At 23.2% G+C, this 252,290-nt stretch overlaps 49 protein-coding genes and 7 pseudogenes across 49 annotated transcripts, besides 7 other annotated features; 25 read left to right on the top strand and 31 right to left on the bottom strand.

Annotated features, from left to right (window-relative positions):
* Positions 1-1,562: 1,562 nt before the first annotated feature.
* PmUG01_06021200 (myosin B, putative) lies at positions 1,563-6,228 on the top strand (the record flags this gene model as incomplete). Its single annotated transcript, XM_029003783.1, has 8 exons — positions 1,563-2,210; positions 2,604-2,747; positions 3,006-3,138; positions 3,350-3,445; positions 3,686-4,272; positions 4,477-4,656; positions 5,043-5,441; positions 6,013-6,228. The coding sequence occupies 8 exons, from the start codon at positions 1,563-1,565 to the stop codon at positions 6,226-6,228; spliced, it is 2,403 nt and encodes an 800-aa protein (XP_028859868.1).
* Positions 6,229-9,533: 3,305 nt separating this feature from the next.
* PmUG01_06021300 (protein kinase, putative) lies at positions 9,534-12,188 on the top strand (the record flags this gene model as incomplete). The annotated part of the gene is made up of 1 exon (XM_029003784.1): positions 9,534-12,188. One exon carries the CDS (start codon positions 9,534-9,536, stop codon positions 12,186-12,188), a length of 2,655 nt encoding a protein of 884 aa, XP_028859869.1.
* A 2,171-nt stretch (positions 12,189-14,359) lies between these two features.
* On the bottom strand, positions 14,360-15,316 carry ADF1 (actin-depolymerizing factor 1, putative; the record flags this gene model as incomplete). The annotated part of the gene is made up of 2 exons (XM_029003785.1): positions 14,360-14,520; positions 15,109-15,316. The coding sequence occupies 2 exons, from the start codon at positions 15,314-15,316 to the stop codon at positions 14,360-14,362; spliced, it is 369 nt and encodes a 122-aa protein (XP_028859870.1).
* Positions 15,317-22,064: 6,748 nt separating this feature from the next.
* On the top strand, positions 22,065-22,997 carry SRSF12 (serine/arginine-rich splicing factor 12, putative; the record flags this gene model as incomplete). Its single annotated transcript, XM_029003786.1, has 1 exon — positions 22,065-22,997. One exon carries the CDS (start codon positions 22,065-22,067, stop codon positions 22,995-22,997), a length of 933 nt encoding a protein of 310 aa, XP_028859871.1.
* Positions 22,998-26,114: 3,117 nt separating this feature from the next.
* PmUG01_06021600 (merozoite surface protein 3, putative) lies at positions 26,115-27,857 on the bottom strand (the record flags this gene model as incomplete). The annotated part of the gene is made up of 1 exon (XM_029003787.1): positions 26,115-27,857. The coding sequence occupies one exon, from the start codon at positions 27,855-27,857 to the stop codon at positions 26,115-26,117; it is 1,743 nt and encodes a 580-aa protein (XP_028859872.1).
* Positions 27,858-29,721: 1,864 nt separating this feature from the next.
* Positions 29,722-31,665, bottom strand: PmUG01_06021700 (merozoite surface protein 3, putative; the record flags this gene model as incomplete). The annotated part of the gene is made up of 1 exon (XM_029003789.1): positions 29,722-31,665. The coding sequence occupies one exon, from the start codon at positions 31,663-31,665 to the stop codon at positions 29,722-29,724; it is 1,944 nt and encodes a 647-aa protein (XP_028859873.1).
* A 2,155-nt stretch (positions 31,666-33,820) lies between these two features.
* Positions 33,821-35,097, bottom strand: PmUG01_06021800 (annotated as a pseudogene).
* Positions 33,821-35,097: a sequence feature (merozoite surface protein 3, putative, pseudogene).
* Positions 35,098-36,580: 1,483 nt separating this feature from the next.
* Positions 36,581-39,247, bottom strand: PmUG01_06021900 (merozoite surface protein 3, putative; the record flags this gene model as incomplete). The annotated part of the gene is made up of 1 exon (XM_029003790.1): positions 36,581-39,247. One exon carries the CDS (start codon positions 39,245-39,247, stop codon positions 36,581-36,583), a length of 2,667 nt encoding a protein of 888 aa, XP_028859874.1.
* A 1,567-nt stretch (positions 39,248-40,814) lies between these two features.
* PmUG01_06022000 (merozoite surface protein 3, putative) lies at positions 40,815-42,392 on the bottom strand (the record flags this gene model as incomplete). The annotated part of the gene is made up of 1 exon (XM_029003791.1): positions 40,815-42,392. The coding sequence occupies one exon, from the start codon at positions 42,390-42,392 to the stop codon at positions 40,815-40,817; it is 1,578 nt and encodes a 525-aa protein (XP_028859875.1).
* A 1,444-nt stretch (positions 42,393-43,836) lies between these two features.
* On the bottom strand, positions 43,837-46,680 carry PmUG01_06022100 (merozoite surface protein 3, putative; the record flags this gene model as incomplete). The annotated part of the gene is made up of 1 exon (XM_029003792.1): positions 43,837-46,680. One exon carries the CDS (start codon positions 46,678-46,680, stop codon positions 43,837-43,839), a length of 2,844 nt encoding a protein of 947 aa, XP_028859876.1.
* Positions 46,681-48,403: 1,723 nt separating this feature from the next.
* On the bottom strand, positions 48,404-51,193 carry PmUG01_06022200 (merozoite surface protein 3, putative; the record flags this gene model as incomplete). Its single annotated transcript, XM_029003793.1, has 1 exon — positions 48,404-51,193. The coding sequence occupies one exon, from the start codon at positions 51,191-51,193 to the stop codon at positions 48,404-48,406; it is 2,790 nt and encodes a 929-aa protein (XP_028859877.1).
* Positions 51,194-53,009: 1,816 nt separating this feature from the next.
* PmUG01_06022300 (merozoite surface protein 3, putative) lies at positions 53,010-56,009 on the bottom strand (the record flags this gene model as incomplete). Its single annotated transcript, XM_029003794.1, has 1 exon — positions 53,010-56,009. One exon carries the CDS (start codon positions 56,007-56,009, stop codon positions 53,010-53,012), a length of 3,000 nt encoding a protein of 999 aa, XP_028859878.1.
* Positions 56,010-58,140: 2,131 nt separating this feature from the next.
* On the bottom strand, positions 58,141-59,085 carry PmUG01_06022400 (uncharacterized protein; the record flags this gene model as incomplete). Its single annotated transcript, XM_029003795.1, has 3 exons — positions 58,141-58,385; positions 58,505-58,625; positions 58,789-59,085. The coding sequence occupies 3 exons, from the start codon at positions 59,083-59,085 to the stop codon at positions 58,141-58,143; spliced, it is 663 nt and encodes a 220-aa protein (XP_028859879.1).
* A 2,147-nt stretch (positions 59,086-61,232) lies between these two features.
* On the bottom strand, positions 61,233-63,059 carry PmUG01_06022500 (merozoite surface protein 3, putative; the record flags this gene model as incomplete). The annotated part of the gene is made up of 1 exon (XM_029003796.1): positions 61,233-63,059. One exon carries the CDS (start codon positions 63,057-63,059, stop codon positions 61,233-61,235), a length of 1,827 nt encoding a protein of 608 aa, XP_028859880.1.
* A 1,802-nt stretch (positions 63,060-64,861) lies between these two features.
* Positions 64,862-66,550, bottom strand: PmUG01_06022600 (merozoite surface protein 3, putative; the record flags this gene model as incomplete). Its single annotated transcript, XM_029003797.1, has 1 exon — positions 64,862-66,550. One exon carries the CDS (start codon positions 66,548-66,550, stop codon positions 64,862-64,864), a length of 1,689 nt encoding a protein of 562 aa, XP_028859881.1.
* A 1,806-nt stretch (positions 66,551-68,356) lies between these two features.
* PmUG01_06022700 (uncharacterized protein) lies at positions 68,357-70,635 on the bottom strand (the record flags this gene model as incomplete). The annotated part of the gene is made up of 3 exons (XM_029003798.1): positions 68,357-68,510; positions 68,595-68,903; positions 68,954-70,635. The coding sequence occupies 3 exons, from the start codon at positions 70,633-70,635 to the stop codon at positions 68,357-68,359; spliced, it is 2,145 nt and encodes a 714-aa protein (XP_028859882.1).
* Positions 70,636-72,387: 1,752 nt separating this feature from the next.
* Positions 72,388-74,304, bottom strand: PmUG01_06022800 (merozoite surface protein 3, putative; the record flags this gene model as incomplete). Its single annotated transcript, XM_029003801.1, has 1 exon — positions 72,388-74,304. One exon carries the CDS (start codon positions 74,302-74,304, stop codon positions 72,388-72,390), a length of 1,917 nt encoding a protein of 638 aa, XP_028859883.1.
* A 1,632-nt stretch (positions 74,305-75,936) lies between these two features.
* On the bottom strand, positions 75,937-77,958 carry PmUG01_06022900 (merozoite surface protein 3, putative; the record flags this gene model as incomplete). The annotated part of the gene is made up of 1 exon (XM_029003802.1): positions 75,937-77,958. The coding sequence occupies one exon, from the start codon at positions 77,956-77,958 to the stop codon at positions 75,937-75,939; it is 2,022 nt and encodes a 673-aa protein (XP_028859884.1).
* A 1,159-nt stretch (positions 77,959-79,117) lies between these two features.
* PmUG01_06023000 (merozoite surface protein 3, putative) lies at positions 79,118-80,434 on the bottom strand (the record flags this gene model as incomplete). The annotated part of the gene is made up of 1 exon (XM_029003803.1): positions 79,118-80,434. The coding sequence occupies one exon, from the start codon at positions 80,432-80,434 to the stop codon at positions 79,118-79,120; it is 1,317 nt and encodes a 438-aa protein (XP_028859885.1).
* A 2,869-nt stretch (positions 80,435-83,303) lies between these two features.
* PmUG01_06023100 (conserved Plasmodium protein, unknown function) lies at positions 83,304-85,979 on the bottom strand (the record flags this gene model as incomplete). Its single annotated transcript, XM_029003804.1, has 1 exon — positions 83,304-85,979. The coding sequence occupies one exon, from the start codon at positions 85,977-85,979 to the stop codon at positions 83,304-83,306; it is 2,676 nt and encodes an 891-aa protein (XP_028859886.1).
* A 2,221-nt stretch (positions 85,980-88,200) lies between these two features.
* IspE (4-diphosphocytidyl-2-C-methyl-D-erythritol kinase, putative) lies at positions 88,201-89,733 on the top strand (the record flags this gene model as incomplete). The annotated part of the gene is made up of 1 exon (XM_029003805.1): positions 88,201-89,733. One exon carries the CDS (start codon positions 88,201-88,203, stop codon positions 89,731-89,733), a length of 1,533 nt encoding a protein of 510 aa, XP_028859887.1.
* A 544-nt stretch (positions 89,734-90,277) lies between these two features.
* Positions 90,278-91,878, bottom strand: PmUG01_06023300 (50S ribosomal protein L28, apicoplast, putative; the record flags this gene model as incomplete). The annotated part of the gene is made up of 5 exons (XM_029003806.1): positions 90,278-90,662; positions 90,841-90,962; positions 91,140-91,252; positions 91,414-91,462; positions 91,771-91,878. The coding sequence occupies 5 exons, from the start codon at positions 91,876-91,878 to the stop codon at positions 90,278-90,280; spliced, it is 777 nt and encodes a 258-aa protein (XP_028859888.1).
* Positions 91,879-93,094: 1,216 nt separating this feature from the next.
* On the top strand, positions 93,095-93,704 carry PmUG01_06023400 (mitochondrial inner membrane TIM10 associated protein, putative; the record flags this gene model as incomplete). The annotated part of the gene is made up of 3 exons (XM_029003807.1): positions 93,095-93,148; positions 93,254-93,354; positions 93,629-93,704. The coding sequence occupies 3 exons, from the start codon at positions 93,095-93,097 to the stop codon at positions 93,702-93,704; spliced, it is 231 nt and encodes a 76-aa protein (XP_028859889.1).
* Positions 93,705-94,404: 700 nt separating this feature from the next.
* On the bottom strand, positions 94,405-94,866 carry PmUG01_06023500 (DnaJ protein, putative; the record flags this gene model as incomplete). The annotated part of the gene is made up of 1 exon (XM_029003808.1): positions 94,405-94,866. The coding sequence occupies one exon, from the start codon at positions 94,864-94,866 to the stop codon at positions 94,405-94,407; it is 462 nt and encodes a 153-aa protein (XP_028859890.1).
* Positions 94,867-96,021: 1,155 nt separating this feature from the next.
* PmUG01_06023600 (conserved Plasmodium protein, unknown function) lies at positions 96,022-97,373 on the top strand (the record flags this gene model as incomplete). The annotated part of the gene is made up of 2 exons (XM_029003809.1): positions 96,022-96,565; positions 96,823-97,373. 2 exons carry the CDS (start codon positions 96,022-96,024, stop codon positions 97,371-97,373), a joined length of 1,095 nt encoding a protein of 364 aa, XP_028859891.1.
* A 927-nt stretch (positions 97,374-98,300) lies between these two features.
* On the top strand, positions 98,301-102,336 carry PmUG01_06023700 (conserved Plasmodium protein, unknown function; the record flags this gene model as incomplete). Its single annotated transcript, XM_029003810.1, has 8 exons — positions 98,301-98,745; positions 99,069-99,140; positions 99,509-99,763; positions 99,916-101,360; positions 101,461-101,538; positions 101,777-101,878; positions 102,019-102,135; positions 102,304-102,336. 8 exons carry the CDS (start codon positions 98,301-98,303, stop codon positions 102,334-102,336), a joined length of 2,547 nt encoding a protein of 848 aa, XP_028859892.1.
* A 271-nt stretch (positions 102,337-102,607) lies between these two features.
* PmUG01_06023800 lies at positions 102,608-102,946 on the bottom strand (annotated as a pseudogene).
* Positions 102,608-102,946: a sequence feature (conserved Plasmodium protein, unknown function, pseudogene).
* Positions 102,947-105,310: 2,364 nt separating this feature from the next.
* Positions 105,311-106,741, top strand: MSP8 (merozoite surface protein 8, putative; the record flags this gene model as incomplete). Its single annotated transcript, XM_029003812.1, has 1 exon — positions 105,311-106,741. One exon carries the CDS (start codon positions 105,311-105,313, stop codon positions 106,739-106,741), a length of 1,431 nt encoding a protein of 476 aa, XP_028859893.1.
* A 2,543-nt stretch (positions 106,742-109,284) lies between these two features.
* PmUG01_06024000 (conserved Plasmodium protein, unknown function) lies at positions 109,285-110,299 on the top strand (the record flags this gene model as incomplete). The annotated part of the gene is given in 2 exon segments (XM_029003813.1): positions 109,285-109,815; positions 109,829-110,299. The coding sequence occupies 2 exon segments, from the start codon at positions 109,285-109,287 to the stop codon at positions 110,297-110,299; spliced, it is 1,002 nt and encodes a 333-aa protein (XP_028859894.1).
* Positions 110,300-111,467: 1,168 nt separating this feature from the next.
* MPV17 lies at positions 111,468-113,299 on the bottom strand (the record flags this gene model as incomplete). Its single annotated transcript, XM_029003814.1, has 2 exons — positions 111,468-112,744; positions 113,221-113,299. The coding sequence occupies 2 exons, from the start codon at positions 113,297-113,299 to the stop codon at positions 111,468-111,470; spliced, it is 1,356 nt and encodes a 451-aa protein (XP_028859895.1).
* Positions 113,300-115,266: 1,967 nt separating this feature from the next.
* PmUG01_06024200 (HCNGP-like protein) lies at positions 115,267-116,454 on the top strand (the record flags this gene model as incomplete). Its single annotated transcript, XM_029003815.1, has 1 exon — positions 115,267-116,454. The coding sequence occupies one exon, from the start codon at positions 115,267-115,269 to the stop codon at positions 116,452-116,454; it is 1,188 nt and encodes a 395-aa protein (XP_028859896.1).
* An 870-nt stretch (positions 116,455-117,324) lies between these two features.
* Positions 117,325-121,325, bottom strand: VPS11 (vacuolar protein sorting-associated protein 11, putative; the record flags this gene model as incomplete). The annotated part of the gene is made up of 3 exons (XM_029003816.1): positions 117,325-120,436; positions 120,782-120,971; positions 121,271-121,325. 3 exons carry the CDS (start codon positions 121,323-121,325, stop codon positions 117,325-117,327), a joined length of 3,357 nt encoding a protein of 1,118 aa, XP_028859897.1.
* A 775-nt stretch (positions 121,326-122,100) lies between these two features.
* PmUG01_06024400 (conserved protein, unknown function) lies at positions 122,101-123,457 on the top strand (the record flags this gene model as incomplete). The annotated part of the gene is made up of 2 exons (XM_029003817.1): positions 122,101-122,495; positions 122,707-123,457. The coding sequence occupies 2 exons, from the start codon at positions 122,101-122,103 to the stop codon at positions 123,455-123,457; spliced, it is 1,146 nt and encodes a 381-aa protein (XP_028859898.1).
* Positions 123,458-123,876: 419 nt separating this feature from the next.
* CAF1 (chromosome assembly factor 1, putative) lies at positions 123,877-126,775 on the bottom strand (the record flags this gene model as incomplete). Its single annotated transcript, XM_029003818.1, is given in 2 exon segments — positions 123,877-126,267; positions 126,281-126,775. 2 exon segments carry the CDS (start codon positions 126,773-126,775, stop codon positions 123,877-123,879), a joined length of 2,886 nt encoding a protein of 961 aa, XP_028859899.1.
* A 2,697-nt stretch (positions 126,776-129,472) lies between these two features.
* PmUG01_06024600 (anaphase promoting complex subunit, putative) lies at positions 129,473-131,521 on the top strand (the record flags this gene model as incomplete). Its single annotated transcript, XM_029003819.1, has 1 exon — positions 129,473-131,521. One exon carries the CDS (start codon positions 129,473-129,475, stop codon positions 131,519-131,521), a length of 2,049 nt encoding a protein of 682 aa, XP_028859900.1.
* Positions 131,522-134,396: 2,875 nt separating this feature from the next.
* Positions 134,397-135,599, top strand: RAP2 (rhoptry-associated protein 2, putative; the record flags this gene model as incomplete). The annotated part of the gene is made up of 1 exon (XM_029003820.1): positions 134,397-135,599. The coding sequence occupies one exon, from the start codon at positions 134,397-134,399 to the stop codon at positions 135,597-135,599; it is 1,203 nt and encodes a 400-aa protein (XP_028859901.1).
* Positions 135,600-137,883: 2,284 nt separating this feature from the next.
* On the bottom strand, positions 137,884-138,842 carry PmUG01_06024800 (annotated as a pseudogene).
* Positions 137,884-138,842: a sequence feature (hypothetical protein).
* Positions 138,843-142,368: 3,526 nt separating this feature from the next.
* Positions 142,369-143,142, bottom strand: SBP1 (skeleton-binding protein 1, putative; the record flags this gene model as incomplete). The annotated part of the gene is made up of 1 exon (XM_029003821.1): positions 142,369-143,142. The coding sequence occupies one exon, from the start codon at positions 143,140-143,142 to the stop codon at positions 142,369-142,371; it is 774 nt and encodes a 257-aa protein (XP_028859902.1).
* A 6,796-nt stretch (positions 143,143-149,938) lies between these two features.
* On the top strand, positions 149,939-150,313 carry PmUG01_06025000 (uncharacterized protein; the record flags this gene model as incomplete). Its single annotated transcript, XM_029003823.1, has 1 exon — positions 149,939-150,313. The coding sequence occupies one exon, from the start codon at positions 149,939-149,941 to the stop codon at positions 150,311-150,313; it is 375 nt and encodes a 124-aa protein (XP_028859903.1).
* A 4,189-nt stretch (positions 150,314-154,502) lies between these two features.
* Positions 154,503-155,632, bottom strand: PmUG01_06025100 (tryptophan-rich antigen; the record flags this gene model as incomplete). The annotated part of the gene is made up of 2 exons (XM_029003824.1): positions 154,503-155,285; positions 155,456-155,632. 2 exons carry the CDS (start codon positions 155,630-155,632, stop codon positions 154,503-154,505), a joined length of 960 nt encoding a protein of 319 aa, XP_028859904.1.
* Positions 155,633-163,311: 7,679 nt separating this feature from the next.
* Positions 163,312-164,482, top strand: PmUG01_06025200 (Plasmodium exported protein, unknown function; the record flags this gene model as incomplete). Its single annotated transcript, XM_029003825.1, has 2 exons — positions 163,312-163,380; positions 163,514-164,482. The coding sequence occupies 2 exons, from the start codon at positions 163,312-163,314 to the stop codon at positions 164,480-164,482; spliced, it is 1,038 nt and encodes a 345-aa protein (XP_028859905.1).
* A 2,821-nt stretch (positions 164,483-167,303) lies between these two features.
* PmUG01_06025300 (tryptophan-rich antigen) lies at positions 167,304-170,019 on the bottom strand (the record flags this gene model as incomplete). Its single annotated transcript, XM_029003826.1, has 2 exons — positions 167,304-169,751; positions 169,864-170,019. The coding sequence occupies 2 exons, from the start codon at positions 170,017-170,019 to the stop codon at positions 167,304-167,306; spliced, it is 2,604 nt and encodes an 867-aa protein (XP_028859906.1).
* Positions 170,020-174,819: 4,800 nt separating this feature from the next.
* On the bottom strand, positions 174,820-176,566 carry PmUG01_06025400 (Plasmodium exported protein, unknown function; the record flags this gene model as incomplete). The annotated part of the gene is made up of 2 exons (XM_029003827.1): positions 174,820-176,220; positions 176,369-176,566. 2 exons carry the CDS (start codon positions 176,564-176,566, stop codon positions 174,820-174,822), a joined length of 1,599 nt encoding a protein of 532 aa, XP_028859907.1.
* Positions 176,567-180,551: 3,985 nt separating this feature from the next.
* On the bottom strand, positions 180,552-181,599 carry PmUG01_06025500 (Plasmodium exported protein, unknown function; the record flags this gene model as incomplete). The annotated part of the gene is made up of 2 exons (XM_029003828.1): positions 180,552-181,403; positions 181,534-181,599. 2 exons carry the CDS (start codon positions 181,597-181,599, stop codon positions 180,552-180,554), a joined length of 918 nt encoding a protein of 305 aa, XP_028859908.1.
* A 3,851-nt stretch (positions 181,600-185,450) lies between these two features.
* Positions 185,451-186,823, bottom strand: PmUG01_06025600 (Plasmodium exported protein, unknown function; the record flags this gene model as incomplete). The annotated part of the gene is made up of 2 exons (XM_029003829.1): positions 185,451-186,602; positions 186,737-186,823. The coding sequence occupies 2 exons, from the start codon at positions 186,821-186,823 to the stop codon at positions 185,451-185,453; spliced, it is 1,239 nt and encodes a 412-aa protein (XP_028859909.1).
* A 4,871-nt stretch (positions 186,824-191,694) lies between these two features.
* PmUG01_06025700 (Plasmodium exported protein, unknown function) lies at positions 191,695-192,673 on the bottom strand (the record flags this gene model as incomplete). Its single annotated transcript, XM_029003830.1, has 2 exons — positions 191,695-192,447; positions 192,590-192,673. The coding sequence occupies 2 exons, from the start codon at positions 192,671-192,673 to the stop codon at positions 191,695-191,697; spliced, it is 837 nt and encodes a 278-aa protein (XP_028859910.1).
* Positions 192,674-198,973: 6,300 nt separating this feature from the next.
* On the top strand, positions 198,974-200,084 carry PmUG01_06025800 (annotated as a pseudogene).
* Positions 198,974-200,084: a sequence feature (lysophospholipase, putative, pseudogene).
* A 10,631-nt stretch (positions 200,085-210,715) lies between these two features.
* Positions 210,716-211,383, top strand: PmUG01_06025900 (annotated as a pseudogene).
* Positions 210,716-211,383: a sequence feature (Plasmodium exported protein, unknown function, pseudogene).
* A 2,936-nt stretch (positions 211,384-214,319) lies between these two features.
* On the top strand, positions 214,320-215,304 carry PmUG01_06026000 (annotated as a pseudogene).
* Positions 214,320-215,304: a sequence feature (fam-l protein, pseudogene).
* Positions 215,305-218,083: 2,779 nt separating this feature from the next.
* Positions 218,084-218,942, top strand: PmUG01_06026100 (Plasmodium exported protein, unknown function; the record flags this gene model as incomplete). Its single annotated transcript, XM_029003831.1, has 2 exons — positions 218,084-218,170; positions 218,325-218,942. 2 exons carry the CDS (start codon positions 218,084-218,086, stop codon positions 218,940-218,942), a joined length of 705 nt encoding a protein of 234 aa, XP_028859911.1.
* A 4,502-nt stretch (positions 218,943-223,444) lies between these two features.
* On the top strand, positions 223,445-224,371 carry PmUG01_06026200 (annotated as a pseudogene).
* Positions 223,445-224,371: a sequence feature (Plasmodium exported protein, unknown function, pseudogene).
* Positions 224,372-229,029: 4,658 nt separating this feature from the next.
* PmUG01_06026300 (fam-m protein) lies at positions 229,030-229,949 on the top strand (the record flags this gene model as incomplete). Its single annotated transcript, XM_029003832.1, has 2 exons — positions 229,030-229,137; positions 229,260-229,949. 2 exons carry the CDS (start codon positions 229,030-229,032, stop codon positions 229,947-229,949), a joined length of 798 nt encoding a protein of 265 aa, XP_028859912.1.
* A 3,994-nt stretch (positions 229,950-233,943) lies between these two features.
* On the top strand, positions 233,944-234,901 carry PmUG01_06026400 (Plasmodium exported protein, unknown function; the record flags this gene model as incomplete). The annotated part of the gene is made up of 2 exons (XM_029003834.1): positions 233,944-234,030; positions 234,158-234,901. 2 exons carry the CDS (start codon positions 233,944-233,946, stop codon positions 234,899-234,901), a joined length of 831 nt encoding a protein of 276 aa, XP_028859913.1.
* Positions 234,902-236,880: 1,979 nt separating this feature from the next.
* On the top strand, positions 236,881-237,836 carry PmUG01_06026500 (fam-l protein; the record flags this gene model as incomplete). Its single annotated transcript, XM_029003835.1, has 2 exons — positions 236,881-236,970; positions 237,084-237,836. 2 exons carry the CDS (start codon positions 236,881-236,883, stop codon positions 237,834-237,836), a joined length of 843 nt encoding a protein of 280 aa, XP_028859914.1.
* A 5,089-nt stretch (positions 237,837-242,925) lies between these two features.
* Positions 242,926-244,809, top strand: PmUG01_06026600 (PIR protein; the record flags this gene model as incomplete). The annotated part of the gene is made up of 3 exons (XM_029003836.1): positions 242,926-242,943; positions 243,090-244,517; positions 244,648-244,809. 3 exons carry the CDS (start codon positions 242,926-242,928, stop codon positions 244,807-244,809), a joined length of 1,608 nt encoding a protein of 535 aa, XP_028859915.1.
* Positions 244,810-248,355: 3,546 nt separating this feature from the next.
* Positions 248,356-249,205, top strand: PmUG01_06026700 (Plasmodium exported protein, unknown function; the record flags this gene model as incomplete). The annotated part of the gene is made up of 2 exons (XM_029003837.1): positions 248,356-248,394; positions 248,564-249,205. The coding sequence occupies 2 exons, from the start codon at positions 248,356-248,358 to the stop codon at positions 249,203-249,205; spliced, it is 681 nt and encodes a 226-aa protein (XP_028859916.1).
* Between the last annotated feature and the right edge of the window lie 3,085 nt (positions 249,206-252,290).

The raw sequence follows: 252,290 nt of genomic DNA on the forward strand, positions 1-252,290 counted from the left end.
TTCCATTTACACAATCGCATTTACACAATTCCATTTACACAATTCCATTTACACAATTCCATTTACACAATTCCATTTACACAATCGCATTTATACATTTATGTACGCCGATTTACATAATATGTATGTGCACATACGTATTAATGAATATTTAATTTTTTTAATTTTTTTTTTAAACAATGAAAAAAAAGGTGAAAACTAACCAGTGCGTGTACGCAAAACATTTGACAGTTATATATTTATTTTTATTATACAATAAAATATTTTCGAATGATTAACTTGAAGTAGCAAAAATTAAATTTTCCAAAAAAAAAAAAAAAAGAAAAAGAAATGAAACAAGATAAGATAAGATAAGATAAGAAGATAAGGGAAGGGAAAAAAGCTTGAACAGCTATACTTGGACTTACATTTTTTATCTGGGTCTATAACATTGGTCAATTGCTTCCCCCTCTTAGCAAAACATAAGTGTACATAAGTTAGATTATTAATTTATGTGTGTGTTTATATATATATATATATAATTTATATTTATGTGTATTTATTATTACTCAAGTTGCAATTTCTTTTTGTTCTGAACGCGTTCATACAAAAAAGGGAAAAAAAAAAAAAAAAAACTATAAGCTTCTAATTTGGCTGTAAGAGAACTGAATTTCCTCTTTTATACCTGTGTGCACATATATTATTTATTTTTTTATTTTATTTTTTTTTTTTTGCTAATTGAAAATGCATGTGTAAAACAGCGATTTTTTTAAGAAAATTTTTTTATGAATATCTGGTTGTTCTATATTTTAAAATAACAAAAAGATTATACATAAAAAAAGTATGACCTTTCAGGATTTCCAGCTATAAAGTGAGATGAGAAACTTCCAAAAGTACACATAACACAACATTCAGGAATAAAAAGAGTAAAAAAGGAAAAAGGGAAACATCAATTTAGCGATAGAGTAATATACTGCTACAATAATTAATTGCAAAACTGAATAACTGCAAAACTGAATAACTGCAAAACTGACTAACTGCAAAACTGACTAACTGCAAAACTGACTAACTGCAAAACTGAATAACTGCAAAACTGAATAACTGCAAAACTGAATAACTGCAAAACTGAATAACTGCTAAACTGAATAACTGCTAAACTGAATAACTGCTAAAATAGGAACAGCCAGTTCACTAACGCCAGTAGATTAAAACTAAAATTAAAAAATTTTCTTCCTAACAATTCAGAGAAAAAATAAAATAGGAACACTGTTATATATTTAATACGTGAACAATATAAAAATTAGGCAAAAGTTAAGAAAAAAAAAAAAAAATATAAGTACATATACTTGCAGATGCGCATGTGTATATATATTTATACATATGCTACGCATGGGTTATCTAGTTGTATGTTTTTTTAAATGCAGAAATGGAGAAGAACTGAACGAAGCATATAAAACATGTTATATTAAAATATTATATTAAAATGATATATTAAAATATTATATTAAAATGATATATTAAAATATTAAATTAAAATGATATATTAAAATATTAAATTAAAATGATACATAAAAATCGTAGTCATGAATAAAGCTAGTGAACTGAACAATTACTTCCGGATTAACAGTGAATTTGTAAAAAAAGATGAAAGTGATGTTGAAAAGTTTTATGTGTGGACACACAAAAGCCCAAATATTAATCTTTATCCCGATATCATTTTTTTTAAATGTCTAGTTACCAGTATTGAAGGAGAAAATTACAAGCTGAAAGAAATTTTACCCGAAACTAACAGCGAATATATAGTTAAAAAAGAGCACTTATTTAATTGTAATAAAATGGTAAATATAAATAGTCATAGATTAAACGATATGGTTCATCAGAATTCTGCAGAAGTTTTAAATACGTTAGCTTTAAGATATGAAAAGAATTATATATATACAATAGCTGAACCAATGTTAATATCTATAAATCCGTATCAACTTATAGATGTCAATATGAATGATTATAAAACGATGAACACTCATGAGTTACCACCACATGTCTATACTTATGCAAAAGATGCAATGCTAGATTTTATAAACACGAAAAATAGTCAATCCATTATTATTAGTGGAGAAAGTGGTTCAGGAAAAACCGAAGCTTCAAAACTTGTTATCAAATTTTATTTGTCGGGAGTTAAGGAAAATAATGATATATCGAAAACACTGTGGGACTCGAATTTTATACTGGAGGTACGGCATATACTACAGGGGGTAGGGGAGGGGAACAGAAAAAAAAAGAAAAATGAAAAATAAAAAATAAAATAAAAATGAAAATGAAAATGAAAAACGTAAAATAACAAAAAAGGAAAAATAAAAAATAAAATAAAAATAAAATGAAAAATGAAAAAGGAGGAAATGCTAATTCGTTTCCCATGTTTTACTCCCAATTAATATAAATCAAAATGGTTACATCATCATTGCTTATACCCATACATACCCTTGTACACTTATGTGTATATGTACCTTTTTACACCGTTGCGTGCCTATTATGGCAAACACGTGCATTCTTGACGTCGAATACTTTGTCCTAGCTATATATAATATTGCTTGATGCTCCTCTTTTTCTTATTGTAATTTATTCAGGCTTTTGGAAATGCAAAAACAATAAAAAATAATAACTCAAGTAGGTATGGAAAGTATATCAAAATACAGTTAGACGAAAATCAAAACATAGTTTCTTCTTGCATTGAAATATTTCTACTGGAAAAAATAAGAGTTGTATCACAGGTATAAAATGGTTTAAAGTGTGTCTTATATTTCCAAGATCAAACAGAATCGGGGTGTAGTACTATTCAGACGGGCGATGCCTTTTCTTCGTCTCTCGTTTGTCTGCATTTTAGTCCTCTTCCCATTTACATAAATATTGTTATAGATATAGATACTAACATGCATATTGATATGCATGTACGTATACATACACATATGCGTGCACATAATCGTCTTTTTCTTCCCTTTTTTTTTATTTCCTGAAAATACGAACAACAGGAAAATGAGGAAAGGAGCTACCACATTTTTTATGAAATTCTTAGGGGAATGAGTGAAGAGATGAAAAATAAGTACAATATAAAATCAGAAGATGAATATAAGTACATATCCAATAAGTCTATAACAATTCAAGGTTATTAATCGCAAAAAAAAAAAAAAAAAAAAAAATATATATATATATATATATATATGTTATTCTGTTTGGGTTCTACTACTATCTAAAAAGGACTTCACTGTTCTTCGCTTGTAGGATTCGCGATCCATTATAACTACTGCATAACTATCATATTAACAACTGCGTAAATATCTCAATACTGCCGTATCATTTTTCTTCCTTTTTTCAGAAATTGACGATGTTAAAGATTTTGAAAAGTTAATGAACTCCTTCGATAAAATGAATATGTCTGATATACGAGACGATCTTTTTCTTGTTTTATCAGGTAAATACAGATTATTAGTGTTCATATGTTATAATGCAATTTGAATAAAGGTTGTTATATATTGGAAGTTAGTTTTACGCCAATACGTGTAACGCCGCTTAACTTGTTGCTTAACTTGTTGCTTAACTTGTTGCTTAACTTGTTGCTTAACTTGTTGCTTAACTTGTTGCTTAACTTGCCGCGTAACTTGCGCTCATCTTGCCTCTATCCAGTGTTCTCTTTGTCTATCTCCCTTTTTAGGTTTATTGCTGCTAGGAAATATAGCCTTTGACGAAATAGAGAAAGGAGGGAAAAGTAACTGCAGCGAATTAAATGATGCAAACTTAAAAATTGTTAATGAGACAAGTAATTTGTTAGGTATAGAATACGAAAATTTAAGAAATGGTTTACTATTTAGTGAAAAAAATATAGCAAATCAGAGAATTGAAATCCCGTTGTCTGTAGAAGAATCTTTGTCCATTTGTCGATCCATTTCAAAAGATATATATAATAAAATTTTTGAGTTTATTACAAAAAAAATAAATGTATTTTTAAGTAATAATAAAGAATTAGAAAGTTTTATAGGTATTTTAGATATATTTGGATTTGAAATTTTCCTTAAAAACTCCTTAGAACAATTGTTAATCAATATAGCAAATGAAGAGATACATAATATATATTTGTTCGTAGTTTATGAAAAGGAATCAAAATTGTATAAAGAAGAAGGTATTGCATCTGACTCTGTGAAATATACCACTAACGAGAGCATTATAGACTTACTACGGGGAAAAACGTCCATAATTTCTATTTTGGAGGATGCCTGTCTAGCCCCTGGAAAGAAGGATGAGGTAGCAAAAAAGAGTACTCTTAAAGAATTCACACGACTCATGCTAGAAAACCACATTAGCACGTGGGCTCTCTTATAGCTTGCGTAATGTACAAACGTATATTCGCTTATATACCATCATGCACATACGTATCTTCACGAACACATAATATGTGTCTGTCCCCTTGCTCATACGTGTACACGCCTTTCTTCTTTATTCTATCAGTCCATCGTAGGTATGTATACGAATAAATTCTCTAAGCACACACATTATTCTATTTACAAACGGGATGCAAATAACAGCTTTATGATTAAGCACACAGTCAGTGATGTTACTTACAGTATTTCTAATTTTATATCAAAAAATAAAGACATCCTATCTCCCAATATTTTGGGTTTATTAAAGGTTAGAATTTTAAACAAGAACAAAAAATTGGATTGGGGTGGTTATAGGAAAATTAGATCCTCAACCTACTCGGCATATATGTCCAACGAACGCAAGATACATGCATGCACACATATACATACATATACATATACATACATATACATACATACATATACATACATACATATACATACATACATACATACATACATACATACATATACATACATATACATACATACATATACATACATATACATACATACATATACATACATATACATACATACATATACATATAGATACATATACATACGTACATATACATACATACATATACATATACATACATACATATACGTACATACATACATACATACGCATATATATGCACCCATGTTCAGGTGTCGAAAAACGGTTTACTTAAAAGCATATATGGAGATATAGAAATATCAGAATCCTTAGGTCGAAAAAATCTGATCTCATATAAATATTTGGAGAATCTAAAAAAGATATGTTCATATTTGAAGAGTACAAATATATATTTCATAAAATGTATCAAGCCAAATGAAACTAAAGAGAAGAATAATTTTAATCAAAAGAAAGTTTTCCCTCAGTTGTTTTCATTATCTATTGTTGAAACATTAAACATAAAATTTTTTTTTCAATATAAATATACATTTGCTTCGTTCTTGAGCTACTTCCAGTACTTAGATCTTGCCATTTCGAATGATAGTAATTTAGATGATAAGACAAAAGTAACTATGATTCTCGAAAAAAATTTTAACAGGGATTCGTACAAGGTGAGATGTAGATACATGATGTGGAGGCAAATCGCGCACATTGCAAAGGACTGGGGAAAAAAAAAAAATTTAAAAAAATAAAAAAAAAATTTACGAATTAATTTTTTTTTTTTTAATTTCAAAATTGTAAACGTTTTTGTGTTTTCCTATGATGAGTTACATGAATTTATAGTCTGATGGTTCATTGCCAGATAGTAACGTCATTACATTACGATTAAGCGATTGTCCATTATGTGTATTTATTTTTATTTTATTATTTTTTTTTTTTTGTAGCATTTCTACGAAAATTCTGTGCGAAATTTGTGTTGCATTATTTGCTATGCTTTATGTGAGGGGCTAGTCTTTAATATGCACATGAGTATGCATATGAACATATTTGTACATTTATGTCTATGTATAATGTACACAAGTATAAGCACATACATACATAAGCACACTTGCAATGCGCGCGATTTGCAAAAAGATGTAGTTATATTATTTCAAATGGATAATTTTAACGAGGGCTTTTCCTATATAAGCTACTGATAAAGGTTGTATATATCAGATATCTTTTTCCCTTTTTTTTTTTTAGGTGGGCAAAACGATGGCATTTTTGAAAAAGGATGTTGTTCGTGGGATGAGAGAAATAATTAACGAAAATTTAAAAGGCTATAAAAATGTATGCACCATAACAAGTGCATTGATAACAAGAATTAAAAAGAAAAAGAACGTCGAACTGAATATAAAAAATTTAGAGTTAACTCAGGCGTACTTGAGGAAGTACAAATACGTGAAAGAAATTAAATAAGTTTCTTTGATTTTTGGTTGTTCCTGCACTTTTTCTTATACACCCATGTATGTGTGTATATGTAGGTGTGTATATGTATGTGTGTATATGTATGTGTGTATATGTAGGTGTGTATATGTAGGTGTGTATATGTATGTGTGTATATGTATGTGCGTATATGTATGTGTGTACATATATGGATGTTCGAGGTCGAGTACATTTTAGCCGACTGGCCGAACAAAAGTGCGACTTTTTTCGTATTCTCCTTCAAATTACGCCAATAAACAATACGCTCTTTTTTATATTAATGCCTGCTATATATATCATGTGTTATGTTTATTCTTTTTTCCATTTTTATATTTTTAGTAAACGCTTATTACATTATTACTTCTTTATTTTGTTTTTTCTTGTTTTTAAAAAAAAAAATTAATTAATGTAACTGCCCATATCAGGGGTTAAGTTGTATCCTTTTAAAAAATAAATCTCGTTTAATCATTCCCTTTTGCTCTTTTATTTTTTTTTTTTTTCTTTCATCAAGTTTTTTGAAATAGCAAATAGAGTATGTTTGCAATTATTGCATACGTATGTACGTATGTAGTATGTACGTATGTAGTATGCACGTATGTAGTATGTACGTATGTAGTATGCACGTATGTAGTATGTACGTATGTAGTATGCACGTATGTAGTAGTACGTATGTAGTATGCACGTATGTAGTATGTACGTATGTAGTATGTACGTATGTAGTATGCACGTATGTAGTATGCACGTATGTAGTATGTACGTATGTATGAATATATACATGCATGTGGTCATCCCTGAATTGTTGTGTGTCTTTTTTTTTCCACTCCATTTGTGCGTTTAATAAATATAAAATATGATTAACTACTCTTTATGGCTACCCATTTTTTGTAATAATTTTTCATCATTCTTTTTATACTTTACACTTTTTGATGAACATGTGCATAATTGCAAATATTTTAAAAGGAAATGAAAGAACCAAACGTCTTTGCGTTTTTATGCCTTTTGAGGAAGGTACTGTAGTGAGAGAATAATTCCTTTTTTGGTGGATGAACTGATCATTCATAATTCCAAATTAAGAAATGCTCTTTTGAAAATATTTATATCACATATGTAATACGTCAATTTTTCTGTTCTGTTTTTATTAAGTATGGGCATGAGGAAGAAAAACTATCCATTACATATGCGAGTATATACTATATATGTGCATATTTGTTTATATGTATAAATGTATATTTGTTTATATGTATATTTATATATATATATATATATATTTGTATATACGTGTGCAAATGTATGAAGAACTTTTCTTAACAGGCAAGGAGGCCTCTATTTTTCACGTAAACTTTTGCACATAAATTATGCCTAAAAAATAAGGGGTATTTAGCACTATAACCACTTCAAAGTGCAACGATTTATCTTAGTTGAAATTTACTATATAGGGAATGGACAGACTTAAATCAATATAGTATAAGACGAAACACTCATGTTATTTAAACAGTGCGTTTATGGATTCATTATTTACTTTTTTTTCCTTAAAACATGAATATAAGGAAAAGGTATAAATTGAGAGAGTGGAACTTGAAAAAGCCGAAATTGATAAGGTAGAAATTGATAAAGTGGAACTTGATAAGGTCGAAATTAACGGCGTCCAAATTAATAGTGTCCAAATTAAATATAATATTGCTCTTATTATCATTTATGTAATAAAATTATGAGAAGTTTTTTCTTTTTTTTTGCCTTCCTCCACCATATAAGTTATTGTCTTATTTCCAGTTTCGAAATTTTTTAAACAATTTTTATACAATTGTTGATAAGAACCCACGGAGATGCGATGATGTGCATACGGTACACGTATAAACAAATATATACATACGTACATGCATACATACGTACATGCTACATACATACATACATACGTACATGCATACATACATACATACATACATACATACATACGTACATACATACATACATACGTACATCGATACATACGTACATCGATACATACGTACATACATACATACGTACATATATGAATATTATTTATGACCATTTTACAGTTGAAATTTTTTTTTTTCCTCATCTAAATAGTTTTAACTTTATTTCCTTTTTAGCATAAAGAAAATGAAAAATTATTTTTTTTTTTTTTTGTTCATATGTTGTACAATTACTACACTAGTTAGCTTTTTTAAATATGAATAAACTGTGAATGATTCATTAAAAAAAAAAAAAAAAAAGAAAGAAAAAAAGAAAAAAAGAAATAAAATGAGTTAAAATAAAATGAGTTGAAATAAAATGAGTTGAAATAAAATGAATTAAAATAAAATGAATTAAAATAAAATGAATTAAAATAAAATGAAATAAAATAAAATGAAATAAAATAAAACGAAATAAAATAAAAATCAAGTGTTGCATAATACAAATAATGTTTGAAAAGATTATAAATAGGAAGAGCGCTATGACTTGCATATGTATATTAGCAGTATAGAAGTAGAGCTGTTAATTATTGGGGAGTACTTGTTTTATTAATTTTGTTGAACATAGTTAACATTACAGTTTTGTTTATCATATTTTTTGCTGGCTGTCAGGGTAACTCTTCCCCCTTTAGCAGAAGGGGAAATATTACACACTTAGAAAGCATCGCGTACATGTATTAGTAGTACGTGAGCGCATTGGTATAACGCATACGTACGCAGGCATAACACGCACGTACGCAGGCATAACACGCACGTACATAGGCATAACACGCACGTACATAGGCATAACACACGCGTACATAGGTATAACATATACGCACATTACTAATACAAGCGTGAACTTCCAACATTTTGAGGAAAAATAGAAGAAAAGAGTCTTCTAAAACGAAACTTTGCTTCTTCAAAATTGTGACAAGAGTAGTACAAAAAATTAAGTGCTTTAAGTAATGTTAATTAGTTTTATGAGTAAGTTTTTTCTTTTTCTTTTTTTTTTTTTTTAAATGCATATGGATATGATACAAATGTTAAGAATGTGTCAAGTTATTGAAATGATGAAATGTTTGAGAAGTTGAAAAGTTTGAAACATAGTGAGTACGCCAAACGTGTCGAGAACTTCAAACGTGTTGAGAACTTCAAACGTGTAGAGAACTTCAAACGTGTAGAGAACTTCAAACGTGTAGAGAACTTTAAACTTGTTGAGAGCTGCAAACGTGCCAAAGGACGAAGCACACTGATCTCTGCTGCTTATTGAACCCCGCTGCGCACACTGCAAACGCTGGAAGAAGGGAACACATTACTGCTATATATATTTTGTTGAAAAGAACCATGCTGCAGTACTTTGTTAATAAACTGTTCGGTGATCTGCCATCAAATTTTAGCTTCGTAATAGGGAAAAAATTATCTTATGAAAGGAAAACAGGGTATTTCGAAATATATGATGGTGTTAGTAAAAATAATGAAGACGTATGTATTTTTATATATGAAAAGAAAAGTAAAGAAGAAAATAGTAGTATTCGAAGATATACAAGTAACCATTTTAAATATTGTAAAAAATTAATTCATCCAAATATTTTAAAAGTGTTGTATACACATGAAAGTGATAAGAGAATATATATAGTAACCGAGAAATGTATTCCTTTAATTTGTCAAAGAATAAAAAGTGATCCGATATGGGGATTATATGAAATTATTAGTGCAGTACATTTTATTAATATGTGTAATTATATTCATTGTTTAATAGGACCTTATTCCGTTTTTGTTAACTCAAGAGGTAGATGGAAATTATCATTATTTGATTGTGTACATGAGAGCAATGAAAATATACACAATATACTGAATGATGTAAGGTATCATTTATTTTATAATTCTGAATGTTCTTCAAATAGCATGAATCATATTCATTCAAGTGAATTAGATAGTTATGGGTTAGGTTTTTTGATGACTTGGTCATATAAAAATTATATTTCGTTAACAACTGTTTGCAGTAATTATCCCATTTCCGTCGAGGATGGGAAATACTATAATAGGAGTACGATGAATGATTCGGATTCGTTTGTACCTGGCATTTCTACATGGGATAATGGTTTTTACAGCAACACTGTTTCTGCCACTTTAAGTGTAGATAACAATAATAGACTCAGTAATGGTGATAAGAATACTAGTAATGGCGATGAGTGCATACCGAGGAGCCTTTACGGAATATACAACATGCTCAAGAAGGGAATATGTGCGGGGTACAGTATGAGAAGCAACAATCGCGTTGATCTTAGCGTTATACTAAATGATGATTGTTTGAAGAAAAATACTATCGTGAGTACCATGCTATTCTTAACCGAGTTACACATGAAATCTAAAAATGAAAAAACAAAATTTTTAGATGATCTTCTTACCAATTTGGATAATATTCCAACAGATGTAAAGGTTCAAATGATTTTGCCTGAACTTGTTCAGAATATTGAAATATCCGAAAATTGTGTGAAATGTTTGAAAATTATATTAATTATTTCAAAAGATATGACTAGAGAGAATTTTGAAAAATTAGTTTATCCAAACTTTTGTAAATATTTTTCACTGACTGATAGAAATGTAAGGTATGTATTATTAGAATGTTTTCATATGGTCGAGAATCATTTGAATAGTAATAATATGAATGAAATTTGTACTGCTTATTTATATGGATTTTTAGATAACAACATTTCGATAAAAAACGAAACTATAAAGAACTTCATATATGTCTTTCCTAAATTGAAAAAGGGATTTAAATCATCATCTTTGAATGCTTTATTAGAAAATCTAAAGCAAAATGATTGTTGTATAAAAACAAACACAATTATATGTATTGCTAAAATAGCAAAATATATATTAGCAGATAAGCAAAATATACTTGAAAATGTGTATCTAGTAGGTTTACACGATCCTTTTATTCAAACACGAGTAGCTACTATTCAATCCATTAAATTTACTTATGATCAGTTTAGTACTAAAAAATTTGTTTCTAATATATTACCTATGTTAATTAAATTACTCATTGATGATGCAATGGAAATAAGGATTTGCGCATTTGAGGCATTAGACTATATTATAGTTCAACTCAAAAATCATTTGTTATTAGAGGGGAGTGGTGGTATCAATAATAAAGGTACTACTAGCCATGATTATATAACTATTCACAATGATACAATAAGCCACAGTGATATAGCAACAGGTTCAATGAAAACATATAAATTCATGGACAAAATTAAAGACATAATTCAAAATAAAGATAAATTAAATGCGGATCCAGATGGACTTGCGGTTCAGGGAGAATGTTTTAATATGATCGGTTTAGCAGAAAATGATATGGAGAATAACAAGTATAGAGCATTCCTAAATAGTACCGTTGATGAGTTATCACTAGGTAAAAAAGTCGATAAGTCATTACTAAATAGCAGTATTGATAAAGCATTCCTCAGCAATAGCATGAACAACCCACACTTGAACAACTGTGGGAAGATGTATAACAACGTGTACAATAGTAGTAGGAGTAATGATAAAATGGGGAACAGTAAAAAGGAAAACACAAACCATGATGATAGTAGTGTTCACTTATCAGTGGATAATTACAGAGGAAATCAATCCACTTTTATTTTTTCGAATAAAGAAATGGCATTATATAATAAACAAGAAAATAATTTTACTTTTGAGGAAAAAAATATTAGGAATAATTACAGTGATAGAGATATGAACATTTGGGATGGAAAAAATGAATTTGACAATGAGCATAAGGAACACTATAATGATAATAATTACAATGTAGAAATTATGAACACGTCAGATCACAAGGGGAATGGAGGAGTCAACACTTTTAAAGGTAATTTTGAAAAGAGATCAACAGATAAAAAAAAAAAAAAAAAAATTGATTTAGATATCGATGATTTTTTTGATGAATTTGACCTAAAAAAAGAAAGCAGCAGTTCAAGGGTAAAACTAAGCTTGCTGTAGCAAATGGGAGAAGGCCATATTTTTGCGCGCTAATTTTGTCAAATCTTTTGTGTAATTGCGCATTTATAAGGCATTAATGTGGCTATATTTACATTGAAATCCACCTGACCATTTAGGTGTTCCTTTCCTTTTTTTGAAGTTTTTTGTTAATATTAAATTTTCTTTATTGAAAGAATTTTTTATGTTATTTTAATTTTAATTTTTATGTTCTTATTAGTTTTATTTGTATGAATTTCATTATATTATAAAGTACTACATTATATTATGTTACATTATGATATATACTATATTGCATCATTTTGCTCCTTTTTTTTTGCTTTTTTTTTTTTTTTTTTTTTTGTTTGTTCTAACCAACTTATGCATACAGAATGGAGTAAAATAACTTAACATGAATCACTGTATGATTTTTAAAAAAAAAGAAAGAAATTGGATACTCGTTCAGTTTTGCAAAACGTTTCATCTTTCGTTATGACCGATAAGTAATTAATTTTTACAAATTCCGTTTGGCTGTCTTTTCTACTATAAGCGCGAACACCCAGAAGAGGCCTATATATACATATATACACAATGCATTTATATATACATATATATATATAAATATATATATATATATATATTTTTTTTTTTTTTTTTTCCTCCCATTTTACATTTTGAAAAATGCAGGTGCGTACATATGTATATGTGTACACCTAAATGCGCATAATTCGCCTTTTCACATTAACACGAATTACGTACATTTATTTTGTTAAGTGCACTCAAATTATTTGTTTAGATGGGCACATATATATATAAATGTGTGTACTTCAAATTTTTGGTGAATGGGAGTAGTTGCAAAAAAGTTGAAGAATCCCCATAATACTAGGAATCCTTTTAATGAATTCAATCATTTTTATATGGGTACCAAAAATTTTACCTTAACTGTTCAGGTTATTCATGTGGTTTTTTTTTTTCTTTATCCGTCTATATTTTTTATCACAATCATTGAATAAATATTGATTAAAAAACAAAAAAAAAAGGCACTTGAAAAGTTTTATACTTCTTAAGTGTTATACTTTAATTTTTGCAAAAATAGTGGAAGATGAAGGGGATAATATATTTGTTTATTATACTAAACTATATTAACATATTTTTCAATTTTTATTATTTCCCAATTTTTCATTTATGAATATACGATATTTATTATCACTTTTTACACTTTTTATAACTATGAAAATTTAAAAAAGCAAAAATGGAAACGCATGTTTACATTAACCTTTATAATTCCATTTAAATTGCAAAAGGAATAAAAAAAAAAAATTATTCTTAATAGACATATACACATGTTATGTATATATATAAGAATATATGTATGTATGTATGTATAAATGTACATATATACGCATGTACGTATGTATATCCATATATATATATGTATGCGCATATATATATATACGCATGAACAAATAAAAAATATTGGGTGAACACGTTTCAGTCCTTTGAAACCTCTTTTCTGCGAATATAAGTAAGACTAATACTATATATAAAACGCAATAAGAAACATATAATATGAGAAGTATATTTTCTCTTATTATCTTAGAGAACGTTAAAAAATAGGACGGTATAAATGAAATGTAATATATTTCTCCAATCGGTGTTTACAAAAAAGGGTAAGATGCGTATACATACATAAACCTGCGTACCATTACGCGAAGATACGTATTGTTGTGTAAATGTAATTTAAGTTGTGCATATGTGTGTACATTTTTGTAAATAATTATATGTTCCTATAAAAGTATATACCTTCACATACGTTCTCGTCTCACATACTTTCTCTCCTTTTTATTTTCTCCATTTTGTTTACCCATTTTATTTCCGTCATTTTGTTTACAAATTTTATTTTCTTCATTTTGATAACTCATTTTATTTTCGTCATTCTACTTACCCATTTTATTTGAATTTTTTTCTTTTTTTAATGAAGTAAATATTTGAACATAATGATATTTTTATTCCCTTGCAAACATATTTGTATTAGTTCTGTTACGTCCGAAATCTCTGTCCAGTACAGTAAACATGTATGTGTTTATCCCTTTATCTACACACATGTTCCTTGAAGATGTATATATTCTTATATATACACACATATATATATGTATATATACACACACATGCATGTCTATGTATGGATGTTTAACCTATTTAAAATCAGCAACATCCTGAGCGCTTTCAATAACTGAGGTTAAAACGTTAACTCCTTCAATTTTCTTTAATAATGCTTGTTTACTAGAAGCATAGGTCATCCTGTCTCTCGAATTTGATGATTCTCTTGCATACATAAAGAAGTGAATTTTGTGCACTAAAAGGAAAAAAAAAAAAATGTAATGCAAAATGAAATTGCTATATATGAGTGCGATGAAATGGTAATGCCAAGTTTTTAAGTTGTAACTTGCATATGCATAATACATACAGAAAAATTTCAAGATTATTTTATTATTTTTTTTAAACGCAATTTTGTTTGAGAAAAGGTACACACAAAATAATAAACACAACGCATTTAAATATATATATATATATATATATTTTTTTTTTTTTTTTTAAAAAGGGCATATAAAATTATAAAATTGCACATGGTGCATGATAGGATGGTACGAAAAAATGTAGGAAAAAATACAGGACAGAATGTAGGAAAAAATGAAGAATATTTAAAAATGGAAATTATGGGACTTCTCGCAAAAAAAAAAAAAAAAAAAAAAATATATATATATGGCATAAACTAAATAAGTACAAAATGAAAAGAACAGGTGGCAAAAGAGGTGGTTTCACATAGGTTTACACAATTACACATATATATGTGCGCGTATGTATATATATGGAATAGTCATAATGCATTTATATATCGCTTCTTCCTGTACGCTTATTTACATATATATTTAAAGGTGCTTACCCGCGTCAAAAACAACATATGCACATTGAATTTGTTCATTTTTATCAATCGATTCCACTAATTCGGTTAAAGTAGTTGTTGCTCCTTTGGAATGAATAATAATCTCACAATTTTCTATAACGAATATAATCCATCGGCAAGTTTTTCGAATTTTCATATTATTGAATTCTGTTATACAAGTATCGTTAACGCGAATACCACTTATCATTTTCGATTAAAAAAAAATATATATTTTATGTTATATTTTTTTAAATGCTTATAATGCTTATAATGTGTATAATATGTATAATATGTATAATATGTATAATATGTATAATATGTATAATATGTATAATATGTATAATATATATATATATATATTATACATATATATATGTGTGTGTTACGAAAGATGGAAATTTTTTCAAAATTTTACAAAATTTATGACTTTTAAAAAATTGAGAAATAAGGAATAAAAAGAAAATAAAAGAGTAGAAATGGAAAAGAAAAAGAATAGGAAAAGAAAAAATAAAAAAAATGAAATAAAAAAAAAATAAAAAAATAATATAATATTATAATAAAATATAGTATAGTATAGTATAACAAAATAAATTAACCAGCCTTGCGTAATATGTAATGCGCATGTATATATGTATAGTTTCTTCTTTCTTCTTGCCTTTTTTCTTTATTTTTCTTTTTTTAATTTTTGTTTTTTAAAATTTAAATGAACGAACAAAAATGGTGAAATTTATACTCAAAAAAAAAAAAAATAAATAAATAAATAAAATAAAAAATAAAATAAAATGAAGAAATAAAATGAAGAAATAAATTGAAGAAATAAAATAAAGAAATAAAATGAAGAAATAAAATGAAGAAATAAAATGAAGAAATAAAATGAAGAAATAAAATGAAGAAATAATGTAAAGAAATAGAATAAATAAAATAATATAAACAGAGCGAACAAAACGAACAAAACGAACAAAACAAACAAAACGAACAAAACGAACAAAACGAACAAAACGAACAAAACAAAATAAATCCAAAGAAAAAAAAAAAAAAAAAATACTTGAATGCGCTTGTGTATTGTAAATGTAATGTATTGTTTTTACGTGTGTACTTACTATGCATGGACGCATATAAATATTATATATGTAGGTATAATTATGTATATAATTAAGTATATAATTATATATATATATATCCCGAGTAAAATATTTTTATATGCATATATATTTATTTATGTATGAATATATATATATATATGTATGTATACGTTATGTATGTATGTATACGTTATGTATGTATATGTAACATATATGTATCGTGTACACGTATATTATGATATATTATATGTTTTCCTGTTTGCATTTTACATATACGCGTACATATCCGTATCAGTGTGTACAAATTCTATGTAATAAAATGGCACTCTTGGCGTGTATCATGAAATATATTTTTTTGCAATTTCAGTAAATCCAATTTTTATTTCCTCCTTTTCATAAGAAAAAGGTGAAAACAAATACAATTTTAATTTTAATAAATAAAACTAAATATGCAAGAAATGAATTTTTAAATAATATTAAATATACCAAAAAAAAGAAAAAAAAAAAAAAAAAAAAATACTTCTGTGAAGTTACTTTTATGTTTTCGTGGTGCATGTGTGGATGAAATGACTAAGGAATTTTCGAAGCTTTAAAAATGAATAGCCCATTTTGAAAAATAAAATTAAAGTGATGTAAAATTTAGTAAAGTGAAATGTAATGAAGTAACAGTGAAGTAAAATATATCGTGAAGAATATTAAAATTAATAAAATAAAGAGCAATATTAAAATATACAAACAAAAAACTGAATATGTGTATGCATATGATCACTTTTGCGTATACCTATAAATGTATTTTTGAAAGAAATAATAATGCTAATTGACACGTATGGAGGGTCCAAATATTAAAAAATATTAAAAAAAATGAATAGAGACTGGACATCAAGTTCATTTTTTCTTTTATTTTTTTTTTAACACATAAAAAAATATAATTTAAACTTTTTATTTCTAAATAAATTGTATGAATAGAATAAAAAAAAAAAAAAAAAAAAAAAAAAGGAAAAACAGCTACTAATAATAATTCTTTTCTGTCAAGTTCAAATCTGTAGTTGAGAATAATGGTTATCTTTTATGTGTATTTGTATTATATGTATAGAACATATGCATTAAGTGTACCTATACATACATACATACATACGTACATATCTACGTTTTAGAAATATTTTTTTACCTTTTAAAAGGCAAGTTCTTAACACATGCAAACGCATTATGAATACATACGCGTCAGTATTAAGATTAAATGGCAAAACAAACGGATAAATTTTTGGAGATGGCATTTAAAATAATAAATATAATGTCTTTAACCATTTTTGTGAACACCAACAACATTCAGATTACTCATTCCAAGAAGATAATAGCAAAAATAAAAAAAGTTTATCCTATAAAAATATAAAAAACTTCGTTGTAGTTTCAACATGCATTTAGTAAAAACTGTATAACTCTTCACTGTTCTAATGTTATTATGCCACGAATTTGTTTACGAATTCGTTCGCCTTTTGTTAAATATGCTCCTATTCCCTTTTGTACTATACGTTTAGCAGGAACATAACTAAATTAAACCAAGGGGAAAAAATAAAATAAAACATAATAAGATAAGGAAAAACGGACATATTTATTAAATATCCCAATTTTTTTTAGAAATATTTTACTTGTTTTGTTCATAATACATTGCAGTTGTTTTAGAAATAAGAAAAAAAAAGATCAAACGGTACTGTTAAAAGAGCTTATATATATATATATGTTATATATATGAACGGAGGGGCAACGGAATAAGATGGCTCGAAAATAAAAAAAAAAAAAAAAACTGAAAGAGATAATGCAAGGCTTCGGCTTAGCATAAAAGTGAATAAGATATACTTCGAGAAGTTTTCGTTTAAAAGTTTTTAAGAAATAAAATAATCATTATTTTTGTTGCATTATATTATATGAAAACAATTTATTAGTGTTATCTGCACAGAATACATCACTGTATAAGTAATGTGAAAAAGGCACTTTTCCTACATATTTAAGTAATTAGTTTAGAAAGAAGAAGTACTTTCATATGGTTTATACGCATATATTTTTCTCCTTGGAATATTTACTCACAGGACTAAGTACCTAATTGTTACGCTTTATTTTTTTATACTTTCTTTAATTTTTGAAATGGAAAATAATCAAAATTATAACAAGAAATTTAATTTAGTTTTATTCAAGTACTGTAAGAGAAAGAAGTTTTCCATTTCAAGAATTCATAATATTAGTGGAGTAGTTCAACATAGAGTTTTCGTTATTTTTTATTTTACCTTAGCGATTTGCAGACAGCATTTGTGTGTTATATAATATTATGTATTAGTTCATGTTACCTTTAATGTGGAAAAATATATTCTAATTTTTAAAATATGCTTAAACTAGAAGTATACATGTAGACAGAATTTCATTTTGCGGGTTTTTTTTTTTTTTTTTTTTTTTTTTTTTCTAGCTATATTAATAGCCACAGTTAAAGAGCTTCTCTAGTCTCTTCGTCTTTGTTGCACATAAATTGTAAAAAAATGCCTGAACAAGACATGTAAAAATGGAAATAGATTAAAATGAATTTTTATTTATTTTTGTTTTTTTTTTATAACTATATAACCACAGCTATTTAATTAGTACTTCTCTAGTTTCTCTAATTTTGTTGCACACAAACTGTAAAAAAAATGCCTGAACAAGACATGTAAAAATGGAAATAGAAAAAAATGAGTTTTTTTTTTTTTTTTTTGCAACTTTTTTGATGGCGAATTATTTTTACCCTTAAAAATGGTACAGTTTGTACCTATATATATACACATTTTATGTCTTATTTTCGAATTAGTGTTACACATTTTTGTTGTTAAAAAAAAGACATTTAGCACGAGTCATAATATTTTAGGAATATATTTTTTATTCTATTAAGAATTTTCAGATTCATGGTACATGCTGGTGTTGGATCAGTAATTGAAAAATGGATATAATTACATTCTCATGAAAAATTTAGAAATGCGCATTCGTATAGATTTGTACATACTTAAATACACCCACACATATATACGTACATACAATTGTTGTCCTAGTATTAAAACTTTGCAGTAATGATTAATGATTTGACTTGAAAAACGTAAAATGTGTATATGGTAAAAAATAAAATAAAAAAGGAGAAACACATTACAGTGTTTAATAGACACACCAAATGGTATATTGTATCATCTTAAAGATTGAATTTTTTCCATAAAGTTTTCACATAAATTTTTATTTTTGCATTGCGCATACAGAAAACTTGATGTTGTATATTATATATATGTATATATATTTAAAGGAGAATTTAGTGCATATAAAAAATGGGGAGAAAAAAAAATGTATACCTTTTTCTTCAAAATTTCAGCAATATATATATTTTTTTTAAACAATACTTTGCATTGAAACTTGAACTTTAATTTAAAATTTCGAAGCGAACAAAAGCGTAAAACCGCTTCTATCATAATTTACGGAATTAAATTATATAAATATATATGAGAGATTCTTCAATAAAAGAAGGTATTCCTAGATTTGATGCTTCTTTATTTTAAAAAACTTTCTAACATTTCGTATTAAATGGGACTAAAATAAGGTGAAATGCCTCCTATGTTAACATGTACAAAAAATGTTATTTCCTGAACAAATACAACACACCATTTAACATTTTATAATATACAAAATTCCACTGGTACCAATAAGTACAACACTTCGCTCATCGTTTTGATACTATAATAAAATACTGTTATTTATGCTAAAAAAGTGTAAAGAATTTCACACAAATAACCTTCTTCACCTCATAAATACTACGAATGGTCATATATAAAGAAAACATACACTTATATATATATATATATATATATATATATATATATATGTATATATAATTATGTATATATAATTATGTATATATTTACATATATACTACGGCTGAAAGAAATATATAGCTGAAGTGTCATTAATACGAAAACATAAAATATAAAATTTGAAACTAAACAAAAGTTGAAGAAAAAAAGAAGTAACCATTAGCATGGTATTTTTTTATTATAAACAAAATGAATAAAAGTAGGATAAAGTTTAACATGAATAATAAAATTTGGAAAAGGCGTAACAATATACATAATAGCTTTTCTAATTATTTTAATACATAAAAATATATATAGGTCATATTTAATAAAAGGCAATATTTAATACATATTTTAAATACTTAAATATCATATTATAATATTATATAAAATTATATAATTCCCTTTAATTATATAATATGTGTTCTTTTACTTATGTATACATATCATAATATTACAAAGCAGTTGTATGATTTTTTTTTTTTTTAAAAGTGCTATGTTATATTGTATTATTTTATATGTAATATTATTTTATTATACATATTTACATAATTGCAAGTTTTATAAAATAAGGTTCTGTAGTTAAAAATCTTAAGCTCGAACTTTATTATTTTTTTTTTCTTTATTTTAATTTTTTTTAATTTTAAAAGTTTACACTTGCTTATGTAAAGATTGAATTATTTCGAAAAATCTCTAACGAATTAATAGAATATTAAAAATAAATTATATACGTTTTTTCAAAATTTTTAAAAGCTATCAGAAAAAAAAAAAAAAAATTTTGATAGCTGTACCTTATAATTTTTTTTAATTAAAAAAGCGCAATAGTAAATTTTAACTTTAGTGATATATAATATATATATATATATTTATATATAAATATATAACTTATAATTATACATATAAATAATATAACGTATGATTATATATATATACATATATATAGTAGTTATTTATATTTATATATATATAGTAGTTATTTATATTTATATATATATAGTAGTTATTTATATTTATATATATATATACTTATATAGCACTTATATTTTTATATAATACTTATTTATATATTATATACTTATATAGTACTTATTTATATTTATATTTATATATATACTTATATAGCACTTATATTTTTATATAATACTTATTTATATATTATATACTTATATAGAACTTATTTATATATATATATATATATATATACTTATATAGAACTTATTTACATTTTTATATATATAGATGTCCCAATATATATATTATACATATGTAAACATAATACATAGTTATTTTATACATACTTTATAAGTACTTATATATGCCATATTTATTTATACATATGTATATATATATTTTTATATATTTATACTTATGTAACATATATACATTTATATTATACATATATATATATTTGCTTACAAATATATGTATGTATATAGTATAAACAGTGTATTACGGATGCCCAAAGGGACTAGTAGTTATTGACTATTTTACATTGTTAATTATTTAAGAAAATAATAAATTGTAATTACCATTTATTGTAATAGGGTATCATTAATACCAAGGTTTTAAATGCACATATTTATTAATTTATACATTTAAATACGTTTAAAGAATAATAATTTAACAATATGCATATATATATGTATATATATATATATATATATACATATATATACATACATGGCTACCTTAATTCACATTCAATTTATGCACACGCGAACATACATACAAACATACATAAATACCTTATATAAATGTAAATATTTAAAAAAGAAGATACACATAAATTTGTGAACAATTTGAAATTTATATGAACAAATCAGGAGTGCAGAGAAAAAAAAAAAAAATTAAAAAAGTCAAAAAAGCAAAAAAAAGCAAAAACAGTAGAAAAGGAACAAAAGGAAAATAAAACAAAAGTAGTAGAAAAAACAAATAAAGCAAAACTAGTAAAAAGGGCAAAAAAATAAAAGAAGCAAAAAAGTAAAAAAACATAATGGGTCCATATTCTAATCAGAGAAGTCAACCTATGTCCTTGTTGATAAGAAAATTGAAGTTTGATACATCACCATCTATGGTTCGAGAAAAATTTAAAAAATTTGGAGCAATAAAAGATGTATATTTACCAATAGATTATTATACAAAAGAACCAAGAGGTTTTGGTTTTGTTGAATTTTATGATCCAAAAGATGCTGAACAAGCATTGAAAGAAATGAACGGTTCAGAAATTGATGGAAATAGAATTGAAGTATTTGTTGCACAGAAAGGAAGATCAGATCCAAGGCTTATGAGGTATAAAGAAAGAGGAGGAGGAGGAGGTGGCACATATGCTTTTAGAAAAAATCAGAACAATAAAATAAGAAGAAGGTATATTTCAAAATCGAATTCACGATATGGTTCTTATTCAAGAGATAAAATGAGAAGAAGAGATAGATCAAGAGAAAAATATAGATATAGAAATAGTTATGATAGAAGAATGGGTAATTATAGAGATAAAAGAAGTTATTATAACATGAAAAATTATAATGATAAATATCGTAATAGAGAATATGATAGAAGTTATAGTCGAAGTAGAATGTCAAGAGACTATAGAAATGATTCTTCTAGGCACAGGGAAAAAAGAAGATATGATAAATATTACAGAAGTAGTAGTAGGAGAGTGAGTAGACAGAGTAAATATGAATCTAGGAAAAAGCATGATAAAAAAGAAGACAGTAATTATAAGTCAAAATATGATAGTAATGATGAATACAGTGATGAAACTAGAAATTCTAGTAAGCATTCAAAGCATCAGAATATTTCAAAGTCTATATCTTTTAATACAGAAAAAGATGAGGCGAAAAAAAAACATGAACATACAAATGAAAAAGATAATTCGAAAGAATGGAAAGAAAGCGAGGATAGAAATGAGCCGAGCAATAGGAGAGATTCTGTTAACAGCAATGAGGATGAATCAAATTAGAAGAAAAAAAAGGGTTAAGGCGATACGAAGTGGGAAGGAGCGACGACACACAAAGGGATATATATATATTATGTATTCATATGTGCAGATACGTGTATACATACATATTTAGGTATACACCTCTTAGGCCTATTCTTGCATTCGTGGTTGAGATCGCAGCACAGTTTAAAAAAAGTACCTTCAGATGTTAAACACAATGTTTCAATAATTAATTGCTTTTAATAGAATCTTTGAAGAATTTACTTTTTGTGAAATATAACAAATTCTTAAAAGTATATCTATTTTTCCCTTCAAGTCTCTTCAAAGAAATTAATTAGCGTTAATATTACAAGAAAAATGTAAGCCTTCATTTTTATGTGTATTATTACTGATTATTTCCCCTCTTTTTTTTATATTATATATTATATATGCATATGTATATGTGTATATGTATGTATATGCATAAGTATATATGTGTGTGCATGTGTATGTATGTATATGTATGTATATGTATGTATATGTATGTATGTATGTATATGTATGTATGTATGTATATGTATGTATGTATGTATATGTATGTATATGTATGTGTGTATAATTTTTTTTACGGGTCTATATACATATATATATATATATATATAATTAAAATAAAAATTCCAATGAGCACTATTTTTCTTTTTATGTTTACATTTTTTTTTACATATATATATATGCAAAAATATATGTATGTGCTTCTTCAAACGATGTACTTAGTAGATTACTGTTGGTTTTATAATTAGAAATGTTGCAGTAAGAGTAAAAATGTATACTTAAAATACCAAAAGAATGAAAAGAAAAAATAAAAATGTAATAGAATAAATATTAAGTTACGCATGATATGTAAAGTACAATTTTATTTACGTGCTTTTTGCGCACTGATTAATGAGATATGCGCCTGAAAATTTTATACAACCTTTCAATGGATTAATGAAGAAAATGCTAGATATTATAAAAGAAATATTTATCAAAAAAGACGAAAAATTGTGTTACAAGACTTTTTTTTTTTTTTTTTTTTATTATTATTACCATTACTATTACTGTCATTTGATAAAACAAGCGTTCGGGTTTCTCATTTTTTTTTTTTGGTGAAAATCGTTACATATCAAAGGAAGAAGGACAAGGGCATATTTATATATATATGTATGTATATATGTATATATATGTATATAAGCATATATATGTATATATATGTATATAAGCATATATATGTATATATATGTATATCTAAATGCTGTATCCTTACCATGAGAGTGTATCAAATTTATTGAAGTGTGAAAAATAAGATAAAAGTAAGTTGAAGGTGAAGTAAATATATATATACTTATATACATATTTCTGTATAACGTATATGTATATATAATAATACTCAAGATTGAAATCAGGATAATTATTGTTTTTGTATATTTGAAATATGCTTTTAGAAGATTTTTCAGTTCATTGTTAATTTTCAAGTTATTCCTGTTGCTTCTTGTAAGCTTCACATATGTTATAATTGCAGTTAAAGGGTATTTGCAAGTGATGGATAAGTGAGATACACATCTTCAGTAATAATTGGTTGACCAACCGTTATTTATTTAGTTAGTTATTCACATATTTGTTTATTTGTTTATTTGTTTATTATTAACATTCATGTACCACTTTAATTCAAGACAATTATAATTAATATTTGTCTACAAAGGGAAAAGAATTCTTTTAAAAAATTCAGACTTCCCATTTTTGTCAACGTATTTGTTTATATTATAATTTGTTAACCATTAAATGTTAAAAAAAAGAAAAATATTTTAAAAATATTGTTTTTCTTTTTGAATCAATTAAATATATGTTATTTTAAAATTTTAACCTGAATTGTGCATAAATCGTTGATAGGATGTTTCAGCGTATACGCGCGGCAAATATGTGCATATATATACATATATATACGTATATATACATATATATACATATATATACATATATATACATATTTATACATTCAATAGTTTTCGTTGAACCTTTTATATAATACGCAAATTGTTTTTATTTGTTGATCTTCATTACAAATGATGTGTATATGATTTTTATTAGAGATTTTTTCTCTTGAAAAATTATCTCTCCTCTTTTCCCTTTTCCCATGTTAATGTTACAATTTGTTAAATAAATTTCATTACTAATAGTTTTACTAGTCTTTAATAATGTAAAACTTTGTTTTATTCTTCAATGGATTGAGTTTTTTTTTTTTTTTTTTTTACGCAAAAAAATGTACACATATGTTTATATATATATATATATATATATATATATATATATATATATATATGCATATCAATCAGTTGAAACATGAACAGTTCAGGAAAAACTAGAAGTTTTTTATTATGATTTTATAAGATTATAATAAGCTATTCCAAGTAGCGAGTAACATTAAAAATATATATATATCTTTGTAGAGTTAATTGTAGACTAACTTATTCATATGAAAACTTTCATGGAACCTTTTTAGTTTTACAATTTGTTAACTTTTTTTATTGCAAGAATTTTTTTTGAAGTACTTTTTCTTCACTATATATGATTTGTCAAAAAAAAAAAAATTCTGACTCATTAATAATTATTTTTATAAAATTTTGTTCTAGCAAAAATTAAAAATGACAAAATGTTTTTATTTTGACAGAACTGTTAAAAATTATATGCATTTGTCTTAATTTAAGTAGGGATAAAGCTGCAATATAAAAAGTATATTTAGTCCCATTTCATAATGAGAATGCAACTTCATAGCTTTCTATAGATAGGAAAAATATTCGTTCTATTGGCGTTTATAAAAATATGAGTAAAATTTAACAAACTAATGAACTATTATTTAAGTTGTATTTAATTATTAAAAAAATATTTTTAATTTTCCTAACATGTTACATATATATGTTTTATATACTAAATAGTTTTATGTCTTTTTTTTTTTTTTTTTTTCTCTTTTTTGTCAACTGTTGCATATGTTTTTATATCATACAATCCAAAAAAAAAATATATATTTTTTTAAATTATTACATTTTACAAAATGGAACTTAAATATTTAAGTATTCATGAAAAAACACATGAATATTTTTTTTTTTTTTTTTTTACTAAATTTTATTATTGCAAAAGATAGTGACCCATATCTTCTGCTAAATCTTTTAGTGAATCGACAATCTCCGGATCACCACCAACTAAAGTAACCATTTTTTTTATTAACTGTTCAGCTTCTTTTTTAGCATCAGCCAGATATGTATAATTATCTACAAGTGAGTTATGAGTATTAGTAACCTGTGATGGAACGTTATAGTTCTCGTTTTCCTGTTCTTTATTTTTTGCACCTTCTACATCATGTTTTTTCGGAATATCACTTTCGCGTAATTGATCCACATTTGCATCGTCCTCATCTATATTTTCCTCTTCTCCTGCATCTGCATCTTCTTGTTGTTTCATTTCTTCCATCACTCCTTCTATCACTTCCTGTATCATATCCTCCATTGTATCATCTGAAATATCCTCCTCTTCTTCACCTTGTTGTTCTTCTCTTTCCTCTACTACGGATTCATCTACATCTGTAATGTTCTGAGTTGCTTGATCAGGTAATTTTACTGGCTCAAGTACATTTAGATTTTGTCTTTTTACTAATTCTTCTAGTTCCTTTTTATCCTTTAGTATTTGCGATTCTTCTGAGGATTCTTCACCATTCCGATTTTCTTTTACTGCTTCGTCTGCTGGTGGATATCCGTCTTGTTGCATAGGTTTTGGTGGTCCTTCTTGAGGCAATTCTGTTGATTCTATAGCCGATTGAGGTCTTAATTCACCTTCTTGTTTCAGTATATCTATTCCTTCTATTGGTGGTGATGATGAATCTTGACCATTATCTTCTCTTTCCGTTATTTGATCTGGAGCTGTAGGAGTTCTCGGCGCTCTTTCATCTGAATGTGAATTTATTCCTTGGGGATTTCTATCTGTTGATAATGTATGATCTATTACTTCATTCAATGGTTCATCTGCTGTTGACTTTGATTGTACTGTTACATCTGGTAGTGATGGATGTTCTGATGATGATACCCCTGATAGTGGTGGTTTTTGTAATGATGATTCTTCTGATTTTGGATCTCTTAGTTGCTGTCCTCTTGACAACACTTCTGGTAATTGATTTAGTGATAGTGATTCTTGTAGTGGTTTCATATCTTTTTCTGTCTCATCTGATACAGGATTTATACTAGTTCCATCACCCGCTTCTGTGTGTGATACCCCTTCTTGTGGTTCACCATGTCCTGCTGTTGAATCCTCTCGTAATTCTCCTTGGGCTTTTCCTTCTTTTTCAACTTTATCTTTTTGCGGATTCTCAGGGTCATCTTTACCCCCATCTCCAGATTTTTCTAGAGATTGTTTTACAACTGAAAGAGTAGATACTGATCCATCTTCACTAGTAGGTCCCTTTTCACCATTGTCTTCAGGTCCACTGTTATCATGAGATTTATCTCCAGCTTTAGAAGCAGGATCTTCTGTATCTTCAGTTTTACGAATAGGAGTAGATTCACTTTTTAATTTTTCATCTTCTAAAGTAGATTGAGTTACTGCATCTTCTAGTTTTCCAGGACTATGTTCTTCGTTTGAAGCAGATTGTAACGTATTATGATCACCTGCTGATACTTCTAGTCCTGAATGTAAATTGGTACTATCTTGTTCATCTTGTAAAGAAACATTTTTTTTTGAAAAACCATTCCTTAAATTACGTTTTATAAAATTTATATTTTGTCGCTCTTGGACTCCATATGGCAAATTTTCACTATTTTCACATATGCACAAATTTAAAAAAAATAATAAAAAAGATGTTATGGGAAAAACTTTACACATTTTTTATTTGTATTTTAAAAAATTTGCAAAAAAAAATTGAAGTTCAAAGTGGAAAGAAATGCAAAAATGGATAATTAAAATGATACCCACTTTTGCATTAATTTTTATTATCACAAAAAAATATTTACACACAAATTTACATTAATAAAATAAAAACAACCACCAGCCATTTTTTGTCTACTGCTAATTTGACAACTGTTCTTTTGTGAAAAGTCTAAATTTTCGAAAATTGGAAAATAAAAAAATTCGACGAAAAAAAAAAAATAATAAAATAAAAAAAATAATAATAAAAAAAATAAATAAAATAAATAATAAAATAAAAATATATAAACACTCTGAACATACTAAAAAAATGCATTCACCCGTTAAATTTATCCTCCTTTAGTTGATTAACTGGTTAACTCATTAATTGTTTATTTGTTTAATTGTTTAATTGTTTAATTGTTTAATTGTTTAATTGTTTAATTGTTTAATTGTTTAATTGTTTAATTGTTTAATTGTTTAATTGTTTAATCGTTTAATTGTTTAATTGTTTAATTGTTTAATTGTTTAATTGATTTTTTTTTTTTTTTTTTTAAATGTTACAATTTTTTATTGAAGTACTGAGGATAATTTACCTATTCCACAATTTGTTCAAACGGAACTTCAATTTAGAAAAGCGTCAAAGTAAAACATATGTGTGCAGATAAACTACATTTGTTTTCCTATGATGTATGGAATAAATTTGTGATAACATTTATATGTTATTCAGTTTTATTGTAAATATCAATTCAACTTTTATTTTAAAGACACAAATGATTAACAAGGTGAAATAGGTATTATCCCCCACCATATGTTTTATCTCCTCCCATTTTTGTGAAATTTATTTTGTAGATTTACACTAAAAAATAATATTTATTTGTAATGTGTATTATTTTGAATCTACCGTTAAAGAAATCAAAAATGAGAAATAATGAAACATAAGGAAATACAACTAAAAATGAGAAAAAAATACTCAAAATAGGGAAATTTAATGAAACACCAAAAAATCATGAAAAATAATGAACAATAAAAAGTTATCGTACGATTTGATAATTTAGAAAAAGCAAAATACTATATAATAACATACACCTGTAGGTATATTATTCTATTGCTACTTTGAAAAAAGAAAAAAAAAGAAAAGAATGTAGAATATAGTTGAATAATAACCCACTGCTCGAGTACTAAAATACGTACAAAATGTTGTATAAAAATTGTTAAAATAATTGTCCCTCTTATTATCACTTTTCGGAATATAAAATGGAAGAATCACTTTAAATTATATCATTACGATATTACAATATTACATTATTTCCCATTAAAGAAGTAATAAATAAGTTAATGTACTTCTGTTATGTTTCTGTCTCTAAATGTCTATTAATATACCTGCAGATATATATTCCCTTATGTGCAGATTTAATTTAGTACTATTTTATTAATTAAAATCATACTTTGAAAAATAAGTTATGTTCTAATGACTCTTTTTTTGTGGTTCAACAAAGCGAAACATGCTCATTTGGCTAGTTCTTAGAGGCGTATCCTTTAACTATTCTTGTATTATATTTATATAAAATTATTTTATTTTATTTTTTTTTTTTTGAATATATGAGATATATAATCAATTTATATTGATACGATTATCATTCTGTGTAAAACAAAAGAGGCAGTCTTTTTTTCTTTTTCATGTTAATTATTTTAGTGAATATTTCTCAATGTATTTTAGTATTACACTAACACTGTTCTCCTTGAGTTTTATCATTTAGCAGAATATTATATAAATAGTAGTAACCTAAGTAAACACACTCAAAAAGTAATATATAATTTTTTTTTTTTTTTTTTTTTTTTTTTATACATATTGGAAATATTGGTGCATGTAATTTTCTAACCCTTTAAGCGTATTCAAAACTGTAGTATCTGAGCTAACTGAATCAATTACTTTTTTTACTACCTCTTCGGCTACTTTTTTAACATCATTATCATTTTTATATTCTTCTGTAAGTGACTTATGAATATTATTATCATTAGGAGCTTCGTTTTTTGTTTCCCCTTCCTTTACTTTATTTATATGACCTGATTCATCCGCTTTGTCTGGATTATTCGTTTCGTTTTCTTCTTCGTTCTTTTCTATTTCGTCTTCCTCTTCTTCTTCATCATCTCCTTCTTTTAGTCTTTCTCCTTCTTGCATTCCGTCATCCTGTATCAATTTTTGTATTTCTTCCTCACTAATATCTTCCTCCTCATCCTCCTCTTGCTTTTGTTCCTCTTCTATTTCATCTGTTATCGCTTCATCTACATCTACAGTATTATGAGTTTCCCCATTGGGCAAACTTACTGGTTCGAGTATATTTTGTTCTTCTTTTTTTCCCTTTTGTATTTGTACCATTGGTTGTTCGGGTTTATGGACAGGTGGAACTGGTGGGTCTCCATCTCTTTTCGCCTCTTCTAATGTTTTTCGACCTATATCTTCATCACCTTCTTTTCCATCTACTGGTCCTGCTTCGAGTGTATCCTCTGTTTGTGCTACTGGTTCTTCTTCTGTTTGTTCTGCTTGTTTTTCCTCTGTTTCTACTGCTTTTTCGTCCTTTGTTTCTGCTGTTGGTCTTTCCACTGATCCACTCACTGGTTCCTTTTGCGTATCTGCGTTTTCTAATCCTGCTGGTTTTGAATGTGAGTCTACTTCTGGTGGTCTTGGTTGTTCTGCCGATGTAGGCGATGATGCTTCTTCCTCAGGTTTTGTTGTCAGTACTACTGATGAGTCTGATTCTCCTTCTAATCGAGGTGGGCTTCCTAGTAATACAGATGTTTCTTCTGATTCCCTTCCAGATACGATCTCTTTTGTTGCATGTCCTGGTGGTGATGATGTTCCTTGATCGTTGTTATTAACTAATGGCGGAGATGGTGTTTCTCCCTCTCTTTGTGCATCTTGTTTTTCTGCATCTGTTCCCGGTAAACTGGTTTGTTTTGAATCTAGATCTTCTGAACGTTGAACTGTTTTTCCTTCTAGTGATTCAGTTGTATGCCCTGCTTCTTGTGTTGTTAATGATGCATCACGTGCAACTGATTCTTGCACTTGTTTCCCATCTAGTGTTTGTCCTGGTTCTGAAAGTCTGGATTCAATTTGTACATCTCCAGGTTCATGATTTTGTTCTTTTTGTTCTTTTTGTTCCACATCTCTTGCAATGTCTTTTGTGCCATCTTTAACTACTCCATCCCTTCTGTCATTATCTGATTCTGCTTGTTCTTTGGATTTACCCCTTTCCGCTTGATCCGTTTCTTCTTGACCCCTTTTCTCTGGATTATCTTCTCCTCCACCTTCTTTCGCTTTAAGTTCATCCACCCGAGTTTCTTCAGTGTCTGAATCATTTCCCCAAATGTGTTGTTCAAACTTTAGATTATTTTTTGATAGTTGTGGTTCTGACTGTGGATTGGCACCTTTTTGTCCTAGTACATTCAGATGTTTATGCATAGCAGATGCACGAGTTGATGTGGTTGAACCATCATCTGCAAAATTTTTGATGCCTTTTCTATTTGAATCAGCAGCAATATCTACAGTTTCTACCGTTTCAGTATTACTTTCAGCATAATTATTTTTAATATCGTCTTTTATCCTTAGATGATTCCTTTTATGTTGTGAGGAATCATTTTTAGATGAAAAGTCATAACGTAAATTATGTTTTACATCATGTATATTTTCATACTCTTTGATTTCATTCGATAATTTTTTATCGCTTTCACATATGCACAAATTTAGAAAAAATAAAAAAAGAGCGATCCGAAACATCTTACACATTTTATATTTACGTTTTGAAAAAGTGCAAAAATTAAAGAATGTCAAATCGAGATGAAAATTAAAGTGATAGTTGTTATGAAGTGTTAACAGTGGTTTTTCAGCTGTTTTGTTTTTATTTTTTTAAAAAAGAGAGAAAAAAAAAGATAAATTTACCTTTTTTTTATGATGGTATTACTAATTGTACTTCAGAATTTTTTTTAAAAATATAATTGGAATATATATATATATATATATATATATACATATTCATTTTTTTTTATTTTAAATTTAAAAAAAAATAAAAAAAATTGTGAATACGAAGGATGTCTAAATGTTGCAAAATTGAACATGTAGAAAAAACCTTTAAAAAAAAAGTGTACTTATATAACATGTCAAAAAGGAAATTCAGTTCATCGGAGATATTTATTATCTTTTGTTATATATATTTTACTTTTACATTGTAAGTAACATTTTAAAAGTAGATGTAATAAATATTGTCCGGATTTTCCTTGTATATGTATGGGTATATATTTATGTATATACATACATATATATATGTGTATATGGCCATTTTTCAAATTGGATAAAGATAAACGCAAATACTGCACGTTCATTCGAGCAGTTCTTTTCTCCTACTAGGAGAGAAAATTATTATTATTATTCCTATTACAGCAATAATTATAATTATTCCTACTTTGCTTTACGTTTTTTAACGTCATTACAACTTTTAACAAATGAAAATATTTTAAGTTGTATGGTAGGTAATATACTCCCTTACGTATATTATCTCTATACTTTTTGACAAAATTAATTTCGAATATTTAAGTAAAAAAATTAATACTAATTTGTCAGTCTAAAGAGTATAATCAAATTACTAGCAAAAAAAAAAAAAAAAAAAAATACTAAATGGGTTAAAATATAATAAAAATTCTTTATTTTAGAAAAAAGAAAGTGTAATATAGTAGTATTTATGTTCATTTTATTTTGTTTTGTTTATTTTTTTAATTTTATTTATTTGCTTTATATAAAAGATAGAAAGTTTCAGCCTTCGGTAATGTTATATGCATTTTAACTATATACATGTTTGTTGTTGTTGCAGAATTGTTAATATGATAACTTCCTACATAATTAATATCTCCTTACAATGAAATAAAGAAGCATTTTTAATATTATGAACAAGTTCAGTATCAACGGGACATGCACATTTATTTACATATTCTGCTTTTTACTTCTCCCCCTCCATCTTTGTTATCCATTTTTGTTATCCATCTTTGTTATCTATCTTTGTTATTCAGCTTTGTTAGTTTTATATATAGGTTGCTTCATATACTTGTAGTTTTTAATTTTATACTGGTATATCTACTGAATTTTGTTTGTAAAAAAATTATTATTTAAATAACTCGTGGGGGTAGGAAAGAACCAAGGGTGTTCTTTCAGTTAAAGAATAGAGTGGTATACCTGCGTTGTTATCGCATTACATAAACGTATGTATACGTACGTTTTGTTTTTGTTTGTTTGTTTGTTTGTTTGTTTGTTTATTTGTTTATTTGTTTATTTGTTTTCATGTTTTTTCGTCTTTTTTTTTTTATTCTCATTTGTGTGATATCTTGTCAATTTTCACATGCGCTACTGTAATTTTACATAAAATGGGAGAGTAACCCTTTTTCTTTTTTCTTATTTTTTCTTCTTTTTTCTTCTTTTTTCTTATTTTTTCTCATTTATTGATAGTTTTTCTTATTTTTATTTATTTTTACTTATTATGTTATCCGCAGGGATGTGTTTACTTTCCACTGAAACATAAAACATTAACAGTACAATTATAAATTATTCATACGTAAAAAATTGTTATATATGGAATTAACGGCAATAAATGAATGCATCAAAATGTTAGTATATCAACATTTTTAAGTTTAGAAAAAATTGGCATATCTTCTTCTAAGTCTTCAAGAGTATTAACAATTGGCGTATCACCATCAATTGAAGTATCTAATGTTTTTATTAACTCGTCAGCAAAATTTTCATCTTTATTGTTATCTTCACATTCCCAGGAGAAATAGTTATGAACAGTAGCATCGTTAAATGGAGGAGTACTTAGCTTTTTTTCTTTTAGCAGTCCTTTAATTTTATATTCAACGTCGTCCTCTTTTCCATGCAAATTTTTTTCGTCTTCGTCTTCCTATTCTTCTTCTCCCTCTTGCATTATTTCTTTTACTGGTTTTTGCATTTCTTCATCTTTAATCACTTCCTCTTTTTCTTCTCCCTTTTCTTGTCCATTGTCTTCTGATGATGGATTTTTAGTTGGTAGATCTTCTCTTTGTGAATATGGTTCTACATGTATCTTTACATCTGATATCGATGCTGGTTTTCCTTTTGATTCCGATATTTTTTGTTTTGTTGTTCCTGATGGTAGTGTTGTAGGTGATCCCTGTTCAGGTAATTTTTCATTAACTGATCTTGCTGTCGCTCCTGCTTCATTATCATCCTTTTCTTCTTCCTCTTTTTCTTTCTCTTTTTCTTTGTATTCTTCTTTCACTTCTTTCTCCTCTTCTTTCTGTTCTTCCTTTTTTTTTTTCTCTATCTATTGCCTGCGAATGTACAGTTAGTAACGCTGTTTGTTTAACCTCAGGATTCGATGTGTCTATTTCTGGTTTTGCTTTCGCTCCTGCTTTTGATTTTGATCATGCTAGTTCATTTGGTGGTGGCTGTAGTTGATCTTTGTTGGGTACTGACGATGTTTCTAACGATTCTTCTGTTTGTTCTGATTTCGTATTCAGTGGATTAGCATGATTCTGATATTTTTCTCCTTTATATACTATTGTTTCAGTATCCCCGTTACTTGGTTTTCCTGGTACGGCTGTTTCTTTTGTTTTTTTCCTTTTCTAATTGTAATACTTCTGATGATGTAGTATCAGTTTCTGCAATTTGTAGTTGATTCAGTGGGTTTTCCTGTACTGTAATAATTCCAGCAATGTTTGAATCTCCTGCATCTGACTGTAATGCATTATCCTTAACTTTCTGTTCTGAACCTCGATGTTCTCCTTCATTATCTACCTCAAATTTATGTGTATCTGTATTTCCAGCATTATCAGTACTACGATATACAACTTGTAATTTTTGACCTCCACATAGATGAGCTTTTTGATCTAATGGATCATCTCTTATTTTCTCTTCCTTTTCATTAGGAGTAAGTCCACTTTGTGAAGCATGTTTTATTGATTCTACTTCATTTTTTTTTTTGATGGTAATTCTACCTGTAAACTCGCTATTTTTGCTTCATCTTGAAATGAAACATTAATTACATGAAACTTATCTCGTAAAATTTGTTTTAGGTCATCTATATTTTTTATGTTATATGCTTCTCTGGGCAGTTTGCCATTGCTCTAGTATACACACACATGTATAAGAGATAAATAAAAAGCAATGCGAAATATTGTACGCATTTTCTGTTTTCATTTTTACAGAATTACAATAAAAAAAAAAAATAAAAAAATAAAGCATGCGAAGAGATATCTCCCTAAAATAGTACCAAATTTGGTATTAAATTTTTTGGAAAAAAAAGAAAAGAATAAGTTAGAAATTGAATATATTTTATATATTTAACCGTTTTGAATATGGTATAAAAATATATACATGCCTTCATACGTACATGCTTACTCATATGCATACATACATGCATACATACATACATACATGCTGATCATTTAATTTTTATTAAGTGGTGTAATGGCTTATGTACATATTCACTAAACAGAAAAAATCTAAGAAAAAATATATATGTTTTTAAAGCAGTCTGCCCTTAGGTCATTAACATTTACTACACTCACGTTATGTTACTTTATTTTATTATTATTTATTATTTTTAATTTAATTTTATTATTTTTTTTTTTGAAAATTAATTTTTACTTCACAAAGGGAGAATTCTACGGTAAATTGCTCATCTTATTTTTCTATTTTGAGAAGAATGTGAGTAGATTGTGTGTACAAGAAAAAATAATTTTTTTTTTTTTGGGAGAATATAATTATATCATTATTATTTTCATTTTTTTTTTTCTTTTTTTTTTTTTTTTTTTCTTTTTAAAGTTATGATAATATTTATTTAAAAAATAAAAATAATGGAAGGCAATAAGGGAGTTACTTCTACCTCATACGTTATCTCATTCTGTGAGAAATTCTTTTTCAGATTTAGACAAATTGCAGACATAATTTTTTAACCAAAATATTTTAAATACATTATTAGAGGAGTAAAATACAGATAATAATAGTAGTAGTAGTGGTAGTATTAGTAGTAACAATAAATAGTTAAAGATATAAATAAAATTTGTTAATTTGTAAACATTGCAATGTAATACATTAACGCATACTTGTTTTTATTACTTTATTAAAAAAAAAAAAAAAAAAGAAAAGAAAAGAAAAGAAAAGAAAAGTAAAACATACGTCCCAGTTTCTCGTTAAATAACTGATCAAGTATTTCATATATGTGGAATAGTGTAAAATTTGATAAAAACAAACTGTTTTTACATTATTCCTTTTTAGATACCTATAACTACGAATAGATATAAATCTTATTAATACATTATTACGTATCAGTGTAACATATATGTTTGGACATTTTTCATTTGTAGATACTTCTGCATATTCTATAAGTACATTCGGCAGACATAATTTCGTAACGTCAGCATTAGGAAATGATTAGAAAAATGTTCATGTTGTAGTGATTAACGACAGTTTAATACGAAGAGATACGCTATTTTAGTTGATTCATATCTTGTTCTTCAGTTATTCTTCTATTTTAACTATATGCTTTGTTTTGATACATTTGGTTTTCCTATATTTTTTCTGTTATCTCTTTTATCTATTTTTCATTGCAGATTAGGAGCAAAATAATGATGCCCTGAATTTCTACGTTTTGCTAAAGCTAATATAGACAGTGTTAACATCAATAAATGAATTCATCAAAATGTTCTTTTTCGAATATTTCTATGTGTAGAAAATATTGAAGCATATCTTTTTCTAAGTCTCTAAGAGCATTAACAGTTGACGGATCACCACCAATTGAATTATCTAATGTTTTTATTAGCTCGTCATCAAAATTTTCATTTTCATTGTCATCTTCATATTCCGGGGAGAAATATTTGTGAACAGTACTATCGTTAAATGAGAGAGTGCTTTCTTCTTTTTCTATTAGCTGTTCTTCAATTTTACCTTCAACTTTGTCCTGTTTTCCATTCGAATTTTGTTCCCCTGCTTTTCTTCTGTGTATGTCTGCTTGCTTTTCTATGTCTTCTTCTCCCTTTCCTTGTTCCCTCTCTCGTAGTATTTCTTTTACTAATTTTTGCACATCTTCCTCTGTGATTTCAACCTCTTCTTCTCTCTTTTGTTTCTTTTCTTTTTCTTCTACAACCTTTTCATATTCATTTACAGTGTCATATGTTTTTTCAGGGGGTAAATTTGCCGGTTTAAGAATATTGGCACTATCCCATTTTTCTGATTCTGATTCTGCTGCTGATTCTGCTGCTGATGATGAAGGTGATGATGAAGGTGATGAACTTTCATCTTGTAGTTTTTCCTCCCTACCTCCATTTTCTTTATATTCTTCTTCCTTTTCTTGTCCAGTATCTTCTGATGGTAGATTTTTAGTTGGTAGTTCTTCTGTTTGTGACTCTGGTTCTGAAGGTATTTTTACATCTGATATAGATGCTTGGTCGACTTTTGATTCCGGTATTTTTTGTTTTGGTGTTCCTGATGGTAGAGTTACTGATGATTCCGGTTTAGATAATTTTCCATTTACTGGTTCTGATACTGTTTCTGATACTGTTTCTGTTTTATCATCATCCTTATTTGTCTCTTCTTCTTTCTCTTTTGCTTTCACATTTTTTTTCTCTTCTTTTTTCTCTTCTTCTTTCTCTTTTGCTTTCACTTCTTTTTTCTCTTCTTTTTTCTCATCTTTTTTCTCTTCTTTTTTCTCTTTTTCTTTCTCGTTTTCTTTGTCTTTTTTTTTCTGTTTTTCCTTATGTTTTTCCTTCTGTTTTTTTTTGGGTTTCTTCACTTGTTCTTTCTTTCCTTCTTTCTCGTTTTCTTTGTCTTTTTTTTTCTGTTTTTCCTTATGTTTTTCTTTCTGTTTTTCCTTCTGTTTTTTTTTCTGTTTCTTCACTTCTTCTTTCACTTGTTCTTTCTTTCTTTCTTTCTCTTTCTCTCCTTCTTCTCCTTTCTCGATTTTTTCCTCTCTCTGTTCCTTCGCTTTTTCTTTCTCTTCTTCTTCCTCTTTTTCTTTCTCCTTTATTTTCTCTGATTGTTCCTCTTTTTCCTTTTCTTTTTCTTTCTTTTTTTTGGTCTCTTCTTTATTTTTTCCTTTCTCTTTTTCTTCCTCTTTTTTTTCCTCTTTTTCTTTCTCCTTTTTTTTCTCTGATTGTTCCTCTTTTTCCTTTTCTTTTTCCTTCTCTTTTTCCTTTTCTTTTTCTTTCTCTTTTTTGGTCTCTTCTTCTTCTTTTTCTTCTTCTTCTTCTTTTTCTTCTTCTTCTTCTTCTTCTTCATCTTCTTCATCTTCTTCATCTTCATCTTCTTCATCTTCATCTTCTTCTTCATCTTCCTCTTCCTCTTCTTCGTCTTCGTCTTCTTCATTTCCTTCACATTGTACACTACCTTCTGATCGTGGTAAATGGCTTGATATATCTTCCTTTTGTGAACCTGGTCCTACAGATGTCTTCAAATTTGATATAGATGATGGTTTCCCTTCTGATATCGATATTGTTTGATTTGTTGATTTGGGTGCAAGCTGTTGTTTAGATTCTGATTCCAGACATGATTCTGCTTCTTGCAGTTCGGAATCCGATTTTGTATGTACTGTTGGTTGTGCTGCATCTACCTCTTTTGGTTTCGATAATGAACTTTCACTTGGAGATGATTTTATTTGAAGATTGTTGAGTCCTGATGGTTCGTCTATTAATTTTGATGATTGGTCCTCTGGTTTCGCATTCGACGGATCAATAGAACTCGCATCTTTTCCTACTTGATTTACTGTTGTTTCTGAATCCCCCTTTTTTAGTTTTTTTGATCCGGCTGCTTTTGCTCCTTCCTTTTCTGATTGTAATCCTTCAGATGAAGTAGCGTTACGCTCCGTTTCTTGCGGTATATTCTTGGTGTCCTGTGCTCCTGTAATTTTTTCAGAACCCTGTGTATCTTCTGCATCTGGCTGTGATGGTTCCTTTTTTAAAGTGTGTTCTGAATGTTGTTCTCCTTGAGTATCTCCATTAGGTGTATGTGCATCCTTATGTCCAGCTGCATCAGTATTAAGAGTTCCATCTTGTAAATTTTGAATTTCACTTGTTTTACTTTCTTGATTTGTTTGAACATCATCTATTGTCGCTCCATTTTGATCAGCATTTAGTCCAGTTGGTACAGTAGGTTTTAATGATTGATCTCCGCGTAATTTTCTTCCCTCTGTATTTTGAAATGAAACATTATTTACATGAAACTTATCTGGTAAAATTTGTTCATTGTTATCTACATTATTTGTGATAGCTTTTCTGGGAATTTTTCCATTGCTTTCATATACACACACATGTATAAGAAATAAATAAAAAGCAATGCGTAATATTGTACGCATTTTTAGTTTTTATTTTTACAGAATTACAAAAAAAAAAAAAAAAAAAAAATAAAGCATGCGAAGAGATAGCTACCTAAAATAGTACCAAATTTGGTATTAAATTTTTTGGAAAAAAAAAAAAAAAAAAAATTAGAAATCGAACTAATATATTTCGTGCATATAACTATTTTGAAAAAGGTATAAAAAAATATACACCTGTGAATACGTACATGTGTACTCACATGCATACATGTTTGAATACATGAGAGTATAAATATATATATATATATATATATATACATACTCACATGATGATCATTTAATTTTTATTGAGTGGTGTAATGGCACATTTGCATGTTTACTAAACAGAAAAAATCTAAGAAAAAATATATGTTTTTCACGCAGTTTGCCCATTGGTCATTAAAATTTACTACACTCACGTTACGTTACTTTATTTTATTATTATTTATTATTTTTAATTTAATTTTATTATATTTTTTTTTGAATATTAATTTTTATTAAACAAAGGGAGTGAGCATTTTGCTGTAAGATGTTCATATTATTTTTCTATTTGGAGAAGAATCAGCGTTAATTATGTGTGCGCGAAAAAATAATATTTTTTTTCTTTGGGAAAATATAATTTTATCATTATTATTTTCATTATTGTTCTCATTTTCATTTTCATTTTCATTTTTTTTTTTTTTTTTTTTCTAACGTTATGATTATATTTATTTAAAAAATAAAAATAATGGATGCAGAGAAGGAAGTAATCTATAGGCAACACGTTATCGGCAGAAGTCTGTGAGAAATTAATTTCGCAGATTTAGGAAAATTGTTGAAATGATTTTGTCAACGGTATTATTTTAAATACATTATTAGAGGAGTAAAATACAGATAATAATAGTAGTAGTAATAATAATAAGTAGTTAAATATATAATTGAAATTTGTTAATTTGTAAATATTAAAATGTAATACAATGATGCATACTTGTTTTTATTATTTTATTTAAAAAAAAGAAAAGAAAAGAAAGGTAAAACATAGATCCTAGCTGCCCATTAAATAACCTATCTAGCATTTCGTATATGCGGAATAGCGTAATATTAGTAAAAACAAATTATTTTCGAGTTACTTTTTCTTTTCGCCTCACATATCTATGAAGATGTATATTTGAAGTCCTCTCCATACATTATTACGTATCAGAGTAGCAAATAGGTTTACACATTTTTCTTCTGTAGTTACTATCCATTCTATGTCTGCATTCGGTAAATATAATTTTGTAACGTTAGTATTAAGAAATGTTTATAATAATGCTTATATTGTAATGCTTTATGAAAATTTAATAAAAAGACATATGCTATTTTAGTTAATTAATAGCCTTTTCTTCAGTTGTTTCCATATTTTATTTGTATGTTTCGTATTACTACGTTTTGTTTTCCTATATTTTTACTGTTATCTCATCTAGCGATCTTTCATTGTATCTTGGAAGAAAAATAATGGTTCTCCAAACGTTTTCATTTTGCTAAAGCTTATTATAAGAAGCATTCAATATCAATAAATGAGTACACACAAACGTTCTTTTTTAAATATTTATATGTTTAGAAAAAATTGGCGCATGTCTTTTTCTAGATCTTTGAGGGTATTAACTGTTGAAGTATCACCTCCGACTGATGTAACCAATGTATTTATTAACTCATCGGCAAATTTTTTAGATTCATTGTCATCTTCATATTCCATGGAGAAATATTTGTAAAGAGTAGTATCGTTAGGTGGAGGAGTACTTTCTTCTTTTTCTTTTAGTAGTTCATTATTTACACCTTCAGTTTTGTCCTGTTTTCCGTGCGAATTATATTCTCCTGCTTGTTCCTCGTCTTCTTCTTCCTCTTCCCCCTCCTCCTTCCCTTCTTCTTCCCCCTCTTGTAGTATTTCTTTTACTATATTTTGCACTTCTTCCGCTTTAATTATATCCTCTTCGTCTTCTTCCTTTTGTTTTTCTTCATTTTCCTCTATGACCTTTTCATCTTCATCTACAGTGTTATGGGTTTTCCCCTGGGGTAAATTTACTGGTTCAAGTATATTCTGATTATCTACTTTTTCTGATAATGACGATGGACTTTCTTCTTGGTGTTCTTCCACTCCTTTTCTCTCTTCCTCATCTTCTTCCTTACCTTGTTCATTGTCTACTGATTGAGGTTCTTGCGTTGATAGATCTTCGTTTTGTGGTCCTGAAGGTGCCTTTACATCTAACGTCGATGGTAAGTCTCCTTCTGATACGGACAATTTTTGATCTGTTGATTTCTCTGCAGGAAGTTGTTCAGATTCTGATGCTCGATGCGGTTCTGGTCCTTTTTCTTTCTCCCCCCTATCTTCTTCTGGCGATTTAGAATTTAATGTTGTGCCTACCTCTGGTTTTATTAATGGTTCTTCTCCAGATGGTGATGCAGGTTGATCTTTGTTGAGTCCTGTTGCAGTTTCTAACGATCTTTCTGCTTTATCTGCTGGTAATGCATTCGGTTGGACAGAAGGTTTTAGAGCTTTTCCTGCTGAAATTTCTGCTGTTTCTGTATGCCCGTTACTTGTTTTTCCTGTTGCAGTTTCTTTTGTTATTTCCTTTTCTGAATGTTCTCCTCTAGATATTGTAGTGTTACTTTCTTTCTCTTGTGATAGTTCCTGTGTGTCCTGTGCTCCTACAATATTTCCGATACTGCGCGAATTTTCTGCATCGGGTTGCTGTTCCTTATCTTTTAAGTTCTGTGTTGAACCATGATGTTCTTCTTGAGTATCTACATTAGGTTCATTTATAATCCCATTTACAGCTGCATTAGTGCTAAGAGTTCTACCTTGTAAATTTTGACCTTCACTTGGTAGAGCTTCTAGACCTGCTTGACCATTCTCTGTTCGCGCTTCCTTTTGATCGGGATTAAGTTCACTTTGTGGAGTTTGTACCGATCTTGCTTCTTCTTGTGATGGTGGATCTACCTGTAAAGTTCTCTTTTCTTCTTCATCTTGTAAAGAAATGTTTTTTACATAAAAATTATGAGGTAAACTACGTTTCATGTTACCTATATTTTTTGTGTTATCAACTTCTCTGGGCATTTTTCCATTGCTCTCATATATGCACAAATTTATAAAAAATAAAAAAAAAGTAATGCGAAATATTTTAGACATTTTCTATTTTTATTTTTAAAAAATTACAAAAAAAAAATTGAAGTACATCCATAAATAATTCTTTAAAATAGTATCAAATATGGTTTTAAATTTTTTGAAAAAAAAAAAAAAAAAATTAGAAACTGAACTAATATTTTTCGTGCATGCAACTATTTCGAAAAAGGTATAAAAATATATACATAGGGGAATACTTATATGTACATACGCTGATCAATTTTTATAAAGTAGTTTTAGTAGCATATTTGTATGTTCACTAAACAGAAAAAATCTACGAAAGAACAAATATTTATTTTTAACGCAGTCAGGGTAATGGTTAATAAAATTTACTGCTCTCTCGTTACGTAACATCTCGTTATTTTATTCCATTTTATTTTATTATTTTTTGTTTTATTTTTTTTTACTTTATTATTTTTTATTTAACAAAATGAGTACGAATATTGCGATAAATTGCTCATATTATTTTTCTGTTAGGAAAAAAATCTGGGTAAATTATGTGTGCGCCAAAAAATTATTTTTTTTTTCTTGGGGAGAATATTATCATATTATTATCAATACTGTGCTCTTTTTTGTTATCCTTCTCCTTTTCATTTTTTTTTTTTTTTTTTTTTTTTTTTGAACATTATGATAATATTTCTTTTAAAAATTAAAAGAATAGAAATCAAAAAGTTACCGCCTCCCCATATGTTATCATGATAAGTCTATGCAAAATTCATTTAGCAGATTTATGCACATTGTAGAAATAATTTTTTTTTAACCGTGATATTTTAAATAAATTATTAGAGCAGTAAAATACAGATAATAGTAATAGTAATAGTAATAAATAGTTAAAGATGTAAATAAAATTCGTTAATTTGTAAAAATTAATATGTAACACAATAACACATATTTGTTTTTATTATTTAATTTAAAAAACAAAACAAAATAAATGAAAAACTTAGGTCCCAATTGCTCATTAAATAACCGATATAATATTTCATATATGTGGAATAATGTAAAATTCAAAAGAACAAACAATTTGTGCCTTATTATTTTTTTTTCGCCATATATAAGTACGAATAGGTATATGTTAAATCCTAATAATACATTACTACGTATAAGCACAACAAAAAGTTTTACACATGTTTCATTTGTAGTTACTACTGATTCTATATCTACATTCTGTAGATATTATTTCGTAACGTTAGCATTGGGAACTAATTAGAAAACTGTTTATATTGGAATGCTTCATGCAAGTTTAATAAGAAGACACATATTATGTTAGTTAATTCATAGCCTGTTCTTCAACAATTGCAGTATATTTTTTGTATGTTTGGTTTTGCTATGTTTTATTTTCCTGTACTTTTTCTGCTATCACTTCTAGCGATTTTTCATTGCAGATTGAAAACGAAATAATGATGCTGTGAACATTTACATTTTGCTAAAGCTAATACAGACAATGTTAACATCAATAAATGAATTCATCAAAATGTTCGTTTTTGAATGTATCTATGTGTAGAAAAAATTGATACATAGCTTTTTCTAAGTCTTCGAGAATATTAACAATTGACGTATCACCATCAATTGAAGTATCTAATGTTTTTATTAGCTCGTCAGCAAATTTTTCATTTTCACTGTCATCTTCATATTCTGGGGAGAAATATTTGTAAAAAGTAGTATCGTTAAAAGGAGGAATAATTTCGTCTTTTTCTATTAGCATTTCTTCAATTTTACCTTCAACTTTGTCTTCTTTTCCATGTGAATTTTGTTCGTCTTGTTCCTCCTCTTCTTCTTCTCCCGTTTGTAGTAAATCTTCTACTAATTTTTGCACGTATTCCTCTTCAATTACATTCTTTCCTTGTTCCCTTTGTTTCCGTTCATTTTTCTCTACAACACTTTCATCTTCATTTGGGGTGTTATAGATTTTTCCCCTGGGTAAATTTATTGATTCATGTGTATTCCAATTATCTCCTTTTTGATATTGTATTTTTTTTGCATGTTGGTCATCTACTTCATCTTCTTTATCTGCGTCTTCTAGTTTCCTTACACCTTCGTCATCCTCTTCTGTTTCTTCAGTTCTCTCAAGTGATTCATCTGCAAGTGGGATCTCTTCTTCAGATGTATCTGATGATCTTCCATATGTTGGTGAGGTAGGATGTTCTGTTTGATCTGTTATTGGCAAATACACTTTTTGCTCAGACCGATTATTTGGATCATATCCTTCTGATGGTATATCAGATCCAGTGTTCTCATTTGTAGATACATGATCTGATAATGGACCTCCTGCTGATGGTTGTTTTTCGTCTGGTTGTGGTTCACTTGGTTCTGTTACATTTTGTTGTCCTTGGTGATCTGTTTGTATTTTCGGACCTGATGAATCCACCGTATTTATATCTTTTTTTCCTGGTGTTGATAATATAGATCTTTCTTGTTGTTGAGTTTTATGAAGTGCTAATTGTTCTTTTTCTAAATCTGTTTGAAATGCTAGTTTCTCTCCTTCTGATGGTCCTAGTTCTAATGACATAATTTTTTCATTATCTTTTTGTGGTTCTCCATCTGTACCTTTTTCATCTTTTGTGGGTAATGATATTCCTGCTTTTGAATCTACTTCTTGTGAATCTGCTTTTTCTGCACTTTCTTCTGATGAACTTTGTTCTGATGTACTTGTTTCTGTTAAACCTGCTTCTAATTGATCTACTTCTTGTGTACTTGTTTCGGATGGTCCTGCATCTGATGTACTTTTTTCTGTTAAACCTGCTTCTAATTGATCTACTTCTTGTGTACTTGTTTCGGATGGTCCTGCATCTGATGTACTTGTTTCTGTTAAACCTGCTTCTAATTGACCTACTTCTTGTGTACTTGTTTCGGATGGTCCTGCATCTGATGTACTTGCATCTGATGAGCTTGTTTCTGATGAACTTGCTTTTGGTGTACTTTCCTCAGTTGCACTTGTTTCTGATGTACTTGCATTTGATGAACTTTCCTCAGTTGCACTTGTTTCCGATGAACTTGCATTTGATGGACTTGTTTGTGATGTACTTGTTTCTGGTGAACTTGCTTCTAATTGACCTACTTCTTGTGTACTTGCTTCGGATGGTTCTGCTTTTGATGAACTTGCTTCTGGTAAACCTGCTTCTGATGTACTTGTTTCTGATGAACTTGCATCTGATAAACTTGCATCTGATAAACTTGCATTTGATGAACTTGTTTCTGATGAACTTGCATTTGATGGACTTGTTTCTGATGAACTTTCCTCAGTTGCACTTGTTTCCGATGAACTTTCCTCAGTTGCACTTGTTTCTGATGAACTTGTATTTGATGAACTTGTTTCTGATGAACTTGCATTTGATGAACTTGTTTGTGATGTACTTGTTTCTGGTGAACTTGCTTCTAATTGACCTATTTCTTGTGTACTTGCTTCGGATGGTTCTGCTTTTGATGAACTTGCTTCTGGTAAACCTGCTTCTGATGTACTTGTTTCTGATGAACTTGCATCTGATAAACTTGCATTTGATGAACTTGTTTCTGATGAACTTGCATCTGATGAACTTGCATTTGATGGACTTGTTTCTGATGAACTTGCATCTGATGAACTTTCCTCAGTTGCACTTGTTTCCGATGAACTTGCATTTGATGAACTTGTTTCTGGTGAATCTGCTTCTAGTTTATTTGCTTCTGGTGAATTTGTTTCTTGTGCTTTTGCTTCTAGCGAACCTGTTTCTTGTGTACTTGCTTCTTGTGAACCTGAATCCGCTTCAACTGAATGACCAAGCTGTGAATCTGAAACTTGAGTACCCTCATCTAATGACTTTCCTCCTGGTTGTGGTGAGCCTTCTTGTTCCTTCCCTACTAAAGTACTACTTGTTTGTTGAGGTCCAAATGGAGTTATATTTCCCGATTCAACTGTATAATAACTCGAAACTGCATTTACGGATTCACCAGTAACATTAGGGTCACTTCGTCCTTTTTCCTCTTCATCCCCTTTAGGACCTGGATTTGCTAAACTTTCTTCTTTATTATCTTTTCCTTGATTAGAATTATTCCCTTTTTCTAAAACAGTGTCTGGAGGAGTTGGTCCTTCAGATAATTTTTGTGTTGATTCCGAATCAGTACCACTTATTTCATCTTTTAAAAAAACATTTTTTGCTGAAAAATTATTTCTTAAATTGTGTTTTACCTCGTCTATATTATCTACTTTTTCTATATTCTCCATCTTTACCTTTTTATTTTCTTTTCTAAGTTTCCCATTGATTTCAAATATGTACAAATTTATGAAAAATAAGTAAAAGAAGACGTGCAACGCTTTACACATTGTCTATTTTAATTTTAAAAACGTTAAAAAAAATTAAATTGTAAATTGCACGAAAAAGTCGGAAACTATTGAAGAGATAATTGTTTATAATGTGCCAATAGTGCTTTTAACGACTTTACTTTTTTTTCAGCAAAAATGGAAAAATTACAATACGTTAGTAATTATAATTAAAATTATAATTATTTATAATTTTATTTTTATTGACTAGCTAAAAAAATTACATTTTTAAGACTTTTCAAAAAAACTATGATTCATCGCTAGTATTTCATAAAAATGCTAACAGAGGCATATTTTACAAAACTATATGAGCAGAAAAAATATCTTAAAAAAGTAAACAAATTTCTAGAAAAAATCTATCAAAAATAAAAAAAAAATAAAATAAAATAAATATAAAATAAAAATAAAATAAAACATAATAATATAAAATTATAATAATAAAATACACATTTTATTGACATACTAAAAAAGGCCTTTCAGCGACAATATTATATTTTTTTTTTTTTTTTTTTTTTTTTTACATACTATTTTTTATTTAATAAAATGAGGGTGTATTTTCCTAATACCTTGTACAAATTATTTTTCGATTTAGAATATCATAAATAAATATATTTTAAGTGATCAAAAAAGTAGTTTATATTTCCAGAGTGTGAATAAAATTATTATGAAACTCCTTTTCCTTTACTTTTTTTTAGCATCCATGCAATATTTATTTAACAAAAGTATATACGAAGTTGCATGGTTGATGCTGTACTAGTAGTGCATATTTTATCTGCAGAAATGTTCAAGAAATTAATTTTGTATATTTAAGTAAAGCATTAATTCTCTCTTTTTCATCTGTGGTAGTTTAACTTGAATTATTAGATATATAAAAAATAAAAATAAAAATAAACAGGAAGAAGTGTAACAATTATTAAAATTTGTAAATTGGGGGAATAAAATGTAGAAGTATATATTCTTAAACATCGTTGCATGTACATAGGAAAAAAAACAAAAAAAATAAAATTTACGCTTCGTCTGTACAATAGTAAAAGTGGTGCAGAATTGTGTAAACGTAAAATGATATAAAATTAAAGGATATGATCAAATGTTGATTAAATTTCCTTTCATATAAAAAGTTGAAATAAAAATAGTATTAACTGTACTGACAGCACTGATTGTATTCATTGCATTTATTTGTATTAATGGGTTATTATTTACTAAAAAGGGATAAACCGTTTTATGCATGTTAATTTTCCTTTCTTTTTCAGGTTTATGTGTACAATCCCCAAGTGCAACCATTTCTTAGTAGTACTTCTAATTTTGTGATGTTGGGGTTGGTACATATTTCGAAAAATAACTCCAATAATACTTAACAGTTTGATAAAACGAAATCTAAGCTTTTGTTTAACACATAAAATATTATTTAATCATATTCCTAATTTTATTATTTTTGAAGTTTTGCTTCTTTTTATTTTTGCCCCTTTTAGATTTATATTTATTTTTAATTGGTACGCCTTTTATGATTCTATGTAAAACCAAGGGGAGATGATTAACCCATATTTTATATATATATATATATATATATATATATATATATATATATATATATAACATCTAGCAATGTTTATTTTTCAGAGTAGAATGACGTTAAACTGATGGTATCATATCTTTCCACATTTGTAGAGATTATAGTGTAAATATTACTACTCTAAATAAACTCATCATATGACCATTTTGTAAGTTCTTATTTAAAGTTAAAAAATTGATTCAAATCTTCTACATAATCTTTGAGTGTATCAGCAATCAAAGTAGTATCGCCTTCTGAAGTAACCACTGTTTGCACTAACTCGTTTGTAAATGTTCTATCATCATTGGTATTTACATAATCTTCTGCAAGGGATCTATGTGCTTCAACGTCGTTAGATGGTGCAGTATTTGCTTCTTTATTTTTACCATCAGATTCATTTCCTTGTGGGTTTTCTTCTTTTACTTCCTCATCAGATTCATCAACTTCGTTTACTTCTTCTGCTGCTTCCTCGTTTTCTCCCCCTTCTTGTAGTAATTGTTGTACTAATTCTAATACATCTTCCTCTTCAATTTCTATTTCTTTCTCTTCCTCATCTTCTTCCTTCTGCTGTACTTCGTTTTCCTCTACCACTGATTCATCTTCATCTACAGTGTTGTGTGTATTTCCCTCGCGAAAATTTACTAGTTCAAGTATATTTTCATTATCTTCTTTTTCCTCTTGTACTGGTGCTTCTTCCAGTTGACTACCTCCTTCTCTCACTTCTTCCCTTTCTTCTTCTGATGGTAGGGATAATCCTTTCTCTTCTACATCTGTATCATGTTGTTCTGCACCATCTTCACTTTCTTCCTGTTCAGATTCTAAATTCTCTAATGGTGGTCTCTCTACTGATGATATTAATCCTGATGATGGATCTTCTACCCCATGTGAATTATCATCTAGTAGTGAACGATCTACATCTTGCAAAGTTGATCTTTCATCTTGTGATGATTCTTCTTCTATGGATGAATCCGGTCCTTCAATTATTTGTTGTGGTGGTAGTAATTCTTCAGTTGATTCTGGTCGTATATGAACACTAGCTGTTTCTTCCCTTGCTTCTGGTTCTAATGTATCAGTTAGTTCACCATCTTCTAATGGTTCTTCTGGTGATGGTGTTTCTATATGTTGTTCATTATCTGATAAGATGAGCGAACTGTCCTGTGCTTCTTTTTCTAGTGTTCCTTTTCGTGAATCTTCTTCTTGATCTTTGACTTCATTTGGATCTTCTACTCTTGCTCCTTGAACTGGCTCTACTACTTCCTGCTGTTTTTGTTTTTCAGGATCTTCTGCTACCAAACCAGCTTTTGATTCCAGTTCTGGTTCTGCTTCTAGCCCTGGTTCTGCTTCTAGTCCTGGTTCTGCTTCTAGTCCTGGTTCTGCTTCTAGTCCTGGTTCTGCTTCTAGTCCTGGTTCTGCTTCCTGCTCTGATTCTTTTTCTTTTAATTCTCTTTCTAATAAATCGACGGACTCTCCTGAATTTTGTGATAGATTCTCTCCAATTTCACTTATTTGTTCATTATTTCCATTATCTACCTGAGAATCATCTCTTTGATTTTTATGTTCTGAATCATTTTTGTGTGTCTCTTTTTCACCATCTTCATCTTTACTTTTATCTTCTTCCGTTTCAACTCCTACAACGTCCGATGGTGAACTTACTACTGGTGGAGTTAAGTCTAATGATGACTGTTCTACCAGTTTTGAACTACCTACTGGTAGTGCTGATTCTCCTTGGTGTGATATCGATCCATCTTCTTGTCGTAATGCTCCTACTTTTTGTTCTGTTAACTCTTCTACTCCTTGTTCTGGTGATTGTTCTGCTGTTGGTTTAGGTAAACTTGTTTGTGATGCTTGTTCTTTTGACTCTGATGATAATGATTCTATTTCTGATTCTCCATCTTTTTCTTGTTGTAATGGTAGTGCTTCTTGAGATTCTTTTGGTTGTAAAACTGCAGTACCTTCTTCAATTCTTGTTTCTGGTTCTGATGCATGTGCTACTTCGTTTTCTACTGGTGCTGATGATGGGGGTTGCGTAACTGCACCTTCTCCCTCTTCTAGTGCATGATGTACATTGTTTTCGGGGTCTTTATCGAGTACTTCTACTGATGAATTTGCATCTTGTCCTTCTTGTCCTTTTGATTCTTCTCCCCCTACCTGTTCTTGTTTATGTGTAGCTGGTTCTTCTGGTGCTGGGTGTTTTAGTTCGCCGTTTGGCAATTCTGTAACTGACGGTACAACTAAATCTTCTGTTGTACTTATTGGTGTATTTCTTTTGTTTTCTTCTATTTGTTCTTCACTTCTACCATCTGCATGATCACCCCCCGTCTGATGTTCATGTTGTCCATAAACTCGACCAGTTTCACCTTTGTCACTAGGTCCTTCGTCATCAGTTTGGTTATCTGTGAAGATTAGATCGTCTGCATCAGATTCTCCTTCTTCGCTACTTGCATTTTCTGCATCACTCCCCAAAACAAATTGTTCTGAACTTTTCGAATTTATTGAGAATTGGGGTTCTTTCTGCAAATAAATTTCTTCATTTTCTTGCTCATTCAGGAAGTCGGGTATGACAGATGCAGCAATGGATGAACTTGAACCATTTTTAAAAAATTTTCTAATGTCTTTCCTTTTTGTAGTATCGCTTGAATCTACGCCTCCAAAATGTTCAGTGTTGCCTACAGTTGCATCACCATCATCATTACTATCATCATTACTATCATCATTACTATCATTATTACTATCATTATTACTATTATTATTATTATTATTATTATTACTGTTATGATTGTCTACATCTTCTAACTTTTTTTCATCCTGTAAAGACGGATTTTTTATTGAAAAACTACTTCTTAAATTACGTTTTATTTCATCTATATTTTCTGCTTTTTCAACTTCATTTTTTAATTTATCTCTGCTTTCACATATGCAAAAATTTAAAAAAACTAAATAAAAAGGGAGTCTCAACACTTTACACATAATATTATATTTTTTCTTTCAAATTTTTCAAAAAATTAAACTAATTTAAAAATAGAAAAAAATGCAGAAGAGCAGAAATGGTTAATTTAAATGTTACACACTTTTGTAATAATTTTAATTATCACAAAAAATTATTTACAACACACAAATTTACATTAATAAAATAAAAATAGCCATATGTCATTTTCGTCTATTACTAATTCAACAACTGTACAATTGTAAAAAGTCTAAATTTTAAAAAAGTAGAAAATAAAAAAAAAATATATATGTGCACTGAACATGTCAGAAAAGTTATTCACCGATGCAATTAAACTGTCATTTGATTAGCAGCTTATTTATTAATTTTTTTTTATTATTTATTTTTTTTTTTTACTATTTTTTCTTTTGTTTGTTTTTTTTTTTTTTTTTTACTATTTTTTCTTTTCTTTCTTTGCTTTTTTTTTTTCTCTAAATGGCACATTTTACTTTTCATTTACGTAATAAAAATTATTTAAAATTTCAATAACTTGTTCAATCATATTGTCTTGGAAAATTGTGAACACAAATTACGTGTGCAAACAAAACGGTTGATTTTTTCTAAGGAAAAAAATTTATTAAGATCCTGATTTTTCTTTCTTTCTTTCTCTCTTTCTTTCTTTCTTTCTTTCTTTTTTTTTTTTTTTCCATTTTAATCTTTTTTTACTACATCATTATAATTATTATAAAGACACAACAATTATTTAATACACAAAAAAAAATAAAAAGGCAAAACGAACGTTCGCATGTTGTGTATATTTTTCCCCCACAAAATCTGCAGAATTTGTGTAGTAGATTAATACACAAAATTAATGTAATTATATATAGGTTGGCATTTTAATTTTGTTAGAGCAAAGAAATAATAAATACGTATACATTAGTTAGTAGTTACTAGTTAGTAGTCATTTGTAAATGATCAACAATTAAGGATTAATAATAGGTAACCAAGAATAGTCTCAAAACTAGCTAATTGGTAAAAAATAAAATATAATATGCTAAAATGCATATATGCGTGATGCTGTTATGTAAAAAAAAAAAAAAAGAAAAAAAAAAGGTAAAAACAAATGTAAATACAAATGTAAATACAAATATATATATAAATATAAATGTATATTATGGCTATCTATCAATCAGTTGCTCGTATTACGTGCATATAAAAAATAGAATAAAAATCGTTAAAATGAATTGCAATATTTTTATTTTCCTTTTGTTATTTAAGAAAGAATGGAAGAAATTTTCCTTTTTTTATTAATATACTACTGAATATTTATATATATATATGTATTATGTATGTGCCAAAAAAATTACGCCTTTTTGTCTTCCTCCCATCAGTTGAAGTTTATTAGAATATATATTCTATATACAACTTGTAATAATTTTGTTTTTAATTTTGTGATGTTATATACATTAATACGAATTTAGAATGATATGCTTATATAGTAATAACTTAAGCTAAGTTAATATAGCGAAACATATTCTTTTAGTTAACATATAAGATACTCCTTTAGATCATTCTCTCGTTTTAACTATTTATATGTGTTGCCAATTTTTTTTTTTATTTTGCACTTACGTGATATCTCGTATTAGTTTTATTATAACGATTTTCTATTTATAGCGAAAGAGGTAATTTTTTTTTTTTTTTTTTTTTTTTTTTCATTACATTATAAATAGTAATGTTTATGCTTGAATGTAACATAAAATTATATAAGCAGTACTAAGCATTATTCTATCTTATAATATTTGTCATAGATAGAAGCTAATGCCTATATATAACTACATAAAAATATTATTATGTGAATATTTATATCTGCAGAAAAAATTGACGCATATCTTTTTCTAAGTCTTTGAGAACATTAACAGTTGAAGTATCACCACCAATTGAAGTTACCAATGATTTTATTAAATCGTCGGAGAACTTTTTAGCCTCATTGATATGTTCATATTCCATGGAAAGTTCCTTATAAGCAGTAATGTCATTAGGTGGAACATTACTTGCTTCTTTTCCGTTTTCCTTTTCCGATTCTTTATTTTTATCTTCAGCTTCGTTTATTTGAGAATTTTCTTCGCTTAAATCTTCACTAGTTTCTTCTGCTTCTTCTGCTTCTTCTGTTTCCCCCTCTTGTAGTATTTCTTGTACAATATTTTTTACATCTTCCTCTTTAATCTCTACTTTTTCCTCTTCCTTTTGTTGATCTTCTTTTTCCTCTTCCTTTTGTTGATCTTCTTTTTCCTCTACAACCTTTTCATTCTCATCTACAGTGTTATGCGTAGTTCCCTCGGGTAAATTTACTGGATCAAGTATATTCTGTTTATCTTCTTTATCTTCTTCTACTTCTTTTACTTGTTGTTTATCTTCATCTTCTTCTTTTCCTTTTTCTTCACTATCAGTACCGCTTTCTTGAACTTCCCCCTGATCAGCTCTTTGTTGTTCTGCTTCTACTCTTCTTCCTGCTGCACTTTCTTCATCTGTAACATCACCAGTACTACTATCTTCATCTTCATGCTGTTTTTCCCTTTTAACTGATTCATCTCCTTTATGTATCACTGTTTCTACGTGGACCGTACTATCTGACTGTGGTAAATTTTTTGCTTGTTCTTGTGATAACGATGATGCTACATCTGCTGAGGGATCTTCTAACTTTTCAGGTGGACTACCTGGTAATGATCTTTCTTCATTTTCCAGTTGTTCATCTGATTCTGATTCTGGCAATCCTTCTCTATGGGTTGGTTGTGTCTCTCCATGTGGTTGAGAATGTTGTTGTGGTTGAAGCTGTGAATCGTTTTCTTCTTGTAATTGTTCCACTTTTTCTGGTGCTGATGGTGGCAATTCTGAAGGTGGTACTTCTTCCACTTTAGGTGCTTTATTGTCCTGATCCTGTTGACCATCTTGTAATGTGGTTTCTGAATCGTCTGGATTATCTTCTGATACAGAAGGAGGCGTATCTCTAGTTGGTGAATTATCTGGTGTTAAATCCGACGATTCCGTACCCAATTCTCCTGTAACGGGTTCTTTTGGATTAGGACCATCTGCAGATATACCTTCCCCTGCAGAGACATCTCTTTCTGTAAGCATAGATCCTTCTGTATCATCATTCCTGGATTCAACTTCACTATTCTCCACGGGTTTACTTCTACCATCAACTTCAGTGCTTCCTTCTTCATCACTTTCAGGTTTATCTCTTTTAGAAATTTCTTCTTCACTAAGACCAGTAGACACTGTACCTCCCGCTTGATCTTGATGTACTGGAGTGACTTGCGGTGATGATTTGTCTTTTTCTTCTTCTTTTTCTTCCTCTTCTTCTTTATCTTCCTCTTCTTCTTTTCCTTTTTCTTCACTATCAGTACCGCTTTCTTGAACTTCCCCCTGATCAGCTCTTTGTTGTTCTGCTTCTACTCTTCTTCCTGCTGCACTTTCTTCATCTGTAACATCACCAGTACTACTATCTTCATCTTCATGCTGTTTTTCCCTTTTAACTGATTCATCTCCTTTATGTATCACTGTTTCTACGTGGACCGTACTATCTGACTGTGGTAAATTTTTTGCTTGTTCTTGTGATAACGATGATGCTACATCTGCTGAGGGATCTTCTAACTTTTCAGGTGGACTACCTGGTAATGATCTTTCTTCATTTTCCAGTTGTTCATCTGATTCTGATTCTGGCAATCCTTCTCTATGGGTTGGTTGTGTCTCTCCATGTGGTTGAGAATGTTGTTGTGGTTGAAGCTGTGAATCGTTTTCTTCTTGTAATTGTTCCACTTTTTCTGGTGCTGATGGTGGCAATTCTGAAGGTGGTACTTCTTCCACTTTAGGTGCTTTATTGTCCTGATCCTGTTGACCATCTTGTAATGTGGTTTCTGAATCGTCTGGATTATCTTCTGATACAGAAGGAGGCGTATCTCTAGTTGGTGAATTATCTGGTGTTAAATCCGACGATTCCGTACCCAATTCTCCTGTAACGGGTTCTTTTGGATTAGGACCATCTGCAGATATACCTTCCCCTGCAGAGACATCTCTTTCTGTAAGCATAGATCCTTCTGTATCATCATTCCTGGATTCAACTTCACTATTCTCCACGGGTTTACTTCTACCATCAACTTCAGTGCTTCCTTCTTCATCACTTTCAGGTTTATCTCTTTTAGAAATTTCTTCTTCACTAAGACCAGTAGACACTGTACCTCCCGCTTGATCTTGATGTACTGGAGTGACTTGCGGTGATGATTTGTCTTTTTCTTCTTCTTTTTCTTCCTCTTCTTCTTTATCTTCCTCTTCTTCTTTTTCTTCCTCTTTTTCTTTGCTTGATCCAGGATTATGTACAATTCCTGAAGCCCTTTCTTCAGAATTTGATTCATCTCTTGATAACTGTGTTTCTAATTGTCCATCTGGTAATGCACTTGATTTTTCTTCTAATGGTTCATCTGATTGTGCCTCTAATTGTTCTTCTGATTGTGCCTCTAATTGTTCTTCTGATTGTGCCTCTAATTGTTCTTCTGATTGTGCCTCTAATTGTTCATCTGATTGTGCCTCTAATTGTTCATCTGATTGTGCCTCTAATTTTGCTTCTAACTGTGCCTCTAGTTGTGCCTCTAGTTGTGCCTGCAATTGTGCTTCTACTTGGGAATCTGCATTATCCTGTTCATCTTTTAAAGAAATATTTTTTCCTGAAAATCCATTTCGTAAATTATGTTTTACTTCAACTGTATTTTCTTCTTTATGAACTTCATTTCTGGATGTTCCACTGCCTTCATTTATACATAGATTTATAAAAAATAAGAAAAAGGAGATATGTAACACTTTATTCATTGTCTATTATAATTTTAAAAAATATGAAAAAAATTATATCACATTAAAAAGTTGGAAAATAATGAACGGATAGTACATATTTAAGAAGAGGGGTAACATTGGTTTTAACTGTTTTATTTTATTTTTTCTTTAGCAAAAATAGAAAAATGACAATTATTAATTTTGTTATCTGCAATGAAATATTTTTTTATAAAATTAATTTTTAATAAACATAAATATTACATTATTTATGTTTCACAGAGGTGGTAGAAAAATTTTAATTGTAAAATGCTTAATTTTCTGAAAATGATCAGAAAAAATCTACGAAAAAAAAAAAAAATAAATATATATATATATATAGCCATATATAATATGTGTATATATATATGCTTAACACACGAACTTCGGTTTTTCGATGACGTTGACTCAGCTAATGAATTTTCTTTTAAATATTATTTTTTATTTAAACAATAAAAATTACCTAATATTTGCATAAACTTCAAATAACTTTTCGATTTGGAATAGCAGAAACGTATATATTATGGGTGCATTAGAACAGTTCATTTTAAAAAAGAGGGGAAATTAACTTGATCTTCATTTTCCTTTAACATTTTTAATACTACTTTAATTTTCATTTAAAGAACAAAAACAATCGAAGTTGTATAGTAGACGTCTATATTTTTAAATATTATCTTCAGAATATTTCATCAATTGTATTATGCACATTTATCCATAAAATTAAAATAAAATCTGAAGTTAAAAATGAAGTTAAACTTGCAATTAAAATTAGAATAATTTTTCCATCTGTGGTGTTTCACTTTATTATATGAATAAATAAAAAAAGAAAAAAAAGAAAAAAAAAAATGAACAATAATAAATAATTAAAGAGGACAGTGAAATTCGTTAATTTGTAAATAATATAAAATGTGAAGTAGTGTAATGTAATAGCATTTCCTAGTGAACACCATATTATGACGAGTAATGGAGAAAAGGAAAAATTATATTATAGATGCATTATAACTAATTGACATGATGTTTCACAAATGTAACATGTAACTAAATCCGTTAAAGCAGTTAATTATTGTGTTATTTTCATGTTGTTCCAAAAAGTGCAGTAATTCTTTTTAATTATATATAAATTAATATACTCTAATGTTCCAAATAAGATTATAAACTTTAGTATCACTGCAGCTTCCACTGATTTATAATTTTATACTTGTGTGCGGGGATTATTTTTTATCAATATTATGAGTTTAGTAGCATCAGATTAATCAACACACGTTTAAAAAAAATAAATAATGACATTCTAATAACGTATAATATTTTAACAAAATGGAATTCATTCCTTTAGCTGCACCGTGTACAGAGCTTTATGCCATTATATCATTCTAGCATTCCAGCATTATCCCATTTTTTTTTTTTATATTTCACTTTTTTTTAATTCATCACCTCTTCTATTTATTCTTCTATTTATTCTTCTATTTATTCTTCTATTTATTCTTCTATTTATTCTTCTATTTATTCTTCTATTTATTCTTCTATTTATTCTTCTATTTATTCTTCTATTTATTCTTCTATTTATTCTTTTATTTATTCTTCTATTTATTCTTCTATTTATTCTTCTATTTATTCTTTTATTTATTCTTCTATTTATAATCATTTTTTATTTAGTGGCCCTTTTATGACTCTGCGTAAAATTGAGATGAACTGATTAATTTTTAATTTTTTTTTTTTTCCCATTTATATATGACATTTAATAATGTTTATAATTCATTATGTTTCAGGGTGGTATGGAGTTAAATTAATGGTTTCACAATTTTCCAAATGTTTTAACCACTTTTTGTTAGGTACCCCTACTTCATATACATATAAACGCGACAAAACATCACTTTATATTTTTATCTTTATTTTGAGAAAACATGTCCATATTATGTGCAAAATTTTTGGGCGTGTTAAAAAGGGGTACATTGCTACAACCCACATTTACCATTGTTTTTACTAATTGGTTTGACACTCTTTTAACATCATTAATGTTTCTGTAATATCTGGAAAGGGAATTATTTGCATTCATATCGTTTGGTATAAAGTTATTCACTTCTTCATCTTGTCCATTTTTTCCATCTGTTTCATGAGCTATTTTGTGAACATCCGATTATTTCATTTCGTCCTCTTCTAAATCTATATCTGTATGCTCCACCACTTCTTTAAATTCTTTTTTATGCTTATTTCTGCATTTACGTATTTCCTCCTTCAATTCTTCCTCCCTATCGGGGGTATAATTTCCATATTCTGGCGCCATATTTAAAAGTTCTAGTATATCTAGTTTTCCTATCTTTATAATTTGTTTAGGGATTGTCGTTTTTCCCTCCAAATGCATTTTTCTAACCAGTTTCCTTTCTGTTGATTGTAATAATGGTTCTTCTTTTTTTTTTTATTTTTTATTTTTATTCCTTTTTCCTATAGTAATAGTGGTGATAGTATATTTGTTTTATCTCTTTTTTGTTGTAATGATAAACCTTGTTCATTTTCGTTTACCAATTCTAATGCTTCATTCGCTTTTTTTTCTGTTTCTTGTAATGTTCCTGATTGAGGTCCTTTTTTATCTTGTAATTCGCTTAGTGATTTTTTTAAAGACATATATCGTAATAATGATATTGGTTTTGTTTGTTCTGTTATTAACTCTTCCAGTTGTGCATTATTTGATTTATACTATTTTTTTTCTAATATATATTCTTTTTCTTTTTTGTTAATACCTCTTAATGATGGTAATATTGACATGTCTTCTTTTTATGAGTCTTCAGATAAGTGCGACAGGTATTTGCTTTGGTTCATGTTCTACTAATGTATTATTTTGTGCTTGAGTTTGCTCTTTCTGTGAGTTTTCTACTTTTTCTGATGGCTCCCTCTTCGGTGTGGTACTTTCGCTTCTCACTGCTTCTTCTTCTGAGTGGGCTTTTAATTTTTCTTTTTCCTCTTCTTGTTCTTCATTACATTCAACTACCTTCGAACCTTGTGCCAAAACAAGACATTCCAAATCTGATATAATTGTTGATGATAATTGTTCTGGTTGTGGATTACTTCCACTCTGTTCTTGCATTTTCAACAATTTAGGTTTGGCTAATGTGGAAGTTTTTGAACTTGAATTATCTCTATATTCTATAATATCTTACTTCTGTATAATATTGCTAATATCTGCACTTCCTACCTTTTTAGAACTAATTACAGTTAAATTATTATTAAGTTCTTGTGCATCTATATAATTTTGTTCATCTTGTAATGAAGCCTCTTCTATTGAAAAATCATTTAGTAAATTATGTTTTATGCCATCTATGTTTTGCTCCTTTAGGACCTAATTTTGTAATTCTTCTTTTACACATAAAAAAAAATCAAAAAGGAATAAATAAAAGGCAAGGTGAATTATTTTACACATTATAAATGTATATATGAATATACATATATATATATGTTTATGTATATGTATATGTATATGTGTAAATATTTATTTTAATTTATGTTTTCCCTTTAAAATTACAAAATTTAAAGATCATCAAAAAGGGGCAGAAAAAATATAAAAATTGTTCGTTAATTGAGAACTATCTTCAATGTGCAAACTTTTATTAAAATAAAAAAATTACACCAAAAAAAAAAAAAAAAAAAAAAAAAAAAGGGGGGGCATTCATACGAGTAATTACGATGATATCTTTCACCTAAAATTTGTTTTACTATATATATGCAGACATATAGATATACATGTATATACATTTATATATTCATAATGAACGTTTATGTTTCATTAAACGTGTAACAGTGGCACATTTCCAGAGTGAAAAGGTAAAAAAAGCCTATAAAAATAAGAAAATAAATATATTTCTCATCTGATAAAATGTATACTATTTCATAAACTCATTTTCGTTTTTGTTTGAAATTGTGTTCTCTATTTAGATGGTAGAAACCATTCGAACTCTGTAACAACTTATACAAATCACCTTCAGATTTATTGAAGTGCCAATGTGAGTTACGTGTACAGGTAGAAAAATTCTATTTTTCTAACAAATGTGCCGTTAGAATCTTTATATTCCTTTAATTTTTTTTTTTTTTTTTAACACTATCGTAATTTTTACTTAATAAATATAAATAATTTGAAGTTACATAGAACATGTTCTTCTATGCATTGCGCATATTATTTTAATTTTAATTTTAATTTTTTTTTTTTTCAAAATCTGCTTGGCAGGTTTAGGTAAAGGGTAAAAATATTTTCACTAACTGTAATGCTTTATTTAAATTATTACAAAACAAATAATTAAAATTTGTTAAAAATTATATTAAATCAAGTTTATAAAAAATGTAGTATCACTTTATATTATATATCTTCATATAATATAACTTCATATAATATAACTTCATATAATATAACTTCATATAATATAACTTCATATAATATAACTTCATATAATATAACTTCATATAATATAACTTCATATAAATCATATAATATAACTTCATATAATATAACTTCATATAATATAACTTCATATAATATAACATCATATAATACAACATAATAATGCACGTAATTCATGTATGTTTATTTTGTTCCTCATGACAAAATAAGGAAATTTTAATCCTTATTGAGAAATTAATAATTGCTTTACTATTTTATATATACGAAATGGTATAAATAAAAAAAGTTATAATAAATGACTGTTGAGTTACGTCCCTTTTTCTAAAAAGGAAGAAAAGCCTATTTTTAGCTCCTCCAAAATATATTATTGTTATACATAACAAATAAGTGAATTGCTTTATATAATAGGGTTTTAGTCTGTTCTTCGCCTAGATTATTTGATTACGTGCTACAAAATATTTCCTACATATCTACAGGTATAATTTCGTAGTTTAAAATTCACTAGCACAAAATTATAAAATTATATATATTCTAATCTAATGTGATATTCGAATGGAATAAAAATTATTCTTTTATGCTTTTTACATACATTATATTCTATATTTTATAACACCTATATGCTAGTTATACTTTACCTTTTTATAATCTCTTTCTAATGAGGAATCCATTTAAATATGAATCTTCCCACTTGCTCTTGTATCATGAGATGACATATAACAATTCGTTAATATGAATCTAACTATGCATGATGAGAGGTATTTTTTTTTTTTTTTTTTTTTTTTTAATTTTTAATTTTTTACGTTGTCTTTTATAATGATAGTTTATAGGAGTAACTGTTTAAATTATTCTATATTGCAATGATTATTATATAAATACCATTCGTAAATAAATGTGTTATATAGTTCTTCTCCAAATATTTGTATATTTAGGTAATAGTTAATCATATCATTAACTAAATTGTTGAGAGTATCTAAAACTGAAATGTCATCATCAAATGAATTTATCAAAGAATTCATTGTCATTTCAGTTGTTTTTATAAATTTATTCATAATATCATATTCTTCAGAAAGTGATATCCAAGGTTCAGTATCAATTAACAAAATATTGTTATCTTTTTCTCCCCCTACTACATCCTCTACTTTATCTACTTCTTGCTCTCCTTTTTCTTCCTCCTCTTCCTCGTTCTTCTGTTCGTCAGTGTCCATTTCTACTTCCTCTTGGTATAGTTCAGCTTCTCCTTTTTCGCCTTCTTCCTCTTCTACTTGTTCTTTTTTTTCCTCTACTACTTCCTTATTATAGATTATATTATTACTTTCCTCCGGAGATAAACTTACTGTCTGTGGTAAATTTTGATCTTCTACCTTATGCGATGTGGCAGGTTCTTTGTTTTCTTTTGGTAGTAGTTGCTGTTGTTGTTGCTGCTGCTGCTGATGTTGTGGTATTGTTGTTGTTGTTGGTGGTGATGGTGGTTGCTGTTGTTGTTGTTGTTGTTGTTTCTGCTGCTGCTGCTGTTGCTGTAGTGTTGATGCTGGTGCTGGTGCTGGTTGTTGTTGTTGTTGTTGCTGCTGCTGCTGTGGTTGTTGTTGTTGCTGCTGCTGTTGTTGCTGTTGCTGTTGCTGTTGTTGCTGCTGCTGTTGCTGCTGCTGTTGCTGTTGCTGCTGCTGTTGCTGTTGCAGTAACTTATGCTGTTGTTGTCGCAGCAGCTTATGCTGTAGTTGATTCTGTAGTGGTAATGATTGATCTACCCGTTTTCCTAATGTACCTCCTTCACCTAGTTTTTGTTGAATTCCACTTAATAACGATGTTTGTTCTGAGTCTGAATTATCTTCTGGTTTTTCATTTTTAGGTGTAACATCTAAATCCTGAGGTATATCCCTCTTTTCCGAAACTGTTCCTGCTTCTTCTGTGTCTGTTTGTAATTGCTGTTTTTTTCCTTTGAGTAGTCCACTATCTTCTAGCACTTCTGCTAATAGTGATTCAGCTCTTTCTGGTGGTCCTCCCAATGGTTCCACAATTAATTGTCCTTTTAGTTCTTGCGAATCTTTTGATGTATCTAGTTTTTGTAAATCCCCTTCAGATGGACTTACTTCTCGTGATGATCCTTCAGGTTGTAATGAAGCGTCCTCTTCTGATCGCCCTTCTGATTGTTCTTTTGGAGTCGTTTCTTCTTCTCTCTGTCCTGTTTTCTTTTCCCTTGATACTCCAAGTACTGTTCCTCTTTCCCCGCTATCTGCTGAATCAGGAGAAACATCATTTTCAGAAAGATGTTGCACATTACTTGTTTCATGTGCTGATATATGTTGTTCTAATTGTGGATATATCGTATTTTTTGTCTTAACGTTTAGATTCGATCCGACTGATTCATCAGATGTTGAGCTTAAGTTTACATTCATAGAATGTGTATCTGTTTGTTCGTTTGAAGTGTTGTTGACATCACTTCCATTTTCTAATATTTCATTATTATCTTCATCTGGATTATTTTCATCATTATTATAATGTACTACTTTTGGATTATTTTGTACATCTTGTGATATGATACCACTTACTGGAAGACCTTTTCTTAAATTTGTTTTTCCCTGATGTATAATTTCTTTACTTGCAACATTATTTTCATATATATATAAATTAAAAAAAAATAAATATAAGAAAATATTAAAAACTTTCTTCATTTTTGAATCTTAAATTAGTTAAAAAAAAAATTTTATTAAACACAAAAAGGAAAAGAGAAGTCAAAGAAAATAATTTTAAAAATATTCATGTTTTGACACTTCTTTTTTTTTTTTTTTCCAAAAAAATTATAAAACTCGTAGACGTTTTTTTAAATCATTGAGTTAGTTACCAACCAGAAAATAAATCTATATATTAAGAATAAAATATAGACTAATGCGATCTGCACATTTTAAAAGGTAATACTATTGTACGTGTAAAAGTAAGGAATTTTGGAAAATAAAAGTGTACAGAAAAAAAAAAAAAAAAAAAAAAAAAAAAATATACATATATATGTATATCCACCGCCCTTTAAATAAAAAGTATAAGTGTAAAAATGAATAAGTTTAATTCTTCTGAATACTTTTCCCTTTTTGGATAATAAAAGGTGTGTGACACTTTGAAAAAGTCGTTGAAATCATTTGTAGGTGTAACAGAGGAATAGGGGAGAATTACATGTGTGCATGTAAAAATTTTTTTTTCTTAAAAAATAAAACTACCATGGTTCTTTTTCTTTGCTTTTCTTTCTTTGCTTTTCTTTCTTTGCTTTTCTTTGTTATTTGTTCTTTATTTTACTTTATTTTATTTTAAAAATTTTTTATTTTTTTAATATGAAGTAATTGTAATTCTTACGAAAATATTTATCTTTATTTAACGCAAGAAAATAATGAAAAGTGCGAAATATCTGTCTCAGCTACATATATTATCTGAGGATGCGTTTGTGAAATTTAATTCGTAGATTCAAGTAAAAAAATTGATATTAATTTATAAACTACAATAATTTAGTCACATTATTAAATCATTAAAATAAAAATAAATAAAAATAAGTAGTTAAAATTATTATTAAAATCCGCTAATTTTTAAAAAGTAAACTACACCAAAGTGTAGTAACATATATGCGTGTGTATATTATTTTACTGATATTAAGAAAGAAAGAAAATTTACAATCTAGCTGTATAATAAATAAAGGTACAATTCTTAAGATATATAAAATATTACAAAATTATTTAAGGCAATTAAACGTAGCGTATAATTTTCTCTTTATAAAAGAAGGAAGACATATTTTCGTCCTTACTAATACGTTGTTATTGTGCATTAATATAACAGTTATGTGTATATATATATGTATGTATGTATATATATATATGTATATATATATGTATGTATGTATATATGTATGTATGTATGTATGTATATATGTATGTATATGTTGGTTTTACTTAAACTTGTGCAGGATTATTAGCGTACTATTAACGATGATCATTTCGTACATCTACAGTTTTAATTTTTTTTTTTTCAGTTAGTACATACTAAGAAAAACAGTTATATTTATATATCGCATGATAGAATAATAATATAAAAATTATTTTTTTTACATATAATATACAAATCTGCACATACATTTGTTATTATCCAATTTTAGTTTTATCTATAATTTTCATTCTATTTATATTTTTCATTTTGTTTATTTTTTTTTAGTGATAAATATATTTATAATTTCATATATTCTATTCTTTCTATATTCACAACATATTATGTTAGTTTCTGTTGACGTTGCTATGATTATATGAAGACGAAAGAGGTAATCCTTTTTTTTTTTTTTTTTTTTTATATTTACTTTTCCTTTCATACTAATAATATTTATGTGTAACTTAAAAGTATAATATAGTAAATATATTACATTAATCTAATGCCCTACAAAGATCAGCATAAGTGATATAACTGTTGATAAGTAACAGAATATAAAATGCTGATTTGGAAATATTTATGATTTTAAATAAAAGTGAGCCATATCTTTTACTAGGTCGTTAAGTATGTTCGTAACTTTGTTGTTACCATCAAATGAATTTATTAATGATTTAATTGAAATTTCGGTTATGGTTTTAAATTTATTCATATCGTCATATTCTCCAGAAAGAATTTTCCTAACCTCAGTGCCAATTGATGAATCATTGTTTTTTTTTCCTCCCCCTACTACCTCCTCTATTTCATCTTCTTCATAATCCTCTTCCTTTTCTTCTTCATTGTTTGTTTCTGCTTCCTCTTGGTAAACGTTCATTTCTTCTTTTTGTCTTCCTTCCTCCTCTTCCTCTTCGTCCTCTTCTATATGTTCTTCTTTTTCCTCTACAACTTCTTCGTTCTTGTCCAATATATTAGCACTTTCTCCTGGAAGTATACTTACTGTATGTAGTACATTGTTTTCTTCCTTATTTTGGGCTTCTTCTGACCTTTCTTCTTGCTGTGATAGTTGTTGCATTTGTTGTCGTTGTTCTTCTTCTTGTGGTGGTGATGGTAAATGATCTTGTGCTTCCTCATCGCTATTTGATAATCCTTCTGATACTCTTGATTTCTCTACTGTTGCACTATTTTCATCCTCTGCTGCATCATCCTTTATTTTACCATCCCCCCTTTGCTGTTCTAATGGTTCTCCTGATGGGTCTTCATTTGTTGACAATGTACCTAAATCTTGTGTCTCTGGTCTTTCTTCTCCTTTTCTTTCTTGGTGCGATTGATCACGTTGTTCCTTTAATTCTTGAGCTGAGTCTGTTTGTACACTTATATCTGTAGTTAGACCTAAACCTTGTTCTTTTTGATATACGTTTGAATTTGGATCTGATTTCGATTGAATGTCCTCTTTTTTTTCAGGTCCTGAGGATGCGCTTTTTTCCTGCGGAACTCGAGCTAATGTTGAGGGTTCTGATGGTGGTGGATCTACATCTACCTCTTTTGAGGGAACTGTTCTTTCCGATGGATCTGATCCTGGTAAAACTACTTGTGGTGGGACTATTCCCTGTGGTGAATCTACCCCTGTTGATAAATCCTTCCCTGGTTGTTCAATACCTGTGGTTGAGTGTTCCCCTTCCGTTTCTACAGAAGATTGTGGTAGTTCTGGTGCTTTTGTTCTTGACTGCTCTTCTGATAATACCTTTTTATCTTTTTCTTCTTCTTCTAATGTTTTTCTACTTTCCGGCTGATTAATTGGTTCTTGAGCTGTCCCAGGACCCTTACCTTCTTCAGCATCATTTCCTAAAACAGTATGCATACTATTATGTGGATCTGATGATGTTGGTTGTTGTAATTGTGGATCCATAGGAATTAATAGTTGAGCATTCGTATGGGTATGTTTAAACGATTTAGCAAAGTTTGAACTTGTATTACTATCTCCAAATTCTTCATATTTTTGCTTGTTTAAGATGTTAGCGGCATTATGTACATTTTCTAGTACATCAGTATTACCTTCATATGCATTATTTTCGTTACTATTTTTTGCCTCTAAATTATTTTGTGCATCTTGTGGAGAAATGTTTTTTATAGGCATGTTATTCCTTAAATTATATTTCTTCTGATTTATATATCCATTATTTGGAGAATTGTCTATCAGTTTCGCATCATTCGCAAATATATACAGATTTAAAAAAAGTGCATAAAAAGTAACATTCAAAATTTTCTTCATTTTTAAAAAGGAAAATTATAATTAATAATATTGAGAATAGTAATAAAAAAAAAAAAAATAGCGTAAGTTTTGCAATATATGCTTTAATGTTAATTTTTTTTATTTTACAGAAAAAAAAAAATCACAGAATTTATGTCTACTCTAATCGTTGTGTTAATCACAAAGTAGGAAGTAAAGTTTTATTAAAAATATATATATATATATATATATATACATATATATGTGTAAAATAAAATATGAACTACTTTTTCTAAAAATTTGTGAAAAGTAACTGCATTACAACTTTGAAAAAGCGAAACGCTGGAAAATAAACACGCAGAAAAAATCTATAAACAAAAATAAAATATGTATATTATTTTCTTAACACCCTAGAAGCATATATGCTTCCACGAAATTAATTTTTTTAACTAATTTTTTAAATTCATGTTTTTAAATATTCGTTTGCTCTTTTATTTCTTTTTCTTTATACATATATATATATATATATATATATATAATAAAAGTTACGTGAAATTCTTCGTAAGCTATAAAAATCGTAAAACCGTTTGTGGATTTGGCGAAGCTCGGATGAAAATTATGTGTGCAAAAAAAAAGAAAAAAAAAATTTATTTCTTAAGAAAGAAGATTACCAAGTCATTTACTACTTATATGATTTTTTTTTCAAAAAAATATCTTTACAACGGTTTGAAATAAAGATTTTATTTTTTATTAATGTACGTATAAAAATTTGAAGATGGTACGTGAAGAGGATATGTCTCTAAGTTTGTACATTACCTTAGAAAATTCCCTTGATATTATATGTTCATAGATTAATAAAAAAAAAAAAAAAAAAATAATATTAATTCAAAAATGATAAATAATTGGTAAAAGTTATTTGTATTGTGAAAATGTGTGTATATGTGTATATGCATATATATACGTAATATATGTGTAAGTATGTATGTATGTATGTATATAACATGGCGTATTTTCGTATTATATTACTACGCCGGGAAAAAATTAAAAAATAACATAAATATCATTATGTGCAAGAAAAATAAATATATATTCAGGAAAAATACACACATATGACTTCTTATAATATAGAAATAAAATAACAAATAATAGAGTAATTTTTATTTAAAAAAAAATAAAGAAATGCTTTTAATTTTATTAATAGATGATTAATTATGCATGCAACAAATAATACTCTTATATATTTTTTTCCTTGCCACTGATATAATTTTACTCAAGCTGTAATATTCCCATATGATTTATTTCTTAACAACTATTTCAATTATGTAGGGATAAATTTACTATAATATCATTATAGAAATAATTCTTGTTAAACTATCCATAACATTTAAAAATGAGCATGCTTAAATACGATTTGGTATATTAGAATCATGCTCCTTTATACGCTATTCACATATTATAATTTATTTATATGTTTTATTTTTATAACTATAAACTTAAGTAATCTTGGGGGATATCTCTTTTTTTCTATGTTTAATAAGTGAACTATAGTGGTTACCCACTGGTACCATTATATCTATTCATAAGAGAAATAATATATTAAGACATTTTATTTATTTATTTTTTATTTATTCATTTATTTATTTCATAACTTTTTTCCCTTTTTTTTTGTTTATTTTTACGTTTTTCCCTTTTTTTTTTTTTTTTTTTTACGTTTTTTTTTTTTTTTTTTTTTTTTTTTATGTTACCTCCCTGGAGATTAATGCCATATAAAATAGTGACATATTTAGTATAACAGATTTTATATAAATGATGACATTAACATTTATATATGCAACAAACTTTCGTTTTCTAAATATTCATATCTTTAACAAAATAGTTAGTCATATCTTTCGATAAACCATGAAGTGTATCTGAAACGGTCTTTTCAGTATCAATTGAATCAATCGTGGAGTGGATTGATTTTTCAGCTGAGTTTTTAAAATTAATGACATCTCCGTAATCTCTTACAAGAGACTTTGTAGCTTCAGTATCATCTGATAAATCACTGTTCTTTTTTTGTGCTTCAGTCGCTTCTTCTCTCTCTTACTTTTTCCTATCTTCTTCATTGTATGTTTCTGCTCCCTCCTGGTGGACTTCCATTTTTTCCTTCTCTTCTTTTTTTTCTACCTCTTCTTCTCTTTTTACTGCCTCCTCTTCTTTTTTTACTTCCTCTTCTTCTTTTTCCACTTGCTGTTTTTTTTCTTCTTTTTCTTCTCTTTTTTCTGTCTCCTCTTCTCTTTTTTCTTCCTCTTCTCTTTTTACTGCCTCTTCTCTTTTTTCTTCCTCTTCTTCTCTTTTTACTGCCTCTTCTCCTCTTTTTTCTTCCTCTTCTCCTCTTTTTTCTTCCTCTTCTTCTCTTTTTACTGCCTCTTCTCCTCTTTTTTCTTCCTCTTCTTCTCTTTTTACTGCCTCTTCTCCTCTTTCTCCTCTTCTCCTCTTTTTTCTTCCTCTTCTCCTCTTTTTTCTTCCTCTTCTTCTCTTTTTCTCTCTTCTCTCTTTTTCCTCTTCTTCTCTTTTACTGCCTCTTCTCCTCTTTTTTCTTCCTCTTCTCCTCTTTTTTCTTCCTCTTCTCCTCTTTTTCTTCCTCTTCTTCTCTTTTTACTGCCTCTTCTCTTTTTTCTCCTCTTCTCTTTTTCTTCCTCTTCTTCTCTTTTTACTTCCTCTTCTTCTCTTTTTTCTTCCTCTTCTCCTCTTTTTTCTTCCTCTTTTCTTTTATTTACATCTTTCTCTTTGTGATATATATCATCGTTATCCCTTGGAGGAATATTTGGCTGTTCAAATACATTTTCTGTTTGCGTTTTGGCGGGTTCTTTAACTTCTTTTTTTTGTTCCTCTTTCATTTCTCGCTCTTTTTCTCTTTTTTTTTTTTCTTCTTCTTCTTCCTCTTGTTGTTTTTGATGCTTCAATTTCTGTAATTCCTTCTGTTCATCTTCTTGATGTTTATGTTCGACGTCTTCTTCTAGTAACTTTGGATTTTCTTGTGGTGGTTGTTTCTCTAGTTTATCTTTAGCATTTACTGTTTCTTCTGGCGTTACTGATGATGCTAGGGCATTCTGTAAATCATCTGACTGTTGTGATGTTGGTAATTTATTTTTTCCGTCTTCTGATCCTTCGTTTGAATCTATATTTTTTAATTTTTTTCCTCCTGGAAATGTTTCTTGTGGTGGTTTTCCACCTGACCCGGCTTCCTCTTTCATTTGTACTACTGATTCTAAGTTTCCTTCAGTTCTGTCTTTTTTCCCGTCTTTTTCTCCTTTTTTTCCATCTTCTACATTTTTATCCGTATTATCTTTATCATTTTCTTTATCTTCATTTTTTTCTTCATCCAACTGTGATTTATTTGATTCTTCCAACTCTGGCAGTGGTAGTTGTGTTTGCTTGTTATCATCTGACTCTAGGTTTCGTGGTGCCATGTCTTTAGGCAAATTTGCTGATTTTTCTTGTTCATCCAAATTATCTTTAGGTCCTCTAGGACTTTCAAATTCAGTTTGGCGTGATTTCTCTTCCTCCTGTTTTGTTAATGCATCTTTTGTCTCTGCTTTTAAATCTACTTCTTCCCGTTTTTCTTCTAAATTTTCATCTTCTTTAGCTTTGACTTCTTCCTTTTTTTCATCATTTCTAGATTCAGAATCATTAGCTATATTTTTTTTTTCTGATTCGAGCGAATTTTCTGGTAGTTGTGACTTTGATTGTGAATTCTTATCCTCTTGTTGCATCTCAATATTCTTTTTAAGTTCTTCTCGTACATCAGATCTTAAAAATGATCTATATTTTATATTTCCATCATCTTCTACAGAAGGATTATTGGAGTTATTTACATTTTCTAACAAATCAGTACGATTATCACGTAAATTTATTTCATAATAAGAACCTTCTCCCATTTTTTGAAAACCCCCCAAATCTGTCTTTAAATAATCCTCAGGAGTACGTGGAAATTTACTTTTTGTTAACGAACCCTTTCTTAAATTATAATCTCTTTTTTTCATATGGTCATCACTTTGAACACCATCTATTATTGTAGCATTGTTTATGTTCATATACATATTTAAAAAAAATATGTAAAAGGTTAAATTCAGAAGATTCCCCATTTTTTACTTTTATTTAAAAAAAAAAAAAAAAAAAAAAAAAAAAAAGAATTTATTATATTTTAAAAGGTATCAAAATAAATAAAAAAATTCACAAATATAATTTTAAAAATTGTGTAATCTCTAATTTTAGCTTTTTAGGTTTTTTTTTTCTCAATGTGTTTAAATTTTTTTTCCTTTTTTTTATTCTACACTTTTTTTTTTTTTATTACTAAAAGAAAGAATTTTAAAAAATTTTCTTACTATATCTTTTTAAACCATAGTTTTAATTTTAAATTACAAAATAAAATTATTTTAACAAAAGAAGAGAAATAAAAAAAAAATAAAATAAATTTATAATAAATATTATAAAAGGTAACGGTACCAAAAAAAAAAATTAGAAATGTTGGAAAATAAACTTATATGGGAAATTTAAAAAAATAATAAATCAAAAATAATAAATTAAAAAAAAAAAAAAAAAAAAAAAAAAGAATATCCTTTACACACTAAAAAATTTTATTCATTAATGAAATTATTTTTTTTAATTTATTTGATAAATATGGAGTTTTTTTTTAAATAAAATAAGCATGAAACTGGGAACAACCTCATGAAATTATTTGTAAATTTGGAAAATTAACAGATGTGAAATGTGCATGCAAAAAAAAAAAAAAAAAAAAAAAAAAAAAAAGAAAGGAAAGGAAAGGAAAAGAGAAAAAAAAAAAAAAAACCACGATAAACCTTATTACACTATTTATTATTATTCTTTTTTTAACGTAACTATAAAGGGTGGAACATAAGCGATCGTTTTAAATTAACAAAATTAAAAATTTGAAAATAAGATGCAAAACAAATTACACCTGCGTTTCCATATCTCGGAGAATTTCCATCATGTTATTTATTTCACAAATGATTACAAGAAATTAACACAATTTATAGCCGTTTATATATATACACACACAAATGTACACATGTGTATATCTATGTCTATATCTATCTATATATATTAAAAATATGAGGGTACCATAGTTATTCTACTTTAATTTTGGTAGGATAATCTATATATATTTTTTCTTATGCGTTTTTTTAATAATGGAATGTTAAATTTTTTTGATAATTATTTTACATAAATTGTTACTATATATTATGATCGATAAGAACTTAAAAAGAACTTTTATATTTATAGTATAATCGAAGATAATATCTTTTTTAATTTTTATATTTTTTTTATTTTCTATATTTTTTTTATTTTCTATATTTTTTTTATTTTCTATATTTTTTTTATTTTCTATATTATTTTTATTTTCTATATTATTTTTATTTTCTATATTATTTTTATTTTCTATATTATTTTTATTTTCTATATTATTTTTATTTTCTATATTATTTTTATTATCTATATTATTTTTATTTTCCATATTTTTTATATTTTCAATATTTTTTATGTTATTCGTTTTTGTTTCATTTTTTTTTTTTAAAGATGAACGAAAATAAATTTAAACAAATTAACTGTTCTTCTACAGTTACAAAATGTTAGCTAAGTATTTAATGAAACATTAAAAAGTTCTGAAAAAAAAAAAATAAAACTGAAAATAATGCAAACACTTTTGTTAATACTTTATGTTTTATCTCTTATACATCACTGTCAAATAAAAACTAAACCAGTAAAAAAAATATTTTTTTTTTGTTTTTGCTCTAACACCAGTATTGCACATATTATGCAAACATTATACACTGTACAAACATTTAAAATCATGGATAAATTAGTCTAAAATTTTTTTATGTATTATTTAGAACAAAATGAGATATATCTCCAGCTAAATCGTTGAGTGTGTCAATAATCCCAGTATTTCCCCCGACTGCACTAATCATCGTTTTCACTAATGCTTCAGTTACTTTCTCAGCGTTATCATTAAATTTATAATTAAGGATAAGTGGCTTATGAGCACTTTTGTCATTTAGTGCAATGTTATTCTTTACTCTTTTCTGTTCTTCACCGTTTTTATTTGTTTTGTGGTAGTTTTCCTGGGCGTGTTTTTTTCCTTCTTCAGTTGGTATATCAACTTCATCTACTTCATCTACTTCTTCTTCTTCTTCTTCTTCTTCTACTTCGTCTTGTTCTTCTTTTACCTGGAGGTCATCTTCTTCTATTATGTCCATATCTTCTTTACTTTCCTCCTCTGTTTCATCTACTTCTTCTTTTTCTTCTGCTACTTCTTCGTCTTTATCCAAAACATTAAGACTTTCTTCTTTGGTTAAATCTACTATTTCAAGAGCACTCTGATTTTCTTCTTTTTTGGTTTTTTCAGGAATCCTGGTGTTATTACCATGATTTTTATTTTTTCCTTCAACTCCTTCTGCTATTTTCACTAGTCCATGACCAGTCGGTTTATCTTGCTGACTAGGTGGTGGAGTTTTAACCGGAGCAGGTGGAAGATCAGTGGGTTGGTGTTCTTGATGTGGTTCTTTCTGCGGTACATCTTGCTGTTCTTGCTTCTGTTCTTGCTTCTGTTCTTGCATCTGCTCTTTCTGCTGTCCTTGTTGTTTCTCATCTTTCTGTTGTGATGGTGGTGGTCCTATTTCGGTTGACATGCGGGTGTGTTCTGATAACGTTTCTTGTGTTGCTAATGATTCTGCTACTGCATCAGGTGTTGTTGATGGTTCTTTTTTTTCTTCGTCTTCCTGTACTTCCTTTGTAGGGAGGACTGATTTTGCTGGAGCTTCTTGTGAAGTGTTATCTCCAGATGTTAGATTTTGCCTTTCCGTTTCTGCTGGAGATTCTGATACATCCAATGATTTCTCTGCAAAAGGTTCTTCTTCTCTTTCTTGTTCAGTAGATGATACTGATACTTTTGGTGGTTCTGGCGGATCCGGTAACGCTGTAGCTATTGATGAATCCGATGATTCTGATGATTCGGGTTTTCCTGGTTCTTTTCCAAGCTCTTGTTCTGTTTTTTCTGCTAATGGTTCTTGGTCTGTTCTTGTTGTATCAGGGATTGTTGTTCCTGCTTTTATCTCTGTGTCGGAAGCTTGTTCCTCAATAGTTCTTGTTTTTTGGTCTTGGTTTTCAGTAGTAGTTACCAAAGTATCATTATCACGTGTTTCAGATTGTAAACTTTGTTGCGGCAATTCATCTGTAGGATTAATATTTTTTTCTTGTGGAACAAGTACTCCATCACCTGTACCACTATCAACAGTACTTTCTTTACTTTTACCATCTCCAGAATCAGGGGAGTTTTCGGGTTGATTTGTCACTGTACCTGATTCATCTGTTAATGATACTAATACCGGGGATACATCTTCTTGGGCTTTTACATTCGCCTGTTCCAATTCCTCTGGAGTAATACTTGTTCCGTTTGAACTGTCTTTTGTCAATTGTGAGATATCTTGTCTAATATATATACCATTGATATTTTTTACACTTTTTGAGATTTTACTATGTTCTTCATTTGTATTATTTTCGTTATTATTTCCATCTAATTCTTTATCATTTTGAATATCATTCTCTTTTGACTCCAAATTATTCTGCTCATTTTGTAAATAAATATTACTTACTGATGAATTCTTCCTCAAATTATATTTTATCTGGCTTGTAACTTCAGAATTTTGGGTATTTTCTATACATTTTGCGATGTTTTCGCAAGTACATAAACTTAAAATAAATACATAAAATGTAACATTAAAAATTTTATTCATTTTTAATTTATATTTTAGGAATGTTTCAATATTTTGATGTACACTTTAGAAAAAAAAAAAAAAAAAAAAAATGAAAAATTACAGCTTTTAATTCAAATGATTAATTGTAAATTGGCAGACATGGTTACAAAGAAGTCGGTTAAAATAAAATAGTATAGTTTAATACAGTATGATAGAGTATAGTAGAATATAATTATAGTATAATTTCAGGAAAGATAATTTATCTTAAATTTTAAAAATGGCAAAAACACTTCGATTCAAAAAAATTTGAAACGTTCGAAAATATATATACAAAGAAAAAATCTAAAATAAAAAATGTGTGCTTCACACACCACCCACAAATATGGCCTATGGAGCAAATTTATTTTTTTAATTTTTGTATAAACCGTTATTATGCACATATATATATATATATATATAAGTACGTTATTTTATTTTTTCGATTGTAAATGTCCAACCTAAATTATTCACAAATTTAGAAACGTACGTATATGTGAACTATACCAGTATGAAAAAAAAAAAAAAAAAATTCTTTTTTCTTAAAAAGGAAAATGGCTACGACCTTTAAATGCGAATTAATTTATTTAATAAAATGTGCCTATTTTTGCAGATAGTCATTTTTTTTTTTTTCCCTCAGTTTTTTACGAAATATATAAAATTCAAAACAGCAAGAACAGTATATGCCTATACCATTAAGCAGTGTCGAACAAATTTTCTTTGAAACTGTTTTTTTCCTATTTTCACAAATAATTAACATTTACCTATCAATTTCGGAGTATTTAATACAATATTTAAGAAATTAAAAATAAAGGACGAGAAATAAATTATATTTTGTTTATATAAAAAAAGGAGAAAATAAAAAAGAACATACATTCTGATTATTGTGTCATATCAAATTGTTTCAAGATATATCAGAATGAGACAAAGAAATAAAAAAAAAAAATGAATATGTTCAGTATAGTAATTTCGATTTCTAAAACAAGCATATTGGCCCTCAAAATAGGTATATAAAGTTTAACATTTAATTTATTAAATTAATAGAAAAAACAATTGTTTTTTTACTAGATATATAGATCATAAATGGATCATTCCATTCTTGCTGTATTTGGACTATAGCTATTTCTTCATGTAAATAGAGCTGTACATCAATTTTGCAACTTATGTACTGCTTTAAATTTACAATTTTAAATTATTATTTACATTTTTGTAAAAACAAAATTAATGCTTGATAAGTTAAAACAATTTAATAGAGTGACAGATAGTTCTTAAGATAACAAGCTAATTTGTATGCTCTCTTTACTCTCGAATTTTCATTTTTCTTTTCTCTTTTTTTCTCACTTATAGCCTTGTTTTCTTAATGCGTTAATTTATATTTAAATAAAATTTCCTCCCTGTTGTAATACTGGAACGTTGTAGTAGAATAAGTTGATGGCACTATCAGTTCATTTGAAAAAAAGATAAACAGAGGTATATATATGTATATATATATTTTATGTAACATACAGCTGTGGCTATAGTCCACTGCGGCACGAAACTACAATAATACGGCGTGTTCATTTATTTCATTTTATCATGATTGTTAACATAATGTTAGTAGTTACAATTAAGTAAGTCATATTGTAAGCTGTCATTTTAAGTAGTTATATAATTTTGAAAAAATTGATGCATATCTTGCTTTAAATTTTTGAGTGTATCAATAGTAGAAAAGTCATCGTCAACTACCTTAATCATCATTTGAAATAATTCCTCAGCAGCTTTTTTAACATCATCATTATTTCTGTAATCTCCTGAAAGTGATTTATGAGCGTTTATATCATTTGATGGAACATTACCTTTTTCGCTTTCTTGTTGACCTTTATTATCTTCTTGTGGTTCTTCTTCTTCTTCTTCTTCTTCTTCTTCTTCTACTTCTTCTTCTTCTACTTCTTCTTCATCTTCTTTTTTCTCCTCCCCTTCTTCTTCCCTTTCTTCTTGGGCTATTTCCTGCTTAATTTCTTCATCTTCTTCACTCTCCTCATCATTCTCCTCTTTTACTTGTTCATCCATATCGACTACATTGCCATTCTCTTTTGAAGAGTTATTTATTAGTTCTAGTACAACTTGTTTTTGTGTATTTGCTATTTCTTTTGTTTCATTCGCTCTTTCTCGCTTTTCTCTCTCTTCCCTTACTTTTTCCATTTTTATTCTAGATGTTTCTAGAATATTTTCGTCTATCTTTTTTGCTGCTTCTACTGCTTGAGCTTTTGCCGTTTTGGCTTTCTCTACTGCAAGTTCTGCTGCCTTTTTTTCAGTTTTTACCTCTTCCTCTGAATTCGCTGCTTTCACTCTTTTTGCTGCTTCTACGGCGTCCTCTGCTGCTGCTTTAGCTTTTTCTTTTGAACTTTCAGCTTCAATTTTTGCTTTTAATTTTTCTTCCTCATCCCTATTTACTACTGCCTTTTCTACTTCTTCTGCTATTGCTGCTGTTTCTTCTGATAAATTTGCCGCGACTTGTGCTAATTTTTCTGCTTCTTTTACTGCTTTTTCTTTTTCTGCAGCATCCAATGAATTTCCATTTTGTCTTTCTTGCCTTGCTTTTTCCACCTTTATTTTAGATGTTTCTATAATTTTTTCGTTTATATTTTTTGCTGCTTGTTCTGCTTGTTCTTTTGACTTTTTGGCTTTCTCTACTCCATGTTGTGCTGTCTCTTTTGCAGTTTTTGCCTCTTCTTCTGAAGTTGCTTCTTTCGCTCTTTTTGCTGCTTCTAATGCTTCTTTTGCAGCTCTTTTGATATCTTCTTTTGAACTTTCAACCTCAACTTTTGCTTCTTCTTTTTCCTTATCTCCGCTATTTATTTTTTCCTTTCTCACTTCTTCTGCAATTGCTTCCACTTCTTCTAATAGTTGTGCCGCTTCTTGTGCTAAATTTTCTGCTTCTTTTACGACCTTCTCTTTTTCTGTATCAACTGCTGAATTTTCGATTTTTCTTTCGTGATCTGTCTTTTCCATGCTTCCTCCGAGTGTTTGTAGACTTTTTTCGTTTATCTTTTTAGATGCTACTTCTGTTTCAGCTTTTGCCATTTCGGCTTTCTCTACTTCATTTTCTACTGCCCTTTTTGCAGTATTTGCCTCTTCTTCTGAAGTTGCTTCTTTCGCTCTTTTTGCTACTTCCGCTGATGCACTTTTGGTTTCTTCTTTTGAACTTTCAACCTCAACTTTTGCTTTTTCTTTTTCCTTGTCTTCGTTTTTTAATCCTACTTTTTTCACCTCTTCTACTATTGCTTCCGTTTCTTTTGCTAATTGTTCCGCTTCTTTTACTGCCTTCTCTTTTTCTGTATCAACTACTTCATTTTTAATTTGTGTTACTACCTCCTCTGCTTGTTCGGACAGTTCATTTTGAGCACGTGCTTGTACTTGTAGTTCTGACTCTTCTTTTTTTTTTTCTGTTTCTTGCTTTATTATATCAGAGTAACCTCCACTTGTATTAATTATAAAACTGTCTTCTTCATTCACTGTATTCTTTTCTTCATATTGCAAATGAAAATTATTATTTGGCAAGCCATTTCTTAAATTAGATTTTTTCTGTTTCGCAATTTCTTTACATGTGGCGTTATTTTCATATATATATAAATTAAAAATAGATAAACAAAAGGTAATACTCCAAAGTTTCCTCATTTTATATTTTAATTATAAAAAAGAAAAAAAAATCAGCAATTTTTAGTTCACAGTGTATAATAATTTAATTTATGTTTTATATTTTTGCCTTTTTTTTTTTTTTTTTTTTTTTCTAAAAAAAAAATTACAGAAATAGGAGACATATTTAAGTCATTAACTATAAATTTGAAGATATATTTATAAAAATAAAAAAATGTAAAAACATGACAGGTAATGTGATTTGAAAAGTGCAAAAATGAAAAGCAATACTCTTGGGGAATCGAGAAACGTTGCAAGGGAAATCGAAAAAATCGAAAAAATCGAAAAAAAATAATTAAATATATAAACATGCGCATGTATATACGCTCTTATAACGTTAAAAATGGGTTTAATTAATTGAATTAATTTTTACTATACTTTTTTTTAAATATATATATACATATATACATATATACATATATACATATATATATATATATATCTATTTATTTATTTATTTCTCTCTTTTTTTGATGAACGTATCACAACACTTGGACACATCGAGCCATTTTTACATTTGGATGGGTGTAACAGCCATATGTGTACAAACAAAAAAAAAAGTAATAATTTCGCCCACAAAAGAAAGTTTCGATTGTCTTTATATTCATTTTAATTTATTTAATACATCATATTAATACAATGGTTTAATCAGAGATATTATATTTAATCGGTTAATCTAAAAAATTGGAAACATGCACAGAAAGCACTTCTGACAAAGTTTAGTAATATACATTGGATATTTTTCTGAAAATGTTTGTCTTATATTTACAAAATAATTAATATTAACTTTCATTATGAGTAATTTTTTGTTCAAATTTAAGAAGAAAAAAAAAAAAAAAAATGGAATATAAATTTGTAATTTGTTAACAAAGGAAAGAAATAATTTAAAAGAATGAAAAAATGTGCTGATATATTATATGGGGAAAAGACCAAAAATTTATGACTTCGGTTATTCATATGCATATATATATATATATATATATATTTTTTTTTTTTTTTTTCCATGTGACATATTACAGTGGTTATCTCTCATAGTAATAAAAAACTTTAGTAATTCCACATTAAATTATCGTTTATAATAAGGAATATTCACAATATGTTAATATTTCAGTTGAATACGTCAAATATTAATTATACCTTTTTAAGTAGTTATATTTTTTTGAAAAAATTTTTGGATATCTTGCTCTAATTCTTTGAGTGTGTTCAAAGTATAAGCATCATCGTCAACTATAGTAAGCATATTTTTTAATAATCCCTCAATTGCTTTTTTAACGTCATTAACACTATTGTAATTTACTGCAAGTGATTCATGAGCACTAACATCATTTAATGGAACAACATTCTTTTTGCCTTGCATTTGATTTGTATCTCCTTGAGATCCTTCCCCATTTCCTTCTTCTTCATCTGCTTCATCCGCTTCATCTGCTTCATCTGCTTCATCCTCTTCATCCTTATCTTCCTCCAGCACGTTTGGTACGCCTTGTATTACTTCCTCTTTGGTTTCTTCTTCTCCATCTTCAACTTTTTCCCCCATAACTTCTTCCTCCTTATCGGCTTTTCCTTCTTTTCCCGCTTCAACTTCTTCTGTATATGTTTTTACTAGTTGTAGTCTAACTTTTTTTTTGCTTGTGCGGGGATATGCTGATAAATCTTCTTTATATTTTGCTGCTGTATTTTCCATATTTAGTTTTACTATTTTTATTTTTTTGTTTGCATGTTCTGCTATATTTTTAGCCATTTCTGCCTCTTCTACAGTTTTGGCATTTTTTGCCATTTCTTGCGCTTTTTCTGCTTCATTTCTTGCTCTTACTGCGTCATTTCCTAAAGAAAAGGCTTCAATTATTGATACTTCATATTCTAATAGTTCTGTATCATTCTCATCTAAAGATTTTGAACTTAGCTTTAAAAAATCTTTGCGTATTTTTTCTCCTTCTTTTGCTACTTCTGTTACTTGTTCTGCCAAATCGATTATTTCATCAGCTAATTTGTCTGTTTCTTGTACGAATTTTAATGTTATTTCTACATTCTCTTGTCTTTTTTTTATCTGCTCTGGGGTTTGTTCTTGTTTTTGAGATTGTAACCGTTGCTGTTCTTGCTCATTTAAGATTCTACGTTCTGTTTCTGTTTCTGGTTGCCCTTCTTCTTCTTCTTCTTCTTTTTCTTCTTCTTCTTCTTCTTCTTCTACTTGTTCTTGTGCTTGTGCTTGTGCTTCTGATTGTGTTGTTCCTGATGTATGACTTGATGCCGCTGCTTCTGATACATCAGTATTTCCTATAATTGTATTATTTTGTTCATCTTGTAACGAAACATTTTTCTTTGAGAATCCATTCCTTAAATTTTGTCCAGTGTTGTTTATATTGCCGGTATTTTTATCACTGTCTATTAGTTCCGCTCGATTTAGGCATATATATAAATTAAAAAGAATTATGTGGAATATAATACCAAAAACGTTTTTCATTTTCTACTTTTTAAGGTAAAAAAAAAAAAAATTGCAATATTTTAAAGTACACGAAAAATATAAAAATATTCGAGGGAAGTTTTATGATGTGTGCATTTTTCTTTTTAACATTTATTTCTTTATTTTACCCAGAAAAAAAATAAAAATTTCGAATCTATCGTGAATCATTCAGTTAATTATAAATGGGAAATTTGAAATTGCAATTATAAAACAAAAAAAAAAAAAAAATAAATAAATAATAATAAATAAAACAAATCAAAATAAAACAACAGTAAAAGTAACAATAATAATGAAGCAAAAACGTAACAATTTACTTTTAAATTCATAAAAGTCTACTTCATTACATTGTAGAAATGTGAATTTGGAAAAAAAAAAAAAAAGAGAAGGATTACACAACAAAATAAGAAAGCAAGAAAGAAAATATGAGGGTTTTAAGTGTACTAAAAAAATTGGTTCATTCATGAAATTAATTTCATTAATACTTTTTTTTTAATGTTTTACATTATATAAAGCGTGAATCGTTCTAATCACTTTTGGACTCGGAAATGAACAATTGTTCATTATGTGCAAAACCAAAATAAATAAATATCTTCTTTTTAAAAAAAAAAAAAAAAAATTAATAAGATCTTTATTTTCAAAATAATTTAATATCAATTATAACAACTCCATAATAGCTATAATTGTTTAATTAATAACTCTAAAATGTGGAAAATAAGAAGCAAACTGCGTACCTCCAACATTATGTAGTTCTATGGGATTTTCCTCTAAAATTGCTATTTTCCTAGTTTCATATATAATCATTTTTCATTTTATCAACTATAGCATTTTTATTATACTATATAAATAAATATAGAGAAGAGGGAGAAATAAAATTTATCTTATTAATATAAAAAAAAAAAAAAAAAAATTAAAGTTAAAAAAATATTAAAAGAATTTTTTAAAATATTTGAAAAAATTACATGGAAAAAGGTATATTTTCTTATTCCATTTAATATTATACACCAATTTAGGTAGAGCTAAAAAAAAAAAAAATTAAGTTAAAATAATAATTTTCATTTTTAAAATTAATATATTCAATTTTGAATTATACATATAAAGATTAACATATAATCCACTAAAATAATAGAAGACAATTAATTTTAAATGGATATGTAGATTGTGAATTGGCTATTCATTAAACTATTCAATACTTTTTTTGCATCAGCTTTTTTTTTTTTTGCAGAACAGTTCTGTACATAGATTCATTCTCCCCTACTGCTTAAATTGCTACTTAAAATTCTGCTTTAAATATATAATCACAAATTAGTACGTAATTATTTATAAAAACAAATTTACTGTTTCATGACTTACGATAATTTAATAGTTAGAAATATAGCCTCTTATTTAACATGCTAAGGTATATTCTTTTTTTTATTTTATTATATTTTATTTTTTCTTATTTTTTTTTATTTTATTATATTTTATATTTTATATTTTATTTATTTATTTGTTTGTTTGTTTTTTTTTTTTTTTTTTTTTGATTCACCTCAAATTGTTACCGATGTTATTATTACTCAAAAAAAAAAAAAAAAATAGTCCTATTGATATGTTAATATTTATGTCGAAATATAATGTTGTCATGGTTCCGATAGCGCACTTTAATTTATTTACATTTTGTATGCTTTTTACTCTCATAAGCTAATTATTTTAATATTTATGTATGTAATGAACATTTATTTATATGTACCAATATGCATATGTATGTGCTGTCCATCAGACAAATGGAGGTTACCTCGATCGTAGATGCAATTTTTTGAAGCATAAAGCAATATTGGCTCATATTTACTATTATATCCTTTCACTAAGTCTTCTTTTAAAATTTTAATATATCATCGCTTCTAACTGCGGATGAGTGTTAATCCAGTATTAACAAAAATGTGCAAATATGTAAAAAAAAAAAAAAATAAATATCATAAAATAAAGTATAACTAAAGTAAAAATGAAGTAAAATAAAATAACAAATAATGAGTTTTTACTATTTCATTGGAATAAGCCCAATAAATTCTTATTAAATTATAAAGGGTTTAAATAATGGAAATAAATTTTGAAAAATATGAAATTGTTGTGTTCATACAAACACATAAGCACGTCCGAATCTTCTATAATATTTACGTATACACAGATAGACGTGCAAAGTTTTTTCGTATTTTATTCTATATTTACATCTCTGAGTTTATTTATCTTTTTTTACCTTTTTTATATTGCATTATTTTAAAAGTTTCATAAATATACATTTAAAAAAAGTTATTTAAAAAAAGATAAACAAAAATTGAATAAAAAAAAGGGATGTTATTAACAATAAAACAAAAAAAAAAAAAAAAAAAAAAAACCAATAAAAGGATATGGATTTATATATATATATATATATATATATATTATATATATTATACACATGATCCAGAAAAAAATTAAAAAAAAAAAAAAAGGGGTTATAATTTAAGACAGAAAATAAAGCATCGGGGGCTAAAGTTTTTTTTTTTGTAACATTACTATGTAACATACTCGTCTTTTCAAATTAGATAAACCATTTCGTATGCGTATGTATATTTTTCCAAAACAATTAAAAAAAAAAAAAAAAATTAATAAAATAATGACATGCTATTTTTACAAATACACACATACGAGAGTATTTCTTTATTAGTGATAAAAATGTAGAATTCGAAGCATGTTGATGTAATGTGGAAACGTTATGAGCTTCCCTGTTTTTATGGATTTATTTGTTCGACAGTAATAGTAGCAGTAGAAGTAGCTGCTTCCGTAGCTGCTGCCATAGAAGCTACCATAACTGTTGCTGTATTTATACGCAGGGCATTTTTCTCTTGAGTATTGTTTAAAATTGAGAGTTTCCGTCAAAACTTGAAAGAATAGAGGATATTTCTTTTAAAGTTTGTTTAATAACACAAACTGGAAGATTAAATTGATATATCGAATTTAATTTGTTTTGAGACGAGAAATTTTTATTATTTTTTATATTAGCAAATCTAGGTGTTAACCCTTTTGGAACTTTTACAACGCTTTTTTTTTCTTTGAATTTTTGATTTTTTTTACAATTTGTTAATATACCAAGTTCTTCAAAATGTTCAATGGCCTGATCTATGGTATTTCCTTCTAATATGTCTTTTATATAGGAGGTTTCGGATAAGGTGCTACATAAATTTCTGAATCCCTTTTGAATATCAGCATAGGTGATTTCGATAATTTGACTTTTGCTTTTACTTTGACATTTATTATTTCCTGAGATGTCATTTTCTTCATCTGAATTTAAATGTGAATCATTTACTACTACATTACATGACGCATATAAACATATTTTTTGAATTAAGGGTAGACTCTTTATTTTGAATAGGATATCTTTATGTTCTTCTAACGGGATTTTGTCGGTAATTTTTTTTATATCTGAAATAATTACTGCATTGCTATTAGCAGTAGTAGAATAATCTTGGTATTTTTTTTCTATATTTTTTATTTGATTATCAATTATAGTATCAAATGATAATAATTTTTCAATATTTATATTTTTTAATATATCTTGCTTATCTTTGAAATGTGGTATTTCTTCACTGTCTATTTCATTTTTATATAATACCTTAAATGGACTTTCATAACACTGTTTAGGTGTATACTCATTAAAGTTATAAAAAGATTCATTATCATTTGCGTTAAAATTTTTTCTTATCAATATATCACTTAACGTTTCATTATTATTTTGTATTTTAATAATCTCTTTTTTTAGTGTATCATATCCAATGGAAAATTCATTTTTAAAATCTGTGAATTTTAAATCTTTTGCATTTTTATGGAACTTATTTTCTTTTTCATAATCTTGAATGGTTGATAAAGGCGTTACATTATTGTTAAGGTAAAAATTGTCATCTTCCTTTTCATCATCATGACTGCAACGGCTTCTATAATGGGTGTTGTTCTTCATATCTAGCTTCGCCCTTTTGGTTGTTCTGCAATTTGGACTGTTCTCATTCAGTACGTGGGATTGTACGCCGTCTACTTCGTTTACTTCTTCTTTTTCTTCTGCTTCCACCTTTTGGATGCCTTTTTGTTTCCTTTTCTTTGTAGGGACTTCTAAGTCGGTATCATCTTCGCTGGAAGAATCTTCATTTTCGTTCATCACGTCCGTTGATTGATCCTCCTCCGGATCATTCAGCAAAAGAAATAAATTCCTTTTCTCTTGTCTATTGAAAATTTTATTCATCATGACTTCCTCTCTCAATTTAATTAAATTTTTTTTTCTCTCTTCTAAATCTGATCTTTTATCTAAGAAGACCCTTAAAATTGCATCAAAACATGATCTAATATCTCCATTTCTATTAGATATTTGCCTAACATGTATATTCAACGATACTCCTTTAAAAATTTTATTAACAAATTCATCTTCCAAAGTGTTTAATTTATTTCTTATAATGTTCATAAACTGCTTTTCGTTATATGGTTTATAAATAATTTGATTAATTTTCATGTGCGTATAATCTTTTATTAAATCCAAACTATTTGCAATACCTACTAGGATTATTTTACACTTAGAACTTTGAACACATTCAAATAGAGCTTTAACTACGTCCTCATTATAAGTTTTAGACACATTTTTCGTTTTTAATTCCATTCTCACATTTTTGATTGCAATAAAATCTAGTTCATCGACAATTATTATTTTTAAATTATTTAATTTACTTGTATAATATATGAATAACTTTTTCACTTCCTCTAAGCCATTTAAATTATACTTTTGTTTTACATTATTCAGAATTGTCTTTTTATCTTTCTTTATTATCTGTTGTAATATATCAACAAATATATCATATGGCTTTTGGCTATTAGAACATGATACATAGAAGTAGGAAGAATCCACGTTTTTGTAATTCCCCGTTACTGTGTTTTCTTTTTTCTTCCTTTTTTCCTCTTTTTCTTTTTCCTTTTCTTTTTCTATTTCTTTAATGATATAAAATATGCTGTAGGTTTTTCCTTGACCACTAGGCCCCGTTAGGAATATTCCTTCACCATCTAAATTCTTTGAGCACCTTTTCAATATTTTTCTAATTTGTTCTATTTCTTCTTCTCTTCCTACATCGCTGTTAAAATCTTTAGAGTCTAGGAGAGATTTAGATTTTTCATAAAATTCTATAAATTTTTCACAATCATATATGTCATCAACGATTTTTTTTTCTATTTCGTCTAATTTACTCAATGAATCTTCTATTTTTTCAATTTTATCTTCTATCGTATTAGTATCTATCGATTTCTCTTTATATTTTATTACCCCATTTTTATTTACATCTTTGCTATTTACTGTTTCTTTATTGTGTGCGTTCACTTGTTTATTATTTGTGTTATTATTCTTGTCTTCATTATTATGATGTACATTTACTAGTGCGGCTTCTTTTTCGTTCTTCTTTTTTTCGTTTGCATCACTCGAGTTTACATTTAATTTGTGTCTGTTTTTATTTTCCTTTGTCATTGTATTGTTCAAATTTATGGTAGCATTGTTGACTTTCATTTTGATGGAAGCACTTTAAACATAGAATATAGCAACAGGTTAAATGGTTTTCTAAATGGATGAAGAGAAAAGTGGATGAGTAATGAAAAAAAAAAAGGACTGGATGCAGGAAAGGTAAGCACATTTATAAGTTCAAAAAGGAATTAAAAATACTCAGTTGTTTTTTCTCATCGAAAAATATTATGAACTTGAAAAGGAAAGGTATATTTAAAAATAGAGCTACAAAAATTTTTATGTAGTTATGTACATATATATATATATTTATGTATTAAAAAAAAAAGTACGCCAAGTGTTATTTTCTTCGTAATTTTTCATAATTCTTTTGGGGTTGTTTAAAAAGAAAAAGATATGAAAATGCTGTCCAAAATAATATATACATATATGTGCAGATATGCCATTATATATGTATGTATATTAAGCTGTAATTTTTTTTTCTCTTTTTACGACTGTATTCCATAATAATATTTCATAAATAAACAAAAAAAAAAAAAAAAAAAAAAAGTGAAATAAATTATAAAAATAAGTCCAAATATACCTGACTTGTTCATATTATATTAAAAAATTGCATTAACATTCATGAAAATCGATAATAATATTTGCAATTCAGAAGAATAATATCCCTTAATTTCGTTTTATGTAATTTTCTTTTTTTTTTTTTTTCCCGCTACACATAATATACACTTATTCATAATAGTAAAGAAATACTGCCATTGTGCTCCCTTACGCATATTTTGTATCATTTACATACGTATGCACATTCGTATGTAAATATAGTGTATGTATGCGCATCTGTAAGCATAAATATATATATATATATATATATATATATGCGTATATATATATGTATATAAAATGTTTATTTGTTTGATCAAAAAAAAGCTATAAATTCAAAAACAAATGCCATGTATATTTGCCAGGGAAAGGGTAAAAAAAAAAAAAGAAGATACATGCACAGAAAAAAATTAAAAATTGTAATTCTCTTATATTTCAAAAAGAAAGAAAAAAGAAAATTATAATTAAGAAGTTATGCGTTTCCTTTCTGACATTTTTATGTACAAATGTAGAATAAATAAATGATATGTTTTTTTATGAAAGTTAAAGGAAAAAAAAAAAAAAAAAAAAAACGAGTTATTTTTAATAATAATTTGCAAACTATTTAAAAAAAAAAAAAAAAGGAAAATAAGGAACACATCATAAAAGGGCAAAAATTTATTTATGGAGAAAGTTATAAAAATATATGTACATATATATATATATACTTGCTAGGTTTACTTAAACTAGTTTAGATCTTATCTTTACTGTTTTTCTTTCTTATTTTATACTTATGAACCTTCTTCAATGAGGAGTACATGCATACAGTTAGTTTAGCAGAAAAAAAAGCTACGTTTAAGAGTAAAAAAATAAAAAAAACACATACATACATATATACATACATATATACATATATACATCCATATATAGATACATATATGCATACATACAAGATATAAACCGTGCGAAATAATAGCACGTAGTAGGAGTAAAACAACATATGTAATGAAATAATAATGTTACTAAAATATTTTATTTCTAGAAACTCGTAAAGGAATCTCAGATATTTTTATGTACCTTATAAAAACATCTCTCCCTTGAACTACTTTCTTTTGAACCATTTTAAAAATCATTCAGACGTCATGATACATTTTTTAAATAAACATTTTTGTTCAAAAAAAAAGGTTATATATGTGCACATATGTATATGTATATAAATGTGTATATTCTTATATATATAATACTCCTTGTATCCTTTTTTTATGGTTACTTTTTTGTAAGAGCAAAAAAGATATGATCATTTTTTATAATTGACGAAATTACGCATAAACGTACATTATTATACAGAAAAAAGAAAAAACTTTATACCAGTAATTTAAGAAACCAACATGAACAATAAAACTTATAGTCATACCATTAGCTATTTAATGGATAATTTAAAAAATAAAAAAAAAATGTTATAATATGATATAAAATGAAATGAAAACTTTAAGATGAACTGTTCTTTTTTCAAAATATTCCAGAAGATCTTTATTCATTGAAACCTTATGAAAGTTTAGGAAGTTAAAAATGTAAATAAGAATAACGATAAATGCAAACATTATAAACATAAAATAACTTAATCATAGTAAGACGGGTAACAAACTTCTCCCCCCCCCCTTCATGGAGCTCACATTTGGAAAGCTGAAATATGAAAACTTGTTTAAAAATAAAAGCATTTCTTATATTCCTTTGTATCCCTCTCCTTCACATTAATATAGCGTTCGAAAGTGTCTTTAGTAGAAGCATCCAAATTGTAAGAAAGGGATACAAACATTTTAATGGTGCAACATTATATTTTTTTTATATTATTCCATATAGCAAAATTGTTGATAATAAATATGTATTGTTAAAGAAACAATGGATGAATAGTAATTTAAGAAAACGCTCAAATCGCAATATATGCGAAATCAAAACTTACTGTAATGTGTACAAAGATATAAATGACAATGCTGATATATACGAAAAAGGAAACATTTTATGTAATAACAAAATGAAATTAATAATGCAGATGTTAAATAGAACTCGATGGTATGATTTCAAGTTTTTTTCACCAGCTAAGATTAATTTATTTTTAAAATTAAAAGAGAAAAAGGAAACTTACAACGAATTATCAACATTAATGCATTCAATAAATTTAGGTGATAATATTTATATAACAGCTTTAAGTAAAGAAGATCAAATAAAATTAAGACAACTGTTATTCCCATGTTCATCTGATGATTTTCTGACGATAAGTAAAAATAAAGAATACGGTATAATGCATGAAAACAAAAAAGCAAATCAGAAAAATGATGAAAAACATACACAATATTATTTTAATTATCCTTTGAATGATGATAATATAATTATAAAAGTTTTGAAAAGATATAGAGAAGAATTAAGTATAAAAGATGATACAAGATTTTTAGTCCATGTAAATAAAAGAATACCCATTTTTAGTGGAGTTGGTGGAGGATCGTCTAATGGAGCTACTCTTTTTTATTTTTTAGAAAAATATTTTTATAAATATTTAAAATCAAATGAATCAAAAAACAAGTTTTTAAAAAAAATTGGTAGTGATATATCTTTTTTTAGTAGTTCAGGTTTTGCATATTGTACGGGTAAAGGAAATGATGTAGTTGATTTATATGATGCTCAGGCAACTATATCAGGAAAGAGGATTTATATATTTCAGGTTGACGAAGGATTATCATCCAAGTCAGTTTATGAAAATGTAAATTATAGCAAAATAGTACAATACAGTCCAGTTACTTTATTAAAACATTTCATCATTAACTCAAATAGTAATAATATTATTAAAATTGTGGAGAAAAAGGAGCATATTTATTTGAGAACATTCGTTTCTCTTGACAATACAGATGTTCAGAATATTTGTATAAACGATTTAGAACATTCTGCTTTTTTTTTATTTAAGACATTAAAAGATTTAAAAGACCTTCTAATTAAACAAAACATTTTTGATGCTGTAACAATGAGTGGTAGTGGTTCATCGTTATTTTCCATAACAAAAAATAGTGGTATGGATATAAATTTGGAAAAGATAAAAGTGGAAAATATAATTAAACAAGTAAGGGAAAAATTAAATGTAAATATAAGAGTGTATTTATGTGACCCTTTAAGAAAACAACAAAATTACTGGTACAAGCCGGAAAAACTGGCCGAAGTGATAAAGAAAAAATGATTTAAAAAAAAAAAAAAAATAATAAAGTATATATACATGTACACACCTTCCCAAATGAAAACTTTATAACCTAAACATATGTTTTATGTAACGTAATAAAAAATGTTCTTAAACGTCGCAATATGTTCCTTTTCTCCCCTTCTCTTAAATTGTATATACACATAATTAAGGCCATAATTAGTATTATTTTTGAATTAATCGGCGCTTTATTCATTATACATATATATGTAAATATATGTATGTATACCTTTATAAGTGTTTGCATTTTTTGTTATTTATTTCTATTGTTATAATATGTACCCTTACTGTCCCTAATTTATAAAAAAATAATTTTTTTTTGGATTATTAAAATGTTTTCGTAAGGCACTTTCAAAAAAACCTTAACAGGTGTAAAATTAAATATACTTTAGCTTGATCATATATGCTTGTTTGTAATTTATTTACGTACGAATCATTTCAGCTTTATTCATTATTACTTGGAACATATGTTTATTTTTTTACCTTCTTTTCACCGCCCTTTTTATGTTTTAATTTTTAAGTCTATTTATTTATTTTCTTTATCCAAATTAAGGTTTTTCATTATTTTATTCGCTTCTTCATGCATATATGGTGGCTTTTCGTTTAAATTGTTATATGTTGGAACTGCTTCTGCTTCTGGACTTTTCTTTTTTTTTCTCCTTGATGAATAACCAGCGTCATATTTCTTTTTGCTTAAGTCTATATTAAATTTTTTACAACAGTAAGCTAGACCGTATTTTTTTATAGTCTTTAATCCTCTTGCACTAACTCTCATTTTTACAAATCTATTTTCTTCTTCAAAATAAATTCTTTTCCTTAATAAATTTACTCTCTGTATTCTATGAGTTTTCACACCCGACTTGGAAATTTTACGAGCTTTCCAGTTGTCCATTTTTCCTAATATCAGACATCTTTTTTTTTTTTTTTTGTAAAAAGAAAGTATATATTATATGTGCATCAAGGGATACAAATTTTGAATAATCTAAAACGGTTTGCAAATATTGAAGAGATATTTTTTATTTATTTATTTATTATTTTTTTTATTTTATTTTATTTTTCTATATATTTGATAAATATTTATGGTCTAACCTCCTTACAGGCAGTTTAATTTCTTTAAGTGGCAACATCGTAACTTTGTTTATTCTCTTTCTGCCATCTAACCCATGATGCCTTCTGGCTGTTGACGTTCCAATCATTCGATATTTTCTGATCTGTTTCACGTGTAAACAAGAAGAGAAAATGAAATAAAATAAGAACACTTTAAACATTAAAAGGGTACAGAGTTAAAACATATATATAAGTGTACAACTGTTGGAAGCATATATTTATATAGGCTTGCAAAAAATAAAACAATAATAATACCAAGCAACAACTGTTTTCAAACTCACCGCTAACGCTTCTTTATGCCTTTTCTTAGTATATAAGGAAAATTTCGAAACATGTAAATTTTTGCTGATATTGTTACTTTTAAATATATCACTCTTTTTAATTAACGATTTCACTGTTAAAAAAAAAAAATAATACATATATATATATATATATATAAAGTTAATATATGCTATATTAAAAATGAAAAATTGCTAACTGTTAAATAAGCATTTGTGATATTTATTTCAAGGTTTTATTCTTTACGTTTCTTTTTTCCTTTTTTTTCTTGTATACCATAAAAATTCTTTTGAAAATTTATTCTGTTTGCCTCATTTTTGTAAATCTAAATAAACAAAAAAATTGAATATAGTTGAATGTATAAAAATTATGTCTTATTAATAGCTCTTTGCAACTTATTATGTTAACTGGTTTTTATAGCAGCTTATGTATTTGTGCGCATTCTTATACGTGTACACGGTAAATATGTGTGTATGTATATATATATTTGTTTATATGGGCATTTACTTGTATATATATTTGTATGTATATATGTGTGTATATGTACGCATATACGTATGTCTAAGGATACATGTGTATATGCATGCAATGCCATGTAACTGTTACGTAAATGTTCAAAATGCATGATGTTACAAATACCGAAACTCCAAAAAGGAAAAGATATTTCAAGTTAATTATTACATAAAATATATACACATTTCTTGCTAAGCTATATATTTTATTTTTGTATTTACTTTGCATTATTTTCTTTTTTAAAAAATTTACGTTATTTCTTATTTCATTCAAAAAAAAAAAAAAACTATACAACTAGCTTGCAAATTTTAAGTGTCAACATCATTTTGTAAATGCACAAATGCGTGAATAAAATTATATATTAAATTTTGTAGCTCCATGTATACATTGTTATTAAGTTTTCTCAATACAGATTTATAAAAGTACTGAAGCAGAAAGGAGTACTTCAGCTCGCTTCCTTCATTGCTTTGTTGTAAAAGTATTCATGTTTGATTAATCGATACGTAAAAAAAATACGAAAAAAATCCCCCCCAAAAAAAAAAACAAAGGAATAACAAATAATGAACAATATATAATGAATAATAAAAAATGAACAGTAAATAAGAAAGTAAGAACGCCAAAACTTTGAAATAACTTTTTTATTTATTTTAACCTTTCTTTAATTTTCGTTTTCAACTCGTTACACTCCTATCAGATTTATGTATTATTTTATAAAATTTGATTATATATTTGTACTTTATTTTTATTATTATTTTATTTTTTTTTTTTTGAATTCACGTCTCCTTTATTCACATGTTGTATTTAAGTTAGTAATTTATGCTTTGATATATAATTTTATTTAAATTATTATTTATCTTAATGTTCCTACTAATTTTGTGCATTTTTGCTATTTCTCTTATTTTTCGTGTAATACTACTAACTTAAAATATTTTTTTTAATTGTATCATATGAATAATGAATCAATTAATACATACATAAAAATATTTTCATTTCTCATCACAATTTATATTTTTTTTCTTAATGTTTTAAAAAGATCTTCAATCTTTTTTCAATTTTAAAAGTACTATATTTTTTATGTTGTACTTTGTATAAACTTATTAAACCTTTTAATGTAGTGCTAACATTATTTCGTCATAGTTTTGCTTACACCATACGTAAATTGCTGCTCTTAAGATATTTCTCTAATATTATTATATTATTTTTTAATTTTTCTATTTTGCTTTTTGTTTTTACATTATTACTGAATTAAGCTTTTTTATCGTTTACTTTTTCTTCCCCTTTTTTTTTTTTTTTGGAATATATAATAAAAAGAGTACTATATTTATAACCTTTTTTATTATTTTAATTTATAACTGTTTTTATTTTATAAATTGATAAGCAAAAAAAAAAAAAAAAAAAGAAAAAGACGAAAACAGGAAGAAAAAATATGGACATTAATCGAAGTATGGAAAACGCACAAAATGCCTTAGGGATGATGATATTTCAGATTCTAAACAATGTAATTTTTTTTTGTTTTATATTATTTTAAATTTCTTTTTTTTCTTTTTCTTTGCTTCAAAACAAATTGTAGTAAAATTTGACCTTTTTTTTTCTCTATTTTTAGCAAGTGAGAAAGACTTGTTTCGAAAAATGTTTTGGTCAAAAATTTTCCGAGCAGATGGGGAAGAATGAGCAAATATGTTTAGCTAAATGCATGGATCGAATGTTAGTACATCTGTGTGTACATATACGCATATATAATACGTATACGTATATATATATACGGACATATATATTTCTTTTTATGTATATGTGCATTAATCTTTGTGCTTATGGCAATGCGTACATATATACAATTTTCTAGCCTATAACGGGACGTAAAAATATTCTTTTTTTATGATTTTAACAATATTTTATTTATTTATTTATTTATTTATTTATTTATTTATTTATTTATTTATTTATTTATTTATTTATTTATTTTTATTTTTGTGAATAGGTACGAGACACACACTATTGTAACCAAGGCATCTTCCGAAATTTCTCAAAATTTGAACGTTGACACTAATTATTGAGTTTTAAGTAAAAATTAAATATAAGTTTGTTTTTTAATTGCTCACTTTTTATATATTTAGCATGGGTTTCCCCTTTTCCCTGTCATTTTAATATGTAAACCTTCAAATGGGGGAAACATTAAATGAAACTTAAAAACCTTAAATAAAATTAAATACAAAATTAAATGCATTAGTAAAAGTAAAATTAAATAAAGATATAAAAAAAAAAAATCATATGCAAAAACAAAAATAACGAATGAATAATTTAAAAGGGCTCATATCACTTATCAGTAAGTAATAAATATTCGGTGTAATAATCAGTATGGAGAATTATATTATTATAGAGAGTAAGGGCAGTGGTATTACGCCCTTTACATAACAATGCAGAATTGTCAACATACGGGATGATATATAATAAAAGTTATACTACTGAAAGGCATTAAAAAAAAAAATAATAAAATAAAATAAAACAAAATAAGGAGCAACCAACTTTTTCATGCTGTAAAGAGGGGGGAGAATTTTAGTTTATGATAATTTGTAAATGTATCATATATTTTTCTTTTTTGAAGGAAAAATTTGTATTATAATTTAACATTTTGTTTTTTTTTTTTTTTTATATTTACGGAATAAAAATGTTAAAATGTTTATTTTTAAAGAAGAGCTTTCCTTATTTTCATATTTTACGGTAAAACAAAAGGACAAGTCTTGTGTATTGATGTAATTATGGAATTAAATAAACTGAGGATGAGCAACTTTGACATGCATATATAACGTAATATTCGAAATATAAATTTTTTTTAAAAAGAAAAAAATCACCACAACGGCAAAAATAAAGGTACGTATTCTCTTCGCTAATATATTCCAAGTCTTTTTTCTTAATATTCAATGCATTTTCGTATTTTTCTAATTTGTTACTACATTGAATTTCTTTTAAAATTTGTTCGTACGCCCAAACTACGGTTACGAAATCGATATTTTCTGTTTTCACCTGTTGCCTTTCTTTGTTTATTTTGCTATTTTCTCGCATTATTTCCTTCTCCTTTTCCTTATTTAAATGATAGTTTTGCTTATCTGGGTGATAAATTATTGCCAACTTTTTGAATTGTTTTTTTGCAGTTTCAATGTCGCAATTTTTTTCAACATTCAAAATGGAATAAGGGTTTCTGTATATGCTATTTGTCATTTTTCTTTTTATAATATATTCTTCATTTATTAGCGTTGTACAGTAGTAAAATCATTCTATGTTATAGATCATCAGTTTTTGCTTTGTTTTGTTAATCATGTGATTGTCATTTTCCACTGTTCGTTTTGTTTTGTAAATCAGCATTTCTGTTTATGAATTTTTTTTTTTCTTTCAAAAAACTGAAGGCTTTTTCTTTTTTATATATATATATATATATATTTTTTTTTTTTTTACATTGTTATTAGTCCCTTTTTTAAAAGGTTTAAATAAATATTATATATTTTTTTAATTTTTCAGTGGTCTTCCACTTTCTGTAATTTGTCACATCATAAACTTAATACATTTTCATTTGACATAAGTCATGCTTTTTTTTTTTTTTTTTTTAAATTATTTTATCCCTTTACTTTTAACTGTTTCCTTATTATAGTAAATCATGCTATTTCTTTTTTATTTCTGTGACAATTTTCCATAAGGTTTTTTATATTTCTTTTATATAATTTTATTAGTGCGTTAATCTGGAGCATTATACATTTGTATATTCACTGCATGCGTGTAATAATGCATTATGCGAGTATGTATTACTTAATCTTTTATGTAACTTTCTCCTAGCATTTTTAATGAATTTTTATATGTTACATTTATATTGTTTCGCCCATCCTCTTGACGATTTGAACATTTCGGTAGGAAGTTTATTTTGGTATTCATTTTCATTTTAATCTTAATTTGAGCTTCTTTTTTTTTTTCGTTTTTCTATGTTGTTGTGAACTCATTATTGTGTTATGAGAGGGATGAGCAATTTTGTAGAATTACGTGACGTATCAAAATTTGCCTTTTCCCTTTTCATTAATAACTTATACCCCTAATTATTATTAGATTTACCTGAATGATGGAAAAAGCATATATGTATACATTTGAATAAGTAGGTATACACATCTATGCGAATGGTAAAGTGCATATGCACACCTAGATGTATACGATGCATATAACTTTACATACTACCAAAGTTACTATAAAACAAGGATGAGTTAATTCATTTCATCCTTCCAGTAAATGAAGGAAATTCTTTCCATTTTTGAACATAATTTTTTTTTTCGCTTCATTTTGACCTTTTTCAAAACGAAGCATTAATCACTGCTGAGCAAATAGAAAAAGGATATGATATCATTAAGCTGCAAACAATTAGGAGGTGGAGTTGGCAGACGATTGTGTATGCCCATTTACAGTGGTAGTAGCGATAGTGTTTTTAAAGATAAGCATTTTGTTTTAAAAAAAATAAATCATAAGTATGAGAATGTTTTATTATTCGGTGATGTAAATAAATTAAGAAGCACGGCTGTGGATCTAATAAGAACCATTTCGGGTAAATCAGAGAACTCGAATGCTGATTATGAAAATATTAATTTCAAAAGATATGGAGGTAGGAAGGAAATTAAGTCAATAGAAGCAAAAAACGAGAAAAATTTAGAAAATGATATCACAGTTAATGATTACAGTACTGAGGATAGCGATCTCTTAACAGGTAATGATAACAATTTGGAAAAAGTAATAATAACTTCACAAAATAAAAATCTCGAGTTAAGGAAGAAGTTATCATTTTGGCAAATATACAGCTTAAGAGTTAAAAAGAGCCTACATTTATTTAATTTACGTGATTTTGCGTTGATTCTTCAGTCTTTTCATTTGTATAACAAGGATACCGGTAATTTCGATCGAAGCATCGATTTCCGTTTCTGTTTGTTTCTATTTGTATTTATATTTTTTTTTTTTTTTTTGTCCTTTTACATATTTAACATTTCGTTGAAATAAATACGTGAATAGGTGTATGCATACATGTGATTTTTTCCTATATTATATGCTGTTATATTGCAATTTATCTTTTTTTTTATATTTTTTTTTTTTTTTCCATTTTTCTACTTTGCTATTTTTTCCATTTTTTTGTATTTTTTGTATTTATAGGAATTTATGTGTCAAGTGTAAAACACATTGACAGGCAAGTCGCCTCAATGAATGGAATTTCGTTCGTGATAATTTTAAACATTTTGAGCAAGAGATTAAAAAAGAATAACTACAACGATTTTTTCAAGAAAATGATGAATTATTTGCCGAACGTTATATACGAATTAAATATACAAGATATGAACAACATTTTAAACTGTTTTTACAATTTAGAGTTAAGTAATACAAAAGTCTGTGAAATGTTTTGTCCGAAAATTATATCAAATTTAGACAAAGTAGAAGATACTTATACCCTTTCATCTTTATGTTATATTTTCTATAAATATGACTTTGAAAATTTACATTTTTTTGAATGTTTAAAAAAAAGAGGACTGTGTTTACTGAATGATTTTGATGCGACTGAGTTTTATAGGTTCATATTTTCATTATATAAAAAAAATATTTGCTTAAAAGATATTATTGAGAAAAAGAAAAATGACGTTTTTACTTTTTTGTCTAATTACAATGATGAGGAGAAATTATTTATGTGTAAATTTTTCGGGATAAAATGATGCTACGCCGAGTCTTTTGAGCTGTATTGTATGTATGTATGTATGTATATATGTTATGTGTATGTATTTGTATATATAGATATATATGTGTATATGTTGGCGTATATAAGTGTATTAGTATTTATTTATGCATATATATTGTATGTGTTATCACTGGAGCATAGTATAATTGTTTTGTCGAATAACATACCAATTTTTTGTAGATAAATTAAGAAATTATTTTTATTATAATTGTGAATAGTGTATTTGTCTATTTGGATTTTATTAAGGCGTTTAAAAGTGCTGGCACAAATGGGAAAGAGGTTAAAAATGACTGCTCAGTAGAGTATGAATAGAAAAATTAGAGAAGAAAAATTATTTGAGAAAATTAAAATTGTTACACTGAAATTATTTGTATATGAGCATTCATCTATCTATCTATCTATCTATTTATATATATATATACATATATATATATATATGTATGTGTGTGACATGACTATTCATGTTTAAGAATAATTTTTATGGTCTTCATGTTGTTGCTCTTTTAGCTTATTAAATTTGCGTCTTAATTTTTTTTTTTTTTATATTTGCCATATTTGTTACTGCAGTATAATATATTCCTGAGTTATTAATGCTTGAATTTTTTTAGTATTGACAGAAAAAATAAATAGGCGTAGAAAGGGAAATGTTACTAAATATTTTTTCGCGTTCACATGAATGCAAGAATAGTACAAAAAAAAAAAAAAAAAAAAAAAGATTTTTTGCTGCTTCATCTTGCTGCGTTCATTTTTTTTACTTATTTTTCGTCCGCTTCTTTATATTACTCATTATTTGTCCATTTATTCCCCATTTATTGTTTATTTGTTACTCAATTTTTATCCACTATTTATCTGTGCCTTCCCTTTAACCGAACAAACATATGCACGTGTGCACTGTTCCCAAAAGATGAATCACAAAATCGATATTTTTTTGTACATTTGTAAAATGGAAAATAAATTAAAGGTAGAGAAAGACTTAATAAAGAAACTTATACCAACACAAAAAAAGTTCAGTAAAAATATGGTAGTTAAATATGTTTTGTATAACTATAAAACGAAAAAATCTTTAATAAAAAAAAATTGGAATATTAATTACATTTTGAATAAGACAAAGAAGAAGAGGAAAAACAAGGAAGCTGCACATGATAAGAACATATCTGACAAACTTGATGGTGAAAAGAAGGAAGTAACACACGAGCACAATTTTACTGACTCGCATGGAAATCCTATGAACAATTTATTAATTGAAAAAAGTAGTGGAGTAAATAATAATTCAAGTTCTTATAAAAAATTGCTTAACAAGATAATCCGAAATGTAAAAAATGGAAGAAATACGACCATAGTAAATACTGGTAATGACAAATGGGAATTGTGTGTATATAGGCATACAAATATGTATAAATAAATAGATGTATAATATATATAGGCATATAATTATGTATATATAAATATATACATACTACCTATATATATATATATATATATATATATATATGTGCATATGTGTTAAAAGGAGTACATTTCTAATACTCTCGAATTGTGAATATAGTATATGCTTTAAGTATCCCCTCTTTAATTCATAATTGTTCCTCGTGTTTTTACTTTTTTCTTTTCTTTTTTTTCTTATCTATACAAAACTATTCTTATATAAAATTCGTTACATTAAAATTTAAAGGGGTAGACACACAGAAGGGTGAAAAAAATGTCTTTCTTTATGGTCACTTGTTTAAGAAATATTTAGGAAACGGTGAGCAATGTTTATATCTTTAACTGTGTATTCACAAGCGCAGTTTAACACGTATATACATAAATATATATATGTGTGTATATATGTGGGTATATATGTGTATATATGTGTGTGTATATATGTGTATATATATGTGTATATATATGTGTATATATATGTGTATATATATGTGTATATATATGTGTATATATATGTGTATATATATGTGTATATATATGTGTATATATATTTATGTACATGCTTGTGCGGAGGGTGATTATATACTGTGCTCCACTGCAAGTTCACCTAGCTTACAATTGTTTAAAAATAATAAATTGAACAAAATTAATATTAAAAGAGATAAAAAAACAAAAAGTTATAATTTTTAGGCAATAAAAAAAGAGGGGGAAATGTGGAAATGTCAAAATGTGGTGAGACAGAGGAACATATTAACAAACAGAATATAGAAGAGTTAGAAGAAGTGAAGAAAAATAAAATATCAGAGGAAAATTTAAAAGGAGATTGTGCTGTTAAGAAAAGCAAAAATAGCTATGAAAAGAGTAAAATGTTTGAAGACTATTTAAAAAAAAAGAGAGGACTAATTTTAGACATATATGATTATGTTGTAATATTGAACAATGAGAGTAATTATAAAATGTGTCATCCTTCATTAATATGTTTTGTATAACTGGCAATATTTTTTTTTTTTTTTTTTTTTCTCTAAATTTATTTTGTACTGTATCCTTTTTTATTCTAGCATTGTTCTTACAAATTCAATTTTTTTTTTTTTTAACAGACACTAAAATATCAATTTCATCATGGGCATACAAAAATAGCAAAATAATCGATATGATAAAAGTAAAGTCTTTTAAGGAAACAAATAGAAAAAGTAATAGAAGTAATAAAACAACCCCCTTTTGTCATAGATGTTTTATAAAAAAATATTTTGACAGTACTAATTTTAATTACCCCAAATGTTGTAAAAATTTACCCGCAAAAAAGGTAGTAAAAAATGGAGAACATTTGAGGGAATGTTTGAAACGCATTATTAGGAAGTGTGTAGAAATAATTAAAAGAGGAAGAGGAAAAACACTTAACGTATGCTTTATTTTTAAGTATAAAATTACCATAAACAATCAACATACATCTATACATCTGATTAATTTTCCTCTTTGTAATATAGAAAAGAATAAAATTTTTTATAATAGCAATAATGAGAAAACGTTACTATTTTTATTTAATAAAAAGATTATAAACTCGGTAAAAAATATTAATGATTATTCTAATTTTATATTTCCTTTTAACAATTCGCAAGAGTGTCAGAGAGCTCTTAATTTAAAGAAAAAAATTATTTATTTTGTTAGTCATCGAAAATGCCTCTTTGAAAAGGAGGAAAAAGTTGGAACAAATGAAACCCTCATAGATATCCAACAAAAAGAAGACAGTATTTTAAACGATTATTATACAACTAAAGAAATGAATAATAATAGGGAGAAAACATTTACGAAGTATAATAAAAAAGAAATAATTTTTCATATGCATCTTTTCGAAATACTAATTAGACTTATATTTAAAAATTCGAAAACATACTTTACATTTTTTATCAGTGAACAAACCTATGATTTTGAGTTTTACAAAAATATATATTATCTTAATTTAAGCAAAGTTGTTAATGTGAAAATAAAACTGAAGAAGGATATGAAAAGAAGGATGATAAAAAAAGTCAAAAAAAAGGCTAATAAAAAAGTCAAAAAAAAGATGAAAAAAGAAAAAAATAATAAAACAACAGAAAAAAGGAACATTTTATGTAGTAACGATGGGGGAAGTCTGTTTAATACCTTGTTAAAAGAAAATGATGATTGCAAAAATATAATAAATGAAAAGGATAAAAAAATATTTAATTTACAAAACGAGGTGCAAGAAAAGAATAAAATAGTATCAAATCTTGAAATGGAAATTACAAAATATAAAAGCGAACATTTTGAAAAGATCAAAATTATAGAAAGTTTGAAAAACAAAATCTCAAAAAAAGAAGCAACTATATATGATAATTCTATAGATGATCAAGTAATGAAAAATTCTAATTATGTAAAGAAATTATATAATGAAAATAATTTATTAAAGGAAAAAATGAAAAGGTTAAACAGTTCAATTAAGAAGGACAAAATTTATTCAAATACGATTGGAACGCTTCCTAACACGAAAGAAAGTTCTAAGGCCATCATACCCTCAACTACTGAGGTGAATGATTATATGTACAACAGAAACATTGTAATAAACAAGATAAGATGTTGACACAACACTTAATAATTGTTTTATGCTCTTCTTTATTTTCCATCAGAATGCGAAAGAAAAAGATCAAAACGACAAATTAAGTTTTTTTCTGAAAGCTTTTTTAGATACGGAACAGAAATTATACGTAAGATAAATGTCTTTTTTTTACTGCAACTAATTACGCACCTTTTTGCATTTCTTATATATATCAATATGTTGATGTACATGTAAGAAATTAAGCGCGTGTGCATCCGTTAACACATGAACATAAAGACGTATGCACACTTCATCACATAACTGCATAACCGCATAACCGCATAGCCGCATAGCCGCATAACCGTATGACTACATGCCCACAAATTACCGTTTGTGAATTTTATTAGACAGCTGATGTAGTAATAAACACCCAGAAGGAAATCATAGCAAGAATTAAAAAGGAGAAAAATAATTATTTTGAGGAAGTGGAAAGGAGAAAAACTGTTTTTGTAATATGAACGATGATAAGCCTTGCGTAACTAAGAGCGTTTTTATTTGCATAGTTATAGGTCTATGTAAGGCATACTACCCCTTTAATGCATGAGCAGAAAGAAGCAAAATTACCAACACTGTTATTTCTCTTTCACAGAAAAAGGAAATGGAAAGATCTCTGGATTTTATATACTCCATTTGTGAAGATATAAAAACAAAGAAAGAAAAGATATGCTTAACGAATAGAATAAATAAATTACATGATTCTATAAATGTAGGATAACAAAAATACTAAAAATAAATGCTTTAAAAATTCTACTCTTTAATTAAGTACATATTCATATGTATACACTTCTCTGTATGTACATACATATATTTATATATATACATATTCTTTTACATTTTTACATGTATATGCTGAAACTGCTTATGACCTTTTTAGGACTTTTTAGGTAAATTTGAAAAAAATTATTAGAAGGTATGAAAAGTCATCTGCACAAAAAAGAATGGAATACAAAACTTCTGACATGGAAACATTTTTTCCCAAATAACGTGGCTAGAATGGGAAAAAAAAAAAAAACATAGATCTAGATGGAAATATGAGAACGGTATATTAACTTCTATATCTGCTTGAATTGACACATTTGCGTAAACATAAACAGGATCACATATGCGAAGATAAATACAGGAACAAATGAATATATTGATGCATCTCTTTTAAGCTTTATTTAAAAAAAAAAATTTTATCACAGTGAATTTGTTGAGATAAATATATACTTATTGAATAATGAGCGTATGCTCAATTGAAGACCCTTATCAACAAATTTTTAGGATGCCCTTTGATTACCTACTTTTAAAAAATTAAACATTAATTTGGTCAAATAAGAATAAACAGAATTTTTTTTTTTTTTTTTTTTTTTTTTTTTGAATGGTACCATATCTATATACTCGTTGATGATCTCCATATATATTATAAAATTTAAAAGACATGCATTTTCCCCTATGGCATTAAACAAAATATTTTTACTATTTTTTCTTTAATAAAAAAACTCAACGTGGAATTAAATATAGCATTGCAAATATTTAAGGTAATTTCTGTTTGATCCTCTTTACATAAAATAAAAAGGTACGAATAATAGGAGCACCTTTTTCTTTTGTCTCTGCACATTATGTACATATTATATATATGGTATATATGTATCCATTATATACGCATGATCATAATATTATTAGATGTTTAGTTATGTGTAGGGTACACAAATAAAGTGTTAACACTATACAATGCGGTTAACACACATACATATATATATATATATGAACGTATAAATATTCAGACGATACGAAAACACCAAGGGACTTACAAAATAATTTTTTGAAAGTCTGTAAAATGTTGTGTATACGAAAAAGCATGTGATGCCTCTGTTTAAGTCATTCATTTTTCAAAGAGCAAAAATTAACCTCAATTATTTTTCCTTATATGGTGTGGAACGATAAACGAAAAGAGTAAACTTTTTATATGTGCTTATTCATTATTCTTAAGTTTACTATTACACAATAAAAAAGCTAATAAAAATAAACATTAACTGCAAATATAGGGGGATCTTTAAAATATACGTATTCCCAAAGGTTATACATGCCAATTAACGTTACAAATGAAAAAAAAAAAAAAAGGATAAGAATTAAATATTATGTGTTTTAATAGACGCTTAATTACTGTTACAAAATATGAAAATAAATTCATACATTTTGCAATAATTATGAAAAGGCATAAACACTTAATTGTATAATATTATTTCGTTTCAGTTTACTTTTAGTAGCCACCCTTGTCCGTTAATGCAAATATTTCATAAATAAATTATATATATCCTGTTTAAGCTTAGCATATATATATTAAATAATAAACTTAAAACTTGAATTATTCCAAATATTTACAAATGTATCATTTAAATATATGTATGCAGTTTCATTATTTTTTAAAAAAAACTAAAAAGAGAGAGTGATATTATAATATTTATTCGTTTTTTATGGCAATGTTAATATACATAGTTATTAGCATTTTATGCGAAAGTTAATATATTTCTTCGTATTTTTTATGTAAACCATTTTGCTCATATATTTTCAAAGTACATGCAAAGGATATTTATCTCATGAAAGTTAAGGCACTAAAGGTTCTCTAAAAAAAGTTTTCGCTCCTAAAAAGGAAATGTACAATTTTTGTGTACATATAATTAAGATACCACCTAATATTTATGAACTTTTTAAAATCGTTCTTTTTATACATTTCTCTTTTTTTTTTTTATTCAAATTTATTAAAAATTATCTTGAAAAATACAACTTAAAAGTATTTTAGTACAAAAAAAAAAAAAAAATAAATAAATAATATAATAACAGTAAAATTGTTAAAATATATAATCAACCTTATATATATTTTTTAATGTTTTTAATTTTTTTTCCTATTTTTATGAATATGTAGCGCAAAAATTAATACGAAAATCATTTGTATATACAATTAACAGAAGGGGTGTATAGTATACCGTAGTATGTTTTTCTAATTAATACAATATATATGTAATATATATATATTTTTTATTTTTTTTTACTGCATGCGGTACTAGCATATGGTATATATAATTGAATATTAAAAAAAAAGAGAATATAGGTTTATACATAAGTGATATGATCCTAGTTATTATGGGTGATTTATTACATAAATATATATGTATGTATGTATACATATATAATTTGCCGTATAATAATCTTGTTATTTTTTAAAGTATGTATTAAGCCTATTTTTTTCTTCACTGCTACGAAATGATGTTTTATTAATTTCATTTTAAAAAATTAAAATTAAAAAAAAAACATATATTTTTCCCCTTATAATAAAATATATATATAATATTATGCATATTTATATATATTAGTATATGTATGTTACTTTTATATATAAAACAAATTAAAATGTTTAAATAAACATTTTTACAATATTAAGAAGGAATGTAATTTTGAATTTTTATTTTAACACATTTATTTATATTTATTGAATTTAATGAAAAATATTTGCAAAATATTTGCAAAATATTTGAATATTATTTTAAAAAGAGTTAATATTTAAGTACTGTAATTTTTTAGAATAATATTATATGGTATATATATCTTTTAGGTTGTTACAATTGTAGTAATAAAAATATATATATATATATATATATATAATATATATTTACATATATATATATATATATATAATATATATTAATATATAGGCTGATACTTGTGTTATTGTTAATTTATAAACATATATATTTTTATATATGTATATACTGAAGAATACCTTGAATTGATTTCAAGATATAACGTATATACTGCATATATATAAAAATTCGCTTAAATTTTGTGATAATATTATTTTAGTATCCTAGTTTAATTTACGATTATTGAAGTAAAAAATAACGATGAAGAAAAATTCGCACGTATTTATTTTTATAATATATGTAATATTTTATTGTAAGAGTGTTGTAGAAGGTAGAGTTGATTCTACGAATAATGGGGATGACGTATCAAACAGAATCAATAGCAATAATAAGGATGCTAATAATGGTGGTGATATGTCTCTGAACAATGATGGTAACAACAATGATAATAATAATAATGATAATAATAATAGTGATAACTCAGAAAACAATGTCAGAAAAAATGTAAACACAACTGGTAATAACAAGGACCAAAATGCTAATTCTGACCATTCAAAGAACACAAAGAACGTAGTTGAATTAGGAAATAAACATAATGATGATAATGAAGAAAATATTACCAAAAAAAAAGAAGAAGCATTGAAAAAGGTTATTAAAATTGTTGATGAATTGGAAAGTGTTCAATTATTACTAGATGGTGATTATAGTGTTTTAGATAAGTATAATATAAAATTATTTGATGAAGAAGACGGAGAAACAAACAAAAAAAAAGTCATTGGAGAATATGACCTTAAGATGTTAAAGAAGATTTTATTATTTAGAGAAAAAATATCAAGAACTTGTGAAAATAATTATAAAAATGCAGAAGAAATACTTAAGAACTGTTTTAATAAAGATGACCCCCAATTAAAGAAATCATATGATAAGATTAAAAAAGGATTAACCAAAAAAATTTTGGGTATGGAAGATTTTTTACTAGAATTATTAGAAAATTTGTTTAATAAGATTAATGATAATTTTATAAATAGTGATTCATTTGACTTAAATGATTACATATCTGATTTTGAACTTATCAATTATATATTAAAAAATGAGCCTTCCGAGTTTTACTATGATATAACACATGTAATAGAAGCATTAAATTTAAAATTAGAATCCAGTGCACTTGAAAAAGTTGTTAACTCTGTTCACTCAGGAATGAATATCAATAACAAAATTAAGGATGATTTAGTTAATATTCTTAAAAAATCGTCAGCAAAATTTTTTAAAATAGGTATTGATAAAAAAGCAAAAATGTTAATACCAGTACAGGCACAACACAAAGGAACATCCGTAAAACAATTTGCACTTCAGTTCTTAGATAAAAATAAAGTTTGTGAACATAAAAAATGCCCTTTGAATTCAAATTGTTACGTAATAAATGGTGAAGAAACTTGTAGATGCCTTCCAGGATATAGTGATGTTAAACTAGATAATGAAATGAACTGTGTAAGAGATGATACTATGGATTGTAATAATAACAATGGTGGATGTGATATTAATGCAACATGTTCATTTTTAGACAAAAAAATTGTATGCGAATGTAAAGAAAACTTCGAAGGAGATGGAATATACTGTTCAAACACCGTTTTTAATTCAATCAACAACTTTATTTTCTTTATATTAGTTATCATGTATATATACTTATTTTAGTTAAGTGGTTTTTTTTTCGAAGTACTGTGTAGTTTTATACATTCGCTGTGTTTATGATTAAATATGTATGTACAATTGTGCACATACATATATATATATATATATATGTATATTTTTTTTTTTTTCCGCAAATTCTGTTTATTTTTTTAAAGAGTCTAGCAAAACATTAGTTATCTTATATTCCCTTTCATTTTATACGGTTATTCATATATTTTTTTAAATGTTAATGTTACTGTAATAACAGAATGCGTATGGGGTTTATGAAGCATGTTTTTCGTTTTTGTAGCACATTGCTGATTAATAGTTACCGTTATAATTTATATTTTTCCCGGACGCTTCATTAATTTGTATTTTGTAAACGTGTTTAATACCTTTAACAAAGTTATTATTGACTTTTACTAATAAAGATTTTTTTTTATTTTTAAACTCCTTTACCCCCCCCTTTTTCTTATTTTAAAACCTCATTGATACAACCATTACAGCCCATTTAGATATAAGACCTTTAATTAAAAATTGGATTTTTTATCTTTAACCGATGTTAAATATATTCCTAGCAACATATAGTATGTTTTTTTAGCTCTCGATTACTTTGTTTCGTGGGATATTTTTGTATCTTTTTAGTGCTATGTTTTAATAGTCATCATACTTAGTCGTGTTTATAAAAGTATTCATTTTTTGACATTGTATTTTTAGCTATTTTTTATTTTTTTATATTTCTTCTATTAATACGCCATTTAAATGTTCCTATTTTATAATGAATATAAAAAATATGCTAATCATTTTTCACATTTCAGTTAAAACTAGTGAAGTAAAAGTTTAGAGGACAAATGAAGTTCATTTTTATCTTTCATGGGTATAAAGAAAAAGTAAAAAAAGTGCAAATAAAGTGGCCCAGCAGTGTATATCTTTAAGTGCGAATTAAAAATCAGGTACTTGTATACAGGTTTACTTACCCCATTATTCGCATGTGCAATTTTAAATATATCTCTTAATACACATGTACACATTTAAATGAACATGTGCATATTTATATAGACAATATGTTTGTTGGTGAGCACAAATGATAAAGAATGGTTTTTTTTTTGTTTTTTTTTTTTTCTCACAAAAATTAAGATTTATAAAAAATTCAAAGTACTTACATTATTTTGTTAACATTTAAATTGGTCTTCTATAATTTAATTATTGAACGTAAAATACGAATTATTGGAAAAATGTGTTTTTTTTTTTTTTGTTTTTTAGTATTTTATAAATTTTTTGAAGGCTGAGTATAAATTGTCTAATATTTACACAAATGTTTTCTTTTAAATTATGATATTTTGTAGAAAAAAAGAGGCCATTAATATGGGAAACTTAAAAAAAAAAAAAAAAAACTCAAATAAAAGTGAAAGGAAAGTGTATATAAATATTGTTTACGTTTATTTTAATAGCTTTGTTAAATACTTATTTTTGTTTTTCCTTTCGAAGTTGTTAAAATAGTAACAGTTTCATGTTGCTTAATTTTCTTTTTTTTTTTTTTTTATTTCATTTATTACATTACAAAACATATTGAAAAATAAAAAATATTCTTGTTGATAATTAAACATTAGCAAATATTTATTTATCTGTATTTCATTTAAATTTTTTCTTTAAAATGCTTGAACTTTGTTAAAATATTACGTACTGTGCTTAATTAAATGCAACATTTTATTTGTATTTGTATATGTATTTGTATATGCATTTGTATATGTATTTGTGTTTGTGTTTGTATCTGTATCTGTATCTGTATTTATATTTATATTTATATTTATATTTGTATTTGTATTTATATTTTTTTTATTCTTTTTTTAATTTGCATTCATGAGAGACAATAGAACAAAATTGTTTCCGTTAAAGATGGTGATGAGCTTGTATTTCTTGATTTATGTTTTTTAATTGCTTATTATTATGACTTTCGTCTTATTTATTCACAAGTAATCATTAAGACAAGTAAAAACCGGAAATTTACTGAATTTTACTATGGACAATTTTTTGAGAAGTGTATAGGTACACCCTATCCTTTTTTTTTGTTCTGATAATTAAAAATATATACACATACATATATATATATTTATTTATATATTTAACGAGTAGTATAGGAATGAGAAATTATAGTATATCAGGAAAAAAATATTATCATTTTACATGTGAGACTAAATTTTTATGTAATTTTTTATTTGTACATGAAATGGTTCATGTTATAATAAATACAAATTATTTCATGTGCGAATTTTTGATTTGACGTTTGATTTGTTCGTAGTTTTTTTTTTTTTTTTTTTTTCGTACCTATTCCTTTAATTTATTTGAAGTGTAAGTATTCTTTTTTGTTGTTTTGTAAGCTGAGGAAAATTTGCAAATTGTGAAAGAGTTTGCAGAATGAGAAGAAGCTTAATTATTGTGAAGAAAATTGAATATTTTGGCTCTTTTTTGTCCATTTAAGTTTCTTCCTTTTTGTTCTTCATTTCTTTGTTCCTTCCTCCTTTTTTTCAATTTTTTTCCTTTTTCTGGGACCTTTATTTTTTTGTATCATGGGAAATGGCTGTAAGAAGGTTATTGGAACTAGGAGAAACAAATCGTCGAATGAAAAATTCAATAATCGTTTCGATTTTAGGAGCGATAGCAACTGTAGTTGGAATAAAGGCAATTACTACAATGATATATATATTAGAAATTTTAACAAAGATGAGACAACTAAAAAGTATAATAACAAAATTGTATCACTTAATGATAATAGTAATCGTAAGACAAGTAATTCTATTGTATATATTGATGATTTGTACGATATATTAGAGAATGAAAAAAAAGTAAAGTTAAAAAAAGTAGATAATTCAGATGTAGAAGAATTTCTTATAATAGAAAAACATATAAAGGTAAAAAGAAAGAAAAAAAAGAAGCAGCGAAAGCAAGAGAACACCAATACAAAAATGAAAGAGAAAGCTTTAAAGAATGAAAAATTGACGTCCTTATTATTCTCAAGAAATGATTATGATGATGAAAATAAAAATAGCACTAATTTTGATGAACCCTTTCCAACTGATAGCCGTGATAAAAAAAAAAAAAAAAAAAAAAGATAAATCAAATTCAAAAAATGGAGAAGTAGAAACATGGTGTAGTTCTTCAATTGACAATAAATACGATATATTCGAAGAAGATAGACGGTATATGTTAAAAAAAAGACAAGAAAATATGAGAGACCAAAAGATTAGCAGTAAAAAGAACCAAATAGACAATGACAGTGACAACAGTAAGAAGAAAAATAATAATACTAATGGCAATAATAATAGCAATAATAATAGCAATAATAATAGAAACAATAACAGCAAAATTAATGGCAATAAATTTAACAGTAGTAACAATAATGGCAAAAACAAGAATAGTAATACTAGAAAAAACAATAATAGAAATAATTATGGAAATAATGGCAATAATGACAGTAATGACGAATTTAATTTAACCTATAAATATAAAGGTTCATCAAGTTCTGATAAGGAAAGAATAATCAATAATCCTGTTAAAAAATACAGCGATCCCTTTGAAGAATAAAAGAATGCAATTGTGGAAAAAGCATGAAAGAAAAATGAAAAAGTAAAAAAAGAAGAAAAAAAAAAAAACAACAGAAACATTTAATGGCTTATGTAAGCTGTGTATTTAAGCAAGCACAATTGATACATGTATATATGTGTCAACTGGCTTTAGTATATGGGGGTAAAATATTTTAACACTGTACAAAATTTTTCTTATGCACTGTGAAGCATTTACTTTTTTGATACTAAAAGTAGATTTTGTTTTTTAAATCATTACATATTATTTTCTACTTTAGAACCTTTATTTTACTTTTTATATTTCCCTTTTTACATAAACGTGTAAACCTTGGATTTTTTACTACAAATTACGCAATAATAAGGAGGAATAAATAAACTAATTAAAACAATTAATAATATTCTTTAAAATTTTAAAAAAATGTCACAAATAAATCTAAACAAAGAGTTGTATTAAAAAAAAAAAAAAAAAAAAACTGAATAATTAAATAATTAAATAAAGAATTCGAAAAAAATGAAACTGATTATATCATTTTATGGCTAATAAAATAACACAAAAATAAAACAAAAAGCTATTACATACTATTAAAAAAAATATGAAAAGGAAAATAAAGCTAATTTGCCTTAACTCTTTATTTAAAGAGATATATTAGGTACAATTTATGTGTTATCGAATTAAAAATATGTATATATATATATATATATAAGTACTTACGAATCATGCGTATAGGGCTTCAATTAAGAACACCAAAATTTGCATTGGCATTTCCTATTGATTTTCCCCTTTTAACATAATACTCGTTTTTTACATATAAACATGTAGAGATTCGTTCAAGTTCCATATATTATTAGGAAAAACGATTACACTTCTTCTTGCCTACATCAGATTTATTCGTATTTCAGTGAACTTTTTATTTTTTTCTTTTCGATTTTCACATATTCTTATAATTATATATCCCAATATGCTTTAAAGTATTTGATAAACTTGTGTTAACTAAAAATCGCATAAACTGTTTACGTTTTTACGAAGTGGTAATATATTCTTTAGAAATATAAACAAATACATAAAATAAACATATATACAATGTACTACTTTGTATTAATTACATCTTCATTCACTGTTCTTTTTTCCTGCCTTAACTTTCTTTTTTTTATATTACTTAAAATATTTCTTACTTTTTGTTTGCACACCATGACAAGAAAATGACCCAAAAAAAGTCAGCAAAAAAAACTACAGTAGCTTGGTAAATTCTCGGTATAAATACAAAATTAATTAATGTTAATGGTGTCCATGTCATTAAGGAAATGAAGAATACTTTCATTCCTGTATTTACAATTTTATCAATAATTTCTGACTTCCTTTGATTTTTTAACATACCATTATAAAAAAAGAAAATTGTTAAGTGAACTGGTCCAAAAATAAAATTATCAAATATGGTAGGTATAAAAGATTTATATAAAAATGTATTTGGCTTCGACTGAATAAAATTTGCTAAAACTTTACCATACCACCATGTCATTATTGGACCTTCAAGGGTTAAACCTATAATTGCCATTCTAAGTGTTCTTAATAAATCAAACTCATAATTTCTTTTTTGTGCCTCTATTATTTGACACGCTATATCAGCAATAAAATATAATACACCTGCTATTAAACAGTTCATTAATAATAAGTGTTTTTCAAATAAATTATTAATAAGTTTTTTCATTCTTCCATTACAAGAGGAAATTATTTCTTTTTTTTTTACATTTTTTATATTAACCAAATCATCTATATTGTGCTTGAATTCTTTACTTTTTTCGACTTTTTCTTCTCCCGCGTTAGTTGGTACGTTTTGTTTATTTTCACGCGTATTATTTTTACATGTATTATTTGTATAAGAATTGTTTGTACTTGCATTATTTGTGCTTGTATTGCTTGCGTTTTCACTTACATTTACATTTCTCTTGAAAGATTTCCCATTTTTCCGATCACTCATTGTATATATTCTTCTCCGTATTTCAACTTGTAAAGAAATATTCCTTGTTTTTATATTAAAAATAATATTTGAATTTCCCATGGGATTTACAATTCCATGAATTGATAAATTATGATTCACGAACTTGCATTTTTGAAAAACCTCGCTACTGTTCTTATTGCTGAAAGTGCTACTATATCTGCAGCTATTACTAGAAATATTATTACCTATATCATTGTTGTGATTACAGCTATGACTTGAATCCAGTCTCTTCTCTAATTTATCCCTTTTTATGTAATTATTTAACGTGTATAATGTCTTTTCGCTTATTCCTTTATTCTCACTTCTTTTCATTTCAGCAATTTTAAACTCTTTTAAATTTATGTTCGTAGTAAACAATAACCTGTTGTTTTTTAGTTTAATTTCTTTATAGTTTTGATATTTCAATAATGTACATCTTTCCGCGAAATAATGCCTTTTAAAATTGTAATCTTTCGTAAATGAAAAAGAAAAAAGAAAAATAATACAGAAAATTGTAATGTAAAAATAAAATGAATCGTCGAATCAATAATATGAATTATTAATATTGTCGTAAACACCTCTATTCGGAGTTGCTTGCTAGTAATCAGGTTTGATTCGATAAAGGTGCATATGCTTCATACTATTACGTGATCGTCTACATATACACACATATATACTCAGGCATACATATATACAGACGCATGTACACTCACACACATACATATATATATATATATACAGATATATACATACTTAGACATACATATATACGCATAAATAATATAGTAATAAAAATACTACACAAAAACATCAACATTCTTTTATACTATAATATATCCTCACGAAGTATTTATTCATCCCCCAAATTATGTTCATCAAAAATATGTGCAGATACAAATTGGGAAGACGTATGTACTAAAAGTATTATAAGCAAAAATTGTGTTACCTACAAAGGGGGAATTTACATTTTTTGATACAACCTTTATATGTCTTCTTTTAATACCCATGTAGGCATTTGTCAGCATCATTAAATTTCCTACGTTTCTAATAAAAATGCTCAATAAAAAGTAGTATTCACATATATATTTATGTGAGTTAATTTATGTTAATATTCAAGCACATTTTGAAAAAGCGTCTTTAGTAATTTTCCTCCTTTCCTTCTGATTTTATTTTTCTATTCATGTTTTGCGGAAAAAAGGAATTTTCTTTTCTCTCTCTATTTGTATATGTATATATATGTACATATATACATATATATATAGCTTACTATAAAGTGATAAAAAGGGATTTATACTATAAAAATTTGTAATACACTTTTTATATACTAATTTCTATTCTTATATATTATGAGTTTCAAAGAATCGAAATAAAGCCATCTTTTTTACACTGTTTTGTTTTTATTCTATTTTTCCTTTGTTTTAATTTGCTTGTATTTAACTGTGCCTGTATTTTACTTTGCCTGTATTTTGTTTTGCCTGTATTTTGTTTTGCCTGTATTTTACTTTGCCTGTATTTTGTTTTGCCTGTATTTTGTTTTGCCTGTATTTTGTTTTGCCTGTATTTTACTTTGACTGTATTTTACATTGCCTGTATTTTGTTTTGCCTGTATTTTACTTTGCCTGTATTTTGTTTTGCCTTCAATTTATATATCCTTTATTTTATGTTTTTTTTTACCTGATATTAAGCACACTTTTTTTATTTTCTTTTATGAGGAAAAATTCATTATTTTATTTTATTAAGCACAAACGAAAGTCTCATATAAACTTTGATATATAGTATCTATGAAAAAAGGGATAATAATTTTGTGAAATTATTTTAACTGAATCATTTTGTAATACTGAATTATAGTACTCAAGTGTAGGAATAAGAAAATAAAAAGAAACTTAATAACTTTCTGAAAATTTAAAAATTTTCAATTTATTTTTTTTTTTAAATGTAGTTCCCTATTTGGAATTTTTTTAAACAGATAGTTACTTAAATAACTTTTTTAAAATATAAAATAATTTTTTTTTTGTTTTCTTTGTACAAAATAGAACTATTTTTTTTTGAACTTCGTTTTTTTTTTTTCCTGTTTTTGATGATATTGCATTCTTTTTATTTTTAAAATTTTTATATACATTTATTTCGTTTAAAAAAAAAAGAAGCAATCTGTATATACTTTTTTTATATATATGTTACAATTGCAAGAATTGAGAGGATTATTTAATATTTAGTTCTTAACAACGTCAATTTATGTTTTCGTTTTGATAATATGGAAAAGGGATGCACTATCATGTCTTCCTAATTTTTACCTATTCTGATATAGTTGTTTCTTTTTTTTTTTTCCAACTTTTTACATTATTCGTATTGTTATTACGTGCTTATATGATATTTTTATGATTATTCCTTTTAAGTATCATTAAGTTCGAAGTGTATAGTCGTAAATATAGTTATATTTTGTTTTAACTGCTATTTACTTTCGTCATTTTTATTGTCTTGAAATATATTAGAAAAAATGATATGTGTAGAATAATCTACAAAATAATATATATAATTTAGTGTATACAAAACGGTACACATAACAGCAATTCAAACAAAGTACGGTAAAAAAAAGGCTGAAGAATAAAGAAAAGATATACATGAAAAATCGGCCTTAGGGAGTTTTAATAGGGACAAATGTTGAACTTGTTGAAAAAGTTAATAAACATTTTTTTATTTTTCTTCATAAAATACTTTTGAGATATATATTATAGTCGCCACCATAATTAATGTAGTTATTATAGATCATTTTTGCTAATTTTTTTTGGAAGAGAGCAAGAAAGGGTATATTACATATTTGCATAAGTTCACATACATAGAGGAGTGAAAATACTCTCACGCACACACACGCCTGCAGATATGTGTGGGTACATATATATATATATATATATATACATGCTTAAATGAATTATAAAAGCTTATTTATACGCGTGTAGAACTGGGTTACGTATTTTTTTTTTTTTTTTTGTATAGAATGAGTTTAGTTGACTATGAGATTTCGAGCGATGAAGAGTCTGATGAAAGGCCCACAACTAACTTGAACAAGCGAAGAAACAAAAAAAAAGAAGAAAAGAATTTCATAGAAAATGAAAAAAATGAAAGAATAGGAAGAACAAATAGTGCTACTAATAAGGGGAAGGATAATAATTGCAATAATAGCATTATTGGTAATTGTAGGATGGACAAAAATGATAAATGTGCAGAGAGGAATTTATTGGGAAAAAAAAATAATAATTCTGGAGAAGAAATTAGTGAATACGATAGGGAGGAAAACAAGAAAATAGAGATAAGGGAGAAAGAAAGTAAAGAAAAAAGAAAAAGAAAAATTGAAAGCTTTGATTTTATAAAAGAAAGGGATTATAATAACGCATACGTTAAATTAAGAAAAGAAAATTTGAATATGGATAGCAGGGAAGAAAAAGATACCAAGGGGAAGGAACAAAATGGTACCTTTTTCTCGAATAAATCAAATTCTGAGGAACTACTATTATATAACAAAAATTATAATGATAATAGTAAGGACGATAACAATTATGATAATAATAAGAATTATGATAACAATGATTATTACAACAATGATGAAAAAAACAAGCATGATTATTTTAAATGCGATTTAAAAAAACACGAAAACTATTTGTCTATAAAAAATAGGAAAAAGGATGATGTACAGAATGGTGAGAAGTTAATAAAGGATAATATAGAAATTAAAAAAAACGACTTAAAAAAGGATTTATATTTATGTGAAAATAGTGCGAAAAATTTTGAAAAAAAAAAGGAGTTAGACAGAATAGCTACTGCACGTATAAATATCTTAGAAAATAACAATATTATGAATATCAGTGTTGATGAAAATAATTTTGATGATATATTTTATTTATCAGAAAATGAATATTCAGAAACCCTGAATAAAAAACTTGATGAATTATCAAAATTGTATGAATTAAATTTAACAATTAATAAAAATATTATTAACTCAAAGGAATATAAAAACCCATGCATTTTAGAAAAAATTATGGAAATATATCATGTAGATGTATATTCATCCAACTATCCATTATATATATATAATCCTCATGATTTTTTATCAATTGATTTGTTTAACGAAAAAAGCAACGTGACTGATCAGAATAAAGCAAAAACGAAATGGTCAAGCATAACTTAAATTCTTTATATCCAAATTTTTTAAGACCCTTTTACAAAATTAGTGGTAGCCGTATTTCGAAGAATTACACCTTTAAAATAATGGACAATCATAAAATGAGAGTGTATGTTAATGCATAAAATATATAATTTAGGAATCATGTGAGTCTTATATAAGGGTGGATAAACATTTAAAAAAAAAAAAAAAAAAAAAAAAAACAATAAAATAAAATAAAATAGCAATATAACAAAAAAATAACGCAACAAAGTAACAACTTAACAAAATGGAATAGTAACATTATAGAAGCATAATAAAACAATAATGTAACAGCATAGCAAAATAGCAAAAGTAATAAATAAGCAAATACGGGGAGTAAGAGAACAAAATAGTGGAGACATAAAAAATGTTAAGCGTAAAATAAAACCAAGGAAGAAAAGGTGTATAGGAATATTGGGATGTTTTGCAAGAAAGGGTTAAATATATGTTGTTTATGTATCATTTATTTAATTACATTTTTTGTGCTTTACATTTATAACATAAAATTAATACATAAATAAATTTTAATTCTTGTAAAAAAACATTATAATAGTGGAGCAAAGATAAAAATTTGTTACATCATTTAAAAAGGAATAAAACATGAAATAAATACAAAATGCAATATGTGCAACGTAAGGTAAAGGAAAAAATATGTTAGTTACAAAGATAAAACAAAAACAAATATTTTTGATGGAAGTATAGTCAAAACAAAACGCTATTTTTCCTAAAAAAAACTTTGACACAAATGGCACTTTTTGTATATATATGGATATGTGTTTGTTAAAATAAGCTTGTAAATATTGCTGATTTACGTGAGCACCTATCAGTTTCTGTTTCGTGCACAATGTAATCATCTTATTTGTTTGGGGTAACACCATAGGACAGATAATTCGAAATATATGAAAATTTATCAGAAGAACCTTGTAAATATTTAAAAAATTCATCAAAATTATTGACAGCATTTTTAGCTTTTTCCTTCAACAATTTTTTTTCATTATCCTTATTGCAACATAATATACAAACTTTGTTTCCGTTTAAACAATAATAATGATAAGAATGATTACACAAGAAATGAATTATTGGAACGGTTAGAATTTGTTTACAAATAGTGCAATAAGTATTATCAATTATATGAAAATTATATTTTTTCGTTAACATTTTTTTCTTTATTTTATATAATTCTCTTTTATTTCTTAATATTTGTGCATATTTTTTATTTATATTTTGATCCATTTTATTGAGATATGTAATCAGTATTTTTTTTATACATCTATAACTTTTATTATATTTTTGTAAAATTGATATCAAATTTAAGAGCGAAAGAGAAGACTTTTTTTTTATCATTTTTATAAATTTAATAAGAAATTCGTCATCATTTAATAAAGACAGATAATAAAAAATATAATTATGGAACAAAGAATCCTTTAATTTTAAAAGATTCATACATGAATTGAATAAATTCCTCTCAAAATTTTTCTTTAATATTTGAAATATGCTGTTGTTAAGTTGTCCAAGCTGATTATTTTTGTTATTCTCTTTTACATTTTGTAATACTAATACTTGTTGACTGTACTCTATTTTAAACCTTTTAATAATTTTATACGCTGAAAAAAGAAATGACATATCGTACTTGTTCATTTTATTAGATAAATACAAAAGTCCCTTATTATAATTATATATAGATAATAATATAACAGATAAAAAAGTTATATTTTTATCATTATTTTTTATCAACTTATCAATATTAAAGGATAATATATGATTCTTTTCCTTTTTTTTATATTTTTGCAATAGTATTTGCATCACTGTAACAAATAAAATATAATCATATTCCCCATTAAATATGTCGAATTCGATATGTTTGTCTTTTATTATGCTAGTTGTAGTAGTCTCACCACAATGAGCACTTTCATTTATGTACTGGTTCTCCTCATTGTATTTTTTTTTTCCATTCTGTAATGATCTGTTTTTTTCTGTGTTATTGTTAATTGAACGTTGTGTTGTTTTATTCTCGTCTATTTCTCCTTCCTGTTCAACTTTTTTTTTATGAAGAAATTTAAGTATAAAAATGAATAGAAAATCTATATTATCTAAAAACAAGGGAATAAAAATAGTCAGATTTAAATTATATTTTTTAATTATTTTTTTTAACAAATAAATAGTTAATTCTGGAAAGTATTTAATAAATTTATAGCCATATCTAAAGAGTAAAATGCAAATGTTTTCTACATCCAACTTAAATATATATTTTAGACTTTTCTCATAATTTTCAAATTTATCAATCAAGATAGAAATATAGGTTAAATGATCTTTATATTTTTTGGAAAAATTTAGAACTACATTATAATATCCTACATTTAATAAAAATTTGTATGTTTTATTTAAATTTATTTTGTTTTTATTGTTCTTTATAAATGATATAATTTTCCTTTTTTTACATTCTTTTTTATAACAAGATAACAACATCATGGTGTGTTCATCATTAAAAAGATGAGATTCATGTAATTTTTCTAAATATATTGATAGCTGTTCATATAAATCTAAGTTTAAGTATTTATGAATAACAGTAACAGTTTCTAAAAACCCAATGGTTTTTATATAATGTTGCATAGCTTTTTCATACAGCTCTTTTTCGAATAAAAAATCAGCATATATTTTATGCACATAGCCAAAATTAATACTATGATAATTCTTATTAAGATCAGAATATTTTATTAACCAAAGAAATAATTTTTTCTTTTTAAACATGTTTATAATTTCGTTTATATTTTTCTCTTTTATTACTATTTTAATTTTATTTCTACAATTTTTAAAAATTTTATTTAACTTAAATTGTTTATCCGAATAGAACTGTTTATCATCTTGTACACTGTCATTTTCATCTTTTCTTTCCTCTACCTTCTTATTCAGGTATATATCATATTTCGCATTCCCTAAAATTAAATTGCCATTATTATTGTTAATATTATCATTGTACATTTTTAATATGTCTATATTTTGTGGATTGGACTTTTCAGTTTCTTTAAATATATTGCTTATGCTGTTACTTCTGCTTCTATTGCTGCTTCTATTGCTGCTTCTATTTCTACTGTCATATCTGCTACCATTTGTGATGTCATTTTCACTGTCACTTCTTCTACCCCTTGAATTTTCTCTATCTGCCCTTGCGTTCCATTTTTTCTTTAGTTGTTCATAAAAGTAAAACTTGTCTACTTTTATCTCTGGCTTCTTTATGTGTTCATCAACAATTAAGAAAAGTAAATTGTTAAAAAATACGATATTTGTTACTAAATAATTTAGTGCCACATTAAAAACTGCTAGTTTCAAATCTTCATAAATAATATATATACTCACATAAAATTTTCTGTTGGCCTCTGTAAGTATGATCAAATAATATTTTACCGCAAACAAATTAATTACTCTATTTTCATGAAAAATATATTCCAAATGTTTGTTCCTTAAATCTAGGACAAATATAACTTTTAAAATGTTATGGCATATATATAAAACGTCAATATCTTCATTGTATATTGATAATATGGGCTCACTTTGTGAATGCGTGTTGTTATTACTGCAGCTACTACTATTACTACTGATAATAGTATAAATATTTAAATCAATAGCTTCTATAAATGTATAACTAATAGTAGAATCTTTTACTATCAGTTTGTATATATTTACAGAACTCTTTTTCAATAGTATAAAAATATTGTTTTTACATAAATACATATTTTCAAATGATTCCTCCTCAATATCTACCAATTCACTTTTGTTTATACTATAATCATTATTTAAAAGATAAAAACATACCTTCTTATTTTCTAATGTAATTATGTACATATGACATTTTGATATTAACGTTTTCTTTATATTTTCAATGCTTCTACTTAACTGTATTTTTTTTAAATGGGAAAAATTATGTGCTCTAATATTGTAAATGGAACATATTAGTATATTCTTGCTTTTCCTTAAAAAACAAAAAAAAAAAAAAAAAAAAAAAAAAATTTGTACATGCTTAGATACTAACGTAATAAATAAAAATATACACTTATAACTAATTTGTGCATAAACAATGTAGAAATTAATTATATAAAATAAGCGGAATTTACAACAGGAAAAAAAAAACAATCTTAATACATAAATAAACACACTGTATAAAGTCCATATGAATACATTTATGTATAACTGTAGAATATAATGTGTTAATTATCAATTGATAACTTTTAATTTTAAATCAAAGCAATAATTAACAAAACAAAAATGGAAAAAATTGGAAAAAAAGAAAAAAAAAATACTAAACTTATATAGTTACCCTAAGACAATAAGGTTATTTGTTTTATCATTAAAACAAAAATCAACAACAAAAAGATCTGTGTTTATTGTAGTAACATTTAAGTTTACGGGATCTATGAAAAGTAGTTTGTCAACAAACAAATTTATAAACTTTTTTGACGAGGAAAAATATATTCCTTCATGACTGTTCAGAAAATTTTTTACTTCTCCTGTGAAAAAATAGGCATAAATTTGTTCATATATGTATCATTTATGAATGTGTTCATGCATGTGTTATTGAATCTTTTTATAAATTTGTTCATGAATCTGTTCATAAATTTGTTCACAACTGTAATTATAAATCGCCTAATCATTTTTCTTGTAAGAATTGTTCGTAAACGAGAATACAAAAGTATGCAATCATACAAGTGTTAGTTCAAGGAATAGCGTATAAACGCGTGTATGTATGTACAAATATTTCATTAAAATAGTCAAACCGCTTTTTACTTTTCTCTTCTTTTTCTATTACTTGTGTCCTTTGTACAATCCCTGTCAAAAAGTGGTAGTTTTCTAAAATTGAACATCTTTTACGTAAAAAATAAATTTTTTATCACATTTTTTTGTAATTTTTAAAATATACAATATAACAGAAAAATGTCGATTTTTTATAATCAAAAAATGTATAAGTAATTCATAATAAATGCTACTTTTATTTTTCTTCGTTTTGTTTGATTTTTTGTAATTTTATACGAATTTTTTATATTTTTTTATTTAATGTTTCAACACTAGTACTTAAAAATTTGCTTTTATACTAATCGAACTTCAATATATTTTATCATTCGTCTATATAAAATATGTGATTTTTTTTTTTTTTTTTTTGCCATAATTTATGCTAAGTATATTTTCTATTAAAAAAAAATATTTTAAAGAGATACTGCATTTTATATATTACATGCTTTAAGGAAGTATAAATTTACTTGTAATGAGTGATAAATAAATAGTTCCATTGGCTAAGTAGCAATGCAATCCCATATTTGGGATATTCTTTACGTATATAAAAATTTTTCCTTTTTTAAAATAAAAATATAAAAGAGATGAAACTAAGCAGATTGTGCAGTAAGAATGTGTTAAAATTATAAAATGATATAGAAAGATAAGCACAAAAAAAAAAAAAAAAAAAAAAAAAATACATATGAAAAGGAAGAACTATATAAAAAAGATATATAAATTGAATAAAAATAAAAAAAAGGGAGTATGTAAGAACTTGAAACATAAAATAATAATGTTATTGTAAAACATATAACATAATATATATGTACAAATATACAATATCACAAATAATAAATCTTAAGAAATAATATGAATGAACATAAGGAAGGTGTAAAAATAGAGTTACTCCGTTTGTGCCCACCAACATTTGATCATAATATTTGGAATTTATTTAATATAAAGGAAATAGGAAATATTAATTTTGAAAAAAAAGAATCGACTGAAGACTTGAGCATATCAAATGAGTTTAGCTTAAGTCTTCCAATAAATTCTAGGAAAATATGTGTAGGTCAAAATTTTAAGTTTCAAATAAATATTGCGAATAATTTAAAAAATGATATTCAAGTGAGTACAATAAGTGTTGATATTTTGACAAAGGATAATACGTTTAACATATATAATAACATAGATCAACTAAATATTCCATCTAATTCGTTCTTTAATTTCATAACTTCTTTTCTTGTTAATTTCCTCGATATTTTTACGTAAGAATAAATGAAATACATGATAATAGAAGAATACAGTTTTATCTACATATATATAATGATATATATATGTGCATACATATATTATACATTCTTCTGTTGTATGTGCAACTTAGCTTTTATTTTTTATGCTCACGTATGTGTCCATTCTTGTTCTCCCAATTTCTTTTTTTATTCATTTTCTTTTTCATTCATTTGTTCTCCATTCCAGAGTACATTGTGTTGTGGAATATTTGCATGGGAATGAAAAAAAAGAATTAAGAAAAGATTTCAGTTTTATTTGTAAAAACCCGTTCAACTTGAAAACATTTATTTTACAAAGAAAGGATAAATTATATATAGAGTTAGTACTTAAAAATACAGAAGATGATAATATAATGTTATATGACATAAAACTAAGAGATATAAAATGTGAATTAGTAAAAAATGAAAGAACAACGAATGTGCACAACGGTATATATTATTTCAAGCAAAATGATGAATACTCTATGATTTTTTGTGTAAATGATGAAGAAAGTAAATTAAATATTTTAAATACTTTAAATGATGAAAATATAACGAATATAGAAATAATATATTTTACGAACAGCGGAGGTAAGGGTATAAATAATTTACATTTTCTAAAAAAAAATTTAATTACAGATAACATTCGGATCTACTTACATGAATCTGATAACATTTTTTATGTAGTAAATAAGATATATAAGTTTGAAATTATATTTGAAAATAATACAGATAAAAGTATACTTGTAGAAATATTTATTCACAATAATTCGAATATCCATGTAGTTAACAATTTTGTTAAAGCTCACATAATTGAGGAAAAAAAAAGAGTCTCTCATTTTTTTTACGTTTTATTTATTAACCCTGGAATTCATTTTTTTAATAAAATTACCATATATAACAAAAAAACTAAAAAAAAAATAGATTATATTAAATTGTTTAAATTGTTTGTTAAATAACGAATAACATTTACGTAAATATTATATATATCTGTATATATAAACATGTGCGCATGTAAATATTTGCATATGTGAATGTGTGTACATATGAATATGTATATAAATAAATATGTATATATGTATGTATGGGTACATATATATATGTGTGCATAAAAATGTGTGCAATTATAAATGTGTGTTAGTAAAAATGTGTACAAATATAAATAAGCATACATAGATGTAGATATATGAATAGTGAAAAAAAGTCGAATGGATAATTATATACAAAAAAGAGGGGTGAAAAAAAAGAAATTTATATATGAGGACAAATAATAATTAAAACTATACAAGGCGAGAAAAAAAAAAAAAAAAAAAAAGTGTATTAAAAAGTGTATGATATTTATAAAAATTTACAAAATTTATAAAAAAAGAAGTTCGTTTCACTTTTTTGCATTTTGTTCTAACACAAATTTTGCTGCATTGCCGACTACTAAATTAATTCTTCGAACTTTCGTTTCGTCCTTATTTGATGGTAAATTATCATAATCACCTTCATCTTCGCTTGAAGTGTAATCATTTGAATCGTCTCTATTCAAAAAATTCACTTCATCGTAAAAAGTGTTTTCAAAATAATCCTCATCGAATATTAAATCATTACATTTCTTGTCAAAATAATAGTTTTTGTATGTTTTAATATCCCCTAATTCATTTTTATGAAAATAATAAAAGCTAACATATCCATCCGAGCTTGAGCATGCACATATATTTCCTAAATTATTCCATGATATATCTGTAATAGGGCATAAATGTATATTCTTTATAATACTAATTGGTGCATCTAGAATTTCACTATCATAAAAATATACACTTCCATCAAATGTTCCTAAAGTATATATAAATCTTTCTTCTTTTTTATCTTTACTTTCGCACAACATATCTAGCTCATTTATTTTTTCTTCATTACAACTATTATCTTTACATTTGTTGCTCCCATTATTTTTTAGTTCATGTTGCTCTGCCTTCAATTCTGCACCGTTTTCTCTTTGAAACTCCTCTTTTAAGCATTGCTTCTTGTAATCCTCATTTTCTTCTTCGTTTTCCTCTTCATCTTCCTCCTCATTTTCTTCCTCATCTTCCTCCTCATTTTCTTCCTCGTTTTCTTCCTCGTTTTCTTCCTCGTTTTCTTCCTCGTTTTCCTCTTCATTTTCCTCCTCTTCTTCCACATCGTCATCTTCTTGTCCTTTTTCCCTTTCCATTTCTTCAGTTTTATCTAAATTATTCGACGAAGCATAATCCACTATAGAATCCTTCAAAGATTCCTTAATGTCGTCATAATACAAATCGCTGTCTGATATAGTGCTACTAACATCTTCACTTATATCATCTTGAATTTCAATATCGTTAAATAATAATGTTTTTTCATAATTTAATTTTAAGAGATTGTCGTGGTTTTTTAATTCATTGAAAAACATAATTTCGTCGAATGTTTTCCTTTTTTTATCTGAATGTAATGTAGTTTCCTCTGAGTCAGAATCAGTATTCATGAAAAGTTTGTAACATCTTTTAAGAATATTTTGGTGTGTTCTTAACTTAAAAGTATTATAGTTAAATTTTGCCACTAAAAAATGACTGGTTTGAGAAAATACTGTAAAAAATGGAATATTATACTTAATAAACAAGTTTTTGTGATATATATAAAAGCAACTGTAGGCTTTCATTTGATAATTTATCTTTATATTTTCTTCTTGTTTGTTATTTTTTTCGTGGTTTTTTTCAACCTGTTCAAATTGAATACCACTTGGTGCTATTAAAAATTCCCCATTTGGTGAAAAATCGATACGTCTAAAAAAAGATGGAAGCATTTCTTCACTTGAGAATAAGCACCTTTTTAATTTTTTTTCCTCTTCTTCCTCTTCCTGTCCTTCGTCCCCCACATCTTCTTGTTTTCGCATGTATTTTTTTTTGTCTCCTAATTCTAATTCTACTCGTTCTTCTCCTTCTTTCTCTCCTTCTTCTTTTACTTCTTTCTGTTCACCTTCCGCTTCAACATCTTCCACGATCGCATGTTTCCTGATTTCTTTTTCGTTTTGTTCCTGTGTCATATTCGTTTTTTCATTAACATCGTTTTCTGGTAAATCAATATGCCTATTTTGCGTATCTTTGTTCTCTTCTTTTTTATATATATTATATTGATCATTTCTTTCTGTGCTTTTTTCGTTATATTCATATTCATTATATATAACATAAGCTGTAGTGCGCTTTTCAAGTTGATCTGTTTTAATATTTTTTATAGAGTTTTCAAGTTTCCACGATTTTCCATCAACCTTCTTTTTCCATATTTTGAGCGTTTGGTCAGCACTAAGTGATGCTAAAAATTCGTTATTAGTATCTAACGATATACCTTGAATAATACCTGTATGACCTTCTAAAACCTTAACTTTGCAGTTGGAATTTTTAACAAATTCGATAATATTTATATTATTATCCTCATTACCTATATATAAAGTATCGTCGTTTGACCAAATGATACTATTTATAACTCCACTACATCTAAAAGATCCTACTATATTCCACCATTCTTTATAATCTAAGAAACTTACATCATAACCTAATGGAATATTTTTTGGTTTTTTGCTTTTTTCCCAAATATATATAAATTTATCTTCACCACCACTGGCTAAATATCTACCATTTTTATTAAAACGTACACAGTTTATTTCACCATTATGACCTATAAACCTACTTAAACATTTGACTGTTAAATCATCTTTCATATAAATTCTCCATAAGTGTACAAATTCGTCTGCACCACAGGTAGCTATATTAAACTTGATTGCTTTTTTTTTTTTTTTTTTCATCTTCATTTTGTAAAGTTGTAGGAATAGGACTATCACCTTTGCGTGAATTGTTATGTATAATTTTATTTACTGAATTAGTTTCATAATCATTATCCTCCTTCATTAAATTATTTACGTTAACACCATCAATTGAAGATATATCACCTTTTGCACTAGCACTTGTATAATTTTCATTATTATGGTTTATGGAATTATTTCTACTCATGTAATGCGTGTCCTTATCTTTCTTTAAAGGGCTACTTGTATTGTTGGAAGACAAAGTTATTTCATTTATTTTGCTTGCTTCATCTTTTTCTGAACAATTTATTTCATATTTGTTCTGTTTATCTTTTAAAAATTTTTTAAATAACTCATATCTCTTATTTAATTTTTTGACACTATAATAATTTGGATATGGTTGTATATCTATGGAATAAATTCGATCGCTTCTTTTGTTATCTTTGCTATGCCATAAAATTTGCGGTAAGTAAACATGTGGCATTTTTCTTATTAAAAATTAAGTACAAAAAAAAAAAAAAAAAAAAGAGAAGAAAAAGGGGAAAAAAAAAAGATGATAAACCGGAAGAAAATAAAAAATATATTTGTATGATAATAAAAAGGTGGGAGAATAAAACGAAATATTCTTGTAATATGTTAACAAAAAAAAAAAAAAAAAAGATTGCATATAAACTACGCTATTTAATTTATATTTATTAGCGTTTAGTTTTGATAATCAAAAAAGTAATAGGTACTCTTAAAAAAAAAAAAGAAAAAAAGAGATATTCAAATGGTAAACATAACTGATGAGATTAACGAAAGTAAATGTGTAATTTAAAATACTCATAATGGTAATTTTAATCGTTAAAGTGAAATAAAGGGGGTAATACATATAAAAGAGGAAAGAGAATAATAAAAAGAATTTAAAACAGAAAAATTAATGCTATCAATTGGGAATAAATGAATTGAGTATATGTGTATTTATGTTTTTAAAAAAGGATACTTACGGGTACGGATACCCGAAAAAGTAAACACAATAATGCAAATACTTTAATAAAAGTTATGAATTTTTAGTAATGTCTACATTCAAAAAAAAGAAAAACTTTAAAGAGAAAAAAAAAAGCACAAGAATGTTTAAAATATATTTTATTTATGAAAAAAAAAAAAAGATAAATAAAGAAAAAGCAAGAAATAACAATAGGCAAAACGTTCTTATTTTGGGTCATTAGCATAAAAATATATGTATTATAATTATATATATATATATATATATATGTGTGGCAATAATTTGTGTTATTTTGGTTTTATTTTTCTTTGTTTAACTCCTCTTATCATTTTCCCCTTGTAATTTTTTCTTACTTGTGAGACAATATTTAAAATAGAACATGCGCAATGAAAAACTTTTGAAAATAGCCAAAAAAAAAAAAAAAAAAGGAACAAGAATGAAGAAATGTTAAACGTGTTTTTAATAATATGTGCTCGTTATAAGTAATACACTATTACTGAATTTTGTTTTGTTATATCATTTCATTAATTTCTTCCAATTATTTTTTTGCCAAATATGTCTTTGTAAATATAAGGAATAAAAGGAAAGAGGGAAAAAAAAGAAAAGAAATGTAACAAAAATATAAAGGTGCAAAATAAATTAGTCTTAAAAAATGATATTTATTTTATTACTAATGAATACTTTTTTTTAACGAAAATAAATAATAAAAGGTAAAACTACAGAATATACTATTCATGTCTTAGTGTATACTACTATATGTTACATTTTTTCCATTCTTCAAAAAATATTTTTGTATTTTTCAATTTGTATTTGTCATGGTATTTTTAAAAATTTTTTGTTAAAAATGTTATGCAAGTAACCTTTATAGAAAATGTACTCTCAGAGGTTACTCATGTGTATATGAATACATATATATATATACATATGTAAACACTTATGTGCATTTATTTTTCTTTTTACGAAGTTTTCCGTTTTCCAAAATATATTTACAAGGCTTTGTGTAAAAGTTATTAAGCTGAAATACTATTTTATGTCATTCTTCCTAAAACATATGCTATATTAACATTAATGAAAAAGGTTTATTTCACTATAAACTAGTATACACATATATGTATAATAAATATATATGTTTGATAGCATGTATCCTCTTCATTATTCTCCTATTTAAAGAATTTGACAAATTTGTATGTTTGTGAGTGAGTATATGTTTTTTTAATAACTTAACATTTTTTAAATTAATTTCCTGTCTTCAAATATATTATAAATTATTAATAGGGATAATATTTCCAAAATATGTTTAACATAAATGTCAACTAAAATTAAAAGAAATAAGGAATTGAATTCTATCTATATCTTAATTTATTAAAAATGTATTTACCCGTTACAGTGTTTTCTTAAGATATAACTTATAAAAAAAGAAATGATACTCTTTATGCAAAAGGGAAAATATCTTTTCGAAAAAAAATATATGAGAGAACAAAAAATTAGACGCAATAAAAAAAGGTATGAAGTAAATTTACATTATTTAGATATTTCGAATATTAAGGATAAATTATAACTTTTGTTATATTCCCTTTTTTTCTTATTCTTCCTTTCGCTAAAGGTTACTGGTGTTGTTATAAAGTTGCAATATTTCTATTATTTTAACAAATTTACTATTTTAAAATAAACCCCTAATATATATAAACAAAATTGGTGCATACATATTATGCGTATATATGTTTATATATATAAACTAAAGAGATGAATAACTTTATTTTAAGCTGATTCGTTTTACTGTAGACAGAACATAGTAGAGGGTTATAAATAAATATATATATATATATAAATCTTTCTTTTTTTTTTTTTTCTTTTTACGTTTTTCAAATAATAATACTTATCCTAAAAAAAAAAAATGGGGATAAATTTATGAGCACTTTAAATGAGTAGTCAAATGAAGAATAACTAAATTTTCCAAAAATAAAGGAAATTTTGGATTGGAAAATTAAGGTAAGTACAAGTAGGTAAAAAAGTTATGAACAGAGGAATCACTTTAACTTTGAGAAAAAAGGTAAAATAAGAGTAGAATTGTATTAAATTATAGTTTGATTCAACTAGATTTAATAAACAAAGAGGTCATATTTTGATTTTAATTTGATTGACTAATTTTGATATAATTTGATAGTTTAAGTATAATTTTTTTTTTTTTTTTTTAAAATGAATAAAGATGAAGAGTTATTCTGTCACTTGAATTTCCTAATGTGTGCTGTTCATCTGTCGAGAAAGTACAATCTAAAATTCCAAAGCAGGTTGTATCAAGACCTTTTAGACACTTATTATTATAGAAAAAATTTAAGGGTGAAAGAATCTATATTTCCTAATGAAACTTACTTGAACTACAATGATTTAAATGGTTTATATAACTATACTCGAAGAAAATGCCAAGCAATAAGGTGCGAGAATATAATGAAATATGCATACATTTACTGTTGTTATAAATTGAAAAAAGAAAAGAGAAGAACTATAGCTTTAATGCTGTTAGATGAAGATTTTATAAAATACAATTGTAATAATAATAAATATGAAGATTATAAGAAAAAGAATATAAAAATTTATGAAAATAATTTTTATAATGTGAAAAGTCTACCAGGGTATAGTGCTGCGTATTACTTGATGGGGAAATTATATGAAAAGGAAGCTAAAAGAGAATGGTTTAACGAATTGAAAAAGAATAAATTAATAAACATAGCATCTTACTGCTATTATTTGTGTTATAAATCATGTCCATTTTTCATGTGCTCTTGTAAAAAGCTGCTGAAATTGCATGGAAATTTTTATTGTAATAGTATGTACACAGAAGAAGTAAAAAAGATTTCAAAACTGTACAATTTCGGAACATACATTTACCAAAAACATAAATTTGAATCTTCTTGCAAAGATGATGAAGAAGACGATGGAGAGAATAAAGTGATAGAAAAAAAGCGAAATGCTGATTTTGATAATAACATTTTAGAATTAATAGAATTTAAGGAAGAGATAATAAATAATATAGATATAAAAAACACTGAGTTTATATTATCATTAATAAAAGAAGACGAAATAAAAAATTTCTTTTTAAAATGGATGAACTGTTACAAAGATGATGTGCAAGTTTCGATTCACGAAGAAAGTAATAACTTCATTTCGAAGGAAGGAATACACAATTTATCAATAATAGGAAACTTTTATTACTATTTTTATGTTAATAATTTTAAAACATGTTTATTATTAATAGATAAGTGGGAAAACAAGCCAATTTTTAGTATATTCCTTTTTTATATTAAGGGGTTATGTTATTTTTTCTTAAGGAATTATGAAAAGTGCGCATTTTTTCTGGAAAAAATTCATAACATTGACTGTTATTACACAAAGCATTTACCATATTTGTCAACATGTTATTGGTATCAAAAGAAAGAAAATAAAATAGAATATATTTTGACAACTTACCCAAAGAGAGAAATAAACGAACACTTTTTATGTCTTATAGGAAATTACTTCTCTTTAAAAAATAACAAAAACTTAGCTGCTCAATTTTTTAGAAGAGCAATTCAGTTAAATGCGTTTCATGAATATGCTTATATTCTTTACTCTTGTGAAATGAAATACTTGGGGAAACGACGTAAAGCAGCTGTAGCATTGTCAAAATGCCTTCAAATAAATCCTTGTAATTTTAAGGCACACTTATTATTGAGTGTTCTATTATTTCAAGAAAGAAAATTTGAGTTAGCAAATGTTCATTTAAGTTTATGTCTAAAATTAAATAATACTGATGCCATTATAAGCTTATATTGTGCTACTATATATAATCATAATGAAAAATATGAAACTGCCTTACTTTGTTTAGAACATGCCCAAAAAAATGATTATGAAGGTATTTATTTATTTATTATGCAAGGCATTATATTCTTAAAAATAAGAAGAAATGTAGAAGCTTTAAAAAGCTTCCTAAAAGCTCAAAAAATAGATCCAACTTGCAGTTTCATTAACACACTTATAGCTTTCACATTACTTTTAGAAAAAAAATTTGATAAATCCAAAAAAATAATTAAAGAACTAGTTCTTCAAAACTTAAGTAGTATTAACATAAAATTGTTAAAAGATATCTATAAATGCTGCAATTTTAAGATACTCCCAAACAAAAGTATGTTAAATAAAATAGAACTTTTTTTTAAGGAAGGTAGTTTTTTAAAAAACATTAATATGTTCGACAATATCTGTTCGCAATGATAGAAATATTAAGTATATAACTTATATTGAGAAGGCGAGCCGTACATTTGTATATTAAAGAATGTATAAAAAGAAAGAGCTGCAGAAAAAAATAAAATGTAAGTCGTACAATATTAACATTATTTATTAAGCTGTAAAATATACATCTTCCAAATGAAAAATACCGATTCAACAACAAAAAAAGGAACATACAAAAGGAACATACAAAAGGAACATACAAAAGGAACATACAAAAGGAACATACAAAAGGAACATACAAAAGAAACATACAAAAGAAACATACAAAAGAAACATACATGATAAATGTAAATTTTAATAATCAAAGAAAGCTCCGAAAAAAAAATACATTTGCACTACCATTCTGCTAAGAGAATAATGTGATATTTTTTATATAATAAATTCTACATATGTTAGATATTACAAAACTTTTTCACCTTTTTTATTAAAAAATAATATCATTTATAATTTATCTTTTTATACCTATATTTACATTAACAATAAAAAAAACAAAACAAAACAAAACAAAACAAAACAATATAGGTTAATGCTTGTCACTTGTTCTAAATTTTTTTTTTCGTTTTCAATATTTTACAACTTTCATAACTAGAAAAATTGAAGGAAGCTGAATTTGTACATTTTGAAAAATTGTTAAAATTAAAAATTTTTATTTCTGCTTTAGGGTTCACGTAGAGTATATTTAAAATATTTGATATTTTATAATGAGCCTAAAAAAGTAATTAGAAAAAAGAAAAAAAACAAAATAGTGCTTTGGTCAGTAAATTCATATCACTTTACATTTCATAACTCACAATAACTATACTTAGAAAAGTACTTCTCAAAATGTTAGGATAAATATAGTTTTAATTTAAAACATTCTGTAATTATTTCATCTATACTACGCTAAACAAAAAGGATATTTCATAATTAACACTTCAACTTTTCGAAATGTATGCATTAGAGCTTTCTTTTTTAAAATGCATTTAAGTGAACGTATGAGTAACGATCTACGTGCACATATTTGTATATATAAGTATATGTACAAACAACATTTGCATTTCCTTGTTTAAATACAGTGTTACCCTATTTTGAACGTAATATTTACATAGGTTTATCTGAAAGGTAATTTTATAAGATATGCATACAAAAATACCACACTAAAATATTCATAAAAGTGCTTCAATATTGTAAAATTTTGTTAACTTGAAAAATGGATAAGTCCTATATATTAATTTTATAGAACTTAATCATAAATATAAAAGAGCAGTTGTATATGTTTATGAGTATGTATACATTTTAAAAAAAAAGGAGGGAAGAAAAACAAAAAAAAAAAAAAAAAGGTAAAAGGTACACATAAAATTAAGGAAGAGCTATTATGTGAAAGAATATAAATAAAAATAAAAAAAATCACGAAAATTTCTACATATTTTATTACTTTTTTAAAATTAGATATATTTATAAAAATAAGTTATTTCCATTTTTTCGATTTTCATGAAATTGAAAGTAAAATATAATATTAAAAAAAAAAAGAAAAAAAGGTACGCATAAAAACATTTAGACGTTTCAAAATTATTTTTTTTTTATTTAATATATAATTTATATAACTAAAAATGGAATGGTTGTTTATGTGATTGCACATGGATATATGTGTGAGTATTACTTGTTTATATCCGTAAGCAAGAGGACACATAAATATTTATACATTATAGTACTTTTAGAATGAACACCTTTTTGCATAACATATTATTAGAATATTATATTTATAATTTAGTTCTTGTAAATTTTATCTTTTAAAGTTAATGATGAGTTATTGAACTTGTATAATTTAGACGTATTTTTGAGTAAGTGAAATTCTCTGCTTAAGTATTGCTGTACTACATAAAAGTTGTTAGCAGCAAATTAATACACACATATACGTATAAATGTATATATAATGACCTTTTGTTTTGCATCCTTTTAATAGTCGCCGAAAATATATTATAAAGAAATTATTATATATCTTCTTCTAATTATTATAAGCATTTAATATTCTTTTTAGATAGTGGGAATTTTTGTTTTTTGAATTTAGTAAAGCACCGTAGTTGCAGAAAAGTTTTGTATCAAAATATTTTTCGATGACATTATCTATTTAATTGTTGTAACATTGCTTTTGTTACATTTAAAAATATATATACATTATGTACTTATATATATATAATAAAATATTAAGGCAATATAATACAAGCAAATGGAAAAAATAATAAATGGAGTCTATTATTGTTATATATTTATTTAAAACACGTTTTATAACAACAAAAAAAAAAAAAAAAAGTAAATAAAATAAATTGGCGATAAAGGCAATTATTTTATGCATATAAAGTGCATAAAACAAATTATATTTTAAGGAATTGAATAAAGACAGCTTTTCTTCTGTCTTTCGTTTTTTTTTTTTTTGTTATTTGTTCTATAGTTAATTGTTTGTTAATAACAATAATATACTTTTAAAGATTCTATAATGAATATATAAATATATATATATATATGTGTGTAAAATACGAGGGACTTCAAATTATGCGTATTACTTATTTCATTTATTCTTTTATTTTGTGTTCTATAAGTTTTTGCAAACATATGACTACTGATAGTTTGATTTTTTAATTTTTGGTTAAATTAAAATTTTTTTGCAATATGAATTTTACAGAAGAAAAAAAAGAAGGAATATACGTATACGCATATATATAAACAAACATCTATATGTACATATACAAAAATATTATTGTGAAAAGTTATTATTTTTATTAAAAGATATAATTTTTTTTTTTTTTTTTTTTTAAAGTAAAAATAATAAATTAATAAAATTTTGTAATATCTAATGTGATATTTAAGAGGGAAAGACAAAATGAATACAAAACTTCTTATTTCATTATTCATATTTCTTTGTTTACACAACGTTGCAAATGCGTACAACTGCTCAAAAGCAATGTCCAGCATAACATTTCAGGACTTTACATTGTCTAGTATAATTCATGCTCATACATCGACAGGTAAGAACTTAGGTAGCTGGATCCATTTCTTTTTCAGGCATTTTAATAATGGAAATGATGCTATAAAATATGTGGAGACAACAAATATAAATACTTTAGATGAAAAGGATCATCATTGTTTTATTAGAGGTTTTACGGTGTTCCTAATTCATGCTTATGCTAAGGATATAAAAGCCATGTCAAATACTGATAATTTTGAAACGTATTTCAGAAATTTATTAAAGGATATTAATCCTGATATTGCTAAAGATTTCTTAACGGTTTTAGATAACAAAATACTTTTAGATCATATGGATAGTATAATTCTTAAAGAACAGGATTATGCAAACTTGAAAAGAGATGTTAATATATTTAAACAAAATATAAATCCAGTAAATGGAAATAATCATGCTACCTATAAAAATGTTCCAACTAGACTTTTTGAGCCATATGAAATACGAGCCTTTAAAAGAGAGTATATAACTAAAGATGAAGCGTCAATTAATGCAAATGAAGTATATGCTGCTCGTGACTACCAGTATTTGGCTTTCCTTGGTGTCGTTGATCATTATTATAATTCTGATATAACAAAGCCTGCAAAAGGAACTTCTGTAGTTATTGAGAGTAGAAAAAGATTAGGTTTGAGGAAACGTAGTAGTTCACTTGCATTATTAGGGCCACATGAAAATAACCCATTTTTTGGTTTTTGTGAAAAGAATGGAAATGAAGAATATTTTGGATCACTTGATGATTTGTTGCCTTCCTTTTTTTCAATTATTAAAACGAAAATGCTGCTTGGACATAATAGATTTTTAAGAGAATTTGATTATTCCTTAATGAACAAAACTTACAAAATTCCTAATCTAAAAGGTTTTAGATTTTTGAAACAACTTTTTAGAAAAAAAAACTTAGAAAATTTTGTAGATATGTATGCTGGTCTAATGTCAACTGAGTTAGATTTTTTAAGAGAGGATTTTCTAGATTTATTTGATACTACCATAAATTGCCACGCACGTGAGTTTGCAAATCGTGCAGGAGATAACTATTTTGCTATTAAGGAGAAAAACATGGTAGCTTGAAATCTTTCTATATTTTTAGATTTACCAAATTTCTTTTTTAAATTTTAGATTCATGTTCAGAGATTTTTCTTTTTTTTCGATTTTTTGTGTTTTTTTACTATTATTTTTTTAAAATGTCGTGAAATACAAAAATAGCAATATCGATAGTATAAAATTTTATGAAGGTTTTCCATATGTATATATAAGTATGAATATGTGCACAACTTAATTTTTTTACAAATTTTTATATAAAAAAATAAAATGAACTTCACATCTTTTCTTTTTAAGGCCATTTCATTTTTTGTTAATGAAATATTACATAAAAAAGTTTGAAGTGTGATGTATGGAATTATTAAAGAATGAATTAGAATATTTCAACTCTGATTTGTTCATACGCTTTTGTTTGCGTTTGTGTAAATGTTTCATAGAACTTACTTTAATATAAACATAAGTTTTTAAATTTAGTATTCAACAAGGTTCTTACCATTTGCTCATGTAGTATTTTAGAAGCAAAAGTTAATATTTTGTTTATTTTTGTTTTATATGCTCCTTATCATGTATATACAAAAAAATAAAATAAAATAAAATGAAATGAAATAGAAAAACATGACAGGTGTCTATACTTCAAACACACTATCCCCTTCTCTAAATTGGTTTATTTGAATTAAATATATAAAATTATGTAAGAATAAAGAGAAGTCTCAAAAAAAAAAAAAAAAAAATTAGCTACTATCTGTATAAAAGTATTTGTTGTTTTATAATTTATTTAACGTGTATTAATTTACAAAAAAAAAAAAAATGATGTATAATTTTTTGCCGTTTCTCTTTACATAATTTGTCCCTTTATCTCATTTTGGTTAAATAAAATATGTTCACTATCAATATATATCTATGAACTTCACTTTTTTAATAATGAAAAATACATAATAATATTTTTAAATGGAGAATTAAGCATAAAAAAGCCCCTATATTTTTGATAACATGTATTTGGTGAACCTTGTTATTAACGCTTTAGCTTTCAAACGTCGGAGCACCCTCATGAACGCATAAATTACCAAAAGTTGCACTTCCATTTAACGCAATAGTCCAAAGTCTTCACACATATGCATATATATATATACACTTGTATGTATGTAAAAATATCAATATAATACATGTTCGTAAATTTCCCACATAATCTCCTCAATTTTTCTGAAGACATGCCTATATTTCGAAACATTTGTATTGAAGTTGAATTTTTTTTTATATTTTTAAGGATGAACATTAAAATTATTTTCACTTTATCATACAATCACTTTTCAAGTATGTGTATTTATGTAGTTGAAAAAAGACTTTACTTCTTTGAACATATATATATGTAAAAATATTTTGTACTTTCATAATATGTGACCTTTTCGTAAACGATACAATTTTTTGCACATTCCTTTTTAATATTTTATTTTTATATGAGTTAATATATTTTATAGAACTTGCATAATAAGATGTATTTAAAATAGGTTATATAACATGATGGTATAGTAAATAATATATAATTAAAAAGTGAGTAATTCTAGGATAAAAAAATGGACCCACTCCATAAGCTTTCTAGAAGTAAAAGATTTATCTTTGAAATTATTTAAAAAAAATTAATACTTTTTTATGTGATACGTGCACACATATATATATATATATATGTACTTGCTTTTATAAGTATTGTTAAAAAAAGTAAAATCTTAGCTCCAACAAAATTTTTGTAATTAATAATGTTAGGAAAACACATGTTTACAAATACAGTAGGCAATAATTATAAGGGATAATGAAAAAAATAACAACAAAAATGGCTGTAAAACTTTAATTTTGATATGAGAAATAAATGGAAAGCCATGTAATATGAAGAGTGCTAAGTTTTATAAAAAATAATATTATGCTTTAATGTGTGCGCCACTTAAGAGTATTTAAAGGAAAATAATACGCATCACACAGGAAAAGCCATATAGTAATATTCTTATGTATATATGTTTTGTTATTATTATTATTATTATTATTATTATTCAAGTTTTTCACTTCTTAGTGTCTGTATTTTCATTTACCGGATTTTGTAAAATTATTTTCTTGTTCTATTATTATTCCCTATATAAATTTTTCTCTTTTCCTTTCAAAAACTTGTATCCTTTTTTGTATTTTTTTTTCTCAAAATTTTTCCTTCTTTTTTCCTTATTTTTTCACCACATATTTCTCTAATTTCAATCAAAGAAGAATCAGGAAGAGAAGTTCAGAGTCTCTATTGTATTCTATTTTTTCTCTAATAAACTGTTTATTAAGATGTTCATAAAATATGAACATGATTATCACCATCAATACTATCACCTATGTAAAAATATATATTCGTATCTTTAGGATTACTCCTAAAATCGATAACTGTCTTTAAAAAATGTTTGCATAGATTTTTTAATAACTCTTTTCTTTCTTTTTTTTTTATTTTTTTTAATATATCTTTATTAATCTTTAACATGATATATGTATTATAAGACATACATGCTGGATCCCCGAATACAAATATCTTCCTGGATTTATCATATTTAGGAATTGTAAATGATTCTTCAATAGTTTTTTTATTAACTCTTTCTTTATTATTACTGATTTCAACACTATTTAAATTATAATGTACTCCTAAATTACGAAGTTGTATATATAATTTTCCTTTTTGCTCTACCAACTTTTTTTCAAAAATCTCTTCCTCTATTTGAGTTTGTTCTCATATTTTCCGCCCCTTCTCATTACATTGGTTTTCTTGCAAGTTTATAAATATATCCTTTTTCTTCAAATTAGGTATTTTTTTTATATATAATAAATCAAAAAAAAAAAAAAAAAAAAAAATGTTTATATTGTCTTTTTTTATTTTGTTATAGAATATATATTTGATTGAATAATATTATAAGGGGTAAGAGGAATAAATATATACATATAAACATTTACCCAAACATTCTGTCTTACATGAAAGTGCATTGAACAAATTATAATCAAAATTATTTGGATAAATATTAATTTATGTATACGAGAAATATACAATGAAGAACGAAATATTTCGATAAGAGTATATTTTTTATATGAATTCAAATTATCTTTTACAAAATTAGATTCATTATTACATTTCTGTATTAAATTCGTTGTTCTATTATTGTCATAAGTTTTATAGGTAATGTTTATGTTCACACCTTTGGTGCTTCTTTTATTGTTATGTTTACGATTTGATAAACTACATGAGCCATGATGTTCATAATTCATTTCATATTTTTATAATAATACTAAAAAAAAATTGGAGAAATATTTTACGTTTAATTTATTTTACATTATAATTAGCAAGAGTAAAACTGATGTTTCTCCTTAGGGTAGATATTATTAACAAGAAAAAAAAAAAAAAAATTATATATATAAAACTATTAAAACTATATATTAAAATAATAAATAGTGCGACTTAATACACTATTCCTAATAAAAAAATAAAAAAATAAAAATAATAAATAAATAAATAAATAAATAAAAGCAAATGATAAAAGAATTTTTTTTTTTAATTTTAAATTAAAAATGTACGTATTCTACCAAAAAAACGCAATAAAACAACACATATATAAAATATTGAAGGAAACATTAAAACTGTAAATTCTCTCAAATTTTATATTGTACTTTTCATTCATATGATAAAAAGAAAAAAAAAGAAAATAGATCATTCAAATTTTTATTTTTTAAAATATTTTTCATAAAATAGAAATTATATATATAATATTATAACTGGCACTCTGAATTTTGTTAGGAAAGAATATAATGTTTTTGCAAATTGAATATTATACCGTTTTTTGAATATATCTTTTGTTTTTTGTTTTTTTTTACAGCATGTTGCATGCTTATTTATATGTATAAATATATATTTTACTGTATCATAAAAATTCCTAATTTTATTTACAATATATATAAACAGAATTGTTTTCCTTATGTTAAAGATTTACTTATGTCTAATTTTAAATTTGGAAAAATCTTTTTATTTCGTTTATATAGTTTTTACAATCATTGAGTTATTTTTTTAAGTAGAGCATAAATTGTATTTTCATTAAAGTTCTTCTGTAACAAAAAAAAATATTTTACTTTTTTTTTAAGTGTGAAAAATAATGACATTGACACATCTGTATATATATCTACACAACATGAACTTCCCAATGGTGTTATATTATTTATAGTACTGGAAAAACGCTGATTTAAAATATATCAAAAAAAAAAAAATTAAATTAGAACAAAAACAATTTTCTGGATCGATTTGTAGTTGCCTTTATATTAAAGTTTTATAAAATGTATAACTTTTTTGATAATTGTTTTATTAATATGTAACTTAAACTATGTGTTCTAAATTTTAAAAAAATATATTTTTGAGCTTTTAATTATGGATTATTTGTGAATACTACGTTTTTTTTTTATTAGAAATACAAAACGATGATAGCGTTTTTTTTTTTAAATTGATCTCATCACTCTCTTAATAAGGACGATATTATTTTATTAGCTAAACCTAGAAGGATAAATGTTAGAATATGGCAAAAATCAAAAAAAAAAGAAACTAAATTTTATATGAGGCAAAAATGTATATCTGCATTAATTCGAATACAGAACAGGAAAAAAAAGTTTTTCTATAAATCTTATATATATACATATTATTCATATATATTTATTTCAATTAGAAAATTAAAAGGGAAAGATAATATTATAGTTTCGTAACTTCTAAAAGGGTATTGTAAGTTCATTTTTTTTTTTGTGAAAAATGGGAAACATATATCATAATTTAAGATGAAAATTTTAAGAATTATGTTTTCCCATATACCTAAAAAGATAAATTAATAATGTCTTTACAAACATTTTTTATGTGACCTATTTATCAGATAAATCAGCCTTTTTTTATTCTCATTTCAAATTTTACATTTTCGGGCTTGTATTTTAATTGTGTAAAATATGAAGAAATGATATATTAACCATACTATTATTTTTATTCATTTTTTTTCTGGTTATGCAAATATATTTCTATATATCTATCTATATATCTATATCTATCTATATATATATATAATAAGCTCACTTGTTATAAGAGTATTATTGCTTTGTTTGAAAAGTTTATATATTTTTACCCTTTGTAGTTGTCACTTTTTGCAGAGCAATCTATTTGGTAAATGTTTTATTTTACTCTGATAAAAATTAATAAAACTGATATTAGATAAAAAAAAAGTATGAAGTATTTCAAATAGATATAATAACATTTAATTTCTTTTTGTAAGGTTTAATATTATATAGAAACTTTTTTATTTTAAAAATATTATCTGTGCAACAATATATTTTTCTCTTTTTTAGTTTTTCGTTATTTTATTAAAAGCAATTGATATTCAAAATTTAGATTATCATAAATTTGTACTTGTATGTAAAAATATAATTAAAATAGTTAAGGTGTTTAATAAATTAAAAAAGTTTAACCAGTAAACGACACGTGCTGATTTTAAACTGTAACAGTACTCTTGGAGATGCTATAAATACTTTGAAACCTTATTCGTTATAAAAACACATCCATAATACATTTTTATTACAATAAATAAAAATGGGTATTTTTAGAACTAAAAGTTTGGTACGTTCGGTAATATTGGGCTTCTCACGAAAAACACTATTATAATAAAAATTTCTAAGAAAAGCCTAATATGCTTTTAAAAGAGCTTGCATTATTGAGTATATACATAAATGTACATATATATATATATATATGAACACCCATTTTTGTATATTCGTATGGAACATATACCTTACAATTTGCTAAGAAAATGAGAAAGAATTATTTACATCAAAATGCCCTCATTATGAATATCATTTAAAATTACCATTTCATGGTACAGAAATAATATTTAATAGTGAAACAATCATTAGTTTTACTTTATTTTATTTTATTTTATATTTTTTAATATATCTATCACATATGGGGCCAAAATATTGTAACGCTCGTTTCATGGGATTATATATTTATTAAAGTATTATATATAATTAGTGTATGGAACATTAATTTAAATATGGGGCAAATATAAGGTTTTATTAAAAAACAATGTTCTTAATTTTCACAAATAACTTAAAATTTTTGAATAAAAAATTAATGTTTAAATCTATAGGAATAATATATGAACTATTTTTTTCATATTTATCCAATTATAAATTTTAATTAAATAAAAGAAAGGAAAATTTTAAAAAACAGAAAATTCAAAGTTGTATATATATTTTAAATAAACGACATAAATATATCGTGAAAAAAAACATATTTGCGTATATACTTAAATATATATATATGTATATAGTATATAAACTATTTTACTGAAAAATATTATATACGGTTATTGTATATTCGTTTCTACATTTACATATTTTCAGAGGTGGTTTACATGTTTGCTTGTTCAAGCGTTTTTGTCTTTCTATTATTGTCTTATTTCTGTCCTAAATATTTGAGATCGTTTACTTTAAAAATTAATTATTATATTTTCATTTGGGTATAGCAATTTTCAAATCTTATATATCATCATTCTCCTCTTGTTTTTCTTTTGCACATTTTTTGGATTTTTCCACCTTTTTCGCTTTTTTTTTCTGTATTAAAAAAAAAAAAAAATTAATTTAAAATGAGTGCTTTTTTTTTGTATGAAAAAATAAAACACATAAGCATACATAGATAAATATATACAAAAACAAATATAAATATATAAATTCCCAGAAAAACATAAATATACATAAATAAATATATATATAATCCTTAAAATTTTCTTCTTTTGGTTATTACCCCTTTTTGTGGTGTGTTTTTGAAATAATTTATTAAAAAATATGCATTAAGCATTAATAAAAAAACTACTATAAGTGCTACATAATGATTTTGAATATAATGCATAACTCCCTTAGCATATGATGCAAAAAATTGTAACTTAAATAAGGGAGATATCATTGATGACGATGGACCAAGATTCAATGTTTGTGTACTAGCAAGTTGCTGTTGTTGTTGTTGTTGCTGCTGATATAAAGCCACTCTACGTTTATAACAAGGAGAATTTTCTATGGATTCTCTTAATTTTCTAATAGACTCTTCACTAAATAATTCATCTAAATTGGGTGGGGGTTCAATTTTTTCTGATGATGGTAATTCTGGAGCACCCTCTACAGTAGTATTATGTAATGGTTCGGCAGTTACTTCGGTAGATGTAGATGCTGCTTCTGAAGGAGCTAAATTACTTGAAACAGGAGCTTGAACATTTGGTGCTTGACGAACTTGTTCAGCTACTTGACGAACTTGTTCAGCTACATGACGAACTTGTTCATTTACTTGATTAGCACGTTCAGTTACTACATTAGCATGTTCATTTACTTGATTAGCATGTTCAGCCACTTGATTTGATAATTCACTGACATTTGTAGTTCTATGCGCATTTATATCATTCGTTTGAGAAAATCTATCTTCGGCTAAATCTAACGAATTGTGATTTACGTCTTTTGCAACAGTTGTTTGTGGAACGTGGGTAGTTTCTCGTAGACTCATTTTTATAAAATGTAACTCTCAAGATTTTTCTATTTATAATATTTTTTTCTAAATGTTATTTTCAAATATAAACCGTATACCTAATTTTAAAAAACAGAAGTACATAAAAAGTGGGATAATTACATCTATATCAAAATGTACAAGGCTTACAAAATTTAAAATTTTAAAAAGAATGCAAAAAATGCATTACCACAGGACGTTAAAAAATTTATTATATATACTGAATATTTGTTATCATGTTCATTTTTTTGTAATTTTATGGTTGTCCATATGTACAAATAGACTAAAATGCACATTGTAATTTATGTTATAAAATCAAAACACATATCTCTATTTTTACTTTAATTTAATAATTAATCTTTAAAAGGCTAATTATATAACATTATATGAAGGATGTACACAATATAAATGAATATATATATATATATATATATGCTTTTTTTTTATTTTTAAATACCTCTTCGAGAAGAAAATTTAATATAAGAATAAAAAATATATAACTTCAAGATATCTCTAAATTCGTTATTATTTCTAGAATTTTTCACGATAATATACTTTTAAAAAATAAATAAAACAAATAAAAAAAAAATATATTTACAGAAAATAAAAGATATAAAATTATATACAGATTTAAATAGCAAAAAAGTAACACTACTTTTTTTTTCTTAGCTATATTTTTAATTAAAAGAATTATTGTGTAATATTTAAAAAAATTATAAACCATAAATTGTTTTTTGTTGCACAAAATTATTTCAATGAAAAAATAAATTAAAAAAAAAATATAATAAATTAATGTTTTCAGAGAGATTTATTATTTTATGTACATAATAAATAATAAAATATTTTATTTTTCTTTTAATATACTTCTAAAATAGCTAATTTTACATAAATTCATAAAAAAAAAAAAAATATTATATATATTTAATGCTTCTAGGTATACTTAAGGGTTTTTTTACAAATAATATTTTTTTAAATATTAAATTTTTTTTAAATTATTTTTTACATTTTCTTCTTAATTTTTTTTTACTTTTAACAAGAATAATATAAAGCAAATAAAATTAATATAGTTATAAGTCAATATATACTATTTCCTAATTTTGTTATAGTTGTCCACATATAAAAAAATGATATATATTTTTTTATGTTATGCATACGGGGTTTTTATTTTATTATTTTGTTTGAGCATAATTATTTATCAAGTCCATATATATATATATATATATATAAATGTTAGTATTACCTTACATCCGAGAAATATGAGTTTATTAATTTATGGTTTAAATATATTATTATTAAATTATATATTATTCATTAGCACAGACTCATTTTATGAAATATCTATTACATTTATAATATAATAATTTGTATACTTGGTGCTTTTTAGTTTAATTACTTTTTTTTTTGTGCTTTTATATTATTGTATATTTTATAATTTTGCATGTAATTTAACTATTTCTACTAATATAATATGCTCGTAATAATAAAAACAATACAAAAAAGAATAATAAAAGAGCTGAAATTTTATTTTAACGATCTTATTTATATATCATTTAAATAAAATATTTTTTTTATTTGGACAATTAATATATTCATTCTCTAAATTTTTTTTTTTTTTTAAAGAAAATGTAGAAAGCATTAATTATATTTATATAGTGTATTATGCATATTTTCTTTTTAAGTATTTTAAACCTATTTCCTTAGAAGATTCCTGTTACAGGTAGCTTTTCCTTATAAAAACAATGCATAAACAGAATATAGTAATATTACGAAAAAAAATATAAATAAATTTTAATTACATTTGTAATGAAAAAGAAAATTGATCATGACATATATTTATAAGTATAAACTTATATATATATATTAGTTTAATATAAAAAAAGAGTAGAGCATCTCTTTATAGTAGAGTGCATATTAATAAATCTTATTTTTGCATAATATAATAAATTATGCTTTTCATTTTATATATATATATATATATATATATATATATACGGAGTATAAAAAGGCTTATTTCATATTTTACTATTCACATAGCAAAATTGCTAAGATAATAAAATTGGCATACTTTCTCTTGTTAGCGAATAAAGAGTAGTTTATATATGTGTATGTCATAAATAAAAATTTGTTAATATGTTTTTTTTCCTTAATTTTTTCGTGTTGCATTTTTGTTACACTTTTATTTTATTCGTGTATATAATTATTCTATAATCTTTTTATACACGATGGCTGCTATGGGTATTATATTTTTACCGTTTATTATTTTTATTACGTTAAGATATTTAAAAGAATTTTATGTTATTCTTAGAAGTGAAAGTTTAATTATATATAAAAGTAAAAAAAAAGGCTTATGGATTTAGAAACTTGTTGCGGAAATTATACGAATAGTATAATCCTATTACAAATTAAAAATCGTTGTAATACCTTATTCATTATGCATTGTATGGAACGAAACATTAAAATTAAAAGGAATTATTGAGGGGGGGGGTTTGTTAATAACGTTTACTACCAATGTCTGCTCAATTTTTGCTTGTGATATTTTTTTTTCATTCATCAATAAAATAAGTATCTGCAGTGATGGTAAGAAAATAAGCCATAAAATTTATATTTTTTATTTTTGGAATTTTTACAAAAGACAATCAATAAAATAGAATGCATATATATATTTTTTTTTAATTGATAAATAGATTATGTTCACCATAAGGAAATATTTTAATTTATCAGTTAAATGTCTATTTACTATTTTTACTTTAATACATTTTGATTTTCTATTCTCTCTCTCTCTCTATATATATATAACCCTAGTAGGAAATAAAGTATGACAAAACGCTGAGCAGGTCATAATAACAAAATGTCAAAATTATGTAGAGAGTATAAAACAGTTTGATAAAAATAATTATTTATAATACAATCCTATAAATTTTTGTTTAAATTTTACACTTTAATTTAGGAAATATATACATATTATTGTGTTTATATAAATGTACACTTAATATATAAAAGCATGGAAAAATCATTTATTTCATTTGAGTCATCAATTATGAGCTCTTTTTCCCCCTTTTTCATGTGCTTTACAATCTTCTGATATATGTTTGGTGAATTGGGTACATATTGTTAATATTTAGTTGATTCCATATTTTACAACATACAAAAATTATGCGTAACAAAAAGGAATAATATAAAATTTAACATCATAATAAAAAATGGTATTGTACATATTATAGCATTTGCCAATGTGTATTATGTTTTACTATTTTTCCTGAAATATATAAAGAATTATTACCAATTATTTGTCTATTAAAAGAAAATTATATTCAATTTTGAAAAATAACTAAAAATTATTAAAAAGTGAAAAATACTTTCCATAAAAATAAATATATTAGGAAATAGAATAATTTACAAAAAGGGAATTTTTCTATATAGTAAATAAGCAGCTCAAAGCTCTTTGAATATAAATTCTCTCAATTAGTTATTTTTTACATATTGCAATAATTTCGATATAAATAAAAGTAAATAAATTACAACTGTTTGTGTTATAAAATTAAAATCTACATTTAATAAAAAAAATATAACATTTTAATTCAGTATATTCATTTAAATTTTATTATTAAGAAAGTAAATACAATAATTTGATAAATAGTTAAATAAATTGGTTTTATCTTTAATAAGAAAATATAGATTTCCTCATGTGATAATTAATAAAAGCGCAGTGTTTGACGTAAAGATGGAATAACATTTAAGCTGCAGTTAAATCATGTTCTCTTTTTTCTCTTTTTTTAAGTTCAATTAAACTCATTACGCGTAATATATCATGTGAATAACGATAATTTTGTCTGCATTAATAAGTATATAAAAATGTATTTTTTTTTTTTTTCTTTCTTTTATTTGTTGTTTTTTTAAAGAAGGACGATTAATAAACTTTGGTACTAATAAAATAATTATAAGGGAAGTTTATTTGTTTTTAGAATTTTTTATAGTAGCATGCCATTGAATAATGCTTAGTTCGATTAGGGGCTTTAGAATTTGCATCAATTTTTTCAATTATTTAGAGCAAAAAAACTCGTAGTTTGTGTAATTATGGGATTAATAGTTCTTTTAACTTCAAATAAAAAAAAAAATATATCGATTGGACATATGAAATATATTTTTTTTTATCTTAACCAAAAATGAACTCATATATATATCTACATATGTATAATGGAACCTAATTTGTGCAATAAATAATTTCTAATAAATATATCAAACATTCTTGAAAGGATTGGAAATGTTACTTAAACAATTTTGAATTTTTTTAAATGCCTTACATCCTACATACTTGTTGGTATTTTCAATAAATTAATATAGGGTGATAAAAAATTTGCCAGAGAAGGTAAAAATATAAGTAGAACTAAATAGAAGCATTAATTAAAGTCAAATTTAATTAGTGTACAAGTATAAATATTTAAAATTTTTTTATAATTATCGTTGAAATTATTTTTAACACTAGTTGTTAATACGTATCTTTTTGTATAAATAAATTTATGTAATACAAAATAAAGCATGAAATGACCAAATGATACAAAAATTCATAGTATACAAAGAAATAAAGTATCTATCTTAAAAGTTAGAATAATAAATTAAGCATCTAAAAAATAAGACAAAAAAAAAAAAAAAAAAAAAGAAGAAAAAAAAAATGGTAAGAATAAATAATCTTTTTAAATTGTCAGAATATTTTTTATTTTTTTTAATTTTAAAATAATATATTCAATTAATTATTTTCCCTTTTTTTTATACATTTTTCAATTATTCATTAATTTTCTAGTAATATATTTATCTGAGAAGACACGTTAATTTTGTTTGCCTGCGTGTATACATATATATATAAAACATTTTTGGTTAAGATGTTTCTTTAATAGAATGCTTTAAAGAAAGTTTTGCCGTTCTAAGAAATAATAATGAATAAAAAATATATGACAAAAAAAAAACATTTTTTTTAGAATTTTTATTTTTAGCCAACATGAAAAAGCTTGGAGATTTATGAAGAAAATATATAATTTTTCTATCAGAAAACCTAATACTCGTTAAAACATTAGATAATGATGTTATTAATATTGTTTGCATAAAAGTTTTGGAACGAAAAGTTAAAAAAAAAAATATTTTTTCAGATCTATTTATTTTTTCAAATTTTTTAGTAATATTGTAATATTCGTCCCCCCTTTTATTTCTTACTACATTATCAAGATTAATCATCTTATATAAATTACTCTGTTATATATTACACATATATATATATATATATATATATATATATACATAATATTATTTACATACATACAGTATGTAATAATTCACGTACTTTTTTTATTTTTATCATATGCATTTCTTTATAAAACATGTACAAATTATAATAGGTGAATAGTGAGTTTTATATAAATAAATATAGTTTCTTATAATAACTTATGTTCTTTTTTTTTTGTTGTTTTTTAACACTAATATTATCATAATTATTTAAATGTACATAATTTTATATGGTGTATTTATTATATAAAATTACGTAGATCATATATAATTATGTTTATAATAATTAAAATATAAAAAAATTTCACTCAACTCAGCTGACTTAGTTTTAATATTCCTAAAATTTAATATAGTATTTAATAGCTATAAATACATCACATTATTAAATTTTATTCCTATTAACATTAAACGTTTTAAACAATTGAAAATAAAAATGTGAAATTATTTGATATTTTTGCTTATCTTCAGTAATGTTACCACCGTTGCTATCAGCATAAGAACCATGTAGTTTGTGTCTAATGATTGTATTCATTATGTTAATGTAATATATAAAAAAAAAAATTTAGAAAGTAGGCTTTAAATTCTTTTTGTTTCTTGCAAAACTTTGGTTAAAATATATTTAGTTATAGGTTACTTATATTTTTTGTTTTTAAATGAACGACAAAATATAACTACAATATATACATGTTTATCTTCGTTTTTGTAAAAAAAATTATTTAGATGATTATTTTATATTACTGACATAAAACAGTTATATTTGCTATTCTTATTATGTATATGAATTTTATCTTATTTTGAATAGTTATTTATGTATAAATAGTTAAATATAAACAAATATTTATACATATTATACACATACATATATTTTACTAAAATTAGATTTTGTGAGCTATTTTTCTTATTAGTAGCTCAGTAAGCTTTTACATTTAAGAACATTTTTAATCATTAGAGTATTACTTTTAATTTAAGAGCAAGTACAAAATGATGGTAAAGAATAGTAAGAACCCCATTAAATCCACAGGCGGTGGACTTAATAAGCATATATATAACAGGTATATTGCTGAAGGATAGAGATATAACAAATAATGATTTTGTGAAAGGAAAATTTAATTTTTCTTTTATTGTTAAAGTTCTTTCACTTACGCTCGTTATATGGATATGTGAATTTTGCAATAATGTAACATAATAAAAATGCAAAAAATATGTTTTGACAGTTGCATTATAAATGTTGTGTAATAACTGTAGTGTTTTGATCATTGTGCTATGATTGTCATATAATAATTCTTGTGTTTTGACTATTTTATTTTGATTGTTATATTTTGATTGTTGTGTCTTTTTTTTTTTTTTTTTTTTTTCTCTATTTTGTTTCGTATCCTGTATATTTTTCTTTTTAAAATAAAACTTTATTAACGTGGTAAAACGTACTTCTTTTTTTATATAAATTATTGATTACTATCTACAGGTTACAGCTGGAAGTTCCTTAAAGAAAGAAGTAAGCCACGGTAGTAGCACATTTAAGTTAATGACTAACAGAATAATGACTAATGTTGAAGAAGGTAACAAATCACAAGCTACAGGTACATGTGACACACTTGAAGATAATGAGAAAAAAGATAAAATAAAAGGTGAAAGAGAATCAAAAAAATCAGGTCGTACAGTAAGTAATATGGATAAAACATCAGGAGTAAAGGAAAACATAACACATAATAAGAATTCTTGTACATCACAAATGGCTGACGCCCCAAAGGTAATATTACACCACAAGGATTCAGTTAATGAGAAATTAAAAAGTGGAAAAGGGGATGGTAATGAATCATATAAAAAAGAAGTAGATATTTGTGAAGGGAGTAAAAAAGACGGAGATAATAAACAGAAAGTGGTTTGGGAGTATTTATGAAAAGGTTAACTAATTATAAAGAAATCCGTGAATCACATTTAGTAGATTTAAAGAAAAAAGTATCAGATATTAAATTATCATTTAATTAGGATCCCCAAAATTGTTCAGAAAATAAAAAGAGAGAATTTGCAGGATTTATGAAAAAGTTATCAGATTATAAGGGTATTTGCAAACGACATCTTACAGGATAAGCTAAAAGGGTAACAATTCTTAAAAATTTAATATTTGAAGAATCAAAAGGCAATAAAACAGACAGTAAAGAAGCAGATAATAAAGGAGGAAGAATAGATTATAATGAGGGAGAAAAAAAAGTAGATAACAAAGAAACAACATATAATAATTAATTAGGGAGAAAGAATAAGATGACGTTTCATTTGGCAATATGGGTATTTTTAAGGTTTTATTGAATGATATTTACAATAAAATAAAAAATATAAATTTATATTTTGGATGAAAAATGTTTTATATATAGTGAACTATGAAAAAGTTATTTATCAAGATGGAATTGTTGATAAAAATATTTTTATTGTAAAACGAAGTGTGATAAAATATACATTGCTTTGAGTTTCTGTTTCATTTGAGGCTATAACACATATATTTGTATCTCTACAACTTCATTTATATAATATATATATATATATATATATATATATTAAATTAGGTTCCTAGAGTGTGTATTAGTTATTTATATGTTCATAAAAGGTAAAAATTATAAAAGGTTAATTATATATGATTTTTTTGAAAAAGTTAAAAAGAATACTTTAAATAATATAGAGAAAATAGTGGAATCATTAAAAGTGTTTTATTTACGTAAAAAATATTTCTTGGGACTCCCAAACCATCGTATCCAGAACACAAGTAAATGCGTAAATATTTTGATGTGTAAGTGTAAAATTATGGATACGCGACCTTTATATAACTTTATACTTTTTTCTTTTCGTTTTTTTTTTTTCATAGGGTATTTTAAAATATGCTTTCAGTGCAATTTATTATGGTCTTTTACCATATATATTTATTTATCATTTTATACATATTTGAATAAATATTGTGTATTTATTTGAAGAAATATTTTTATTTAAGATATTTTTCATATATATATTATAAATGTGTAGATGTACATGAATTGTACATAATATTTTTTACAATGAAACTAATGTTAATACACTAAAATAGAGACTTGTGTTATATCCTTAATCATCTCAAATTGTTTTATTTTTTTAATTTTAAGTAATTATTGTAATCCGAACTTAAAAGTTTTCTTTATTTTTTTAACGTTAAATATATATGAATCTTACTCTTATACTTCATTAAAATAAAATGGGTATATCTTTTTAAATATGCCAATTTTTCGTTTTGAACAGCTTATTCATTCAGAAAGTATTCATAAGAATTGTGATAAATATGTTATAATGTATATTATTTAATGTAATTATGGATACACTTTCAATATTTTTATATCCTGTAACATTTAAAATTAAGGTTTGCACAGTAATTTATTAATTTATTTTATATTATTTTATTTTATTTATTTTTTTATTTGGAAGAATTTGTTGCTTAATTTGGAAATTTAAAAGAGGAATTTTTAATTTTTATATTGTATGCAGCGTTTAGATGTTGTTAATTATTTATTTACACATTGTGGGCGATCCATGAATGATTTGAACTGAAAAAGGCATAATAAAAAAGAAGGCACTCTATAAGAATGTGCACATGCACATACACATATAATATATATTAATATAGATACATGAAAATGATAATCTAATTATATTTTACAAATTAAAACTAAGGTGTTTCTACATTAAAATTAATTATGGCTTAAAAGATCGTATATTTAGTGAAGGATTATTTTAAACCTTAAAAAATAAATTCTAAAAAATCCATTATTTTATAGTACAAAATTTAGTTGAACACAGGTAAAAATTACACATATTAAGAAAAAAAAACTACTTTTAATTTTTTTTTTAATTTTCACGTAAAAATATTTCGTTTTTATACCAGGAATTTTATGGATATCTCCTTATAATTTGCTTAATATTTCCATAACAGCATTTTTAAAGAAAGCGTGGAAAAAATACAATGATTTATTTTTTAATATCACTATAATTAATATAAATTAGCACTAGTCATTTTTTTAAAGAATACATACTATTATACTTTTGTAGAATATTAATATATTTTCCCTCTATTCCATCTATTTTTCTGTTAATATATATATGTATACGAAAACATATATATATATATATATATAACTATAATAAATACCAGGAATATATATCAGTATATATTGATGATGCATATATATATTATGTCTTTTCTTATATGTTTCAAGAAAGTAAATATTTGAATGTAGCATTCCATATTGTTGCTCTTGTTTTGCTTTTTTATAAATGTTTATAAGAATTTGAGTATATCTATTAATATAATTCACCTTAAATAATATTATAGTTTATTTATCATTTTAGTTACTTTTATAACCTATGGAACTGTAATTTTCATGTATTTAAATGTTATTTTAATTTAAGTATTTATAAGACGTAGAAAAGAAATGTCTGAAAATTTTATTGAAAAATTTTTTTAGGTAACCAAACATATTATGTATAAAATAATATACACAGTATAAATTATTACAGCCCTTCACACTTTTTGTAAGTGTGCTTATAAGTGATACTATACTTTTTGTGTCATATTAGTATATCATATATTTTAAAATATCCTAAGAAAATTTTTTTCTCATTCAATAAAAGTTGTAAATATTGTAACTCTTTTTAAAATATACTCTTTGCAAAAAAATATAACTGCAAATTTTAATGAAATAGTGAATATATTTCTGAAACGTTTAATGATTGACGAACAGTTATTGTTCAATAGGAAAAAAACATAACCATACAATTTATATTAATCAAAATATTTGGTTTCTTAAATTTAAATGATTATTCATTTTACATTTTGTTATTACTTTAACTGAATGCAATTGGCAGTACTGATAATGTAAAATTATATTTTAGTACTTTTATTGCTAAGATGCTTAATGAGAAACTTAGTAATATTCTTATAAAAATAATATCTTCCTTAATACAAAATAAGGAAACATTGTGGATACCATAATTGTAGAAGCTTAATGAAAATGTTTAAAATGATCAATAGAAGTAATGTACATTTTTACATGTTTTATTACATAATGACAAGATACTGTATTCTTTCTTTTGATTATAAACCTACAATAATGTACGGCAAAATTTTGCATAGTAAAAAATAAAAATTTATTTTATGCATTCTGTATATATAAGATTATGGCTATACATGAATATACACACAGAAACTGATGCTTTCAAAATTATATAAATCTACTTATTTCTTGAACAAGAATAATTTTTAATAAATAAATTATTTTAAATTATAAAATAAAAAAAAAAAATTTAATATACATGTCATTCCGAATATTTCGAATTTTCCTGTGTTCTTATTGGAGCTTACGTATACTATATATAACATAATTATATACGTGAAAACATTCATAAATAACGCAAAACTTAAAAAAAAAAAAAAAATAAAATAATAATGAAAGAGTTTTAAACAAATAGAGAAACAAGAGAAGACATATATAATTTTCTTTGTACATATATGACAAAATTACAATATAAATTTTTCTAGTGAAGAAAAATTCAACAAAATCTTACTGCAAAAATATATTTATAAACGTATGTAAACAAAGAAAAAATCAAAGTTAATAATTTACGATAAATACAATTTTTCAGATATCAATAATACTTTGTACCAATAAATGGCAGACAAAAAATGGCTCTACGTACATATATATATATATGTATAAGAGCATATTTGTGCATCTTCTTTTTATACTTTTATGCTTTAAAGTTATTTAATTTATTATTTTCATATTAATTGTCATTATTCTTACCTTTTCGTGATTTTTCTACTTTCTTTGTTTTCTGTATTTCCATATTTATATACTAAAAGAAATCCTTTCACAAGGTGCTTTATGCAAAAATGCTAGATGATATCTATGAAAACGTTTTCAATTATATATGTGTACAATAATTTTATATCTCTTTAGTTAAATACTTTAGAGCTCTGTAATGATTTTGGTAAATGAAAAAGAAAAAAAAAATGAACAAACTTTATTATTCTTTATATTTTAAAATCACTTAAACATTTCTTGGAAAATGTATTATTCTTGGGAATCTGTTTTATTACTTTTCTCAGTCAACAACATCCACTTCTTATTATTTATCCATTCGTCAATAAGGGATTTTGTACATTTCTCAAAAACAATTTTCTTTTCTTTTTTCCATTCTGACCATTTATACCCTTCACCGGATATATATACATTTTCTTTAAGCTGGATCCAATTCATCCATTGTTGTCCTTCTCTAGCAACTCTCTCTTTCCATTTGAGCCAACGTTTCCATTCTGATATATTAAACCATTTAGGCCATTTCTCATTTTCCCAATGTGACCAATAATTATTTTCTTCAGATTTCCAATCACTCATTAACCATGTCATAATTTTATCGTTTTTCCATTGCACCCATTCCGATATTAACCGTAAATCTAATAATGATTCTTTTTCTTTAATCCAATTTTCAAAATCTGCTACCATAAGTTGTTTTCCTTCAGTGTGTATCCATTCTTTCCACTGAGTTTCATTCCATGTTGAAGATTTTGATAAAATATCAGATTTAATTTCTATATCCATATATTCATTACAATTCATCCATTTATTTTTTATGGATTTTATCCATTCATCCCATTCAGCTTCTGCCTCTTTAAGCCATTCGTCTTTTCTAATATTCATGGATGCATTAAATTGTTCCCAGTCTGACTCCAACCTCATCATCCAATTTTGCCATGCACAATTTTTTAGTGTTTCTGTTTCTTCTATTGCACCTTTCCAAAAATCCATTAAATTATTTGGTTCATATTCACTTCGGTTATTTTGTGCACTTGAAGACTATTTAAAAAATTTTTATACGTATGCATATGTTGTATAAATTTATAGTATTACGAGGGTTATCCCTCTACACTTATATATGTAAATATGCATATACATATGTGTGTATAAGTATGAGTATTTTTTTGTGCATATGTATGTGTTAATGTATATGTGGGCTTTTATCTTACTGCAGAAATATTATTTAAGAGAAGAACGAAAAATAGAAAAAATACAACAGTTGATAAACGTGAAACAAAGGATTTTGTGTTCATATTTAATAATATGTGCTTTCTAATTTCTGTAGTCAAAGATGAAAAATATGATCTCTGGGTAATTAAATCGCGCACATTCTTATTCGGCTCCATGTTATATATATTAGCAATAAACTAAAGATCTTTGAATGACAGAGAGTTCTATCAGAATTTAAACACAATTTATAATTATATATTATTTTTGTTTATGAATAGAATGTGGGTAAGCATTTCTAAAATATTATATGATTAATATAAAGAGGCTAATTACAAAATAGATATTACACAAAAAAATAATTAAAATTAAAAAAATAGCATAAAATTTAAAAATATTAATATCATTAATTATTTGTTTATAAAATTATGCAAAATAATTTTAAAATGGATAGTTAAATAACAAAAATTCAATATAAATTATGTATATATTTTGCAACCATCTTTTTCTTAGAGTGATACTATTAGATGTTCAACAAAAACTACGTACTATTTTTATAAAAATTTTATTTAAATTAATTATGCCTTTAGTAGATATTTATTAACTTCTCTGTAATGTTTAAATGACACTGTTTTTGTTCTTGTTTTGAAATCAATTCATTCTAATAAAGATAAATGGAACTTGATACGTTCGTTCTTATATTGATTTAGGATAAAAAATATATATATTTATTTATTATTTTTCTGGAGTATTAGGTATTGCTTGGAGGAGTTTAACATATTAGTATCTATTCGTTTTTACTAGTTTCTTTTTATTATTTCATTTAAAAATAAACTTATTAATAGATAGGATATCTATAGATAATTAGAAATATTCATTTTTTCTTTTCAATTTTTTTTCTCTCTAAATATATATACATTTTTATCACTTCAATTATGTATTTTATTTGTAATTAATAAAATAACAAAATATTGGTATGAAATCATGTTTTTAAAAAAAAAAAGAAAGAAAAAACAGGTATTTTAATACTAGTAATTAAAAATAAAAGAAAAAAAATATACGTTCAAAATATATAGTTATAAAATAATCACAAAAGGGCTAGTAAACCCCTAATAAATTTTATTTGTACATAAAATATATTTAATTTCTTTTCTTATATTATTATTTTATAAATTATGATGCTCTACAATAATATCCTTATAATATAAGCCCATTCATACGCAATTACCCATTATAATATATTAAATAATTTATATTTTTATTAACTCTCATTTTGGTAAAATTATTCTTACATTTAAGGTAAACTTTTTGAAAAATGAATACAATATGTTGTAATACAAAATATTGTAAACAATTATATTTTTAAAAAACTACTTAAATATGAATAATGCATCTTAAAAGAATTATAACACTTATTTGAACGACTTTCTTAGTCCTTATATTACAGTATTGCAGTATAGCAATATATATTAAAAAAAATATTCATTCGAAAAAAAGACATTATTTAAATATTATATGTACATTTAATGAGAACAATCATTAATAGAAAGTTTTGCTTTAAATATAGTATGTAACAAAGAGTAAAGGACGTCTTTTTTTATATATGGTAAAATAAAAATATGAAAAAAAATAAAATATAAAGAGGAACAACAACATTTCATGAATATCCATAAAATCCTTATCTCATTATATTTAGAGTAATATAGAAAATATAATAAAAAAAAAAAAAAAAAATTAAATAAAAACAAAAATTTGTGGGTTACATGTATTAAATAAATAACTATATATAATTATATAATATGAAAAAAGTAGACTGATAATTGAAATGGTCTTTCATTAATTATAATAATAGCTCACATACAAATTTTATATAATATACAATACTTATATAAGTTTTTTAGTTTTTTTAAATTACATTTCGTAAATTAAACAAAGTGCATAAATTCTATATTTTAATAATTTTAAATATAAAAACATATAATTTGAATATTTTTAAATGTGTTATTTAAAGGTGTAGCAAAAAGGAAAAATGTTTCTTACTTTTTAATGTTTTTTATATTAGAGAAATGATACAAAATGCTGCAAAACCGTAAAATGTGTTTAATTAGCGCAACTGTTTTTTCATGTGACGCTTAAAATAAATACATATATATATAATATATATATATGAAGTATATGTATGTAATTATTATAGATGTGCATATAGTAGCGTTCCCTATAGTGTGTAGATTCTTTTATGAAAAAAAAATTGATAAGGGCTTTTTCCCTTTATACATATATTTTAGTTTTGAAAAGATTAGTTTCATTTAAAGAATATATGTATACTTTGACACATAAAAGCAGCATACATTTTTATAATTAAGAAGATGAAAATATATTTTAAGAAAACAACAATATAATTTAATTTTTTTTTTTTTTTTTTTATTAAAATAAAAATAATAATATTCTATAATTTTTAAAGTAAGATATGTCAGATTCCATTGGCAAGTATATATTTTTGAATGTTCTAAATAGTTTGTAACATTTTTTCTATTTTCTACTATAGTATATAATATGTAATGCATATTGCGTTAAACAATATATTCGTGGGGTTAAGTGTTATCTGTTTGTATAATTTTTTATTATTAAAAAGTATAACTTCTGTAAATGAAACAATCTTAACAGAGGTATTGTGAATAAGTAAAATTATGTAAAAAAACGAACATTTTATATACAGTATATTTAGATGCCAATAAAATATTTGTTATTACATTATATCATAGAAATAATTGTTTATTACATTCTAATGATAAAAATTTAGTATTTTCATTTTTTTTTATATAGCGTATAGTTGAATAATTGAGGGAAAGGTTAACTAATATTAGCAATTTAAAACATACGGTATGAAGTTTTATATAATAATAAAAAAGGTATGAAAGAAAAAGTATAAATATTGTATGATCGTTAAACGTGATTGAGTAGTTTAAATAATGTAACTATTTGAATAAAATAATTTGAATGATTAATTATTCCTTTTGGAGAAGTAATAACAATAGTGTATATAAAATTATAGTATTTAGGAGACGTTTTTCCTTAGATTAAAATATGTGCATGCTGTAATCTTGGGTTACGAGTTTCCATGTTTTACAGAATAGTTGAGTAGATACAAATAAGGAATAGACAATGTATATAATTTAAAGAGGAAATGAAAAAGAATAAGTTCTTATGTTTCTTTAAATTTTATTTTTTTAAACAGATATAAAAACTAATTTCATTTTAATATATAATCGCACACTTATTGTTGACTTCGTGTTATATATTATGCACTCACTTGGTATATTCATTGAAAACCACCAGGGTTACATAATTTGTTAAATTAAGAAGCATGAATGGTGTGGTACTATATTGTGATGCAGTAACTATTTAACAAAATAAAATAAAAGAAAAATGTTACTGTTTTATTTTATTATTATTTTTTTTTTATAAAGTTTTAACTGAATTTTATGTTATCAACAAAATATAATTATGAAATAAATGTTCGTCTTTATTTCTCATTTTAAAATAAAAATAGAAGAATAATATTTATTAAAACATCTAGACTATAAAATTAGAACTAATATTGTTTATTTACACACTCGGAATATATGAAGAACATAAAATGAAAAAAAAGGAATATTCGGCTTCCTAAAAAAGAAGTTACAACAAATAAACTTTAAAAATGATGACAAGAAAAAGAACAAATTATATTAATAAAATATGAACTTCAATAAAACTTGAAAATATTAAATGTTTCAATATATAATATTTTTTTAATTGTACTGTTATATATGTTTAACTGAACTTATGAATTCGATAATAAAATAATTGTTTGTACCTTAAGATATGTGTATATATTTGATGTATTAAAATGATTTTAATGGTTTTAATAATAAAAGTTCCTTATTATGAATATATGATTTATCTAAATGTGTTATTATACAATTGATACTAAGGTAGTTAATAAAATAAAAAGTATAAGATGGTACTATTTTATATATTATATAATTTCATTATGTTTCACTGTGTGAATACAGAAATCGTAAGTTTCATTGTGTATATACTGTGTAAAAATATTAAAAATTAATACCTTAACAAATCATATGTTATTATTATATTTTATTAGTTTTTTGTTATAATTTTATATTAAAAAATTGATTTTGCGAATAGAACGTATTAGCAGCTAGTGTATGCACTAAAGTACGACAAATAATTAAAAAATTTATGAGAATGCCAAAATCCTTGAAAATTATATGAATTCAAAAAAAAATATTTCATATTTTAAAAAAATATATGTTGGCATATTTTTATTTGTTCATGTTATGTTTTACAAAAATATAATATTTAACTTTTAATATTTTGTGTGTTTTAAGGATGAATGTAGAGTTATTTTTATTATATACATTTTTTTTAGAACATAGAAGCAAAAGTAAATTGGCCACTTATTTTTAAAAGACCGAACTATAGGAAAATTGCTGCAAATAATATATGTATATTGTAGTTATGTCTTAAAATTATATATTAAATTTACTTTTTTTTCCACTTGACCAATATACATTATCCTTTAGTGTACAAAATAATTTAATCTTAAAGAATTGTTTTTTTATAATTTTTTTACCCTTCACATTTAATATGAACAATATAATATTTTATGAACCTTTTTTTTTTTTAATAATAATATAGAAAAAAATATAAAATTATTTTTTTTATATATATCAATTAGCTTCATTGGCTTATTCATTTTATACATAATTTTTTTTGTTTATGACGTGTTACATAGTATGTTGATATATAAAAAATGGACATGCATATAGTTCACTATTTAAATATATTTGTTAAATGATATCATATAAGAATAAATAGAAAAATTCGTCTTTTAAATGTGAATCATTGAACTTGACACATGATAAAAATAATTATATAAATTAAATATTACAATATTTTCATATTAAAAATATTAAACTTTCCTTGTAACTGTTGTTTTCGGGTAAATTAAAGAATATATTTTATTTACCTTTGTAAAATATGAAAACCTTGTGAGTAATTCATTGAATATTAAAGAAATATTTACTTATTGCTTAATCAAATAAACAACAGCTCTTACTTTTTAATATATTTATGCTTTGGTGTAAATAAGATTGTACTTAATAAGAGGTTACATGGAAACTCAAGATATATAAGGATTTTTACGAAAATTTGAAATATGTGGAATTTATAATTTAAAAATCTCCATAAAATAATATAACTTTCCATTTGATATAATAATTAGAATGAATATGAGCTAATAAATAAAATTCATGATTTTTAAAGAAAAAATAGATTAACATTATTGTGTTCACTCCCATAGACACATGCATACAAAACTGTATATTATTTGAACATGTGTATTAAAATATGTAAGGTAAAAAGGTAACTACAAAAATTCTAAACAAAACAAAACGTAATAATAAATAGCTTTGTGAATGTAAAATAATGGAAAAAATACAAAGTATTTAAAAAAATTATTAATGAAAAATATAAAATTAGTTATAAAGCTTATGTGATACACATATTATAACTATGAATAGAATTTGATAATAATGTTATTAATGGGATTTTAAAAAGATTAACAAGTTTTCACTAGGAAAAAAGAATGAACTATCAAAAACAGAAACGTCATTGAGATAACAATTTAAAGAATATGCATAACAAAATAAGAGGTATTAAAGCAATTTTTTAGCATTAATATGTAGTGGTTAAAGAATCATTCTATGATTGCATGTAGTCCTAAGAATTGAAAAAAAAAATTTAGAATAATTGAGGATACTGCAACTTAAAGCATTATATGCATTTTTTAATAACTAAAAATTGTAAATAACACTAACAGGTATTACACATATATATGACAGCAATCTTTTAAATCTGTGTACGATTTTATTATGAATTTATTAATTATACATATTTTATTAACAGAGATCATAATATGTAAGCTATAAATGGAAATTATACGTTCCCAAAAATTTTAAAACGTATTTTTAATAATAATATTAATTAAAATTGCAATTTATCCATTCATTTAATAAAAATAAAAAATTAAAATTAATTCAAATAATATATAATTGTTACTTAGATATGTTTCTACGAACTACATTTACGTTTGTGAAATAGTTTTACCAAAATGAATACTATAGTTAGTACAATATTTTAAAGAAAATAAATTTTAATAATTAAACCAAACTTTTAAACACATAAAAAAAAAGAAAAAGAAAAAAAAAAAATTACAGTAATAAGGAATCTTTAAAAAATAATATAATTTAATTCGTATTTATTTTTGTTATAAATGTACAATGAAATTTCTAGGATTATATATATGTAAAACACTTGTTTTTTATGTACAAACTTTTTGGTAAAAATAGTTAAAGCGATAATGAAGTCTTACTTTTTTTCATGATTATATTAAAAGTAATCTTAAAAAAATTAAGTTCTTTTATCTAGCATTAAATAAGGATTACTTAACAACGAACTTAGAATTGTATTAATGTATTAAAATGTAAAAAAATATATTTCTTAATAAAACAAAATTAAAATAATTTTCATTCTATTTTACTGAATAATAATACTTCGAGTATATTAAATGAATATTTATAAATAAAATAGTGCAGTTTGAATTATTAAGTTTTATATAAAAATAACATAAATGAAAATATAATGAAAATAACTCTACCGTTTCATAAATTTTTTGTAGTGAAATCTTATATTAATGTTATTACATATTCTGTACTACTATAAAGAATATTAAAAATAAGCTTGTTATTTGAAATATTGTAAATGTATAAGTTACACATTTAAATTATTTTATTTGATTTTTTCTCCAACTCGTTTTTTATATTTGATAAGTGTTTATATATTTTTATATATATATTTCACGAATAAGTTTATAATAAAGTATTTACTATAATTTAAAAGGAAACAATTACAAGAACGTAGAAGCATTTTTTACTTTGCAGAAAATTTGTGGGCTTAAATATATATTTATTGAATTATTTAAAAAAAATAGTAAAGAAAAATTAAATTTGTTGTTATTTTTATTAAGTATATAATAATATAAAATCCATAAAATTTGTTTCATTTTCAAGTTCATTTCACATTATAAATTAATATATATATAATACGGGGTTGTAAGAACAATTCCTAAAACCCAGTCAAAATGCAGTTGTTGCATTATAATTCATTATACTCTATTTTTTTTTTAGTTCGGCATTGCTTCAGTTAAGTCACTTATAAATACACTAGTATAGCATTAAAAAAAAAAAAAATAAACAAAGGAAAAATAGTTAAAAAATTTATTCTATATGATATCTTGCAAATTTAATGATTCTAAATATTATATATTTTTTTAAATTTAATACTTTTTTTTTTTTTTTTTTTTTTTTGTGTTACTTGCAAGAAAATAATAAGAATTAGTGGATTATTTAGAATTAAATAAATAAAAAGAAAAAAAAATTATTAATGAAAAAATATAGTTATAAAATATATTATATCGATATTTATTTTTAGCATTTGCTAGTCAATTTATACTTTGGTTGCACTGTTAAAGGATATGCATGGTATTTATTCTTAGATAAAATTAGTATTCTAATATTGTAAAAATTAATTTTTTATTTTTGTTGGATTATGGATAGGTGTATGTATGTATAATTTAAAAACTGAAATTTTTTTTTAGAAAAAATGATGAGCATGTTGAGTGAAAAATAGAATATATTTAGTGGTACTAGATATAATAAGATTTAGTTAAAAAAAAAGAAAAAAGGATAAATGTATTTTCATTGCATAGATTATATATTATGCGAAAAAAAAATTAAAAATGGGTATTTTTTTTGTTAAAATTTTTGTATTCATCCTCCTAGAATATATCTTTGTATGCCGTATTAGTGTAAGATCTTAAATTAAATATCTTGTGTTTATAGAGTGTTTTCTTTTAAATGTGTGCATTATGAAATATATAATTTCATTAATACAAAAATTTCTATATTCTTGCATATTTTGATAAATAATTAATTTTTCAGTTTTTCTTTGTTATATCTTTGAATACGAATAGGATAAATAGGGTAGCATTACATTTAAAAGATAAGAGAATGTTAGAAAATAATGATTTGGATAAATTAATACACTTGTTAAAAGAAATTGAAGGAAAAGAAGAGTCGAAGAATGATGTGTCAAAAAACGGAATAAAAACTATTATAATGTTTAGAGAATTAAATGAAATTCTCTTAAGCAATGATCTCAAAAGAGAACATATGTTAAATGATATAACACATATTTTATCGAGTAACCCGGAGACGATTAAATCGAAGTTAAAGGATTTAGAAGAATGTTTATCGGGCGATGAAGAAATATCAGAATCAAAATTAAATGAGGTAAAAGAAATTCTGTTAGGTAATGAACTATTTTCGGAAGACATAGCAAACAAACTGAAAGAACATCTATTATGCAGTGGTCCAATGAAAGCAGCTGTATTGTTAAAAAAACTAAAAGAAATTCTGTCATCTGATCCTCAGATGATAAAATTAAAATTAGAAGTGTTAGAAAACATTCTATTAGGAAATGATGCAACAATAAATGACCCCAATATAAAAGAATTAAGAACATTGTTAATGAAAGTTCTAAGTAATTATTCTAAATTAAAAGATAATAATCAAAGGACAAATATTAATTTTTTAAATAGAAGTAATGAAGCCACCAATAATAATTTAACTAAACATAAAGACACTATAAAAGAAGTTGATGAAAATATTATGTGTCGATTAGAGCAAAATACTAATTCAGAAAACAAGAATAACGAAATAAATAAAAATCATTCATTGTTACAGAGTTTTAGTTGTGAAAATGAAAGTGATATGATGAATGAAATGCAAATACCAAAAAAAAAAGTTCATACTATAAATATATATATGAAAGATAATACAAACAAAGATAAATTATCAAACAAAAAGGAAAGCGTCATAAGTATATACATGACTAAGAAAAACAAGTAATTACTAAAGAAAAGTAATTTAATTATAATTATTATGACTAACGAAAATTTACATGTCTAAAAATGTAGAAATTGTAGTTGAACAAATTAGAAAATATAATTTGAAGGGATAAAATTTCAAAATGTAAGAGGATATTTAAACACATGTTATTTATTCTATGAATTGGACATTCAATTAAAGCAGTTATGTAGTTGTTTTTTTAACGCAAAATGGGCTCCCTTTAATATAAATATATTGTTACTTGGTTTTTTCATATAACCCATTTCACTCATTTTGCTGAAGTAATGCTTTTACTTAATAAATAATGATAATAATTGGGTATCAACAGATTAATAATAGAGAAAATAATTATGTAACCTAAATTTTTATAAATGTTATATTTAATATATTAATTCAATTGCATACTAAGATGCCAATTCTACGAGATAATAATTAATGCACATTAAAATATTTTTTACTGTTAGTACTCTAAAGATTTTACTCCTTTAATTCCCTTTACTCTTTTTTTTTTTTTTTTAATTGTAAATAGCATGCAAAAAGTATACAGTAATAATTCTCTATCCCTATATATATGTATCGCTTTTGTGGGCGTTATATTTGGTTAAATTAACACTGTTTAATTTATTCTAATTATTTATTTAAATTAGGCATTCTTAGATGTCTAGTTTGTAAGGATAACTGTGCGTACATATATATATGTATAAAAATTGATATACAGATATATATTAAAAAAACTTATTATTTTTTTTTTGTTATATTATATCATATGTATTTACATTAAATTATAAATTTTTTTTTTTCACATTTATTTGAGTCACAAGTATTTATTATTGCATTTTATCATATAAAACATTAACCTTTAATTTAATAATTTTTTTTTTGCTATTTAAAACAAAATATAAGCGTATAGTGTGTTAGTTCAAGTAAGACCAAGATTAAAATATGTCTAATGCAATGAATCATGCTCATTTGAAATTATTTTCTATAAGGAGCATATAAAAATGATTATAAGAAAATTTTCAAAAAACATTAAAACAAATTATTAGGAACATTCTTCTTTTACTATTTTCAAAGCATAAATAAATACAGATTATATAATAGTAGTACAGTGTTTCCTTCGTTCACTATGTTATTTATATACCTTTATTAAATTGTGTAATTGTAGGATATATAATAATAATATATGATAGTAATTAAAAAAATTAGTAAATATGATTTAAATAATACATGCGGAAAATTGATCTATTGGAAAATTTAGTTCAATGTAATAATTTAAGTTTTTTATTAGTATTAATTTCATATTAACGTAGAATTATGATATGCTGACGTTTTATGTGTGTTGGAAGAAAGTGTTAGATGACAGTAAAAACAATATAAATTTCTATAATTATTTTATTTAAAATTAAATATAGCCAAGGATATATTATTTGTGAACAAATGAATAATTAATTCGTATATGAAAAAGGTAAAATTTTTTTTTTTTTTTTTTTTTTCTTAATATATGATTTAAAAGAAATAAAATTATTTCTGTGTTCATAAAGAATATATTATAGTCAAGAACAATTCTAAAAGGTAATTCTTTTTTTTGAAAAAATATAGTACAGTAAATATATGAATAATATGGGTCTAAGGATAAGATGAAAAAAAAAAGTTAATTAAAAGGTTTATATTATATTAATAGAAAAATTAGCATAAAGGAATAATTAATACATAAAGTATAACATTCTATCTCAGTATAACGATACCTATGAAAAGAATTTAACAATAGCATGTGATATTAAGCGAAATAATACATATAATAATGTCCTAGTAATATTAGCCTTACTAACATATTCCTAATAATTATTATTATAATGAAAATTGTGAATATAGTTATATTTATCAACTATTAAAAAATGAGTGTCCACAAGAAACTAATATAATATAATGGCAACTTAATAGTTTTGTTTACTCTTACATGTGTTACAATAAATATACTATTGAAAGTGCAACCGTAAAATATTTTGTTTGATTATGAATAATCAAAGAATTAAAGTATTTAAAATAAAAATTACAAAATTATAAAAGATTTATTTTTGTATTTTTTGCAAAATACATAACACTTTGGCTATGGTACATTACATACTTTTGAAGTTATAACAAAATTATTATTGCAAAATTCATACAGAAACATTGATACTAAGCAAATAAATAACTTAATATATATAATAATAACAAGAAAATAACTGTACATTTTATTTTTTACTATGTTTTTTAATATTTATGTAAAATTACAAAAAATGTATATTCAGTATATATATATTTTATTAATATATAATGAAAATTGAAAAAACTAAAATATTTAAAAAAAAATACTGTTTAGCCAACGATATTACAACATTAGATGAAAAAGTAAAACATGCAATATCATTGCATGCAAATATATATGTAAATAACGAATAATTTTTCATAAGAAATTCAAGGGGTTTTATTATCTATAAATGTATAATAACTTTGACTATATAATGTTTTAAAGTTATTTATGTTCTAACATTAATTTTTTCAATGTTTCTTGCAATTATTGATTCTTCTATTGTTATATATCCAATTCTGTTTAATTATGGAAAAAATAATATCAAATTAATAATATTATATGAATAGGAAAAAGTTGTTTTTACTCAGTTTATATATATATATTTATATATATTCATATTATATTTCTCAGTAATGTCTTTCGAGTGTACATTTTGGTAAAATTAAAAGATAAAAAAAATAATAAAAATTTTTTTTATTTTTTTTTGTTTGTTTTATTTTTATTGATTTTAATTAATCTCTTTTTATATTAAACTGACATTTTCAAATCTTGTATCCAGGTATTCCATTGCTTTTGACGTATCCAATTTTTAATATATTGATTAAGCATTATGAAAAATATCTTTTTCTTAGCTTCTTCCCATTTTATCCATTCTAAATTTTTAGTTTCTATAGCTATTATATCTTTTTGAGAGACCCATTTCTGCCACAGTTTCGACTCCTTTCTTTTAAATTTCTTCCATTTATACCAATCAATTGTCTTTTTTCGACATGATAATTTCTTGTTTGAGTATTCCCATTTTAACCAATATTGATATTCGCTACATTTGTTTTCACTCAATATCCAATTAATAATTTTTTTTTCTTTCCATTGTTCCCATTCTTTCAATAACCATAAATCATAGATATATTTATTTGTATCCAACCATTTTTCCATATCCATCAACATAAAATATTTTCCTTCTTTTATCATCCATTTTACCCATTTTTTATCATTCCATTTTAATACTTTTTTAAAAAAATTAAGGTTATATTCTTCATCTATATCTTTTCGATAATGTAACCATTTAAATTGAAAGTCCTTTATCCATTGTTTTAATTCCTTATCTTTATTTAGAAACCATGTTTCCCTTTGACTCTCCAAGTTCTTGTAGAGATCTACCCAATCCATTTCCAAACGGTTCAACCAATCATTCCATTCTTTACTTGAGAATTCTTCATCCCCATTATTTAATAGATTTCTAAACCATAACATAAATTTCGTATTATTCCATTTTTGTACCATTTTTTTTAATGTATATGAAAAAGATGATATATCCTCTTCTCCCAGCCAGTTCTTGTAATCTGCTAGTACAAGTTCTTTTGTTTCTGCAACAATGAATTTATTCAATCCTACATTATTATGTTCTTCAGAATCTTTTAGGTGATTTAAAACACAACCACTGTCGTTCTTATTTTTCTTATTCTTCGTCAAATTATTTTCCACAGATTTTTCACCTTCTTTTGATTTATTTTCAAGGAAATTATTAGAACATTTGTTTTTATTTACCTCTTCTAATGATTTTTTGGAGACATTAATATTATGTTCTTTTTTAGATAAGTTGTCTTCATTCTTTTTTAATTCTTCTTTTAACATTTTATCACATTTTCCTTGTATATCTCCTTTAACTTGAGGTAACTCTTCTTCTTCTTTTTCTTTTTCTTCTAACGCTTTTTTCGTTCCACTTAATTTGTTTGAGTCTTTTGTCGTTTCACTCAATTCATTTGAGTCTTTTGTCGTTTCCCTCAATTCGTTTGAGTCTTTTTTCGTTTCATTTAATTTGTTTGAGTCTTTTTTTGTTCTATTTAATTTGTTTAATTCTTCTTTCGTTCCTCTCAATTTGTTTGAGTCTTTTTTCGTTCCATTCAATTTGTTTGAGTCCTTTGTTATTTCACTCAATTCGTTTGAGTCTTTTTTCGTTCCATTCAATTTGTTTGAGTCCTTTGTTATTTCCCTCAATTCGTTTGAGTCTTTTTTCGTTCCATTCAATTTGTTTGAGTCCTTTGTTATTTCCCTCAATTCGTTTGAGTCTTTTTTCGTTCCATTCAATTTGTTTGAGTCCTTTGTTATTTCACTCAATTCGTTTGAGTCTTTTTTCGTTCCATTCAATTTGTTTGAGTCCTTTGTTATTTCACTCAATTCGTTTGAGTCTTTTTTCGTTCCATTCAATTTGTTTAATTTTTCTTTCGATCCATTCAATTCGTTTAAGTCTTTTTTTGATTCATTCACGTCATGTACTTTATCCAATTTTCCGTTATTATTCGTTGGTTCATCCTTCAAGACTTCTCTCCATTCAGCGAACTGCTTATCTCTATTAATGCTAAAATTCTTCTTTATTTTACTCTCATTTGTTTTTCTTTTTAGTATGCTACTGTTAGATTCAGTTTTATGCAAATTATGGTTATCAAATGTTAAATGATTTAGTGTTCTTTTTTGACCTCCTTTTACACACTTATCTTTCTCTTTATACTGTTTGTTTCCTACATCTGATCTTAATTTTTCTTTGAACATGCCACTCTTATATTCTTCTTGAGGTAAATTATGGTTACCAAATGTTGAATTACCTTGAGTTAAATTTTGACTTCCCTTTACCCACATATCTTTCTCTTGAAGATGCTTGTTTCCTTCAACCGGTCTTAATGTTTCCTTAAAGAAATTATTATTATGTTCTCTTTCATCAAAATTATCATTTCTATGTATCAATTTATTTTCCTTATAATTTTTCCATTTCTCAAATTCCTTACTCTTCACTTGAAGCCAGTTGTTTTTTTGACTCTCTAGAGATGACATGAAATAACTCCAATCGTTTTCGAACTTCTCTATCCAATTAATGCAATTTTTTTCTTCAAACATATCTAGTGATTGTGGGAATTGTTGACGTATTTCGTTTACATTAGTTGTGTAATGGGTCGCATTGTTAGATTTTTGCGGAGCGTACTAAAATAAAATGTTAAGAATTTTTTGAAAAAATAATTATTTCATAATAATATTAAATCTTAAAAAATAATTAAAAGTATTTAAATATGTTTATATGTAAATTTTATCTCACCTCATTGCACTTTGTTAATGGAAGAATCAAATATGTTAAAATTAATATTATAATGTATTTACAAGAATTAATGACATTTTTATTTTTATTGGATGATATAAGGCCATTATTTTTTCTTTTTATATATGAAGATGTTTTTAGTACATAATCCTTCATATTATTAATCGGCTCAATATTATCTTAAATATTTTTTTAAAACTTAAAAAAATGAGTGTCCCCCAATACAAAAAAAAAACCTCTATAAATTTTCATGTTATTGATAAAAAGATCTACATTATTTTATGAATATATACCATGAAAAAAATATTCATTTTTACTGTGGAAAAAGTAATTTATTTAGAATTAAGTACAAAAGAAATATAAATTCATCCAAAATATATGTAAGTTCAGAACTTTATTAACCACATAGCAAAACTTAATATTAAAATAATTAAAAACTTATTTATATATGATAAATATAGAATTTACGTATATATATTATAAAATATTCTTTTTTTCTCAATTTTGTTTATATGAAGATAATTATTTTAAAAACATTTTCTTACAAAAAGAATTTATTTATAGGGAGTAATTACATTTATCACATTTCATCATTTTATTTAATTTACATATTTTTCCTGTTAGAATAAAATCATTTTAGAAAAAAAGAATGATAAAAAAATCTATTTCAAACAATTAAAAAAATGTATATAATATTTATGAATTTGCACGAAAGCATATTTTTAATGGTAGAAGGGAATTTTAATCTCTTTTAGTATTCTTTTTTATTAAATCCATTTATATTATATTGAAATGTATTTAATGTTATACATAAATAATAATACATTATCTGTGTTCCCCAAGTAACTTTTTTTTTCTACGTACTTAAAATTGCTATTTTCGGTTACAAAACATGTTATTACACTAAACCTATCATCATTGAAATTAAAAATATATAATATATATATATATACAGTTAGAACAAAGAAAATAAATTATATATCAAAATGTTGATATAAACATATGTTAAAAAAATCATATATATATAATTATTATATTATAAAATATTATCAATATCCTAAGAAATTTTCATTTTAGAATATTTTCCTTTTTTTTTCCCCCAATAAAGACAAACTTTCTTAGACACTGTTGCTTACATGAAAATGTTTTATTTTCTTTTTATAAAAATGTAATTTTATATTTAACTGAGTAACAGTGCACATAAAATTCATTTAATTTGTTCATAGGATATATTATTAATGTTCTATTTGAATATTACATTCGTTTTCTTTATCAATTGGTTTATTTATTTATTCCCTTTTTGTTTCTGTTTCTGTTTCTGTTTATGTTTTTTTTTTTATTTTTTATAAAAAATATTCCTCGTGTTTATAAAATAAAAATAAAAAGGTGAAGGGATTTTATGAAATATAATATTACAACCCTTATATTTTGGCTAAATTAGTATAATAATGTAAATGTTAAAAATATCAAATTATATGTTAAAAGGTCTCTTTTCAGATATTTTTATTATATTGTATTAATATTATTATAAAAAAAAAATAAGGTTATTAATAAGGGAAAATATTTTTTATTATATACCCACATTTTGTAACTCTTGTGTTTCATGCTTTGACTTAATTGTTTTGAAATACCAAAGAACAAAATCTTCTTATAATATTGTTTTTTAAAAGAAGAGCAAAATAAATAAATATAATAAAAAAAAAGTATTGTTACTTGTGATTATTGTTGTACTTGTACAAGTTATATTTGGAAATAAGTTTATGAAATAAGAACTATAGGAAAAAATGATTAAGAAAAAAAAAAATTCACATGATATATAAGAAAAAGGTGTATAATTAAAAAAATGTATGTATATATTATAAAAATTAGTTAAAGAATTTAAAATAATTTGATAGTGAAAGATATTACATTAATACGGAGTTATCATTAAATTAATATATTATTATGATTTTATTATTTTTTTTTGATTAATATAATAATTAAAATATTCACCAAAAATATATAAATGCATCTTTGAATAACATTTTATTAACTATAATAATTATTATGATTAGACTTCATCATATTATGAATATTTAAAACTAAAATTGAATAATTATATTTTTAGATTTTTATTATTAATAATAAAACTTCATTTTTACAATAAAGTTTTTAATTATATATAATCAGATAAAAAATCAAGAACAAAATCTTTTATGTGTTTTCTTTTTTTTTTTTTTTTGCACAGAAAAGAATTACCAAAAGAAAAAAGAAAAATATTTGTATGCATATATATATTTAGAAGTAAATTTTTTTTATATATATATGCAAATTTTTTATAAAAAAAAAAATAGTCAAAAGATTGTACATTTTTTAAATAGTATATATATTTTAATAAGCTTAATTAAATTATTATTTGAGGGAAATATATATTAATAAGTATAAAAGATGAACGAATTGTTTAAGTTCTTGAAAACATAAAATAAAGAAAATTATTTCTCAGACATGATAATGATTTATATATATTTTTTTTAAGTTTATTAAGTAATATATGTTATTAAGAATTAAGTAGATTACTGCAGAGTTCTACACTGCATAAGCAGCAGGACGTATTTTATTATAGGAATTATATTTTGGATTTTATTACACATAATTTTTTTACTTCTTATTATATTATTTACAGAAATTTGTTTTATATTATTCTTTAATAAAGGTTAAGAAAGAAAAAAAAGAAGATTAGTACTGAATTATTTATATATATATTGAATAAACATTTTTAGTAATGTGTACAAAAAATGAATATAATATATTACTGTAATTAGAATGGTACCAAAATATATGGTAGTACAATAAATTACCACGTGAATTTGTGATAATATCATATTTATAATAATCGTATATCTTTCCTTTGCTTTTATGTGGTATGATATAACAAAAATGAAGATGAGAGTATTTTTAATGTTCATCATTTGGTGATAACATGAAGCATAATAACTATAAAAATATTAAGAAATAAAATATTATATATTTAATATTATTAAAAAAATGTTTAAATAAACTATATGACAATTTGATTTAGTTTTGCAAGTAAAAATGCAGAAATTAAATTATCGCTGTTTAACATAAGACTAATAGTTTGGTTGCTGAAAATTATTATATTCACAAAAATACATTAAGTTTTGATACAAATAAATGGCAAAGCAAGAGTATTGGTAAATTTAAGAATTTTTCTAGATTTTATGCCTATTACAAATTAAAAAGAAAAAATTGATATTAGTATGTTAAAATGTAATGGCTACAAATAAATAATCCTACAGTTAAATATATAAAATGCAATACTACAAAATAGTTATTTTATTAGCTTATTTCAATAAATATGGTACCTGTATCACGGTATAAAAAAGTATTCATCAATTTTCATTGAAAAAAATTAACTATATTAACAGTAGAGTTTATTGAGATGTTAGGATAATAGACGAAAATGACGACACATATATATATATTATATATTTTTTGTTTTTTATAAAATCCCAAGTGTTAGACAAATTATTTTATTTTGTTTATTAATGGTCAAAGTATTCAGTATTCCATATATTTTTATTTTTCCCTTATGTTCTCAGCTTTTAAAAAGATGCTTATTAGTTATATTTTTAAGATATTTAAAATTAAAGGGAAAAGAAAAGAAATAAAAAAGAATATTCTCTTTTGCATTTATTAAAAGTGTGTTAATGTAGAAATATATTTTATCATTTGTCGTCCCATTGTATATTTATTTGTTTCAAATACTTCCCTATTATGAATTATTTTTATATTTTTTTTCTAAATTTAACGACACTGGCGTTTATGGATGAAAACTTTTATTAATATTGAGATTAAAGAAAAATATGTGAAATTTTTGTTTAAAACTAAAACGTAAAGCCGCTAATTTTATGAATAATTTATTTAATAATATATGTTACTTTTGTTACACATAAAATAAAAACCCGCATTAATTTATGTTTTGTAATGTTATATAAATTTATAAGTTATTTAATGTTATACATTGTGCAATAACTTTTGTTCAGAAAAAAGGGATGTGTAATAATATACTGAGATGTTTTTATTATATGAATCGAATTATTTGAAATGCACCTTATCGGTACAATTAAATGGCCCCAAAACATTCCATAATATGTAACAGTAACAATTGTCGTACATATATAATATATATATTATTTTTCGTTTAGTAAAAAACATTATGGTTTTATTTTTTTTTTGACTTTTCTACGAATAAATTCTAAATAATATCTTATAGTTAAATTTGCTGCATTGATAGTAGTATAAAAAGCATGTACATAATGTAAATATTTTATATAGCAACTAATATAATGAATATTAAACCTGTTAGTCACACAAATAGATTACTCTAGCTAAAAGTAAAAACAAATAAAACAATTTGTGAAAAAAGCCTTTAAAAGGAAAAGTATACTAAATTAAATATATATATTTCCTTAGTATGAATATATTTAGTAAATGTACGTAAAACAATTTAATCATTTTTGATTAATATTGAAAGTAAACAATAAAGTTGTAAAACAAATATTTTTTCTTATTTATTGTTTCACGCTTGGAATTTCATAGAAATTAAAATAAAAAAAAAATATAAAAAACATATTATATCGTATTTTAATTTTTAGTTATAATTATATATACGATAGACTTTTTACATTTGAAGAATATTTTTCGAATAATTATGCCCTGCTTTAGAGTGCAATATACTATATTTATTACAATTATGGATTTCACACTTATTTATACATATGAAAATATTGAAATAAGTTATTTTATTATATTATATATTAATTAAATGCCCAGAAATTTAGTACAAAAGTCTATAACTAAAATATAAATATATATATATGGCCTTGCTCTTATTACAAAATATAAAAATATATATATATATGCATGTGCTTATTTTTCCGAATTTGTGATACATTTTTATTTGTTGGCATATCTTTTAATTTGCATATAAAGGTTATATTTCCATTTACTATTCGAACTTTTAATAAATTTAATCCATATACTTTCAGCTTCTTTTATAAAACTCGTAAACTCGTCCCGTGACCCACTTCCCATATTAATATAACGATACAAACTTTTACGTAATTTCCTTTCAAAATCTAAAACATCCTGCATAAGGATTTTTTGGGCTGCCAAGCTATGACTAGTTACATACATATTTGGTATATTATGTTTTTTTCCTAATTTATCAGAATTCTTAACCATACTATCTTGAATTATGCTTATTTTTTTTCTATATATACTCATTAAAGCGTTAAATATTTCAAGCATATCTACCAAATTTACCTTTCTGCCTAAATTATTTATGCGTTTTCTGAGTTTATCCTTTTCGGATAATTCTTCAGATTCTGAATCTGAATCATCATGTCGATTTTCTTCATCATATATATCTACTCCCATTTGATGTGTGCTATGCATATCACGGGAAATTTTCATATCTTTATATTTATCGGATCCATATGTATAAAATTTATTTTTTGGATTATTATTTCTATTATTATAGTAATTATAATAATACGTAATTTCATCTTGATTATTATATGTACCATTGTTACCACCATACACATTTTCATTCAAATTATTATATGTACCATTGTTACCACCATACACATTTTCATTCCAATTATTATATGTACCATTGTTACCACCATACACATTTTCATTCAAATTATTATATGTACCATTGTTACCACCATACACATTTTCATTCAAATTATTATAGGTACTATTGTTACCACCACGCACATTTTCATTCAAATTATTATATGTACCATTGTTACCGCCATGCACATTTTCATTCAAATTATTATAGGTACCATTGTTACCACCACGCACATTTTCATTCAAATTATTATATGTACCATTGTTACCACCATGCACATTTTCATTCAAATTATTATAGGTACCATTGTTACCACCATGCACATTTTCCTTCCAATTATTATATGTACCATTGTTACCACCATGCACATTTTCCTTCCAATTATTATATGTACCATTGTTACCACCATGCACATTTTCATTCAAATTATTATATGTATTAGATATATCACTACGAGAATTTTGTTTTTTATTATTATCCATACATAAACTCTCATCAGGATTATTTGTTCTTTGAAAAGCGTTCATTAGACCTTGTTCATAACTATTATTATAATTTCTTGATTCTAAGTTTTTACATGAATAATTATAAGTTCTAGTATTATATCCTCTACAATTATTTTCATTATTTCTAGAAAATGATTCATTTAGTTTTCTTGAGCATTTATTACTTTTTTGTAATTTTAAGATTACGGATTCTTCACGCATGTGCACGTTCTATAAGAAGCATTAATTATAAGTTTTAAAAATATAGTTAATATATAGCAAAACTTCATTTAAAAAAAGGGAAATAAAAAAAAAAAAAATAGAAACAACAAATGAAAAGAAATAATGCATGTATATCTAATTTTACATTTGGTATTACTTGTAACAAAAGAAATAACATAGAAAGTAACAATATATGAATGCATCTGGAAATTACAAAATATCTTCTTCTTTTTTTGTTAGATTTTTCTCCTATCCCTTCCAAAGAATTTGTTATATGCCCGTGATTACCATTCTTCCGAAAGGTAACTAAGGAAGTTCTTGATGATAAAACACCTTGTGCATAACAGTCTTCCATATTTAATTCTTTTTTATTTTATAACAGAACAAATTTCAGTAAAAGGTTATAAAAATTAATTACTCTTTTATATATCAAATTAACATATTATAAAACTAGTATATATATATATATATATATATATTTATTTATTTATTTATTCGTTTAATTCAAATTACATGTAAATTGATTATTTAACTGGTTTATTAAAAGTTTACAAGTTGCATATGTTTCATTTATTAGAAACAAAACATGATTTTAGTTATATAAACATTTTCAAATAAAAATTTGTAGTTCGGCTGCAGCCGTTCATTGTAATATAAAGAAAATTATTAAAAAAATATTTTTAACTTTTTTTTTTTTTTTTTTTTTAATGCATTAGTTTAAATAAAGGTTGCTATGATATATTAATAACCGAAACACTTTTTATCAAGAACCAGTTTAAAATACAATTTTAATAATATTATTTTATATCATAATATTATACATATCTTCTAAAAAAAATGAAGACTTTCTTTTTTTTTATTTACAGTACACTTTCAGTATTGGTTTAAAGGTTTATTTATTATTTAAAAAAAAACAAAATTCATTGTACCTTTATAATAAAAGCAAAAAATTACAGGAGAAAATTTAATAAAAAGAAAAAATAATATTTAAATTATTTTATTGTAATTACTTATCTCATCATAATGTACTACTATATGTACATAATTCTTTTGATACTAATAAAATTTGAATATACAATTATACGTATAGTATAAATTATTACAAATTATATAGCTAATGGCTCTTTTTATTATATATAATAATATATATATAGTTTCTTTCTATACATGTTATTAATTTTCTGTTTCTTGTCCAATTCATCTTTTATTATTTTTGACATATATTTAAATATACATAAAACAATTATTTATTTTTATAAGTACATAAAAGTTCTGTAATTTTATTGACACTTTTGTAACAAGTTATTTTTTGTTCTAATTTCGTTCTGAAATTCTATGTGTTTCATTACATTGCTGTAATATATAATTGCCATATTATTATAAACATTCAAAAAAGAACAATTAGTTTTAAATCCTTTTTTATTTTTTATTTTATATAAGGAATAAAAAAAGAAATGCCAATTATTACACTAAATCGTAATATATTACGCATTCTACTATTGTTTTATATTTTTGCTTTTTAATATAAATTATAATATAAAATTTTTCAATTTTCTTTTTTTTCTCATTTATTTATATAGTTTTAACTATTGCCCAATCATATTCATTATTTTGTTTTGAAAGTTTGTTTATTTTTTAATGCAAATATGGAACTCTTATTGTGGACTGTTACCCGAAAATCATTATTCATAAATTTCTTTTATAAAAAAAGGTAAATTTGGTCAAAATATTTACTCAAGATTTAAATAATCTTAAAATAAATATAGCACAACAATAAAAAAAGATGTTTTTTACTTTTTTATTAAGATACGTTCGTTCTTTTAATTTCTATTCGAACTTGTTCTAATTCTGTTAGATGGGGATAAAAAAAGAAAAAAATAATTTGTATGAGACTTTAATTTTGAATGCTCTAAATATTTTTTATTATTATGTGATTAATATAAAATTATTAGTTCCTCTGAGATGTTTTATTATTTTAACAATTTATAGAATATATATGAAAATGCTCATATAAAAATTATAACCTTAATAAAACATTAGATATATGAATGGTCAGATCATTAGAATGTATTTCAAAGTACTACACATTAGAAAGTGAGTAGGTAAAAGGATATTATGATCATGATATAGCTGAGAATGCAAAGGATTCCTACGGTGTAACAAATGCTTTAAAATATTTTAAACATTTATATTATTTTGCTGTTTTAGCCAATTTTGAATAATTCTAAAATGTAAAAAAATTATAAAACGTAGAAAAGTTAGATAAATTTATTATTGATTGCTTTATTAATATACTTTGGAAGATATGTGTACATCATTTTAGTAAAATATCAAAGGGAAAAAAATTCAAAGGATAAATGAAAATTAAAAAAGAAATGCTTAGGATTCTACGAAAGATGTGGTAAAATATAATGCAAGAATTTTTTAAGAAAAAATTTATAAAATAAAATAAAGAACTCAAATTTACTTCAAGGTGTTTTAACATACAGATAACATTAAATACGCTAACAGTTTTTATATATTCATTTTTACAAAAGAATTATAAATGGTATATATATTTCAAATTTTTTCTTACCTTATATGAGATGAACTTTTTCTTTTATTGAAGATATAAATATAAATAAAAGCCTTAATAAAAATATAATTTATATATTGTGTACCTTTATCTGCAAAAAAAAAAAAAAAAAAAAAACTATTAAATAATGGTTATTCATTTGTGTACACATGACAAGAAAAATGGAATATATATAGCTATAAATTATTAAAATAAGAGCAATTAAAAATTAAATTATGGAGTACATATATAAACAATCTTTTTATGAATTACATTTTTTTGCTTTTTTTTTTTGTGTAGTATACATTTTTTTGTGGAATTAACATTTTTTTTTGTTAATTACTTTTTTTTTAATATATATATCTTAGCAAATCAATTGTGCATAACTATAATAAAAAGTACATACATTAGGAGAACCCAATATAACTGATGTATAATATATATATATAAGTTATATATTTAATTATAAACACAACATGAAAATATTAAATACAGAAAACTAATTTTGTTAATGGATAGCGTAATTATGAGTGAATAATTTGGATAATCTGTTTGAAAATTAAAATTTCCGTTAAACATTTTGAAGCATGAATATGATAAAATCAAACGTTCAAACTATTCTAATTTTAAGAATTGAAAATGCTGTTCATTTGTTTGAACTGTACAGTACATGTCTATTAACATTATAAATACAACATTTAGTTCCACATTTTTTTAATGAAATCGTACTTTGAAACGTGTGGAAGGAATATTCCTTCAGATATCTTGTAACAATGGATATACGTATTGAAATGCAATTACAATTTTGTATTCTGCAAATTTTTTTTTGCGTATATTCTAGTGTGTATTAAAATGTTTCTACCATACTGTTGATAATTGGAAAATCATAACATAATAGCAGTGACATGTGAAAATTGAAATAACAACTGAGTTTTGTCAATATATTTCAAAATTTTTTATCTGGTTTATATAAGGTTTTTTTTTTCTTTTTCTTTCTTTCATTTGATTCTTTTTATATAAAGAAAAATAAATATTTCATATAAATATATGAATATTATATAACAATTTGTAAAAGGGTCTTTTCATTAAAATTTTATTACTGTGATTATATTTCTTACACTATTTTCTTCATTTTTTTTTTTTTTAAGGTATGCTTTCACCATAGTTGTTAATTCACCAAGAAATATAGAAAAACTGCAAAATATTATGTATACAGGAAAAGGGAAGAAAATTAAAAAAGCTTTTTTTTTTTTTATTTTATAGACTTAATTTTGAATAATAGGCAGGCGTAGGATGAACACTAGTACATATTATATTCATCGTATGATGAATTCTCTGAATAATAGTTAGACCTTTATAAATATTAATAAAAAAATAAAATTATGAATAGAACTAATATAATATAAATATAAAAAATGAATAAAAAAATAATAAAACATATAAAGGTGAAATTATATTATAAAATGTGTGCATACCATAAATAGAGAAATATAGATATTAAACACTATAGTGTAAGTACATGTGTTATCTCTGAAGAAGCGAATTCTAGAAATGAAGTGAAATTTATAAAAAATTGATAATCTAAACAATTTGTTAAAACATATGTAGCTTATTTATATTAGGGGAAATAGAAAAATCTAACCAATATAAGTATTTTTTAAGAAAAAAAAGAAAAGAAAAATAGATTAACTCAGTTACTATAAAAATATTATAATCACATCTTTTTTTTTTTTTTTCTGAATATTTAACATATATTTTTTTAAATTATTATAAAAAATATAATGATTTATAAATTTCTTTTATTTGGATCGCGGTATTTTTTCATATGTTTATTATCGGTTCTAATTTGTTTAAACAATCTAATTATTTTTTGGCATTTCCGAAGTTTAATTATGTAGTAAATTACCACTGCAATACCAACACAAGCAAGGGCAACAATAATTTTTTCATTTACATGTAATATAAGAAGCATAATTACAGCTAATACGATGATAAGTGGTGGAGATATTATTCTATATTTTTTCATATAATATAATATTTTTCCGAATATACTTTTTCCCTTAATTAAGTCATCGTCGCAAATAATATATTCTGATTTCATTAATCGCAACATCCCCAATTCAATATGTCTATCTAATTTTTTAAAAATATTAATTAACCTTGGCCTAGAATGTTCTTTTTCTTTAATATTATATTTCATCATTTCAAAGCGCATTCGACTTGTGTCTATATTTCCCATTTTATAGTAATTATAACATTCTACTATATCAGGGAATGCTCCAATGTCAATATCGTATTCTGTTATATCTGCTGATTTTTTTAAATTACCGTTAAATTTTAATTGATTGGATTGTTTTTCAGAATGTTTTCCAACTTTGAACTCATTATGTTTTTTACGTTTATCACTGAATTTGAATGGGTATGTTGATTTTTCAGAGTTATCATAATGTTTTGAAGTATTTATTCGTTTTTTGAAGGTATAATCATCTGCATCTAGTACATTTGTTGTTGAGTCTTTTAAAGATTTATATAATAACACAGCTTCTTCTGCTTCATCTTTTAATAATCTGCTTAATCTTAAATGTAATGCATTGTTATTTCTAATTTTGTTATCACACGTTTTACCAAAGTTAGTTGACTAAAAATTAAGATAAATATTCAAAAAAAAAAAAAAAATATATGTTCTATAAACTTGAAGTCCATTATAAAGAGAATATATGACAAAATAATGTGGTACAGAAAAAATTTATATCTAATCTTTATCTTACCTTATTTGAGTATTCCCAAGTCCATATTAAAAGGGTAAACACAAAAATTTTAACTGAAAAGAACATTTTAGTTTTTACTTCTAAATAGAATTTATTTAATGTTGCTAAATCACTGTTATATATAAGATAAAATGTATCTAAAAGTTTTTCTTTGTATTATGCATTAATAAAGTTCCTTTATGTACATATATTTAAATATATATATATTTTAAGCCTTTGTATTTTTATTATATTTAAAATATTTTGCCATTTGAATAATATTATATTATAAAATAAAAGAATACATAAAAAAATAAAAATATTTTAGTACTTGATTAACAAAAAAAGAATTAATCAAAATAACTTTAAATATGCCAAGTTTTATAAATATTAAAGATGTAAAATTATCTAGAAAACTAAATAATTTTATAAAAATAAAAATGATGCTCTATGTAAACTATGTCCAATAAGTATATAATACATATATATATACATATATATATATATATATATATATATATATATATATATATATATGTACATAAATGTGTTTCTTTTATTTATTTGGATGTATTAGCGAATTAAATTGATATACCATAAATAATGTATAATTTTTACATGTAAATATTGAAACCATGGAATTTATTATTTTATAAATCACTAATTGAATTAAAAATTAACGTTAACTTTTGAAAAATTACAGTATTATTAATATATATAAAATTTCTTAAAATTATTTAGAAAAATAATACTGGAAAAAATGAAAAAAATAATATTATTAAGGAAATAAGTCAATAATTTTATGTATTACAATATACATTAAAATGAATATTATATAATAATATAATGTATATATATTTTTACATATAATGTATTTTTTTTTTTTGCATAAAATAAAACAAATTGATCATTAAATATAATATAATATAATAAATTATTTTAAAGGACAACATATTTATTGTTACAGTAGTTTTATGTAGAATATAAAATAGACTTTGTTTTTTTTTTATAACTCAGCAGCAAAATTATTTTTAAAGTTCATTATAAGTGTACTAAATTATTTATATTTAAGATCCTTAATTCAATTAAATAATATTCTGGGAAAAAATATAAAAGCATTAAATTTGAAAATATTATATTATCGTTTAATTCCCATTGGTATTCTTTTTTTTTTCGAAATTCATAAATATGGTTAAGTTAATAAATACATGAAAAAAAAAAAAATAAATATTAAAAATAAGAAAAATAGAGTAAGGCCAAATATAAATATATATATAAATACTTTTTTATTTTTTTCACCGCAAGATGCATAATTATGTACTATTCTCCTTACAGCTTAAACGTTGTTTTTTATAAATATTAAATTTATTCAACGTTTTTCATCATTAGTCTTTATTTGTGCTTAACTCATTTTCTTTTATTATTGTAAGTACTTTTTATTGTGATTTTTAAGTTTAATATTTTCTTTTTGTCTACTTTCATATTAATTCAGAAAACTATTAAGAAATATACAAAATACTTGAGATAATTCGCATATAATAATTATAACAATTTTCAATAATGAGAGGATAAAACTAAATGAATTTTTAGAAAAATAATTAAGCAACAGTGACATAAGCATAAATATATTTTTCAAACCGTAGGTAATATATTCTTTACTATTTCTTTTTAATTAACAAAGGTGTTACCAACAATTTTATGTATTTGCACTTGTTATACTTCTAATAATTTATTCAGGAAAAAAATATATTATAAAATTCATATAAATTTATAAATATCTAATTTTATACTTACTATAAGTGTCTTTATCAATAATTATAAGTGTATTTTAATTCCCTTATAAAAATATTAATTACATATATCTTTTAGGAAATACCTATATAACAAAAAAAAAAAAAAAATGTTGGAGAAATAGTATTAATGTATTATTTTACAAATTAAATGTGAAATTTTTTTTTTTTCTTTAATTTAATTATTCTGATTTCATGGCTACTCTTTTAAATATATTGTTTATTTAAATTAATATATGAAATGTGCGTATTTTTAATGTTGTTTTCTAAATTATATATTGTAATATGGGTATGATAATTTTTTAATAGATACTTTAATAATTATTATGCGTAGTCTACAATATTAATAAGAATACTCTAAAAATTACAAATATGTAAAATATATGTTATTCAATATTATAAATAATTAGGCATTAGTCGTAAATACGTGCATTTTATTATTTTAATGAGATATAACTGTTATCATAACTTAAAAAATTAAAAAAAAAAGACCAAATTATTAAGAACACAAAACAAAGAATGTATATATTTCAAGTATTTTTATAAAATATTCTCACATATATGCTTATTGTTGTCTTATACTTAATGTTATAATTGTCAGTAGTACCATTTATTCTTCATAGTAATAAGATTATGAAATAAATTTCCCCAAAACAGACTCAATATATTGTTACAATCTTATAAGTACATTGAATAAATCAGTCGTTTGCATTCTAAAAATATTTAAAACATTATGTTTAACTTCTGAATGACCTGACTTTCAGTGGTTAGTTTATTTATGAAATTACATGTTCTACTTTTATGTACTAACTCAGATATAGTTAAATTTAGTGCTTCAAAAGCATACAAAAACATTGCATCAGCTACATGTTTAGTAAAACAAATAGGGTGATCTGTTAATAAAGTAGATTCATATGAATAAATATTATGCATTAACTTTTCTATTATTATATATAATAAAAATTATTCACTATTAATCTTTTGCATGTGTAACATCATGAAGTGTATACAAAAGAATTATCATCTAGTAAAAACTATTATAAATATAAAAATATTTAATAATGTGTACATTATATTACCTAGGTAGTGAGTTTCTTAAAATGTTCATTAGCTATTCAAGTATTTCATACCGTTTAATATATTTAGTGAATATTTTAATATATAAATTTGATGTAAATTTTCCGTAGGAACATATATGTATGGTTGCATAATATGAACAAGAAAAAAAAAATATATACATATTTATATGATATGAAAAATACACATATAATGTACTAATTAAGACACATTCGCATTAGTATTGTGTAATACATAAATGAAAAGAAATAGTAAAAGCATAGGAAATTAAATTTAATAAAATAGACTGAAATTTTTTACACTAAAATGACAAAATAATAAAGGGAAAAATAAAGTACGGTGCATCGTAAATATAGATGTTTAATAAATGAACATGAATTAACGCTATTATTTAATATAACATCATATAAGTAATTAGGTACAATATATTTAATTTCTCGAGTATCTGGAAATATGTATAATAAAGTAAACTTTTGTTCTTGTTTATGATATTTCTAATAACTAAAAAGTGCTAAAAAAAATATTTTTATACATAATTAAAATAGTTTTATGCATAGGTTTTTTGTTTTGTTAAGCAAAGTTGTTTTAAATAATGTATCATATATATGAAATATATGTCTAAGTATTTACATAAAATAAATATTTGTACTGTTTATTAAAATAATGTAATTAAAAATTTATGTATATAATATTTAATTAAAATATTATAAGTCATATACAAAAAAAAAAACTCTAGTAGAATAAATAGACAAAATAATATTTTCATAAGTTTATAATAAAATACAAAAAAAAAATGGTTATAATATCCATAATATATATGAACAAAAAAAGAAAAAAATATATTTAAATTGGTATATTTTAACGTAAAAAATGTGCAAAATTAATTATTTAAATAAGACGTTAAAATCCCAAGAATGAATAAATACTAGGGAGAATCTGATATCATATTAAATATATTCTTTTTGATAAAACATTAAAATGCATATAATTCACATATTGTGAACATGTTAGATGTTAATGTACACATATGAATATACATGAAATTTTAGGTATATACAAATTATTGAATTTTCAAATAAAAAAATTCCAAAAATGCCTTTTTTTTTTTTTGGTTGTTAGGGGATAACCTAATGAAGTTATCACTTCCTCGTATGTTCCGTAATTTTTGCATATATTATAGTATTTTATATTTTTATATAATACGTATACTGTAATACCTGCAAGCATTGCTCCTGTGCTACCAACAGTAAAACTATCGTAATCGAGTAAATGAAGCACTATGGTATACAAACTATATGATATAATTGGATAAACTACCATAAGATGACTCTTTATTTTTTTTAAAATGATACCTTCATTATCACTACGAGTTATATGATATTTTGTAAATACCTTTATAACTGCTTTTTCATACATTCGATCATATTTCTTTATATACTTAAGTATAAACTTTAAAACTGGTTTTATATATGAATTAAAGAATTTAATGGCAATAATCATTTGTTTGTTTAATTTCAGAAATCGTTCATCTACATCATTATAATTTTTTAATGTACCAGCTGTCTCATCCTTATCAATATCATTGTGATCATCAATTTTTGATGAATTATCTAATTTTTTATCTTTCCTATGGAACTGAGGTTCTATATTTGGTTCTTCAGAATTAAGTAAAAATTTGTATATATTCCATGTCTTTTTAATTTTATCATAAATATTTAATCTTTTACATAATTTTTTAAAATTATGACTATATCTAACTTTATCGTAGATTTGTTTAAAAATGTCAAAAGCATTTATAGAATTATATGATTTTTGAAAACTATCATTATGTGTGTATTTATTATATGAATCGTTAAGAATATCATTATCAGTATTTCTTTCTCTTATGTGTTCATCAAAAATATTATCATGTGTGTATTTTTTATATGGTTCTTGAAGTAAGTTAATATCAAAATTTCTTTCTCTTCGTCGTTCTTTATAATTATTATCATGTGTATATTTTTTATATGGTTTATGTAATATGTTATTATCAGTTTTTATTTTTTTTAATTGTCCTTTAAAATTGTTAGCATCTCTATTTATATCTAATATCTTATCTTTTAGAATAGTATACACTTGTTCGTCGTGAGCTTTTATTTTTTCAAATAATAATCTACTTGCCCTTCCGTTTAATGATTTGTTTTTACTAATTTTATTATCTATTGATTTACAAAAAGTCGTGAACTAAAAATTAAGATATATATAATCAATTTATAAAAATTAAATTTATTTACTTAAAAATAAAACATTCATTTTAAAAAGGAAATATAAAAAAATTATAAGATGAAAAAAATTCTAAAATTTTAAGTTTTCCTTACCTCATATTTATATATGCAAGGCCATATTAAATACGTAAAAGCAGCTAAGGTTTTAATGAAAAAGATTTTATTTCTTCCTCCGTCCATCGGTTCTTTAAAGATGGTAAATAGTTACTTTAATAAAAAATTGTTTAGCTACATATTAGGAATAATTTGTAATTATTTGACATAAGTTTTTTAGTTAAATAATTTTTTTTCTTTTGTAACTTCAAAATTTTCAAAATTTTTATTATATTGATCTATCTCAAATATATTTACAATGAAGTTTTTTAAGGTTTAGAACATAAAAAAAAATACATTAAAAACATTATAGGAAATATTTTATATATAAGAAAACTATTTAAAATAGTTCAATTATAAAAAATAAATTTTAAATTGAAAAAGTAGAACAAAACGTTAAAAAAATAGTTTTTATGTTTTTTCATTTTCAAATTCAACAATGTTTATAATAATGTTGAAAAGAAAAAAAACATACATACATATAAATATTGAATATATGATTTCCGGTCATATTATATTGTCAGTTAATGTTGTACATTAAGTTGTCCGGGGCAAATTATTAAAATAGCGAATTTATTATTTTATACATATAAATAAATCATGTGGAAACATTAATATTTTAAAATAAATATTTTTCTTTAAAATTATTTAATCTTTTCAAAAATTTCTTAAGTTTTAAGATAAATAATGTTTTTTTAAAATTATTCAAAATAAAAAAAATATATATAGATGCAAAAACTGAAAGAATAAGGCAATAATAATAATTTTAGAAGCTCTATTTCATTCATAAGCCATATTATTTATAATAAATATATAAAAGTCAAATAAAATATATATCTATATTATGTTAAAAATATAAGACCACTAGGACATGATTTGCATATTTGTTTTTTAACTTAAAGTTCCCTTTTTGTTGTTGTATCATATGTGATAAAGTTAAAGCTTATATTTTTTTTAAAAAAGGTTAACAGTATTTCATATATAATTTGGGGTTTATAAAATACATTGAATTAAGATAAACTTAATATTAAAAAAAAAGTGAAAATGAAAATTTTTAAAATAAAAACAAAATCCTCTTAAAAATATGGATACAGTAAATATATAAAATATTAAGTTGTGTTAACTGTATATAAAAAGAAAGGTAATATAATAAATGCAATATATACATGTATACATATTTACAATGTTATAAAGAATTTATATTTAGTTATTTCGTTGGTAAAACAAATATTGTATTGGGGATTGCTTATTTGTTATTTTATATTATGTTACAAAAATTTAAGATTGATTAGAAGGGGTTTTAGTATTACTGTTTAACTTAAATATAAGGAACGAATTAAAGATTAGGTAACTGACGCTTTATATAAAAAAAAAAAAAAATTGACCAAGAAATAAAATAAAGAATTATTAATTAAAATTATATGTAATAATAACAGCTTTACAAAAAATTAAAAGGCCATTAAAAAATTTTAATCTTTTCATGTGATATACTTTGTCCATAATTTCTTCCATTATATTTTAATAGAATTGTGCGTTATTTATATTTTACACACAAGGAGACGATAATGAATATTGTTTATTCTTTTTCGTTTAATGTTCCTATAATAATTCACTACCAATTTTAATTGTGTGTTAGATATGTATATTCATGTTTATCATTATTTTTGTTTTTGTTGTTGTTTAGGATGAATAACTATAGTTAAATGGATGAATCTTAAATTATATGACTTATCCTTTTTAATTATAAATATTTATTATAATTATATGGTAAATGTTACAATAATATAAATGTATTTTTAAACCATAAAAATGTTTTAGAACAAAATGTGGTGATATCTCTTTAAAAATATAATGCAAATATATCTCATTTAGAATACTTAATTGTATATATCTTAGTATCATTGTTATTGTGAATTTTAAAAATTTGCGAGTATTATGATATAAATAATTATAATTTTTAAATTTGTTTAAAATTTTGTTTTCCACTACAAATGATAAATCTGATACATATACAAGTAAGATTTTTATAAAAATTTATTTAATGCTAAAATGTTTAGAAATTAAAAGTGCAAATTTATGTAAATAATATACGAAGTTGTTATGTATAAACTATAAGGCATAATCTGAATTCTAAGTAGTAAACCATAAATCAGTCGAAAACTATAAAATCTTAGAGTAGGGTTCAATATAATAAAGCCATAATGTGGATTAAATATTACATTTCGAAATTATTACATTCATAAATTCTAAAGGTAAACGATGATTTAATATTATTAAGTTAAATGAGGCAAAATTAAATACGTTAATCCTTATTTTTATTTATTATGTATTTGAAATATAAAAATGGATATCAATTTAATTAAACATTTAAAAAAAAGATTTATGAAATAAAAAAACACATCGCCTGAACATAAATATAAATTAAATTAATTTAGATATAATAATTTATGTTTTTATTATTATAGTTGTTACAATGCTGAGGTGAATATATTTAAAAAGTTTATAAAATTAAAAATTAATATATTAACTAATGAAGTATATGACATTACATTAATGAAAGAACATTTCATTCTTATAGTATGTTAATTTTAGAGTTAGTATAACTAAATAATTATAATAATTTTTATGGTTATTCACATAGAGTTCTTATAAAATAATATTTTTCCTTATGCCCATTACATTATTTGTATAATATATTCAGTAAATATGTAATACACTTAATGATCCTACGAATCTTTATGAGTTTATATATGTTATAAAATACGAATAACAAAAGGCAAGGTTTAAACTAGATAGTATAATTAAAATGAAGTGTAAAGCAGCAAGAAAATTAATAGATACTACTATTTATTTTTCAAGTGTTTATATGATGTTATACAAATGTGTTCTAAAATTAGGTTATTAAGAATTAAGAACTGTTTATCCATAAATTTTTATTCTCTTAAAATAGATATATATAAGATGTTATTAACAAAATTTTAACACTTTTTCCCAGTACTTCTATAACATAAAATAAAAAGAAGAAAAAATTAAAAAAAGGTAACAAGATGTTATATACTTTATAAAAAGTTTATTTGTAAAACAAAAATGTGCGAAATTAAATAAAAATTAAGATATGAAATTTAAATATAAATATATTTCACATCTTAGCTATTAAATGATTGAACATTTGTACAATAATAATATGTTAAATGTTTTATTTGAATAAATATTATATTTTAACTCTTGTTACTAATTAGGAAAAATTAAAATACTGATTAAATAATTATATTTATAAATGTTAAATTATGCAACTTTAACCGTTTTAACTTTTTATAATAGCCCTTTTGGATCATTTTAACTTATATTTCTTAAATATTCCATAATATATAAATCTACCATTTCACTATTGTATATAGACACTAGCCACTGCAGGTTGAAGTTTTACTATGCAACGAATGAAATGCACAAGTTCAGTATATATTATTTCTAATTACATTTGTAAACAGAATTTCCTTTTTCTTTGTTTTTTTACTGAATTAATAATAAAATAATTGGATAAATAATGAAAATAAAATTTTAATTTTATATACATTTAGAATAAATATTTTAGGACTAATCTTGTGTGTGTTCACGTAACATAGTAAATGAAAATAAGAATAAAAATACATAATAATTTCTTTAAAATAAATATACGAGATAAAAAAAAAAAAAATTCAACTATATAATTTATTTCGTTCATTCCGCTTATATTATTAAGATATTGTAGATATGGTATATATTAAAATAGATAATTAAATATTTGTCAATGCGAAATGTTAAATTTATGAGTTTATTAAATTTTACGTTATATATGTTGACCTCAAGATTTACTTCTATACAAAAACAAATTTACAAAGCATAAAGTAAGGAGTGTACATATTTATTAAATATGAAGAAATATTTTAAATAACAAATATTAGAAAAAAGTGAACAGATATAATGTTTTAAAGGCGTAACAAAATGTAACTTGTAGGCAATAAAAAATTAACATTTGTATTTTTACTGAAGGGATACTTGTTAGTGCTACAAGTTCAAATTTTTTATAACAGAATGTGGAAATATATGTATATATATATGAATATTGAATCTCTGTGTTTTATATAATTCTCGAATAAATAGAAAAATGTTAGTGTGTGTGCATGTAATATATATAGTTGAAAGTTTTTATGAATAATATTATGTAAAAAAATGAAGAAGTGAAAAAGTAAAGAACATGTATTATTATATTGTGAGCAAATATTTGAATTAGAAACTGATACAAATATGACAAAAAATAAATAATTCTGTATAATAAAATTAATGTATTTTTAAATATATAAAATGATAATTATATATGACGATGGTAAACTAAAGAAAATTGATGAATTTATTAAATTATAATAAAATAATCTTATATATATAAGTTGCCTTAAATAAGCAAGAAAAAAGAAGACCATAAATAGGGCCTTAATAAATGTTAATAATAACATTAATATATTTAGATTTATAAGAATAATAGTAAAATTTAATTACTGGTTAAAATATGTTTTTAAAAGAACAAAAAATAAAAATTTATTTTCTGAATGTAATACATATAATTTATTTTATTAATACAAATTGTGCTTTTATCTCACAAATATAACTAATAAATATATGATTATTAATCTTACAAACACATTAAATAAAAAAACAAAAAAAAAATTGTTTAGTAAGTACATTTTATTTCAATAATTACAAAATTTAATGAATTCCATAAGGAATTAAAACAGAAATTCTCCATATACCTTTAGTACGAATATCAAATTATATCATATAAATTGTGTAAAAAAAATAAGAGAAAACAAAAGTCATATATCATATTTTTATTAAAATTTTATACACTCACTCCTAAGCTTATATAATTTTAGGTTTACAATAATACTTACATTAAATTCAATTAATTTTACAAATAGTTTTTTTCATTTTCTATTCCAAAATCTATTGAGATCATATTGTGCTTTTTTAATTTTAGCCATTTTACTATTTTTAATTAATACAAAACCAAAATAAAATGCTATAAAAAAGCCCAAGAAACAGGATATATTTGTTAGGGTTCCAATATTTACCACTTTATAGAATAAAAATAACATTGTAACTAACATAAATACGGATAGAAACGTATGTTTCTTTATAATTTTTTTTAATCGTGAAGATATAGTTCTAGGTTTTACCTTATAATGGTTATTATAATTAGAGTTCGATGAATTTATTAACTCTGATTTAACATGTGCATCTGTATCTTTTAAAAATTTACAATTACCCAATATATTGGAATATTTGCTAAAACCAGAATCAGACTTCAATATGTCAAATAATTCTGGTTCAGATATATCCGATTGTGATTTGAAATCCTTATCATATTCATTAAGTGTTACATCTGATAGTTCAAAATCATCATCAAATTCGGACATACAAGATGGTTTTTTAAAATGGTAATTATACACTAAGGCATTAGGTTCTTTTGGAAAAATTCTATCATTTAATGTTACATTTGAACATTGTGAAAAATTAATTTCATCTTCTAATATATCTTGTTCCATATTTTTGGAACCCGTCTGTGTTAGTCTTGAAGTAGTTCTTGGTTCTACCCGTAATAATAATCTGCTAGTCCTTTCATTTAATACAATTCTTTTTCCTTTTTTGTTATTCCATGATTCACCAAAGGTTGCAATCTAAAAATTCATATAAATGTTCAATATTTAAAAAAAATATATTTATTTCTAAATGTATAAAGCTTTCAAATTAAAATGCAAATATAATAGAATAACTACTAAAAGGAAAAGAATAATCTTAAATTTAATTTTTATATCTTACCTCATAAAAATAATTCAAGTTACATATTAAAAGAATGAAGCCAACAAATATAATAAAAAATAATTTGTTATTTTTTTCAACCATGGAGAATTTACTTAGAAATGTAATATATTTGAGAATAAAAGTAAAATTTATAGATAACTGTAAAATTTTTTTAATAATATTAAATATCAATTTGGCTATAATTTTTCTTATTTCTTATATTTTTTTTTAATATATCAATATGTGAACTTTAATAAATCTCTATAGTTATTTTTTATTATGTGATAATTTTGAAAAAACACTAAAATATACCAAATTAAAAAATATTTTAGTAAATATTCTATGTAAAATTATATATATATATATAATATATAATATCTGTTAAAAAAAAGTAATTTAAATAATTATTTAATAAATATAAAATAATTTAAATTAATAGAATTGTAAATGTAGCAAAAATATTATAAATAACATTATATAAAATGAATTAAATATAAAAAAGTATACACGAGCAAATATGTTAGTACACGTGTATCCACTATATATAAATAAAAAAGTTGTTAATATGTATATAATAAAAAGTAAAATTTAAATAAAATAAATGGTGTTAATATTATATATTAATTACCTTAAAATTAATATTTTAAAATATATCATTTATAATTATGTAAAACGAACATTTTAAAAATTTTTATGAAGTATAAATATGTTTTTTAATACAGTACCTGTTATAGCAGTAGTAACAAAAAGAAAATGTAATAGATAGGAATGATCTAATTAATATAACTTACAAATTATACAATAATAGTATTAAATAATTTATATTCAAAAAATTAATGAAAAATATAACGTATAAAACATACAGTTATATTTAATTTTGTACACATTTATGCTGTGTAAATTAATGTTATATATTTATCAAGATTAAAATGAATAATACAAATTTTAGTAATAAATTTTTTTTTACATATATATTTCCCTTAAATTCATGAATTCGAATATTAATAATATTAGAACTAGAAATTCTTATAACATCTTAATTATATTTTATATGAATTTCCTTGTTAATAAAATATTAGAAAAAGTGAATAAAATATTAAAAAAAAATAAAATTATATAATTAATAGAATGCGTATTTTTAATGTTTAATAACATATTAAAAGGTAGGAAAATTTTTTTTATAATAAAAAAGAACATAAAAATTAAATTAAAAACAATTAAAAGCTTATGTTACGGTATAACTGATTAAAAATTATTACATTATGAAATGAAAATTTATGATCTTTTTTTTATTTGCTATATTATATATTTTTTTACCTGTTTTCATATTACTATAATAAATTAACAACAAATTTATTAGAAGAATAGAATATAGTTAAAGAATATCATATAATTATCAAGAATGAATAAAATACTATGTATTAAAATTTTTTTTTATTTTACAAGTTTTGAACTTTAACGTGTATATCTTATATAATAGGTTAATTTAAAAGATTAATTTTTCTTATTTTCTCCATAATAATTGTATGTAGAAAAAATAATATTCAGTTTTTCTAATAATTATGCAACATATATTTAATATATTCACGTTATAACCCTGAAGGAAATAATAGTCTAATGCGTTTTTTTTTTAAAGAATATAATTTGTTGTAGATATTATATATTTACACATAACCTTTTTATTATCATGTAGATAAAAAAGAGTATTTTATACTTTTTCTTATTTAAAACATATTCATGAGTGTATACTTGGTTTTCCATTTAAAAATTTGAACAAAATCGTTAGTTTCAAATTGTTTTAAATAATATAGTAAAAACTGGAATTTGTTAGACAAATAACTTTCGGTGTTAAAAAACCTAATTTAATGAATAAATTGCAATTTATTGATTATTTTCATTTATAAAGCACTGCATTATTATATAACTTTGAACTTTAAATAACTCATAAATTTTCATTTTTATTTTTATTAGTAAGTATTATCTAAATCAAATTTTTATATAATGATTATTCTTCAAAAGAATGAATATAATGATTCGCTCGGTATTTTTGTGCTTTTCAATTTTTAGAAGCTTCTATTTTAAAAATTAAAACAATTTATATAAACTGATCTCATATATTAATTTATTCAATGAAACATTCAATATATTGTTTCTTCTTGTGACATATAAATAAGATAAAACTTAAAAATATTCTACGAAAATATGTTGCAGTTCTGACAATGAATAAACATATTTTATGTTTCTTTAAAATATTCAATATTTAACCATGAATTTAAACAATTTTTTATTTACTTCTTTATGGAATAAAAAGGTAGGTTTCCATATAATATATACGTTATAAATTTATGTGGTGACTTTTAAACAAATCTTTAATTATAATGTTTTTTTATTTTTGTTGTTCTAGACAAAGACTTGTAAAATAATTCATATTTTGACAAAATTATTTTCATTTTATCATCTGACATAAAAGTTGTTATATAAATGATATATACTTAATGAAAATAATAAAAAGAACACTTGCAAAAGTAGTAACAAAAAATTGTTATTTCTTTTTATTAAGGTTAACAACATTATTTTTATATAGTTTAATTAACGAAAAGACACCTTGGATTTGTAATTTACACCTTGTTTACATATATGAATAATGATACATTAAAAAATATAATAATATAACTACTTTATTTAGCATTACGTTTGAAAGAAAATAACTTAAAACATACTTTTACTTGATTGTATTTATTAAAATAATAAATATATAATTTATATAATGCTTAAAATAGAATTTTTTCCGTTGCTTCAAATAATATTTTTATGTAAAATAATTTTTGATAATCCACGAAAATTAAACCTTATAAATAACATTATGTGTAGCTATAAATAAATATATAAAAAAGAAACAAATTTATTTATTATATTCCTTTGTTGCAGCTATTCTTTTATTTTGTTATTTCTTTTTCTTTTTTTTTTTTTTGTTTTTTCATTTAATAGATGCTACTTTTTATAAGGTACACATTGTATAATTCAGTAGTAAATATTAAAAATAATTTGTTAAAGGCAAAAATGGAAGAATATAATATCATTATAGATTTGGGAAAAATATTTGGACCCAAAATTTATTAGATATTTAATAAGAATATATGTTGAAAGTATAAGGATTACATAGTAACAAAATATATAAAAAAAGAAAATAAAAAAAATATTTAAGTGTGAATATTTAGAAATAAATTATTAAAAAGTAAATACTATGTTATATATTGATCTAAATAAAAATACCTCTCATAATAATTTAATTTTCTAATATATAAAAATAAGAAATATCTTAGTAAAAAACATAATATAAAGATTTATGTATTACATCAAAATTAAATATAGGATAGTGATTGATGGAAAGAACATTTTAAACTTTAATCACAAGCAATTATAAGATGACATTATGATGTATACGATAAATACAACCAGCTATATAATAAAAATGATAATAAATTGAAAACACCATATATAGGAGAGAATTTTTGTAGAACAAATAGACACAAAATAATAGCATTATTCTTAAAATTTTATTGATGAATTATTGGATATTCAAAGAATAAACACAAAAAGGGGTATAATAAAACAAAAGATAAATGAATAAAAGTTATATTATTAGAATTATCAATATAACACTAGTATGAAAAAAAAAAAAAATTAAATTAACAAATAGTTCTAATTACTAAATGATTTATCTGGTCTCCCTTACTAAGCAATTACTGCGTTTAACAACAATATTCGTTATGACATTATATTTAGTTAACAAATAATTCATTAATGCTAAGGATATTGTGGAAGTAAAATACTTGAAAAGTTGAAATAATATTACTATAAAGGAATAATAATTCTCTTCATGAACCATACATAGCATATACATAAAATAATAAAAATTATATATATGAAATATAGGAGTAAAAATTTTGTTAATAAATATTAGAATAGCGATAAACATGTTCTCTAATATAATTGTTTTATATATATTATGTTCTTTGAGGAAAAATTCAACACATATAAAAATTTTATTTGTTCTTAAATTATATTTAACATTTCTATGTGTGTATATAGTTCTAATATAAATTATTATTTACACTGAATAATTTACATGTTAAATTATTATTTTATAAGAAGTCAATATATTTTAAAAAATATATATGGAATCACATTTATCAATAGAGATAATTTGTATATATAATTTTTTTAAAATAATATTTATAAATTTATGTTAACAAATTGAAGTTATAAATACATACACTTCTATTTACTTTTAATACATAGTTAAACATCCCAGAAGTATATTTTATTTAAATAAAGAACATTGGTAGCTGGATAAACCTTAAATATGAGTAGTTTTGTCATTTAAATAACTAGCTTTTTCAAATTCGTTGTTTATACATATATATTTAAAAAAAGAAAACAAAAATAATATAAACAGAGGATTTTTCACAATAATATTAAGCATAATAATAGAGAAAGAATAAACGAGACAATGAAAATTAATCTTAATTATTAATTTTAATGAATGGGAAAATAAATGAAGTTAATCGTAGTAGTAATGTGTAACCAAATAAAAAATTATAAAAATTACAAATTAAATTCTGTCAGCATATAAAAAAATATCAATTTGTAAAACCAATAATATTAGAATTAAAACAAAAAGAAAAAAAAAAAAAAATGAGGGAATATTTATCATATAAGTATGATAAATAATAATCTAATCAAACTGTGTAAATAGTAAAAATATTAATAATTAGAGTTTATATGATAACTACAATATGAAACATAAACTATCTATTTTCATCATTAATATCTTTTGCTATGAATGAAATCACTGCAATATATTAAATTTATGGACTATTTAACAGCCGTTAATTATTATTCCATAAAATAAAAGACATCCAACTGTAAAGTTGTATACAGTTCAAAATATAAGGGAATAAAGAATATATATATATATATATACATACGTGTGTACGAAGAAATTTAAGTGAATAGGCCTTTTCTGTTTTTTGTAATTATATATAACTAAAACCATGTTTAATAGAAAATTATTTAAACGGAAAGTATTATTCATAATAATGTACCTTATTTGTTCATACTAAAAATTTACAATTCTAGAATAATTTTATGTAGTTTAATTTCATAAGCCATATTATTAAATATAAAATTTACTCTTCAAAATACTTGAAAATAATTCTTAAAATAGTATTTAATAAACAACATTTTGAAAAATTTTCTCAAATAGTATAGTGGGAATGTTCAAATAATTCAACTGTAAGAAATCAAATTTCCATTTATTTTTATCACGTTGGTTAATCTGTACAAAAATTGTGTATGCATTATTGAAATATGCACTCTCAAAAATACAGTGTAACTTCTTAAAAATATTTCGAATTTTAAATAGAAGATTCCATTCATTAATTACTAGATATAAGTTATATAAAATAATTACCCCTTCCGTACATACATATATTAGTGCTATTCTATTTTTTTAATTTTTAGTTATTTTTCATTTCGCCTGTTGTATGTAATTGTTCGTCTTTATAGTATTCATTAAAATCAATTAATATTAATTTAAATAACACAGTAATTATTAAAAGTAATAATAATATATTTTAACTTTATATTTCCCTGTGTTCATATGTTGTAGTAAGCACATCACTTCCATTATTTGTGTTATAATAACAAAGTTTAAATATTATAACTTTTACAATAATTAATATATTTTTGTAGCCCAAATTAATAATATCATGTTTTTCATTTATATGGATTAATAAATAACTATGAATATTATGAGATTAATTAAAAAAATAAATAAAAATGTATATATATATATATATATATATATATATATATATATATATCATTATACGAGTTGCATGTCCGCATATTGTATAATTAATTATTAAGTTGTCAGACTTCTTATTTATTATCTTCATTAAAATGGAATTCATTTTCCATTATTATTACATATATAGCTTTTTTTTTTTTAATTCACTTTATAAGAATTTCTTAACGAATCAATGTATAACGGATATATTATATTTTCTATGAATTTTTACATAATGCATTTTTTTTTTTTGCTAGCTTTAATTATTGCGTCATAAAGAAAATTTGTTCTTAATTAAAATTTTTCGATATAATTCTGTGTTTGTATTTTTATTTTATTTTGCTTTATATTATTTTATATCATTTTATATTATATTATTCTGTTTTATTTTATTCTGTTGTATTTTATTTTGTTCTATTTTATCCCGTTGTATTTTATTTAGTTTTATATTATGATGTTTTATTTTACTTTATATTATTTTGTTTCATTTTTCTTCATGGTTATTTTGTTTTTTATGATTGTTTTATTTTATTTTTTAATTTTTTATAATGACTGCATGTGAATTACAGAATGAAAAAAAGACATTCATTAGATTAGATGGACAGCCAAAAATTGATTCATTTTATAATAAGGATGGTTTATTATTGAGAACATATGGATGGCTTGTAAGAAATGTCATAGGTATTATATATTAATTCATGGTTTACAATCACATGCAAGAATGTCCTTTTTAAAACATAACGTCGAAATTGTAAATAATGATAAGGTTCTATTAAAAGATGAAAATAATTTTCATGTTTATAAAGACGGTTGAATAGAACATTTTAACAATGATAGATATTCAATATTTGGTTTAGATTTGCAAAGACATGGAGATTATCTGATGGATGCAACAATTTGTGTCTAAATATAAATAAATTTGATGATTTTGTTCATGATGTAATTCAATTTATTAATAAAATACATGAAACATCCAGTATAGTTGATTATGTAGATTGTACAAAATGGGATAATAGGAAGGGAAAAAAAAATAAAAACAATAATAATAGTAATAGTAATAATAAAAAACTTTCTATTTACTTAGTTGGTTTATCAATGGGAGGAAACATTATATTACGGATATTATAACTATTAGGAAAAGTAAATAATAATAACACTTCAAACCTAAATATTAAAGGATGCATATCATTATATGGGATGATTTCTGTTGATCAATTACCATCACCTAAGTCCTTTGCATTTAACTATATCTTTATGTTAATATCAAAGTGCGCTGCAAGAATTTTTCCGACAGCTCGACTTTTATCTATATACCGTTATAAAATGTATTCATATGTTAATGATGTTCAAAATTTTGATAAAATTCGAAGCAAAAAGGGTATAACGGTTATATTTGGTTATGAACTTTTAACAGATATGTATAATTTAGAAAATGATATGAAACATATTCCTAAAGATATCCCTATACTGTTTGTTCACTCAAAACAAGACAGTGTATGTCGTTATAGAAGTGTGTCATCATTTTTTAATAGACTTAATAATGATAATAAGGAGTTACATACGTTAGAGAAAATGGATCATAAAATAGTTGTTGAGCCTGGAAATGAGAAAATTATAAAAAAAATCTTCTACTGGATTGATGGTTTACATAAGGAATAAGTGGTAATTTATAGCCAAGTTTATAATATACTCATTCATTTCTTATGGAAAACACATTTAATGTAATACCTTTTAGGTTGAGGGTTTATATTTTACGTTTTAGTGTTACAATTTTGGTGGTAAGATTTCAATAAATGATATCAGGGTAATTAATATAATTATTTTTAAATGAAGAGGATTTTTTTTTTTTTTTATCATATATGCGATAACGTGTAAAAAATCGTTGTAGTATATAATTTTTTAGTTTATACTATGTAATGGTTAATTTACTATTAACGTAAAATTATATAGGTCCTATTAACATATACATTTAATATTTAAGATAACAAATTGTCATAGATTTAATTGAAAATAAAAACCGTGAAGTAAATTTTTCACGTCATGTAAATATTTTTTTATATTAAAAGAAAGAAGGTAGTTTTCTCTTAAACTTTTTTTTTTTTTTTTTTTTTTATTGAATATAATCATTATTTTATATATGTCAAGAAGACACATAAATATAAAGTAAATATAAATTTTAATTAGAGATAAAAATGAAGGAGTACAAATGAAAATTGAATGCGGGAAATACATCTGGATCAAATATGCTTTGGATATTTTTTCAGAATATGTATATAAAAACTATGAAGAATAAGAAAAAGTAAAATATAATACATATGTTGTGATAAATAATGCTAAATAATAAAAATATGGAAAGTGTTATGTAGTATGAACATAATATTACCTTTGAGGGAACTGAAAAATTTGGACGTATTCAATATTAAGGAAACTATTTATACTGTTGTAATATATTATTATCTTAAATAATGTATTCATTGAATTCATATTTTGTGAAGGTATTTACTTTTGTACATTTTTTATAATAAAATGATTTTAGTTTTTTAGGGTAAATTCTTTAATCTTTAAGTATGTATTTTATAAATTGTTCTAATTATACTGAGAAAATTTCTCTCCCCCAAAAAATATAATATAATAAAATATAATAAATCATAATAAAATTATAAATAAGTAAAATGAAATGTGTTTTTTTGTTTTTTTGGTTTATAATTCATTTTTTCTATATGAAGTCTATAAACCTCTCTTGTGAGTAGTTTCAGGAATAATATTGAAATTAGCTATTTTTATTATAGTTGTAATTCTTGAAATGGAATTATATTTCATTTTTTGTATTTTATATTAATCATGTATTTCTTTTAACAGAGACATATATATGAAATTTATTAGTCATGTATTTTTGGAACAAGTTAGTGGATAACTGTAATAGCATATTACTTTAACTATGTAAGATCCGCTGTACTAAGTCATGAGAATCCTTATAATATATTTTTAAATATTTTATTTTACGCACATTGTGAATAACAGTAATATGTATGTAAATTATTAATATTATTTTATATTTACATTAAAAAGAAACAGGCGTGTATTTCAGTGATACATATTTCATTTTATTTTGTTATTTATTGTATTAATTATGATGAAAATTAAAAATAAACACAATCAATGAATATTGTGATAGTGAGATGAACCATACAGACGAAATGTTTATTATTGAAGGATATTTTTTCCCATTATAAACGTGACATAAGCAACAAAATGTTTATAACTTCTTCCACGTTTTAATCCAACTTCTTATATTAAATGTTTTAATATGAGCGTAGAAATATATCTCTAATTCAAGAAAGCAATTACTCATGTAATAATGTATTATATATATATATATATATATATATATATATATATATATATATATATATATATATATTTTTTTTTTTTTTTTAAATTTATTTACTCAAAATAAGAAATTTTATTAATATAAAAATAAACATATTTTTTTTTAAATAACGAATGGGTATTTTAATTTTAATAGTGTACTTCTCTTCGTTAATAAACGGACAACAAAAACAATATAAATAATATTAATAATATATTAATTTAGATATCTGATATAAAATGAACGTAGTAAGATATATACATTAAGTATATTATATAAATCTATAGAAAGAGATATGCTATTTTTTTATATAGATGATGGAGAAGTTTAGGAAAATGAAGAATATATTGAAGGGAATGATAAATAATTTCGAAAATTAACTGATGATATAGTACCAGACAAATATATTATGATAAGATCTAATACTGAAAATTTTACTAACGTTTTATATCAAGAAGAGAATTTATTATAAGAACAAAATTTTTAAAAATGCGGGAAAATATAACATGGTATATCAATGGTAGAATATTTAAAAAATGCAAAACCTTATTATGGAATATTTATAAAATATATATCATATTTCATAAAAAAAGTAAAATTATATACCCATTAAATTAGATTTACATATCGGAATGAAATATAAAAATGAAAGTAAGAGTTTTATGCATGAAAAACTATAGAAAAATTAAAAAGATTACTAAATAGTATTAAATATTTTTCTCTTATTTTGTTATGTCTTGTATTTTAATTGTTATTTTCAATAGGTAATTTTTAGGGAGTTTGTTTATTTTTTGGAACAATATCTTATATAACGACATTTTGTATTATGTTCAAATTTTTAAATATTCATTAATTTTGTAGATCTTATGGAAAATTTAATAATCTGAAATTTTTTTGAGATTAGTAATATTCTATATTATGTTAAGCTCTAAAAAATTATTATCGCAAATCTTCTAATTTGAGTAGTGTAAGAATATTTAATATATATGTTCCAAAGAATATACATAGGTATATTCCTATTATGTATGCAATTTATACGTATAATATATATGGTATTAAATGTAATAATTCATGATCACAAACTAATTTAAAACAATTTTGTGAACACCACTTTTTTGAACATCTCTCTCTGTAATTTATTTTTTTCACTTTTCATTTGCATATTTCTTATTAGGAATATATAAAATTTTTTTTTTTGCTTGATTATGAGTTATTTAAATTTCAATGTTAACTAAAATGTAAATGTCAGTTTATTTTTTGAAAAATATATATATTTAATTTTATTACATAATTCATATAACTCTGATTTTTCTTATTATAGATGTGATATATATCACTACATACTACACAGTAAAATATTTAATTTTTAATACGTCTCCTTATGTTTTGTATTTATGATTTTAAAATTAATCTTTTAATAATTAATAATTAATAATAATTTGAACTTTTAAAAACGCTCATTTATGAGAGCGCGTATAATGTTTTGTCTAATTTGTATTATATGTTTAATACTTTTTAGATTATTAGATGTGCAAGAATGTTATATATGTATTATATACTTTCTTATTTTATTTTTCTTTATCTTATTTCTCTATAATAAAAGTTTAACTCCACTGTTATTTTTGTGTGCTTTAATATTAATCATACTGTTGCTGTATATAACCCATGTTATTTTCCCCGGAATAACTCCATACTTTATGGAAATTTATATTTGTAGATTTGTCGAATTATTTGTAATGGATATTTATATGAATATTCTAATGATTCATGGGTTTATTCTTCAAGTTCATGGCATATATTTCGTTTTTTTTTTATTTTTTTATAAAGTTAATTGTGATATAAAATAATGTATTATACATTTTAATTAAATCAATAATTATAATAAAAATGTAAAGTTATAGTTTTTCTGTATTTGGCTTAGAAGTCGGTCACTGATACATATGCAAAAATATATAGGGTTCTTTATAAAAAATGACAATTTTATGATAAAGAAGAATATGATTTTTTTTTTAATAAATAAAAATCACTTTAATATGTATCAAGCATGCAGATAAAAATGTTATTGAAAATATTCTTATTTATTATTATTTGTTCGTCATAATGAGGTTCTATGAAAGTGCCTTTGAAAAAAAAAGTATGCATAACATATGTTTAACTTGGGATAATTTTAAAATAGTTTTATGCATACAAAGAGCTAGGAAAAAAAAAAAAATATAATGTTTCATAATATTTTAAGTAACCAGTGGTAAAATTTTGTGTGTTAAATTGAAATATGAGAATAAATATATTGTGCACTAGCTTATTTTTTTGATAAAAATTGCGAAAAAAATTATAAGTGCAAGTTTGTATTAATTATTTTTTTGTTTCTTTTAATAATGTACATGTCATTAAAGAATTAATAATTTTAAAAAATATAGTTCTCTCTTTATAAAAAGTTCGAAAAAAAAAAATGAAAAAGAAAATAGGGCTTTATAAATCGTTAATACGCATCAGTAATATTTTGCATGTTAAGGTGAAAAATCAAAGTATATATTTTAAACTTATGTAAGTAATTCGTAAAAGAACCGAAAAAAATGTATAAATGCAAGTAAATACTTTATATTTTTTTATTTCTTTTAATAATGCTTATATTATTATTTAATTTCTATTCATGTATGCATATATATATATATATATAAGTGCTTTAATGATACCCTTACTTTTATTATTATATAAAGTTTAGCACACGCATATATATATAGCAATTTTTTATATGGATTTATCTCACTTAAAACAGTGTGATTGTGAACTTTCTATGATAATGTATTTATTTATAAAATGAAATTGTTAGAGCTGAACGTTTTATTTTGGAAAATTATTCACGTATATTTTAAAATAAGAACTTAAATCATTGATTACATTTATCAGCATATTTGTTTGTTATCATCTGTAAAATATATAAGAAATGTACTGTGCATTTATTTATAAAGGAATAATTACAAAAGTGTTCTTTTTGTATTTCTTAATTTTTTGTGTCATAATTTGAATATGATTTAAGTCCTATTTTTTACTTCCATGAGTTATTAAATAAGAAGCTAAAAATTTGTAGTTAATATATATAATAATATACTATATATATAATAATAGCCTGGTATTTTTAATGACAAGTGGGAAATACAAGCCAATAAAATAGTTATGTGTAACTGTATATAAATAATATTATCCTCAGTTTAATGAAAACTTACATTATACAAGTGAACGAAGAAGAAAGAAAAATATCACCATGAAATATGGAAAAATAATACAAGCTTAGATTTTTGTTGAATATTTACTTTGTAATTCCTTTATTTTTAGTTTTTATATCCTTTATTGATGTGGAAGCTTATTTACTGTTGCATGATGTATTTAGTGTAATGTAAAGACTTTTATGCATAAAAATATGTTCAGGAATGCATATGTTTATCTAATATGTTTTAAACATAAATTAAATTTAATCATATCTTCTTGTGTTAATTTACTTATTAATTAAGTAACACAGAGAAATTAATAGGAGAATCAAATTAACAGAAAATTTTTTGTATACTTAAAGGGGGAATAAGTTGACGCATAGTTGTGGAACAACAAACATTATATGTTTTACCATATAATATATTATAATTTTTTTTAATAATGTTTAGAAGTTAAAAAAGAAAAAAGTTAAAATTTAAAGTAAATATATTATTTTAATGAGGGAGGACAATAAGAAAGTTTATAGTGTGCAATAATATAAAATGTTCATTATTATGAAATTTTGGTACCTTATCTTTAAAATTATACCATGACATTTTAAAAATTATGGAACTAATAGTTGAAACATTATATATATATAAAAGTACTCATTTAATTATGTGTACGTTAATTGTAGTAAATAATTATGTTTATTAGCAATGTAATAATATTCACATACTTTTAATCAAAGTGTGATACATAAAGAAAAAATATAAGGAAGTTAAGATACACATATTTAAAAAACCTTATTTCTGTAATTTTTTTTATGGGTGTGGAATTATTGTGTTGTATGAAATAAATAGGGAATTAAAAGATGAATGAAATAAAAATTATTTAAGAATAAACCTATTTTCTTTTACATTACATAAATTTATAATTTTTACCCATTATTTTTAATTAGTTACTTGGAAATTATTAAAGGCTTTAGTTACATGTATTTTATATAAATTATGAAATAAAATATATTCATTTCCTAAGCATACAATATTCACCTTGAATAATCTTGAAATTAGTTCAATAACTAACTTATGTCACTTAAGAAAAAATATCTCTTGTAATCGTTTTATTAATATAAATTTAACATCTTAAAAATATTTTACTATTATTATTCATTTAAAATGAAATTATATATACTTTGTCGGATTTGGAAAATTTATATAACTTGCAGTAATGCACATTTTAATATTAACGAAAAAGATATTGGTCTTTTTATAAAAAAAAAAAAAAAATACGTATTATTTTGTGTTTATTAAAAATATTATAGGCAAATTGCCTTTTTAAAGATTGCATGTACTGTTGTACGTATGTGTTATAATTTTGAATTTGCAACAAATTATAGTAATTTTAGGGTATTGCTCTATTTTGTAAAATATTAAGTATTGCTATTAATAAGTACTTCAGTGTGAATATATATGAAATTATATAATGAAGTTATTACAATCTATTTAATGAATACATATTAAATAAAAAAAAAATCATTCACATATTCAGCTACTTTATAGAATATTAGATTAATATAAAGTTGTTAATTAATGAAATATATTTTTAATTTATGTTAGAAAAATATAATTTGCAGATTTTCAAAAGAATAACTTCCAAAAAAAAACGTTTAGAAGCTTTTTTTTAATTTTATAATTTTTTATTAAAAAGAATATAATATAACTATTTATTGTTGTTACTTTATAATAGTAGAACCATAAATGAAATAATGGAAAATGAAATTTAACTGTAATCTATGACTATATAAATTTTTATAATTAAAATAGATTATATGAAAAAGAAAATATTTTGTGCAAATTTTTTTTGGTAATATAGTACATATGTTAATTATATACGTTTTAAGTCAACATATTTTCAATTTTATTTGCAACTACACTGTTAGTACCATAGGAAATAACAAAATATTCATTAAGCTTTTTTTATTTTTCGGGTATAAAAAAAATAAAATAGGACGTTCATTGTTATGCGTTACATATATAATCGTGTACAAGTAAATTAAATCTTTTAAAAATAATAATTTGGGAATATATTTTTACATATTACACGACATATTATTCCCATAATTTTTACATTATTCTTTTGATAATTTAAAATATTTATTTTCTTTGATACTAAAACCTCTATTATAGGTAAATATAAAAAGAAATTATAAAAGTTATTTAGTAATAATTATTATTTTTAAAATTAACATAAACGTATATAATCCATAAACTGCATGTTGTTATATTATATATTTAGTAACATATATAGTAATATACTCTGTTATATCAATTAATTTTTATATCTGAAATTGAAGTGTAACTAATAAAGTCGAATGAATTGTGGTGTATTCATATTTTAGTTAAAAGTACTATTAAGAGAATATTTTATGAATATTATATTTTTGTTATTCAAGCAAAAACAAGACAAACGTTAATGAAAAGTTTATTTTTCTGAAGATATTATTTGAGAATATCCATAATGCCTTTTTTATTTTTGAACATTTTTTATAGTAAAATTTTAGGAGATCCAAAAATTTACCAAATATATAAATAATTTGATGTATTCAATTTTAGTGCTCATAACAGTAGTCATGTTTTGTACGTTAAATTTATTATAACCGTAGCAAAAGGATATCAAAGAAATATGTAACAAAATAAAAAGAAATTCAAGTCTAATATATGAAATAAACAATATAAGAAATCATAGCAGTTGTTTATATTTAAAGCAATGTATAAGTTAAAAAATAAAGGAAATATTTATTAATATTTCAGATTATAATTATTTTGACACAGTTATGTAGAATTTCATTCATTTTATCATGTTGTACTAGAGAAGGATTCAATATATATAATTGTTTCTTTATTTTAGAGGAAGAAATTTCTATGGATTGTATGAAATGAGAGATGAAAATGTGTTGTTTAACTATTTTACAAATTTTCGTTTTATTTAAAGTAAAATTGATTTTTAATAACAAGAATGAAATGTGTTTTTAGGAATATTACACATATTTATAAATTGTATAGAGGGTTCCTGTCATTATTACATAATGATGATCATTGTGAAGATGCTTATAAGGATTTTTTTAAACATAATGAAATATATAATCCCTGTAAAAAATATGTTTTAAATCAACATGATATATTCTATTAACGATCTAGTGAAATAATTTATAGTGATAATAAAACTTAAATCTATAGATTATCAGGTTAAATACAGTTCAGAAAAAACAAGGAAAAAGAATGAAATATGATATAGAGGAAATGTTAATTAACCTGTTTCTTTAGAAATATGAAATATATTAACATAAGCTATTTAATGTATTTCATTATTAACTATTGCAGTGATCAATGGTATGTTTTAAGTTTTTTCTTTTATATAATTAAAAATAAATGATACCTTAAATATTAGTATATTGATTAACTATATATAATTTGGTTTCCCTAAAAGAATATAATAATTTATTAAGTGTTTTACATATTTATTTTAATATTAATTTACATATTAGATCACTTCATTTTTTTAATCATACTTTTACAAGAATATACAAAGTAAAAAAATAACAGTTGTATTAATCAAGCATATATGAATAATTTAATGCACCATGGTTTAAATGCTGCTAGTATAATTTCATGAAAGAGGCGATTAAATATTGGTTATCAGCATATATGATACTTATTTTATATATGTATCATATGGAATATCAAGCAAATAGTGACTTAGTACTGAATGTATATAAAACCGATTTTAAATAAATATTTATATAATAGAAAAAAAAAAATATTTTTAATTGAATATTTCTAAATTTTTTTAAGCTACAAGACATATATTTATTAAGGAAAATTTTATTATACAGAAAATATTTACGTTTATAATATATATCATGTCGTAAATCTATAAAGGTTTTTCTATTAATTATTAAAATTGATGAAGTATTATTTTGTTATAAATTTACTAAATGTGTCCAAATATTAGATGATCATATAATGAATCATGGAAAGTGCATTAAATATGTATTTTCTTACATAATATATAAATAAATAAATATATATATAGTAATAGAATAATAATATTATTTTATTGATTTTTGTTTTGTTTCTTTTGTTATTCAAATAATGTATCACAAATGTAATAATTTTCTTCCTTTTTTTTATTTTATTAATTTTTTTGTAGTAAATATTATGAAAAGGTTCTCACATAATTACAACAAAATTTTGGAAATACATTAATTTTTTAATAGTCTATTTAACGATGTTATAATACATAAGTAAAAGTAATATTTGTATATATAATATTAATTTAACTATATATAATTTTTGTATATCTTTATTAATTTAAGTTAATTTGTAATTTTTGTTTTTTGAAATACGTTATACATAAGTATGTGTTTATAACACGTACAAAATTAATTATGAGTTTGTTCTGAGGTATTTATTATAAAAAATAATGTATGAATATTTTTGGTGAAGCTCAATATATTATTCAAATATTTTTATTAACGAAAAACATACTACATATAATTTTTATTTGTGTATATATTTCTATTAAATGATTCTTGATATTAACTGTTCTGCATGTCATGTATATTTACCAATTTTGTTTTTAATTTCTCTCTGTTTTTATATTGATACATATATGTAAAAATTTATATGAATTAAATAGAAATAAATATGAATGTACAACTTTCTAAATATATTATTTAGGAATATTAAATTGCATTGAAAAATATAAAAAATATATTATAATATAAATTTATGATACAAGAATTAAAATTTATCAACTTTTTAAAATATAAATATTTACTTAAATTATGCAATAAGAGAAATATCTCAATCACAATAATATATTATATTATATTTTATTTTAAAATTCATGTTCATTTAGAGATTACCGAATGTATTAGAATTTGTATAATAGAAATTTTCTTTTTTTAAATATTAATTTTTTTATTCATATTTATAAAAACATTTATAAGAAATAAATTTAATAAAATACAGTTTTATATGTATTAGATCAACTAATACAAAAAAATAATGGTCACTAGTAATTACACTTAATACATAGTAGTTTATATTATCTACTTTTTATATTTTTTATATTTTAAATAAACAATTACCATATTTAGAAATCATGATAAATAATTTTTTTTTCAAAACAGTTTATAAGAATACTATTATTTGATTTTTATATTATTAAGTAATAAATTTATATATTTTACATATTTATTAATGAACTCTAATTTAATTATAAATATATTAAATTTTTTATAAATAGAAGTATAATAAGTATTTTTAATTATATTTACTAAGTTACATTACTTATAGTATTATTTAGGATTCATTATTGTTACATTTTAGTGAGAATTTAAAAAAAGTTATAAAAAAATTAAAATAATAAAAATAGCATCCTTGCTAATCGGAAATACATTATATTGTTGTTTATTTTTTTTTAACGAATATATTATAACATTAAAGTTCAATATAATGGAACAAAAAATTAAGTCATTCTGATTTTTAAATACTTCTATGTTAATCATTTTAACTTGGATATGTTAATTTATCAGTAATGTGGCATTATAATATTATGTTAGTATATTTGTATTATTCATATTCATTGTCCTTTATTTTCTATCATATAGTTTTCTAATCATTAAGTTTTTTAATGTATTAAATAGTAAGTATTTGCTTTTCTTTAGAGTAAAATTAATAATTTTTTTGATGAAAATGACAATTCTGATAGAAATTTAGATACGAGAACTTATAGATTAGTTGCAAGACATAAACTGTAAGGGACTTCAAATATTTCACTGTTAAATGATGAAATTACATAATTAGAGATTACAAGAAAAAAGATACATCTAATAATATAAAGATAACCAGAGGAAAATATAAAAATTTAAGTGTAAATTTATTATAAATTGCAGGTTATGAACATGCTAGGAAAGATATATTTTCTTTACACACAGAAAGATATTCAAATTTAAAAAAAAGAATGTTGGACAAAATATATTATATAATTAAAGTTAAGAATTCTAGGAATATTTAGATTAAGTATTTACGAAGGGTGATATATATTCACTGTAAATTGATTTTTTCTATATTGGTCTTCTATGCACTACTTGGGATGGAATTATTTGTTTTAATAAAATCAAAATCTATGGATGCAAAATTTTAACTTATACCGTCACTGAATTTCTTACATATAATAATGATAAGATTCTTTATATACACTTTTATCTTTATGCTATCTATAATTTATCTCTTCATAATTATTGTAAAATATGTAATGTTAACATATGAAAAATGTAAGATGCATAATACAGCATATCTTTTTTTCAATAAGGTATTCTTTTATAACAGTTAAAATCTATAAATCCATAAGGAATATACATAAATAATAAGCTTATCTGTAAATTCTTAGGTTTTATAAATTTACCTGCATGTGTCTGATTTTTTTGATCCCCAACAGTAAAAATATAAGCTTTTAATTTTTTTAGGTAATTTAACAGTTTTAATGTTTTTCATTTTTTATTTTAATGTATTTTCTCAGATTAACATATTATTATGGTTAACATTTATATTTTTGTATTTAAGGATATTTAACTGAAAAATATATGCATGTTCCTTAAAATTAATATATATTAGAAAAACTTATATAATTTCATTAAAATCGTTAGTGCAATTATATTCGTTACTATAAAAATCCATTTTAATTATTTATTAGGTTTATTCCATTCTTCAATGATTATTTTCTGCATACATAAAAGGATGTATTACTCGCATAACATTAAATGTAAATGTGTCTTGTTTAGTAAATAACAATGCGAATTGATTGTATTTTGTTGTATCAAGAAGAATATAAATATATATATATTGTTAAACCGAAAAACATATTTAACTTTTATTTTATAAAATAAACATTAAAATAAATCTATTATTACATATATTTATTTTTAGAAACATTTTATTAGTCATTTTATTCTTTTTTTGCATAGTAAAAATGTGAATTTATGAATATAAAATATAATTATATTTTTTTTAACTATTGGTTATTTATAATTTTTTAATATAATAGGGATTCTAAATATTTACAACTTAAGAGCTAAAACTATATTTTTATTTTATTAGTGTGCTTAAACTTGTTGTTAATGAAATTTTGTAAAATAATTTAAATATATATTATATTCGATATTTCTATATAAATAAGCTTTATATTTTATTTATTTTTTTATATTATTAAAAGATTAAATTAATGTGTAAAGTTTAATCAGTTATTATTAGATAGTATTTTTTTTATATATTTTTTTCGTTTATAATAGTATATTTCTAAAAATCTATTATATGATTGTAAAAATCTAAATTATGTTAAGTTTAATGAAGATAACTACATATTTTCTATAATTATATAATAATAAATAATTTATTTTTTATATATATTCCCTACTTACATATATAAATATATTAATAATTAATATTATTTTATAGACTCAAAAAAATATATATTTTATAACTATTACTAATTCATTTATATTTATACAGTGAAACTTTTAAATAAGACGTAACTAAAAGAAAAGCATAATTTTTTTTTTTTATAGATAATAAAAATATATACTTTCTTTTATTTATTACATACTTTTAAATTAGGTCTATATAAAAAATTACATAATTTTTTTGTGCATGTTTTAATTGAATAATTGTAATACATAAGATTTCCCATGCAACTGTATTGAAAGTAAATATAATGATTATATCTCATTTATTGAACTTTAATTCCTATATTATTAAATGAAAATTATAATATAATATTAAAAAACATGTTTTAATTATGATATTTATATCCATTTTAAGATATATTGTTTAGTTGATAATATAATCCATTCATGTGTATATATTTTTTTTTTTGCTAAATATAATTAGGTACTAGAGGAAACGACATTAGGATATAAGAGCTATTGTTCATGAAAAAAATGGAAATATTGATAATGAGAATTTTAATAAAACCAATGTTTTTTTTTATTTTCGTTAATTTTAAAAGTTATAATATTTTATAAAACTATGCATTTACGTTAAAAATAAACGTATGTATATAAGGGAGGGCTTTCTTAATATTTCAGATTAATGCTTGGAAATGACAAGAATTCATTGTATAATTTTAATATAAAGTAGTAATTCCATGTAGAATATTATTAATTTTTAGCATTATAATATTTTGTCAATAAATTAAAATATACCTTATTTTATTAATATATATATGTAATTGTTTTTTTTAGTTATACTTTTAAAATATTTAAGTAAATATTTATCAAAAAGTAATTTTATAATAATTATACTTAAGTAATTCGATTTCTGAAATAATGCAAAAAACACATTATTCAAGTACGTTTACTCTAATTTCAATATATCTTAGACATAAACTACCACATATTTTACATGTATATTTAATATTAAAAAAAGGAAAAAAATTACGTAGATAAATTTACGAAATATTAAGATATAAGACTATAAATTACTCTTAATTAAAAATTATATTATTAAAAATTTATATTAAAGTGTCAATGATTATCTTTAAAATATTTTTTTCTATTGGTTAGATAGAATGCTATAAAGTTTATTTTTATAACAAGTTATAGACCACAAAATAATGCATATATTTACCTAATAACTAATTATTATGCTATAATTAATATATCACAAAAAGTTGTACAAATTATTGAATTCTGCATTTATTATTACTATTATTATACTATTATAATAACTAATATTTTATTATCAATAATAATGATTTCTAAAATATGTTTATAAAATTAAAAATATTAATAGGAAGACATCACTTAACTTAGTAATTATTCGCTTAATATATGTAACAATGAATCACATACATTCCATATGTTCTATTTTCCATATAATGTCAATATTTCGAAATATTCAAAAATGTTATATATTTTTTTATTTTGTTTTGAGAGGAATTATTGAACATACTATTTAATTACTGTTTTATTTTTATGTTAAGTAAATTTTATATTTTTAATATTTATTGATAATTCAATTTATATTATTCTAATTAAAATTATATTATTATAAATATTATTATAATAAAATATTTATAACATATTTTTAAATTTATTTCTCTATGTGCATATTGCTAAAATATTATAGTTTTATACATTTTATATTTTATGATAAAATATAAAATAATAGAAACTAAATTAAATAGTATATTATTATTTATCATATGAAGGATATTATATTATTATTAATATATTTTTTACTGAATATGTTCAAATATTACAAATATTTTTCATGAGACTAAATATTAAGGCATTCTTATTTATTATAATTGTTACATTTATCGTTTTATCTTGGACATCCCATTTTATTATTTCTCTGGTATGATAATATAATTTTATCATATTTGAATTATTTGTATTTTTTGTGTTTTATATTCATTAATATTCTTTTAGAATAAAAATATTTATTTGTTTTTGAATATCAAATAATTATATTTTTTTTTCTAGAGAACGTTTAAAAAATTATTTGATGATAAGTACATCCTTAGTAGTTCATAAAACACAATATCTCATCGATATCTTGCAATATATAAACAGAACAAGGAATAATGTATTGAAAGTTTATATGAAGAAATACAATATAATGGGATACACGATAAAACATATATATCTATTAATTAAAAAGGGTGTAAAATTAAAAAACAATCAGTCAAATGGAAATTTTATTAAAGAATGTGGAAGGATGAATACTGGATAAGAAAAGTAATCCTTGTATATATGGAAAAAAAGTTATTTTCTTGAAAAAATTAATTCAGAGAACTTAATTATATAGATTTTCTTAAAAACAACAGGAAAATTAGTGATTGGTTTACCAAAAAATTATACGTAAAAAATACGGATTACGAATTGATTCATCCCTAATATTGTTATTGTTGTTATTAAGAGTGCTTATAATAGAAATGTCATTGAGATTTACTGAAAAAGACAGTTTTTTATTTCAGTTAGTTTTAAAGAATGACCACTAGACATTGTGGAGTGGGAGTAATATATTGTCGCCCATTCTAACTTTGTTAGTGAACTTCAAAGTATTCTGAAAACAAGGCAAAATTTGGGGATCGCATGCATGTGGGCTGTGCTCTAACACATCAGAAATAGCAAAAGATTGCGTATTGAGACGATTATTAGGTCATCTAATTTATTTCGTGCCTTTATTTATATTAGGGATTATATATCACCATAAGAAGGTTAACAAATACGAAAAAATTAAGTTAAGAAAAATATAAAATGCATAGTAAGAAATATATATGATTCTGTAGAGAAGTAATTATTATGAAATAATAACTTCAATACTCGTAGTTATATATTTATTTAAAGTACATATAATTTTTTATATTTTTATAATTCATCTATTTATACTTTGATTTTTTAATAAACAACATTAAAAAATTATATTTTTATATTTTTTGTTAATTTGAATATTTGAAGTTTTTTTGAATTTTTATTTTAATGTATAACTTTAGTGTAATTATATGTTATTTCTTAATATACACTTTTGAGTATTTAAATAAATTTGAAGAGGAATATATATTTGTACGTTATAATACATATATAATAGAACAAATCATATACTTTTATAGAATTCATCCGTTAATTTATATGTAAACTATACGAAATAGTATTTTTTGTGTTCACTTTTTTCCATCTCTTATATTATTATTTTTTGGTTCAATTAAAAATATTATTTTTTTTAAATTTTTAGTAAATATGTCTATTTTTTTTTTTAATGAAAATACGAGTTTTCATTTCATTGAAGTGACATATATGTATTGTCTACTATATTAAACTACGAAAGCTATGCTTTTTTATATTGTAACTTATATAATTAAAGAGAAGAATATTTTGGTGTAAGTGGATGTTATCATCTGAAAATGAATAAAATAATATATTATATTTTTATGTATGATTTATTATATGACCACATTTATAAGTATAATATATAATGCATTTAATCTATGTAAAAATTATACGTATATTAAAATATTTTAAATTAAAAATAAAATATATAGAGAGTGAATGTTTAAATAAATGAATAATTTTGCCATGACGACATATAGATAATAATGATAAAATTAGCAGGATGTTATATTTTTTTGTTTAATAACTCGTTTATATGAGTGTTATCTTTTTTAAGCTTTAGTTACTCTATAAATTATATAGATTAATGACAATAATAAACTAACGTAGAGAAAAATAAATAACTTAGTATAATAATAATATAACAAGAATATGAAGAAAACCATGAAATTATATTTAAATGAAATATTATTTAAAATATATAATATCATAATTATATATTTATGTTTAAATTATAAGTATATTAACGAAAAGATGTAGCATTTTTATAATAATAATATTAAAAGATTATGTATAAATCGAATAAATATAAACTAAATTTCAATTCTTAAAATAAATATATATGTATAATTACTTAGAAAAAAATTCTGAAGAAACAAAAATGAATTGCATTGTATGGATATAACATTAAATATATCAACTATTTAAGGTACAATACATTAATATAAATGATATACTTAGATGAATGAACGAAATTAATTATGAATATTTAGTTGAATTCGAAAAATATTACGTTATTGAATACTACTATATATATAAAAAAACATAAAGCACTTACGATATGCTTTTTCAATAAGGAGAAAATTAAATATATTATAGAAAATTTAAAAAATTTTTTACAAATAATACCTTAAATTTACAAAAAATATAGTTATTTAAACAAATACATATATAATTAATGAGAAAAAGGCTGAAAAACATGTTTATAAAAAATGAATATACCTAAAACTTAAATTTATTATATAAGTAAATATTTAATACTATTTTATTTTATATAATATATAATGTATTAAAACTTATATTATAAGTTAAATATGGATTATAAATTTTTTAAATTTGTCACATATATTAGAAACGTAAATTGTATATAAATGATAAAATAAATAAATGGATACCAATAATGAATACTATATATTATATAATACCTTTAAATGTCAAGATAACTCCATATTAAATTTTAAATAATACATATATAGTAATGCTAATTTTTATACAATTTTTTTTTTTTTTTTTTTTGTTATATTGATATTTATAATAAATACACTTATTTAATTAAAGGAAAAATAAAATAAAATAAAACGAAATAATTAAGTTGGTAAATTATAAAAATTTTCATTTGATTTTAATGACACAAGTGAAGCATAATAATGTTTTTTTTTTTTTTAATTATGATGAAAAAATTAATAAATATTTGTTTTTCCTTTAAAATATTATTAACAGATATAGTAGTAACGTTGTAAGTTTGATTTTTTAAATATATTTTCGCATGTAAAAGAATATTTTGTTTAAATAGTAAGAATAATGATTTATAATTAATATAATACAAAAAGTTGCACAAAATATTTCTTTTTTCATGTATTATTACTACTATTATATTGTTATAAAAATTAAAATTTTTTAAAAATAATAACCAGTTCTTAAGAAATATAATGCTTATATAAAATTATAATTGTTAGAATGAATCGTTATAAAAACTAATAATTCTCTGAAAAATTAAGACAATACTTTTTAGAAATTTTACGCTTCCTATAGCTTCAATATTTTGAATTATTAATAGATCATACATTTTATTTATAAAAGGATTAATCAAAAATTATTTAATTACAATATTAATAATTAAATTATATATTTTGAATATTTATGAATATAAGTTGAAATTGTATTATTTTAAGTAAAGTTAGTTTTTTGTAAATGATAATATGGTAAAAATTTTATAATATATTTTTGAAGTTATTTTCTTTGTTTTTGTTACAAAAAACGTTATAGTTCTATTCGTTTCGTTGAGTTCTTATGAAAAAATAATGAACAAAAATATTTTTTTTAAAAATTATAAGAGCATCCTTTATCATTAAGAATATATTGTTGTAGTACAGTTAATTTTTTCCTATTTAAATATATGTTGCAATGTTAAAAATCTATATGATGAAACAAAAAGTTAAGTTTCAATTTTTTATTAAAATTAGTACGTTTATCCTTTTAACACAGGTATGTCATTATTACAATGATATGGTATAAGAGTGTTATTTAAGTATAATTTTTTTATTCGTATTTTTTTGTTTTTATCTCTTTTAGTACTCTTTATTAGAATCAAATTATTTCTTTTTTTAAATAATAAATATTTAATTTATGTTTTTAGAGTATGCTTAAAATATAAGTGCTGGAGCACAACATCGATAAAAAATTAGATACAAGAAATTATCGATTACTAGAAAATTATAAACAAGAAAATTACTTAAAAAATATATTATTAAATTATAGTATTCCAAATATTGGGGAATACAAGGAGAAAGATACTTTTAATGATAAAATAACCGAAGGAAAAAATAAAAAAAGAAATGAATGTTCATTAAATAATATCAAAGACTATAAACAAGCAAGAAAGGATAAATCATCTATTTACACTGGAGGAAATTTATATGTTGAAAAAAGGATACTAGATAATATGTTTTTTCTAAATAATATTAGGGGTGATATGAATGATAATAAAAGGAAATTAATCAAGAAGAGAACTGATAAATATTTATTGATTCTTTGGTTACCTGTGTTGCTTGTAGTAGTTGGATTTACTATAACTTTTTATTTGTGTATAAAAAAATATTTTGGAAGTTTACCTGAATGGTCCAGTGAAATAACGGCAATTATAGTATTGTTTTTAACATTGAGTATTTTCGTTTTTATAGTGATTACTTTTGCCTGTAAAAAAATTAAAAAATATGACAATTCATTACGTAAAATTAGTAAAATGAATGAAAGAGATTATCTGTATTTCCCTAATGTATAGTCTTTTATAACAATTAAGATCTGTGAATTACAGATGTGCAAACATAAAAAATAATTCTTTAATTGCTTAGATTTTATATATTCACCAGAATGCGAGTAACATTTTTGATTCTTAAATGTAATAATATAAATCTTTAATATATTGTGAAATTGATTAATTTAATGCTTTTAAGTTTTATTTTAATATAGCATATCATCTTGAAGCAGTATTATGGTTCATATAAATATTTGTGTATATTACTATATTTTCATGAAATATATATTTTTTTGTGTTAAAATTAATAATCAAGAGAATAATTCAGGTAAATTCGTTAAAATTTTGTGTTAATTTATATATTTATCTGTAAATAACATTCTTATTTTTAATGTGTTATTATCTTAGATGATTATTTGATGATATTATTAAAGAAATACATTATTTGTTTTAAACTACAAATAAATGTGTCTTATTTTAGTAAAATGAGATGAATGAATGTAGTTGCATTATAACTTATAATTTTTTTTTTTTTGTTGTTTTTGTTTTGTTTAATTACACATAAAAAGTGAATTTCAAGTATTATGAGCGGTAACATCATATACATAACTTTACTTAAAATATAAACTCTTTTTATAACAGATAAGAATATATATTAAAAAAGGAACTAATGAAACTTCATAGATTAGATCATATGAGTAATTTCAAATAATGTATATGATAATTACTATTTCTTTAATTTATCTTGCTGTGTTCTTGTAAATATCAAATGCTTTAATTAATAAGTAAAATATAATGTAAGATACGAAAAGGTATACTATATTCATGGCATTTTAAATAATAGATAAAAGATAAAAATTATTATTTTTATTTTTATATTTTTATTATACTTCAATTAAGTTACTAATATTATTACTTTATGTTACATATTATACTTTACAATTTTTGGTTAATATTAGGTTAGATTATATATATGTAACATAGAATGTCACGTTTTCCTTGTTTTAATAGTTTTACTATGTGTTATTTCAATAACATTTATGTATTAGAGAATGAATGTTTAGTAAGTAGAATTTGTTCTTTTAGGTTTGTTCCACGTTTGTTCTATATATATATTGAAATTTACATTTTATGGCAAGAGAATCAATTAATCTAACTTTCTTTCTTTGTTAACTATATATTATTTAAACGTATGTAAATTGTGTTCTATATTAATAAATTAAATATATTATGAAGTTAATTAATTAATTAATATATAGTTAATATTTATAAAGTGATAGAGTAAAATGAAAAACATGTCATTGTAAATAGGCACATAGATGGAGATAGAAATTTTACTCGTATTCTTGTATAATTGAACTATAAAAATGTGTGGTCAAATATTTTTAGTAGATTTATTACTAGTAATTACATGGTGAAAATACCTAGTAGATTTATATTAAATATAATTGTAAAACTGTTAATTTAGGAAACAATACGAATATAAAATTTTAGCTTAAAATATATATACATATATATATTATTACCATTTATTTTAAAAAAAATACTGAAATTAATAAAATTATATATTCCAATATTACATAATATAAGTAATAAGTAGAAACATAAACTATTATTATAAAAGACATGTTCACAAGAATTGAGAACCAAAAAGGATGTCAAATCATGAGTTAACAAAAATTATTAAGGGTTTCCATAAATAAATGTACGGATTAATGTATATATATATATATATATATATTTATATTTACAGTAGAAACACAGGAATATATACATAGAATAGTACTATTCATATAATGTATGTATAACTTCTAAAGAGGGAATTTTATATTTCTCGAAAATGTGAAAATTATTTATAGATGATATTTTTATTTGGCTTTTTTTAAATATAACATAAACTAATATTATATCTCTTAAGTAAAAAAATAAAACTTTGATGTTTAACAATAATATAAAGTTCTAGATAACCATGAGTTTCAAAAATGTATTGAAAGTACAATTTTATTTATTACGCTTATACACATGATATTATGCAATGACTACATTGTATGCTTTGCTAAAACTTATAATATAAGAGAGATATTTTATGTGTATTTAATATAGAAATATGTATGAATCTTTGAATTTATTAAATCTATTAATAATGAGAAAAATAGCTCATAAAAATATATCCCTATGAAATCCTCAAAATATAATCATGATTTATATTATAAATTAAAATTCAGAATAGTTACTTTCATAATAAGACATATATATTTAATTACAATTATATGTTATATTATCATCCATAAGCAATGAATTTTTGCTACCAATAAAAAAAAAATATATATTTTTTTATTTAACATTATATTTTGAATGAAACAAAGATTCCATTCAGATAACAATTTTTTTAAAACTATAAAACAAATTTAAGGCATGTTCAATCATTATATCATATAATACATGCATTAAATACCCACAGAAGGTAAATTGCATATATTTAACGTGTCATTGAAATATTTTATTATTATAATATGTTAATTTTGTTAGAATAATATAACTGTAAGGAATACAATAATTTAAAAAATGTTCATCATTCGAAATTTAAATATAATTAATTGTATAAAAAAAAAATCAATATGAAAAAATAAATATGATATATGCGTACTGAGCTCAGCGTTCTTAGAAAATTATATATTACATTTTTACGTTAACACTGTTATAAATAAATTATTAAATAAAGTTGCATTATCTTTTATTATATAAACACATTTTTATTATTCAATATTTCAATATCAAAAAAAAATTAACTATATTTTTAGAGAAAAATATATATGAAAAAAAAAAAATTTAAGAAAAATGAATATTCACCAAAAGTTTTGAGCATATGATAAAATTAACACACAATATTTATTGTATAACATAAAAATTAATAGTTTTTTTAATTTATTTTTTTATAACTTGTATTATACTCTTTTTACGAAATGTTATGTATCAAAACTTTTCTTATATAAAAAATTTTGTTTAACTCTTTAATATTTGTGGATAAAATGATAAAAATGTTCAAAGTATAGCAAAGAAATGTCATGTATAATGTCTCAACATATACACAAAATGGAATGGAATAAAAATATAGTATATCAATTTTTACAACTTAATTTAGTAATTCAAAAACATTATTTTAATTGTAAAATAATTATTTTTTTATTTTTTTTAATTTTTTAATGTTTTTCTTTTAATTTTACTAACATATGTAAATAAAATTTTTTTTTTTTTAATTTTTAATTTTTTTCTTTTAATTCTGTTAACATACGGAAATAAATTTTTTTTTTTTTAATTTTTAATTTTTTTCTTTTAATTCTGTTATCATATATAGATAAACTTTATTTGTCTTTTTTTTTTGTTCAATCTGTAATATTTTAAGTACAACAAATGTGATTATCACATCTATTCTAAATGTACGAGTAAATTTATAAGAATGTAAAAATATTTTCTTGTTTTAAAAAATTTTTATATAATATGAAAATAATAAATGTTTGTATTTCTTAAAAACAAAGTTTTTAAAAATATAATATATTATGAATTATTTCTTTATTTTTCGTTAGAAAAAATAATATTTTTTTTGTATTCATAAATAATAAAGATATCATCCTTATACATATATTATTTTTGTTGCTTTCATTTGTAATAATATTAGGATGTATATATATTTGAAATTATTGAATTGCATGCAATGTTTTTATTCTAAATTCCTTGTTACCTCATATTTTTGTTTTATATCAATATTTCTGTATATATATATGGTTATTCAGATATTTATAAGGAACAAATATAATAAAGTATTTATAAATATTCCATTAAATAGTAATAAATTCTGCTCTGATTTAGATATAAATTATTATATTGTAAAATTACTGTACAAAAACATAGCGGTCATAAAGTAATACTTTTAAAAATAGATACTTATATTCATACAATATTTTGTAACTAAGAATTTTATTTTAATACATAATAGTTTATAAAAAAAAATGTATTTTTTTACTTAAATACTAATATACATTTTATTACATAAAATGTATATTTCATAACTTCATATCTTTTTTTATTATATTTACTGCTACCAATATTTAATATTATTTATCTATAGAAGGAAACGCTAAAGAAAAGTGTATAAAATTAGAATTATTTTTTGGAAACAATGTAAAAGTGCATATTTAACTTCAGAATATATAAAAGTATATGTTTATACGTTTTATGTTTTCTTTTAATTAATTAATAAAGTAGTTTTAATGATTGAATAATTTTTTATTTTATATTGTCTTATCTAATATTCTTCTTTATATTATATTATATTATTTTATTTTTAATATAATAAATTCTACGTTGTAATTATTATAAATAAATTTTAATTTTATTTTTAATGTGTAATTTTTAATGTAAGTTATATATTAATAAAAACTATTATGTTTAAAATAAAATAAAATGGGGAAAAATCAAAAATAATTTAAATGATTTCCTTAATAATTTGCTGGATGTAAAATATAATTAATATGTTTATTACCTATCATATAATAGTATTAATGTGCACACTAGTAGCAAGTATTAAGGCCCTCATTTTTATTAAAATGCTTACATATTCTTTTTTAATTTGTATCTGGCATTGTTACAATAATGTGGTACTATAATATTACTTCGTATTATTTATTTTGTTTCTAAATTTTATATTTAACAATAACATTTACTTGGTTTCGAAATATATATACTTGTATATTATAAATGTTTATGTTCTCTTATTTAGTCTAACTGTGGCAAATCAATAGATAAGAAATACCCACTATATGGCTATTCATGTTTAAGAACTAATAGACTACTATCAGGGAGTTCGTTGGTTGTAAAATCATTTGAAGATACATCATGTGACCAAGGTGACTTTAAATTAATGGATAATAGGAATTATATATATGATAATAGCGGAGGCTCTAAATCAGAAAGAGATAAAGTAAAAGATATTTCGTTAAAAAAAGAAAGAAGCAATATGTTACTTAAGAGAAAAAAAAATATTCTTAATAGAATCGATGCATTTTTTGAAAAAAAGTTATTCAATTATTTAGGTCCCATAGATATAATAAAAAATAACTTGGATATTAATAAAATTACTGCAAGAAAAATGGTAAATAGAAAGGTTGATTTAGGTATATCGCTACCGTATTTAGTTTTTTTTGACAGGATTAGCTCTTTTTATAATACTTCTTGCTTTAGTTGCATTATATGATACTGGAGATGCAAAAACAACGACTAAAGTTTTATCAAATGCTCTATACTATGGAATTCCAATATTTATAATATCTTTGGCGGTTTTTAATATATTAGGTTTTATTTACATTTCTATAAAAATTGCAAAATATGAAAAAGTAAAGAAAAATAATTCTAAAATTTATTATAATATTGTTAATGCCTTTTATAAGAAATACATTTAATATGAAATAAGAACATTTGCTGCACCCTTAAAAATATTGAACATAGAAGAGAAATACATAGAGTTACAAAATATATATAATACTAAATACATACACATAACTACTTTCATATAATATAAAAAAATTTGTATTTTTAATATTTATTGAATTTGAAACTTTTATTTTTAAATTTATATTTTAAGGAGTTGTTTAATCTTAATATATTTGGCATAATAATTATACGTGTACGTAAATGTATTTATATACGAAATATATGAATGTTCCATAAATTTCATATAAAAAAGTAAATTTAATATTATTTATATAAATTATCAGTAAATTTCATGTTGTAAATCTTAATAGGTGGAAGTAATTTGTTTTTGTTTCTTTTACGTTCATTTAGTCTGAAACGATAATTTTGTGCCTTAAAAAAATGTACTATCTGCTCCAAATTGTTTGTACATATCTTTTTTTGTATTTAAAAAAAAAAGAGCATATTTATTTTTGGAGAGTTTCCAAATATAAAATTTAATTAATTTTAATTACATATGTTATTATAATAAATGTATTACAATACATGTTTTATACAAAAACGTTTTTATTATATGTTTAAATTATTGAATATTTTATATATGAAAATATAAATATTTCGTAAAATAGTATGGTTTTAAATAATGAATTAATTACAGATAAATTCTATTTTTGAAAATTTTGATTTATTACATCTAAATAACATCTATACAAACTTAATGCATTGCTTATTAAGAATTTACTTTAATTCAATTGTATTGGAATTACAAGAGTATACGTTAGAATAAAATGTTCTATATATATTCCACATTTAATTTTATTTTTTATATAATATTAAAAATTGCTGAAAATATTAATATATTAAATTATATATATATATTATATATTTATAAGAAATAACTATATTATATCATATATATAAATATATATTGCAAAAAATTATAAAAGAAAATTACTGTTTATAATAGAAACAGCTATATTAATCACAAGGCATTTTTAAGAAAAAATAACATAGATGTTTAAGGTTTCTAGACGTATTCAATTTTTAATGGATTATAATGTGTATCATTATAGAAATTTTACTGTATAATTTTTTTTTCTGTAAGTTTTTCTTCATATTCTTTATATATATATTAAAATTTTCATGATTAAATATATATACGCAAACTAATAAATATTTTTTTAATTTCACTTAATCTATCTATTTTTATAAAAGGTTTTTAAATGTATTTTAGATCAATGTAAAAAATTCCTCATGTACGTGTACAGTTGGTAATATTGTAGTATCACATATTCACTGAAATATTAGATATTTTACTAACACCTATATTTATAAATGAACATAAATTTTTAGATATGGAGAATTAAAAAGATTTTTTTAAAATTTTTAAGGAATTATTAACTAATAATATTCAAAGGTTCTTAGATGAAAGTTGTGTAAATGCATGTCATTACATAAAGCCTTATTATTTGTTATTTATTTTGTGTTCCCAAGATGGAAATATTGACTATGTAATTTATAAATTTCATCAAAATATTTTTTAATATCTTAATAATAATTTAATTAATATAGTAATATTTATAATAGCAGTTATTATACATGCATTAGTATATAATTTGAAATGTATTAAAGTACTTTTTTTCTTATATAAAAATTCAATAAAAATGAATGAATACAATGAACTCTTATTTATTACCTAATATGCATTAAAATAATGGATAAGAATTCTAAATTATTTTAAGATATCCTTCGATTATGTAATAGCGTTATAATTTATACTTTTTGTAAAAACGTGATACTCGAAAAACTAAAAAATGTAAAGAATGTATATAAATAAACTAAAACGCGTAATAATAAAAGATGAAAAAAAATATATGAATTAGTATATCAATAAAAGCTTAACAAGAATATATGTAATAAATAGATATATTTATGTTAACGTATATTTCAGAAATGGAATAGTGTATTATACATTGTATTTTAACATGTAATTTGGAAAATGTAATATGTACAAATATTTTATATGGAAGATTACTACGTGTAAATACTGGATAGTAGATTAATACAAGTTGATAATAAAAGATATCAAATATATATCGTAACATTTATAGAAAGGAAATTATAGCTTATTAACAAATGTGTAAGTAAGATGACGTGTAAATTTTCCTTTACAAAAATATCTATAGATACCATATGTTTATATATCTAATGTTAAATATGATATTAGAATAATATCATATATAACGGTAACGTCATATTGTATATGAAATATATTAAGGCTGACGTTCATAATATATACATTGCAATAGATATAAATTAACGGCAAAAGATATCGAATTAATACACCTATGAAAGAATTATATAATATAGAATAATATAAGTTTTGAATAATACATTAATAAAGGATATTTTCTGAAAAATTAGCAATGTTATAATTATATGATATAAATTATAAAAATATAATTAAAATATTCCAATTTTATTAGAATTTTTGTTTTATGTTACTTAAGTTCGCGTAATCACGTGTAAAAAATGCGTATAATTAATATCTTCTTTATGTAGTGTATCAATTAAAAAAATATATATACATTAAGGGGGCGCATATAACTGAATATTAAATTATTACGTGTAGTGTAGAAATAAATATGTATATGAATGTACAATTAATATATTAATTATATTATAAAATTTTTGCATGCATGAATTAGTTTATCCTTTTATAATAGTATAATAAATATATGTAATAAACTGTATCATGAAATTTACAATACTACTAAGAAATAAATCAATTAAGAAATAAAATTTTTGTAGAACATTTTTAATTGATTTTTATTATTTTTTTAAAAAAATATTGCCGTGGAAAATATATTGCTAATATTATTACTATCCTAATCGTTTAGAAAATTAATATTATAATAATAAAAAAGAGTTTTAATAAAATATGAACACTTAATATTATATGGCGATTTAGTGTAAATAGATTAAATATTAATGTGAATATATATTAGCACAAATTCAGTTATGATATAGGTGTATACAAGGGATAAACTAAATACATTAAAAAAAGAAGAAATGGTTCATAAATGCTTCCTTTATTATATAAAAACACAAAGGATTCAGGTGGTAGTTTTAAAAATCCAATTATCGTATAATTGAATAATAGAATTTTTAAGGAATACTGAATAAAATTTTTTTTCCATGAAATTATAATTCCATTTATAGTTGGAATAAAAATATAATTATGCTAAATTCTGTGATATTATTTTTTTAATTTAAAAATTCTTTTTAAAATTATTAATATTCTATTCTTTTTTAATAAACTATGTTCTTTTAGAAAAAATTATTATGATATTTTTTTATATGTTCAAAATAATTTATAGCTCTTATAGTAATTCTTTAACTGACGGTTAATGTGTTAAAAACGATAAATTAATGAAATGTCAAGATATATAATCTTATTGCTTCTACATATATATTTTATGTAAAAATCTTTGCTCAATTAAATTAAGTTTTTATTGTATTTTCTTTTTTAACATATGCTATATATATTATATGATTATAAAACAATAAAGAAAATTATAAATTCCTTATAAAATATTCATCAGAGAAATCATTGAAAGAAAGGATGAATCATTTTATTGATAATTTTTATCATTTTATTATATTAGTTAAGTAAAAATGTTGTATGTAACATTTATTTTAAAATCTGTTTCATTTGAAATATTCTCGGTTTTATTGTTATTGCATCAAATCTATGTTTATCAATTTTAATATTAAAATTTTTTTTTGTATGTATAAATATAAATACTAATTTACTTATATGAATAAATAGTGATTCTACAAATCTATTAATTTACTATTAAGTAATAATAAAATATATACAATTATACTTGATTTATAACATTATTTATTTTTTGATAGAGAAATAAATTATTAACAATGTTTGTATATTTTATTATATAAATATTTTAGTAAAATATGTAATAAAATAAAAAATTCGTTTCTAAGAATATATATAATTTATCATTATAATGATGCTCTTTTATTATGGAATATATTATAATTTGTATATAGGTTATTTTTTTTTTTTTAAATACAATATTTTTCATTTATTTTTATTATTAATAACATTCAGTTATTATAAGTTCAAAATATAACGAAATATAATTTACATATATTAGAACTACGTATAGAAAACAATAATAAATATTAATAATTAATGTTTTAATACATATTAGCATATATATCTATATTTTGTAGTTTTTATATTTTTAATATATCGTATATTTCGAATTATTGTAATATATTTTTTTTTATTTCAAAATAAGTTAATAAAATATTATTTAATTACTGTACTATTAAATAATAAACTTATATATTTTAAACATATATAAAGGAATTTAAATCATTCTATTTTAAATAAATTTAGTTTTTTATAAATAACAGTAACATAAATATTTCATAATAAATATTTAGTGTTATCTTTCTTCGTTTATATTGTATTATGCAATATAATTTTATTTATGGTACTATTTTTTTTATGAAATAATTAAAAATAATAATAAAAGAAATTTTTTATTAAATTTATTAACCTTTATCTTTGGAAAAATATTATATTATTGTTAATTATTTTTTTACTGAATATACCATGATATTAGGAAAATATATTAAGGACCAAAAAATTAAATTATTTTTCTTTACTAAAATTTTTACCTTTAATTTTTTAATGTGGATATTCCTTTTTACTAGTTATGCAGTATGATAATTTTATGTACATTTATATAATTCTTATTTTATTTTTTTTTATCATTATTAATACTTTTTTTATTATATTAAATTATTTATTCTTTTAAATAATGTATTTATGTTGTTATATAGAGTAAAATAAATAAAACTTTGGATGGGATATACAATGTTGATAGCAAATTAGTTGAAAGAGCTTACCGATTATTAGGAAAACATAAACAGAAAAAACGTTCAAATACTGTATGGATAAAAGAAGAGCTTCCAAATAATGAAGCGTTCGAGAAAAAAGATATATCTAATCATGATGATGTGGCTATAAGGAAAAAGAAACAATTGAATGAAAGTTCATTAGATAAATCAAAACTCTATACAGAAGTTATAGATTATGATAGTGGAATGTTCGATGGGAAGCATTATCATTATGAAAAAAAATGGATTAACAAAAAGGATTATGATAATATACTTAAAAGAAAAAGGAGAATTAACTTTATGACTTTAAGTAAAATGAAATATAAGGGATATGGTTTAGTGGTTGCCTTGTTTTTTTTTTTAATTTTTTTCGGAATAGGATCTCCTATAGTGGAATTTTCAGGGGTCAGGAGAACTATTGGAAAGAGCTTGTCCAATGCCACATGGTGGTTACCTATGAAAGACTTTGAAAATACGTTAGTATCATTGCTTTCAGATGTAATATTTGATAATATTTTTATAATATCATATGTGGTATCTATCGTTATGTTAGCAATCGTGATTGTAATACTCGTCCCTAGGATCTTAAGAAATAATGAAAAATACAAAAAAATTAAGTTGACGAAAGAATAAAAAGCTAATAAAAAATTTGTATAATTTTGTAAGGAATTTATCAATATAAAATCATATATTTAATATCGTTAGCGATACATTATTAATAAGCATAACTATTACTCTAATTTTATATATATACATATGTATATCTTATCTTTTTGAAATAAGACATTAAAAAATTGTTATTTTATTTTTTTTTGGTTAATTTTAATGTTTTAATGTTTTCGATTTTGCACTTTTAAAGTATTATTTAAGCTTAAATATATTTGGAATAATATATATGGGTATTTATATAGATTACAATGAATAATATTGTTGTGATTTAAGATACAAATATGATAATAAAGTTCAAATAATTTTGATGAAGCGTGAAATTTTCATTTTAAGATAAAAGTGCATGTTTCAACGTTTTATATTTTTCAAGTTTAAAATTATTATTTGATGAAAATTTTTTAACAAAACCATTATTAGTTTTAATTTAAAAATGAATGTGTCTTTTTTTATATATGGAAAAACAAAAAGAATGTGTTTCGTTGTATTTATATATATATATATATATATATACTTTTCTTACGTAAAAAAAAAACTGATATATATTTTAAAAAATAACTTTTTTGAAAATTGTGTTACAGAATATATTTATTGTAAAAATTTTTTAAGAGGATGTTTAGTTTATTTAAATAGTGTATAACGGAATGTATTATAGTATAATATAATACTATCCCTGTTATATACAAGTTATTTATAATTATTTTGTAATTTTAATTTTTCACGTATTCACAATTAAGTGAAGAGTTAAAACCTTTTATTACTTTATTGTTATATCTAATTGTAGCGATAATTAAATTATGTAAATTTACTCAAATATATATTATCATGATATTTTATATATAAATATTCTATATGTTTTATATATGTCCCATGAAAATGAATGATCAAAATAATGAATTAATTTAAAACAGTTCTTTTTATATAGTAAACTGAAAGTCTTTTTTTTTTTTTTTGAATTTTTACATAATAGTAATTTAGAAATACACATCTTGTGTTTGTAAAAATAAAAATTTTCATTAATATAATTTAAATAAGACTATACACTTCTACAATCAAGTAATCATCTGTAAATAAATAATTATATATTTATTTTATTTATTATGTTTTCTTATATATATAATGATTAAAGTGTTAGTAATATTTTAAAATTCATAAATATATATAGTATATATAATTAATAATTGTTTTATATTTATAACTATTTTTTAAATAAAATAAAAGTTAAAAAAAAAAGAAAAATTCATTATTTGTAGATAATTTGTAAATGCAGATTTAATGTTTAGGGATATGGTTAAATTCATTGTTAAAAAAATTTAGGATATATTAGCATAATTATAAATTTTAGTATGTATTATATGTTGGAGGATTGTTATTTTTGTTTATACCATATAATATAAATTAATGAAAGAATGGCTATTTTTGTAATTATAATTAATTAATTGCTGATTTAATTTTATTTTATAAAAATTTCTTAAATATGTATGATAAAATAAAATGATTAGAAAAAAGGATATTTATTTATATTCTTGCCATTATTATCGGTGTATATTACTGGACCAGGATTATTTTGGTATTAATATGTTTTATTTATTTATTTATTTATTTATTTATTTATTAATTTTTTTTTCTTTTAATTAATTATTTTTTAGTGGAGTAATTTGATTATACAAATTGGTATAAATTTAATATGAATTCTTTTAAAACACTAAAATTAATATATAATTTATAATAGTATTATAATAATCTCCTGTTACTATGTGTGATAAGGTGTAAGGGATAATAATATAGGAATACAAATATATCTGATTTTGTAGGATTAGTAAATAATATATTTTATTTAATTTATATTTTTCGCATAAAAGTTATAAAATAATATATCATTTTGGGTATTATTTATTCATAAATCATTAATAAACATATTCCCATTCTGTCCATAAAATTTTCATGAAAAATATTTTTAAGTCAATGATTTTCCAAAGTTACATAATATTTTATATATTGTTTTTCTCGTATATTGACTATATAAATTTATATTATAAGTTATTTTAATTTAGATATTTTTTAAAATTATCATAATTATTAAATAAATTTTTTTACGAAATTTACTTTTAGCTTTATATTTTTTTTTATTATTTATATTTTTACGGATAATATAAATTTATATTTATATTTCGAGAAATGAAAACAAAGAGAAATAACTGATTCTTTAAATTTAAATAATATACTATTAGAGTTGATAAATAAAATGTATTTATTTAAAATATATAATAATTATAATGTTCGATTTATAATTCGAAATAGCGACATATAATGGTTAATTTGATATTTGTTTACTTATAATAAAAACATATTGTGGGTGTATTAATTTTAAAAATGTTACTTATAAAATAATATTGTATGGATATTCCGTATAGCTTTAGTATAGTTCACATGTTATATTATAATTTGTGTAATAAAAATCAATATAATATTTTACGATTTTAATTATGAAAAAAGATTTCAAAAGTATATAAAGTAAAATAAAACTATATTAATTGTTAGAAAACCGGAAAAATTTAATAGGAATATGCCTAATATATGCTAACGTACCTATTTGCCTTACATGTACATTTTATCATGAATATAAAATAAAAATATTAAACACAATAGAATTATTTATATTTTAATTTTTAAACGTATTAAAAACAAAAATTTAAAATTGTCCTATTAAATAACTAATAATATATATATATTTTATTCATATTGAATGTTATAATATTCTAGGTAATTACTATCTTTTCTGTAAAGAATATTCATGCCTATAGAGGAGTTTTAGTGTATGATGCAAAATATTGATAGGAAATTATTAGATGTATATTAGTATAATTTTAATTTTTAGTAAATTTATGTAGAATATTATTATTAGCGAAAAATAAAATATATAAGAAGTAAATTAAATGATTCCTACTTTCATGGTATCATCAGTGAAGTTAAGTAAGTTTTAATTTAATTTAATTTTATTTTATAAATATTATTTAAAAGTATATAATAAAATAAATTGATATAAAAACAAAAAGGAATTATTATTAATTATAGATTTAATTAAACACATCATTAATTCAAGATTACTACATTATCAACATATTTTATATGCGTATCACGCCTTTTTGTTTAATTATAATTATTTAAAATATATATGTTTAATTAAAGAAAAAAAATGACTTGTGAGTTTAAAAACATCTCATTCTCCAATAACGATATAAATTAAACTTTACAAAAAATAATAATTTTTAAAATTATTATACAGAAATAAAAAGTAATTTATTATTTTCCTTTAAAAAATATATTTTTTCATATATTAGGTAGTATATAATAATTGTGATTTTTAAATATATTGTAGACTATAAAGGAAAGCACATGTTACCATTAGTAAAAAAGGAAAATTCAAAAAATATATATAATTTGTATTTATTAGTACTTTTCTTTCATTTTTGTAAATACTAGTATTTTTTTTATCAATAACAACTACATTTTTTGAAATATAATACTCATAAAATTACAATAATTTGTAGGAAATATAAAAATAGCAATTATTCTAGAAATTCCTAGAACAATAACATATATCTATATTTTATATATTGCATATTGTACATAAATTCATTATTTCCAAATAATTACAAATTACGAAAAAAAATTTAATTACTCTAATATGTAATGAAATTATACGTTATGCATATATATGAATGAATTGAAATTGTATCATTTTACTTAAAGTTAATTTTTTATAAAAAATATTAATTATAAAATTTTGTAGCATACTTCTTTATTATTTTTTTGACTTATAAACGTATGCTATATATGTTAATTTTTTAATAAAAAAAATTTAAAAAAATAGAAGAGGTATTTTTTTATTGTTATAAGTATATAGCTTTTGGTTAATTTTTTCTTTATTGCATAAATTACAATATTATATATGTACAACATGGAACAAAGAATTAAGTTTATATTTTTTATTAAAATTTCTGTGTTTATCCTTTCATATTGGATATGTCAATTTTACAGTGTTATGGTATGATAATACGTTTTGAAGGAATTTGTAGTATTCATATTTTTGTTGTTTATTTTCATTAATTATTTTTTTTTTGTATGGGAATATTTATCCATTTTATATAAGAAAAATTTATATTTTTTTTTAGAACAATTTTAACAAATTTTTGGATGAGGAGTATTATTTTTGTAGAAAATTAAATACAAGAATTTATCGATTATTAGGAAATTATAAAAAGTACATTTATTCATATATTGGAGATTTAGAATTAAACATACCTTATAACACAAAGAAAAAGAACGAAAAATTATTTACAATAGATAATGAAAAATTGGACAAAGAAAAAAGAGAAACATTACATAGATGCTTATTATATAAGGAAAAATTAATTAAGAGACTTATGAAAAATAAATGTACCATGTTACATAAATCATATAACCATTATGAAAAAAAAATAATGAATGGACTTGATGATAAATATTTTTTTAAAAAAATGATGTTAAATAATGATAAGGATTACAAAAAATTAAAAAGTAGAAAATATGGATTAAGACTTTTTTTACTTTCAGTATTTTTCGTAGTCGTATTAATGATACCTATATTAGATTCATCCATTGGTAATTTATTGATCATTTTATTTACGTTATTCGAAAATGGCACAACAGCTGATTTGGGGGCTGAGAAATCCGGTCCTGCAGGCCATGCGAATTCTTCGTGGCTCTCTTATTTTATAGAAAATCCTTCTGTACAATACAAAATCCAAAGTATTCTAATGTATTGTGTACCTATCTTAATATTGGCTATTATACTTATATTGGGAATATTTTATTATTATAAAAATGTTATAAAACATAAAAAAATTAAGTTCTTTGAAGCGTTCAGTGAATGGTAAGGAATATGTATATTTCTGTAATGAACGCTTTAACGTTATTTACTACTTGTAGTATATTTAATGACATTTTAAATATAAGAATAATTGATTAGATATTATGTATAAACGCATATGTACGTAGTCATATTTATATGTAAAAATAAAAAAAATATGTTTTTATATTTTTTGTAAATTTGAATGTTTGAAAGTTTTTTAATTTGTAGTTTAATGTATTCTTTCATATGAATTTATTGTTATAGCCTAATATATATATTTCCGTTTATATGAATTTTTCAACGAAAAATATATATTTATACGTTAAAATTAATATAAATTATTGCTACAAAGGTTTTTTTATTGATTTCATTTATTATTTTACATTTTAACTATAAATAATTCTTCCTTATATTTTTTGTCATTTTCTAGTATAAAATTATAATTTTTTCAGATTAAAAGGAAAACAAATTTATATTTTTATATTAACAATTAGAGTGCATTCTTTAGTATATAATGAAAGGCAGTAATAATATTTGTTGCAGTGATATATATATTTTATTTTTGGAATTTTAAAATAGCATTTTAAATTTCATCTTTTTTGCTTTGTTGTTAATTTAGTTTATTCGCTGGAAAAATAATATTTAAAGAAAAAGAAATAAAATAAAATTTAGGATTTTTACAGTAATTTTTGCAAATATAATAATATTATAATTTATATTATCTTATATAAAGAAGATATGTAAAAGCAATGATTAAACAGACTCTTGTTGCTATAAGTATTATTATAGAAAAGAATATTTATTTATTTGTATTCATTCTTTAATACATCTTTGTAAAATCTTTTCGGTGTCAGTGTATTTTTGTAGAAGACCAAACAAAAGTAATGTATAAGCTACAAAATTGTTAATACAAATGTTAGGAAATAATATATTTCGATAGATCATATTGCTACACTTCCTTAGTTATAATTTACATATAATAATTTGCGTATTAATCTCATAAGTAAATTTATATTATTTAAAATTTTTTTTATATTATGGTAAATGTGTGAAAAATTCATATATAATTTTACTTTGTACTTTTTTTTTTTTTTAATGTGTTAACATTTTTCCAAATATATATATGTAAGAGTAAAGAGAAAACATTTAGAAGATTAATTTTAAAAAATTACTTTTAGAATTAGTGATAAAAATTAAATTTAATTAAGAATCAAATTTTTTAAAAATACAAAACAAAAACAAAAAATAAGATTCTATTTACTTTTTAAGTGTATATATTTTTTCATAGATTAAATAGTATGTTATAAATTGTACTTTCTATATATATTGTAAATTATGATCTAAAGTAACAGTTTTTGTGACAACTAAAAATTGTATTATATTTCACAAAAAAAAAAGTTATACAAGTTATTGTTTACTTCATTAATTATTGCGATTATTGTATAGTTATAATAATTAATATTTTGCAAAAAAAAATCTCGTTTTTTCAAAGTGTGAAATCTTAACAATTAGAATAAACAATAAGAAAACATCATTATAATTAGAGATTACTGTCATTTTATATAAAATATTGTAATATATCTATATTCTATACGTTTTATGCTGTAAATTAAATGAGTATTACGAAATATTAATATATCATACATATTTTTTTTTCTTTGAAAAGTTTATATAAAAAAACTTGTAATTACTCGACTATATTAAATAATTAACTTATATGTTTTTAATATTTATGAATGAACTAAAATTATAGTATTTAATTTAAGGTAATTATTTTATTCATAACGTAAATATTAAAAATTTATAATATATATTTAAAGGTTTATCATTTTGATACGCATTTTAAAATACATTTTAGGTATATACATATATATTGTTATCTTTCTATGAAGAAATAATAAACCAAAATTGAAAAAATATTTGTAGTAGGATTTGTCATTGAATGTATAATACGTTATTATAAATATAATTCTTTCTGAATATATTATGACTTTAGAAGCCTTAATGATGGAACAAAAAATTAGGTTGTTCTTATTTATTAAAATATCATTTTTTACACTTTTAGGCTGGATATGTCACTTTTACAGTGATATGGTATGATAGTATTATTTATATTCTAAATGCGTATTTTTATTTATTCTTTTTTTTAGGAAAGCATATTTTTGCATTTAAATAAAAAATATTTACTTTTCTGTTTTATTTTTTAGTGCTCTTTAAATAAAAATTTGGTTGAAAAATGCAATCTTTGTAGAAAATTAAATACAAGAAATTATCGATTATTAGAAAAATCTAAAAAGGATAAGGATTTATGTGTTGAAAATTTTAAAGAAATGCCAAATAATGAATTAAAAGAAAAAAAATGTATATCTAATAATAAAAAAGGAACAAATGAAAAACACAATCACTCATGTAGAAGTTCATTATATATTGATAAATACGGTGAAAATGTTAAGAAAAATAAATGTGTTATAACTAAAACAAAAAAATATTCCAATTTCGAAGAAAAAATATTTAAAGAACTTGATTATAGAGATTACCTTAAAAACGTCAAGATGATTAAAGATAAGGAATATGGAAAATTAGTACATACAAAACGCCGAATACGAATTGCCTTGCTTTTGTTATTGTTTTTGGTATTGATACTACCCGTATTAGATCTTTCATTAGAGAAACTTGCAGATGGTGGTTTGCTGGGCTTATTAGGATTGTTATACCCAACTAAAGCTGTAGCTGATCCTCCAGGAAGTATGATTGTTCATGGAATAGATGGACTTTTGATTAAATTGTTCAACATTGGAGATTGGGGTCCATCAAAAGCTATACCTAAATTAAACTTTTTGTTTTATTGCATACCTTTCCTTATATTTGTTGTCATATTTATATTAGGGATGGTTTACTACTATAAAAAAGTTATAAAATACGAAAATATTAAGTTCAGAAAAAGATTAAATAAGAAGTAATATGTTTACTTCTGTAATGATTAATTTAATATATATAGTTTTATCTTTAGTGTAATACTTATCTACGATTACAATAACTATTTATATTTTATAAATACAACTATATATGCCAGTATTTTTATCGAGAAGTAGTAAAAAATTATGTTCTTAGTTCTTTTGATAATTTGAATTTTTCACTGTTTAAATATTATTAAATTTATATTTTAAGGAATGACTTCAGCTTAACTAAATAATTTGTTTATATATATACATCTTTCTGTTAAAATAAGTTACATGAATAATATATATATATGTATAAACATACGTTAATATTAATATATAATTGAATTATTCATGTAATTTCATTGGAGTATGTTAATTTATAATTCACTAAAATGTTTTTCTGTATGTTTTTTATCTGATTTTAATGTAAAATGATTATTTGTTTAGATTATGAAGAAAATGTATTATTATTGTTATGTTAACAATAAATGTGTCTTTTTTGAAAGCATTATATATATATATAAATAATTATTGTTACAGTAGTACGTATGTATATTTTTTTTACCAAAACAAAATGTTAATAATTATTCTATAAAATATATTTTGTACGAAATATTTTATAAAAGGTACTAATTATATAAATACTTTTAACTAAATTTTTTATGCAGTCTAATTGTGAAATTATAAATATATAATGAAATAATGTACTTCATAAATAAGGATTATTTATAACTGCTTAAAAACCATGTGATTCTAAATCATTATAATTAAGTGAAGTTTTTGAACCAACCGTTATATTATTCTTTTATCTTATTATAATGCTTACTCAGAGATTCGTAAATTACTAGAATATTTATTATGTTGAAAATTTATATATAGGTAATCTATATATTTTATTTATTTTTTATATCATTAAAAAATTAAATTAATGAAAATAACTAATATATTATTAGCATATAATTTATTGTACCGTTTTCTAAATATCTTTTATATGGGATTAGATAATGGAAAGCTTATACATCATTTCTTAATAGGAGCCACGCTATTATTTTCGTATTCCCCTAATAATTACATTAAATATAATGAATACTTTAATTCTTGGATTTTGACATAATTATTAAATTTAAAACAGTGAATGACTTATTTTATTAATAATTTATATTATCTGTTTTGTTTTTTTATACAAGTTTTTTCTAATTTTTTTATTATGTTTTTTTGGATGTATTACTTTATAACCTCATTATAATTGTAGTTGGGCACTTACTTTATTATCTACTATGCAAAGATATTATCTAATACGCATTATGAGAATTATTTAAGTGTTATTATGAATTCATCTATATTTAATATTTAATTTTTTATTAATTTTTATAAATATACTAAATTTTTATATTTACTCATAATATATATTCAATAAACTAGCTAAATTATAACTATATTGAGGTGTTTTCCTTAGGATGCTTTAATTTTTGTTTATTTTATAATGTACCTATTGAGAAAATTGTTATAATAATATATAAATATATTTTAACTGTAACTAATATTTGATAAATATTTATTGAAATATTTACGGATGTCTATTATTGCCTACACATTTCCTGTATAGTATTGAAAGTTAAATATCTTAAGGATATCCTAGAAAATGAATAACTAATAAAATTTATCCTCTATGTTTATATATATATATATATATACATATACAAATTATTTTATTTTAAGATAGCTAATAATTACAATATGCGAGATTTATTATTCTGATTAAATTGTGTAAAAATATATATAAAACGTCTAATGAGGAACTCAAAATTGCATAATATGTAATAAAATAAGATAAAAAAAATATTTTTTTGATGCAGGATTAGAATAAATATATGAACATATTCACTTTAGGGTTTTATATCTTTCACTTGTAATTGTATTTTATTTGTTTATCCGTTCAACTAATAAAAAGAATGTGCACATAATTTTATATGCACTTTCAATGAATTATCTAATGGAAATTTAACCGTAAATATTGCATATGATTATTCTAAAAATATTAATGTATACACGAAAGATGTTTATTTAAACCCATAATATATGTAAAAATGAGGAAGGAACTGATTTATGGGGTAAATGAGTTACTTTAATAAATTAACATAAATTCATTAATATAATTTTTAAATGAAACACTTTTTCATATTAAAGTAATGAATTCATTTCATTATTCACTAATTATTTATTTTTCTAATAAAAACGTTTAATTCATTAAAAAAATTCTCTTGCGTGTTCATTTATTCCTTTATACCGTGATTTGTAAATAGTGAATTGATAATATAACCATGAAATTTTGTTTGCGTAATATATAAAACTATAATTGTAAGAATTATCTATTGTGATGTTTACTAGTAATTGAAAGGATAAGTTAACTATGAAAATAATTTTGTTTATATTTTAATAATTTTTAAAGATTAAGGCCACATTGAAATTTCATTAATATACAATTTATGTTTCATATTAAATATTCCATTACATCTAAAATGTATATATATATATATATATATGTATATATCTTTTATATTTTTTAAAATTATATATTATCAATAATCTATCACGTATCTTATAAAAAATATTATATTTTTTCATATGTAAATATAACTGTTATTATACATGTTATCTAAAAATATATTGTAACTTGTTTCATGTTATGTATAACTAAATATATGAACATAAACTAAATTCAAACTTAAACTTTAGATATTAAAAATGGATAATGATTTCTTTCAATATCTTATTTTTCAACAAAAAAGATCACCAGTAATAATATATCATATATGATAAAAACATATATAGATTTTCATAGATACATTAAATTTGGTAATGCTATAAAGGTATCGCCTTATTGATATAATGTATTACACTTTAGTATATGAAATATATAATTTTATAATTAAGGATACGTATGTCTTTTTAAATGTATTTCAAAAATATAACAATGATCAAACAAAAAAAGAAAATATTCTTATAATGTTTTAATCAAACTTACTTCCATTTAAAAGATACAAGAAAATATGTAGAAAATTTTTTAACTTGAATAATAATTTGGTGAATATAATTTATTGAATAAAAAATTCCTAAATTAATAAATAAAATTAAGTGGGTATTGTAAATAATATTATGTATATAATAATAATTATATGATAATAAATTTTTAAAAGTATTATTTACAAAATTCAAATAACGCTTATTCTGTGAGAAAAAATAAATAATCATATATATTAATTTAGGGAAAACATATAACTCTCAAAATAACTAAAATATTTCATTAAAATTAGGTTTTTTTCATTGTAATATTATTAGTTATTTCTTTAAGATTTCATAAACAACAAAAATAATCCTAACACAATAATTAAATCCTCTGTTTAAATATAATGTAAATGAAAATTATGTTATAAAATCCTTTAAAAAAATATATATTATTTTTTTTTAGTCATGGTGAAATTAAGCATTAAAAATTTACTTTTTTATTTATTCAAAGCAGTATTATTTAGAAATCATGAATTTATATACATTCATAATTTGTTATAAATAAATTGTAAAAATGTGAACAAAATAAAACAGTATATTTATAGAGCAGAAACAAAATAATTATGAATAAATAACATAAGTAATAAAAAAAAAGATATAATATATTTCTTTTATGTTATTCATAATAATGAATGAAAAGAAAAATCATATATATATATGTATAACTTTTAATAATTTTTTCATATGTAATATTTTTATTATAACATGATAATCGCTTTATGCTTAAGTTACGACATTTTATATATTAAAATTTTTAAAATTTATTATATCAATAACTTATATCCAGAATGATAAGAAAATATTTGTTAATATTTTTTTATGTTATTGATATAATAAATTACATTGTATTTCATTTACCATTAGAAATAAGAGAAACCATAGGAAATATTATAGAACAAATATATAATTGTGCTACATAATAGTATTATTTTTTAGAATTGCTTTAGCATATATGAAAAATTAAATAGATTTTAAGAATATATTTTCCAAATTTAATATATAGAATTGAGTTATATTAATTACTTTTAGTGATATTGGAAATATGTTCACTATGGTAGGTATAAAAATATTATTTTATTTATCAATTTAAGAAGTTAACATTTTTCAGTTTTTCTTAAGAAAAGATTTACTAAAAATAATAATCTTCTTTGTTTAATTATATGTAATTGCAGATATAGCAAAAGTTATACTATGGAAATTATGTCATGTAAAAAAAAATAAAATCTTGACTTACAAGTTAAAAAAGAAACATTAGCTGAAGGAAATAATTTTTAATATCATTTTATAGTATATATATATAATAATTGTATTATAAATAATATAAATATATCATAAGCAATATTTTCTATCAGATTATAAGCCTTTTATTTTTTATGTTATATTAGTGGTTTTTGTTAGAATTATCTATCATTTACTTATTTTTAAATTTTGTAATATATATTTTTTTGTAAAGATTGTTACACTTATATGCGTTATTGTTCATCCAACAAAAGAACAAAGGATATTTCTTTTGTTGAAATAATTTAGTTTTTTTGTTTGAATATTCATTTAAATATTAACAAAATTTCATAATTGTATTATGTATCTATAATTAGCCTTATGCAAACAATTAAAAGTACAAAATTGCCTAAAAAATGTATATCATTATGCATTATAATTTTTAACTTAGCATATTTCGCATGAAATTTTATCTTAAAGTAAATGTGATAATAATGATTCAATATGTATATAAAATGAAATTGTTCCATACTTTATTTCTTTTTTTTTATTATATACTGTTAAATTGTATTAAGTTAAATTTGTTTCTGTTTTATTAAAAAAATTAATGTAATAAAAATTAAATAATTTCATTTTATACAATGAAATATATTAGGTGTTATTTTCCCATAAAAATATATTAACGGACATAAATATTTATAAAAAAAAAAAATTCTTCATTTTAAAATATATTGTCATTTTTTATATAGAAAAATTTTTATATGTATAGTTTTAATTAATTCAGATTGTATATATCTAGTAATGTTAAAAGAAAATTATAAAAATGGATGAAGAAGTTTATGTATGTTTTCAATATTCATAGAAAAAAAATAATTTATAGTATTTTATTTAAATATCATTCTTCATAAATAAAAATATGAGTAAATTTATTCTTTATAAAAAATAATTAAGGATTTATATAATTCATTTTATTTATACAATTTTCAGAATGAAATTTTGGCAGCGATACCTTCAAATAAGATATACGAAGAATTTAAGTCTGAGGTCGATGAGGAAAATAATGAAATAAGTTGTGATATATTTAATTCAATAAAAAGCAAGTACAAAGATAAGTGTGTTAAACTTTGTAAAAATGTTGCAAGAAACTTTAAATATTTATATGAAAGAGGTAAACCAGAAAACTATGATTACCGTTGTTCGCATTATAAATTCTGGGTATATAAAGAAATAGAGAAAATGTTTGAAAAAAATTCAGCGGGTGATGATGTTAAAGATGTTATAACTCAATTTCTTAATCTGCAAACTTCTCTTACTGGAACTTATGGGTTATATAATTGTAATTATATATTTTTAAAAAAAAATTTAGAAGAATTGGATAATAAAAATAAAGAAAAATATTTGTATGAGTATTTTACGAATTACGATAGTATTAAAAGTAAGGATATATGCATCAAAGTTGACGTGAAAAAATACAAAAAATATATTAATTTTATTAGTTCTCTATATAAAAATAAGAAAGAGAACTGTTGTTGGAATGAAAAGTCAGTTTGTCCGCATTATTTTCTGAAATGTGGTGAAGAGTTTAATCCAAGTAAATTATTATCTGTATTAGAGTCCGACAATGGTGATAGTTGTAATAGATTAGAAAGTTTTAAAGAAACTATAAGTATTAAAAAAAAACTAGATTCTAATATTTTAGAACGAGCTTTTTTGAATTCAATTCTTCTTACTGATTGTCCTATTAATAATAATAGTACTATTTTACGATGTGGCTTCATCCGAGCATCTTCTGTGAGATCTAGCAGCGGAAATGCAGTTGAAAACAATGAACAGAGAACGAATGCAGTAAGTTCATCTTCAGGAATTCGCATGATAAAAGCTAATGCGGATTCATCAAAAGTTCTAAGTGAAAGAATTATAAAGCAATTTGCTACTAGTGTTTCAGAAGAAAAACATAAAATGTCATCTGTTGAAAATCCAGGTAATGAATTTAGATGGAATTTTGCAAAAGGGACACTGAATTGTCCACCTAAGAGACCAGAAGAGGATAAATATGGAATGTGTGAATATATTGAAGAATTGGTTGAAGATGGTTTTTTTGAAAAAACAGAAGATTCTAAGGGTTACAAATATAAGAGAGGCCCGTTATGGAACCACAAATACTTAGTAAATGTAGCTAGAAATAAAAGACAAGAAAAATTAAGGAAAAGTACTCCATTAAAATTAAATTATTCAGGACGTTTACAAGCTATAATCCATAATAAAGGAGAGGTATCTTATGCTTCAAAGTCAAAAGGAAAAGCAGTTCCAGAAAAGGATATAGAATATAATGTATTACGGAACACTTTTTCCCGTATTTCCATTGTAGGTGCTTTGGTATTGGGAATAATTTTTGTCTTTTTCCTTTATTTTAAAGTAAATAATAAGTTTCATTTTTTATTATAAATATATTATAAGTTTTTATTAATAAAAAATTTATTTTTAAATGTTTTAATTTTAATATTATAATATTATGTTGGTTTTACACATTTGATTTGTTTATTAGTTTACTCCCTTTGGGTCATATGTAGGTAAAATTAAAAAAAGGAAAAAAAGATATAGAACTAATTTAGCTCAATTAAATAGGCAAAGAATACCAAGGAGATTCATAAAACGTACTTATAGAAATTCTGACAGGAGGAGATTTAGTGTAGTAAATATAGAATAAAGAACTTTATTCCATTAGTATTATGTAGATTATCAAATTATTTATTTAAAGATATTAAAAAACTTAGCAAAGTGAGATAAATATATATTTTTATTTAATAGCCATATTTAAAAAAAGCAAACAAAAAGGAGATATAGTTAAAATATATTATTTTTTATTTTTAACTTTTTATATTTCTTTGTATGAATTTCTTTGTATACGTCTTAGTAATATTGTTAATTGCATTTTTTTATGGTAATAATTTTTTTTTTTAAATTACTATAACTTTGGAACACTATATTATTATATCTTATACCTAAAAAAATATATTTGATTTTGACATTTGGTTATAATTAAAGGCTCAATACACCATACGTTGCAGTAATATATTGGTAGGATAGTTTTATTTATTTTAATTTTATTCATGATATAGTATAATGTGTTTATTTAGTGATATGTTAAAGCTTCATATATAAGAAATATATTATGTTAAATTTAATATAAAAATAAATCTGAATTCATAGATATAATGAATTAATTTAGAAAAAATTAATTGAGAAATAAAATAGTAGATTTATGAACTTCTCAAAATGTAATCTTGATATTACTAAAAATATAATAATTCCAAGATTAGTTCATTTTTATAAAAAGATAACAATATAAAATTAAAATTAATGATTATGTTATCCTTGTACAAATGTTTTAAATTTCATATAATATTCATATATTCTTATTTTATCTTATTTTATCCTATTTTTTTGGATAAAATAAAATTGCTCCGGGCGAACACTGCTTTTGTGTATGTAAGATGAAGTTAATGAATAATAGGAACTCTATGCCATATAACACTTTTACTAAATATATACTTAAAGTTAAATACTAAAGCTGTTAATTAATGGTTTTATTAATATACATCATTTATTGGTGGAATATACTATAAATATAAATTGCAAAGTGAATTAAAAAAAGTTCATTATTGAAAATATTATAAGAATTATTTGTATCAAAAAAAAAAAAAAAAAACAGTAGGACATATTTAGAATTATATATAGAAATTAAATTTTGTTCTTAAAAAATTATATATTTTACTGTTTTTAGGTAACATAATTATAGATAAATTTTTAAATGTTGTTCTATCAGAAATTATTATATAAATGAATTTTTATTATTTAAACAAACAATATTAAAAAAAAATTTAACTTTATAATAATAAAAAATTTATATATAACATAAAAAGAAAGCGCTTATAAAAAAATTTAATGAAAAAATTTAAAAGATATAATATGTATTCAATTTAGTATCAAATTCATGAAAAAAATAAAATTTTGTTTGTCAATGATATATATAAAAATTTTCACACATTTAATTAACTAATATAAATCATGTAATTTTGTTAATATATATATTGCGTATATATTTTTAAGTATTTTAAAATGAATAATTAAATTTCATTACTTTATTACACAATTTTTTAATATTTTTTTTTTTGTCTTTTGTAAATTTTAATTTAATAATTTATTATATTTTATATAATATGTTTTTTATAAAATTTGTTTATTAAATTATTCTTAGTTAGAATACAATACTACACGATTTATGAATCATTTTAAATGAGATTTTTTAACTATAGTTCATAATAATGTTCCTCGTGATTATATTTATTATCTGCATTAAAATTTGTAAATATGTACAATATATTTTATACTTGAAAAAAATATGTATACATATTATATGAAATGTATTTATGAATAAAAAAAATTTTTTTATAATTAATAAAAAAAAATATTTAGTAGTTTATTTTTGTTTCCTAATTCACTTGTTATATAGTTAAGAATTGATAAATAAATTATGCATTCTAATTAAAAGTTAAATTTCAATGTATGGGGAATGAAAATATGAAAAAACAAAAATAACACTACATTACTGCAATTGACAGTCATATATAAATTATATTTTTTTTGCAAAATCATATATATAAAGTGTTACAATAATTTGTATTTTTCTATTGTAATTTAAACTTTATATTAAAGATTATCTACAAGTACTATAATTATTAAGGAAATGTATGTTTTTAATTTTGATACATAATTAATAATTCACATATATAAAAATTCTAAATATTTCATTTTACTTCCTAGTATGATTTATTATTATAATATTTTATCTAAAAAAAAGAATTGATATTTTTAATATATTAAAAACATGTTAATATAAATAGGAAAAAGATACATCAAGAATATATCTATTTATAAGATAGTGAATGTTAAATATATAAAATGTATGGGGATTAATATTTTATGTTTTTCATATAATTGAATGTAACTGAATTATTTTAGAAATATTTATATTAACTTTATACCTCGCTAATATTACTTATTTTATAACATTCATTATAGTAATTATATTTTAATTATAGAAATTTTTATATAGTTTTTCTTATAAAAAATGCTATTGTTGTTTCATTAAAGAACTATTTATTTAGTTATTTATTTTCATATAATTATAAAATTTTTAGAGTAAAATAATATTAAATGGCCATGTATTAAAAAAAATTTACTTAATTTCATTTATATATAATAAAAGTTACTCTCATGTAGAGATATATATACTACATTACAAAACATAAAAAAATACAATTATAATTTGTTTTTTATAAGAATATTAAACTTTAAAATAACATATTAATGATGATATATCACGGTTTTTGTTTGTTATTATATTAATATTTTTCAATATATATATTTTATTAAAATAAAAAAAGTTTTATTTAAAAATATTTATCTAGTAATAAATGTATATTTTATGAATAATTAAAATTATAACTTTCATAAGTTGTATTACTAAAATTAAAAAACATCCTTAGTTTACCTATAAAAGTGCATATTTTTTCACATATCACATATCATGCGACAAGTTAGATTTTTATAAATATATTATATAATATAGAATATTTCAAATATCTACACTTTAAATAATGTAATTATTTAAGTGATATAAAAAAAAGCGTTGTAAAATATATTTTTTTTTCCAGCATCATTATTATTATGATATAGTTATAATATTTTATCATCAGAAAGCATTTTTTCCATAATTTAATATTGAAAATAACGGAATTATTAATAAAAAAAATCAATAAAATTGTTCATTTTTTTTTAATATAAAGAATATAATATCTATATTTCATATAATATACATGCTCTATGAACGCAATATATAATCATATTAAGAAACCGTATATATATATTTTTTTTAATTGTAATAAATTTAAAATTATGTAATTGCTTTATTATATTAAATTAGATATTTATGAAAAAAGTAAAATTATATTATTTTCATTAATGTTAGTTTCTTGTGAATACCCTTTATATATAAATAACATAATTCATTTTTAAAGATATTCTACATCAGTGTTTTAAAATGAATTATAGATATAACTATTTTATTTAATTCACATAAAAATGTAGAATATTTTACAAAATAAATAAAGCATACTTTATCATTAAATGTACATTATATAATTGTTAATTTTTACATATTAAATACGTTTAAATTTTAAGGATCTATATAATGGAACAAAAATTAAGTTACCGCTTTTTAATAGGATTTGTTCGTTTATAGTTTTAACTTGGATATATCATTTTAATTGTGATATGGTTTGACGATTTTATTTAGATATATTTATATAATTCATTTTATTTTATTTTATTTTTTTATTAATACTTGATTCACTGTAAAACTATTTATTCTATTGATAATTGAATATTTGTTTTTTTAGATTACCTTTAATAAATATTTGGATAGAAAAAACAATATTGATGAAACATTAGGTAAAAGGACTTGTCGATTATTAGCAATATATAAGCATGAAAAGGATACAAATATTACATGGCTAAAAAAAGATATACAATCTATAGATAAATACGCAAAACAGTGTACTCCTAATAATTCTACATTAAAAAAAGGAAAAATTAAAGAAACAAATCAATGCACATTAAATAATGCAGTAGGCTATAAACATACAAGAAAAAGTAAATCTGATTTATACAATAGAGAACATTCCTATTTTGAAAAAAGAGTGTTAGACAAAATATACTATAAAAATAAAGTTAGGAATTTTATGAATTATGATTTTATGTTTTTAAACAATGATATAAAAGTAAACAAATGTGTTATATGTGCTGCTACTAGCTGCTTTTTAATAATTGGAATAATAGGAGCTGCTTTATTACTATTTTACCTTGATAAGCTAGCATATGATTTTACATTAAATTGGATTAATGGAATGTATATATTATGTTTGATATTCGTGCTTATAGCTATTATAATAATGATTTGTCTCCACAAAGAAATTGTAAAGTATAAAAAGATAAAACATATAAAGAGTAAATTGCATAATACGGAATATCCTACTCTCTGAGAAGTAGTCTTTTATAATAATAAGTTTCTACAAATTCCTAAGTGTTTTTCCTCAATAGCAAACATATTTATCATTGATTAATTTTGATAAATACAAATGTATGTATCTTGTAAATTAGATCTACAACAGTATAAATGTACGATTTTGTTTATCTTTGTTAATTTAAATGTTTTAATAATTGTCTATACAGATTTTAAAGAATTTCTCGGATTAACACAATATTATGGTTGATATATGTACTCCTATATTACATATAATTATTTTGAAAATTATATGAACGAACCTTAAAATTAATATATATAAAGGCACAATTTATAAGGTTTTATTTATACACTGTTCCAGTTTATTTTTAGTTACCTTGAAATTTTTTTTTTTATTTTTTATATTGTCCTAAATCCATAATATATTATTTTATGCATAAATAAATAAAGTCTTATTCATTTAAAATTAAAAATGAATGCGTCTTGTTCTGTATTTTGTGAATAGAGTTGAATATATAATATTATATATATAAATATATATATACTTAATAAAAACTTAATATTTATTTTATATGTTTTATGAAAGATATGTATAAAATGTAGTTGTGAAAAACATCCTAATATATGTTTACTGTTTTTTTGTAATAAATAAATACGATGTTATAAATATGTAATAAAATTATGACAATTTTAAATATGTAATAATTATAATAGTGTACTAAGTACAGTATTCTAGGTACTTAGAATGAAATGAAAAGTTAAAAATATATATAATCTTTTTTATTCAGCTTATGTTTGATTTTATAAATGTATGATGTTTCGTTTACACAGAAAATAATTCTATATTTATATTTTGAATGATAATTACTATAAATTGTATTATTTGTATATATTATTGTTCTCTGAAAAAAAAAAACTATTCATAAAAATTTTATTTCATTATTTGGTTACTATAATTTTTATTTTAAAATTTTAGTATTACGTTATAAATTAATTTCTAAAATACAAAAAATTGCTTGGATGAACTATAGATATATACGGTTATGAATGTTGCTTATAATTATATGCCATTGTAGATTATTTTTTTATCTTTATAGGTTTAACATGAAGTATTTGGATTATTTAGATGGTTCTTATTTTTATAATATATTTTAAGGAATTAATACTTGTAAAACTGTTCATAGGGTAAAGGACGCAAATATAAAAATATCTAAATAAGATATATTTATATTGTGCTAATATTTTATAGATATATATAATGATTATAAAGCATATATACCAAAAACATTATATAATACATTAACAATTATGCATTTTCAAATTATTAAAAAGAAATATTTCTTCAAGTAAGTTGTTACATTTTTATGAATGATAGAATACCTTGTGGTGGGAAACATATGTTAACTCAGATAAGTGTATTAAATTATATATTATTCACTTAAGTTATTATAATACATATAATTAGGTATATTCAAGGAATATGAAGCTTTTAGAATAAATTATTAAAATCGTATAACAACTATATTATAGCCTAATAAATGAAAAAAATTAGAGTTAAACAAGAGGAAGGACAAGGAAATACTCATTTTAATCAGAAATGTAACAATATTATCAATATATTTAGTATTATTTATTTTGTGCTATATTAATAAAAATTCTGTTTGAATTATTAATGGATATAAAAAATTGTATTATATATATTAATAAAAATTAGTATAATATAAATATTGCAAATATGTAAGCTTATTTTTTTTTTATGAGTGTTATTTTATGCATTTTTTCTCTTATAACCTCGTATAAAAGAAATCAAAAAATTGGAGGTAATTTAGATCCACATATAATAATATTTAAACCTCGATCAGGATAGACAACATAAAACAAAAGAGTTATTCGAATTATTTAGGATCACATTTTTTATGATACTTCCAATAGAATTATAAGGAGTAATAGTAATTTATTTTTTACCGCTTGTATGATGTAACTGGAGTGTCAAAAGCAACGAATTTATTACTATAAATTGGATATATATTTAAAACGGAAGCATTTTATATATAAATTATAAATAGGTAAAATACAAAAATCATATATAGAATATATGCAGTATAAGGTAATAAATGAAACACAATTTCATAATTTAATATATTAATGAAAAATATAAATGAGGATAATTAAGAAAACATATAAAAAAAAAAAAAAGGAAATTAAATTTTGTATATTGTTCACATTTGCATAATACTTGTTATTTAATAGAGTAAATAATGAAAATGTTTATATAAACAAAAATGGAGTATTGTGTATAATGTATAGCACTAATCTAATTATTGCGGTAATAAAATAAATGCTTATGTACATAGTAACGGATGATGTACTGGTGCTATTAATATATATATGCATGTAACTGTTGAAAAGTACATACTAACATATGCTATGGTATTAGAACAGATATGCCTAATATAATATAAACTGTATAATATAAGAGGTAGGAAAATTTAGTAAATTAGATGACTGGATTAAAAATATTATAATAACTTAAATGGTTTAACATATAAAGTAATTCGTGAACAATACGCAATATTCTATATGAGTTTATTAATTTTACAATTTTAAAAAATTTTTCTTACAATATTTTAGATGGATTATGTACAAAATTTTATTACACAAATACTATTTGTAATAAATATATATATATTTAAGTATAATAATTATACTATAATTTTTTTTTTTTTTTAGTAATTTATTAATTTTGAAAAGGTACATAAGTCATTGAATAATGTTATTATTTATTGAATGAATAAATCTATTTTTTATTAATATATATATCTATTTTTATTTTTTAAATATACAATATTCAATAACATAATATTTTTATATATATTTTTTTTCTTCATGTAACTACGTATTATGATTTTAGCAAAAAATTAATGATAATTTATTAATAATTATAACCGCAATACAAGATATTAAATATATATTTATTTTATTAATAATATATATAAGTATACATAAACATTTTTTAAAATATGCTTATGTTTTAATAATGCATATAGATGTAAAATATGTGAATTCAATATATTTTTTTAATATATGGGGCTAATTTTTTCATT

Source organism: Plasmodium malariae (genome assembly GCF_900090045.1).
Source record: "Plasmodium malariae genome assembly, chromosome: 6".
Taxonomy (NCBI): domain Eukaryota; phylum Apicomplexa; class Aconoidasida; order Haemosporida; family Plasmodiidae; genus Plasmodium; species Plasmodium malariae.